General features: G+C 41.6%; 4 protein-coding genes and 2 long non-coding RNA genes across 16 annotated transcripts in view; 4 read left to right on the forward strand and 2 right to left on the reverse strand.

Annotated features, from left to right (window-relative positions):
• Positions 1 to 14,929: 14,929 nt before the first annotated feature.
• SNAP25 (synaptosome associated protein 25) lies at positions 14,930 to 77,941 on the forward strand. Its single transcript, XM_083856499.1, has 8 exons — positions 14,930 to 15,045; positions 47,670 to 47,804; positions 48,447 to 48,488; positions 56,685 to 56,733; positions 65,034 to 65,151; positions 68,988 to 69,113; positions 71,202 to 71,346; positions 75,499 to 77,941. The coding sequence occupies exons 2-8, from the start codon at positions 47,733 to 47,735 to the stop codon at positions 75,565 to 75,567; spliced, it is 621 nt and encodes a 206-aa protein (XP_083712625.1). The 5' UTR covers positions 14,930 to 15,045; positions 47,670 to 47,732; the 3' UTR covers positions 75,568 to 77,941.
• A 26,651-nt stretch (positions 77,942 to 104,592) lies between these two features.
• On the reverse strand, positions 104,593 to 114,291 carry MKKS (MKKS centrosomal shuttling protein). 6 transcript variants are annotated; one of them, XM_083857059.1, is made up of 6 exons: positions 113,240 to 113,539; positions 112,561 to 112,790; positions 109,665 to 111,088; positions 108,947 to 109,122; positions 108,197 to 108,307; positions 104,593 to 107,727 (listed from the first exon to the last, which is right to left on the reverse strand). In XM_083857059.1, the coding sequence occupies exons 3-6, from the start codon at positions 110,653 to 110,655 to the stop codon at positions 107,287 to 107,289; spliced, it is 1,719 nt and encodes a 572-aa protein (XP_083713185.1). In that variant the 5' UTR covers positions 110,656 to 111,088; positions 112,561 to 112,790; positions 113,240 to 113,539; the 3' UTR covers positions 104,593 to 107,286. The 6 variants fall into 6 exon arrangements, with proteins under 6 accessions (XP_083713185.1, XP_083713182.1, XP_083713183.1 ...); XM_083857056.1 differs by lacking the exons at positions 112,561 to 112,790; positions 113,240 to 113,539 and adding an exon at positions 114,181 to 114,291; XM_083857057.1 differs by lacking the exons at positions 112,561 to 112,790; positions 113,240 to 113,539 and adding an exon at positions 113,675 to 113,753.
• On the forward strand, positions 113,729 to 202,852 carry SLX4IP (SLX4 interacting protein). Of its 5 annotated transcripts, XR_014589556.1 has the most exons (12): positions 114,232 to 114,332; positions 115,108 to 115,258; positions 117,737 to 117,785; positions 149,201 to 149,290; positions 152,318 to 152,441; positions 169,215 to 169,292; positions 171,179 to 171,267; positions 192,024 to 192,133; positions 193,607 to 194,091; positions 196,246 to 196,384; positions 198,411 to 198,567; positions 201,215 to 202,852. XR_014589556.1 is itself a non-coding variant. In XM_083857064.1 (9 exons), exons 3-9 carry the CDS (start codon positions 117,759 to 117,761, stop codon positions 194,433 to 194,435), a joined length of 1,347 nt encoding a protein of 448 aa, XP_083713190.1. In that variant the 5' UTR covers positions 113,729 to 113,753; positions 115,108 to 115,258; positions 117,737 to 117,758; the 3' UTR covers positions 194,436 to 195,384. The 5 variants fall into 5 exon arrangements, 3 of the variants coding, with proteins under 3 accessions (XP_083713190.1, XP_083713189.1, XP_083713188.1); XR_014589555.1 differs by lacking the exons at positions 198,411 to 198,567; positions 201,215 to 202,852 and having other exon boundaries at positions 114,231 to 114,332; positions 193,607 to 194,592; positions 196,246 to 196,338; XM_083857064.1 differs by lacking the exons at positions 114,232 to 114,332; positions 196,246 to 196,384; positions 198,411 to 198,567; positions 201,215 to 202,852 and adding an exon at positions 113,729 to 113,753 and having other exon boundaries at positions 193,607 to 195,384.
• A 560-nt stretch (positions 202,853 to 203,412) lies between these two features.
• On the reverse strand, positions 203,413 to 239,419 carry JAG1 (jagged canonical Notch ligand 1). Of its 2 annotated transcripts, none has more exons than XM_083857055.1 (26): positions 239,354 to 239,419; positions 236,118 to 236,423; positions 225,183 to 225,234; positions 219,493 to 219,747; positions 218,409 to 218,469; positions 214,478 to 214,608; positions 214,070 to 214,189; positions 213,587 to 213,700; positions 212,937 to 213,050; positions 212,071 to 212,184; positions 211,621 to 211,667; positions 210,961 to 211,134; positions 210,315 to 210,465; positions 209,636 to 209,800; positions 209,012 to 209,125; positions 208,267 to 208,380; positions 208,048 to 208,161; positions 207,807 to 207,923; positions 207,271 to 207,298; positions 207,079 to 207,164; positions 206,164 to 206,277; positions 205,835 to 205,944; positions 205,517 to 205,753; positions 205,056 to 205,187; positions 204,463 to 204,613; positions 203,413 to 204,131 (listed from the first exon to the last, which is right to left on the reverse strand). In XM_083857055.1, the coding sequence occupies exons 1-26, from the start codon at positions 239,402 to 239,404 to the stop codon at positions 203,674 to 203,676; spliced, it is 3,630 nt and encodes a 1,209-aa protein (XP_083713181.1). In that variant the 5' UTR covers positions 239,405 to 239,419; the 3' UTR covers positions 203,413 to 203,673. The 2 variants fall into 2 exon arrangements, with proteins under 2 accessions (XP_083713181.1, XP_083713180.1); XM_083857054.1 differs by lacking the exon at positions 239,354 to 239,419 and adding an exon at positions 237,347 to 237,943.
• A 17,828-nt stretch (positions 239,420 to 257,247) lies between these two features.
• On the forward strand, positions 257,248 to 268,470 carry LOC310907942. Its single transcript, XR_014589744.1, has 3 exons — positions 257,248 to 257,342; positions 265,332 to 265,506; positions 268,087 to 268,470. It is a non-coding gene; the product is annotated as an uncharacterized lncRNA (long non-coding RNA).
• A 9,810-nt stretch (positions 268,471 to 278,280) lies between these two features.
• The window catches only part of LOC310906659, a 177,093-nt gene continuing 167,015 nt past the window's right edge, over positions 278,281 to 288,358 (forward strand). The window contains exon 1 of the long non-coding RNA XR_014589462.1: positions 278,281 to 278,381. This is a non-coding gene — a long non-coding RNA (uncharacterized lncRNA). The remainder of the gene's footprint in view (positions 278,382 to 288,358) is intronic.

Below are 288,358 nucleotides of genomic sequence, written 5' to 3' on the forward strand. Positions count from 1 at the left end.
TTCCACCTCGGATTTTTTTATCCCATTATCTACTGTTTATATCATTTCTCATTAGAGCACCCTTGTGTCTTATGAAGAAGTCAGCATGTCCCCTGAGGCAGGCTTCAAGGTGCATTCAATATAGTGTTACTAGCTGGTCTTGACTCATGGAGGAGCAAAATACACCACGTGAAAACAATAAACCTTCCACCAAGCAACCTCTGCTCTCATAACCATCACTGCTGTGTCTCACACTTTTCCCTGGAGCACTGTAGGAAATGTGCCACAGTCCCTATCAAACACCAGACTTCAAAGCCTGGAGGAAAATGACAAGGAAAGACAACAGCAGTACCCACAAGTACCAGGCTATGCAATGTTTTGCCTTTTAACCATACTGTGTCTCACAGGAGAGGAACAGCTGTAATAAATCACCACAAATACATCCTTTGAATCTCTTCAGCCTCCTGCTGAGGCAAGACGAGACCATTACTGTACAAATTCTCCTTTTCATGAAGGAAGTGCACCCTCTGTCCAAGCAAGACAGTCCTTGTCACTGTGCTGTCTGATAAGTCAGCTCAGAGAATCCCTCTTCTCACTGATTTTTCTGTCTCAAAAGTTCATTAAACTGGTGGAAAATGAGGATAATCTCAGGTTGCCATCAAAAGAAGTACTGAGTCCAGATGGAAAAAATTCCTCTCATGAGTTACTGCCTTCCTCTAGAGAACAAAGCAGTGATTTTTACCTTTTTTTTTTAATGTATAATCAAGCCAAGCTAGCCTATTTGTTCTGACCAATGTCTGCTTTCACCTTTGAGGAGTAACCCCCAAGTACACCCCCTTTCCCCAAACTCCTCGCCTCCATCAATGTATCATTGCTGGTTTTTCTTTAGATCTGAGGATTCCACAATATGAAGATACTTTTTTTTCTGCCTGACCTCTAAATGAAGGCTATACAGACAAAACTGATCATGTTCCTGCTTTGCCTACTCTCTCCCAGACCCCAGTCCTTTTCTGTAGAAAAGCAACCAAATGTGAACATCCAGCTTCCTACTCACAAAGACCAGAGGATACTGCCACACCCCCACCCAAAATTTTCACATTTCACTTTTGCTGATAGACTTCTGTTCTCCACTTATCTTACATTTCCTAATATCTTGGGGTATGTCAAGAACTCTCATCTTTTGCTGCACAAAATAGAAATTGAACTGAGATCCCAGCTCAAACTTTTTAAAAATTAAAGAAAATAATTGCTGTGTCCACTGAATCATATCCAGGAGTCCTGGGAGAACAAAACTGGAAACTTTGCAGTACACAGGTGGATTCCCCAAACCAGGGCTCTGAATTTCAATTGCACACAATGATCAGGAATTTCATCTTCAGTCAAGATGTGCAAAATGATGAAAACAAAGGCTTTAGATCTCAAGAGAGAAATCTAATCACTATTTCTCAGATGACAAAAGGTAATCCACATGTAGAGAGATTTACCTGCAAAGCTTCTTGCAGCAGCACTGGAATCTCATTACCTCATTTCCCCCATTGCCTTGCAGTTTCCACAGAGAATTAAGGCAGTTTGGAGCCAATCCTGACTTGTTTCACTGTCCCCGGAAGGGAGCCATCAGAAAGAGTTTGTACTTTGTTGGTCATAGTAACCACTGAGAATTCAGGGGTTCATTTAAATTGTTTGACTGTTTGACACCTAAACAGGCTCATGTAAAAACTGTCAGACTTAACAATGAAAAATATTATAAGAGTAGGGGAGAAGTGTTATATAAGTGAATCGCAGTTTGTCCTGCCAAAGCAGGCTCTTGCAAATTGCTTTGAGAACTGTAAACGAAGCTCCTGTCTTTGTTAGCATGGACTTTTCATACAAAAAGTCTTGCCTAGTTTGGATAATGTCTTCTCTTCCTTCCCCTCCCCTACATTAAGCTATTGATTCTTGCACATATTTGTACAAAGCTAAACCCCAGTGATCCATGTAGGCAGCCTTTTGAAGCACCCGAGTTCATAGCAAAATTGCTAATGGCTCTTGGAACAGGCCTCCCACCTGCCCATTGGCTCAGAGCTGCCACACCAAAGTACTGTCAATCCACAGGTTTGGATTCTGAAGCCCACAGGTCAGCCTTTTTTAAATCTGACATTTTTAAGTGCAAGGGTCATTAGGAGATTCCACAGCGTTTCTGTTCATGGTATTTATTGTGTGACCTGAGCTATTGCCCACCGCAAAACTGCTTCTAATTGCTGTTTTAAGCCTATTCTGATGTGCTGCTGCATCTTTACCCAAGGGGTCCTGGCTGGTGTCTGCACTGTCCTGTCATGTGTGCCCAGCACAGGACACCCATCCCTACCACACTGGTGTCAGCCCTGCCCCAGATGCCAAGCAGGATCTGGAATGAGGAGACATATGGTGCTTTATCTTCTCATCATCTCCCCAGTTAGGCAGCTACAAGACTGTCTCAAGAAAGAAAAAGATCAAGATAAAAATCAATAATTTCTTCCTCAGAGAGAGTCTGAATTATGATCTGAAGCATATCAGCTTAAATTTAAATACCTCCCTGGTCTCTTGGATTAATCATAACCATTACCTTGCCCAATCTTGGAGTTGTCAGCATACAGAAAAAATTCACTGAAAGCAGAAAAGCAGCAAATAGAAATGGCTATTTTCTACTGCCTTTTGCCAGTCTTGCCTATTTTAGACCACAAACTCATTGGAGCATGAGTATCTTCATCATTATATCTTATATAGCACAAGAGAAGATAGGATTAACCTTGCTTTAGGCACTACTGTCACCTTAATTTAAAATTGACAGGGTTATATTCAAATTATGATGCACCCACCGCTCCCAAAAGCCCTTCTTGGAAAAGGCTATATACCAGGAAAAGGAAAAAAAAAAAATAGGATTTCTATAGAATGTTTTAAAAAGGAACTTATAAAACTCAGTAACTGAGCTGTAATGCTAAGATTCAGATAATGGCCTTCCAACTGCTCCTGCACTGAATGAGAGGGAGAACTGTTTCACATGCTGGTTTTTGTTACTCTTCAGATGCTGTCCCACAAGCACTGCAAAACTACAGTTTAGCTCTGCAGAATGGGTTTAAGGAAAAAAAATACACCAAAGAGAAAACAAGAGGCTTCTAACACAAGTTCTTTTCTGCAGTCTGATTTCCAGTGCAGGCAGGTGGAGCTGAGGGCTCCAGCCAGCACGCAGTATTCTGCTGGCTGGGGATGCAGCAGTCTGCACAGTGATTGCTCAGTGTGCAGAGAGGAATGCTGGCAGATTGCTTCTGAAAGATCTTTAATACAACCAAAAGGATAGAATTCATTTACCCAGAAAAGATAGAAAAGACCTTTTGCAATAAGATCAATAAAATCTCCCTCAATCCCTATCCCCCAAATTGTCACTGCAAATTTAAGACTGATTTATCATCAGCTGGCTGAGACGAGCAATTAAAGTAGAACATTAAGAGAGACTTAGGTGAATTCGGCACCGTGTGTGGATATGTGGCAATAAATCTGTTCCCTGGCAGTGTGTGGGAGAATTCCTCCCTGCTGTGGATTCATACCCAGTATCAGGCAAGGCCTCACTTGCTTATTGCCAAATAAGCACTGGGACTGGTGCATAGGATGGCAGCATACCAAACTCTGTATGCAGGAAGAGAACAGTAGCAGGGCTGACTCTTCATACAGGTAAGCTACATTTCCACGGAATGTCATGCCAGCCATTAATTCATGCAGGTTGCTCCCCCCTTCAGCCTGGTGCTGTATTATTATCTGTTTATGGGGGAAGGTATAAACAACAGATTGTACAGAGCCTTGACCCTCCCCCCAGCAAAACCAATCAATGTCACCGAGCAGATCAATTGAAAGAGAAAAGCTCCAGTACCTTTATCACACCCAGAAGTTTCTCCAGCTTTCAGTGTGAGTAAGGTTGTGTTATGAATGGCCATCTATGTAATAGAGTAGTGACAGCTGGAAGTTTTGGATAGCCCCTGCAGCAACACAAGAGGGCACAGAAATGCTGCCCTATCCATACAGGGCCACATTCTGGCTCCTATCAGAAGCACATATGTGGGGAGCAGGGGAAAAAAATGGAAAATTCCTGGGAGGAGCCTCCAAAGCTTATGAGGCAGCATATGATCCAACTCCCCCAACACCAGGCGGGCAGCTCCTACTCTGCCAAGCTCTGTACTGTGACTATCTTTGGTCCATTTTCTACCAGCTGTGGCTGGAGGTGTAAGTGCTGGAAGCACAGCTTTCAAGTAGCTGAAAGCTAGAAAGCAAATATGTACTCCAAAGAGATTATTTTTAATTTCCTTGAGTACCATGTATTTGGGGCTGAATTCAAGTAGCTGAGGTTACCAACAAGCCCATTGCTGCTAAAATCACCCAAATGAAGAACTCCTACCTTGAAAGGACCTTGGCTTCAGCACAAGGTTATTTCTGTCCTAGCATGATCAATTGTGGGCTTTTTGTGCAGCCGAGCTCAGATCAGCCAGAGGGTTCCTTCTGCAGAGAAGCTCCAGTGCTGACACAGAGAGCATCACCCTGTGAGCCATCAGGGCTATGTGCCAAGTGACTCACAGGAGCAAGGGGACATTCAGAAAACAAATCAAATCACAGAACCATGGGGTTTCTGGGTTGGAAGGGACCCACAAAGATCAAAGCTCAACTCCTGGCACCCCATAGGACATGCCCAAGAGTGTCACCATGTGCCTGAGGATGTTGTCCAAATGCTCCTTGAACTCTGGCAGCCTTGGTGCTCTGACCACTTCTCTGGGGAATCTGTTCAGTCCCCAGTCACCTTCTGGGTGAAGAGGCTTGAGAGTGAAGAGCTTAACCAGCCTCTGTGGGCCTTCCCTGCAGAGCTTTCCTACTCCATGAAAGCTCACTGCCTTCCAAGGGTCCTGTGCACCAGGAACAGGGGCAGCTCTGCTCCCTGCTGTTCTGCCAGCCAGAGGCTGTACATCACACTGGGGCAAGGCTGCAGAGGCAGGAGGAGCATCCTGACTATTGAGGAATACAGTCAGGGCAAGCAGCTCAGGGTGGAGCTTCTGAGCTGAGGAGGGCAGGGGCCCGAGGCAAAAGGCGCTAAACTGGTGCTGATCCATCCAGAGCTCAATCTGCACCTTCACCCTGAGCTACCTGGCTCGAATCAACCTGCCTGCACCTCCTCAACACAGGCATAACAGACACAAAAGACAAGTTGCAACAAAGTTGTTTTCATGTCCAGACTCATCTTGCATATGGCTCTGGACATTGCTCGCCAGTCTCTAGGTCAGGCAGAAGCTTCTCCTGTTCCTTGAACTATTGAAAACAGGAGTCAGATATAAACTTTGGCACACCTTGATGCTGTTTGCATCTGTGCTGCATGATTGAAAACACCCCAGGAATAATTTACTCCCATAAAATACTTGGGTGGCTGCTTGGGATCCCCTGACAGGTAAGTAAGTACTCACAAAGTTTGGGGAAAGGACGAGGCAAAAGCCAACACTGGACCCCATCAGGTGAGGCATCATTAGCACCCCAGGTCAAGCCCCTGAGCAGGTAACACACACAACTCCCAACCCAACCACTGTGTCATGGCAAAGACTATAAGAATTTGCTTGACCTGGTATTCTTTTACGATCAGACCTCACAGCTTCAACTCAGTCACTCATAGAGGGCTCTGCTCCATCTTCACCTCTTCCTGCCTCTCTTCAAATGCTCCCCTGCACAAACATCAGCCTGATACCAGCAGCCAAGTCCCAGCAGTCGGTCACTCAGAAGCCAGGAGATAGCCTAGACATTAAACCTTCATTTTGGCCTTCCTTGAGCTGTGGAAAAAAATAACTGGTCAACAGTCACACTGCAAAGGCTTAACCTCCATCCCCCAGGTGCAGGAAAAGTCAAATAGCAAACCATGAATCCAGACTGGGGTGGGACAGAAGGCACCACAGAAGGGACATCGGCTCCATTTACCTTTTGCCTTTGCTTCCACCAAGGCTCATGGTGCCTGCAGAGAAGGACACAAGGAGCCCCCATCTCCTTTGCTCAGCCTCAGCCAAACCAACAGCCCAGCTCCCAGCAGAGCAATCCCCAGCATCCCTTGAGACCATAACAGCAAAAAGAATGCCAGAAGCAAAGGCCTATTTTAATCTCCCTGTTATCTGGATCACCCTGGTCATGAGGAACATTACATTGTTTCAGCTGTAGCAGCCACACTAAATTACAAGATTATAAACAATTAAGATAGATTATTATTTCACTAGTCATCTTTTAAATCCATCCCTTCACCCTGGAAAGGTGGTGGGACATCATGAGTAAGACCAAGTCTGTGGACATCTTTCAAGAGCATTTTTGACAAGTCAGAGACAAAAAATGCCACAGGCCTGCTCTGAGGCCCACAGCGAGAAAGGAGCACTGCTGTAGGCACTGACAGGATCTGGAAAGGCAGCTGAGCCTGGTAAGGGCTGTAATGGGCTTTACAGAGGTCCCAGGGTAGTTTCATCCTCACCTGAGGGTGCTCAGTTGTGGTCTGGGCTGGCTCTGAAAGACTCCTCTTAATAAAGGGTCTCTTTTTTTGGCAAGTGTAAGAGCTGCAGTCTGACTGGTGGGTGGGTTGCTCAGACAGTCTTCAAGTAATGAGGATGTTTTGCTGCATGAGAGAGAATCTCTAGGGAACTATTTATAAGTGATCCAACAGGAATCCGTATTATCCCTCAGTCTAAAGCTGTCTGCAGACCTGTGTTAAAGCCCACAGGGAATTTTGGATCAGGTCTCCACATTCTCCAGTCCTTCCCTCTCATTTTCTTACACTGCAAGAGCATGTTGACCAGGCAACATGAAAGCAGCTCCTCAGCATGGCAACACACCCAGGGCTGACCCACAACAGCCCCTGCCACACCAGGACCAGGCTTCAGAGCACTGCAGGTGGTCAAGTGTTATCACACTCCAGTGTTTGGAACTTGCATGAAAAATGGAGATTCAGCAGTAAACTGACATCTCAGATTCAGCTTCATTTTATGTATATACCTCATGTGAAACAAGGCTCACTAATTACTCAAGAGGAGTCCGTAATCTTACATATTTTAGAAACAGGCAGGTCAAAGAACACTTCCTAAAAACACCTTAAAATACCAAGAATTAGGCTGAGAGAAGTAAGCTTTTCTTCAGAGGAGCACTGGTTTCTCAAAATATTTTGAACATTTGTGAGTTAAGGAAGAAAAAACAACACTCCACTTTCAGAAGCTGGGGAGTTCTTGACAGATTTGTTTCCCTCACTTATAATTTTCAGCAAGTTTATCAACTTAAAAAAATATAAATTATCTGCAGAACATTAGGAGGGGAAATTGAAATTACTCTCAGGAAGGTACCAGGAAATTTTTAATTTTTTACTCCCATTTTAGAGATATAGGAAGACATTGACACATTGACACATAAATCCTCAGAGAGTACTCCTGTTAGACCAAGGATGCATTAGACTTTTTTTTTTTTTTTTGCCTCAAACAAGGCTGAGAAATACTGCCAGGAGCAATTTTAAACCTACTGCAATGTATATGGAATCTGAGGAACAAAAAGTGTTAACACCTGAAGCTACATATTTGTCTGGTCTATCTTAAAACTCAGTCCTGTTGTATAGAATAGACCTGGCCTCCCTTGAGTCACCTGAATTATTCCAGATGCACATCTGTGTGACAAAGTTGACATCACGGCCCAGAGGAACACTTGCCTCTTCCCCTGGAGTGGTTTCCTCTCTGATGTAGTCCCTTTTTGGGCAGAGATTAAACAGACACCTCAGGTTTTCTCAAGAGCCCTTAGTGATAGAAATGAGTCTCCAAAAAGTTCAGCAAGGTTCTGCCTTCCCTTTACCTACAAACACAAACCTCCTCTCCAGGCAGCTGCCCCGTTGGCTTTCCAGACTCTTCTTGGAGAGGTAAATCACAGAGGCAGCACCAAATCCCACTGGGAAGATGTATAGTCAACAATATGTGAAGATGGAAATATTTACATCCTTAACAGGGAGGAAGAAGCAACAGGAAGAGAGGCAGAGATAGATTCAACACCATTTTCAACAAGGAAGGAGCAACATGATAGGAAAAACCAAGGACTGTGCCAGCCAGTGCTCACAGGGGAGCTGATGCCCAAAACACCAATTTTCAAGGTGGGAGTGACTTTTTCCAGAATGGTAAAGCTGCTCAATATCCAGGTTAGGAGCAAACACCAGGTCCTTGCCCTTCTTCTAGAGCTTGGTTTCTTCCTCCACTCTGCACAGCAAATAACAAGAGAATTTGCAAAGATGAGAGAACATTCTCTTGCTCAGCACAGTGAAAACTGGAGCAAAAGGTGTTACCCAAAGGCAAAACTGAAACCCTGCAACAATAATCTTGTGATGGACATTAACATTGATAGGCTCTATAAGGAACAGCAAACTCACTTGTCTGACATACTCCATATTAATTATTTATAGTGTGGAAAAGCTAATGGTGAGCAGTACAGTCCTAGGATCTGTAAACCCCACATCTGAAGCCAAACCAAAGACAAAATGTTATGCCTGTCCATAAAAGGCCTCAGCTACTGAGTCTCCTAACCCTGGAAGTCCTCTAACACCATACCTGGAACCAGACTCCACCTCTCTTCTCAGAGAACCACTCGGCTTAACATACTGTTTTTCACTGAAAGCAGCCCTGACAAAAGGAGTCCTTGGGGGCAAAAGAATCCCTGTGATTGCACCCACATTAAAAAAAAAAGAAGTAGAATTGGATGCTTGACTGGACTACACATCTCTTGTTTTATCTAACTGAGGGTGAGCTAAAGTCCTGTTGTGTTGCAGACAGCTCACAGATGGAGACTTAATGAGTGAGGAAGCCTTTACTTTTTTCTGAATCACTCCTATGGATGCCCAAGGTTATTGCAAGTTATTGCATCAACACTGAATCACTCCCTCTTTGGCATATTTAAGTACAGTTCATTCCCTTCATAATTTTTTTTCATTCCATTGAACTAAATAAAGTATGAAAAGGAGAGGGAAAAGCCCAATATGCTGACTTTCACCATCCCAAGTCACTTAGTCTCAACTTGAATTTTAGCTACAAACCAGACAGCAGCAGTAGTTGTTACATCAGGAGTTTGGAAGCAAAGGGAAAGGAGCAGGTGAAGCAAGCCCAGGACACATCCAAAAGGAAAATATCTTTAAAGCTCCCTTGAATTAGTGACACTTACCTGTTTGTTCCATTTTGTGCCTCTGGGTTTCTCTGAAATAGAGAAGAGCAATTATGAAGTGACCCATTTTCCTCCTGTTTAGAGTAAGGAAGAAACAGAGGGAAGGGAAAGAAGGGGAGGAGAGGGAGAGTTGCAGAAGGATAATATCAAAGGGTAGAGAAGGAAAAAAAACCCCTTACAGCAGGTAGGAGGGTAAATTGTGATGACCCAGTTTAAAGAAAGAGCAGGAACTAGACCAACTAACAGTCAACACCTTCCCACGCATTCTAAGGAGAGGAAACAGCAAGGGAGAAGAAAAAACTTTGTGCTTACAGCTCCTCTTTGAGCTACAAATTCATTCCTCTGGGTTAAAGTTCATACAAGGGAAGTTTCCTGCCAAAAGAGCAGCTCGCTCTCACCAGCCCTTTTACCTGTGTAAGGGATGGGTGGAGCCACAGTCACAGGCTGGTTGGGACAGAGAAACTCAGGACCAGGTGCAAAAAACTAATCAAAAGAGCTCAGCCAGTTTCAATTAGCTGAAGGTGCCTCATAGGTGAGGGCAGGAGACACATCAGGTTGCCAGGGAAATGGCCAATGTTTCTCCTTGTAAAAGAGCCAAGGGGTGGCAAGAAATGCTAAAGTCAGAGGAAGTAACCATAATGGCATGGTCTGACACAGCAGCTCTAGTTTTCATTCTGGTGTGGGCTAGCAGCTTCAGGAGATCCTCGTGTGCTGTGGCTTTCAACATTTGCTGTGACAGCTGGTGGCCCTGAACCAATACCTCTGTGGGGGACCCTAAGGGCTGTCTACCTTATGGACAGAAACCAGTGTCTGGGAGAGAAGGGGCGTTCTGGTTTGCTTTATGTTTTTGTGTTTTGCTTCAACATTAGGGAGGTTTCTATTTCCCTTCTTAAATCCATTTACCTCTTCAGTACAATCAGACACAAGTGGAATGAAGTTAGTACTTGTGTACCACTTCACAGCATTAAAAAATATTCAATAAATACTGTAAAAAACATGTATTGTGCAGTTGGCAATTACAACCATAAAGGAAGGACCAGCAATACCCTGATCTCCAGGTGGATTATTAAAAATCACAATTCAGCTTGTTGAACTCATGACAGCTCCATTGATTTCAAAGCCTGCACACAGAGAATTGCACTTCTCAGTTCCAGTTTTAAATAGTCTGTGTTTCCTGTAAACAAGCAATAGCCCCCCCAAAGCATAACCTTGTTAAAAGTGTAGATTAAACCAGGAATTTGCACTCAACTAAAGATTAGTTGTCAGAGTATGTGGCTAAAATAATATAGGGAAGTGCAAGTAAATGGCATTTTGTGCTAATATATTGGTGTGTGCCACTGTGTTTCTGTGCTCATGGAAAAGTTAGACAAAAGAAACAGGAGACTGCAGCACCAAACAGCAGTTCACATCCCTCAGTTAAGCCTGTGTCCTGCTCTGTGGGACCTCTGTCCTTTCCTAATTCAGCTTTCAGGCAGGTTTTTGAAATGGTTCCCAAATTAAAATCACACACACAGAAGGAGAATTAAATTAGGTTTATTTTACTAAATTTGGATTGTTTTAAATTAGAAATTGGAGTTTAATCCTTACCTGCTGTCTCTGTCACAGGGACATAGAGAAAGCTGTTTCTCTATCTTCTTTCCTCTATATAATATAGATCGAATGGCTGTAGTCCTCCTTCCTCTGTGTCCAACACCTTTGTGACTTTCTTGGGCAGAACTTTCTTCTCATGAAAGCTGATCTGGGCCTAAGATTCCCACTGGCAAGTTTCTGGAGACTTCAGACCAGTCCTACCTCCATACCAGATGATAATCCTCAGAGATGTGGTTATGTTGTGACTGCTTCTCATTTGCATATGGGACAATAAATGTTAAAGTCTGGCATTGCAGGAAATGACACCGTTATAGTGTAGCTGTGAGAAGGACTCAGCCAAGGCAGGAGGAGGTGGGGGCAGCAGTGGAACCCACACTCCCCAAATATTTAAGCCCTTGTTGCTCTTCAAGCAACTAGTCAGGAATCAGGTACCAAAACACCTTTGGGGATCTGGCTCTGTACATCTAAAAGTGATCAGGAAATTGGTGAGGACTCATTTCCAAGGGTTTATGTTACAATCATATTTTAAATCTCTCTATTTTTGAGCATAAGCCTCAGAGGAATCTTGGCTTGCCCTAAACTGGAGCACCTGATCATAGACAGGTCCTTAAAAAAGCCTACAGCTTTTTTTCAGGATCTAGAGATCCTGAAAATGCAGAGAAAAATTAGGCCCAGTCATTCCCTGAAATTTAATCAGAAGCAGCCTGGGGCATATAGATGCAAGTACTGTTGACAGTCAAAATTCAGAGTTACATAAAGAGCAGTGAATGACAGAAGGTAATTAGGAATTCTGCATAAAGGGCTCCATCCTCAAACTGTTCTTATTGCACAGCCCGTATCAGACTGGGCCATGCCTCAGCATCTCAGCTTGGGAAAAGGCAGAAATCAGAGGGGCTGGGAATTGTTCAGTGCCAAAGCAGGCACATTTTTCCTCTCTTTTTTGCTTTATGCTTAGTTCAGTTTCTTTCCCAGCCACATACTTGAGGCAAGGATGAGCAGCATTTGGATAAACAAGAAAAAAAAAATGGAAATGTCTGAGGAAGGTGCAGAGAATCAAGGCAGCCTTTGTGTTACAACTGACTCTAAGAGAGCCCAGGAAATAACATGCAGGATCTGGTGCTACTGTCAGCATTTTGGTGTTTCCCTCACTTGGCTGCCTCACAGCCCAGCTTTGCAGCACACAGGGATGGGAGTTGGAGGCTGAAGGTGATGCTGTGAGCAGCCAGGAAGCTTCCACTGCCCACAGATCTCAAAGCATGGACAGAACATGGGTTGTTCTTTTCCCCTCTTAACCTGCTGCAGGCTCTGCTGTTCTGCCCCTCTCTGACTCTTGGCCGGTAATGTGGGAACACACATCATGCTGCTCTCATGCAGAAGAGTATGTTCCCTGCCTCATTATTCATGGGTTGTGCCCACAGGTACTGCTTGTTAAGCCTGCTGAATATTTCCCTGAATAATTAAGAAGGAGCTGAATCATTCTTAGACCAAATTCCGGTTTTCTCTCATCTCCTACTTCATATATAGGCTTCTCTTCTCACATATCCCCTGTACACAGTGTGAAACGAGTGTTCAAATACTACCAGATAGAGTCAATAAACTCCCAATGTGCATTTTCTTTTTCTTCTTCTTCTTCTTTTTTTCAATTATCCTTAAAAGATGCTGAAGAATCAGCTAAAATTGCTAAGCCGCACTTATTGCGACAGAAATCCCGGTGCTGCGGTGCCAAAGCCTGCCCCCCTCTGCATCTCCCAGGACAGAGACATCCACATTCCTGAACAACACAGGATCCGTCCTTTTCCTTGCTCATTTTCAGAATAACTGTACAAAAGGTAGTTGTTCCTACTAAGCTTATTGGGCAATGTTTGTGATCTATTTCATGATTCTGCCCTCTGTTGTTTTATTAAACTACGTGATTTCTGCTGCAGCAGAGCTGGAAAATGAATCTTAAATTGAACCTAGTTTTCTCACTGGAAAACTACCTCTTATCCTCCTCCCACTCCCTCTCTGCTTTCTCTTCCTTTTACCATTCCTTACATCTCTTTCCCCAAGTTATGCTGCATTTTATTTTGCCTTCACTGCATTTTCCTCCCTGACTCTTGATGCGAGGAGCCAAATTCATCCCTGCTGGTATCCAATGGACTGAAATTCTTCTCCGAGGTGTTATTGGGCTGAATCCAAACCCAGCCAGCATTTTGCAGTGCTGATGGCTTAGCCAAAACAACAGTTTCTAATCTCTCTTTTCCTTCCCTTATCTACCGTTAATATGAATTATTAATAAGTACTAGTATTGCTCTCTCGAAAATCATACTTATTTCTGAAGCACCTATCAGCCAAGCTGTCTGACTGAGAATTCCTTTTTAACTTTCCGTGTGTGTTAGGAAGCTGCATGATGCATGCACACGGACAGCCTGGATTCCAGAGCAGGGCTCACTCTGGGATTCCTCTTGCCGTCCGCAGTGCACACCTAACCCGAGTGCTGGGCGCGATTTAACCCCTGCGGTAACCGGCCTGGAAAGGTTTGTTTTCCCAAAGTGCCGTTTATGACGCTAAATGCGTTTCCCAATCAGGCTGCTCCAGATCCCTCACCTGGAGGGGGGGGTGTCTGCACAGTGTTAATCTCAGGCTGTGTTTACAGCCCGGGAACGTGACAGGTTCTCTCCTTCCCTGCGGTTTCTGTGTGCACAGCTCATTAGATGCTCTAATGCAGCAGGAAGCCCCTCTCGACTGAGAATTCCTTCTCGTATATTTAGCAAACTTTTGACGGCTTCCTTTCAAAAGAGACTGAAGGACGTATTTTCGTAGGAAGAGGGTGAGACTCACAAAGCACGATCTACAGTCACGTTTTTCTGTGGGGAACTACAGAGCAGGGGAGGAGGAATCACCCGCAATTCTCTCTCCTTCTCCCCCGCGCCTCCCTCCCCTCCCCTCCCCGTCCCTCCCCCACGCCCATACAACCATAACACGAGATGAACGCGCTCCAAAATACAGCTGCATCGCCTTCCCTCTCTTCCGGTTTTCTTCGCCTTGGCAAAACGGGGGCGGGGGGGGGGGGGGGGCAAGAAGAGAGGACGAGGATGGAATTATGGCTAATGTGGGAACTGATGTTTTGACTCGGCCCTCCGCAACCTGTTCAGAAAAGCCTGCACGCACGGTGTCAGAGTTAAACCCAGCCAGGGCTCGCTTAGGGCTCGCAGGAGAGGCTCAGACAGGGAAGAGGGAGGCATCGCTGCTCATCTCCTGGTCTGGATGGTTCCATAAATGTAAGCTCTAAGGCTTGTGGAGTGAAAGGGAAAGGATGACTGAAGTTACGGGAGAGAGCATCGCACTTCTACTGCAATCCCAAACCTTCATTAAGATCCCCATTAAGAAATAAATTTTACAAACATACACTGTTTTGGATGAAATGAAAGGATTTCCTCCCCATTAGAAATCACACTGGAGACAGCTCCATTTGCTCCAAATTAGGTATGCTCGGAATGACTATTTTAATTAGTTCATGATAAATAAGCCAGGCACTTTCCTCGAATAGAGTTACCGTTTCCTTCCCCGGCAGCAGTGGGATGTGCTCACTGTGTTCTGTATGTGTTCGTGTACCTGTCCAAGCTTTGTTTTGGATCTCTCTCCCTCATTTTTGAACCTGTCCCTCAAATGATCAGTTACAACACATGTCCTTAACCATGGATTTCCTCATGTTTGGCAGCTCCGATTTATGAGACGGGAGGGAGAAGAGGGAGAATAAACAGATTAACACACCCAGACCCCTAGCAGGATGTTCTGAGAACTAAAAAGAGGGGAGAGAAGGAAGAATTCACACATGAAAATAGAAGCCCACGTAGATTGGCCATATATGGAGTACCGGGGACTTCAGAGGGATACCCTCTTCGGACCACCCCTTTGGCGGAGGAAATCGCTACTGCGGGAGGGCCCCTGCCCCCCTGCCCGGGCGGTTCGCCCGCAGCCGCCCTCAGCCCCCTGCCCCGAGCCCGGCCCCGGGGAGGCGGCGGCGGGGCGGCCGCGGGAGGCGGCGGAGCCGGCGGAGGGAGCGGTGCGGCGGCGATGACTCAAACCTGCCCGGCCCGCTCTGCCCCCTCCCGCTCCCCCCGCCGAGGAGGGCTATTAAAAGCTGCTGACGTAGGAGCGGACGGCCATCTTTGATGAGGGCACGGCTCCCGATCCATTGAAGAAGGAGACCCGCGGAGGTCAGCAGCCTCCTGTCCTTGCCTCCCATCCAGCTGCGGCACCCACCCATCGACCCCGCCGCGCCGCGCCTCGCCGGCCCAGGTAAAGGTGGGAGACCACCGCGGGCACCGGCTCGGCAGGGGGAGAGTGCGCTATTGACGATAATAAAATGGAAAAAAGGATATATTTAAAGTAGGACCCGTTCGGCTTTTTGTCTCCAGCCTCTGGGCTGCTGCGGAGACAGAGAAAAGCAGGGAGAAGGGGGCGATTTCGCCGCCAGCCTCATTCCCGGCTGGAGCCAGGGGAGGCAGCCGGGCCGTACCTCTCGGCAGTGCGGGCGGCGGGAGGCCCGCGGAGAAGGGAAGGTCGGAGGAGAAGGGGAACCAGCGCCATTCCCGGCTCCCAGCGGGGAGAAGGGTCTGCGGGCGTTCTGCGCCGCTGGGCCGGACCGGGCTGTGCCGCCCGGGGCACTGCAGCGCCCGCACCGCCGGGCTGCGGCGGAGCATCAGCACCGCGGAGAGCGCCAGGCCCGAACGGGACAGGGAGGGGACGCGTGTGTGTCTGTCCGTGTGTCCGTGTCTGTGTTCAGCACCGCGGACAGCGCCGGGGCCCGCGCGGGGACCGGAGAGTGAGCGGTGTCTGCGTGTGTCCGTGTGTCTGTGTGTGTCTGTGTGTCTGTGTATGTTCAGCACCGCGGCCGTGGGAGCCGTGGCGGTGCCCCCGCGGCGGCGGCGGAGGCGGCCGTGCTGCAGCGCCCTGCGGCTCCCCGCCCCCCGCCCCGGGGCTGCCCCTCCGGACACGGGACTGGGAAGCGATTCCCGACTGGCGAGCGGCGGGGCTCCCTCATTCCAGGACAGGACCGCGGGCAAGAGCAGTTGTGGTTGTGCAGCTCAGAGTCAGAAGAGGGAGAAATAAAATTTTTAAAACCCCTAAACAAACAAACAACAACAAAAAAGGCAAATAGCATCAGTTCCTGCAATTAATCGGCGCTTGGCACTTCGGCCCCTTTCCCCGGAGAGGTGTTTGTGCAAGGAAGGCGGGGGGTTACATAACGCCCAGCCCGCTGGTCTCCCCGGGGCCGGGCACTGCCCGCAAGGAGCACCGGCGGTCCCCCGGGGCTTCCCCGCAGCCGCGCTCCATCCCCGGCGCTCTGTCCCCGGGCTCTGGGCGCTGCGTGCCGCGGGCTCCGGCGCCGCGGTGCCGTGGCACGGGGGCTCAGCCCGTGCCGGCCCCCCCGCCCGGCTCTCCGCCTTATGTAACGCGGGCTGCCCCGTCACGGCCCCTGGCCCCGGCTCCCCCGACGCCGGCGGTGTTCCCTCCGCCCGTCCTTTCCGCTTCCCGGCACCCCAACCCCCGCAACCCTTCGGTGCGGTTTCAAGTTGGTAACTTCGCTGCCTTTTTTTTTTTTTTTTTTTTTTTTTTTTTCTACGGGGCGAATAAACAAGGGGAGAAAGGGGGATTGGGCTGCGTGTCCAGACACTGCGCTGCGTAGCTGCGTCAAACCGGAGCCGCGGGATCTGCCAGATTTACGTGCTTGGCTTGAATAATTGCTGCCGGTTTCGTTCCCAGCTGAAGACCGGGGGGGTGGGGGTGGGGGGGTGGGGGGGCGTAAATAGGGGGCTGGTCTGCGGCGCTGCCCGGAGGTGGCAGAGCAGCTCCTTAACCCAGACCCGTCTGCTCCCAGCCCTGGCTGCAGCATCTGCAAGGACATGCCTGTCCCACACCCCCACCTCGTCCTGGCTGTGGGCATGGAGCAACTCCCCCAGTGATCAGCACGAGGATGGTGTGGGGCAGCCACCCCTGTGGGTGGCAAGGGAACGGATGGAGCCATCTGGGAGATGAGTGCTCCAGCCACCTGCATATCCCTGCAGAGAAGCCAGTCTATGAAAAAGCGGCAGTGGTTTTCCATTGCTGCTGCATCGCGCAGAAAGGGTCAGCCAGGAGGTGACCACTGAAGAGTTTGGTTCCTAGGATGAGTGCCAAAAAGGTAACAGAAGTGACCAAACCAAAGGTGCAGGCAGGCCTGATTGACAAAAACAAAAGCTTGAGGCTGCCTCTAAAGTCAAGAGGAGTTGCAGAAACGCAGCATGTTACAAAACCAAATGCAGCTAGATAGCAACCCCCAAATAAATGCAGCTTAACTTTCTTTCCACAGCTAACTAGAAAATGAGAGTGGCATTTGCAAGAGCTCTCAAGGGACCAGGGTGTGTGTCCATTGAACTCAGAGGGGCAGTGAAAGAAACAGCAGAATCCAGCCAGTATGAACCCTCGAAATACATCTAATGAGATACAGCTCCACTTCCCAGATTTATTGCGCCGGAGGTGGGAGCTGCTTTTCAGGTCAAGGGAAAGCTTTTCATTTTTCTCCCTATGCTTTAGGTATGGCTACAAATAGCAAGATTAAAGTGCTGAGGCAAATAAAGCATGGTCTCTACCCAGTGCTTACACTGCTTTAAGTGAGTGAGGTAACAAAACAAAACACTTTTCCTGTCAGCGTGAACAACTTCAGGGATTTTTATGTCTATGTGTCACAAGGCTACAGCTGCTGCATTTGTAGCAACCCTCAGGGAAAAATAGAAAGTATATGGCATGGTGTAGGGCTCAGTTTGGTAATGATTTCTTCTCTCAGAAACGAAGAGCAGAAACTGTTTTCCCTTTACCTTGCCTTGTTGTCGCACAATTACTCTTTTTCTTGCAATTTTTTTTTTCCCCTGAATCTTTGTCATAACGTTTTATAACATAAGGAAGGTACTTTCATCTGTACAAATTTATACCCACACACATACTCATTTCAGACATTTCTAGGATTCTAAGCTGAGTAAGACCACAACAGAAGCAGGCTGACTTTGCAGCATTCATTGGGAAGAGTGCATTTTCCTGTCTGTGGAGTTTCATGCCCTGCTACCAATGCAGTCACCTTTGGGCTGGGCCGGTGCCAGGCAATCTGTAACAAGAGACTTGTTCAAGCATTTCAGAGCTTTAGAGTCTAAGGCAGACAAGAATAATGTGTTGCCAGAGAGCTGCTGCAGGGTGCACTTCTCATGTGCAGATCATGATTACCTCTAGGAAGCTGGACTTCGGAGAGGGCATAGGGCTGGTCTATCTACTCCTGGGAATGCTGGATATAGTTTGTTAAGGCTGCAAGTTGTCAAGGAAGAGTTTAATTTTTTAGCTTATTATTTTTGAGCCTCCAACAGTGTCTTTTTCCTTAGTTTCAATAAATTCTGTCTTTCTTGCCTACTGACCTTGCAGATTCAGCTTGCTGCATTGTATTACAACGAGCACTTTCTCAAAAACACACAAGTTATATTCCTAGTTCTTGTCTGTCACTCCTTTGTTACTCCCTCCACAAATGCTCAGACACACACAAACTCCCACCAGCAAAATCTGCCTCTTATCTGATCAAGATTTTCAATATGCTGTTCCACATCCCACTAAATTTTCTAGGACTTTCCACCAAGCACAAAGGCAAGTCAGCTACATAGGTTCAAAATTGTTCTTTCCTGCTTTGTGATGGCTCCAAGGCTGACATTTCAGGATTCAAAAGCAGATCTGAAAAGCCTAGAGGAAATATTTGAACCACTTGCCCTACTATTTTAGAAGGAAATTCAGCTTTGTTCTTGCATCTTTCATCTTGTTCACTTGCTATTTCGTCATCACCTCATGCTCACCTACAATCCTCTTTTAATTCCTACTAAAGATCACCAGGATGAAAGAAACACATCCAGGGGCATTAGGACCCTGATGTGAAGGGTGATGAGTATTGCCTTCTGATTTTGATTACTCCAGCAGGTCTAATCCAAAGTCAGTTGGAATCAAGGAAAATACTTCCCTGTACATCGTTTTGTGGTACTTGTAAAAGAATATTTAGCACTTTAGGTTTTTCAAAGGGAAACAAATACTATGTACGTATTCCCTCTGAAATATTCTGGCATCCTGTGATTCTAACGAGAATGCAATATTGCATTATAACCTTTTTCATTTTTTTATCCTTCTCTTCTTATTTTTGTTTTAATAATAAGAGACGTGGTATTTTATCTTACCCGCTGGAGAAAGCTGAATTCTACTACAGGCACAGGGAGGAGAAGAGGGAAACACTAAGTAATTAATCATGTCTGTTCCTGGCCTTTTAGAGCTGAATGTTAGTGCTGACCAATATGTGCTCTGTCTGGCTATTTAAGAGATTTTTTTTTTCTTTAGAGCTACCAGTGCTTTATTTCACTTTTTGAATGGGATTTAATTTATTATTAGTCCCCATTGTCAGTAAGTGTGAACTGGCATAACTGAGTGCTGTGCTACTCTACAGGCTGATAATCTTTCAAGCTGGGACTCCTTATTGGTGTGTTAAACCAGAAATGAGTTGCTGAAGGAAGCAGCTCTTCTAAAGACAGAACTCATTTAAAATCCTGCCCTTCCAAACCCCATCCCTATTTTTTCCCGGCCTGGTCTCATTGTGGCAGACCCTCATGGCCAGGCTGCCTCAGAAATGGTGACAGGGAGCAGTGATGAAGCAGCAGAGGAGGAATCCTGCATGTTACGCCTCTATTTCAGGTTGGGTTCTGCTGCACTCTGCTGGTGCATAACACCAGCAAAACTTGAATATGGTGTAAAACCCAGGAGGCAGCTGAATTTTTCCTAAAGGTACAGTTGTGTGCAGAAAAAGTCAGAAATTCCTAGCAGTAGCCATTCATTTTTCTTTCAAGCTGGGAAGTTTTCCTGCATCCCAGTAAGTGCACAGGAAAATTTTGCTTCTTCCATCAAGTTTTTTTAGGCAATATTCTTAATAGCTGAGATATTGCCTTTGTGGAGTTGAAATATGAAAGAAGAGAGGCAAAGCCAAGTCTCACTGTTACAAGTGCCTAAAACTGAACGAGAGGAACTGTTTCTATGTGTTTTTATTATAATTATAGTTTTCCTTGTGCTTTTGATATGACCAAGTTCTTGTGCCAGCATTTACTGGTAGAATCTGTGAGCAAAATGAGTTATCATAGACTATGGCAGTGCTAACAACTAAAATTTGTATCCTAGACATTTTACAAAAGGATGTCTCATGTAGGTGATTTGGGAAATTAATTAATGATTTACTATTTCTTCCTCAAAACCTACAAATTATCGGGGAGTTACACATACATGGCACTGCAGTTCTTGCTGGAGAATGTTTGTAATTTTGCATTGATCTCTTCCATCTCTCACATTTTCTCAGTAGCATTCCCTTGCTATAGATCCCAGAAAATCTCCAAAGATTTTCACTGTCACTTGTCTGTCAAAGAGACTAGAAGTTTAGATTGAAAACTAAAGCTCTGATCACTTCACAGCTTGGTGCTTGTCATGCTGTATTTATTTCTAATACTTATTCTCCACCCAAAGGAGAGGAATTCTGTTCCTGAATTGCCACATAGTCGTAGAAGAAGTAGTAATTGTATTTTTCCTTTTGTATAAAACAGTTATTTGGAAGATATGCCAACCTCTCCTTTGGTTTGTTTTTCCACTCCTGGAAATTTTAGCTCCCAGTGGAACTGTGCAGATACCAGTTCCTTGATCTGTCTTACAGAGGTAAATACATTTCCTCCAGCTACTCTAAAAAATTTCATTAAACAAAAGTATACTTCTTCAGAAGAGCTCATCTGTCAAAATAGTGTTACCATTCACTGATTCTTTTTTTTAAACAGGAACAGAAGTCTCCCATGCATATTTAAGCATTTTTTAAAATAAAAGGTACTAAAATTAGCTTCACTATGCTTTAGATGCAAATTAAAGTTTTCTTTCTCCTCCCTGCCCTAGTATTTTTTTTGTTCAGTCTTCTCCCATTCACATCCTTAGGCACCTCACCGTTCATCTCAGAGGGATTCAGCCAAGCTCACATTTCTGCAGGCATCAGGGAATTGCTGTTTGGTCCAGCCCAGTGGTTGCTACTGCCTGGAGCCTCTGCACCCTGTGCCACACAAACCTCTGCGGGCTCAGGGCGGCTGTGCCTTGCAGCGCTGACCCTGCCGGACACTGACATCATTAGGAGAGAAATTTCTGCTCCCTGTTTATTAGGCACAGACATCTCACAGGGGTAATTTGCCCCTGCAGAAAACGGTAGGAAGGCGCTGGCAATTAATTGGACTAGAGATGTTCAGTAACATCTGAAGTTCAGATATTGGGGGTTAGGGATTAAAATACCACGACTGCACATGGAATATTGGGATTCAGGTGCAAGTACTACACATTAAATAAATGTAACCTTTGCCAAGTGCCATGATTGCCTCAATCCATAAAAGAAAAAGCTGAGATTAAAACAATTTGCAGTTTGCATCCCTTGGCTTCAGATGTAGGACAAGTACCCCCTACCTTTGAAAAGATATTTTTATGAATATTAGGGCATAGCAGTTTCCACTGCCTAGGGGTGGTGACCTTAACTCAATACCCCTAAAATGCAACATTCTCCCAACAAATGTAGTTGTCATTTACCTAGAATTTGACAGAGAGTTACCTGTGATTGGTCCTTTCAGGTTAGTAAAAAGCTCGGCTGGAAGGTGCCATATAAAAAATCCAGATTATTACTGTTGCATTCATGATAGCAAGAGAAGACTGTGATCTCAGACCAGAAGGTGAAGGTGGATGAAACATTTGTGCATTTGCTCAGGCATTACACAAGACCAGGACTTTGCCAGAGCTTTGTGTAACTCCAGAGCTGCACTGAGCTGCAGGGAGAGTGGGACTGAGCCCTCTCCTTTCTGCAGCACCAATTGCAAACCAGTAACACGACAGCTGAACATACAGCCCAGGTATGTTCTGAGAATGTTTGAGTATATCAGCCAAACATTTGCTTTACCAGAAAGCATTCGCTTAAGTGACACCCAAGGATGTGAAAAGCCCTCAAGAAACAAACCAAAGTATGCAAGCCCAATTAAATTGGAATTCACTGGACTTCCAACAGCCGGTTCTCCCCAGAGAGGTGTTTGTTTTATTTGCTTAGCTGTACGGAGACAGCTACTGGTTGCAGACCTTACTGAAGGATTTCCTGCAGCTTTTCAGCCATTAAAAAGGTGTTTTTGGGATATAGAATTTGCAGTTCTGAAAATATAGGTCTTTTATTATACCAACAGCAGAGGCAAGAGGCAGAAAGGCCAAGAGCAGCAAAGGGGTTTAAGATGGTGCTGGATGAGTGCAGGAGGGGGATTATGTGGCATGGCTGGTGGTGGTCACAAGAGACTGGACTTGCTAAGGCAGCAAGTCTCTTCAAGTCTGATGTTCCTAAGAGGTTTTCTTATTTAACAGAAGAAGAGAGGAAGGGAAAAAAAAAAACAAAAAAACAAAACCACCCACACCAAAAAAAATACCAAAACAAAACAAAAAAAACCCCCCACGCCTGCATGGTTCTTTGCTGTGAGTTTAGTTCACTTTAGAGATGAGCATGTCAAGAGACAGTGGAAAAGCCCCTCGAGGCACCAGGAATGCACTAAGTATAATTGAAAATGCTCTAGACTGCCTTTGGAATGCAACAGTAGGGCCATCTGCAGGCTTTAGATTTTCAATACTAGCAAGGTATTTTTAAATAATTGTGTTGTCTCGTTCCCTTTTTCTTAATTAACTGTTTTAAATAGTACAAAATAGGCTGCTCCTGAAGCAACTTGCAGGCTCTGAGGATCATTTTCTAAGCCTGGTAAACAAGAACAGGTGTGCACTTGTAACAGGCTGACAAATAAGAATGCAAGAGAGCTGCCAACGTCACACAAAAGGTCCCCAATTTCCAGATTAATGCCCAGGGCACCTAAGGTTACAGTATTAAGCAGGCTGATAGAGGGTAGCATGTGACAGAAGAGCTGAGCAGCATCTCTCATCCTCTGCGGGCCTCAATAGCTGTGTTGCCTTTTTTATTTTTCTTGGAGTTTAGGGTGTCCTCCCACTCCTACATCAACTTCTGCAGCCTCAGCTCTTTGCTCTCATCATGTTCCCCAAATGCCCTGAGGGAAACCACCGTCTCAAGAGAAGGAGATGCAGAGAAAGACCCCTTTCAGCCCCATTTAGGACAGGGGGCTTGGCATGGACAGACAAGGCTTTACAGGCAATGTGCCACCCAGATCAGAGAGGGACAACAGGGAAAGAGTAGGGAGAGAGAACACAGTGCAGGTGGAGATGAAGAGCTAACTCTCAGCTACAAGGACCCCAGTGTTTCCCTCTCCTTTGACTGACTCATTGAGTAAGAGGCCAGAAGATGTTACCCATCAGTGAACTGAACCCCCTAAACAGGACACCCCACAGGTTGCAGTACTTCTCTATCTTAACTGTTCGTCCAGCAGTACAACATTCCAGGTTTGCTTTCAAAAACTGCCTACAGTGAAGAATATGACAATATATGGTTTTTAATTGAACAGTGAAATCCAATAAATTCTTTATTGTAGATGCAAGCATTTATCTGCAAAGTTATTAAACTGCTATTCAGATTGATGAGCAGCTCTGCTGCTGCCATACTGTGATTTTCCTATGGTCACCTCTATTCCTTTATGGAGTAACACTGGCTTTCCTCTTTAGAGTTCATATTCTCAAGAGCTCCATTCTTCCCAGTAAGGATCCCATATTTCTGTCTTTTCCTTGCCTGCAGAAAGCCTTTACTTGTACCTAGAGGTTTACTCACAAAACTTTTAAAAGGCTCCCCAGCCTGGCAGGTGAAGAGATAAGACACTGATCCAAAGGTCAGGACAGAATCCATGATGCTGGAAATTAGATGTTCAAGCATAGAAAGTGAGACTCCAAAGCTGTTTAAAGATTTCAATTTCTTCACCTTCTTTTTCTATTCTGTTTTTGCGGTGACATTTCCAAGAAATGTGTTATACACTCAGCTGTTCTCCAGGCAGAGTTCTTCCATTCATGCCTGCAGTCAGAATCTATTTCTCAAAACAATCAACTTCCTGCAGCAAGGAAGTCAGAGACCTTTCAAAATTTAACCAGGTTCTCCAGTATTGTCAAACACAGTAGGCCAGTTCTTGGTCTTGGAAGAGTCACTTCATCTTAACTAAAAAATAATCCACTGTACAAATAAGGATGAAGAAGAGGACAAGAGGATAAAAAATAGAATTAATAACTAAGGGAATGGAAAAAAACCCAACAAAGCACAAACCCAAACACACAAAAAAAGATAAAGGCCAGCAGACTCAAGAGAAAGGACAAGATGGGCTTTTTGTTTAATTCTCTTTCTTGCTGTTTTTTCCCTACCAGCACACCATTAACAATTACCCAGACTTAAAAAGTAAACATCAATCCCCAAGTTTTTGATAGAATCCTTTTAAAGGTGTCCTGAAGTGTTAGGTTATAAAACACTCCTGGTGCCCAGCCTGCATCCCCTTAGCAGCCACAACCTTTTGTTCCATCTGTGCATTTCACAATGCAGAGGGGGTGCAGAGGTGCATCCTTACTCCCAATCTCAGTCTTACAGGCACATACAGACAGCAGGATGGCAGGATCTGTGAGCAGTGTCCCCTGCAGTGGGTGTCTCAGAGACAAATAGCAGAGCAAAAGGATAACTACTTGCTACCCACTCACTGCGGTGTTGGAGATGTGCACTTGCTCTGCAGAGCTTAGATTGAAAATGAAAGCAAATCTGTGTTTGTGATATCACAAGGCAGAGCCCAGACATTTTTCCTTTTGCTAGAAAGCCTAAAAAAGGCCCTCTTTTCAAGTGTGTTAGAAATAGAAGCCTGTTTCAGAAGAGACATGAACTTATCAGTGCAAATTAATAGTGCCAGATGGGGGGTTAAATTGCTGCCTCACAGCTGAAGACATGTGAGTGAATGAAAGTGGTAGAATGAAACTATAAAAAGGGGATCATCACAAGTGATGAGATCCTACTGCGACGTGGGATTTGTGAATGTCGTGCCTGTGCTTGTAAGCAGTTTCTCAGATGAATGGTTTTATGGGCCGGAGCCAGGGGGAGAAGGGAACAAAGTCATGGTCATTTTGGAGATCACGTCTCATAGTGATGGTTTTACTGCTTTGTTGGGGACAAGCTGTCCAGCAGGACAAGTTACAAAGGATTATCCTGGAGCTTGTCTCCTGAGCTGGCACACAGGAGACAGGGAGCTCACCAGGGCAACCAGAGAAATGTGGCTGTGTAGTGGGTCTGTGTGGCAAGGTTTTGGGGGGGTATAAGAAGCAAATTATGTGAGAAGCTGTCAGAAGCGTCCCCTGGGCTCAGTGGAGCCAGGGACAGCTGGGTCCAAGAGGGACCTGCTGCTGACCAAGGCTGAGGCTGTGAGTGATGGTGGTGGCACCTCTGGGATAACAGGTTTAAGAAAGGGGGGCCGGGGGGGAACCTGCACAAGAGCAACTGCAGCCAGAGAGAGGAGTGAAAAAATGTAGGAGGAACAGCTCTGGAGACACCAAGATAGAGATGCTCGAGGTGCTGGAACAGAGATTCCCCCACAGGCTGTGGTGCAGACCATGGTGAGCCAGCTGTGGCCCTGCAGCCCATGGAGGCCCACAGGGGAGCAGAGATCCACCTTCAGCCCAAGGAGGAGACCCATGCCAGAGCAGGGGCAGGCCCTTACAGGCTGTGACCTCATGGGGAGCTTGCACTGGAGCAGGCTCCTAGCAGGACCCAGGGAGAGAGGATCCCATGCTGGAGCAGGTTTGCTGGCAGGACTTGTGATCCTGTGGGGAGCTATCACTGGAGCAGCCTGTTCCTGAAGGACTGCACCTGTGCAAGAGGCCCATGCTGGAGTAGTTCAGGAAGAACTGCAGGCCATGGGAAGGACCCAGTTGCAGAATTTAATGGAGAACTGGCTCCTATGGGAGGAACCTCATGCTGGAGCATGGGAAGTGTGTGAGGATTCTTCCCCTGGGGAGGAAGGAGCAGCAGAGTCAATGTATGATGAACTGACCACAGTCCCCATTCACTGCTGGAGGGAGAAGGTAGAGAATCAGGGGTAAAGTTGAGCTGAGGAAGGAGGGAAGGGTGGGAGGAAGGTGTTCTAAGACATGGGTTTATTTCTCATTGTCATACCCTGATTGGATTGGTAACAAATTCAATAACTTTCCTCAGGTTGGGTCTGTTTCACCTCTGAGAGAAATTGCTGCATCATCTCCCTGTCCTTATCTCAACCCACAAGTATTTTGACATATTTTCTCTTCCCTGACTTGTTGAGGTTGTGGCTTTGGTGGGCACCTGGCATCCAGCCAGGGCCAGCCCATCACAGGCTGTTGAGCTGGGACAGCACTAACTGGGTCAGCTTTCAGAGCAACAGGGAGCTTTGTCAGGAATACTCCAGGTTTAAGGGTGTTGTTACTGAAAGAATGGCAAGTCTTACGTTAGGAGAGCAGCACTTTAACATAGGTATCTTTCAAAATATTTCAGTGGGAGAGAAAGATCTGTTTGGCCATAATTAAGCCCTTTTTAACTCTCTGGATATGGTAACAAAGGAGCCTGGTCACAAAGCGAATGTCTGGAGTTCACATACTTCAATAATGCACAGCTGCATTACACAGAGGACAAGGTGTGGAGCTGCTCCTCCTTTCCACAGGAAGTGCAGTGGGCAGCTGGAGCACACAGTGCACAACAGAGGCTCAGGAAGCCTTGAACACTATTGTTTACATGCCCCAAGAAAACAAACCTGCAGCTGTGCTCTTTTACTCTACACAAAAACCGACAGCACCACCCTTCCCTGAATCTCAGAGCTAACAGTGACTTCATTCTGACTGAGAAACTCGGCAGAAAGTTACATATGTATAAACATCCTGTGGTTTGCACAAGGCAGCAAGGTATTATATTCCATAAAACCCTGAGTCGATTGAGCATAATAGGTATTTTGCTATGAGTCACCATCTGTCTAAAGGAGAACGTGGTCAGGTCCTCTCTCCAGCACTGCAGAGTAGAACTGACTCACCTCTACTGGATCTGTTCTTTCAGTCCAAAACAGAGGCAAGGCTGAGAAAAGTGGCTCATCAGCACCTCAGTGATCACGTGGTCGAGATACGCTCAAGGTGTGACGCACTTGAAGAAATCAGAGAGCAATTTGCGGCAAACTCATTATATAGTGAAATCCCCATCATTTTCTGTGTTCTGGGAGTGCTCACCATGAATTTTGATTTTCTTTAGCTTCCTCTTCATCTGAAATTATTTGATGAGTCTGTTTTCAGAAAAAAAATCTCTGGATCTTCAGACTGCTCACTGCACACATTCAAGGCTTGACCTGTACTGCATTCCTTCCATGTTGTCCCAAGGGCTTTCTGCACCCTTGCTGAGTGTGCAAGGGCTGAAGGTGTGGGAACAGTGAAAATCCTGTGTTTCAAATCCAGAATTTGCTCTCTATGAATATTCCTAATTAAGTATTTCAAAAAAAGCTTTTTTGGTAGGCATTTTTTCCTGTAACTTTATCCATAAGATTTTTTACAGAAATCTTGACAGAGGCACGTGAAATAACCTTGTTTTGAGGCTATTAAAATGCAGAACTGCAGCTGGATGTATGCTGGTCCCATTTCCCCAGTTGAGCTATCACGTTCACCTCTGCAGAAATAGCAACTGTCACAGCAACAGTCACAAGAGATGCAGCCCTCAGAGAATCACATTGAGCAAAGAAAAATAACTAGGACAGTGATTTAGCTTGTCTGGATTAAAATGTTCCTCATAGATGCTTTAGTGTTGTTAACAGTCATCCTAAAGGAAGATGACAGGCTGTTCAGACCTGCCATGAGTAACACTGAGGAACAAACAGTTATTGAAGGAAGGCTAATACAGTATTATGCATAGAAAATTCTAAGCAAGTTCCTGGGAATGCTGGAACAAGAACATTCGACCTGAATTTCAGAAAATCCCTTTCTGTGCTGTCATATATTGGGGTATGGGGAAAAGCCATCAAACTTGCTTTGAACCTGTGAGGTATAAAAAGGTTTTGTTTTGGGTGGGTGACAGCCTCATTTTTGCAAACTCATAGTCACTCTGAGATGGGGAACGTAACAAACAAGATGCAGGGGACTTGAGATAGAGACGTGATTATTAATAAAAAAATTTAACAGAACTGCCAGGACCTGTCTCTCTTCAAAGGGAGATGAATGCATGTGGACTGGTGAGGGTCATCAGCAATCTGGCATTCTTTGGGCAAATGATACACACTGCAGGGCTGCCAAATACAGATGGGCTAAAGGGAAATGTCCAGATGTAACTGCAGATGTCATAGGAAATTAAGCCGCTCACTTGTGCTTGTGATTCAAGAAGTTCCATTTCTAGGTCAGATGACAGCTTAGTTGGCCATTATTGCAAACATCTCTGACTTTTCTTGAAGTTTTCTGCCTAGAACCCATAAAAAAAGCAAAGGACAAGTGCCATTTTTATGGGAAGCACATTGTAAAGCCATGTGAAGAATTAACTTTATGAAAGTTAACAATGAACGAAGGAAGTCAGTTGTTAAAGGATGAGGTTGTTTTGTACTCAATAAAAAAAGATACACTAACAAAAGGAATTGCAAATATTTGTTGTCACTGTGAAAGCCAATATTGCCAGTTTTGCATATGTAAAAATGTAAATATTTGTTCTGGTAAACACAAATATTACTGTTTGTGATCAATTAGGTTTTTGACTAAACTACCAGTAAAGTTTATTCATCTACTCTGTTGTAGTGTCCTGGCAAATGATGTCCTGGTGTAGTTGTGAAATATGGGTCACTGAGAGATTAATGGTTTGTTTAATAAATAGACCAGCAAAGAATATGGAAATACTGTTTAATCAATGCTGTTGAAATGAATTTGTTTCAGAATTCAATCACCTCACTCTGGATAAATGTCTCCATTACTGCTTAAACTAATTAGTATTTCTCACATGAGGACATTTCAATTATATGGCAAAATCTGAAAGCTGAAAATGCAAAATATTGGGGGAAAATTTAGTATTTTAGATTAGAAATGTTATGCATTTTGTACCTATTCCAATTCCTGAGAGAACAGTCCTTCCCTCCAGAAGTAACATAACCTATTGCCTCTGTTTTAGTAGCTGGCTGCCTAAGTGTGTATGTGCAGAATGTGTGACAAGGTAGTCAGATCCCCAGGCAGTGAAAACAGAGTTTTGATTTGCTGGAGGAAAGAAAAGGAATCATTTCTGTCAAAGCTTTGAAAAAGATGACAGTAATTTTTAGAAATAAATACTTACACTTTTTTTTTTTTTTTCTGCAAAGCTTCCATTTACGTAAGGAATGAAGAATTTTAATCTTCTTAGGAAGCGCTTTGATCGTTCTTTGATTAGTTTATAAAATGAGTATATTGCACATTTCCAATGAAATGGGAAACTTTTTACTGTTTCTTTGCGTACTTGTGTCAGTCTCTCTGTCTGGCATGAGCCTCGTTCAGCTCCTGCCAAAGAGTCTCTGCTGATGAATGACATTTGTTCTATTGTTTAGTCCCAAACCCCCTAACACACTTACACTGATTATAGACTGCAGAGCCAAGAAATACTGACATACAATCAGAACTGGGGAGAGAAGGGGACAAAGGTTTTTTTGTTTGTGGTTTGAAGAGGCTAAAAAAGCCTTCCCAGCCTCATAACTTTGGCAACAGAAATGTAATAGAAGTGGAAAATGTTTACATCTCAGTTTTGGATGAGATGAATAAGATGAGGAGCAGTTTGGGCTTCTCACAGTCCAGCCATTTCTGGAGATGTTCCATCAGATGTCTGGGATAATATGGAAGCTGTGGCTGGCAGCCTGTGATGCAGGTTCCTGTGTCTTCTGGAAATAGCATTAAACAAAATATATGGCCTTGAAATTTATATTGTTTGGTATAGCAGGTGCTGTGCCATGGGTCATAGAGAAGGATCTCTTTTAAATCAAAAAATGGCTGGAGAAATAATATCTTAACACTGGTGTCCTACTGAATTCTTACTTTTACCACAGCATACACATGTGATGGATCCCTTGTGGTACCCTCTGGGCACCTTCTAAAGTCTCAGGCTCTACAAAATTGCCCACCAGAACAGCTGGAAAAGCTGAACACAATTCTCCTTTCCCTGGCTTTGCCCACACTCCATGCCTCTTCTGCTTGTGGGCCTTGGAGTGTCTTAAAAGAAAACAATCTGATAGGAGCTTCTGTTCCTGCATGGCCTTGGATGGGCCTGAGGTTACCTGTTATCCTGGGAAGATTGCCAAGGCACCTGCTGGGAGGTGACTTCGGGGACACACGGAAGGCTCATATCCTGTGATCACCTTCTGTCTAACTTTTGTTTGGTCATGTTTAGAAGCTGCCCTGACCCTGGGGGTGGATGACCACTGAGGGGCAGAGGACAGGTGTCCACTCTCATTCCTGGGTCTCTGTGAGCAGTTGTTGATGCCATGAACCTCTGGTGCTGTGCCCACAGACCTTCAGTGTGGGACTCTCTCTGCTCCTCAGTGGTTATGGACTTTGTGTCCAGAGGAGCAGGCAGATCCCAGTGGTGGGAAGGCAAGGGAAGGGGAGAGTGCACCTGACAACTCATAATTTCTCTTCTTAAATGGCATAAGCAACACAACACTGGGTTTGGTTTTTTGCATTTGGTAACTTTTTGGGCAGGGACCCATAAAGGCTCTGTTAACAATTCCAGGAGCCAGACTGTGCTGACAGGCCATCTTCACATCGCTGCCTCCGTTAACCATGTGCAAGAGTTAATCAGCAGTGGAAGGGTGGAAGGAAGGAGCCTTCTCAGCAGCCCAAACATGGCGCATGCTTTACCTAGTCAGGCTTCACTGCCTCAATGACATTAATTTGCTCCTGACCTAACGCTCCCAGCGCTACAGTTCAACGTGTTTATTAATTCTAGGAACGAGCTTTCAGATGAATTTTATTGTTGCACTGAGACACAACGAGGTGAAGATATGTGGGTTCTATTCTATTTTCCATATCTATGCCATAAAATGTTGCATTTGTGCTGCTTGTATTATTTGTGAGCTTGTATTAGCAGTTAGCTTAAGGCCTATTGAAATGTCCTGGAAATGAAATAGCCTCATTAGGCTTTGGGGTAGATTTCTTAAATTCTTGTTCATTTTTCAAGTCAAGGAAGTTGGAGCAGCAAGGCTTGCCAAAGAACCAGGATCCCTATGTCATGAAAAGTTTCAGTAATCTGGCTCAGACACATAAAACTGCTGGAAGAAATTTCCCAGTGGATGATCACTCCTGCCATTCATTGACTTCTAACAGGATTCATGGGTTGGTCTATTGTTTTCCATCTCAGGGAACTTGACACATTCCTCAGAAGCTGGCACAGGTTATTATGGAAACAGTTGCTTGGACTGAGTGGAGTCATTTTGGGATGTAGAATGGGAAGTGCCATATTTCAGTAGCAGAGAAATTTCTTTTACTTGCTATTGGGCTCTGCTTTCAAAGAATGATTCTTAAATATGAATAAATATTGATTTTTCATTACGAATAAAAATCTGCAATCAGACAAGTTAGTCAATATGAGCTACTTTGAAATTAGCCTTGTGAGCTAAACTTTGCTACCCTTGGGTTCATAAGGAAGATTCTATTGCTTCAGTATGAGAGAGATTAATGCCCCTGAGAAAGACTGTGCAGGAGTTTTCTTTCTCACCTTTGCCTGACAGGAAGAAGGATTTTTATAGTTCATTAAAGAGAGTGACCTGTTCCAGGCTCTTAGGCCAAGCCCTCAGAAAAGACAGATTTTAAATCCTTCCCTCAATGAACTCAGCACTAGTTTAGCTCACCCAGCCCAAGGCACTTCACTGCTTCTCAGCTGTGAAGAAAAAGAGGCATTAAGAGCCCTCCCTCACAAGCTGCTGGGTTTTTTTCTTTAAATACAGAATTAATCTAAAATAAATTTCCTACATTTGCCAGTTTCAGCTACAGCTACAGTTATTTCCTACACCAGGACAAAGTTATAAGTCAGGATCTGTATTTTGGGGTTCCTGAAATTCAGATGGGAGCTAATTTTGCTTCCCAGACTGCTGGCAGCTGTCTACTGGGCACTGATGATGGTTTGTGTTCATCCAGGGCCTGTCTGAAGTTCCAGACAGTGATTACCCTTAATGTCTAATGAAACCTGAGAAATTAATTAGTCTTTTTTGTGACTCTGCTATCCTGAATTACTTAACCTGGATTCAAGGCAGCCTCATGGGGAGGAACGGGGAATGCAGGGAAAAGGGACAGAAATAGATAATCTGTCAGCTTGTTGTCGTGCCTCCCTTCACCTCGGTTTGAACAAATGCAGGGCAGAGCACAAAGCCTCGCCAAAAAACTGCACTCGTCTCTCCTCCCGAGGCTGCCAAAGCTGACCCCTCTCCTCACCAAGCACCCCAGGGAGCTGTGCCAGGGCCTGGTTCAGCAGTGCTGGATCCTGCAGCGGGCTGCAGACACTGCAGCAGCCGACTGCAAATCCCTGGGGCAGAGGCTTCAGTGCATCAAACTAAACAGCAGGATGGACACTGCAGCACCCCCTCCTGCTCCCCTCCTGCTGGAATTTAACACCCAGCAAACCTCCTCCTCAGCATCTTCACTGCAACCTTGGAAGGAGCGCTCACAGCAGCAGCTCACTGCGGAGATTGCAGTGCCCTCTGGTTTGCAGGAACTGGGGATGTTGCAAGGAGGTGACACCCTGGGAAAGGAGGATTTATGGGTCTGGTTACAGGCTGTGGGAGAGGGGAAAAGGCATCGCACTGCTGCTGGAGCAGAGGAACCCAGTGAGGACAGGCAGGTGCTGCAGAAAACATGAGGGCTCACAGCATCCCCCTGAGGAGGGGAGCGCTCCTCTCTCTCTGGCAGCCGTCCAAAGTGTAATAAACCCACAAAATGGATTATTTTCCTTTAAAAATAAACCATGCCCCCCCACAGACTCCTTAAATAAATCTCTTGCCCCTGTTCTCTTCGGCTCAAGGTCATCTGGAAGTGCAGCCCTTTCACTACAGCCCTGGTATTTCAGCACGAGTGCGGAGAGCAGCGAGCCCCAGGGCTGTGGCTCCCTGACTTTGTCCATTGCAGGTTGCATCTGGGCTAAGCCTGGGGAATTTTTGGACAACAGTTTGGCTGTCAGTCACAGGGCTCCGAGATTACAAGAGCTGAAGTGCAGTTACAAAGCTTTCTTAAGCCATTAACTGATGTAAATGACATAAATATTCCCCTTTTCCCTCAACAATGGGCATTTTTTTTATTTGCTTGAACAAGGAGCTTTTAGTCTACCAGATGGGTCCAGGCTGTATGTCCTCAAGATCTGCTCCTTCAAAGCTTATAAGGGTAACTTCATTTAAATGTGTGGCCTTCAATCTACCCTTGGGTGAACTGTGAAGGCAGCAGCTGCACTCCAAGATCTCTTACACCACATGGATTTTCTGCTGTCTCTGCCACTGGGGCTTCAGGAAGGAAGGCATCATCTCCTTCTCTTTATTCACTTATTGAAAAATATTGTCAGCATAGTGAAAGAAGTTCTATCTGAAATATCTGAAATGGGCAATATTGCTTACAGAAAACAAATTCTATTTTAGACACAGAATTGTTCCCACATGGTTCTTAGGTCAAGAATGAAGAACCATGGGTTCTTCAGGAATTTAAATTACATAAAATACACAAGCAAACAATGATTACTTTAGATTTAAATTGGATTACATTCAAATGAAGTTCATGCCCCATCCTGCTGTCTTTACTTACAGGAGTAGTATTTATAAAGGTATAGTAAAGCATGTCAATATTCTTGATTGGAACTTATCTTGCTAACAAATGACTTCGTTAGCAAGTATTGTTCTTGACTTCAAAATGTTTCCATTTCTAAAAATCCTCATACATTTGCAGGAGGGGTAGAAGTGATGGGAAAGCTTTCCAAAACTAAACCCAGCTGAAAAAATGAAGGGATTTTGGCTGATACTGAAAGAGTCTTCTACCCAAACCTGAAAAGATGGCTCTCTACTGGTGGATCTCAGAGAGGAGACACATTTACTGTTCCCTGAACAGCTGCAGCAAAAGCCTTGGGTGCACCATCAGCTTGAGACACCTCACGTTGAGCACTGCCTGCTTGGCTACTTAGAAGTGTGAAAACACCTTATGAGGTAGAATATTTTCTAATGCCTGATCTCACAAGCATTCCCCTAACTCCCCACTGGGGACATCTCCAGAAGCCACCTACCACTGCTGAACACACCTTCTGGGGAGATGTTCCTCTTGTTCAGACATTTCCTCCTTGTCACAGGCTGTTCAGGTGTGCTCAGTGTGCAGGGCCGGCTCGGTGCCACCACAGGCTGTGCTGTGCCCTGTGGTCCTTGTCACACTGCAGCTCTGTCAGCCTTGGGGCCTCTTGCTCCCAGCCTGGATGAAGCACCCCTGGGATGCTCTGGAGGCAGCACTGCTGGAGGTGGCTCGTCCTTGGGACAAGCTGTGCTCTCCTACAGAGCACTAGAAAAGCAGCTGATACCCAGAAACTCTCTGGATTTATGCTCAGGTGAATGAATGCAGATGTGCCTAAATAAATAAGAGTCTTATGAAGGTGGAGAGGTTGGAAGGCAAATCCTGTTTTTCTGATGCAAATCAAGCACTGTTTTAATGTTTAGAAGAATCATATTGGCTGTCACTATTCATCCACTGCAAGGAATAATTTATTTCTTCCTTTTGGCATGGCTTTTTATAAAGCCTCCGGTCTTAAAGACCCAAAGTCACCTCATATGGGTCCCAGCAAAGGCAGAAAGCAGTTTAGGGATTTAAATGAAAATAGAATTGGAGCTTCCATTGCCAGGCAGTGAGGCAAAATCCCTCTGCCCTCAGCTGTGTGCACACACTTTGCTTGGATCTGGAGCTGTATGATACTGACAGCAGAACTGTGGGAATATCCAAGCACAGTTCTGGGAAAATCCTCTATTTGATGAATTCTATGATTTTTTTGTGACCAGTGTCAAATGTCAGCTATTAATTTTTTATTTTTTTTTTTTTGCTGAGTTTACTCTTGCTGTTTCTGTTGTTAGTATGTGAATTGCTCTTGTCCCAGCTCACTGCTGTGGTTCATCATCCAGCAGCCAAGTAAGGAGGTTGGTTTTGTTTCAACACGTGGTAGGGCCAAAGAAACCTCTCAGCCATGTTATGTGTGGACCTTCACATTTGTTCCTCAATCACTCCAACTTCAGGTGTGCTTTTATGTTTTAGATGGCTATAAGGCAGCCTGGTTTTCTGCTCTGTTTCAGGGTATTTTGTGTGCTGTTTTCTTCATTTCTACAGCACTAAATGCACCCTCTTGCCCCCAGCAGTAATTGTACCTTCATAGCTCAGGGGTGTGAACATTGAATATTAAGGATTTCAGCAGGAGCCCCTATGTACCTCTATGTTGCAAACAGTTGCTTCCCAGGAGCCAGACTGCTGCAGCTAAGAAACAGTTAATTGTTGCTTGTTTTATTTACATGATCAAATTTAATCTCTTGTTGTACTGTTCAGCAGAGCTCTATAAATCTCAGGTGACCCCACAAGACTTACCCAGCTCTCCAGTTTCCCAAACCTTCCTCCCGCAGATTTCAACATATCTATCCCCCTTAGTGAGAACAAGAACTGCAGCAGGGAAGAGGGATCTCTTTCAAAATGTTTTGAATTCTGTCCTTTCAGGGCCAGCATCTGTGGGTTGATGAGATTCAACCAATAATGATGCAAGTGTAGGACCTACAGGGACAGGGACAACATTCCCATAATGAACCAGAAAACTTTCTACTCCCAAACCCAAATTGAAAGGAAAAGGTTAGAAGCCAAACCAGACCGTCTTGCATGCCCTTGCAGGCTTTAATTCCTTCACAAACATGTGCAAACTCAATAAAAAGAACTAGCTAAATAAAAATCCCCACACAGAGAGAAAGATTTTGATCCTCTATTAAAACAGTTTGAGCGGAAAGGATTTTGCAGCCTCTCTGTTAATCTGCTGATCACGGGGTTGAAAGCGATGCCCTTGAGGCACTATCAAGCCCGTTGTCGAATTGATTGGTCAATAAAAAAAGAAAGGAGGAAAAAAAAAGGAATAGAAGTTGTGCTCTTGTATTAGTACAGCTAAATCCTCGCCTGCAAGTCTGGATAATCTTCACTGGAGGAGTGCACTGGGGTTTTTCTTATCAGCCTGTGAAGGCTGAAATGGACTTCTGAAGAAAGAGAGGTTTCTCAATCACCCTTCTTCGAATTTGTATTACTGATTCCTGGAAAATGAGTAGCAGCCAGGAATTAGTTGTAGGTATGAATCAGAAAGCAGCAGTAGCCTTTGAAAACAAGTGAATAAGTTTTGCATGTCTGTGGGCTGCTATTATGCATTCCTGTGGCTAATAGAGTTTGTTGCTTGACACTGTAGGACAAAAAATAAAGATGAAAGACTCCAAATATTTCAGAAGGCAAAGAGCATAGAAAAAAAGGCTTTATTGTCTAATTCTTACTACCTTTTATAAAGTGTTCCCATACAGACTTAACATGGTTGGTGAATAGGAATGACACCTCTCTAATCCCATTGGTTAAACTAGAGAAACACCAAAACACCACCTGGAGAAAGATTCTTTTGAGAAAGGAGAGTTGTTTGCCAAGATTGTTTCGAGAAGAAACTTTCTTGAGAAATTTTTCCTTGGGAAAAAGCAGCTGCTAGCAGGCTAAAATCTCTCAGACCCAGAAATATCAGGCCCACATTACTTAGCCTAGAAATGGCAGATGTTTTCAATACTTGACTTGTAGCATTCTAAGTGCATCCACTGTATCCACATGACACAGTCGTTCCCAATTTATTGGTTTTGATACAAGTACTCACCAATAGAAAATGGTGGGTATGACCCAAGGATCTTTCCATTTAATTTTCCAGTTGTGCCCAGTGAAGGAAGCAGCCAGATCTTCTCTCTCCCCTGAACAGCATTTGCAGGGTTTTAGGAATGGGTCTGGACTGGTCAAGGGTCCAGCTTCCCTTCAGGGAGATGAGCTTTTTAGCAGCAGCAGGATTTTTGTTATCGTGAATTTGTAAAAGAGCCTTGAAATAATAAAATTTAAACTTGCAAAAGGTTTAGTGGTTTAAAATTGGGTTCCCAGCCCTTTTTGTTATATAAACTGCCTTTAAAAAAAGATACTCTGCTGTGGCCTTAAATTGTCCCTGCTGCATTTTATGAACTCACATATGTGTATCACCTGTGTATAAACAAAGAAGGAGGGGAGTTAAAAACTAAGTAGGGTCCTTTCTTTTTATACCACAGCTATAGCTATTTCTTTTTTTCTTGAAAGGAAGTAAGCTTTTCAAAGTTCATGAACTCTTCTTCAGCTTTAAATCCTGCTTCCATGGTTTAAGTTCCTAGCAGAGACCATGACACAAAGTAGAGAAGAGAGGAGCCAGGGGTAGGAAGTGGCAGAAAGTGAGCCCTGAGCCAAGACCATGGCAAAGCATGAGACATCCTTGGGGGATACTCAGAGCACCCTCAGAAAGGGCAACCTTTTTCTTTTTGTTTTGCTTGTTCATTTCTAAAGCTTCTTTGCCCCAGAAAGAACCCACTGGCTGTAGTGGAGAGGTGCAGGAAGATTCATTTTGCATAGCAGCTCCTTGAGGGGATGGGCTTTTGACTCAGGCCTGCAACTTTGCTATTTTACTGATGGTGTTGCATCTTGATGTGACAGTGCCTTCACCACAGATGGCTGCATGCAGAAGGAAAAAAAACACCAAGCTGGGAAGTTCCTTCCTTCTTGCTACCTGCTTCAGATGCTGTATGATGTGATAAACAGAAGGCTGGGTAGACAGAACATGAATAATCAGTGATAACCAAGAATCTCAAAGACAATGAGATAATTTCTTAAATATCTCTTTTTGATGTCCCTCATAGCTGAAAAAAAAATTGTCCTTCAGTTAAAATTCCAATTCTACAAATAACATCATCACCCTGGTTTCATAATGCTTATATTTTGTCAGCTGCTGGTTTGACTCTGACGACTTAGTTAAAGAAGATTTCTTCTAAAAATATATCAGCCTACTGCTTGAAATGCTTTTACCACCAGGCAGAAATGAAAGGAAAGGATGTGTATTATAAATATAATGAATAGCTTTGTTTGCCATAAATACATGTCAAGAGGGGAAATGTTGTCTATTTACATTCCTGATGCCCTCACAATCACAGTGCATTTTACTCACCTATTGAAGTATTTATATTTAGCAAGAGCTGCATTAATTGAATTTTCTTCATTTCTGTTGAAGGTCCTTACTGGTGTTACACAGCTCAGGGGCAGGGGTAGGTGTGAGTCCTGGGCTGTAGAGAAATCTTGCAAATGCAAACCATGCAGAAAGAAGTGAAATGTCAGCTGGGTGTGCTGACAGCCCATAACAAACAAAACATCGGGGGATCACCTTATCTCTGTCTATCGCTTTGAAATCAAAGTTTTGACAACATTGATGACGACAGGGTTAACTATGTCACTGCCAATCTTTCACATTAAAATACAGAGTTATTGTTCTTTTGCCTCAAAATGCTTTTCCATATTTTTCCCTTCTATCAAAATCAGCAGCCATTTCACACCAAGCTTGTAAATGTGCTACTTAAACTCACAGCTTGTTTCAGCCAGTCCTAGAAGTATCAGAACTACTGAGGATGGGATAACACACATTTTTAACATACAAATGAAGAACTTCACATCTGTTTTAACTGTGAAGTTATTCATTGTTACATTCAATTAACTTCTTAAAAAATCACTTTCAAATTAAATAAAGTTACCACAAAATTTCCTCCTGACTTGCAGACTTCCAAAAAACTGCAAAAGAAATTAGCTCTGCTTTGTGACGGACCAATGCAAATGTGCTCCCTTTTCTTGCTGTAATACTCGTGGGTTTCCTTTCTATCATCCATTTAGCCCAAAATAATCCTTCTTCAATTTGTGGGTTTCCTTTTTATCTTGCATGTAGCCTAAAAATGTCTTTCTTCAGTTGTCAGGCTGCCTTCTTGGATCATTATAAGAAATTTGAGGATGATCTCTACTGGTTTGCATTTGCTGCCATTGATTTGATCTGTGTGTAATACAGAGTGTGAAACTCTTCTGACGTTTTGCAGTGACTTTGCAGAGGCAGAGAAGACGTAGGAAAGGTTGAGGCAATGTGGAGCGAGGTCTTTTGAATGACTACTCATTTAATGGTCTCTTGAAGAAGCTCAGCTCCCTTTCTCTGTTGCCACTGGGGCTGCTCCTCTTGGTTTGTGAAGGCACAAAAGGAGACTCTTCACCCACGGATCATTATGGTTTGGAATGCTGAAGGGTGATGATTAACTTAAACCAGGAGATCTGGAAGAGGTTTGGATGTGTATATGGAGTGGGGGCTGGACCAGGATCTCTAGCACTCTTGACATGACTGTGCACAGGGAACAGCAAATTGCAACAGGCCTTGTGGAGCCTCGTGGGAATGCCCCAGGAAAATTAACCATGCAGTTTTCTAATTCCTTGCTGTGTCTTGAATCCTTCAATAAATGTTTTGTAATACTTCCAGTTCATATTTCTATTCTATCTCAGAGAAACAGAAGGGAGCAAGGTAGAGCCCCAGGAAAATCTGGCAGAAAAGTATTTAGGATGTCAAGCACTTCTGTTTGGTGTTTCCAAACTCACATCTGCCCCTCCACACACTGCTGGCCTCTCCCAGCACCACTGTCACTGGCTCGTAGCTCCACCTGCAGTTCTGACCTCACTAATGGCAGTGGTGACACTTCCTCCAACTTGAAATGGGGCGTGACTTTCACCAGTAGCTTCTAAAATTGGCCATTAATCAGATTTAGTGGCTTAGGAGCAGTGTAAAGAAACCCAGGTTGGAAACAAATCCAAGAGAAGTTGACTGCTCATCATTGCTGCAGTGATGGCCACTGAATATTTTGAAGACTTGAGTGGATTTAGGGTTTGAGTTCTACTGGAAATCATGACACAGTCAGGAATCTCATTCTCCAGCTAGGCAGATGACTTTAGTTTTTCTCCAAGATTCTGGCCTCAGAATGCGAACAGCTTTGTCACAAGTCAAGACGTTTTCTTTAATCCTCTCTACTAATACCTGGATTTCTTGTTCTGAGCCATCGGGATCCAGCTATGCAAATGGCAAGTGAGGTTGTAGGATATTTTGGAGCAGGTATCTCCTGGAAGGACAGGGAAGCACTAAGCCCTTTCAGCAAAGCCCATGCCCCCATTTAAGATACCCTGTGAAATGCCAGGCACCCTTTTTCAGAGAAGACTAATTCAAATGGAACTGGCATAACCAAGAGCTGGCAGGATGACAGTCTGCCTACCAGGAAAGGACTAACAGATCTCATCTTTCACATCATAGGAAGTGCTGGGAAAGGTTACAAGTCCTGCTTCTATACCTCAGAGAGACAGGAGAGAGCAGGGAAGAAGAGAAACTATTTAAGCCACAGGACAACACCAGCACAGGAACAACCTGCTGTTTCCTAGCTGGGAATCAATTTGTGCTAGAAGTAAAATGCTTTCCAGGTGTTGGAGAAGTGATGGTCTGGACTCAGAACTAGTGGGAGCACAATAAGCTTAGTGATTCATAGGACATAGCTTGTTAAATTTTAAATGAAGCTACATGAGACAGGGAGCTGCACCAACAGGGAATTTGATTCACAGAAGCCTGCCTGTTTTGTCCAGGTCTCTGCTCTGTGCTGCCAGTAGATGTGGTACCCACTCCCTCTAAGAAAGTTTCTTTCTTCCCCCTCCACCTCTCTGGTTGGTTGCTCTCCCAGATGAATAGAACAAACATTTTTGTCTTGAATGATTTTCTGCTTCCGTGGGAAAGCAAAAAAAAAAAAAAAAAAAAAAAAAAAAAAAAAAAAAAAAAAAAAGGGAAAAATGTGTGGGTACATAGGTGTAAAAATGACTGCAAAGAGATAACACATAGATAGGTTTGTTTTCTTTTAGCAGTAAAAGGGATAGAAAGTCAAGTTTTTATTACTCTGAAGTGACATTGTTACAAAATGGCTGGTCTGTGCTTTTATTTGTTTGGTGTGGGAGCCTGATGAAACAGCCAGCTGTGTTGGAGGAGGCTCATGGAGCAGCCACGTTGTCAGACAGCTGACAGGACAACACTGACCTGCCCTGTATTGGGGTGGGGTGGCAGAGGTGCACTGTGACAATATGACAACATGCTCACCAGCATTTATCCCAAAGTCCCAGGTGTCCTGGACCCCAGGCAAGGTGCTGCTCCATGCCCTGAAACACCTGTAATTTAAATAGGACAAAACAAGGGCAAGATAGGAAGCAAAAGAAGGATTTTATTTGTGTTGTGGAGATGGGAGACAGATTCAGCTGTTAAACAGGGACAAGCAGTCCCATCAGAGGTATCCAAGACACCTGCACAGTGCTGATGGATACAGCCAGCAGCAGGAAAGCAAACACCTGCAACATCTCACACAGCTCTAGAGATCTGTCTTCAGGCAAGGCAAGCAAGCCCTGAGAAGAAAATAAGTTGCCTAAGGTGATGCATGGTGACAGGAACAAATTGGGAATTACCCAGCTCTCCTGAATTCAGGTTTGCAAGATCTCAGTGCCTGTCTTGTCCAAAGTCACTCTCTGAGCAGCCCTCACCAGTAGGCATTACTCTTTACTGAATATGAAGCCAGAATTTGGAGTGAAATTGGTTATCATCACTATACTCTGTCAGCCTGGGCTGTGGAAGTGGGCCCAAAGGCTTGAAGCAAAATGCTGTGGTAGAGCAGCAGGAGAGAGATGAGGTGTCTGTACCTTGGGTTAAGGCTGACAGACCCTACAGAAACACAGCTCCAGCTTTTTGGGTTAATCTGTAACACAAATGTTAAAAAGGTGTTTCTTTGGAAATGAGAATTTTGCTGAAAATCTTATGCATACATTAGAGCCATGCAATAGGATGTGCTGGAGAATTGAAGTGAACAGCAGACTTTCCTCAAGACTTTATTTCAAATCTGTTTAGAAATAAAATCTAAATAACAATTTTGACTGATTTTTCATTGTTACATTTTATGCCACAGTGTAAAACGTTTAAATAGGATTTTTGGTTACAGAATTATCTGATTTCTTCTCCAAGTGCTTTCAGATCAGTCAAAATACAGTAAGAGCAAAAGCAGGGCATGTTTAGTTATAGACAGTATTAATTGTGGTAAGCTCTGTGTCAAAGAAGATGGAGATGACAGAAGTCAGAAAACCTGGAGCTTGTGAGGGCCATTGCTGAGAGCTCACGATCTATAAAAACCATGTTTCCATCTCTCTTCAATTTTTCACCAGCTATTGCCTGTCACACTGACTGTGGGCAGCACACACATGACTCTCCTGGCTTTCTGTTGGGATCTGTCTTCTAACACTCCAATCCTCAACATAACTTCAGGGGAACCTGCTGGTGTCAGTAACACACACAGGTAATGGTTTCTAAGCATCCTTTTGCAGCAGGCTCAACCTTTTCATATAATTTTAATTCCCTGCTGGTGTTATCAGGCAGTTCGTGGTCTAGACTGGGCTCTGAGCTTAATGCCAGTGCATTTTCTATAATCCAGCTACCAGAAGCCCTTGTAGGGAAGGCTTGTGAAAGTGGTGAAAGACAAGGCCAATGTGCCAGACAGGTGAGGCTGTAGAGAGCTGTGGAGAGCTCCCCATTGGGCAGTGGTAGCTGTTGAGGAAGTCCAACAGGATAAAAGATGTGTCCTGTCACAGGAGGATCCTACATAGCCCCAGAGCTGCCTTATGCCTGACCCCACAGAGGCTAAACACCTCTCAGATCGCACATGAGAAGCCAAATGAGGGGCAACACCGGGGAGCAAGGATGACTTCCTTCATCTGTAGCTGCACTGCATCTCCCCCTTTTACAGTGTTTCTTCTACCACTTCTTCTGTCAGACAACAGCAGCACCCCAAATTCCACCTTTAAATGCCCCAACATCCATCCCGAGACACTTGATTCAAAGTGTCTCCTTGGGTTTTCTGTGGCTCTATGAACAGCACACCACCATGGTAATGCTTTCAATCCTACGAGAAAGAGGCACAAAGAGTGGGATTGACCAACTCTGACTTTTTTAGTAAAATATGCCAATGCAGTCATCTTCTGGCTACAACTATCCATGGGAAGAGTAGATGTGTCCTTTAATAACAGGGAGAGTGCTTAAAAAAGAACATGTTATTGCTGTGTTGCCTTCACCCCAGTAAATTGCAGCATTTTCATTTTCCTATATTTATTGCATTGAAGTGTTTATATCACTGTGAAGCAAATATTTGCTTTCAAAGGTCACTCACTGTATCTCACTTCCTCTGGGGATAGACGTAGGTCTCTCTGAGCCTTCAGTACTACTCCATATGGATTATATAATGTTCTTCTTGGCACTACTGAAATAGCAGATGCAGAATTCAAAGTATAATAGGCAATGCCTTTCCATTAGCCAGTCTCTCTTCGTATTTCTCTCTAATATTGTCAGTTGTGCTTCTGTACGAGCACTGGCATAAGGTACGAGACTGTCTGCAGGAATTTGATGTAAATGACCCAAGTGCTTGGAGTTACTTGCATTGTGTAGGAGACACAGAGCACAGCCTGGAACATGGTGTTCACAGTGTTTTGTAGCAATGTTTGGCCTTTTTTCTGCTTTTCAAAGAGCACCGTGGATGTTTGTGTGTGAACCCAGAGGATTTCCTCTCCCAAAATGGAAAAACCGAGGTTCTTGTGAAATTTTGAGGCTGAATTTGTATAGGCAATTATTGCAAGCATAAACACAAATTGAGTGAAGTAGGGTCTGTGACTTCTGTAACAACCGACTTTTTAAAATTTAATCCAATTTTTAGATTGAAATGGCTTAACATATTACATCCCAAACTTTGGTTTTCTGATCTGTCATCTCTGCAGAGACTGTAGATAAAATAAAATGTAGTTTAAATTAAAAGTACAGAGTACCTTTTGGAGAGTTTATTGCAGTTATATTAGCGGTTCCTAAGGCAATTGTAGGATTTTGATAGTTGGTTCAAACTAACTTGAATGAGAACAGAATGCAAAATATTAACTAGTACCAAAAATATAAATTCTACAAGGAATTTATTACCCCAAGTCCTCAGTACTATCTTAGGCGTATTTCTCTTCTACTTAAACAAGAGCAGGTTTCAGTGGGCCTGAGCCCGACCTTACGCTTTTGAAAGTCTGTCTAGTATCAGTAAGAGCAAATCCATCATGGTTTAACTTTTCTTGACCATTCCTGAAATCATTCATTTTCAATGCTTTAAAACATCAGGAGTTTTAAATAAAAGCTTTTTATAGGTGTTTCTAAGAAACTCCACAGAGTTAGAAAACTGTTACTTTGTGCTTCAGAGCAATCATTCCCTTTAAAACATAATTCTTCTCTCTACAGGAGTGTTGTCGATAACAGGGTTTGATGTTGGAAATTCATGACACTGAAATGGCATTTCAGCCTAAACAGGACTTTTCAAGGGAAATTCTGTCTCTAATCTGTCCTATTCCACATTATAAATAGCAAATTCTGAAAAAAAATTAAACTCATTCCCTGCCATCTACAAAATTTATGTAGTTTATCATACTGAGTGCAAACCAGTAACCTTTATTGATTCTTGGGCACTGTTTTCTATTAAATAAAGTTAAATCAGCACAGCTGCAGGATGCTTCTGTTTATGACTAAAACTTGATGAAAAATTATTTGTCTGGAAGAGTGCTTTTTGCTATTTCTCAATCCATTCTAAGTGCTTTACAAATACCAAACAATCTCAATAAACCTGTCAAGTTTGATCACTTGCTGCACAACATGTCTCGGGTTACAAGCTCTGACACTTTTCTTAACTTGATGCAAAGTAAGATGTGTCTGTCACTAAGATGCCAACTGATGGCTCTAAAAAACCAAGAAGGGTGACTAAAAAAACCCCACAAGAGCATGGAGTGACAGAACAAGGGACAATGGCTTCAAAATGACAGAAAGTAGGTTTAGATTAAATGTGAGGAAGAAATTATTGACTGTGAGGATGGTGAAAGGTTGTCCAAAGAAGCTGCGGATGCCCCATCCCTGGAAGTGTTCAAGGTCTAGTTGGATGGAACTCTGGGCAACCTGGTCTAGTGAAAGGTGTCCCTGTCCATGGCAGGGGGTTGAAATGAGATGATCTTTAGGGAACCTTTCAAGCCAAACCATTCTGTGCTTCTGTGAAAGTCTCTAAGTCTCTCCACATTGTGGTGGTGTTTGGTTTTTTTTTTTTTGTTGTTGTTGTTGTTGTTGTTGTTGTTGTTGTTTTTTTTTTTTTTTTTTTTTTTTTTTTTTTTTGCACCACCCATCACCACCACTGGCTCATATTCAACAAAATTGGAAGGAAAACATCAAAAGCCAGGCTGGAATCTACCTGATAATGGAATTTTCTGTGCAGATTTTTTATCTGCAGAGACTGACCAACAGTCAATAAATAAATTGCTGTTGTCAATAGAAGCCCTCATATCACCTGCACTCACTTACAGGTCTGTAATTATTCAGCTCACGCTGAATATGCTTAGAAAATGAACCAAATTCCCTGTTAGCATCCCACCCTCTCATTGATGCATCACCTCCCACTTTACAGCTAGTGAGATGATACCAACAGACACAGCACAGAACCACTTTCCTGCCCCTCAACATCTATATGTATTTACCAATTAGATCACTCCCAAAGCCCTGAGCAAATTGTCCTGATTTTTGCTAAAGCTTGGTGCTGCTATTCTGCCAGCATAAGTGTAGTGAGGGGTCCAGGCAGAGGAGAATATTTTAACTAGATGCTCAAAAACTAGGTCCACAGACTTAATCTTAGTGTTCTGGTGGAGAGGCTATTCCAGAAATATTTCAGCTCTGGTTTATGCCTAAATCTGAGAAAAAACCACACAATTTGTGAAGCAATGACCAGTGCTAGAGCCAGCCTCTGCCAAGTGGGACAGGAGTTGGGAGCATGGTTCTTTACTGAAATAGCTTTTTTTTATCCCACCTGAGCATGCTCCATTTGCTGGCCAGGAAAAGTGTCTTCCTGGAGCTGTGTGCCCTGAAGGGCACCACCAACACAGCAGCAGGGTGGAAAGGTTAAGGTAGCCTTGAGAGTGTCCCCACACTTTCACGTGCCCTTCCAGAAGAGAGCAGTTCCTAGTTTATCTTCTCCTCCTAAATATCTGAGAGCAGTTTTTGTAAAGCTCATTTCCTGCTGTTTGTGAGCATCCTTGAAGTGTCCGATATCAGCGTGAGTATTACCCATGAAATTGAGCTCTGCCTTTGCATCAGCCAGGGCTGCAGATGAGTTGCCTAAGCTTGGTCCTTCACACTGCTGTGACCCGACAGCTGGCAGGACCAGGTGGCCTCCTTCTTCAGCAGACTTTTGGGCTCCTACACATGGTGTGACCCATCACAAAATGTCAGCCTCCCTCTGACAAGGATGTGGTGATGTGCTCAGTGATGAAAGTAGAATGTTGTGCCAGTAGCTGCAGGGCTGACTCCTCGAGATGAATTTCTTCCTGCTGTAGCTTCAAAGAGGAAAAGCAGCCATAAGTGAGGGCATAGCTAATGTGAAGGCACGAAGGTCACTCTTAGATAAGAAAAACATAAAATCTGTTGCTGAAGCTGCAGAGGAAATGCAAGGAGCTGTCTGCTTTCCTTACACCTTTCTAAGCAAACAGGGTGTGATCCAGGAAATATCGCTGCCACCCAGCTGTACCTGCTCAGCCCATACTCCTGACGGAGAGCACCATCAAAGAGAGGAATGGTTTAATCTCCAGTATATAGTAACTTCCATTTAAACAGAGTTGTTATTGCTAAAATTTTAGAGCCAAGCTCTGCCCTGACTTATCTTGTTTCATAAAGGCTGCACATATTGCAAAGACAGGACAGAAAACAGCCCCCGGGATCCTGCCTTCTTTAGAGCAGCTTTGATGAAAGGGGCTGCTTTTGTCTTCTTTCTGTAATTGAGCACAATGGCATCTGCTTTATGGCTGTTTACTTGCAGTCCCCCACAACTTCCCCACCTCCTCGGCACCTGCAATTAGGTTTTCCTGCAATGAACAAATCTAACATTCAGTGAGCAGTAATTTGCAATGTGCCATGCTTGAATCAAGTAAAGAAATAAACCAGTGTTGTTGTTATAAAGACCTGACAGATGGTAGGAGGGCCCGCCTTTCTTAATCAAGTCATGCTCAGTAACCAGAGCTAGCTTGAATTTGTAACAAAAAAGAAACCCTACCAAAACAAGGATTAATGAGCTGCATCCTGACCTCTGGTTAGGACCAGCTCAGGAGTGTCCTTCTGTATCAAGAGGGATAACGAAGAGCAGAATCTGACCCACTTTGTGGAGAAGTTGAAAATACCAGTTAGGGCCTACCGTCACTTCTCCCAAAATGAAGGATTCTCCCAGGTAAATTTCTCCCAGTCTAGCTGTAAATATTATTTCATAGTCTGAACTATAGCATGGTGGACAAGTCACTAGCCAATGAAAATCTGCAAAGTTTCATAGAATTTAATTGCAAATATGTTAGCTGAGCATCCAGCCCTCCAAGCAATGCAGCTGAAACACAGGACATGAGGGGCATAGGCTTGACCTCCTTCACATTAAGCCTTTTAATCCTAGAGAAGAATGAATGGGTTTCAAGATTGTTTCTGGCAGCAAATGACATCTCCTGAGTGTCCAGCTTCTCTATGAATTGCATTTGAAAGGTTAAGAAAAAAGGAAGAATTCACTCTCTACTATGTAGACTATCCAGACTATGTAAACTATCTACTATGAATGACTATCCAGAATGAGGGTTTGGGTGAGGACACTGATGTAATAGAAGCACTTTTGTGGGACTGACATTAAGCAGGGCTCCTGACCGCACTGTTTCTCTCCCTTTTCTCTGTCTTCCAGGCTCAGAAAGCAGCTGCGTGCAAATCCTGATCTGCGGCGTCCCCAGACACCCCCACAGCTAAGATGGCGGAAGACGCGGATATGCGCAATGAGTTGGAAGAAATGCAGCGGCGCGCCGACCAGCTCGCTGATGAAGTGAGACCAGTAGCTAAAACTGGGAACTTGGGGCTGGGCTTGGTGTGAAACACGCAGCCAGAAATAGGAGCTGATCTGCCAAAGGAGTTCTAGAGCTCTTTTCCATCAGCTTTACACTGAGAGCGGAATTGGAAATGAAATGAGCTGGGGTAAAAGTTAATGTTGTGTTTAGTCTAGATTAGGGCATTTATTGATCGTGAGTTTGCTTTAAGTATTAGATGGTGCATCAATTTGACTGGCCTCAGAGCAAAAGGCAGCAATTTAATATTTTCTGAGGATTCCTTCAATTTGTCAAACCTATTAAATATTAGAAGTCACCAATTGGGTTTCTGAAGAGTCTTAGCTGAAAACCACAGGCTCTATTTCTAAAGTGGAACACCTGCGGTTCTGAGCAGCACCGCTGCAGTGTGTGAGCAAGGGGAGCACAAGCCTTGGAGATTGCAGCTGCCTCCAGGTGTGCTGAGAACTGCTGCATTAGCCATCCACAGAGCTGGAGATGGAGAGATCACCAGTGCCCTGCTGATGGCCTGATTTGGAGGGGAGGGAAAGCGTGCAGGAAAAACATCCCATCAGCATGACCCTGCACATTAGTGTTGGAAAGCGTAACTTGCCAAATCTGTGTTTTTTCCTGTTTTTTTTCAGTCCCTTGAGAGCACCCGTCGAATGCTGCAGCTTGTTGAAGAGGTAAGGACTTGCATTTTATTTGCACTTCCATTGTGAGCAAAAGTGATGGACAGCCTGATACTGGAAGTTTTTAAAAACTCACATTGCTAGGGCCTGACCATGGTTTTATGTGCCACTGTCCCAGCTCATCCCTACCCCTCACTAGGCCCACGTAAGACACTGTTCCCTGGTTGCCCAGGCACTGGTTTGGTCACACCTGAGGATCCACTGAGAGAGGGTTCTGGAGATAAATGAAGGAAACAGCCTCTGAAGGTGACCTGGAGTCAGGGACAAGTGGCTGAGTTTGCTGCAGAGCTCTGGGAGCCTCGTGCCAGCACCACTCTCACATCCATGGCATAGCACTGCAAGAGGGGAAGGTGAGAAGAGCCCTTGATCCATTTTCCCAGTCCACTTTAAATACTTCCCTCTCTATAAATACTTGCAGCTATTTATAGAACATTGGTCAGCACAGCATTTAAATGCTATTTCTTGATGTATCTCTGAAATATTTATCAAGATTTCAAGGCTCACAAGATGTCCTAGATTGACCACTTTGGAACTGGGAGTTCTCTGATTTTCCACAGTGCTAAGGAAGGGGACCCCAGCTTGGTCTTCACAGCTAATACCTGCCTGGAGGGAAAAATACAATTAAGTCAGGCCATATTTCACCCGCTCCACAATAAAGGGGTTGAAAAGTTGGAAAATCTCCATTCAGTTTAGTTTTAAGTGTTTAGCTATCAGGTGGTGGAAAACTTTCCTGCTGCCTGACAGCATGTATTATTTTCAGACACCATGAAAGCCCTGGTGCTGGAGCTGGTGACATTTTTAATCAGGGTCATCAGCAGTGACAGTCCCAGTATTCCTGACAACCAGAGGAGTCTCCAGCAGAGAAAACGGGAAGAAAATTACATCAGGTCTCATGTTCAGGAACAAGCACAACCCCAGCTGTAGGCTTTATGGCCTTGAAATCAATCACCACTGTGAAGATCAATGGAGTCCAGTGGAGACAAAATTAAATTTCCATGTACAGACTGACAGATGGGTCACTGAGTATTGTCAGCATCACTTCTCCTCCACAAACACTTTAGACCAGGGCCCCTTACAGCCAAAACATGCTCTTGTCTCACGAGCAATCTGTCCCTTTTTGCTGCTCAGTTCCCTGGATACTCCATGCCTAACCACCACTTTACGTCAACTCTGTGCTGGAAGCAGCTCCTGCTGAAATCAGTTCAACAACATGGAAGAGTCTCCTATGAGTACCCTCACAACACAAGGCAGGAGAGCCTGCTGCCCCAAAATGCCTGGGATCTAAATAGACAAGGCAGATGATGAGTGGGAAGAAGGAGAGGCGCAGGAAAGGGAAGTGATTTGCTTGGGGCCAAGCCATCAGTAAATATCAGCCCTGCCTCTTCTGAGCTGTATTTGTGCGGCCTATGCACTGCTTGAGTCTTCCCAACATATTGAACCAGCATATTGTGAATGCCACTGGAATTTCAGTATTAAATCACAGCAAATGGCAAAGTGGGAGGAGAACTGGGACTGCTGAATTTACCAATGAATTTATGTAGGTCTGTAGTGCTTCTTGGAAGAGCTCAGCATCTCTGGACCTGGCATTTATTCAGATGCCACAATATCTTCCTGTCCAAATAGAAAAGTTGCTAAGACTAGCACTGAGTAGTCAAGGGAGTTCTTCTAAAATAAGCTGAATATTATTTTCACTAACAGTGACTACAGGAGACCTTTAAAATTCTTTTGTGGCCTAAACAGCTGGTTGATTATTCCAATCCCCTTTCCTAGGCACTTTAAAAAAATGCAGCATTCAAGGAGTGAGAGATTTTATACCGAAAAGACAAATGGTGAGAGTATCTGAAATTGAGCTTGCACTGCTCTGATTTAATAAACCCCAAAAATCCAATTAGACTTCCTCACTTAGCAGAACTCGTCTAGTGGATAGAGATAGGAAATACTCAGGCAGAGAATGCTTTTTACTCTGTTTTCTTGATACAGCAAATCTGTTATTCCTTTCTTAGGAAAAGGATGCCTGTATGTTTAAGCATTATTACTGTGTACATTCGTATGAATTGCTGTCATGATACTGGGGAAATACAGCATAAACAGACTGACTGGACTCCATCCTAAAGCTGGAAGAGTGCTGTCCATCCAAGGAAGCCCTGTAGCCATGTAAGGCCTAATTGCAGATCATAGTTCGGGGACATGTCTTCAAAGGACATGCCCTGCTTGCCCCAGAAGGCTGTTCAGGGTTTGGAGATTAAACCCTGCTGCTGTTCCCAAGGAAAAACAAGGATGTTATTGCTTCTTGGTTTTATAACCCAGCTTCTCAAGAAGCTGATTTTTTCAGTCCTGGCACAACAAGGGAAGCAAGAAGCAACCACAGCTTTACCCCAAGGCATCTCCATACTGGAATGGCAGATTCCAAAACCCAGTTTGCTCCATGGTACCCGGGCAGTGCAGTTAATCTGCATTGACCAGCACTGTTTTGAGCCACTCAGTCCTATAAATATCTGGATTTTATGATGATGCTGTGCAATGTTCAAGCCAAAACATAAAGTAAAAATGAAGTGAGGCAGAACAAGTGAGACTAAATAGAGTTTGTAGCTGACCTTCTTTTCATGCTCACGCTTTTTACCTCTGAGGCACCATTATGCAATGCAGAACATCACATGCAGGGAGAAAAGCTGGGAGTTTGCTGCCATCTCCCAATGCCACAGCCATGGCCTTTAAGGAAAACCAGTTGTGGTAGTATGGGGAAAAAAGGACGTTTAGTAGCTATAAAGCAGCAAGGAAACAATAACAAAATCAGTAGTGGTAAAAGCTCAGAAGAAAGCACTTAGGAATGTACAGACAAAAGGGCTGGTTTGTACATTTAAATCCAGACAGGACTATTTTCTCTCATGAGAGGTGACAGTGAAATATCAAAGGTGAATTGTTGAGCTATAAACGTTTAATAACTGATGCTGCCCTACACAGGATATTGAACACACAGAATGTCATTTTACCAGATGTGAGTCTACCCTGACACTTATTAGCACAACCAAATGCTCCTTAGTCTGAAAAACAGAAGAAAAAGTGCTCTACTAATTTAGAGCTTGGCCCAAACCTTGTCAAAGCTGATTTGAAAAACCCTTTTGATATCATTAGACCATTGGAACTATTGAACTATTGGAAAATATCTCCTCAGAAAAGTGTTTTAACCAGTGTAATTCCACAAATCTGGCACGAGGGAATGTGATCCATAATTCTGGTCTCACTCCCTCCAGTGCAGGATTAGACCCCTTTGTGTGTGTTAACCAGGGGGTTAACAGCAGATTCACGTGGGCTGAGGGTCTGATTTTCCAGGCAGAGCAGCAGCGTGTGGCTCTTTAATCAGGGACGCATCAGAGCGTTAACAGGGTGACAGGGAACCTGAAGCAGGAGCTGAGCAAATTCATTACTACGGATGACTAAAAAAATGTTTCTTTGACCACATTTTTGTCTTTAGGGTGTTGACAGTTCTCTTTAGTGTCTGTGGGAACTGCTAGCAATGTCAGCCTGTCCTGGTACATAATTGCCTATATTAATTTATTCAAAACAAACTCTATAATTTTTGATTAAAGCAAAATTCTTCATTGAAGTGGAAGTTTATGTGTTCTTCACTTAACTGAGAGTAACTGAGAGTGTATATATATATATATATATATATATTTCCAGTTATCTCCTGAAATGCAGGGAAAGTGATTTCCAGAATTTGGATTCTCTATCTGATACATCATCCGCTTATAGTGTTAGGAAAATCTTCCCTCAGGCTAAACCAAAATTTGAGTAGCTGCCTTTGGTAGGATAGGACCCAACATACTGTGTTCGTGGAGGGACTGCTGAGTCCTTTGAGAAGTCATTCCAATTGTCCTCCCACTTTTATTTCCATCTTGGGAAATTAAGTTCTGTAACAGCAATAACAAGAAATTATACAGCAATACAATTCCCCTCCGAAGTGCTGGGCAAATTTTAGTGAATGTTTTATTACTCACTTGCTTGGAGTGAAACCCTCACAAAAAAACCCAACCAACTGACCAAACAAAAAACCCAAACCAAAAGCAACCAAAAGGTTTTAAAAACCTATTAGAGAAGACTAAGGATAATGTCAATTAAAGCCTCCAAAAGGGTTCCCACTTACACTGTTAAACCGGCTTCACTGAAGTACTGACAAACTAAAGTATCTCTGAGTTGAACTAAACCTGGATTTAAAATCATATATTCTGGTTCTTTGATTAATAACTTTGCCAGTGGCCAAACTGAGAACCTGGGCATGTGCTTCATATAAATGACACAGAACTCAAACCAGTACTGCTTGTTCATTTGTTTTTATTCAAGCATTAGAGCCTGGATGAAAGGTTGTGGGACACAAACTTTCCTAAAATGTTCAGGGTCTGTTTCACCTAATGTGATACATTTTTAAGTTGGAAGTGTTGGTCTCCTGCCCTGAAGGGTCATCTCATGTGCAAAATTATTTTATATATGATACATTTTACCATCTGCAGAATATCTGCATTATGGATAAACAGAGGAACACCAGGGCTGCCAGTTTAATGCCTCAGCATAAGCAATTCATGCTGTGCCATTTTATTCTAAAGGACAAGAATGTGAGAGGTTGGCTGTGCCATGGCAAAATCCAGCGGTCCAAATTCTCTTCTCAAGTACAATCAGAAGACAAGGAGAGTCAGAAGTTGTTCTCAAAAGAGATGGCTGTTACAGATTAAAGAGCTGGATGAAAATGGCATATGCTCTATGAACACTGTAGGGTCCTGAAAAGTGAAAGATGCATTTTTCATCTCTCTGGCCTGACCTACCCTAAGCATTTCACTTTCTTGAGAATCCTTATGTTGCTGCAAGCTGAACAGGATTGCCTGTACAGGGACTGCAGGTTCTGAAGAGATTCCTCCATTGCACAGGAAGGAAGAAACGCTCTAATCCTTGTCAAGGGAGAACTTTAGCACACAAATTCATACCATGAGGCATCCCATGAGTTCTACCCATTCATGGCTTCCCACACAGGATATCACTGATACTGGTGGATGTGTGTGGGAATCCTTCCTGAGCCCTCAGAAAAACCCAAGCATAGTCACTGGGCCCATGGTGAGGAGAGTCTGTCACCAAGGATTCAGGGGCAGAGGTTGTAAAACCTGTCCTTCTGGACTGGCACTTCATGGGAGAGCTTTCATCACCTCCTTTTACGCCTTGTCCCAGCAACCAGCTCGAGTGGCACCTGCTCCACTGAGACCAAAGAGAGTTTCTATGATACTTCTAGTGCAGAACATGCCAACGTGTCTGTCTTTGCTCCCTGAACACATTTGTTGGGCACATTTCTTCCTCTATATTCTGTTAATCATCTCTCCAGAGATGCCTCAGTCTGTTGTCACTGGGGGTCAGACACCAAGTGTTTCTCTCCTGCTCAGACATCTGGATGATGAACACATTTTTAGAATAGTTCTGTCTTACAGACAGGTTTGGGTTTGAGTTATCTAAAATATCAGTCAATGTGGAAATAGTGAGCTTTTCTCAAAGTCTGGACCTATTTTAAATGCATGAATGTGATTTATTTTTTGATTGACTTTACACATTTAATTATTATTGTGGAAAAGCTGAAAATCAATGCTTAATAGAATTTTGGAACAGAAGGAGATTGTCACTTGATGTCTGAATCACATCTCATCCTTTTCAGTCACCACCTCTTTATTAGCTTCAATATGCTTTGGATTAGACCACAGATGCAGACAATTTTATCCATTGCACACCCTTTAATATTTTCAGATTTGTGTTAATGCTGTGACAGGCTGTTTGTAAGAGACACAGTATTGTCTGATAAAATTAAATGGCACTGATGATCAGGTAAATAACAGAAAATTTCACCTCTTTCTCTCTGTGTAAGGATTTGATATGAAATACAAACCATAGGGTCTAATTGCTGAGTTCATCTCTCAGCACATCTTATATAGAGGTGGTTTGCTTAGATGTGAAAAATAGCAGGAAAATAAGGTCAGAGGGTTAAAGAGCAGTAAATATTTCTCAGCCCAACTGTGTTTGATTCACCAAAAGCCAACAACTATGACAGCACCAACTAAAGGTTTCTGAGTTCAATATTTGGAAGGGTCCCATGTCAGACTGCAACATATTTACTGAAACACAAGGTGACTGAAGACCCCAGCAGCCTTCTTGTGTTTGCATGAGTATGTTTGTTAAAATCTGGAGGGGGTAAAACCTCCCTGGGTACCAAGAGTATAGAAAGAGCCAATAAAAAACTGTTGCACAAGCAGTGCTTAACAGACCTGCCCCACAGAAAATATAAGATAATTAAAGGTGGTTTCTTTATTTGAAACTGTCAAAGCTAAGATAACCCTTGGACCCTAAGTTTCCAAAGGCTGCAAAAATAAAAGCTGGCTGGGATCCAAGCAAATGCAGTGTGAACTTGAAGGGAGAGAGAGCAGCAGTGGGTGCCTGGTAGATGGCTGACCCGAGGGCAGCAGGGTGCAGCAGACCATGGGGAGAGGCAGGAGGCCTCTTCTGTCCATCTGGCAACTCACACAGGGACTTTTTAAAAAGACCAAACCAGCCTGCACACATCTGATGTTTTTCCCAGTTTCTGCAGTGATGTAGACATTACAGACAAGAATGGGAGTGCAGGGAGAGGCAGAGAAGAGCACAACAGGAGGTACCTCAGGTCCCTCTTGAGCTGAGCAGGACCCTCTGGAAGTGCAGCAGAGAAGCCCCAGATGCACCAGGCAAACAGCCCTGAGCATGGCAGGGTTGGGCTTGTGGTTGAACCAGGGTGGGCTGTGGGAGCCTGGGAGTGCCCTGGAGTATGGACAGGGTAGCTGATGGCAGCTGATACTTCTCTGCTCCCAAAGAAACTGATGAGCAGTGAGCAGGGCAGCTGGCAGGAAAGATAACATGAAGTCCTTGATTTGCCTCCAGCAGTGAGAGGGTGGCTTGAGAAGCAAGAGGGACTGTCAGGACTTTAGTTTTCTGTTCCTAATGTAGCTGTGCAACCCTGGGCATCTCCCTGCCCTCTGCAAAATCGACACCACCACCACCTTTACATGTTTCACAGGAGCATGGATAGCTTTATGCTCATGGCAACAAGTAAATTACTGCTGCACATGTCCAGGTAGCTCTGCTGTCAAGCTGTCAGGCCACAGAGGACTTACTTCATCTCCTATTGACATGCAACAGTCGGGAGATCATTCAGGCCATTAATTATTCACAGATGTTATCACTGCTCCAAGTAGAGTGGAGCTGTTTTCCCCTTGTAATTAAAAAAGGAGATAATTTGATGTGTGATACAGCTCAGTACCACAGCACCCAGGAACCAGAGACACCTGATCACACCCCAGAATAACACAAAATAAAAATTGTACTTGTCAAAGGTGCCCTACCACTGGCTAAGGCAGGTGAGAGGTGTGAATGGCTCAGCTTTGCTCCAACCCTGTATCCAGCAAAGGCAGTGGTAAGATTCCCACTAAGCTGTGGGAGCAGAGGCAGATTCTGTGTGTAGGTGTTTTGAAAATCCTACCTTCAAGTTTAATTCAAAGTCCATTAATGCTAAAGGTGTCTGTTGACTGTATTAAAACTTGGCTCAAACCCATATCTATTAGATCACTGAGCCAAAAAATATGGATTAATCCTATTAAATATTAGCCTGCTTTAAACTGGATTTCCTAAGTAGGTAAGCTTTCTGACTTCTGTCAGCAGCAAAAGGGCTGTACACAAACCACTGTGCCACCTTCCCAAACATGTTTGTGACATACCTGTTTTCCCTGGGAATTTCTCCTGTGAAATTAACATCCACCTCCAACATCAACACCCCCATCCTCCCTTCTCCTGCTTCATTTAACTTGGAGATGAGCCTTCTCTTTTTAGAAATTACTCTTGTGTAAAATGATTATTTTAATCTCAAGGATCATGGCTTTGTGCTTTCTGCAGAAGTTCAATATCTCAAGTGAATCCAGGATTGATGGTACAATGGAGAGTACCTAGTTACTTATACAGTGTCCAGGCACATAAGGCCTTTGGACTGTGCCATCAGCCCCTTGTCATTCCTTTCACTGTTTTTCTTGTGTCTTCTTATGTCCCCTACCAAGGGCTGGGTGTTCCCTCACTGATCTCTCTTTCTCTCTCTCTCTTCTCCCCCTCTCTCCTTACCTTGCTACCACTATTGGGATGTAGAGTAAAGATGCTGGTATCAGGACTTTGGTTATGTTGGATGAGCAAGGAGGTAAGTTCAGATTGCTTCAGTAAGGAAGTATAACCCTTCTCAAAGTGCTGTACTGACTGCGTGCAACCCGGGAAATGAGGGACAGAAAAGACGTGTGGTTGTGCATGAGAACCCCAAAACCTCTTTGCTTTTAGCTTTATTGTCCAACAGAGAAAAATGTACAACAGCTGCCTAAGAGTCTGTACTTCTTTAGATCTGCTTCCGATTAATGTCAAAGAGAGCTGCAGGGTGAACTCATCCAAATCACCATTTGATTTCAGCTTTGGATCAAGATCCAGCTACATGATGAGAGGATTTGCCTCTATAAGTGTAAAATCCAGCATTATTTATGTGGGTGCTATGTAATTTCCCCACTTAAATCACAAGTGAAAGACATGCAAGAAATGCATCCCAAGAGAAGGTAAAATGGGTTTATTTTGTGTAAGATTCAGTTATTTTTTGTACAGTAGTGAAGCAGTGAGAATGACAGAATTTTAACATTAGAAGTATTACAGAATCAGCTCATTACAATTGTCCATATAGGAGGTTTCAGACTTAGACTACCTATCTGTGGATGACAATGACAAACACAGAGCCTGATATATTCAATACATTTCAGGAAATTACATTTTTGCTGTTTATAATATTACAAAGAAAAGGTAGCTTTCTCTCCCTCTCAATAAAACTAGTAAGTCTTCATCAGCCGTAGATCCACAGCCTCAACAAAATGGTGTCTCCAATAAATCAACAGAATAGAATTTTTCTACTACTCTCTATCAAACCAGCCCCTCAAAGGCCTTTGTTATTATTTACTATGTGGCATGATACAAAATTATTTTTAGGAAATGCTTTCTGCAGAGGAAATGCTATATTACTCATCAAAACTGGACATTGATAATAAACAAGGGTACAGAATTCTTGGGAAATGGACTGCAGATCCCAACAGGCCCTTTCCAGTTTTGATGTCCCTGCCTCTCTGACACTATAATGAATGAAAAGTAATAACAGGAAATGGAAAGTATTTTCTTCTATTTGCTTTTTTAATATATGTCTCATTGCTTTCCCCCCCCACATCTCCTCTTTAGGGAAAAGAATTTAACTCAACCAAATTTTGTCACATCGATTTGTCTTGACAAGAAAAATATTACAGAGAACATTTTGTTGTCTTCAAAAAATAATGGCAGTAGAAGAACTACCACCGAATACAGAAAACCAGAAATTACTTATGTTGAAACAGATATGGCACCTGTCTAAATAATGTGTTTTATTTCAGCAGTGGATTATACAGTTGTAATAAATCATAATTATTTTCAAAGAAAGTATGTTAATACCCAGGTATGTCTTGCAATGTAATCCACAGGCAGAGCACCAGAAACTGTAGTGGTTTCTGGGAATGTATATTTCTGTTCTTTAACTGCTATATTTCCACAAATTTCTAGGGAGGTTTATTTTGATTTTAATCCTGAATTTTGTTGGGGTTTTTAAATTATTATTTTGGAATTCTACTATTGTTAAACCTCTGTATTCAGAAGTTTTCTGGCTGATTTACTCTGTAGCCATGACAGGAAGGACAATCTGGGTGAGCCAAGGAGCTGAGAGTGGCCACACTCATCTTTCTGAAGTCCAGGGAGCTCAGTATCAAACCTTTATTGACAGTGAAACCTGAAATGCTTGTTGTACAGTCAGAGATGCAGTTAGTCAATACCTGCAGGAAAGAATCAGAAGGTTTTGAAGCCTCTTTAAATTGGTTATGGTCATGCCTTAAGTGGTTCAGTAAATTTAGCTTATGACTACACAGTGTGGGTTTTTCAAGGAAAACAGCCAAATAATGTTACCAACTCTGAAAATACTATAACCTTGTGCTATGCTAAATGTTTAATTAAGTTTTCTCCATTTTAACCATATGTAGGTGTAATCATTGCTAATTTTTTATTTCATTTTAGCTATAAAGGACTTGCACTACTGGGCAAAATACACTAATGATGACTTTGAACCCTCTGTAATTAGTGCAATGTGTGCAGCTCATGGATGTCTCAGCAGATTATCAGATTAAGGAAATAATTTGCTAACACTGCCATGTGATCTCTTTGCAGCTGACTGCACAAGTCACTTAAGATTATTAGGTGTTAAATATACAAAAAACATGACATTGATCTTTCCAGTGGGCGGCAGGCAGAAGATCTAATCTCTGCACTTGCTTGAAGCTCTATTTCTAGGCTTCCTTACAAAATTGCTTGTTTTGAAGTTACACAGACCTTACATGGAAAAACCTTTCTGAGCCAATTCAACCCAAATACTGCAAAGCAGAACTGATTTTCCGGTATCAGTAAGCAGAAGTCTCTGGGATCGTAAAAGGCAGTAAGTCAAGGTAATTTCACAGTGCCAGGTATTAGTACAACAAAGCCAGCCTGGATAGCTGCTGCTGCCCAAAGGTTTAGCACAGCTGCCTGCCCAGCAGGTTACAGACCCTGTCCTGACCTGCAGAGATCTCGAGCTTCACAAGAGTTCTCTGTTTCACAGAGAATGGCACTCCCATAAAAACTAGGGACCTCCTCCAGTGTCCTTTGAAGAATGGGAACCTGAGTAGCCCCTCTGTAGTATCAAGAGTTATCATTTTTTGGGTCAGTTATTGTCACCCAAATCAGTTCAACACAGCTCTTTCCCCAGGGAGCCCATAGGAAGGAGCTAGGAGTTTAGATTTTCCGTGTTGGGTTTTTTTCCATCACAAAGAGTCTTTCCCAGACCACATGTGCATCCATAATGCTTACATTTGTTTAATCTGGCCTTGAGTCAAGCTCCCTTAATTGGTGATTTAAATATAAATATGTATATAACTCTTTAAACTAAAATACTTGTCTTTTACATGAAAAAAAATGCTGCAAAGGATTATTGAACAATGGCAACTCCTCTGCTTCTTTAAAACATGCTAACTTAGAAAAATGTTAATATTTGGATGCATTTTTGTAATGAGCAGACAGTAGAAATGAAACTAATAGTACAAAGTGAAGATATGAAGGTAAACCTACAGTGTTAACATAGAAAAGGCCCCAGACTGGTAACTATTCATCCAAAGGAAACTCCTCTCACCTGGACATATTAGCAGGGTTAAAGATTTGGTCCTTCAAGGACATTTTTTTGTGTGATGATGCCCTCGTGCAGTTTATTATAGAAGAATTTTGTTCCTGTATTCCAAATGAGTTGGAGGAGAGAAACTTTTCCAATAACAACAGTAGCAGAACAGTCATTTTTCACCCAAGACAAGATAGAGGAATAGCCGTAACTTTGATAAAATATGAAGAAATTGTCAGTGCAATTGGAATTTTCTCCTTGCACCACGAATGCACGACCAGCAATGCCAGTGAACAGGGGAGCAGATTAATCTACCCAGCAGATCTTACTCCAGATCAAGTTTCTAAAGGAGATAAAACTTGGAAATAACTGGGCAATCCCACAAACAAAAGCACTGGCACCAGTTGATGGCACACGTGCTAGCTGACCTCCACTGCTTTTGCAGGAGTTGTGAGTTTGGCAGTTTTGTATGTTACGGCTAATTAGCAAAATAAAAGAGGGCTAACAACTACTCCAGTTTTCACAGGGAAGATGGTATTAATTATGCTGAAATCGTAGCACAGAACAAAAGACAAATGAACCCACACAAAGCAGGTTGTGCCTTTGTCTACTGTTATTTTTAGCACAGCTACACGTGAGCTCACAGCTCTCCCCTCCAGCTTTCTTCCATTGGTACCTGTGCCCAGCAGTGCCTTTCAGAGCACAGCTAGGTCAGAGCTCAGGATTTCTGAAAAGACTGTCCCAGAAACATACCACGCTCCAATATGATTCTCCTTTATGGAAAATGGGATGATGGCGTAGTATTGGAAATAGTTAATCTTCTGAGTCTCAAACTAAACCCTCTTGTATGCAATTATGATTACAATGTGTTCTTAAGATGTCCTTTTTCTTTTCTTCCTTTTTTCTCTAATTAAAATTGTCCTTGTGGGGAAATTGCTTCACTACATAATACTCCAGGCAAAGGAGCAAATTCCAGTCTCCACAGACATTTAACTGACATTCAAGCACAGGCTCCAGATCCTGGACATCAGTGAAGGAACGTTTGTTATAAATGGCAGATGGGGATGCAAAGACAAAGCAACACCACACTTGCTCTGTTGTGCTGGTCTTGCTTCCAATGCCTGGTAAGATGCTTTTGCAGCTGTTTTTGCTCAAGACACCACAGGGGCAGCTGAGAGATGTCCTTGCTGCAGCTTCCCTGCCCCAGCCACTTACCCATATCAGTCACAGGACGGGGAATTGCCAGGATGTTATGGAAGATCCTGGCAAAGACCCACTGGCAAATGGCTACAATGCCGTGATAAAACTAACAGGACTAGCTTATATTCCCTCAGATACCTTACAGAAGTAATTCACAAGTATAAAGATACAGGTAAAAAACTATTCTTGTTTGTGCCTTAAGATAAGTCATTACTTTGCTGTAAGATCTGGAAGATGATTTATGGTCACTATCTTGAAATGAAAATGATGTTCTCAGACATCAACCTACAAAAAGGGCTGCAGAGTTTTCCAGAGGAGAAAAAATGAAGTTAATCACAATGAAACATATCTCTGATGTGTATTCTGCTTCCAGACAGCACCAATTCTCTTAGGTATATATCATATATCATACATAAACATACAGATGCAGTTTATTCAAATAATATTGCAACAGTCAAATGTTCAGACTCTGACCTTGAAGGGCTTCTCTAAATGGAAGACAAAAGACATTATCTCTTGTAGGTGTGGATTTGCATAAGTTCATGGCAGTAAATGCCAACAGTCTTCCCTAAAACCTATAATACAGCACAGAACGTTGGAATGGGGAAGATCTATGGAAACAGACATTAAATGAACCTCTCAATAGCCATCTGATTTCCTACTGGCAGAGATTCATTCTGGGCCACGTTTTAATAGCAGCTATACCAAAACAAATCCAGCGTAACCCCATTAAGTTAATTTCACTATAATATTTATGCCTCAGTAATTGTGGTTAGACTCATGAATCTATTTCCTTGCCTGTGGGACCAGATCTTTGACAGGTATAAATTGGCATTGCTCCACAAAGCCAGCATAACTATGCTGATTCAAACCAGTTAACAATCCAGCCCACGACATTAACAACTAGCAAGTAGTTTTAGGACCAGCAGACAGCTGTCTAGACTTCTGGGCTACAAATATGACATGGGGTTTTTTACACTGATGAGGTTTCCTTTAATGGAAGATAAATTATTTGTGGCTCCCTTTCCTACTCAGCAATAGCCCAGGCATGAAACACAGATCCTGAAGTTGGATAAATAAAGTCAGGATTCTAGAGAGGGCTGGAATTTAAATGGAAGTCTTTGAGTTGTGTCAAATAGACTCTTCAATAAGCACTCCTTTATTTGGGCAGAACAGAAAACAGGTAAAGAAAGTTCAAAAGGATCTATTGCACACATGGCTTTAGAGAATGTGGATCTGGGCAAGGAGAATTTCTTCCACTGAAAGCCACCAGCTGCACTAGGTCTAGGAGTGACTCATGCAGTGTTAACCTGGCTTTTGCTACTGGACAGACACGGTTAGAGGAGCACTAGCAGGAAAATCAATGGAAGAAAGACAAGAAAGATCAGATCTCATCCCCCCCAAGGAACAAAATGCATGTATGGGCACAGCCATCTTTTAACTGAAAAGGGGCTCTGCAATCACTTGGAAGCTGGAGCTGGGAGCCTGTGACGGAAATGCAGCAAATCCCATCATGCTGCATGAACCAGCATCAGAGCCAGCTCACACTCCCACAGCTGCTCCCCAGAGCAAGAGCAAGCATTGCCCAACCACGCAGGAGCAGGCAGGACCTGGGGTTAGCAGGGAGCAGGAGCACAGGGAGGGCTGTCCCTTTCTAGCACAGACTCACATTTCTGATGAGAATGACAATCTGTTCCTACAGACACGAACCAAAGCCTCTGCTGAAGCCTCAATCACAATGTGCGCTAAGACAATCTATCCTTGCACTTCTGGTTTTTGGCTCAGCAGTTTATCTGGCGGAAGCTGTGCAGTGCCTCTCTCAGGTTTCCTTCTTGGTTTCCCAATCCTTTGTTTACAGAGTGTGTGCCCCTTTTAGAGGGCAATGCCAGGTAACTCTGATCCTCCACATATATCCTTGGATTTGGGATCAACAATTCCCATGATATCAGGAGAGAGGTCCATCCAGCTGAGGAAAGTGAGGACTGACTGCAGAAAAGCAAATGAGTCTCACCATACCAATATGGTACCTCTCCTTCTCAAAGCCCAGTGTCGTGAAAGAATTAACAAAGTGCAGAAGTTCAATACTTGAATTATTCCAGCTTGAATAATTTAGCCCATGATTTTCTAGGCCCTCAAGGGGTGAGGTTCCTGTTTCCCATTAAGATGAATTAAATAAAATTAATTTTAATGGGAACTGGGTATCTAAACCCCCAGAAAGCTTTGAAAAGCTAAACCTCAATTGTTATTAAAATCCCAAGTAAGAAATTAGGCTTCTTCATGTTCTCAAAGAACTTAAGAGGAGCCTTTTACTGATGTCAATATGCATATGATTTTTCTTTTAAAATTTTCCTTTTTTTTTTTTTTTTTTTTTTTTTTTCTGGATAGGACTCAGTTAATGTCAGGGTTGACATTAAATTCCTTCTATAACCAGTGCTCTTAGTTCTTTCCTCTACATTCTAATTCAGTGTTTTTAATTCAGTGTTTTTCTATTCCATATGGGGAATAGGGATATATTTGTGTTTTACTGGATTGCTTTACTTTTCCTTGTTAGGTACAGTCACAATTTTTAATGGATTGAAATTCCACTCCAAGTAAGTTTCTGATTCTGGGTAGTATCTGAGTCCATCCTTTGGGAAAAAATGGTGCAAAATGTAAATTCCACATAAAATGCTGCCCCTACTGCAGACTCCACACAAGACCCTTGAACCCATTGGATCCATATCTGTTTACCTCAGCAGAGAATCTGTTCCTACACTTTTATATTGTGGCTTTCTGTTCCTCTAGGACATTTTCCCCAGCATTAAAAGTGAAAAAATTAACATATTAAGTTATTCTGAGCCACCAAGTCACTTAGTGAACCAAGTCACTGAGAAAACCCATCAGCCTCAGGTGGAAATACGCCAAATTCTGTTTAATGCCAGCAGAGAGACGGGATCTATATGTGGCTGTTTTCTGGGCCTGGTGCTTTTTAACTTGCCCTGGAGCAAAGCAGAAGTGACCCCACTGAATACATGTGTCTTGGGGCCAGGGACATGGAAGGCCACAGCTGGTGACTTTTTCTCTCCCGGAGAGCATCAGGCTCCCGGAGTGGTTTCAGTTTTTCCTTGTTCCCTGAGGTTACTCCTGATTTGCAGCACCCACCCGGGGGAGAAATCCAGCCCTGAGGCCACACTCAGACTAGAGATCAATCTCCAACGCCAGCCAAAGTGGCAGGTCTCAGTTTCCTCAGCCTCTGGAAGAAAGGGTATCTCAACACAAGCCCTTAACAGCTCATTCTATCACCGCCACCATTAACTACCAGCTCTTTCACTCACTAACCAAAGCAATTGTGCTGCCCAAACCCACCTAATTCCAAGGCATTTCTAAGCGTAAGTAACTGAAGTGTTTTCCATGGAAGGAGATCTTTTCTCTGATATTAACATACATAAATGCAAAATAATAACACTATCTTTCTTTCTCCTGGATGTCACTGTGTCTTAGTAAGTTGATGTATTGTATTATGTTTCTGGACCTTGAACTTTATAACCCTTCCTTTCTACATCATTACATCTTGTTTATATTAATATATTTCAAATAAGTTTCTCCTTTGTTTTACTCTTCCCATACTAATAAAAAAAAAAATCTTCAGCATCCAATGCAGCATACATCCTCTCAGCAATGCATCAGCTCAGATTAATGCATTGTAATGTCATTATTAACTCAGTTCTACATGGTCATTTTTCATGTTCTGTTGAAGACAAAATCAAACAAACAAAAATACAATTCATTCCACACTGTCATCCCTTTGTCCTGACCAGAACAACTCGATCGTGTTGAAGAAGGCATGAACCATATCAACCAAGACATGAAGGAGGCCGAGAAAAATTTAAAAGATTTAGGGAAATGCTGTGGCCTTTTCATATGTCCTTGTAACAAGTAGGTACTGGGTACCGGCTCTGCTATGTGGTGTCCAGTTTTTTGTCACAGTGAATGTCTGAAGTTTTTGTCTTTTTTTTCTTTGTCCTTTTCCATCTGCTTCATTCTGTGGGGATAAAATACTTGTGTTTAATCAGAACAACTGGAACGCATCGAAGAGGGAATGGACCAAATCAATAAGGACATGAAAGAAGCAGAAAAGAATTTGACGGACCTAGGAAAATTCTGTGGTCTTTGTGTCTGTCCATGTAACAAGTAGGTGCTGCCTGCCTCATCTCTTTGAGCACTTAAGGCTGATCCCAAAGGCCTTGTGAAGCTCATCCTTGCTAGGCACATGGACAGGATGAGCATGTGGCATGCAGAAAGAACGATTCTGGTTCAAATGCATTCATTTCATAGCATAGACAACTGACTGAGAATTACTGTAGATGCATTAAAATCAGGCATACTGCAGTGAAAGCTTCACTGTTGACACCTTTTAATGGTAAAAGTTTCAACATTTTACACAAAGTGTACTGAGCGGTTCCATTTTCCAGAGAACAAAACCACAGGGGCTACCTTATTCCTGGACACTCTAAATTTTGAAATTATTTTCACGGACAAGTTTCATAAACAAAAGAGCTGAAAAAATGCAGAAGTCATCCTAAACATTGCTCAAAATTGTGGATGAAAATCACACCTTTTCTCGTTGTTCAACAGAAATAGTCCTTAATGAGATCTTGAGTCCTTAATGTGACGTTTCATAATTGGAACCCAACTTGAAATGGTTTTCATCCTGCCACAGGCAAAAAATTTGAGAAAACCTCACTCAACATGCCAAATTTCTCTCTTTTGGGTAGCACGTACACTAAGCAGAAATGTTGAAATGCATTGAATTTGCTTGCATGCCATCACACTTGAACAAAACCGTCCTCCAAGTAATGTCAAGCTTGTTTTAAATGCCAAATGAAAATGTGATGTGCGGTTATGTGGGTGTAGGAAATCGGGGACCAACCCAGAGTACTTGAGGAATGACAAATCAAGCATGCAGTGAGCAGGCATAAAACCAGGTTGCAGTGAAAACATTCCTAAATGGTTGGCTAGAGATTGTGCAGGAAACAAAGCAGAGAGTAGTGTTGCTGTAGTATTAAATTCCCTTTCTATGTGAACCTTTTTCACAGACAAAGCCTGATCCTACCCTGATTATCAAGACCAAAAGGAAAGAGAACTATCATAAAGTTCATGGGGTATTTTGCCAAAAATCAGAAGAGCAGGACTAGGGTTTTGCCTTATCAGTCACATTTATTTTGAAGTTAATTCCTTTGGGACACAATGCAGATACCACCTCAGACTTTTTTTTTTTCTTTTTTTCTTTTTTTTTTTTTTTTTTTTTTTAATCTATTTTGGTTCTTTGTACCAAGCCCTGAATATTTTTTTGGGTTAAACATTTTGCCCAGAATTATTATTGCCTTGATGTGTAATAGGAGAGGGAACAGGAGGAATGGGAAGAGCTGCATACACCCCTTTTGCAATGAGTATAAGCTTTGACAGGCTGTAGCCCTTGCTGCCCTGAGCCAGAGGAGCTGGTGCACAAGAGCTGCAGGTACAAATGCAGCAGAAACTTTACATCTCCCACACCGTACTGAAAGTCTGGCTGTCAGTTCTGAGCTTTTACACTTCTGTAAAAGCTCAGAACTGACAGTCAGACGTGTGGCAGCAATGGGATTAGCACCTGGCACGTGGCACTAAAACATTTGCCACTTTGCTACGGCTGCAGCGTCATGCTGCAAGAACAGAATGATTCTGCAGGTGATGTAGGGGGCATGAATTTGTAAATGTGCCTCTTCCCTTCTCCAAGGCATTCTGACTCTATCAGTCTGCAGCCGTATTTCAGAGAGCAGCATTGCTAACCAATGCTCAGAGGATGGAGGAAGAATGGTTTTAGAGACTGTTCCCTGAGTCACTGACCCAGGACTCCACTGGTACAGAAAAGATGATGTTCTGAGGAGTGGAGTGTGGAGAGAGAGAAATCCATACAGTTCTGGGCATCAGAATCACTGTGATCCATCCCCTAATGCTCTTTGGCTGGTGGGAGATGAATGGCACATATTTATATAAAGATTAACCACTTCACATGTAACTCTACCCTGATACACAGTGAAAGTACAGTTCTCTGAGCCTTAAAAATATGTAAAGTTTGATCCTACATTCTTAGGTGACCCAAAATGCCCACGGCATGGAACTTTGACCAGGTTGCATTCAAAAGGACAACTGCTATTGACCATGAGCAGACCCAAGTTCCACCTGTTGAGTTTAATTGGAAGTCCACAAGGAAACAAGTGATCAGATTCTGGGTGTAGAAAATCATTTACCTCAAACACAAAAACTGTGTCACAAAGTTGCACAGGTCTAAAGAACAGGCAGGACCCTGTAATGTATCTGCAGCAAGAGAATTACTTTCAGGTATTTCTAGAAATGCCAAAGCTGATGTATAGTTTCAGAGAACTAAAATTAAACAAGCCAGCCATCATATTTTTAATTCTTCACAAACTTTAATAGGAAATAAGCAACAGAACAGATGAGTAGGAAAGATCCTCTTTTAGTCTATATTTTAATTCTATATTGGATCATACAACACATCTTCAGGCTCATTTAAAACTGAGCTGCTTCAGGGGGCATGGAGAGAACATAACACCAGAGAGGGGTTTGTCATGTCCTTTCCCAAATCTCCCAGAAGCACATTCAGTTCCTCCCCCAAAATCCAAGCCACAGGGCTGTTCATAGGACTGATTGGAGCTGATCAAGGAACAGGGAAACCACAGAGATTTGCAGTCCCCAGTGGTTTTGTCGGAAACGGCCCCATTTCTGGAATAAAATCAAGAACTTGTACCTGTGGACACCAAACCCTCACATTCCCCTGTTAAAATGTTCAATCTTGTCTGGTGACCCCAATGACAGCAGCCCTAAATAGGCTGCACATGTCAATCTGCTACTCTAGGGGTGCCTGGATTTTAATTTTCTATCCATGGCAGCTCAGTCAAAAATGGCTCTCTGAAGGTTAATGTAACTGCCACAAAATACAGATATAAAATTTCCTAGGCTATTTTTGAAGTCCTGTGGTTTAAAATTCCTGAAGGAAGTGATGATCCATTTTTGCCTGTGTCTTGCTTATTGTGAAGGCTGTTACTGCTGATGCATTGAGGGTATGATGAACTATTGGGGCAACTGTGCTTAGTGAGAATGCTTTACTTCTTATTCATGCCTGTAGCTGGTGCATGAAGAAAAATGTAGAAAATTTTCCCTTTCTGATGCTAGATTGCTTGTTTTTTTTATTTTCTCCTGCTATCATTTCACTTCTGCCTATTTTACTTTTTGTCTCTGTGGACAAAGGTTTGTACATCAACTGTCGATGTATGATTACTATTTTCAAGTACCGATATATTATTTGAAAAATCTAATAAACCCTATGATAAAATCACCCCCAAATTGTCTTGGGAAAGGTCAGTGGCTTTAAATGCCTATTATGCCACATACATACTGAAAAAAATATCACCAGAAGCCAAATATTCTGCATGGTAAAATGTTAAATTGTAGCCAAATCTGTTTTTCTCTAAGAGGGTGTGTTGCTGTGATGTGATGTACACACTATACTTGGCAGTTCTGTTTTTATGTCTGTCTGCCAGTACGTCCTCTGTGTTTGATGTCAAAACATATGTGTCACTGAAATGAAACAATGTTTTCTACTTATCTGTATTTCTTCTCTTCTTTTTCCTTTTTTTTTTTTAATTTTCTTTTTAATTTTTTTTCCTTCTTTCTGGAAACTAAGTCAACATCCAAAAACCTGTGTGCAATGTTGTAGACCTGACGATTGCAATTCACCCTATTGGAAACTAAACCTCTGACCATTACTGTTGTGGCAGTAAAGAAAAAAAAAAAAAGGCAAAAAACCCATCCCCTCCTTTTATCCAGGATTATGATATATCGGTATACAACTAGTGACCCTCTCTCTGAAAACTCATTTGCTTGATTCAGCTTTTAGCTTGGAGAGGTAAAGAGTTTTGCCTTTGTCCTTGTGCACTTGGTGCTTGTTACTCATCGTCTCTTTCGCATAGGCTTAAATCAAGCGATGCTTACAAAAAGGCCTGGGGCAATAATCAGGATGGTGTTGTAGCCAGCCAGCCTGCACGTGTCGTAGATGAACGGGAGCAGATGGCCATCAGTGGTGGCTTTATCCGCAGGTGAGCCTTTTTAGCCACACTTTTCTCTCTGTTCTCCTCATCACTGATATATTTAGATTTCTTCCATATGGTCGTGAGTTCTGTGGTGCTCATTAACTCCTTCAGAGGTGCTGGGTGATGTGATGGAGCCAGGGTTTTCCACCAAGTGGTGCTCGGATTCAGGTTGGCAGGGATTAAGACACATCCTAAAGGTTTATTGCATCCAGGAACTTCTGGCCCTGAGGGTCACCTGAGCTCTGGTGCAAAGGATGGTGACCTTGCTGGAAAGGGTCTTGGCTCTGAGAACCAGAAGATGTTTGAAAACACAAGCCCAAACCTTTCCTTTTGAGACTGCCCAAATTTGGGCAATAATAAACTAGAAATAGAGTCCATTTATTTATTTCACAGCAGCACTGTGAGGGTTCAGACAGCCATGGCCAGCCAACGCTGTCCTCGGCACTCCAGCTCCTCGTGTGAACACTTTTCCTGGGGGCCTTATTATGGGTCTCACTAACGACACTTGTCAAATGCCTTAGAAATGAAGTGTCAGATAAATACCGGTTTATTGCCATTATATCTCAAGGCATGTAGTGCCCATTATCCATCCTTGCCAGAAGACGCCAACCAGCAGCCCTCCCTTTCTTTTCAACAACAAAAAAATCCTCAGGCTTCCTGCCAAAGCACTGAGCCGAGCGCAGAACTTGAAGAACACTTTAAACTAGAGGTGCACCCCTCCCCTGCTGGTGAATATCCTCCAAACCTCACTGCGTGGGGAATGATGCCCCATTCCTCAGCTCCTGGGAAGGCACAGCTATGAGGAACAAAGTGGGAATCGCTGGGCTCTCAAATCAAAGCCAGTTTGGTGCACACATCTGTATTAAAGGCAACCCCACTGCAAACTTCTCATGACACACAGGGATCCAGCACAAAGCACCGACTGATCACAGAGCTTATGGGGCACGTATTTGGATGACAATGCTATCAGCATGGATAACGGCAGACCAGTGGGCAAAGCTTTGCTCTCTGAAGATTAAGGACACTAGATTAATAAGTAATTATCTTTCCAAAAACTACTATCCACTTATTTTTTTGGCTGCTGTGATAAAGGGAAATCAGTGTGATAAAAACAATGCTGTCATGCAATCTGGAGTGTGGGATGGAGTTGCCATTTAAGTTTGATGGGTCTGCCATTCGCTTTTTTTTAATTTCTGGATGGCAGCCCCACCAAAATGAAGGCTGGGGCATGATAATAGAATAGCAGTGAAGGAAGTAATTGCTGCGCCATAATTGTTCTGCAAATAGCCTGGAGTACCCTTTGGGCACCTACAGGAACACAAATTGCATAAGAGGCTCAAAGTAGGAATTTTCTGAGTGGGATCCATGGACTTTGCTTTTCCCAGCATCATTCACCACCTGCCTCTTCAGCCACTAGAAAGTTGAACTGAGCCTTGGCTCAAGCACAAATTTTTTCTTCCAAAAACAAGCAGCTGCAAAAGATGGTACTAAGAATGAGAGATAAAGGATCTTTACTAAAGCCAGTAAATCTGAGAGAAGCTGCCTCTGTCTTTCACCAGAAATACAGTTAATTAAATAAGATGCTACATCAGGATTTTCACAGCTGAATCACCTCTTCCCCAATATCTCTGTGAGCCCCAAGCATACAAGGACTGGACAGTATTCATTAGCTGTCTGCAGTTCAAGTAGGGGAGCTGCTATCGCTAATTCCACCACCTTCCAGCACTTCCCATGAACACTAACCACACAGAGATCTGAATGGAGCACCCTTTCGTTCTTTGGGAAGGATGATCACTGCAGACGGGTGCAGAATGTGGTATAGGCAAGCTCAGACAACAACACTTCTATTAACAGCAGACATGAACAATGTAAACAGAGCATTGATAACTCAGACAATTGAGCCCAACATCCAAAAAATATGCATGTAATATTTTTCAGATTATCTACTCATTAATCCCTTTTGTTTAAAGCTGAGCACTGCAGCCTGATCCTCAGGTGACAAGTGATGGAGGATGCAGTGGAGGTTTTGGGTGAATCCCAGTTTCTGGGGGAATCTCCTGTCTCTGCTTTAAAGAGTTGGTTTTTTGCTCCCAGGGTAACAAATGATGCCCGGGAAAATGAAATGGATGAGAACCTCGAGCAGGTCAGTGGCATCATTGGCAACTTACGTCACATGGCCTTGGACATGGGCAACGAGATCGACACACAGAACCGCCAGATTGACAGGATCATGGAGAAGGTAAGAGCTGCCATTTCCATGAGCACTTCTAAAGGGGTTCTGTTTTCCCTTCTCCAAGCACAGCCTTGGAAAGGACAAGGGACAGAAATAGCTTCTCTCTTCTCTCTCCAAATCCTTGGGCCAAAGCAGACCTTGCTGCTGTGAATCTGCACCTCCAGTGCAGGCTGGGCTGAACCCCTGCTGTTGAGTTTGCCACACAACTGCAAGGGGACCCCTTAGCAGACATCGAGGCTCCTTCTGCAATAGCTCTAAAAAAGGACAACTCCCCTGAGCTAAGCTGAACTGTGGGGCTTGGATCTGGCTGCCCGGGCACTTCCTGGAAAGTTTTAAATTCTCCTGGGCTTTTCCTTCTGTGGAAACTCCATGAGCAGCTCACGACTAGATCACCTGCTTGGAGGACCAGTCCCCAAAGAAGGATGGGGATTTATTAAGCAAAGCTTTTCCATATGGGAACAGTGCGGCCAGTTTTGTTGTGCTGCTTATAATAGGACATTAGGACAGAGATCTACCTGCTCTCTTGGAGGAGGATGTATATACATATATATGTATATATATACTGCTCAGCAGTAGTTCTGCAAAATTACCATCTAAAAAGGCAGAGAGCACCGTTCCAGTGCCAGACCTGCACTGCAGATTTCTGAAGCAGAGAGCAGCCCCCTCCAAGCCTGGCTGGGAGCTCACTGCCATCCTCAGATCCCAAGATCTGCAAGCCATCTGCATTGGTACTGGCAGAGCTCCAGGCACATGCACAGGCAGGCTGAAGTGACATAAGAGGCTAGATCTTCATCTGGTGTAAAATCAACACAATGCTCCACTTCGCTGAGATTTACACAACCTGACGATCTAACCCAAGGACTTACATGTGGTGCTTAGAGTTAATTCTGACCTCAAGAGGTAAAGCTGGTGCTCTTGGGTCTTCTTACACACACACGCCTCCTCACACAAGCAGGATGCCCATGCCTATTTTTCGTATCAATTAATTATATCAGAGCCTAGTAATAAAAAATTAAGGAAAATGCTGCACTGAGGGATTCACTCCAAGAGCTTTCCTCATTGGAGGTAGATTCTGGAGAGGACTGGGTGAAGTATTCATTGTCTGAGGAGTGGGAAGATCATCCCTGACAGTGAGACAGCCACCTGGCACCGCAGAGCACATGGCTTTGCATTGGTCAAAAGTCTTGCTTTAGAAAGCTGCATGTGTTTATTTGACTGTATAAGAAAATGCACAGTATTCCTGGGATGCCATTATGCACCATTTCTTAATTCTGGGAAAATGAGGAGCATTGGGAGAATGGTTTACTGCTGCTATTCATATGCAAAGAACTAGAAAGCAGCACATCTCTCTATGGTTTGAGAAGGGACAGGGAGTTTGTACAGCCTACACCACGAGTCTCTTTAAATAAGAAGCCTATGACATACATTGTTTCCTCAAAGTAATGAGGATGTGCACTATTGTGTTCCCTGCTCATGTCACAGTGGCAGGAGATGTGCCCCGTGGGTGGAAATCAGTGGCATCCTACTATTGCCTGCAGGATCCTATCCCAAAATACAGCAAGCCCAATAAGTCACTGTTCTCCTATCAGCTCAGGCTTGCAAACATCTGGATTTTGAAAACCAGGCCCTCTGTGCACATGAAGCACATGGGTCAAACCTCTAACTGTGCATGCTGAGAGCAGTGAGCTGAGGGACTGGCCTTCCACAGCTATGTGCTCTTCTTACAGACTTTGGCATTTTGTACAGGAATGGCAAAATAACACTGGCAGCTAATGGATTCATAAAATCACCCAGGGCCTTGGCTAAGGAACAGTGACACATTTGTGAAAGATGGATTTGCATCATACACAGAGGAGTCGTCTTGAGAGCAGCACAAAAATAAGAGAGTCTTCAGTCTTAGTGAAAAATAAGCCAAATTTCTCAGAGTAAGGACACACAGTAATGAGGTACTAGAAAAAGGAACACAATGTATTAGTAAAACCCTCTATAAAAGACAGAAATTATCGTTGGGTGGATAACAGCAAAACCACAATTGCACACACATCCAGTCTGCAATGAAATGTGCCAACAGACCCCTGTCTCCCTCACAGCATTACCAGGGTTGTTTTCCTGACCAACTGGAGCACTGTGCTTTGGGACAGTTATGATCATTAGAAAGACCCTTTGCTGGCATAGTTTGCAAAACTTGGGGTGCCTCACAATGCTAACTCAAAGTACCCTGTGATGCATCATAAATGCTCCTAAAGGATTTATGTTATACTGGATGCATGCACACAAACCAGAGCAATCTCACAAAGCAGCGATGTAATCTGATCTATCCACAGCAATTAGGACAGCAATGAATAAAAGGCTTTGTTTATCTTTTCCTCAGATCAGAGAGAAAGGGGCCAAACCCCAAATGACAATGTGATGAGTAGGTCAAATGGCACCGTCAACAGAAGAGCCTGGCCCTAAAATCTATCATAAATAGGAGGATTTTTAGAGAGGAAAGTAGAGGGGGCTCAAAAGTAGAGAGTGTCTCAAAGGGGGCACTCTGTCTTAAGTGGGAAGGTCAGCACAAAGAATCCCACTGCCTTCAATGCAACATCACTCACCAGATACTAATGTCTAAACATCATTAGGAACATGATGCTTCATCACTGTTCAATGAATATCGATACATTTCTTGACAAAGGTAACTCTTCCAAAGCTATTAACTTTTTAGGTAGCCTTTTGGCAAAAGCACACAAAATTGTGCTGTGGTAGACAAGGTCAAACTCACAGCTAAAATAAAGGAGTGTGGCTTGTAATGAGTAGTTTTGCTGATTTATGCTTATTGAGGAGCTGGCACATGCTACTGCACTAAAAATACACATCTACATAGCATTTTCCAAAACAATTACAGAGAAAAGCCCATGATATTTCAGAAAGATTTATTGCACATCAGTATAAACATTCTTAAAGGATTTTTAAATGCATGTGGGAAAGTTGCTTCACCATTCTGTCTTTGAAAATTGGAGCTTTAAAATAAATCTGTACAATTTGGATACACCCCAGAGATGTGGGAACAATCATCAAAGCTAACAAAACACAGCCATCAAACCACAGAGTTTGCTATTGCAGCCCATGCTTTTAAAGCAGCAACACAATTCTCACCTTTCCCACAGGTCTGATTTTAAAAATTGAAAGCATTTTCTATCTAGTCCCTCTGCTAGAATGAGTCGGCATGGTAACGTGGGGTTGAGTGGAGTTTTGCCAAATTTTGTCAGCTAAAACAGTGTCTTCAGTCTCCAAAACCAACTTCTGCAGAGCTACAGAAAGTCATGGTCGAAGCATCTCCCTACTCAGAGAGAACTCCCGAACCTCCCAAGTGGTGCCATTTTATTAATGGCATTTTATAACCATGGCAGGTGGTACCCCAGGGAAAACAGTGCAGTTAATGGCTCAGTCGATGCTGAACTGAATTGCAGTTTGATTGCTTCAAATCACAGTAGAATCCCTGCCTTTTCTTAACTCCTGTTTATGCTGCTGCCTAATGAAAGATGCTACTCTGTCTTGCAACTACACTGGTGAATATTGGAGTACTAGCATCCCTCTCACCTGTTCCCTTCCTTTCACATGCAGAGCAAAGGCATCCAGGCTGATCTTTTCAAAGAAATTTATCTTTGCCAGCATTCCCTACATCAGATGATCCAGCTTCACTGCTCCAGGAGTCTCTACACATGCCAAAATTTTAGTTTTGACTAGTACCTGATGATCTAAATTAGACCTCAGTCCAGATCCACTGAATCTTAGAGGGCTCTGAAGCTTTTCCCCAGCAAAACACAGATGCACACCACCAGTTCTCATGCTGTCATCCATCACCATTGGTACCACCAGTGCTGTTGACAGCACCAGCTACAGATCTGGCACAGCATTTACAGGAGTTCAGTGGAGCTGACCACAAACAGAAAAGCTCTACTCAAAGGCTACATGAAGTAAAACCAGAAAATTTGTAATCTCCTTTTGGGTCCCTATAAAAAGCAGCTCTCCAGTATTTTCAAGCTTCATTTTCCTGTGACCTAGCCAAAATTAGGGAAGTACCCACAAAGCATTGTCTTTCTTCCCTGTACTCTTTTTCTCTCTCATACTCTCTTTCTTCCCTGTACTCATCCCTTTCTTTCCTTTGTGTTTCCCCAGGCTGATTCCAACAAAACCAGGATTGATGAAGCCAACCAGCGTGCAACAAAGATGCTGGGCAGCGGTTAAATGCAGAGAAGTGCATTTCCTTTTAATGCTGTCCAGCAGGGCAGCACCTTCATGCTTTTATCATGGTATTTATCTACTAGGTTTGCACACATGCACATATCAGCCCCATTGTAAATGTTGTCCTGTGTAGTTTGTCAGCTTTCCAAAAATGATACTTGTAATTATTTTTTTTCTAGATATCTTTCTTTCCAAAGGTTGTACATAGTGCTGATTTGATGGCTATAGCTCGCTATGATGTTTTTGGGATTCTTCCTTTCCTTTCCTTGTTTCCGTTTTGGATTCCTTTCCTTTTTTTCCCCCTCTCCTCATTTTTCTTTTTTTTTTTTTAATGATGTTTGCTGAATGACAACACTGTTGGAATGCTAAACGTGCTGTTAACCTTTAAATATACAGTATTGTTCTTGTAAAACTGTGACATTCCACAGAGCTACTGCCATGCTCCTGTCTTTGGGTATCATGATGTTTAAGCACTTAAACCTGCTGTCTTCAGTTTTTCATTGCCATTATCTGTTGTTATGATTTCATGATTAGACAATGTGAATTTATATTACTATAACAAGCATTGCACTAAAAAGTGATGTGATTTATGCATTTATGCATGAGGAATAAATAGACTTTTAGACTCCTACTTAAACAAGAATTTTCCCATGGCAGTAGCACACCAACAATGACAACAAAAGCATGCTCAGTATTCGGACTCTTTTGGGACTATGTTATACCAGCAAGTTTGCAGTTGTGCCACTTTTTTCTTGTTGATATATATATAATTATTAATCATGATAATTTTTTTTAATTATGAAAAAAAGAGGGATTTGGCACTCACCATTTAGCCATTGCCAGCAAAATAAAAAGCTTGGCTGAAAATATGTCAAAGACAAAAAGAAATAAGTGTATTATATTGGGTTTGTCTGCTGCTTTTGAAGACTATCTTTTGGAGGAAACAACTACCATATGAAATGGTGCAAAGAAATGTAATTTTTATAAGGCTCTCTCTTACTAGTCGCTATCCCCATGTGGTTTGTTATCAGTACAGTTCTCTGTTGCTTACCTAGAGCTATGCACACCAAATCGCTGAGATGTTTAGTAGCTGACAATTAAAAAATAATTAAAAAACCTAAATGAATGAACTCTAGATAAACTGTGAGATAAATATAATTTACAGCATGTAATATGAAAATTCCTTATGTCTCCTGTCAGTTTGTGAAGTGATTGACATTTTGTAGCTAGTTTAAAGATTATTAAAAATTATAGATCTCAGAATCCATGCTTGCTTTATCCATTTGTTGCCCTACGTGTTAGTGACAACTTCTTATTTGCCACTTGCCTGGGAGAAGAAGTGCAAAGTCCAAAGACTCTTTACAAGAGCTTTTGCATTGTATTTCGTGGGAAACTAAAGATTTTGGTTTGCAATACTGGTTTGTAGAAAAGGAACTACATTAAAAATTACACTTGGTACATTCCAAGTGACTGTTATTTGGCTCAGATTGCAAAACAGTGAATCAAAATATTTTTTCTCTTGTTCAAGGGAAAGAAAGAATGAAATACATGTTATGATACAGAAGGACACAGTTCCTTAGTAGATAAAATCCATTCCTGTAGTGGATTTAGTCATGTGTTAATACACCTCTTTCAAAGGAAGGCTTTGACCTACAGAATTTGGATAGTCTGCTAACAATAATTTTCTCAAATGACTAACAATAACTAGGGTTTTGCTGCCAATGAAAAGCGTTATCATATTTTCCCAGGGATTTTTCCCCTATATGGACAAAATAGAATTAATTCTGCATGAGTGACAGTTCACTCATATGTCTCACATGGCCATAAGTCAAAATACACAACATAAATTCTTGCATAATTAAAACTGGATGATAATGCAGACAAGCTACATTTTCTTTAACAGCTTTTTTATTTTTGGTATCTATTAAAAATTCATTTATGCAAATATTTCCCCCCACTACTTTAAACCAAAGAATAAACTCCATGCAAACACTTTTAATATGCTGACCATTTCTAATCCTGTCTGTTTGGGCATTCCAGTATTTGTGACTGCACAATCATTCTGCAATGTCAAAGCCTACTGGGGGAGGGCAATAATCATATTGGAAAATGCCTCACATTGGGAACATGCAAATACAAGGACATTTGCAAAGGGTGAGAAATAGATAAAAATGTAATTAAGTTGTTAATGGAGGTAATTATTTTTTGTATTTGACAAGAATGCACCTTATCTGACGAAACTCATACTTCCAAAAGCCATTAAAGCTGATCAAAAATATAACTGTTGCTGTGAAGGAACATGTTTTGACATCTGTTTTCATGCTGAACAAAGATCAAACCCCAAACTAATGGGACTTTTTGCCAAATGGGAAGCTTAAAGGACAGAAACTTTGAAATGTTTCATTACAGCTGTCTTTGTATCCTCCTCCAATGCATGCAGGGTCTTCTATGAGCTGGCTGAAAATTACTTCAGTAAATATGCTTAATACATTGAATTTCTCTGATATTTTTGGAAATTGACTTTTCTAGGATTAATTATTCTTCAAAGAATGCAAGAAAAGGTTTGAACTCATGTCATTTATCACTACAACAGTCTGGTTTTGTTTATTGAGTTTTGTGCACCCCAAACCCCTGATGCAACTGACTCAACGGGGGGGAACCCCAGCCTGGAATGTGACATTTCCCTTTTTTGTCCCCTTTCTCCCTTTGGTTGGCCCTTGGGTCCTGACACACTGCAGCCTCTCTCTGAGGCTGAACAGGCACAGTGCACAGTTACCTGCTTGAGGGCAAGGCTCACTAGAAGGAAAAGGACATAGCAAGGAGCTGAATTACAACTCTCCCAAGATAAAATGGCCATATTGAAAGCCACAAAGTTTGATTAACTATCATTTATTTCTAGGCTTTTAATGCCATTTCAACAGCTGTTTCTAGGATGGCAAGATCCTCATGTTGGTGCTGGTTTGAGGCGGTGATAGGGAAAAGGTGTTTTAATATTCTCAAGTGGCATACTGAATAAACCACTCAGCTGGATAAGTCAAACAAAAAGACAATATCTGTTGAGCTCTAAAAATCCACAACTAAAAACTTCTTTCAGTTCATGCACTCTCCTCCTTTCCTAGCCCAGGTGAGAAAGGGCAATATAAAGATAACCCCAAGGAAGAATATTTGGATATTATTGATCAGCAGAAAAAAAAAAATCCATAAATAGTGTAATAACTCATGAAAAAAAAAAAAAACCTTCATCAAATATCTAACCTGATTTCAGCTGGGAGAAACTAAGAAAGAAAATTTAAAAAGCTAAGTAAAAAATCAAAGTGGGTTGCCTCTAAGAAACCTTAAAAGTTTTAGGATGTTAATGATTCCCAACCTTAGCATAAACCCAAAGCTTTTGAACTCAAGAGTGTTACAGCTTTCTGGGGTGACACCAATGCAAGAAAAGAAACTATGGATAATACTCAGCATCTTGTGGACTGACAGAGCACATGCTATGAAAAATGAATGGATTTGATGCCAAGGTAAAGTGAAAAATAACTATTATTCTTGAAGATTTGGTGATATTACTGTATATAAAAAAATCAATGTTGCTTGATTTTAATTTGTTTTCAGGGAATGTAAATTATATTAACTTACATGGACAAAATGCATTCTCCAATTCTGAAGAAAACGAAATATGCCAGAGTTTGCACAGCAAACTATAAAGTGCCTCCTGAGAGAGATGCCTGTTCCATATGACACACTTATTATAAATATAGTTTTAATCTAGAAATAGAGATGATAATTACTCTCCAAAATAGTGCCACATTATCTGCTCTCCTCCACAGGCTTTGGATCTGGACCTGAATGCACAGAGATCAACAAAGACTTTTATTTAAGGGATCTGGATGCAGATAAACCAATCCACACAATTTTTTCCCCCTCCTTCTTCCTTCTCCTGTGTTTACACGTGCACATAGAACTCTTTCATTTTAAAGGCATCGGAAAGGGAAGAGATGAGTACTTGGTAATAAGGACAATGATGTGTATCTGCACGGCTGCTGTACGCACCTGTGGGCATAAGAGTGTGGGATGTGACTGCTGTCTGTTGAGCCATTTAGTTGCCTTTCTAGAGAGAGGACAGTTTGTTTGGAAGTTAGTGGAACACAGAGTATTTTTAAACCTGCAAACAGCTACAAGAAATGCAGACAGTGGAGAGAAACCCCGCTGAGAAGTTTGGGCGTTGGGCTGGTTGGATGGGGTTGGGGGGACAGGTTCAACATGATTTATTTTGCCAGTTTGGATCCTTCTGTAACCGTATTAAGAGAGATTATGTTTGTGTTGTAAAATACCAAACAGTTTTGAATGTTAGTTTGTAAATACAAAATACCCTCTCCTCCTTCAAAAAAGGAAACATCAAAAAAAATTTTTGAAAAATCAAACCCCACAAGATGGTGGTGAGAATCAAAATAAACCATATATATTATACAGATATATTATTGTGTGGGATCATGCTGATTCTCACACATTTGGGATCTATTCCAAGTTCACTGCTGCCCATGCAAATTCTGCTCATAATGGGTAACCAATTTGGCCAAGCAGTGGGTAGCAGATGGAGGGGTGCTCATTCTCCTGGTTTGCTTCCCAGCTCCTTGCTGAATGGGAAAATGGTGGCTGTGGGCTCAGGGCTCCTTGCCTTGCCAACACAGTGCTGTGGGCAGTCATCCATGGCTCACTCCCAGCCTTGTGCTGCCTTTGCTCCACACCTTCCAGACCACAGCTCCCTCCACACAGCTCCTGCTCCAGTGCATCCCACACCTCTGTTCTTCTCCCCTGGCTTCTCTTGGCTCTCTCCGCTCCCTCCTGCTCCCCCCACCTCCCATCCAGCTGCTTGTTCCCTTCCTGTTCTTCTGGTGCTGAATTCACCTGCCTCCACTGTTGTCCCTCATTCTGCTTGCTTCTCATCCTTCCACCTTCATGTTTTTTACCCCTGGGCTTTCAGTCAGGCTCCATGATTTCAGCAGGAGAAGCTCCAGAGAAACAAACAGCCTGTGGCTTTTCACTCCACAGCTGAACACCACGCCAGTGTCATGCTGGAGGACACCTGCAAGGCAGTCTTGGCTCAGCCCTGACAGTCCCAGAAGCCAGAAAATGCTTGCTGCCAGAGAAATTTTTTAGATAGTCTATCCAAAAAAGTCCAAAAAGTTTCCATAAGCTGATGCAAACAAAGATGTTTGGATAGCTGAGAACAGACAAGCAAGCAGAAGGTATTCCACAGAAGGGCAAGAAATGAGAGCCCCTTCAGCTGCTCAATTTCCTATCTCTGGTCCACAGCACAAGTAGTGCTTATCCATGAGACAGCTGGAGAATCTTTCCTAGCAGAAGAAAAACAATTCACTTTCCCTTCTTCCACAAATTTCATTTATTAAGACTATCAAGACTTTCGTTTTGGTTGATTTTTTTGTTTGTTTTCCTTAGGGTTTTTGTTTGTTTGTTTTTTGTTTGTTTGGCTTCGGATTTTTTGCTTTTTAATTTTTTTTTTTTTAACTTTATTTTACTGAAGCTTTTAAAATCTGCGCTTTTAAAGATAGAGGAAGTAGATTTCCCTCGCTCTCACTTAGCATAACTATCCAGTGCTGGGTTTATTTAATCCAGAACACCTCAAGTTGGCATTAAAAACTCCACTATGCATTAAAACCCCCACTATTTCAGAAATGACTTAGTAAGCTTTGCTATAGGCAGTCCTAAATTAATTTGATAAATGCTACCTTAAATACCTTAAACACTGTCTACTTACAACACAAGTAGGTCTTCTATCCAAATTCTGGTCAAAATTTCATTAAAAAGGAATACACCCATTCATTTCCTCTGTCATGAGGGGTTGACGAGGGTTCCAAAGCACGACCACAAATCTCACTGTACTAAGGGGATCTTTGGGCATCGAAACCAACAGGACACAAACTTGAGCAAAATGTTTTCAAGAAACCTTACCTATTTTAACTTCCCTGTACAGGATTCCCAGACTTTACCACATCAACAATAATAAATCCAGCCGATGACAGGAACCCAAAAGCCTGGGTTGCTTTAGAGCCAGTTTATAAATACTCCATGAAAACACATGCTGATAAGGTAATTTTGAAGAAACAGAAACTATAATTCTGACATTTAGCCTTAAGCCTTTATCTTAAACCATATTTTCAGTGCCTAGTGCACATTTATGTTTCTTGGATTAAATCAGAATATGAAGAGAAATTAATCAGAAACATGAAATTTAATGAACTGCTACTTTTTTCAGGCAATCCCTACAGCCTTACCCTCAGAAGTCAACCCACATTTATTGACTTTCTTGGCCTTGAGGTTAAAAAGAAAGTCTATTTGCCCTCCAACTCATGTATAATTAAGTTTTAAAGCCCTAAACACCTACCAGAAGCACTGCTAAGTCAGACAGCTGGAGAAGAGGAAAGGGCTGAGGCTGGAGGAGGGTGCAGAGGAGGACAAATGCAGCTGAAAATGGATACAGTAAAACCCATGGTGCAAAGCAGAGTTGCTGCTGTGGCTGCAAGGACACAGAGGGAACCCAAGGCACAGCCCTGTGACATCGTCCTGCTCTGCAGTGACCTTGTTTAAAGGCATAGGGAGCAAACAGCAAGGACTGGACAGCAGCCACCACTGTAAACACAGAATCATAGAATAGGTGGGTTGGAAGGGGCCTTAATTATCATCTAGTTCCAATCCCCTGCCATGGACAGGGACACCACTCGGTAGAAGGTCATGTACAGTTACTTTAGTGAGAAAACACTTGAGTAAGATCAGGGTCTCAGTTGATAATGAGTTGGAAACCCATAGATTGCAGATTACTGAATTATGACATAACTCTCTAATTACTTCTGATTATGCTCAATAGTAAGAAATAAACTAAGAAAAGCAGTCTGGGGGAGGGAGAAAACTACCAAAGTATCTCAGTAACATATCCAGAATATTTGCTTCTAACTCCCTTTAGAATATTCCTATTTAAAGAGAAACAGGAGAACTAAAAAGCCTTAATTCAACTTCAGTCAGTAGCAGTTTATTGCAGGGAAGGGCCTGACTTGTTACGCACGAGGTGCCAGCCAGATATTCTCCCTGCCCATCAAATGCTCTGCACAGCAGCTCCTGTGGAACAGCAGCAGCCCCGGGCTGCTCCTGGATCAGCACGCCCCTGGTACAGACACGTACAGCCCACTGCTGCCCCACCTGCTCCAGCCTGGCTGTGGTGCACCTGGGGAAAAGGACCCGTATGTGGGCAAGTCTGCTCACAAGTCAATATCCCTAAGTCAGAGGAAGAAACTGAAATGGCACAGGAATATCTTCTTTCAGCCATCTCTTAACGACAAAGGTTCATCTTAGTTGAGTCTGGCTGGTGAATGTGTTGACAGGGCAGAAGCCTGAGTTCTTTTTTCATGGCTGCCTCAAGACTTTGCAGTGATACAAGCCATCCTGTGCCTAACAAAATCCACCTGCTATTTATGGTCAAACACACACACACAGAGTGTTTCTGCGGAGTTTTAAAAGTGAGAATGGCTGCTGAGAAATGAGCTCACTATTGAAGGAGTGACATACATAAAACTGTATCATTGCTATGTACTGGCTTTGATTTTCATCCCTTATGTAACTGTCCAAAACAACTAAGCATGTTGTTAGTCATTTGGAGTTCCAGTCTGATAAAACACTAAGGAAAACCTGAGAAATGATGGGTGGGATTTCAGCCATTGTAAAATATTTGAAGTGTACTCTGTCTCTTGCTGGTCCCTGTACAGCACTGCCTGGAAATGCCCAGTTCTGTAGGTCTTGCCTAAGATGAACACCTGAAGCTGTGAATCACTGAACACAATTGCAAAATTATTTCCACAAGCCCTTTGAAACACAGAAAATCTTTTTAACCTACACAAAGAGTAAGGTGAGGGTCACAATACAAGAGACTTTATGGGTTTTGTGAAATTAGACACAGGGCTAAGCAGAATATTTGCTCTCCTTTGGTTCCTGAGTCTTCTCTCAAGGACTGCTGGGCAAGTATTCAAAACTGAGCCAGCACAGCAAACTAGGTACTTTCAATATTAAATCTGAAATTCCAGTTTTGAAGGAGAAATTGGATTACTCAATCCACTAACTAGAACACATGACTTCAGTCAATGCAGTGTACAGGTAACAGCAAAATTAATCTGAAAAACAAAGAAGGTGCAGGTCCACACCAACATATTTTCAAACAAAAATTCTAAAGAACTGTCACTATCCTGGGAAAACTCTCTGGGATTAGGAATAGACTTAATGTGTTGTGTAACAGCTCTTTGTGAATTTGTGATTCCCAAAGTACACAAAGTCAGTGCATCATGCAGATTACAAGAATTAACTATGCTGGAAATGTGCAAGTGGTTGAGAGATCTGCTAGGACAGTGACTTGCTGCCAGTGAGTCACACAAACTTGGGGAATGGTAATGTTTGAGGCAAGGCAAAAAATAAAAGGCAGAAGGGCAGGTAAGGAAGGGACAGCTCTCTAACCCAAGCCCTGTCCATCTTTTCACTGAGATGTTGCTGGCAGAACTTCAGCCTGAATTAAATACTGAAGTGACAACACAAAAAACTCTGAATCTCTTGGGTTTGGTATAGTTTGAGTTTGGCCCATCTCTTACAGAATATCCTTGATATCCTTGTAGATATTTATATCCCCCTGCCATGGGTGGTATGTTTTGTAAAGTCTCTTTCTACTTACTTGAATGACCAGCCACATTAAATCTGTTTCTACATTAAAGAAATTAATTTCTTTGAGTTGTTTTTCTTCTTGAAGGATTTCCCCATGAAGAATTTCCATTGCTCTATTAAAACAAACAAAACCCAAACCCAACAGTTTATTTAGAAAAGCCTGAAACAAAGTCCAGTAATTTCAAAAAAAGTACCACCCCTGGTTCTTATTCTTTTATCTGAGTTGAATTTCAGTGCTGACAGGGGATATAATGTCATGTTGGTACAATCATAAGTAATAGGAATACTCTGGGATGAAAAAAAAGCTTATCCTCAGGGAGAAAACAGCGTGGGAATGCAGTGGTGGTGAAGGAGTGGGGAATGAGGAATAAAAGCAAGCAAGCAAGCAAGCAAAAACCCACCAACATCAGCCAAACAAACCCCTTCCAAAACCAGGAGCCCAGCAAAGTCCCAAATCCAGCATATACCAAAAAGACCTGGATACAACCACTATGCAACAAAAAAGCAGTATTTCTGGATCAAATACTGTAGTGGGCTTTTTTCCCCTGTAAATTTTATCTCAGTTTCTAGATGAATTAATTTTTTTAAAAAATTCAATTTTTGGAATTTTGGGCAGGAAAAAAAATTCTTTTTTACAGCATCTCTCCATTTTTTAACTATCTCCATCTCTTTCAAGAAACAGCCAACACCTGCAAAGGCATTTACTGCAGAATCCGATTTGCACAGCCCAGAGTAACTCTAGCAAAGAGGTTGTTTTGCAGCTCAGAGTAAAGAAAATATGCTGTCAAGACAAACTACAGCTGTTTAAATCATTCCTCTGTGAAGCGCTGGTTTCCCGCAGGGACAAATCCCAAAAGTGTATTTGTGCATCTGCAAATGCCTTTGCTGCTCCTCTGCCCAGCACAGCGTGGAGAAAGCCGGGAAGATGAAGTCATGCTTCCACAGCTTGTGGCTTGGCTTGTTTGTTGTTGCTGCTCTTTGAACAAATACTTCAGAAGAGGAAAAAACATTCCTCCCTGTCTCAAGCATCCTCAATAAAATTGGTGTATTTTAAGTGGCATTAAGGTTTGAATACAGCCCAGACTCTCTGGCTGTCAATGAGTTTCTGATGTTGACCCCCACATGCTGCAGCATATCACAACCATATGGATGTAAGGATAACTAACAGCAACACTGAGAAAATACTTTGGGATATTTCATCTAGTTTTGCTCCAAGGGACTTTGGTGACTGGATAGGGAACACCTTCTGGAGATCTGTGTGGTTCTGGGCCAAATCCTATTCAAAAATGCCCTAAACTGACCTGGGGCTTCTCCTGACAGCAGATAGTGTTAGGGCAGGGATTGCTTCTGCACATCCTTATCCTTGGCATGGCTTTATGCCAGGCTGTGCTCCGTCAGCTCTGGAGACATAATATCACAGGTTGGTTTGGGTTGGAAGAGTTTTAAAATCATCTCGTTCCAACTTCTCTACCATGGGCAGGGACACCTTCCAGGGTACTGAGAGCCTCATTCAGCCCTCAATACTTCCAGGGACAGGGCATCCACAGCCTCACTGAGCAAAATGTTCCAGTGCCTCCCTGTCCTCACATCACCATCATCTCCACCAGAGCAGTCTCAAGACAAAAATCAGACCCCAAGAAAACTGTACTTGCCAAAAGAGAAAAGTTAGAAGTAGTTTTTTTGTCAGGAAGGGCCAAGACATAGTCTGTACCAGGAAAGTACGGACAGGAAGAAAAGAAAAATTCAGTCAGGAATAAGGACTCAGGGGTAAATTAAGAAAGAAAACACATTCAAGTCTGTAATTTTCAAGGAAGAAGTGCTAACTCCTGTCTGTAACAGTGAAAGAAGAGTCTCTGAAGCCACAGCTGGAAATTCAAGAGTTACTGTGGGAGTACAGCTGAGCCCTCAGCTTGGAGCAGGTGTTCAGGTGTCCAGTGCTACTCAGGAGACCACCCTTTGTCCAGATGCCAGGAGGCATCTCCTGACAGCACAGGTATGAAGAAACCTCAAAAAGCAAACAAAAGATCTCCTCACCTTTCACCCCCTGCCCCTAAACTATATGTTTCCAATTTGCAGAAATTACTGCAATCAGGGAAACAAGCAGGAGCTCTGGTTAGGCCTTGGATTTGGCTGTGCAGGGACACAAGGACACACTGCACTCCCCCAGAGACATGCTCGTCTGCATTTGTTTTAGAAGTCACTGATGCAGACCAGGGGCTCTGTCTGTCTTGGCACATCAGCTCTTGGCTGTCAGCGCTGGCTCTCCCAGGCACCTCATCTCCTTGAGCTGCTGGAGCCTGCCCTGACAGAGGGATGAGGAGCATGTCCAGGGCTTCCAGCCCTGGGGGGCTGCAGACATCAGGGAGGGATGGGGACTGGTGGCTCTGCACTCCCCAGCCTGACCTCCTGCAAGCTCTGGGCTGTGTCTAGAGGAGCCAGAGCTGTCCGGGGCTGAGCTGGAAAGCTGCAGGAACACTTGTTAATGCAGCTCTTCAGGAAAATGCTGGATTAGCCCGGATTAGCAGCGGGCATTGTGGCTGCACATAATGAATTATGTAAAATGGGCCTGTTAGTGTAAAGCAGATGTATGGCCACATGACTTCAGCTGCAGGCACAGCCAGGAATAAACCAGAGTGGATTCAGTTAGGGAAGGATAAAAAAAAAAGGGGAGATTTCATATATTTCCCAACATGCACCGTGTTCTACTGCTTTGGCAGTGATTTGTAAAAACAACAAAATACAGTTACTCCAGCATGGGAAGCAAGACTGAGTTCCCCACTTATGATTAGAGGAAACCAATTTTCTTCTGCCTCTCCATTCACAGTTACACAACTCAGGAAACACCACAGGAGCCTCCAGGAACAGCAATCAGCTACAGCCACTCCTTAAGAGATACTGAAGATACAGTGTAATCATTTTCCACTTAAACAAAAATGCTTTCCCCTAATAGAATTAGCCTCTGCATTTTGATAACATGTTTCCCTTCAGAGTTCAGTTTTCTATCAACTTAAATGAACCCAGCTGTCAACCAACTAGCACAGAGACAGTCACAAGCCAGCAAGGATAAATATGGGAAATTAACCACTGGGAAGAAGAAAAGACAGAACACCTAATGTTTTCAAAACAAATATAAATGAGATTAATTTAGGTTGAAATGTGGTCAACATCCCCTTTAGATAATGCACATGAAAATGCTAATTTTGGAGAATATGACCCACAGCCCAGTGATATCAGACTTTTATTTCCACAGGCAAACTTCACACCAGCAAGTGCAAACTGATGTGAAAATACACAATGAATAATTTGTCTGCAGTGAGTTGGTAAAATGGCAAATGCAGATGGTTGCTCTGTACAGACAGGAAAAATCATGTCATTTGAGCATTCAGAGAAGACCCTTTCCCTTCTAACTGCCAGTTTTGGGAGATGGACTGGTCACAGGGACCTCCCCAGTTGCTGACCACTACCAAGACTTTCATTCTTGAGCAACCTCATAAATGATCCTGCCAAAGCACAGGCACCACTTCCTGTAAAGCTTTACACTTCAGGTCTGCTCCTGCCTAGGTTTAGGCTGAGACACAGAACTGAACATATGTTAATGGACTCTCAGAGGAAAGAAGACACACATTCACCTCCATCTCCAGTGAGGCTCCTGCACTATCCAGCGGCAGGGAAAGTGAGAACATGTAGTATGTTTGCCAGACACAAGTGGCAGGGCTTTAGGGGATTGTACTGAAATGGTTTTAGTCTTTCTGGAGAGAATCTTCCCTGTGAAAGGATATGCACCCTCCACTAGGAAATTCACTTATTCATCACACCAGAATCAAACTTCTACCTGCTCTTTCAGCATTTATATTTAGTCACTAGAAGAGGTACAGAGACTCCACTGCCAGCCATATGCACACTTTGGGATTATACGATTTACTGCTACTGCAAATCTTCTGGATAAGATCAGTTTGTGAAGGGTAAACAGCCAAAACACCTTGAAGCTGTTCAGAAAAATACAGAATTTAAACAAATGCTTTCTTTGTTCCATTGCACTTCATGTTAATAGAGATATCCAAGAGAAGCTCTGGAGATTTCACCCCAGCCCAGCTGACGGTTTAGACATGACCACACAAGCTTTGCAGTGAGTTTATATCCATTACTTTGCACCATGCTATGTTAGAAGTGTAACATGGCAGTAATAAACTAATGCTTCCAACTAGCATGGAAAAGAATGCCAGCACCAACACAGCAGCTGCTTAATGGCCTCCTGGTTAACAGCAATAATCCAATAATCCTATATTGCTACCACACATCTTTGACAATTTTGACGCTAACACTGAAAAAAAGAAAAAAAAGTCCAAAGGAAAATGTTCAACAGTTTGAGCAAGTCAAAGACTTCATAGCTGTCTGTATCAATAAATTGTGACAATAAAGATTTTCTGCTCCTTCTAAACCATAGGCTTTAGATTTCGTTTTTGCCTTTCAAATAGACTGCTCTCAGAAAAATGTATTTCATATCTTCAAAGAAACCAAAATCCCCTGTATGAGCATGGAAGAGGAAATAGAGAATATCATGAATGCTGCTTAGTTCAGAATCTAGATATTTGTCTGCAAAAAAAAAAATATTAGTACTTTGATTGAGAAAAGATTTACGAACAAGCAAATCAAATGGCACGGAAGTTGGTGGGAAATGTGCACTGCAGCATTTTCTAGTGCAGAATTCGGAGCTGCCTAGGAGCTCTGTACATTTGGGTGATTTTCATTGAAATTCAGCACACTATGTTGCAGGCAGGGAAGTCTGCCAAAGATTTTATTTTTAAGATGCAGCAGCTACATGACCTATTTTTGCCTTCAACAGCTAGCAACTTGTCCCTCAAAAGAATAAGGAGACATAAAACCCAGTGCAGATTTGAGTACCTGTGTTTTGTTTTCTCCCACAGAGATGATGTGGAAAAGCAGCAAGGATTAACAGTGGATAGCTACTGAGATCTGGCTGGTTTTCCTCCTTGTTCTGTTTTAATCTCCTGGTGTCCAGAAGAAAACGTGAAAGACTACATGCCTGTTGTTTGCTGAGGCTCTAACAAAAACAGAGATCTTGTCTGACAGCATCAGGGTGACAATGGCATTTGCCACCCCCTCCAGAGCAGCAGGGTCCTTGGCCAACCCATACACAATCCAGTTCCTGCTTTGGCTGCATGTCAGTCAGCTGGTCCTCTCACTGCAGAGATGGCAGAGGTCTCAGGAGCCTGGTACTTATGTAACACTACAGCAGAGGAGAACAGCCTGTTCCTCGGGCTTCCTATGGCTCACACTTCCAGGAAGAACTGGACTAACTGCCCACCGGGAGGAAGAAAGGGGTTTGTCCAATTCCTCAAGCTGGGACAGACATGGCGAGCTTGGACAATGTGAAGTGGAAAAAATAAAAACAATTGAAAACCCCAGAGCAGCTACAGAGCAAACAGACATGGCTGTGCTGTGTCTCACTACATACATCAGTGGGGAAAGATGACGTGCTTCTTATGCCTCATTAGGACAAAACTCATCATGACTTCCCCACTTGAGTCCCCCAGCACACACACAACTCTAACTCATAGCTTTAAAACCAGTATTAGTCATGCCAAACCTTTAAACCCCCTACCACTTCATAATAAGGTAGACCAAACCACTGTTTTTATAGTTACAGTTTTTTGCCTGCTTGGAAACTGTCAGATTCATATTTTCAAGCTTCTCTGCACTGCAATCAGTGCACTTGTTTTTGGTTGTTGGTGTTTTTTTTTTTTTTTTTTTTTTTTTTTTTTTTTTTTTTTTTTTTTTTTTAACTGAAAACTGGGACTCCAAGTGTTTGTAACTGCAGGAAGAAGCCAAGCTCACAAAAATTTTTGCAGGAAGTATAGGTATGCCTATTTCCACCGCTTCAAAACAGAAATCTTAAATTCTGTGTATCCGCCAAGTTAAATCATTATACCTGATTATTTAACAGTGCAGTAGATGAGTACTCCAGACTTCTTAGGCAAAAAAGAATGGAAACTTGCACCATAGCTTACAAAGAATACACAGAAAGGATATACAATAAAACTGCCATCAAAAGGGGCAACAGCTTGTGGCTCTTTATGCACACTCTAATAACCCAGAGGACACTCAAGATCAGGAAACAGTAATGAATATATGTGTATTTTAGCAACTAAGGTTACAGATTATCTGAAAACCAGGAATTTGGAACAGGTTTCTTGCTGTGCAATGACTGCATTTACCCTCTGTTGCACATTCAATACCCTTACTCTAATTCTCTTAGTTGCACACACATACAAGTAAAGGAAGACCTTATTTATGATCCAAATATGTCAAAAATATCACATTTTTATTCACATTAACAATTTCAATTCTCTGCTGAAGATATGATTTTTACTCAACTAAAGATTAACATTTCCTAATCACTGCTGGTCTTAACTAGAGCTCCAAGCAAAAAAAACCAAAACAAAACATCCATGTACATTTTTATACATGCACATAATATAGAAGCAAAATAAAACAAAAATTAGGAAGGTCATTGCAGCAGACCACTTCCCAGAACACATTTGGCTGATGTTGTGAAGACTGATGGGACAGGACAAAACACAGGTAATGTAAAGCAGTTCAACTGAAAAGGAGGGACTCCTAACTGAGGAGAAAAAAATCAAAATTAATTCATTTGTTACTTCTTTGAGGTTGAGTTTGATCTTTGCTATTAGTTTCTATGATTTAAGCAATCAGGTGCTTTTTTTTATTTTATTTTACCAGAGTATATCAGCTTTGATTTTTTTATTGTGGTTTGATTCCAAAATAGAATTTTCTTAAAGAACAGAGAAGTATCTCACCCAAACTCACAGATTTCCCAATTTCCTGATACAGATCTCAGACTCAGTGTTCATCCTTTATCCTAACTCTCGGAGCAGTCTAATGCTCAGCAGCCTTCTGGTGGTTCATACTCAACAATCAGAGCCAAAGAGGGTCGTTTACTGCCTCAGATGTTGCTGTGTATAAAACAAAAGCTGCCTGCACACTATTGCCCTTTTGATCAGATTTTTCCAGGGCCTGTCTGCTGTGTTTGCCACCATAATGGTTCAGAGGCCTTCCTAGGAACAACAATGTACGTGCACAACAGGCATCTGAACATCACTCAAAGCAGTTCCCTAAAAACATCAAGGGACATAGACCGGTACAACAGGGCTTGGACTAGTAATAGTCAAGCTACTACTGGGATGAAGTGAATCAGAAAGTTCTGAGAATGTTGTCAGGCTTTCTATACTTCTGAATGTCTTTCACAAAGTCAGAACAATGTAAGGAGGGAAAAAAAGGAGGGCGTGATTTGGGTTCAAGATGGGAACTACCAAAGTCCCAAATTACAGACAAAACACCTGAGTTATTTTAGAGAAGAAAATTTTAAAATACGTCTAAATGCACAAGATCATTGAAAAAGAGTATTTTTGAAATTTTCATTTTCAAAGGTTGGATTAATCTGGATAGAAAGCAGAAGCAACACTGGTAACCATTTGTAAGAAGTAAGGACTGAAGAATGCTCAACAGCCATTTCTCCAACAAATCAATGAGCCAGAAATCCTGGTAATTTATTCTGTGATTGCTCATAAGTTTTTGTATTCCTGAGGATGGAATTTTGTATCTTTGCACACAGCAGTCTGAACAGAGAATTCCCTCCATGTTTATAAAAATTCTGTATAAAAATATTTAATATTTCAAGATAGAATGATGCAACAAAAGTCAATAGCATAGACTGCAGCAGAGGTGACTTTGGTATTTTTGACCTCCAGCAAACAAACTCATCCTTGTTTTGGGTGGCTAAGCCTGGAACTCTCTTGATCAGCTACTTGACCAAGCACATTAAGGAGTCCTATGAAAGGTAAAAGCAATTCTGTGTCCTGCAATATCTGATATTCCTTCTAGTTCCATACAGTTCTGTTCTTCATAGGTTTCTTACTTGAATTTTAAACAGAATTATACCAAAATTTTCCATTACCTTCAAATAACACTTATAGATATATTTCTTAGTAATCCTTGTAACTGGTAAATAGTAATTTTTGGCAGCCAATTAAGGCTCTTTCTTATTAAGCAACCTTTAATTTATGAGCCCACTCAAAGTGTCTAAACACTCAAATTACAGAGCACCAGATCTTTTTCCTCAAAACCCATGCAGTAATCCTATTTTCTTCATATCCTTGAGTGATGGAGTAGTGTATTTTAACCAGGCACAGAATCTGAAGAGGCAGATACCACAATGCAATAGTCTCAAATGGATCCAATCAAGTTCCTGCAGTGAAGCTGGTTTAATTAATTATTACTTTAATCCTATCTATATTTCCTTTCATGTTAAACATTCATTTGCTCTGTGCTACTAAAACAGCAGCAACAAAAAGGACTTTGCTATTTTGTTTTACTTTATTGTCTTCTTCATGCAAAAACTCCTATGTTTTCATTACAAGAACACTTCAGTAACAAAAACATATTTTTCCCCAGAATTTTTTCTTTTAGCAAGCATTATGAATTATGAGAGCTGATTGAACAGTTGACTTTTGTCAATTCTGCCCTCAAGATTCCCATATTCAATTAACAAACCTTGTGGAACAAACTACGCAGGGAAAATATAAAGACACTTTTTTTTTTCCAATGAGATTCTGCTGACACAATACAGTGATACAGAAAACAACAAAGATACCCAAGCACAGGATTTGCTACAGTGATAAGACACCCCAGCAGCACTGGCAGAGGAGAAGTGCACACAGGGAAAACATGCAAGAAACTGGAGAGTCAGCGTGCTTATTTTTTTTCAGAGGAAACTATGTGTTTCTGGCTCTGCCAGCTATAAGGGACTGAGAAAAACCAGTAGGAAGAGTTTTTCAGCCAGCAGAGAGGCTGGAGTACACAGGAAGCCCAGCAAGGAGACAACAGCCAACACCTTCCCTTTCACAGAAGGCTCAGGATGAGCAGAAGCCTCTGCAGAGCTTCCCTGGCTCACCCTGCTCAGAGCTCACACCAAGGAACCAAAATCTCCCAGAACCAAGAGCACTGCCTGGATGTGGATTGACAACAGCACAGTGACACATGTAGCTCTAGGCCAGGCACAGAAACATTCCTGCAGCTGAGTCACAGCACCAGGGAGCTGTGAGTGGGTGTGAAGCAGTTAGAAAACCACAAGCCTACCACGGGATGACTGTCAGAGACGACTGGTGGGTTTTGCTTTGAACCAGTTTGTGACTAGTGCAGATATCTGAATGCTGCTGTTTCTTTTACAAAGATAATGGCTGGAGCCTTTTGTAGATTGTGTCCCTTTGGCTATAAAGTCACAGTCACTTTGCCTGTGAAGGGAGATCAAAATGACTCCACGTGAGATGAGTTCTGATGGGACTTAGAGCCCATAAGCAGCTACTGCCTTTGTGATCAACATGCAAATATAAAAGTGTTGAACCACAGTAACAAGCACCTATTGAAGTGAGCACAGGCTTTTTTATTATGGAAACACACATTTTAAAACAGAGAACAAATGATGGGTTACACGAGGTAGGTTGCTGTCCAGACTGGAGAAGGTTCCAAGCAGACATTACAGTGGTGTTACAATACCTACAGGGGAACTACAAGAGAGCTGGAGAGAGACAAGAACATGGAGTGATAGGAGAAGGAGGAATAGCTTCCCACTGACATAGAACAGGTTTAGATTAGATGTTAGAAAAAAATTCTTTACTGTGAGGGTGGTGAGACATGGGAACAAGTTGCCTAGAATAAGTTGTGGATGCCCCATCCCTGAAAACATTCAAGAGCAAGTTGGAAGGGGTTCTTGAGCAACCTGATCTAATGGGTGGCATCCCTGCCTGCCCACAGCAGGAGGCTTGGAACCATATGAGCTTTAAGGCCCCTCCAACTCAAACCATCCCGTGATTCTACTTTCTGATTTGCTTGAGCCAGGAGTAGTCAGATGCTGCACGTGATATGGCACTGCTCCAAGGCTGAATTACTGTCCTGTGTATGACAGAAGCATTGAACACCCAAAGAATCACAGAATGGTTTGGGTTGGAAGGGACCTCAAAGACCATCTGATTCCATCTCCCCTGCCATGGGAAGAGTCATCTCTGACTAAACCAGGCTGCTCAGAGCCCCATCCAACCTGTCCTTGATACAAAACTTTGAGTGAAAGAAATAGCACCTGTCATCCAAAAGCAGTGGACTCACCTCATCTTAGGGAAAAAAAGATGGAACTCAACCCACACCGTCATTATGGAAAGAGCTATTTGCATTCATACTGGACACATCAATGCAGTGGATTTCTATCTTCTCTGCTTTTAAAACCACCAGAAATCCATGCTTTTTGGGTAGATCTTGGAAGAACATCTGGATACATTGTGCATGACTTCATATATTACTTTTACCCTCTTCAGGCAAAAAACCCAACAGACTAGACATTTCATAAAATGTTTTTCATCCATCAGGACTTGCTTGAGATGAGATTTGTTGAAACATATGGCATAAGAGTACCTCCTAAACAGAGGTATTTATTAAAGAAAACAGTGATAAATATAGCTCCAAAAAAACAGCTTTCAGTAAGAAAAGCTCTCCAGCTTTACCTCCCTTGTTTATCCAGGCTAGATCTTCCTTGGAGCACTGTGTACCACACAGACAGCCAACGGCTGAATATTAGTGCAAAATATTACAGTGTCATTATGGTTTGCTTAAAACTGATTTTATACTGCTCTGGCTCCTCTTTTCCAAAAACAGTCCTTGGCCAAAACAAACCAGCAAAGCAAAAAAGCTCCCTGAGAACAGAATTGTTTATTCCAAATGAGATAACTAGAAAGATGAAGGACAGACTGACTGCTGGCATGGAAAATGGTTCAACAGCTGACCCACAGCCACTACACAGTGGGCTGAAACATCTACAGATTAGCTACCAAAATTCCCAGGTTATAGCTCAGTATTATTTTAGTGCATTAAAGGGCTGTGGGTTAAACTGTTGCAGCTGAGAAATGAAAGCACAGGGACAGGCCAGAGCACTGGGGGTTCTGACCTCTTTGGTCTCACTATTCCCACCCACCAGCCAGAACTAAATTATTTAGAGAAATCAAGTTCAACAGCTGTGTTCTGTACATTTAATATTATCAATATAATAAATACTGAAGTATTTCACTGGTGTATTGGAATTAGGGGAGAAATATTGCTAAGGCCTAAGCTGCTCTGGAAATAGGTATGGGCAGTACCAAGAGAAATGTACATTTGCAACCCAACTTTACCAACACTCCAAATTTTACAAGCACTTTGTGCAAATTAAACTGAAGGATTGGGACTGAGGTGCTTCCCTTACCACAGCAGTCTGCCTGCAGTCTCATGACAGCATTGCAGCAAGCCAGAGTAATTGATGACTTAGTTTTATCATAGCAACCAAATTCTTCAAATTCTAGTTTTTTAGATTTATTTTACTAAAACCAGATAGGATTTGGAAGGATTGAACACCTGTCACTTTCTCTGTCCTTCACTTATTGCCCATCTGCAGCTGACAAAAGTGTTAAAGGATACAAATAGCAAAGGGAAGAAAAGCAGAGCAGAAAATCTTTTCTTTGATTTGCATAGTTTCTCCAGGCATAAATTCAGCAAAAGGCACAGATTTTCTCTCTCATGGTTTCCCTACTCTAACAATTTGCAAAAGAAGCTAAGTGTAGAAGAATGGAATCTCTCATCCTTGATATCAAGGGCATCTGAAAGTTTTTAACCTTTAATGCAGCATGGACTTCAGTATTACCTTCACACACAGATACAGGAGAACTGTGATAGAGATCTGCCAAATCCCAAATCCCGAGATCAAACGAGCACTTGCTCTTTAATTAATAAGGACATGGATGTAAAGTAGAAAATTTCAGGCCCTCTGCAGGCAAGATGTGAGTTCAGGACTCAAGAGACAAAAGATCAAATACCACCTGTTCCCACCTAAGGTGTGACCTACAGCATCCTAAACTAGGCTTCCTTCTCTAACCCATTGGAAGCCACATCTCCCTACACATGCTCTGTTGTAGGGATTATCTAAGTGAGCCTCACTGGGCCCCTTTTCTTTTTTATGCAGACACTTCTGGCTGAAAAATCTTTTTTGTTTCCTTTTTTAAAATAAAACCTGGAAGTAAACATAGATGTCTTCCTCTCATGAGGCTCAGGTTCAGCTTGTGGTCTCTTACTATGGCACTCCCATTATGAATGATCCAAGGCTGCTCCTGCCAGAGAGGTCACTGCTCCATCACAGGTGGTTTGTCCAGCCTACGCTGTGCTCTGCAGCTGTATTTTTTAATCTGTGTTTTGCATGCTTGTAACAGCTCACTGCATTGGTTTACTCAGAGCAATAGGACTCTTTAGACATCAGCAAGATAAACCACTTTAAATATTTGTTATTACAGAATAACTCCAGTCTGAAGCTCATCTACTATGATGCCCTGGGTAACTTCACCTGTAAATCTCTTTTTTATTCTTAAATAGTTTGTATTATGACTTACCATCTGATGCCGGGAGCTCTAGAAGAGACGGCATTGAGCCTGGGTGGGCAGAACAGGAACACCTAGAGAACTCAATAACAGGACAAGCACATCTTTCATCTTTCTTTCCCTGCTTTCATGCAATAAATCTCTCTGGCTCTCCAGCTCAGCCCTCTGCTCTGTCCCCAACTCAGATAAAAGTGACTTCCATGATCTCATACTCTTCTGACCAAAACAGAGACTGAAACTGTCAGGGAAATGTGACCCAGGGGCTCAGAGACAGTCCATATAAACATTTTTGGATTTTATTCAGCCATGTCAGTATTTCACCATGGCTTTTAGTCACTGCTCTTAAAACTCACACAAAAAGGCTCAGCCCTAGACATACTCCTTCATGATATGAAATCTCAGTTCAGCACATTTGCTTTGTCTCCTGCTTTTCTTCTGAGCCAGAGTTCAGTTCCTCCAAATAAAGACAAACCTAAAGAAACTCACATTTAGGCATTACTGAGAAATCCTCCTACGAGCGCCCATTAAAACTGACAATCCAGATGCAGCCTGACCCAGAAGCCCTTAAACTGCTGATTGCTAGAAGCTAAAAGAGCAGTCCAGGAGAGTTCTTGCTGTTCTTCCCTCAGCACTTAAAAGGCCACTGTAGAGAGTGAAGATAATTGTATCTCAGCTGTGAGTGTGCTTACTTTGTGTCTCATCATCACTCCTATCTTTTGAGGGCAGAGAAAATGGTCTTTCTGGTCTGTATCTTATTTTGTTCTTCCTGTATTCAAACAGTGTCAAGAAACAGATCAAATTTTCAACATGGTGGTAGGGAAATGACACCTTTTCATATTCCAGAACCAAAAAGAAACAGACATTTCTAGGATCTGGCCCATATTTTGAATATTCCAATTTTTAAAAATTTGAATAAAAGCAGATTCTCATGTTTTCTTACCTTACGAGTCACTGCAATCCCACTATTTAAAGAAAAGGAGGCAAAAACATCTTAACACAGATAATCACAATAAAAATAAGTAGACTACTCTTTGAAAAAGACAGAATTTCATCAACTCCAGCTCCTCCAAGCTAAGCTGAGTACTTAGCACTATGACAACAACCTCCTGGTACAGTGTTCAAGGCCAAAGCAGTGAGTGTTTGTGCAGTCCCTGGGAAGGCAGCAGATCCCACACTCACCATCTGGCTGGAGCTCTTTGGAAGACAGGCACTTCCCATAGAAAACCTCCAGGTTCTCCATTCGAGGTCGGCAGGCAGAGCACAGCCTGCCTCACTCTGACAATAACCAGAACCATGCAGACCTTCAAATTCATCACACCAAGAACCTTCTGTTGAGTTAATTTTGTCAACTCTATTCATTACCAACGTATCCCTGAGGACTCTGCCGGAAAGAGGCTGAAGCACAGTGTTCCTGCTGCTGGGTGTTTCATTATGGCACGAGTTCTCATCTAAGTGACTTGCCCCTAATGGAGATAAACATCTTGTTCAGTAGGAACCTCTGGCCACAGCCAGAGCCCCAGGCAGGGCCAATCTTTTGTTCCTCTGACAGCTATTGAGAGCAGGTCTGGCTAGGAATTTAGATGAATTCTTGATTAAACATTGATGAACACAAGTGACAAGCGTGTGGGACAGAATTTGCCCATCTTTACACAATAAAGTTCAAGCTTATATATTCAATAAACTGAGTTTTTTTGTCCAGGTATTCTTTCTGCTACACAGATAGTTAAGACCATAGTGTCCTTGCCAAACAACTCAGTGTTCTTACTACCTGAAAACATCAATCGAATTCTCTATTCAGGGAGCCTTACTACACAATTAGGATAAAATTGAGTATTTTCTTTCCACCCTGTAGAGAAATTATCTCTCGGCCTGTGGCTCCAAATCCATTCTTCTCTGTGTTTCATGGCTGCTTTTAAAACTGTATTTGCTACAGCTATGGAATTGATTTCATGCCTTACAATTACTGCTGGCTTTGCCAGTCACAACACCCAGTCATCACTTAGGCTGGCAAATATTCTCTATCTGAAGCTATAAATATAGATAAGTATTTTATTTTGGGTCCTTTAATGTCACCTGCCTGGCGCCTTGCAGCAACTGCTAGGCATGACCAAAGCATTGTGGCAAAAAAATCCCTATTTTCCAATACTGCAAGTCATCCTTGTAAGGCTGGTATAGACATTCAGGAGACATTTTATATTAATCTGTTACAAAGATAACGACCTGCAACACTTTTCACTATCCAAAGCTTCTGTCAGCAAAATGGAAACTCACCTCTGCTATTTTGCAGAGGTACAACTATTTTTTCCCCTAAAATACATGTTGATATCATACAACTTTTTTTTCTTTTCCTCCTCTGATGTAAAAAACAACTTTATCTTCCTTTCTCTACAAGCACTAGATTCAGACAGATGTAGCACTTGATGACTTTATGCCCATAAGTCATAGTTTTAAGCAACTAGAAGTAGCCAATAATATAGAAAAAAATCTTGCTTTTTACTCTAGTGTCTTTAGGGCCAATAGCAAGGGAGGTTTTAGATCCTCTATCAGTGTGCAAACCCAACCAAAACCACATTCTGAGGATTGTGGATGCTGATGTTTATTTTTGTGTTCAAGAAACTTACTTTGCCACACTGCCACGAGATTTTTTGCCTTAACTTTGCAACACATAGTACATATAAAACCATACAAGATGTGCCTCCTTCAATCAGCACTACTTCAAGAAACTTAAAACTTTCATTCTGGGCTCCTATATGAATTTAGTATAAATTTAATGACTGCTATGACAAAAATGTGAACGCTGAAACAAACTGCTCCTTCAGACTTTTTGCTGTAGTTCACTTAAAATAAACTGAATTATGATATAATCTTAAAACACCTCCATCAGTTCAGCCATGCAACTACATATCCTTCTCAGTTACCAGAGAACCCCGCTGTGTTAAATGTGCACCCTGCACTGCTGCTCACTGCCCACAGCTCGTCACAAACTGGTTCCGCCCCACGCCAACATACATAGCTCCAAAAGGATTCAGTCCAGAAACAGCAGTTTCTCTGGTATTTACTCCAGCAATCCACAGAAATTCTGTGATGTATTCCATCTATTCCTTAACACACTATACTAAACATAAGCAATAATGTCATATGCATGAGTTATTCCTGCAGTGAAGCATATCCTTCTCTGGGCCCAGCTAAAAACTGGAGTGACACCTGCTGTTTCACATGCAGTTTTAGAAGGAGTTTTCATTTAGCAGCCATTTTGATTAAGCAGATGCAACAGATTTCTAAACACCTAAAACCAGGACATGTGCACTTACACTCCCCTCAGAATTCTGCTCTTCTGCAAAACACTCATAATAAAGAACTCCTTGAAGGGATTTTACACTCACAAAGACATCAAGTGCATACTGCTTTTATAAATTTTATTTTATGCTATAATATTTCAGTACCCAAAGGAGGGTTTTGCACAGAAATTTTTGTTATTAGAATCGAAAATAATTTCTCTGCTGCTTTGCTTTGGAGATGAGTTCTTTATTTGGAAAGGCTCACACTATAGCAAGGAAAAAAAAGATTGAACTATTCAATCTAGAGCTCAAGTATTCCCTTTTCTTAGCCTTTTGTATTATATTCTTTTAATTAGTTAATTTCAAAGGTAAGAAACGGCAAGGGCATCTTCAGTGTTTTAGCTACTACCCAAATAACCATGTTTCAGCTGAAAACAACTTTCAATTAGAAATGTTCCCAGCTGTAGAACATTAACACATCTGACTGGCCAGACCAAACAACTTATGGAACAAACCAGAATAATTTATGGACAAATTCACATTTACAAGTAAAGTATCCTGACAGGACGGTTCAAAACTTGGTTCAGCAAAGACACCTGGGTCAAACACAAAGCATGGAAGTCAGTGCAATGCTGATCACGACTACATGACACTTCAATGTTACAGGGACAGGGAGTTCCAGGACCTGCTTCCTAGGATCGTGATTTTAAATACCCAAAAAGCACTGAGGTAAAAAACTAAAAATCTAATTTTCGTTTCCTCACATCTGCTGACAAGCCCAAAGAAGAAACACAGCATAGCAGGGTTAAGGTATGCAAAACCAAGTGAAGAATTTGTTCTGCCTTTGTTAGTTACAGGAAAAATATTTCCTTGCTTGCTTAAAAATGAAGCAATAGAAAGCAGAAAAAGAGAAAAAAGCTGGCATGGACAGACAGCCACGTCACACAACTACCTGCTTAGCAGGCACAGTGCTGGTGGAAAGTAAATGTCTTAAAACTTACTTTTCAGAGTCATCACATGGACTGCAGCACGTGTGATGATGGAGGGGCTGTGTGTCAATTCTCTGTCTCTATCCCATACGTGCTCGTTTCCTCAGACAACTCCTGAGGAGACTTCCAGGGTTGTGGGTAAGTGGTCTTCCTGACAGAACTCCCTCGTGAAGTGTTGCTGGGCCATTCCCCATGTTTAAAGATATTGGGCAAGTGATCTCTGCCTTCTCAGAAAGTGCCTACAGCCTGGAAGTTGCCTAGTCCTTAAGCATACCACTGGCTCTTGTATCTCCACAGGTAATTCCCTGGGATCTATCTCTGACGGGAGCAGGGCAGCCTGTCACAGATGCCCTGGATAACAACCATCAGGAACCATCAGGTTTTTATTACCCTCGTCAAAGAGAAGCCGGGTTGTTTCTCTTTGTCCCTGCCTTCTCTGAGGCCGCCTCTCTGGCCAGTTGATCTCTAGGGTGCCTGTCTCTCCTGAAACACTTACTGCACAAGGAAAAGCCTCATTTTCCCAGCGCCTTCCCCAGGACAAGGCTTTGCTGACAACTCTAATGCTGTTCCCTGGCTCCAAGTTTCATTAAACCCAGCGATTTTTCCACCCCTTCAACAGCACAACCTTCGTAAGGGGCTCTCAAAATGGCTCCCTCAGGGGCTCTGTGGGCAGCAGGGCTCTGGCAGCTGCCCTAGGACTCTCCTTAAACACATCTAAAAAAAGAGCAAAATGCCACTTGGCAGCAAGGACTTTAGGGGAAAAGAGTGGGAAACATGGCAGGAGAGGTTTATCTGGATCCAAGAGGTTTTTCATCCCATTTTCTCCCTCTGTTGAGCTGAGGTGTGAGCAAGTGGCTGGGAAGGCACACAGCAGGAGGGATGTTAGTTACAAAGAATAATAAATGAGGGTGCAATAGTTTTGCTTCTGGTTCTTAAAAGTCACAAAGCCTTCCAAGAACTAAAGGTACCACGGTCCCTACAATTCCCTGAAAGAACCATTCAGCCATTGCTGGCGTGCACCATCCATCAGCAGGGCCTGCACAGCCCACACACAAATGGTGACTCAGGATCCTCTGGAGTCATTGCCACACATTAGGGAACTCATTTTTCCCCAAACCTCACTTACTTATTTTTTTTTAATCAGGAATAACATATCAGTCTACCAATATCATAAAGCCTTAAAGAAAAAGAGACTAGATTTAATGGTTTATAAAAAGAAGGCGAGCAATAAGGAATAGCTGTTGACATTGCAGTGCTGCCACACAAATGCTTAGCGGACACCATGTAATAGTATTAAAATAATAAGCAGCTAGCATTTAATGTGTATTTAATGTATACCTGAAGAGAGCTGATGGTGTCTGGACAGAAAAATAACAAGGACATCAGTGATCATTTTGCAGAAGGCAGAGACACACAGCCGGGGCCTGCCAGGGACAGGATAAAAGCTTGAATAAAAGCTTTTCATGTGCAAGCAGATTGAAAAGCTGAAGTTTATAAAGATGTTTGCAGTAAGATATGAAAATAAAATGTGTTTAATGCTTAAGTCAAGCAGCCCAATCCTGGAACCTGTACTGCAATTAATTTTATTGGTGCCTGGAATAATGACATGGTGGCTCTACTTACATACACTGTGACTAAATTTCTGCTTCCAGCATAGGGAATAAATTTGTATGTTTATGTTGTGCAAGACTAATTTGAACAATGCATACAGACAAAAAGCAAAGTTATTTCTTAACTGAGAATATACGATCACAGTTTTACTGGTCAAAAAGTTATTTATTAATACTGTGCAACTTGTCTCTGCTGGCAAACATAGAAATGACTCATATTTACAATAATGGATAAAAGCTACTTATATTCTAGAATTAACCGTTGTAACATGGCTTCTCAAAAAGTCTGGCAGATTGTAACCATGTTGGAGGCAGTCCATTTGCAATAAAGTCAGACTGTTTCTGCATCTTCAGAACAGCAGTAAATGCAGATCCAGTTGAAGTTCTTCCTACGACATTGACTGACTCAAAGATATTGATTTTTCTGGGACTGGAGAGTGTAATACTTACATGACTCAGTTCACATGGCACTGCTGAAAATGTGATAAACACCACATTTTGCTAATCAGCTCAGCAAAATAAGGGCAAAAGTAAAATTCAAGAGCAGAGGTTTTGGGTAAGGTGAATTGTTTTGTACATGCTCTGCTGTGCTTATGATATTCAAGGCACTGTTTTCCTTACAAACTTTGACAGCAATCAGTACTCTCCTTACCGGGACAGATCTAACACTGTAATGGCTGCTCAGCCTAAAAAAGCCCAAACACTTGAATTAAAAAAAAATAATTAAAAAAATTTAAACAACAGACCAGTGTTACGCTACCAATATAGTAAGGTCACGTTTCTCAAAGTCACAAATCTGTTTCTAGCCTATCTTCAAGGATTAGCATCATATGAACACCCACTCTGAACAGCAGAGCAAAACTCTGAAGACATGATGCAGTAAGGATTGCTGATATATCTGACACCGCTGATCTTGAATTCCAGCCATACCTGCACACAACTTTAAGGTCACATTTCTCAGTGTGTGTACTGAAGATGTAAAGCAATAAATCAGACTACTGGTAGCAACAGTGATGTACCGTTGCTGGAACTTCAAGAGAACAAGAAAATGCATCCAGATTTAACATAAAAAAAAAAAAGTGGTGTTTTACCAGAAAAGTAATTAAAGGAGTCTACATAAATTCTCATCAAAGTTTCCTTAAGGAAATTACTCTAATATTTTAGCAAGAATTTGAGATATTTTAAAATATCTTTGTTCCTTTGCAGCGAGTCATTTTTCACTTTACATCTGGATCTTAGAACTCTTCACCAAAAATCTTTGTTCCTCTTTTATAGACAGGAGAATAGACAGAAAAAGATCTCTGATATGGTTCAGAGTGACTCTACAAATTCACAGAAAAGAAAGAGAATCAATGAAAAACAAGTTATTATGCATTTTTAACCAATTGCAAAATAATAACATTTAATGGTGCATCTGCTTGAAATAGGTCACAATAAATAGAAATAAAGATCCCTTAATTAATCAGCATTTTCAGGTCTTCACTTTGAAGGTTTAAGTATCAAATGGGAATAGAAATACCAAAAAAATACTGAACTGAGGAGTAACTATATTACACTGGCATCTTACTTAAATATGCTGACCTGAGTGATTATAATATCAGCACTTTTTATTTCTCTTTCTAGGCCTGGAGCATGAACATCACTGAGAAAGTTGGAAATGCTTTCTGTGCATTCCAGAAGTGCTGGATAATGCACTTCTTGTGCATTATCAGTACAATTACTAAAGCTTAAATGAATCTGAGCAGTCTGTGGAAATCAGATGTGACCGAGGTCATGACCAGAAATGATCTCCTAATTGATCAGAAATTGTCTCCTAATACCTCTGTAATGCTACTTTTTCCCACTGAACTTCAAATGCCAAGGGGAACAGGAATTAAATCATAGTGGCTTCTCAGAGGCATTACAACTGAGGATATTTTGTTCTGTCAACTTTAAAACACAGGGGGAAACCAAATAATTTTTGCACCAAATTTTATTAGAAAATACGAAAGTTCAAAAAAGTTACTTTATGTTGCTGTAAGATTGAGTCTAAATTATTTTTCCTTGGATTTTAAAAGGTATCCAAAGTTGTACTCCTCCTATGTTACCCTTTGAAAAAATATATGAAAAAATCTTTAGTTCAGGTATAAATGAATTTTTAGCTACTCACCAAAATTAGATTTAATTTGTTCAGTTTTTTAATCTGCGACTTTCTTTTTAGGGGAGAATAAAAAACATTGTCAGCTTTGATTCAAGACCTGTGATTCCACCTTCAGATACCAAGACAAAAGAACACTCATAACTACTTCTACTTGAATATTGTTTTAATTTTCACTTCACAGCTGTAGTCACTAAACTCAACATTTTCACACTGCATAACAAGCTGCTATTATAGGAAGTAAAACAGTATAATTCAGCACTCTGAGCTGGAGAATCATAATTACATGAAGTATTACCAAGATTCTTCTGTGCCTTAAGATATGCACCATCATTTGGCTTCATTATTCCTGATGTTTTCATATAGTCCATGGCATATGGGAGGATCAAGATATAAAAGCAGCCTTTTTAGCAATCAGCTTTCAGCAGCCTCCATTCTCATCCCTTGCACAAGTCCTCAAAGGATGCCTTACAGCACTGAAGCAATCATTTCAGGTCATAAAGAGATAAAAAACTTTAAATAACTCCTCATTTTTTTTCCCAGTGAGAAAATGATTACTTATGTTCTTAAAATTAAAAGGACTTTGTACTAAAGGTCTGGAAAGATCTGGTTTTAATTACATTTTTCAAAACTGAGTTATACATAACAATATACTGCTTATACGCAGTAAATAAATATATTAAAAACTTAAGAGAGCAGGAAAAAATCAAGCAGACTAGACTACAACTGACTGGGATGTTTTCTGGAAACACACCATAAACAATTTGCCCCTTGTGACTGAAACAAAGAGGGAGAAGAAAAGTGGCAAAGAAAATGAGCTAAAGTAAGAAACTGTAACACCCTTTTTGATCTTGCATGCAAGCTGAGACTGAGAAAGTTTTGATTATTCAGTCTACAGTCTTATTTAAAGATCAAAACAAGTCTGAGCAGCTTAAAGCCTTACTTCATTAAAAGAAGCCATGCACAGTCAAAGAGTTAATTGAATGGTAAGTGGGACATTCTTTCTTGTAGCTTTGCTTAAATGATAGAAACTTCATTATAGACTACCCTGTACCACAAAAGACAATCAAGGTCCACTTGACAAAAGTTTTTTCCACCCAGTCTGCCATTTCTTTTTGAATCTTCTATTACCAATCTGCTACCTTAAGAGCTCCAGGTTGAGATTTTAAACCTTGTTAAATAAATTACATATATAAATTAAAATCTTTCAGCCATTTAGAAACACAAACTGCATACACATATAGCATATGGTGACAAAAACTTCAAAACAAAATTATAAACAGGTGGCTCAAGGTATCTGCTAAGCCTTTTTTACCTACAAAATTAAAAATACCAGTGATAAAATTCTGCTGCAATATAGAAGTCTCTTTGAATGTGTAAAGCTTTTGCTGAGACTCTATAAATTCTAATACACAGCATGTTTTCGCAGCAAGTGAATCCATTTCTCATTCCTTTGAAGATGCCACAGAGCTAACCAGTTGTTGGGGGTTAGGTTTGTTCCTTTTTTTTACTTTAAAGAACTTTTCCCCATAAGTTACCAAAGAAACTAAGTGTTGGATACTTAAGAGTACTTGACCAAAACCAAAGAAGTGGCCAAAGCTCTGTTGAGAAGATTTTTCTTTTTCTGTTTTAACTCCAGAAAAGAGGGGGTAACTGCCTTCTCTGATAACAAGCCAGCTGTTAAAAAACAGGTGGGGTGTTGTTTCTTATCTCTGCCCAGTCTTCCACTACCCCCATGGGAATATCTTCTGTTAACAGACCATTAAAGCTCACCAATGGCATGACACATTTCATCATCCTATTGTGAGATGCTCCACCCAGGCAGAAGGAGCCAAACCATTTCCACCTAGATAAAAAGGAGCCGTAAGTGTCACCAGGCGCTCCGATGTTCCCACGGGACTCCCAAAGGAAGACTGGACCCATCTCTAGGCCCTTGGCTCCACAGGATCACCTCTGCTTCCAATAGGACACACCTGCCACTCCAGGAGGGCTGACTTTGGACTGTTTCCAACACCCTGACCAACAGGGCGTCAGGTTGTATTTTTCTGCCTCTGTCAAGGTTTCCCAGGATTTCTTGTTTGTTTGTTTGCTTATTCTTTTGTATTACAACATTTATTTTTAATATCCCTAGTAAAGAACTGCTATACCTATTCCCAAAATCTTTGCCTGACAGCCTTTTTATTGCAAATTAATAATAATTTGAAAAAAAGGAGGAGGAGGCTTACATTCCAAGGGAGAGTCCAATCTTCCTTAGCACATACCTGTCTATCCAAACTAAGACACCAATATCCAAAACTTTCCTTAATGCAGAGGGAACAGGTTGAACATCTGAAAATGCTTGAGAGCACAGCAGATTAACAATGAGAAGAGTATTCAATGGTTATCTGTTAAATTTAAAATTTGTCTGCTGTCCACATTCCAACCTATTCAAATATATTAACACATAATGCATTACCCTGCTTTCAATTCAGTGCTGTTTTGCTATACAACACAAATCACGTAAGATCAGAGCTAATTTTGATCTTCAATTATGTATGAAAGATCCAAAATCAGGTTGGCTGTCTCCAGAGCTACTTGCAGGCCACTGCACTTGGCAGCAAAGCAATCCAGAGCCAGGAGATCAGCAACTTTTGCTGAGGGCTCTTTAGGGCAGCCCTGTATAACAGGACAGCCAGACTGGCCTTGCAAAAACCTCCAGCCGAGGTCCTCTGTGTTATCATTCATCCCACAGCCACATCTTGAAACTAAATCTGACCACTTGGAGACACAGGGAGAACCTGATGGAACAAACCAAGAGTGCCCATAAACCATGTCCGTAAGAATTTCTTCACCATTGTGACTCAGGGAGCGAGCTACAGACTCCAGGGAACGGCAAAACCCATCAGCAACCAATTGGTATTGTGTCTGAGAACAATCTAGGTCTTTGAAAGTGCTGGCAGGCAGACTAGAACTCTAAAAAAAGAAACCAGAACCAGGAAAGCAAAGTTAGAACACTGTTTTACAGAAATAATTTTAAACATGTATCATCCTGCTTTTTTTCCCCCCCAAAACAGATGGTTCAGTTATAGCTAAAAAATGTTTAAGTCATGATTATCCCACAATAGGAAAGAGTCAAAGTGGAGTTCTGCATTATCATCTTTCAATATAAAAACTACATATTTTCAACACTTAAAAGCATGCAATTACTATAATACATACCTAAAGAAAGATCAACAAGTACAAATATAGTGTTAAGTTTAAAAGAGATAATTAAAACTGAGTGCTTCAAATAGATCCCCTTTATTTTATTTATATTAGTAGTTAGCAAAAATGCCACATTGATCTAGAAAGCGACAAGTGTTTTAACTGCTGTAGTGTTTCTACATAAATTCTTGTTTCTTAAGTATATTAAGCATCTTTAAACCCCCTATGTCCTGCGTACCTTGTATCTTATGTATGAAGCCAGGTGAGTTTCTGTACAGCCCCCTCCTAATAACGCGAAAGGTTCCTTCACTGTTAACTGTAACATGTGTTCTGCAGTTTCACAGACACGCTGATTGAAAATCAGGAAATTTGTGTTAGCCATGCCACAACTAATAGGAATTGTCCCCATTGAAATAACCACCAGAATAACATTTTCAGTAGTTTCTGGAACACATTCCATAAACTTGAATTACACGTGGATATAAAGCTGCTGAGGGATTTCCAAGACCATGTTCACTTGATGAGAAATTGTCTTTATTTGTCCACACTATGGAAAGGCAAAAATAAAAAGCTGCATTTTAATCCTTCTTTTTTCAAAACAAGGCTATATATAAAAAGTCAATCAGTATCAATGCCATTTCCAGACCAAATGTTCAATGCAAAATAATGCTTGACTATCACTGTACGTGTTGCTACTGGCTTTTTACTAGGCAGTTTTGATTTTTACGTTCTCATAGACCAAGCAATGAAAATGAAAATATTTATCCAGGACTGGCCTCAAGAACAAGTGAAAGATGTACCTGTCTCTGAAAAAAATCCTGTATTAAACCAAAGGCATCAAATGAACATGAGCACTTTAAGGATTTTGAAATTCTGGAAACAAATAAACAATTTATGTACTGAAAAAACTAGGTTTCTAAACTCAATGTATTTAATATTTCTCAGTATTTTATTTTTTCATTAAAAGATTTGAAGAGAATTTGCCTACCTTCAACTCATCCCATGCTGTTTCACTTCTGTTACAGAGTATCAGGCTGCAGGTAACTGTATCCTCAGGAATCAGACGTAGAAAATGCTTTGAAGCAAAACTCTCAATGCACAAATCTTTCAAAGTTCCGTAACAGCCAGGAGACAATGAATGTATGGAAGCTATAGGCTGTGAACCTGTCAATTAAAAAAGGAGAAAACAGCATGTGGTACCATCAGAACAGCTAGCTGATGCATTTCATAAAGCAAAAAACTTTATTCCCCTTGGCTTTTTATTTTTAACTCACATACATTGTTCAATACATTGACATTTCAATTCACACAGGAAATCACAGAAACCAACACAATTAGAGCACAAGACTTGGCGGCAGTTTGAGATTAAAAAAAAAAAAAAGTAATTGCTTCATTTGCTTTGAATCAGAGTTTGAAAGGAAACAGTTGCTGGAACTGGATATCCCTCATGCAGCAAGCAGGAATATTGGTATTCCACCATCAAGGAATGTGGTATGCCACCATCAGGGCCTGCAGAAGACCAATCTCACCTTGAAAAATGTTTTTTAGACTAGAAAAACTGAGCAACTCTTGCTCAGCTGCTAAGGTAGGATAGAGAGGAAAATAAGAGACTCCTTCCTCTGCAATGACACCAGCCCAGGTAACATTCACCTTACAGTGAAAACTCCAGGAGAATGGTTTAGAGCAGAGAACTGGCAGAGTGTTACCTGTCATACGGCCCAGGGGCTCCATCACAGACAGCCCAGCCCTGTCCACAGCCAGGACACCGTTCTCCTTCAGGGACTGTTTCAAGGAGGGATGCATCACTTTCTGGCACACTACGAGGCCCACCTCATCCTTAACCAGCTGCTTCCCCACATGAAGCAACTGGTTCAGCTCTGAGACTTCTAGAGAAACGCCGTGATGGACGGCTACAGTTCCTTCTTCAGGGTTAAAGCCGTCGCCTGACATGGACACACTGAAAAGTGCAATCTTGATCATGTTTGAACCAGTCCTTTTGACAGCAAGTGGTTTTCCCAACTGGATTTCTGGTGCTTCTATCAGCAGTCCAGGAAAAACTGTAGAATCTACAACTCTTCTACCCTTCACAGGTATTATCACACATTTACCTAAAACAACATTAGTCTCAACACGAGATGGAACAGTATATATAAAAGCCTTTAAAACCAGTGAGGTGAGATGATCAACTTCAGTTTTATTAAGCATGCAAGCAGGTTTGCTTGTTAAAATGCTACGCACCAAACAAGCAAGAGTCTCAACCCTGCTAAAATCCACTGACACCCGGCAACCACAAGCCTCAGATTTCAGGTGCTCCATGCACAAACCCAGAAGGTGCCTGCTTATTTTGATGACAGTAAAAGGTGCAACGTTCAGGCTCCTGAAATTTTCGATGAAGCCACAGCAAAGAATGGCAGCAAATAAGCCACAGTCACTGAAACGAGACACATGGTTCCGTACAGAGGCTGTCAGGACACGCAGCACGGGCTGGCTGATGGAAAGGTGCCCCAGGAGGGTTGAGGATTGGGAAGTGGTACAAACACAGCCCCCCACACCATTGTGGAGCTGTTTGAGCCGACCAGCAGGACCGTAGGAAGATTTTAATATTCTGCTCAGTACAGACAGTGACTGACTCACTGCATCTCCAGTTAAAGGCTCACTAATAAATAACGGAGGCTTTTTAGCTTCAAGGCGAGACATTTTGAAGGTAAGATTTTAATTTTAGCCAACAAAACATTTCATTTTTACTTGCATCTATAATTCATTGCACTTTTAAATTTTAAGAGTAGTACATTTTAATTCTTTGTAGGTAAGGATTATTATTTTCAGTGTGAAACAGTACATATAACATTCTTGAAACTGCTCATCACAGCTCTCTTAAAACCAGGCTTAAATCATGTTGCAAAACTGATAAATAGTGACAGCAGGAAGCTATTTCATTCCCCACGATCTCTTTTAGCTTCTGAATGAGATTGAGCAGACTTTTTTGCAGCAAAGTTTACAAGCATGGTTCCCAAATGGACACCTATAACTGACAGTCCTGCTACAAGCAGAAAGTTCTTTCTAATCCAGGGAGTTTTCTTCATCTTTTCTGGCAACAGTCACAGATGAAAACCTTCAAGCTTAGTTATACCTACAATAAAAACCAGAAAGATATTAGACTTATCTTATGAAAATATTGTATAACTTGACCTATTTTAGTTTTCACCAAAAAAAGTCACCGAAGGACAAATACTGCATCAAAAAATCATTTAGGTTGGAAAAGACTTCTAAAGTTGAGTCCTGCTGTTAACCCCAGCACTGTCAAGACACCACTGAACCACATCCCTAAGTGCCACATCTCTGCATCCATTGAACACCTCCAGGAATGGTGACTCAGGCACCTCCCTGGGCAGCCTGTGCCAGTGCTTGACAACCCTTCTCGTGATGAGTTTTCCTAATATCCAATCTAAATCTCCCCTGGTACAACCTGAGGCCATTTCCTCTTGTCCTAGCACTTGTTCCTCGGGAGAGGAGACTGATCCCCACCTGCCTGCAGCCTCCTCCCAGGTGGTTGTAGAGAGCAAAGGGATTGCCTCGAGCCTTCATTTCTCCAGGCTGAAGAGCCCCAGCTCCCTCAGCCACACCCCTCACACTGCCCTTGTCAGGGCTTATTCAGCACCTCCCTGTTCTCTTTGAAGGGTGGTGCCCCTCCCCAGTGCCGAGCACAGGGGACCATCACTGTCCTGGTCCTGTGGGCCACACCATTGTCGGCCCAGGCCAGGATTCCCTTGGCTGCCTGGGCACACGCTGGCTCACATTCAGCTGCTATCACCAGCATCCCCAGGAATCTCTCCAGCCACTCTTCCCTGTAGCTCAGCACAAGGCTGTGACCCAAGTGTAGGACACAGGACTGGGACTCGCTGAACTTCAATTGGGCTATACATTCTATAATGCTTTTTAACTGAGAAAAATCTACTAATGTGATTTTACTACAAACAGTGCATCAATTAGTCTGTTTATCAACAACTTCAATTCTGACCACAGGTCTATACTGTTACCAGCAGGTCTTTAAGTAGCAGAGTACCATAAACTTCACTGAATTGCACTGAAGTTCCATACTTCAAGATGCCCAGAAAGAAAGTTTTTTCAGTTCTTGAAATAGTAAAGCCTAAATCAATGTTTATTTATGTTTCTATGCAAACTCTACAGTATTTACACTTGTACTTCATTTTGTTTCGTTCTCTATTGTAATCACCATCCCTACTAAACCAAAATATGTTACTATATACACTCACAATTATTTCTGGGCAGTTTTAAGCCTGAAAGGACACTGTTATAGATCCAGTCACAAGAATTTGATTGCTGTCCTGGAGCTTGTTTTAAAATATCTTTAAGACATATAAAACCCTCACTTAATTGATCTCATCATGTGGGATTTAGCAGTAGTTTTTGATCTTTATGATGCACTTTTTGGGTCTATGTAGGTACGAAAAATTAACTCAGTTGCAAAGAAGAATAAAACTCTGAAAGACTAAAGACAGACCACCAAGGCTGTATCTGTTTGAAAATTCTCAATTAATCTTCTCCCTCAAAGACAAAGACATAACTAATTAGGCAACTTACCCAAAAATCAAAGTACTAAGGCTATTTTTCTTTATTTTCATGATTGCTTTGCATCATGAATGTCAGAATCCCAAGTTCTGGAACAAAATCCTCTGTCTTCACTTGGAAAACAGGACTGGACTTCAAGTAATACCAGCCCCAATGCACTAGCCCCCGGCTAGTTCCCATAACAATCAGAACTTTGTTGTCCTTCCAGAAGGTTTTAAGACCCATTGCAAACTGGCATCTACCTAGGTAAAGATAATTTATTATTTTAAACATATTCTAGAAATCCTTTTTTTCTTACTCTATAATAACAACACTGAACAGATGAAGCTGAATGTTAATACCCTTAATTGCAGTGCAGTAGATGACTAAAACAACTAAACACAAAGCTTTACTTTGTGAACCTAAAAAAAAAACAAACCCCAAAATAAACAAACCTCGATTCAGACATTTTGAAATGTTAATTGCTGCATTTGCTTCGAGCTTTGGCATGCTAAATCTTAAACATAACAAAGCTTTATCTAATTACAAGCACTACCGCTCAGATGGTAAATACTCGAAGCCTAAAAGCAGGTTCAAAATACACCTTCTCCCCTACAGTTAATAAAATTCAAAGAGCAGCCGAGCTCCTAGGGGAACACAGAACTTTTAAATTGCAGGTAAAGCAAGGTGTGATGCTTGTGACACCACTTACCTTAGCACAGCTTTGCCTGACCACCTCATGGTATTCAGAAGCGGCACCAATACGGGGAGAGTAATAAACTGATCCTCATTTAGTGAGAAAGTGGAAAAAAACTACCTTCTACAGGATTTCGCACGTATACTCAGATTTTATACCAAAATACCTCATTGGTTTGAGCGGCTATAAAGCTGTCACTCGGAGAGGAAATGCTCTAATAGATCCAGGCCCCTGACAAGTGCAGCCCGCCCTTCCAACCCCGTCTCCATGAGGGTACGGAGCCCTCACAACCCGCTCCTCCTCCTCCTCCTTCCCCGCGACCTTGAAGCCTGGGCAGATGAGGGGCAGCAACTCCCTCAGGCAAAGAGCGCGGCCACGGCAAACCTGAGACTTTCCCCCCGCCTTTAGGAGGGAGGAAACAAGGAAGGTACCACGGAGGCGAGCACTCACCCACCCCCACACGTGCAAACGCCTCCCGGCAGGAAGAAGAAGAAGAAGAATTAGAAGTGGAAGCAACATGACCCCGGAGGTGCCGCCCCTCCCCGCCCGCCATTAGCCGAGCGCAGCGTCACTCGCGGCGCGGGCCGGCCCCGGCCGCCGGCGGCCATTTTGCGTGCGGGCAGCGCGGGGCAGGCGAGCGGCGGCGACCGGCGCGGCCATTTTGGGTAGGGCAGAGCAGTGGCGGGAGGCGGGCGCGGCGTGGGGAGGAGTACGGCTGCCTTGTGCCGCCTGGCTCTTGTGGCCGTGCCCGGGGCCCCAGCCCCTCTTTTCTCCTCGCTTAAGCCTCCGAGGGGATGCTCGGAGAGCTGGGGCTCTGCCGGCAGTGCCGGTCGGCTCACACCGAGTCTCCCTCAGCCGCTGCCTCAGCCGCTCTTCATCCCCGTTCTTCATCCCCGCGCAGCCTGGCCAGGCTTAAAAATACGTGTACATAGCTCTGATTTTTCTTCCTTACATACCTGCTGCTGTAGCCGCTCCGCCTTACACCTGCCCTTAGTTGTCTGAGGCTTCCTGTGGGCGGGCACGAGTGCCCCGCCAACACAAATTCAAATAACTTTGTTCCTTGCCCTCCGCTTTTCCTTAGCTCCTCTGCTTTCCTGTATTCACTCCTGTAAGTACAAGAAATACTCCTGTGAATACAGTAATACTTCTCCTGCGTTCGTTCTTCTCTCTACTTCTGCAGTCACTGTCAAGAATATCCCGTTTTATAGTCATGTGTTAACGAATGGGTTTGTTTTCAGTTTTCTCTATAGTTGCGGAGTTTATGACTGTAGCCAAAATACAAGTATTTAACGCCTGATCTCCGTGCAGAAAGGAGTATATTTTTTAAAATTGTGTAGTAATTTTTAATTGTTAATTGCATTCAGCTGTTCCACAAAAGTTAAACATGATAATAAATAGTACGTGTTTGTGCCGGCCCTTTGATTCTCGTCAGAGCCTCTTGTCCTTCTAGTTCTAGGCACATCTGTCTCATGTTTTTGAAACGGAATTGTTGAGCTTTAAAGGTGAAAAGGCAGTTTATGAACGTAGGAGTGAGTAACAGTGAAGAGAGAAGGTGCTGACCGGCTGGAAGGGTATTTTTCGAGGGTTAAGCAGAGTAATTGGCAACAGTGGGCATAGAAATCCTGAAAGGCAAATGGGAAGGTTGTAGAGTGGCTTTTCAGAACTAAAGATGCTTTACTGGATGTGTGAGTAGCTGAGCATTGCACTGCTCGTCCCAAGCTTAGCATCCACTCTCAGAAACTGACAAGTGCTGGACGGGAAAGTTCAGAAAACTCCTCTTTTATGTTGTGATAGTCAATTTCGAGCTACAAAACTAGTTAATATCAGCTTACCCTACGGAGTTCCTTAATTAGCGTTTATTTGTTTGTTTGTGCCGTTTTCAGGTGCCCCCCGTCCCCACGTGTGGTAAAGGCACCCGGGGATGGGCAGTGTATGAAGCTTCCTGCCCTATCTCCAGGTGTATGCCAGGAGTTTCCAGTTCATCCTTCCTCCCAGGCTCTGCATTTCCTCACCACAGGAAGCTGCTTTGCTAAGGTATGATGCCGTTCATCAGCTGGCAGAGAACACTGGAGTTTGCTCTCTGGGTGACCATGTTTTCTGGCTTCTCCTGAGTATCCACCACTCCATTTGACCCAAATTTAAGAAAGATATTCTGCCACGTTATTTTTTAAGTGTGTCTTGCTCTAGCTACAGGCAACCTTTGTGTTTAATTCTAAATCATGTCTTTGTGCACTTGTATCAACATTTTAAGTCTTGGAATACTGCACATCCCACATCAGGGCTTTTATATATATAGTCTTATGAGGAGGTTTTTCTGCCATATTTGCTTATCTTCATATACCCTTATGTAGGGTTTACTTTAGAGGTGTGCAACAGAAAAAGCATCCCAAGAGACAGAATCTTGCTGTCAAACTAGCAGTTGTTACAGACCTGTGTTTTTGGTGTTTGGGTTTTTAAAACACAGGAAATAGAGAAGTATTTTGGGGCTAGGTGTTTTGGGACTAGTTTTTTTTTTTTTTTTTTTTTTTTTTTCTTGAACATTTGATGAGTGGTTTTCCTCATTTTCTGATGTCCTACCATTCAGTATTTTTCCACCTGTGTTGCTTCAGTGATTTCCCTGATGGTTCACACATAAAATATTTTCCTTTTTGTTTTCTGTGGATTTGTTTACATTTTGTCTGTCTGCTGCATTTCCTTTGTCTTATCTTTGTGGTCAGTACAAAGAATGGGGTAGTTGGCAAACTCCCAAAGTCAGCTTACTCCCAGGAAGAGCAAACTGAACCAAAGCTAACTTTTCTTCTGAGTCCTTTTCCTTTTTATGTTTTTCTTCTATTATTTTGCAAATTGGATTTGGAGGGGACTCCTGCCTGCCAGCAGTTCTCACATGAGTAGTAGTAGCTGTGTTGCAACAGTATCATTTGGAGAGTAAATTGTTATCTGAAAGAAATCAGCGATGCCAGGATAAGTTCAGCTGAATTTACTGCAGGACTGAACTGAACTGGGATGTCTCAAGTGGTCCAGAGCTCTGTTCTTTGCATTGTGTTTCTCAAAATGGCCATCAGTGAAGTTGACAGGATAAAATGGAGAAGTTTCCAGGACTGTTTGGTGTAAGGGAGAATGGTAGTGGCATGGCACAAGGCATGATGGTATTCCAGCTTCTGTGTGCAGGACTGTTAAGAATTTTAAGATTAAAATCATCTGTGCTATGCTGTGTAGCTGTAAAGGGGGTGTTTATCTTGTTTTGGCCCTTTTTTGAAGTTAAATAGTGATAACAACTGCATTTTGAAACATGTAAGTGTAGTGCCTGACAGAAACACGTATCCCCAACCTGACTTGTGTCCTGAAGTTTTGACAGCTCTATCACAGCACTTAATTGAAGTATGCAATGACAAATGTGCACACATTCCTTAATTTTTTGTATTTTCCTATACCATCTCCTACAAAATTGACCAGATTTGCCATCTAAAGAGATTAATCCTTTAGGAAACTTACAAAAGGCAGGTCTATTCTCAGTGTGGTTTCTGTTGCATTTCATTTATTGCAGACAGCAGCTACTGATTTTCTTTATTTTGAAGCTTGAACTGTATTGTTTGGATACTCCACCTCCTCCCACTTTACTGAGACTCTGCTTCACCTGGTTTTCTGACCAGTCCAAGTCCCTTTGTTTGTTGGCTCTCTTCCTACTCTCTCTGAAAACAGAATGTATCTTTGTTTTGTATTCCTGGTTTTTGTAGCTATTAATTTGGGACCATAGGGCCCATTGCATGTCTCTCCTGAATCCCAACATTGTGAAGTTAGCTGGGAAGGCTTTCATGAGTTTAACCTGATATTCTCCTTTTTTGACAAGTCCATTTTTGGCTCCTGTATATGGGCAGGATGACGAGCTTCCCAGCTAGCTTCAGTCCATGACTGTAATTTGGAAGCTTGGAAAAAAAACTTAGCAATTAATTGAGGTTTTTTTTCTTGAGCTCAATGGAGTGTTCAACTTCTAATACAAATTAACACTTCCTGAGGTACTTGGAATGGTCTGAGGCAGGGTCAGAGGCTGTGCAGCTCAATGTACTTCACTCAGGATCACAAATTAAGTGATTTAGGTCCTGTTTGGGATGAGCAAGAGAGGAGGATGTCCAAAGTTCACTTTACTTTTGTGCAACCACCGTAAGACTCAGGTTATGTTGCTTCATGTGTGTAGTACATAATTTTAAATATACATAATGTGTCTGTATGGTTGGATATGATAAGCTATAGTGTCTTACTTGAAAGAATTCTAACTTTGTATTTCCTGTGTTGGATACAGAGTGCCTGGACAGTTATGAGGTTCACTAAAAAAAACCAACACAGGTAGCTAAGTAATTTTCCTTTAAGTAAGAGTTTTCCTTGTTTTTTTTTAAAGAAGAGTGTAGGGTTTGAAGAACAGAAGTCATGAGCCAGAGATGTGAAATTCCTTCTTGATTGCTGTAGAAATCTGATGGTTTTTCCAGTGCTGATCACTTTTAATTGGTATTTTTATAGGACCAGCTTACACTGACCAATCATGGCATCCAACAAATTTGTCATTAAGGTAAGTAGAATGTCATAACTTAAAAAAAATCTGTAATACTGCTTAGAATGAGTCTGTTGATACTAAAAGTGCATCCTTCAGGTTTCTGGTCATAGTAGCATACTTTATATGAGCTTTTCTCTCCCTCTGGAAGCAAACTTGGAATTGCTGCTTGACACTTCGTGGCAGAGTGTGTCTGGGATCAGCTGAGGATTAAAATGCTGTAACTAAAAGTGATCAGTTGTGCAGTGAGAATTAAAAACTGTGTGATTTCTCAGTAAAACACTATTTGCTACCTGAAGTAAAATTTTGGGTGGATTCTTTTCTTACTGTCATCTTGTAATACTATTTATGTACTTCCCAGGTCTAAAGATTCCTGGTTTAAGGTGTAGCAATGTTACTAAACTGTTTATCACACTTTGCATTTTATTTGTCTCTTTTTTGGCCTCTTTTTCCATTTTCAAGGATTTGTTTTATGTGCAATAAAATGCTATGGAAGTTCATTTTACAAACAGTCCCTGACTTTTGGTTATGTGCTGAGGAGCAAAGCTTTTCAAAACATTCTGTAATAAACATAGCACTTTGTAATTCTACTACTGTAACTACATCAGGTAATCAATTAATAAACCTAACTGTGATTAGCACAACATATTATTCTTTTTGAAGTGTTTTTCCTGGGAGTTTTCATAGCACAACAGATTTTTGTTCTGTGGGTGTGGTTGGATATTTTTGAAGGGCAGCTACAAAATCCTTCCTGAATGATCAGGCTGTGGAAGGTTGGTTTTGTGGGTAACCCACCTGTTCAATGAGAAGGCCAAGCACTTAATTTTTGTGCGCTATATGTTCTTTTCCAAGGAAAACTGCTGTCATTTAGTGGGATATTTCTTTTATATTTTTACTGTTTAACAGGATTGTAAACCTTCAGTTAACAGTATCATATTATTCAGTGCTGCTGAGTTGATAAAGGGACTTAGAGAAGAAATATCTTTGATTTTGAGCACATTTTAGCTGATACTCTGAGTCAGTGCAACACTGATGTGGGTAACAACAGGAGCTGAGGCTGAAGGCACTGCTTTTCTCAGCTCAGAACTCTTGATGTCATCAATATTCACGTCAGTTCCCAAGAAGAAAAAGTGGTGTGATTTGGCATGCCTTCACTCGATAAAAAGCCTGAAGACACTTTGTTTCTGACCTGCGTCATTACAACTTCATTATTCAGCAAGGACATGTTACTGGTATTCAGCTTGGGCCTTGCAGTCACCAAGTTTAGCATCCCTGACTGCCTGAGCAAGGGCTGTGTTCCCACTGAGGATGTCTGTAGGTAAACAGTATCACAGATAAAGCTTTTTGAAAATGCTACTGAAATATAACTTTTTCTTTCTTATAGTATTTGAGAAATGAGAGTAAGTTTTTGCATGTACAAAATGCTGAAAATTAACTTCACCTTGACCTGATTGAAATTCACTTCGTGCACAGACTGGCATTTTACTTGTTACATCAGGGATTTTGTATGTCAAATTTTGCTTCTTTAAATTCACTTAGTTTCTATTTCATGGGAATATTTCCTAAGACTTTTCAGCTCTCACATAAGTTTTGCAAGGAATATCCCCATGCAGAAGATTCTCCATTAAAAACTATTCCTACTTATCTCTGCGGGTGGAGTACAGAGAGTACTATATTCTTTATTTTAGATTCCTTGTGTTTAAAATTGATGGGAGCATTTTACTGAGTCTGAGAATGTTCAGGACAGATGTGTTGGAGCAATTCCACAGGAGGGACATAAAGATGATGGAGGGATGGAGCCCCTCTCCTGTGAGGAAAGGCTGAAAGAATTGGAGTTGTTCGGCCTGGAGAAGGCTTCAGGGTGATCTAATTGTGGCCTTCCAATACCTGAAAGGAGCCTACAAGAAAGGAGGAGAGGGGCTGTTTATTAGAGCATGTAGTGACAGGAAAAGGGGGAATCGGTTAAAACTGAAGGAGAGTAGGTTTAGATTAGATATTAGGAAGAAAGTCTTCCTCATGAGGCCGGTGATACACTGGAACAGGTAGACAATAGAAGTTGTGGATGCCCCATCCCTTGGAGTGTTCAAGACCACTCAGAGCCTCATCCAGCCTGACCTGCTCTAGTGGAAGGTGTCCCTGCCCCTGGGAGGAGGTTAGAACTGGAGCAGGGATGGTTTCTAAGGTCCCTTTTAACCCAATCCACTCCGTGATTCCATGTTTCAGATGCCTTACCTCGTCTTCTACAGTCTCTACTTTTAAGCTTTTAGTTTTTGTGAACCTGTGTATGTGAATCTTCCTGATAAGAGAATGAAAAGTGCGGTTTATCAGTCTGTCAAATCTTACCCGACTATCCAGTAATTAAGTGGAAATCCCCTTTAATTTATCTTCTCTTCTTATTAATTTGTGTTTTATCTGCGGATCGCTGCACCCCGGTGTAATGGTCTGTTACTGCCAGCGGGGGGAGCAATTGGTCTACTTTTGAGAGGCGATCCTAAGCTTGGCTTTATGGGCAATTAAAAGGGATTGAAATAAACTAATTGATCCAGTAAAATAGCTTTAAACCTTAATACAGAAACTACACCTAAGTCCTAAACACACTTTCTTCGCATACCAAGCAGCTGGATGATACAGTTTTTATTTGCAATAGGAAATATTTTATGCAAGTTAATTTGATCATTAATTTTTTATTTTGTTTTATATTAGTACTTCATAAAGCATTGCATGGTAAAATACCCCCAGCATATGAATTTAATTAATCTTTCTCTCTGTGTTGCTAAAATATTTTACTGCTGTTCTGAGAAATAAATCTTAATTTAATTGGTGAGGCTTAAAGCAAAATCTTGAACTCTACATGGATTTCAAAAATAATATCACTAGGGCCTTGTTTAAAACTTTGGACAAAGTAGAAAGAATTTCTCTTTCAGAATTGTGTAAATTGACTTTGTTCATGCCAAGCTGCAGAGCTAAATATAGTAATTTTTATGGCTCCAATAGAAAAATTTCATTTACTGTTTTGTGCAATTTGTTCATTTGCCAAAGACGGAAGAGTAACTTGTTACTACATTTCAATAGCTCGGCTCAAAGGGAAGCTTTTTTTACTTTGTTTCCTACTTGGAGCACTGTTCTGTTTCAGTTTTGTAGGCTTTAGATTAAGATAATTGTAGTTTCAGTGTTTCCCCTGGTCATCCAGCTCACTCTGCAATTAATTTTTCAGCATTGTTGTTCCTTGTTACCAATTTAAATTATTGCATGCTGGACATCTATGTAACTTTTTTGATCCTTCCAACTAATTTTTTGCTTGCTTCAAGTGGCAAGTCCATTTGAAACAGCAAGCACAGCTTTTTGTTTTATGTTGGGAACAAAATAGAAATACTGGCTATGATTGGACAGGAAAATGGCAGTGGGATTGTAATATGATCATTTTGTGTACTTTGTTTTTTTTACATTGAGGTATCTTAACGTAATCATTAAGATACTTATAACCAAAGGCATCCTAACATCTGTCTTTGGAATCTTAGGAGTGCTCTATGAAAGAAAGTGTGTGTAGCAAGAACATTGGTTTTAGGCTGGAACAGCATGTAGAAGGAAATGGAAAGCCGTGTTCCTGTCAGAAAGTGTCCCAGTATGGAGTGACAGCCCTGGCTGGGTCATTTTAAGTTCTGCTCACACACCTGGGGATTGTCTTGGGTGTGAAATAACAAGATGAGAATTTACTTTGAAGTTTATTTTGATATTTTGGATGTTTTCTTCTTTTAGTTACCAGTTGAAATGTGATACGGTGATAGTACATTGGCGAAGATTTCTCTACCAGTTGTGCCCATCTGGGTGATTCTTAGGTGAAATCTCAGAGGGCTTGACAGATCGAAGTTCACATTTCTGTGAAATGTGTCCATGGAGTTAGCTGATCAATATTCCTGTAAATATATGGTTAAGCCATGATATTTTGTGACAAAGTGATGTGTTTTCCTCTTCTTGGGAGTTATTTGGAGAGGAAAAAAAAAAACCTATGGAGATGAGTAGGTTTTCTTACTTGATTTTTTTATTTATCTCTGATCCCATATAGTGAGTGATAAAGGATAACAGATGTGTTCACTGCTATATTAAGTCCACAGATACATGAGTGTAGTGCTCTCAAGTGGAGAACAAGGATAACGAATGCTTTTTGTATTTAAAGTAAATTTTTATGTATTATGACTGCTCAGAGTTATGAGACTGTACACAAAAAAGCAGCTGTAGAATCATACTTGGGAGTGTGTTAGCATTCTGAATTTTGGTTTGAGAATTAGGGTTTTTTTTAGAGAGTACTTAGTTAAATTAACAAATAAATACAGTATTTCTGATGTTCCTTTCCCTTTCACTGCAAAATAAAGATATTTTGTATGTGAAATTCCTGTTGTTGGAGTACTCACAAATGTTTCAATAGAAACATGCTAAGATTAGGTTTCTGTGATTTAAATAGAATTTTCTAAAGTATTCTAAATCTACGGCCAAGGTACTGGTGTTCTCCAAACAGGTTAAGGGTTGTTGAGTTTTACATGTATTGTGTGTTCTTATATTTGCTGTTTGGGTCTTCAAAAATTAAGAAATAGTTATGTACCCATTAAATAGTGGTTTTCTGGAGATGGAGCTTTCCTGAAGTGGTATTGCTCAGAACAGCTGGAAATGCAGGTAGTTGAAACTGGTATTATCAAGTAGCATCACACTTCACTCAGCTGTCATATTTGTTTCTGTATAAATAAATAAAATAGGATACTTGTCTAAAAGGGCTTAGAAGTCTTAAAGAAGATGATGAAAAAGAGGCAGGAGGGAATGTGATTTAAAATAGGAAGTGCAAACAATAATAATGGCTGGAGAGACATCTATTTAGTTCTCTTTCTTAATGCTCCATTTAATTCCCAATTTCATGGGACCAGATATGGAATGGCTAAAGTGAGGACTAAATAAGTTCCAGAAGAAACAAAAGAGGAAGTTGGGAGGTAGAAGGGGGAGGAAAATTAAATGTACAATATAATTCTAAACCTCCTGGAGTCAATGGAAGTTTCCTCACTGACCTCAGAGGATTAATTTTCAAGCCTAGGGAAATGATGAGTGGGTGAAGAGTTGAGAGATTAAAGCGTTAGCAGAAGGAGAAAGGAATAGGAAGCCAGAGGGATAAACAACAATAGTGGAAACACTGCTTTCACGGGGATCACTTCAAATAAGGAATAAAAGGATCATTCAACTTGCATTACTTCTTTTGATAATTCAAATCTGATTAGCTTTTAAACTACCACTTGTGCATGAAAACCAGTTTTTTTTACTAACTGTGAACGCTTTACTGCTGTGGCAGTGATGTAGGATTCTAAATACCCAGCATACTAACTAATGTGTTTTTTCTTTGCTCTAATTAATTCAAAGATATGAGTTCCATGACACTTGCCATGTGCTTTATTCCTGACCAGCACTACCAGATTTTACACCTCCACTGTTCAGCTTCATAGGATCCTGGTGGTGCTGCCTGCTTGACCCCAGAGTCCAGCCCTGAAGGAGGAAAGGATGGGAAACTTAGAAGCAGACTTGAATCTCCCTGAGTCCAGCAAAACATGAGGGCTTAGCAGTGATGCTGCTTGGGGTCACCGAGTGTCTTTAGGTCCTGGGAGAGGCTTCAGCTTATGCTGTAGGTGAAATTCTTCAATTCTTTCCAGTGGGTTCAGATGGAGGTTAGTAGGCTGGGAGGTAAAGAGTTCCATGTTTTGTGCAGTACCTGGCACAAACAGTTTCATGATGCAGGGATGCAGATTTTGCTTTTGATGTTTTGATAATGAAAATCTGTTATAATGGTTTTTGGTAATTTTTCATTCTTACTTTGGACAACGTAGATGGATTCTTGTATGTGGGAGATATCTGAATATTTGATCTAAGAGTGTAGTCTGACAGGACTGTGGAGTAAAGGGGAGAAGAGTGACTGACAACACATTTTTCTTCTTTCCTGATGTTTCATCCATGTCGTTCACAACTTCCTTAAAAGGCATCTATTTTTAATTGCAAAATTATTGCTTAGTTTCAATTCTCAAATAAAAGCTTCATTTCTGGACATTTTGTGTTCCAGTCTGGGGACATCTTGTGCTCCCTGCAGCCCTTGACTCAATCATGACTTTGCAGTATTTTCCTTGAGTCAGGAGCCAGACTTTTCCTTTAATGGTCCCACAGCACATGGCCCCATTTCATTGTTGTGCTGCAGTCATGGCTGTGCATGGGTACCGATGACGCTCAGCTATTGTGAAAACCCTTCAAACCACTGATAAAATGATGATTCATGGTTACCTGATGAAAACAGATTCATTACCATGACTCCAGAAAGTTTAGCTCTCATGGAAGTGTTTCACTTCCCACACTAGTTCTTCTAAAAGAGATGATGCTGCAGTTATTTTCTAACAGTTGACAGCTGCCCAATTAAGTGCGACAGTGTGGTTGGCAAAATCTGGAATTCCAGACTTCTTTTAATAATAGTTTAAGGAACTAAAATCTGTATGAGCTGTGAAGCGGTCACCAGCATTCTTCACAGTGTTACTTGGAGTGATTTCTAATCAAATTATACATTTTGGATTTCATTTACCACTACTGAATTAAGTTCTTTTTGCAGTGGATCTGACCCAAACCTCACTGGAGTCGATGGGTTTTGGATCAGAGCCTGTAGGAGCATATTGATAGCATGCTGTAGCTTAACTAAGGACATGCTAATTTATTCCATAAATGGTCTTCCTCAGTCCAGTTTATCTCTGGTTTTAATGTATTTTGTTTGTCTATAATGTCACTGTGTAAGTTAGGTTGGAAAAATATGGACAAGTAATACAACCAAATAATAAAATATAAATTGGTTTTAATTCCAGTATGAAATGAGTAAAATCAAATCCTCTGCATTGCTGACTTGTGATTCCCCAGGGACTGTGAAAGGATGGGTGAATTAAAACAGAAATATCAAAAAACCCTGTTACATTAGACTTGGATGTGGATGATTTTATATTATAAGGTAAAAAAAGCTTCTCAAAAAGAATTTGAGTGTTGGGTAGTGTAGAATGGCTAATTCGCTCTTTAATGATCAGGAGTTTGGTGATTTTTGTCCTTATCTAGTTTCCCTTTTTTGACTCATTTTAAACTTAAATGCTGAAGATCATATATTTATTTTGTGCCAAAAACTTGCCTAGGTTGAGAAAGAATGGTCTTATCAGAATTGAAAATTAACTTTAGATATTTAAAAAAAGATAAAAATAAGGTAGATTTCTTGGCTGTTTTAATATCAGTCATACAAGCTTTGCCAACAAATTACATGTGGAAAGTCATGGCTTTTTTGTGTGGTGGTGTTTATTTTCTCCCTGAATACCTCTCCACCATTTTCCTTACCACAAGCAATGTTGTAATGGAAAGGCAAAGTGTTGCAGATTTAATAAAGAAATTAAGTAATAACGTTAATATCTCCTTTGAAATACAAGCCCCAAAATGGAGTGAAGAGGTCTCTTGATTGACAGAAGAGAACTGTTACTGCACAACACAACTTCTGTACAGTATGTCTGTATTGGGTCCTTCTGCTGTTGTGTGGTTGTTTTTTACAAAATCCGTCTACTTCTGCCTTTGTGTGATGTTGCTTGGCCAACTGAAGGCAAGAATAATCACCTTTGTACATCACACTGGAGTCAGATCAGCTGTGTGTGTTCATTTACTCACACAGAGATGTGGGGAGTGAAGGCGGCTCTTGCCAAGCCGTGGTGTCTGGCCCTTCACTTGTGAAACTCCCCTGTTCTTTATTTCCCTGTGTCAAGGAATGCAGTGTTTTGAATGATTCCTACAAGAAGGACAACTCTTCCTTCTTGCTACAAAACAGTGCTTGTAACTAACTACAAGTTTTTCACTTGGGAAAGTGGGAAAAAATAGTTTGTGGTCTAGATCATGTGCTCATGTTTTGAACCAAAATCATCTCTTCTGCGATTTTACTGTTTTGCTGTTGGCTGTGTACACTTTGCTAGGGAAGTAAGGTCCATTTATGATGCCTTAAAAGCAAGAGCTACCTTTCTTGGGTTTGTACTTTTTTGTCTTTGACCTTCCCTGCAGGTTCTTTGCTGTTTTTGTTATAGGTGTGTTTTACAGACAGATCCTCTTGCAGGAAATCCTGAATCTCCATGCTTTGGCAAAACTGAGATTTTATTCCTTTTGCTGTGTAATTTGCCATGTACTATGAGATAGCATTTGACTGGAGAATCACTATAAAAATGTTGCATCAAAGCTGGTTGGAGAATAATCAGTTGTTAGTCTCGAAGGAGAGTGAGAACAGAGATAAGGAAGAATGACACAGTGGTTTCCACCCAAGAAAATGTGTCATAGCCACAGAACATTTTCTCAGCATTTTCATATCGTTGATGACTGAGGTTTGTAAAGTTACTTCAATAATTCTATCCTCATTTTAACTCTAAAAAGTTATGCAATGAGTGAGCCAAACTAGGCTCTGTTCTGAGTGCAAGGTCCTCTTTGCACATCCCTGCTTAGTTTCCAGGAATTAATATGATGCCTGGCATATCTGACACCACTCAGCTGGTGAAACAATAGTTTATATAAGGTATAGTTAAATACAGCCTTTCAAGCTTGAGCCAATATTCTCCTGTTGTAAACTCTGAGGATTGTCTTTGTTCATTGAATATCCCAGTGATTTAATAGCACTCATAATGGACTAAATATACATGGCTGTGGTTTATCCTGCTTTGTATCATACAGATAAAGGCTGAGAGAAAAGCAATGTATAGATCTGAACAGAAAATACTTACTGAACTGAAGAGTTGGGAAAGAGCTAACTCTTGGGCCATTAAAGAGGATCTGTTCAATGCCAAGATCCTAGGATGTGACAGTTGGTAGAGTCATGCAGAATATAACTTTTGCTTCTTTATTTTGACATTCCTGTTGCATAAAAATAGGAAGGAGAGTCATTTGAGCTGGACCAGAGTGTGCTGCCCTGCTGTAATAAGGTAATCTTCAGCAGTGGAAAACAAACCTACAAAGACTTATTCATTCCCTTCATGATATTGTCTGCAAGTCTCTGGTTCTCATTTGCCTGGGTGTTAAACTGACACAGTCGCAATCCATGGTTCAGGGAATTTACAAACAACTTGGATGATAGGATTAAGCCTGACACATAAAAAGTTGAAAATGAAACCCATAATTTAAAAAAGCAATCAAACAACAACCTGTTCTCATCTCAAATAATAACTACAGAGTGTTTGGAGCAGAACATAAAATAGCTGAATAGAAGAGAGCAGTGATTAAATAATTGGCTGCCATGGGTGGAAGAAAAGAGAAACATTGGTTTATAGATTTCTTCAGAAAATTGATAGAATTTGTCACTAGTTTTAAGTGTTTATATGTCAATTTATGTGTGCTTCAGTGAATTGAATATTTAATTTTGCTTTTATCTGGGGGAAACAGAGTGGTGTGGAGAGATGACCTCAAAGGACAAAGAAATGCTGAGGGAAATGTGTCTTTGTCTATATCCCTTCACCCTGATAATTGGCAGGAATTTTGATTTGTAATATATTTGGAGGATACAACTAGGGGTCCTTTTTGATTATGAAGTGGAAAGAGATTTAATTACAGATGCTCAGCATATTCTACATAGTTCAGAAGCCTCTTTGCTAATTTGAAGCTGTTTTCTGTAGGGTTATTAGAGATGGTTCATTTGATGTTGCTGTTTTGGAGAGGCCTACATTATTAAGCAGGTAGGAACTGTTGGGATTTAATCTGATTTTGTAAATTCCTATTTGAACTATGATACAGATTTTGGAAAGGAAAAGTCCAGTGATGAGGAATATAATAAAAAAATTGTAAGTTCAGAAGTGAAATGATAGTTAGATATTGTTAGAACCTGCCTTTTTTTATCTTTTGCAAGCATCAAGGGATCTCACAGTATTTCAAGCTGTACACCTAGAAAACCACTTAAAGCTCTTGTTGGTAGCCAGTGCTGTGACAAGGTGAGGTAACACTTTTTCATGTACCATTATGAGGCAGCATTCACACTCCAAGCAGAGAAAATTAAGCTGGCAAAATACACTTTCCAGATTTGTAAGTAGGCCAGGGTATTTGAGCTATTACAAAGTGTTAGAAGTACCAGTGATGATCACAGACTCCTAAAACCTAACAGAATATTCAATCTTCAGCGTGGACTACAAATCTAAAACTAGTTTAGAAGGAGAGAATGCTTCAAAGATTTTATCTACAGAGATACTGGTGACTTTAACTTGACACAAGTGATAGTTTCAGAAAAGGCAACATAATGATACTTATGAAGGTAATGTCGTTCAGCAAGAGCATCTACTCTGTAGTACTGCCAAATCCAAGTTCTCTGCTGCTGCTGGCTGCCATAATAGTAGTACTTGGTTTTGAAATTCCTCTTCTTTCTCTTTGGATTGCCACAAAGATTTGGAGCTTAGGCCCTGATCAGCAAGTGGCTTGCTTATTTCTCTCATTTGACCATCTGCAAGTCAGTTCAGTGACCCTCAGGATGTTTAGATTAATTCCCTTGTGTTGTCAGTAATGCTTTGGATCTCTTCAAAATGTCCATATGCTACTTGTTTAAATAAGCATTAGTCCAAATCTGTTAAAATATAATTCAGTTGAAATGCTGTGTTACCTATTACATTACTAGTGTGGTGAAAATCAGCAATGTTTTGTAGTTCTCTTCTGGGCTGTGTGATGGAGGTTCCTGTGTATTTAGGGTGAGGATTCCAGTTTTTTCCACAAAGTGAAAACACTGTGAAAATTCCCTTTGTTGAGGGTTCATTCTCAGTATCAAAGATTTCCCTTGCTGTTATTGTTATATTTACAGCAGCACTGCAAAGAGGCTTAAAAATCAGAACTAGGGAAAGGAGTAAAGTGAAAAGTGGCAGGTCAGGGAACAGGCTAGGAGCAACTGTGCCATAAGCTGTTACTTGTATGACTGCTGTTGAATTGCAGGGGAGTCTGGCTAACTTTTTAAATTGCAGATAAATGCAGATAATAAGCATAAAAATGCAAAAATTTGCCATTAACTTCCTGAGGAACAGATTGCACATGAACAGGTGATGGGATTGGAATGAGTACTCTGCTACCTGAAGAGAAAGGCAATCTGCCACTGAATGCTTGTGTATTCTGGAGTTTTTCTCTGTGATTTCCACAGGAAAGTTTTACAGTTTAGCATTGTACAAAATATATTCTCGGGCCTTCCTTTGTTGTTTGCAGCTGTCTTCAACCAATCCATCAATATTTCTGGGCCAAAAAGCTGAGTTCCACTAATAATTCCATACTAAAGAAATGCTTTATTTACCAAAAAATAGGGATTCTAGCAGCCAGGCTCCAGTAGGCAGGCTGACAGGGCAGCAGAGCTGTGGAAATACTGTAATGCTGTTTGGATCTCCCTCCCTGGAACACTTCAGCCTATGAGCCCCCTCCTCCAAGGACTGGGAAGTGGGGATGGTGCACTGCACTTCTGCCTGGTTACAGAGCCATGCTGCTTCCTCTAGGAAACTCAGAAGGACACCTTTCAAGGGTCATTGACAGTTTGTTTTTGCAGTGAATTACCCTTCACACGTATTTCTTTTCTATTGGCTCCTTGATAGTTTCTCTAATTTGGGAAGTGTACTTTTAAAGACTTAAGGTGACATGTTTATTTTTCTTAAATGCTTGTGGAACAGAAACTCAGCTTCAGGAGGGATGTGTGTCCCAAATAGAATTACAATGATCCCACAGTGTTAATTATGTTCATTCATTATGTTCCTGATTATTTTCCTCTTCTAACTTTAATTCTGTAATTTTAGAGACGAAATTGTTTTGAAGAACTTTGTTTTCTGGGCACTTACTAAATTATCAATAGATTGTAAGCATGAGGAAAACTTAAAAGGTTATTTCTCCTTTCCCTTTCACCTTCCCACATATGCAAATGAACACTAGGACCAGAAATCTGCCACAAACCTTTGGACAGATGCATTCTTGATACAACCTTGTACTTTCAATCCTTTTTTTTTTTTTTTTTTTTTTTTTTTTTTCACTGAAATCTTAGGAATTTCAGCCATGGGTATTGATGTTCACAGATAGATGCTGGAAGGATGAGGGTCTCTGCTTTTTGTTGCTGGCTGTGGCAGGAAGTGTCAATTAGTATGAAAAATACTGAGAGTTCTTGCATCAAGCAATTGAAGTAAATATTTTTTATTTATTCTTCATACTTGCCTTTTAAAATTGCATGTTTGATTGCTAGACATAGGGAGGGGGAAGGTGGGACAGTTTGATACCTTTTATTTTGATACTGTTGGGAGTCTTTAGCTGAGTGCAAATGGTAAAGCTACTAATTGGTCTCCATGTAGTACAGGGAGCTTGCATCTTCTTAATGATTTCACAGTACTCTCTTTCCTCTGTAAGGCTTTGCCTTTTATTAAAAACAAAACAAAAAAATTGTTGCAGGAGATTTTTCCAGTGATTCCTAAGTAAATTTATAACATAAATTTGGAGCAAAATTCAGCTAGGAATCAGCAGATTAGAGGTTTAAGACGATTATGAACTAGACTTGTGATATATGTTATACTTATATGAAAATTAGAGTAATTTAATACATTTTATGTGATAAAACAATACAAGTGAAATGATCATAATTTTAGAATGTCATGGTTTTTAGCAATGACAATGTTTATTTTTCTTAATTTCTTGATTTTTTTGTCCTTTCTAAGCAATGTAAAGGGAAGAAAACTTAATTTTTGTGAATTATGAGTCCTCTGTTTGCTTTTAGAAAAGCTTTTTTTCAATTTTTTTTTCTTAATTACTTTTAGGAAAGCAAGTAAAAACTTTGTATGTAGGTACATATATGCTTGTTCTCAGTCAAATCTCAGTGCTTCTAATATTTGCAATCTGGGATTGATTGTAAATATAATAGGTTATTTCATGCTGCTTCTCTTTATATTCATGGTTATGATACTGAAATGTTAAGACCACACACAGATAACAAGATCTCCAGCCACTTACGCATGTAAACAGTCTGGCTTTTTACAAAGTGGAAAAATATTTCTTGTGCGGTATTTTAAACGTGATCAGCATGTTAAGGCTTAATCTGCAACTGTGTCAACATTTCTTTGGCTGTAACCATTAATTCTGTAGCCTCTTGATAATATGTAAAATGTGAGACTGGTTTGTTTACTGCTGGGATTTGTCAGCAATTACTATCTGCATTTAGCTTAGTGCTTTCAAATATATAATAGATCAAAGAGTTATTTTGCATCATCACTGGTTTTAGTAAAACAAAGGGCTTGCTTTTTTTTCTTTTTTTTTTTTTTTTTTTTCTTTTTTTTTTTTTTTTTTTTTTTTTTTTTTTTTTTTCCAGCTGGCTTTGGGACCTTCAAAGAACCAAATTGGAGCAATAATTTTCATAAATATTGTACTTTTACCTGTTTGATATTGGTAGGCACAGGTATAATACATTAAATAACCTTCTGTAGCTACTGTTTGACAGGAATTTAGCTGTAGGGACCAGAATGTTCATCTCTTTCAGCCTCAGTTATTGTGACACCTGGCATGGCTTCAACATAGCTGGGAATTTTTGTTTTGCTTATTTTTATGTAATTAATACATCTTTTCAGCATTCTTCTTATCATCAGCAACTGCAAGTGCAGTGGTCACGTGCAATATTATCTAAGTGCCATATCATTTTCATCACAAAGAACTGAGGATTACAAATTCTGATAGACAAGTTCTTCATATGGATATGTCAATATGGAGCTAATTAAGACTAAGATGGCATGAAAGCATTTTAATGGGCAACATATCTGTTCAAGTGATAAATATTTGGGTTTATATAGTGCCTTTATTTCTGTTCTCAAAGATAATTTATTAACATGTTTATGAATTTAATTTCAATGTATTTTTGAGGTTTTGCAAGTAACAAAAAGAGCAAACTCCCAAACTTATCAGAACTTTGGTAAGGGATTTTTTTTTTGTTTAGTTAGAAGTAGGCTGTAAAGTCGGTTAAACTTATCACTGCTCCTCAGAAGATTGCCATTAATTAATTCTGTGATCTCAGGGACACTTGCTTAAAATATTTCACCCAAACTTTTCCTGTGACTTTGTACAACTGTTAAGTGAGTATTTTATTTAAGAGAGAAAAATAATGGCACACCAATTTATAGGACTGAGTTTAAAAATCTCAAAATGCAGGTACTGTAATATGGATGAGGGAAGTTATTGGGGGAGTTCAGTTTTAGGAATAGTCAGCTGATAGAATAAGCTTTTATATGAAACTTTTAAAAGGCAAACCTACATTTTTAAAGTCAGTATTATAAAATATTTAATAAATGTATCAATATTGCTGCAGGAGATTAAGAAAGTTTGCAGTTTGTAGATCACTATCTTTTTATTTTTAAGACTTAAATGTTCTTTGCTGCTTAAATTTTGTTGCCGTTTCCAAGCACCACTCAAACCAGATGTTCTGTTAAATTTAAATTAATCTTTTGCCCAGTAAAACCCTAAGATAATGTTCTCCTAAACAGCATATGAACAAAGAGAATCAATGTGTTTCATCATTGCTGATCTGCTGTCTGGCCTAGTTTCATTTCCTGTGATGAAAAAATGATAAATATAAATTACAAAATGAGGCAGCAAAATGATCTCTTATCAGTTAAAACTAAATTCTTGATACCGGTTTTGTTTTCCAAGATTTTAGCACTCAACCTAAATTATGAATTTCATGATAAGAATTTGTTTAGTAAAATAGTTGAGGTTTTTACTCATTTTTTTTCCCTGCAAAGGTGTTATTTTGGATGTATCTACCAGCTATGTATCCAAGTCTTTTGCATGGTAACAAATCCCAGGCTTTAAGAAGCAGCAGTCATTTTAAGTGGAGCTTTGTGATGAGCCCTTTGCCCTTGATTTGGATATCTCCCCACCAAGTTATACACCTTTGAGAAAATCAGTTTTTAGGTTCCCTTTTTGTTTAGGAAAACCCTCTACTGACAGTGAATCTCCTGTGATCTTGGTGGCCCCTGCTGCACTAGATATATGAAGGGGGGAGAGATGGAGCCTGTGCAGTTTGAAGGTAAAGAAGAGAGGGGGTGGGATGATTTATTTAAAGAAAATAAAAATAACAAAAATAAAACAACAAAACCCAAAAAACCTCCTGAAGATCCTTGTTATTTACAGAGCAGAGCCTGGGGGTAGCTGGGCTTACTGGGATATTCAGTAGTTTGTGTGAGGAACAGAGACTGGTGATAGGAGAGCAGTGGAGCAGGAATGAGGACAATGAATGATGGATGTCAGTGCTGGAGCAGGGATGTGCAGGCAGTGTCAAGCTGAGAACTGGACTAAAAGGTGTAGAGAAGGTTAGGAACAAGACAAGGTATAGAGTAGCAGGAGTAAAACAGGAATTAATAGTGGCTTGATAATGAGATGAGGATTAGGAGTAGGAAATAATACTCAAATTGCTGAAGGGCCTCGGGTGGCAAGATTAATCGGTTGAAAAACTGTTTTCAGCCACTTGGAACAGGAATGAGGAGATGAGGAATATCCACATGCCAGAAAGTGTAAATTTTGAGGGGTGATGGGCACAATTGTCTGTTTTATGTTTCATGTTCCCCTTTGCACCCCAGAAGGAGAACCTTAGGCCTCTGAGGTGTCACAAAGTGGCAAAATGTTTTATCCTTCCCCAGTACTAATCCAAAGAGAGGCCGATGGTTTACTGAGCATTAATTGTATTGATCCAGTCGGGGGAGACGTCTGTGGGGCTTCCTGCCCATTTCCTTGTGGGAGTCAATGTGTCACCAGATGGCAGATTTTCCTTAATCAGTTTCCCCACCTGCCCTTTCCAAGGTCGTATTCAGAGACTGTTTAACTTCATAAATGTACTTGAAGCCATCAAAGAGCACATGTGGTGTCCTTGGCCTTTTTGGAAGTCTTTCTGTAGGATATTGTGGTTGTGTTTTATTACAGCACTGCACTGCTTTACTCTGTCCATTTTTATACACTTAGACACCCTTTTTATGTGAGCTATTTTATATTTCTCATGACAGCTTTTAAACCCTTGTGTATATACCTGAATTTTTTGAGGAATATTTGGTTGATAAAACTGAAGTTTGTTGTGAGTTGTTCTTCAGTGTTTTTCTGAAAACCTAATGAAGGGAGGTTGAAGGGCATATTGAAAAATTTTAAAGCCAGCAAGATTTGGAGCATCTAGCACTCCTACCATGTTATAATCATTAATATTAATGAATTTAAATGTTTAAAGACCCTGATCTCTATTGTTCTCTTTGATAATTACATTACAGTAGATAATGAGTTCATTCTTCATACCAGGCAAATAAGGAAATATTTCCTCTTCATTTCCTCTTCATTTACCTGTGTCCCTTAGCAACACAGTAGGTCTTATTCATTGTTGAATAACGTGTGTTTTTGCTGCCTTTGCTATATACAAATGCTTGTCTTTCCATCTTTTTAAAAAGCCCTGAGTGGAACTTTGTTACTAAATTCAGGCAAAAAAAAAAAATACAAAGATATGAATATATGGCCATAGGTGACTAAAACAAAGCTTAATAGTGTTCTAGTGTTCTTGGATGTGTTAAAGCCAAGTCTTTTTCTTCTTTTTTTTTTCTTTTTTCTTTCTTTTTTTTTTTTTTTTCTTTTTTGTCTTGCTCTTATTAATGTGAGTCAGATGAGATGGGGATAGTGTGATCACTTGTTCCCGTCTTTGTCATTCCTAACATCCAGGAGCTGTGATCTGTCATGTGCGGTCATCTCTGTTCCTTCATTCCTTTTACCAAAGACAGTTGTGCAGCTAGCATACTATCAATTTTTTAAATTAAAAAATGAGCTGTTGCTTTCTAAAGGGTAATTCCCTCTCAATCTGTAAAGTACATGTGGTTTTTTGGTTTGGTTTTTTTTCCCCTGTTGAAATTCATGGGAAAAAAATGCGTAGGTTTTTAAACTTACTTTATCCAGAGTACTCTTTCCTATGTGGCTCTTAAAAAAGATGCAGACCTGTAGGAAGTGAAATCCCAGCCATATCTGTTCTAGCTCTGCAGATATTGTTGAGGTTCCTTAGTTGGCACAGTCCTGTCTTTGGTAGGTGATTTTTGCAGCATGTGAGGCTTCATCCTTTGGTTTTGCTTGTGTGGTTTTCACTTATAATTGTATGACAAGGTTGGGTTTTGAAACCAGTGAAATCACAATATATTTGTAGCATCTGCTGTCATGTATTTTAATGTAAAATTCCTGACTTCTGGTAGGCGTTGCTTAAGTTCCATCAGAAGTGTTACTGCAGTATACAAAAAGGCCTTTCTCCTTGCCAGCCTGGTCTCTTGAACACAATGGAATTCCAGTAGAGTCAGTACAGGTGACTATTGTACCAGGAAGGAAAGAAACTTTTTGCCTTGTAATATGATCTGTCAGTTGGAGAAATACTTCACAGATCTGTTTATTTGCTGCCTGCACAGGGTAAATCCTACTGCTGCATTGCCTTTAGAAGAAAGGGGAAGTTTATTTCCTACCAATGATCTTGAAATTCATGTGTATGGTTTTTTGCTGTTGAAACTGATTGCAAAGTTTTTTAATGTTAAGAGTCACCTGTTTTCTGGGATTATTATTAATTTTATTTGGCTGTTTGAAAAATTCAATCAGGAATGTAAAACTTCTACTGGACCTACAAGCTTAAAGATACTGAAGGATAAGTTTTGTCCACAAGTACAACAAATAACAATCTCTGTCTGTAAACTTGTTCTGCATCTATGCTGAACTGTTACAATGGCAGAATCTGACCATGTCTTTTAAAAATCTGTTCTTTTTCATTGCTTCTACTATTGGCGATACCCTTTGTTTTATCCTTGTTTTGATCCTTTGTGAGATGGATCATTAATGACATTTTTAAAGAATAGTTTTTTCTTAAGCATCTTTATCTAGAAGTATGTACAGAAATCCTTATTATCTTAAAAAGGACTCTGATAACAAGGTAATCAAACATAATGCAGCATTATAAAGACTGCAGTCTTAAAATCTGCTTCTGTATTATGCCAAATGGATCTTTAGTTCTGCTCTTTCTATATGGGTGAAAATGCTGTTGCCAGATAAGGTTTACAGCTTTAGATTCATGGAGAATTTTCTTCTGAAATTCCAATTCTAACATTCTTTCTTGTAATATTGAACTGTAAGGATACTTAAAGCAGTTACTACCTAACTTCCCGTGCATATTGAGTGAGAACACTGTTTGAACACCCCTGGAAAGCAGACCTAAATACAAATCCTATACCATCAAAACTTCGGTGGACTCTGGCAGGTTACATTTCTTTCATATTTCTGTGTCTCTTTTGAAAGAAAAACTTTCCCAGATGGTCATTGCAGGGTACTGAATGAAACCAGTAATTTTAAGTAAGCATGTAAGTTCATAGCCCTGACAGAATTCCTTATTTGGGTGCTGGATTCTTTGCAGAGGTTTTTTTTTCATTTTTATCTCTACACTTTTAAATGAAGGCAAGTTGAGGGTAAGATTATCTGCAAGGTCACAGAGAAACTTAAGGCATAATGGGCAAAGGATCCTTACCGAGTTGGAACTAGAAATAAACACACAAAGGGAAGGATAAGGCCATACTGATAGTTATAAATTAAGTGTCAAGGTCTCAAATCTGGGAAAGGATCATCAGAATTTATAAAGTTCTATTTATATAGTCCATTCTCCTCACTTCAGACATCTGTTACTGGTTATTGTTTGAGTGACCACCATGTACATTATATGAAAAGGAATGTGTTTTTTTGTAAGATCTCTGCTAATGTGGCAGATAAAATCCCAGTGTTTGATAGCAGTGCCAAAGGGCAAAGAGGTGCTGAACAATATTCCTCATCTTTACCATAACTTTCCTTCCTGGAAAAACAGGCTTTGACAGTGGGAAAATGAAGACTGAGATAAGGAGAGGTGGAAAGAGGCTTGGGAACTGAGAGTGATATAGACCAGAACTTGAGGCAAGCAGGGAAAAAAAAAGTCTTCTCTTAGGCTGATGCACCAATATACTTTTTTGTTGTTGTTGATTACAAATAGGAGTTATATCTCCATGCTATGGCAGTAAATTAAAAGGACTGGCAAGCTAAGGAACAGTTGTTTTTATTGGCATGGAGTGTAATCTGGGCTTAGCTTTAACATCTCTAGCAGTTGATTGTTGCTTTGTGTAAAGTAAAATGCACTGGTTTTATTAATGCAAATGCTGCATCAGTCTCAAAATTTCTTTTTTCAGAGGAGCAGTATTGGAACTGATGATAATGATTTGCTTACTCCTCAGGAGAGATGAAGCAGTTGACAATGATGGTTGTCTCATTTTTATTGATTATGGGCATTAAGTGTCAGTACAGCAAGCAGGGAAGTTTGTTGCCTTTAAACTGTATTTCTTTCACCCTTGGAGAGCTAAGCAGGTGGATACAGGTTAATATAGGAAAATTAGGTGTGCTGCAAACATGTTAAATAGTTCAGTTTTAATTTTCCATTTTAACATCTTGCTGGGTAGACATAAACATTGCAATTAAGCAAAATTGAATTCAGCCAAGTGACATCTTAGATACCCGATAATAGATGGCATAGCTGAATTTATTGAGCTGCTTTGGGCTGTAAGTTTTACTGTAGGCCCTGCCTGTTTAGAAGATGCATTAAGGAGGAATTTTGACCTTGGCAGGTGTGAAGAAAGTCTTGGATTTGAATTCAGGAAAAATTTAATGGAAGAATTAGGCGACCTATGGAATTTTTTTGTGATGGGGTTACAGATGGAGCAGTGAGGAAAAGAACCTGGTGAATGTACAAATCTGTGTATGTTTTTGATAGAAAATGATAAAAATAAGAATTTTAAGGGGCTGTTTTACAGAAGGTGGGCTTTTTTTCCGCAGTTTTGTTCATTATAGGGGGACTATTGAAGACAAGTGAAGCAGAATTAGCCTCTTGAAGGACAAGGCATTAGCTTGAGCGTGATTCTCTGCACACAACAGGGCAGGGTGCTAAGATGTGTTTATAGAGTTTTGCTTTTTACTAATATGTTAAAAAGCTGACCTTTTTGAAATACATACATTAACTCTGGAAACCAATTTTCCAGTGTCATAATGTTCTCACCTTAAAAATGAAGAAGAGGTATTAATACAGTTTATTAATTTATTTAATTTTAGTTAATTTGCACTCTGCACTAAAATAAGTACACAGAAAACCACCTTTTAGAATATGTGTGAAGAAGAAACTTTGGCCGATGTTGCTCTTGTTAAACTATCCTTGTTCCACGTATGTGAGAGTGCCTTGAGTGGTAGGAACAGAAAGTTTTCAGTTCAATGTCTGGCATTTCTGTTGGCCAAATTAGCACAAACTCCAGTGGGGCAGAAAGAATGGATATCAGGATCAGTGTAATACATTGGGAAAAAGTCAAAATACCCATTGTAAACAGAAGTCATGCATTGCAGCTCTCTGGCATCTTTACAGGAGTGAGTGAGTGAAGAACAGGGAAATCTGGTTGCCAGAACCCATTCAGATCCTTCAGAAGGGATTGACAAGGTGCTTCACTAAAGGCTGTTGAAGTGAGCTGAAAAAGAAGATCCATGCACAGATTCCCTGGCTGAAGGATGGAGGCAGTGCTGGAATTGAACGGGGAACTCTGGGCAGACGCTGTGTTTGTAAAGGACCTGAGAAGGGAGCTGGGTTATGAAAGGTTGAAATGCAGTTGTGCAAAAAGTCTCCAAGTGTTGAATGACAGGATGATTTGAAATGAACTAGAACATGATTCCTAGTGCATGTGTGATTGGATTTGTCACAGGATGTCATGGGTGCAAATATTGAAGCAGTTTTATAAACCAGTTCACAAATCCTGGGTGAACACAATCGCTGATGACTTCCAAATACAGAGATATAAAACCCAGGGTCTCATGTTGACAGAAGTCTAATACATCTGCTGAGGCAAGTATCGTTATTTGCTTATGTTCTTAACCTCTTCTGTAGACTTCTTGCTGTCAGAGCATGTGGGTCAGTACGGACCCAATATAATGTTTTATATATTTAATGTCTACATTTTGTTGTATAAAATCAATGCTATTTATCATTTTCAGTGATTTTAATGTTTTCCACATGTATGAGGATTGGTGCTAATTATCACTGGAATTTTTCTAAACATAATTGTGGGAAATATTTCTCACATATTTCCAATTAGTAACATAATCCACGGGAAACTTGGGAAAAAATAATGCAAAGACTTTGAAATGTAAAACTCCAACTTTTTTAAAAGGCATTTTCAAATAGAAGTTGAGATCCTTGGTACTGGTAGTGCTTTTTGACTGTGGTAAAGTACACCTTTTTTCTTAAAATATGTCCTTTTTTCTTTAAGGCAATAGCTTTTTTGATCCCAGTGAAACAGAGAAATGTTTTTTTGAGAATAAATCAGTCCTTCTTACCATTCCACCCCCTCCATCTGTAAAATGGAGCTTCTCTGAAATCTTGGGAGCATGTTGTTTCTATTACTCTTCATAATAGGTGAAAATGAGCAATGAGTTACCCATAATGTCTGTACATTGTGTTTTTCACAAGTGTTTTTCCTTGGGTTTTCATGATGTGATTGACCACGTGTGAATATAATACCTATCAGTGCACTTAGTGTGAAAAAGAAACCAGCAAAGCCAGTAAGAGATTAAGCTCTACTTATGTAGAGTACTGAATTTGTTTCTTTAAATATTTGTTTTCATGTTAGAAATAATCACACTTTGTTTGGATCTTCATTTCCCCTATGGGAAGAGACTGGATTTTAATAAATTTTTAGAAGAAAAACGGTCAGCACTTCCCAACCTCAGAAACTGAGTTGTGGGAAAAAGAATATTTGCAGGAGGATTCACTTTTATGAATTAAGTATCTTTGGTGCCCCTGCTGGGGGCATGTAAATAAATATTGATTAACCTGTGCAATCTAATGCTGCACTCACCTGCCTTCCTTGTAGGTCAGGGATGGGTTACTGGGGCCTCCTGAAGGCCCCAGGTTGGAGCAGAGTCAGGTGCACTTCTTGAACTGCAGCTGATTTAAGTTAAGGTCCTGTAATCCACCACCTGCTTCTCATTGCCCTGCTCTCCTCCCAGAGGTTACCACTTCAGTTTGTCAGGAGAGATATATGAATGGTCACTTCCTATTTCTTTCTGTCAAACTCAGTGGATTGTAGGATGCATTTTAAAGCAGATGTTGAACCCAAACTGTTTCAGGTAGGGGACAGTTGTACCTGTTCAGCTCTGGTTGGTGCTAGCCTGTGGGAGGTGTAAGATGGAGGCAGCAAATGAGAAGAGAGCCTCCTTAGCAGGTTATGTTTTAGTCCCAGGAGCCTTTCTGGTGACAAACACTCCACTGGGTAATTTTCACAATCCATTCTCGCTTTTCACCAACTCCTCAGTGTTCAACTATGTTCATATTTTACATATTTTTATAAGTTGCTTGTTGCTCTTTTTTCTTTTTATTTTATAAGCATCTTTTTATTTATTAAGCATAAAGTCTATTTATTATATACTCTGTTCAATGCCAGATGAAATGAATTTTTTTTCTTGAACTTTAAAAAAAATATTCCTTTGCTTGCCAGCTGATAATTCCTTAAGGTTTTTGCTGATCTGTTTCCTTTTTGAAATATGATATATTCTCCATTATCTGATTCTGCTTTTTCAGCAGTAACATTTAGAGCATCACTTGTTCATTTGAAAGACTCATTTCTTTCTTCCCTTGTACCTTTGTAGATAAAGCAGTGAATATTTTGTTGAACTTTCCTTTTCTTCTGCCCTGTGTTGACTTAATATGCTCCCACTTAATAGAGGGATTTTGTCCAAAGGGTGTCACTTTTGTAATACGCCTTTTTCAGTATGAGTCACTTTTCTTTTGTTGTTTCTGAAAAAGCTTTGCTGTTCTGAAACTTTCCTGGCTGGATTTAGACAATTGAGTTAAAACAGAGTTAAAAGTGCTTCTTTTACATACTTGGAAAATGCAACATTTCAGCCATTTCAGTAAATTTAACAATATTCAGAAGTTTGGCTTGCTGTACTTTTTTAGCAAATAAAAATACTTTTACTTTATGTATTTGTCTTAAAATCTGATCATGTGCAGTCAATGTATTTTTAATCTGTTAAATTATTTTGGCATAAAGATTTAGCATCTGCAAATATTTTATATTGAAACGTGGGCTGCAGATGTTGGGTTTGGTTTTGTGTTGCCTCCTGCTTCCCATTCAGTAGCTGTGTGCTGCGGTAGGTAAGGTTTCCAGGAGAGGCAGGGAGGGAGGGGAATTTCAGAGCAGGTGAGACCTCATGTCTTAGAATAAAAAGGAATCTGAAATCATTGCAAAGTTGGACACGTGGAACATTTTCCTGCGTGGGACCTGCCCTCACTTCCCCATTCTGTTTTTGTGAGAGGGAAGTCAGCCCATCCCTGCAGCTGCTGGACACATAACTCAGAAATACATTTGTGGGTGCATCAGGTGCTGGAGAACTGCTGCTCCTTCATCCAGCAATGGGCACGTTACCTTGTGAAACAAACACTGTGGTTTGCCTCTGCTTCACCTTACAGTGAGCTTGTAAATTGTGTTTTTGTGCCATCTGACGTTCGGTTTTATTTCCTCTGACAGAGTTTACATCAGAAGATACTGAGGGTGATGTCTCCACCTAATTTTTATTGCACTTATTTTCTGGCAGAAACACATAAAATCAGGTGGTACATTGCTGATTACCTCAGCCCTCCTGGTGGCTGTTTTCATGCTGAACAAATCCATCAGTAGCTTGCCTATACATACTTGGTGATCTTTTGTTGATGCTTTAAAGTCTGGCAGATTAATATTAAGATACAGCATTTAAAGCATGTATGGGAAAACCATTTAACAAAAATGGTGAAAATCATTTAACAAGTTGAATGTCTGAAAAAGACCCTCACACCTTTTTATTAATGGCTATAATTTCTTCAGAAAAATTACATTGTCATGTTACAGTTGGCAATCTTTAGGAGTTCTGGAAGCTTTAGTAGTCATTGCAGTTGTATTAATACCTATTGCAGATCTGATAATTGATACCTATAGGTAATTATAGATATCTATAGATAATTGATACCTATAGGATTTGATAATTACAAACTGAATAATTCAGCCATGCAGAGTGTTTTGTATAAGGTATGAGTCACTTTTTCTTTCCACCTGGGGAAGAAAGAAAATCCCAGCAGTGACATTGTAGAACCTCAAAGAATGTCCCCAACTCCAGTTTAGTACAGCAAAGACAAGGCAATTCTTTTCAAGGCAATACTTCTCTAATACCAAATTTTTATCACTATGATTATTGATAGCTCAGGGTAAGAGCTTGGTAAGGTGATAATCTTTATCTGCACCCACTTACCAATGATCAGGTAACAATAATATGTTATCTTGTGGCACTCTGTTGGTGTGGCTAAGCCCTAGGAGGTGTCTTCAAAAATTTACAATTAAGAATTAATTGCATTTGGGTAGATTGTGAATATTTTCACCTCCCCAGTTAATATGGCCACTCACTTTCCCCAGCCTTAAGTGGCATAAAAGGTTATTGCAGGTTGTTGCAGACATGGGTCTTTCATCATCGCTTGCTCACAATGATTTAAAAAATATCATAGTTTTTAGAATAATACTTTGCAACAAGAGGGTGAAAGCAGCTTGTTGGAATCTCAGATTATCTTTTTTACTATCTTGAGCAAACATTGTGCTGCTATTTCTGTTGTTCTGAATCAGTCCTGACACAGGCAGGGACATGGTGTATATCCTTTCAAAATGATGGTGAGATTGCACTGTTACTTGGAGACTTAGCCTCAAGGAAAAACTTGCCTTTTTGCAATTGTTTGAGCTCCAACTACATGACTCTTTTCAATATGTAGGCTACAAACCCTCCTACGGAACTGGGATCAGACCAGCACAGATTGACAACCTAAATTAAGCTTAATTCTCTCATGCAATTTAGGCCTCTTTTTCAACATTCTACCTGATAGAGCAGTTCTCCAAGACCAGTTCAGATGTTAAGATTAAGTAATTACTGCTTAGCCTGGCTGTGGGTGATGAACTGAAGGCTCTGTTTGCACTGCAGCATTCTTACGTTGCTAAAAACATGCAGCTCCTTTACCTCAGCAGGTACTTGGTTTCTGAAGGAGTTGTCTTCATTAATTTATTTTAATCTGTTGATTTGGGTGGATCGCTCACAATTATGTGCTTTAACAACAGTGTTAGTCCTTAATTTGAAAGTCTCCAGTATCATACACAGCTCCATCAGATCTGAAACTCCTTAGTGTTTTTTTATGTTTTCCTAAGGGTTGAATCATTCACAAGTATTTCTTGTTTTCTTTTTCCCATCATTTCTCAAGTTTAATATCCTGTCCATCTGCATCTGTTAAGAGTCTAAAATGCTGCCTTGATGTTGCATCTTAGTTTCATGAGTTGTCAGGCCACATTTATCAAAGGATTGTTCTAAAGGCTTGTTCTCTGCTTACATCTCTTTGCCTGGCATGGGAACCTCTCAATGTGATCTTAATGTGCCTATAGCTTATTGATTGAATTTGCAGATAACTCCTTTTCTTCCACTAAAACACCAGAAAATTAAACACTCCTCCTTTCAGGAATTCCTCATACATAAACTATACTTCAAAAAAAGGCGAGCCAACTGCTCGTGAAAGATTATTTAGATATAACTCATATGCAGGTTATAAAAGAGACAATTTCCTCCCTGCTTTTGGAAAGTGTGATTGCATTTTAGATTGTCCAATTCCTGCTGAATTTGTGTATGATTTAGAACAGTTATCTTTGATGATAGATCTTCTGTTTAGACGCCATTATAGCATTGCCCTTGATCTGCTGTTCCCTTTTTACTGTTGAAGTGACCCCATAGATCTTTGAAAGCAGAGAATTTAAAAGACCTAGGTGATTTTAACTGATGGCTATAATCCTTCTTTAGTAAGAAGGATTTACTTGTTGAAACTGTTCTACAACTTTAGGATATAAATTTATAACAAAGTACAAGCTTTGTACAATTTCCAGAATCAAGCAGCTCTTATCTGGAAAAAAGATGAAAAGTGGAATATACCCTTTTCCCCCTCTAACATTCACATCATATTTCTTGAGCATCTTGAAGAGTGGACTTGTGTCATGATTTTCTAGAGGGATTCTGCTTTTGGCTTCTTCTGGAGGCTTCTTTCATTTGTTCTGCTCTGTTTCCAAATCAGCTGTTGAGAAATTTTTCTATAATTGTCAATTCCTCTTGTTAGGTGAGCTCTTGATTAATCTCAGGACAGTAAAACCATTCACTGGTTACCTGTTGGTGCCTATAACCGGCTGGAATAGAGAGTTGGAGGAAACCTTGCTATGAGCATTAGCCAGGGAAGCACTATTTCTGTGGAACTTTGCTGCCTGCTGAAAAAAAATTCAATTATTTTTTCCCCCCTCTCCTCCCTCTAATTTTTTTTTCCCACCTAGAAGGATGACACCCCCCTGCCCAGAAAAACCTCCAACCTCCACCCCACCCCCCCAAAAAAAAACCAAAAAAACAACCCCCCCCAAAAAAAAAACAAACAAAACAAAACAAAAAACGACAACAACAACAACAAAAAAAACACACAAAAACACACCAAATTAAAAAACCAACACCTTGGAGATTGTCAAGAAAAATATATGGAAAAGTCATGCACAGATCAAATTGTAACTTTATCTACTTAAAAGAATGAGAAATGTACAGTGTTAGCTGTCACCAAAATACCTTTATCCCCTGTTAGTCTCAGCAGTGGTGGTGACATAAATACCTGTCCTGACTCCTGTGTTTATACAGGTTGAGGCATTTAAGTACTGGAACAGTGTCCCTAGATTTGGGAAATTGTGCATTACCTCAAATCATTGTGCTCTTAGACATGCTTGTAAATGAAAGTGAAATTAATGTTGTATAGTGACAAATATCTCTTGTGCTGTGTGCTCACTTGCTTAAGTGACTTTTGTCTCTTGCTATTGCTGTATAAGAGGAAGAAGTCAAAATATTGTAAATCATTGTGCTAATAGCATAGACAATAGGAAAACATAAATTTCTTTGGGATCAGAAAGATAAAGGAGGAGAATAAACTTCTAATAAGCCTGGAAAATGTAATTTTTTTCATAGTGCAGTTGACACAGTGTGTAGACCAGTGATTAATTGGTCATAATTATACTCAATGCTGTAGATATTAGAACTTGCTTGACTCAGTGCAGAACACTTAGTGATTTTCAGAAAGAACTTAGAGAGGATGGAAAATATTTAAGTTTTCCTGTCTATTTTAAGACAAGATATTTCGCATAAGCTTATGTGTGGTTTATTTTATTTTTTCCCACAAAATTTCTTGGCTGTGCTTTTGCATTCTGGAGACTGATGATACGTCCTATCAATTTTGTCACAATGCCAGAAAGGGCTTCCAATGACATTTTTTGAGTGGTCATTGGGATCAAGTCTATCTTTTTTTTTTTTTTTTTTTAAACTATAGATATCATCTAAGATGATAGATGATCTTAGACTGGAATAAATTTCTCTCTGTAACAACAGAGTTCACAGTGCTCAGGGAAGAGGGAGCAGTAGAAATAAACAGTTCCTATATGTTCATCACGGAGCAGTTTTGGAGTTTTGAGTGCGTGAGGGTTGCAACTTGGCTCCTGCCTGCCCATCCCCAAACCCAGCCAAACTCTGAGATGTTTCTGTTCCAGCTCAGCTTCAATTAATTCTGACCCTCCAGTTCACATCCATAATCACAGAAATGGGAAAATATGTCTTGGGAGGGTGGTTCTCCACTCATGCCTGCTTTAATGATACAGCACATTTGGAGTGCTGTAACTAAACACAAACCCACCATGCTCATCTCCAGCTTCCCAAGGACTTTCTGGTTATAAGAACTGCTTTTATGCTGTTCAAGTGATGCAGTTTAGAGAAACAAGAGTACCCATTGTAGGAGCCCATTGATTGTAAAAATGAGTATAGCAATAAAAAGTATTTATTTGGGTTTATTTACTCATTGGGGGATTTGCTGTAATAATTCACCATCTAATATGTGCTTATTTCAAGGTTTCAGGAGGTTATGAGCAGATGACTTTGCTTGACTGACCACTTTGTGTTGGGTTTTGTTCTGTTTACGTTACATGTCTGGTTATATTTTCAATTTGCAGAGTTTATGAAATGTTTGATGTATTTGTATAAACAATTTGATTTCTGAGAAGATGTTCTGAATTAGATGGCATTGCTGTACAATAATACACTAACAACATTCTGAGATCATTTAAAGTCCTTTGTTTAGTAACACAATGAATGTCATTAGACTGTTACAGTAAGAATGTGAACATTAAAAACAGCTTGTAAAAATGAAGAGTTTTTGAAATCTAGAATTATGGAGGATATCAAACTGGAGCATCTGCTTCTGTCCTAATTTTTGAGTGAAATGTTTCCCTATTGATTCTTGACAAATGTGTTTCCCATCAAACCAGGCATTCAAGTTTCAGTTTTGACAATCACACCTCAAAAACAATTATCAGTGCGAATTTTGAGATGGATGTTGAAAACATGAAATTAAAAGTTGCTGTTCCTTTTGTTTGCCTTTCAGTTGTGGTACTTGGGAGTCATGAGTTGCATCTTGCAGCCACATTGACTGGAAACACTTCATTTCCACTAAAATAAAAGCGACTATTTTCATGGAATTGCATGTCATCAGAATAAAAATAGAAACCTCTATAAGACCATCAGATCTGCTAATATAAACTGTGTACATTTTTCCTCCACTTGTCTCTGTTCCCTGCAATTATTTGTATTGGCATTTAGTCTGTACTTGTCCTTTGCTTGTCCTCTGCCGGAGCAGACAAAGTTGTATTGAGCTGCTCAGTATAAACACCATCCACAGAACTGTACCATGTGGAAGCGCATGAAGCATAAATACAGGTGTAGCTCTACCAGGTGTTGTGCAGCTCAGGAATGCAGGGGAGCCTGCATGGGAGCTGTTGCTCCTATCACATCCAGGACTTAAGAAGTATAGGAGGTAGTGAGGCTGGGGAGGGTCTGTGCTTGTCACTCTCTGACTCCCCATTTTCCTCTTTGCCTGTGCCAGTTATGCTTTCCTGGATCGTGTTCCAAACCTGTTCTGATTGTGTGGCAAACTGTTGGCTTGTGGCTACTGAAATATTTCCAGCTGTGTTGTCTACAAGAAGAGTGCTCCAAAGCTCAGAGGGTTAGAAATCTTCCATAGGGAAACCTTGTCTATTACAAAGACTTATGTACTGTTTATATCTATTTGTTTTTCCTTTGAAGTGCTACAAATGTTTGGTGTGTTTGTAAAATTTTAAAGATGATTTTAACTCTTCCATTGTATAGTTTTGAATGTGGTTCATTATTTTCTTTTTTCCCTGCTGTTTCAAGATTGGCAACTGAGACAAACAGTGCCATTCAGAAGAAAATAATTGCAAACATTTTCTCTCCTTGAAAAACAGGTCTATACTTTGCATCTGTATCTCTATGTAAAAGTTTTGTACTCAATAGAAAATGATGCCAGTTAACATGGAGCATTTGATCATTTGAATTTTCTTGATGTTTCAACTCCTTGTTTGTTGTTATTAGTGCTGAGCCATGAATAATTTACTGGCTTTCACTTTATAATCTGCAGCGTCTGCTAACTTTGAAGTTCAGTAGTCAATTTAAAGTTTGCTGGAGCTGACTAATGATTCACCAGAGATTTTTGTGAGATATTTTGTCATCCATTTAAAGCTTGGAAAGGTTTGCTGTTGCAGCCATCTGGCAATTCTTGGTTCTCTGGAGGAAAGAGAAGCCTTTTGATACAATAGATCAAAGCATTCTGCTCTTTAAGTGACTGATACCTATAAGTAACTTAGAAGTTTCTCAAAATGATTTCACAATGCCTGTCTAATTTGCCAAACTTTCGCATCCTAGTACAATACAATATTAGCCATGAATTACATTTTAATTATAAATGAATCATTATTTAGAAACTTCTGTTTGCAGTTGATTTACAGATCCAAGTGCTTTATAAACCAAGAGGTTTTAAATTTACGAAATATTCTGTTATGATTAATTAAATGGATGCTAAATCTTGTCAGTTTTAGTGTTAATGGTATAGGTGAGGTTACTTTCAATAACTATACTTGTGCTATACCATAAGCCTGAGATAAAGATGTACCCCTTAGACTGTAGGTGATGTAAAACCAGAGTCTAAATCATACATTCCACTATTTCTAGAATTAACTCTGTTAGCAGTTGGAATCCTGAGGCTGAGCTTTGCAGATGTTTGGCAGTGAAGAGCAAATATGGAGAGAGTGAGTGAGGACAGAAAGTGAGCACGGCGACATCCTTTGAAAGGAGCCAAATCTCACCCTGGATGGTCTGTTCACATGTGATTTTTGTCTGGGATCAGGATGTTGTTTCTATTCCATCAGACATTCCGGATGTGCAAGTGCCATGACTGCGCATGTCCAGTCCTCTCACAGAGTGAGTTCATTGCATCACAAATCCACCACAAGCAGCCAAGTCAGAATGATGAAATTGGCTTTTTTTTTTCCTCACACATTGTTTAGTTAAAGGTGTGTGAGTGAGAGTTGAGTAGAAAAAAGGGAACCCATTAGCTTATAATGTCCCATATCTCTGTGCAGCACGGCAGGCAGGAGTGAATGAGTGCCCAGTGAAAGTAGGGTGTGTTCATGCCATTCACTCTTCCTTGTGTTAGTTCATTATAATGATTGATGGAGCAATGAAAGAAAATAACCCTTGTATGTCACACTGTCCTCAATCAAAAACTCTCAAGGAATTTCAGAAATAGCTAATGTGTCTTGGGGATGTAGCCTATATCATCCTAACAACTGTTTAGTAATATGTGAGCCTTCAAAGTACCATTCAAAGTATAGTATTGGCTAAATGACAGATGTGGTAACTACCAAATATCCACTGACAAGTCCTTCAGACTTGCTGTTCTTTACATTAGGTAGCTTGGAGAGAGGAAAAGACTTCTAAGACGCTGAATTTTTAAATACTTAATAAATTTAAAACACCAACTGGATAATCAATGTGGTACCAAATTTTCAGAAATTTTGATTAAGAAATAGCTGATTTTTCACACGCTAAAATTTGCATGAACTCAGATTTAAAAGTGGTATTTAGATAGCAGAAGAAAATTTCACACACTTGAGCTTGTCATATAAACATTTCTGTGAGCTATCCAGGATAGGTTTGGTGCTCTTGTTCCTTGTTAAGTCCACAAACAATGATAAATTTGTAATTCTGTACTTCATGAAGTTCCACAATTTAGTGTTCTGCCTGCTGGAACTCTGAATCAGATGCATGTGCTTACCTGATTGTTTATCTCCCCATCTGTTCCACATGTGCTTCCTAGCAGCTACAATTTAACGTGTTTTTTCTTTTTCTTTTTCTTTTTTTTTTTTTTCCAGTGTGGGAACTTTGCTGTCTTGGTGGATGTTCATATTTTGCCTCAAGGTTCCAGTAAAGACACCAGCTGGTTTTCAGATCATGAGAAAGAGGTACAACAAATATCAATTCTACTTCAAAAGCAGATGGCTGCAGGGAAAAAGTTGGATTGCCTTGAACTGTTCAGGATTTTTCAATGTTAAGAGAATATTGTTAGTTATACCTGACCATCAGTGGTTTCCATGGGATCCCTAAATCCGTATGTGCTTTTCGGGTCACTAATGACCGCTTAAAATTTGCTTTTTTAATTTTTTAAACTCTGTTTGTGTGTGCATGCATGTATGCTGTGTGGATTCTTCTGACTTAACTTGTAATTTAAAAAATATGTTTCTCATGAATTATCCTGAGTGATATAAACCAGATTGTGACAGGTATCGTTTTGTTAGTGAAATATCTTCCTATTGATTTTTTTCCTCCTTCTGAGAACTGTAAATGATGTTGCATGTAGAGAGTGCAAGAAAACATAAATATGAATGATAAACCATAGTAGAACCTTGTGAGAAGCAACTTGGAATATTTTTAAGTGTGTCACGTGTATATCCTGCTGAAATAGTGGAAAATCAGTGCATCAGTGAGCAGCAAAGTTCTGCCCGTAACTTTCATCAGATTGTAGAGAGATCAGAGAGGATCTTGTGCAGAGCTGCTGGCGGGAGCTTTCCCCTGTGTGTGGGAACTTGAGAAGCTCCTGTTGAGCGCGGAGGCAGGACATGTTTGGGATGCCTGCGGACTTTCCCGCAAGTCTCCGTTACGGTAATTTTCAGCAGATAGCTCCCCTAATAATGCCATCATTAACTTGTCACTGCACGGCGTCCCCAGACAGTTCACAGTCATACATGTAAATGAAATTAAAAGAAACAATGCCTTAATATCCTGAGGGAGCAAAAGCAGAATGTTCAGAAGCGTGTGGTTCTTCTGATTCGTGATTATTAAGCAGAGAAATAAGAAAATAGGGAAAATATTTTAGATTTCTTTTTATGACTAAATGAATGCTCATTACCTTTTCTATTTATAACCAGTTTTACTCTCCTGGTTATCTGGGTTTTAAATGTTTTCAAAATGTATTTTGTAAGACTGCCAAAACAAAAGAGATGAATTTCAGGAAATTAGGTCATGATTGATTTAATAAAGAGACATGGCAGGACAGCATTCAGTGCATTTCTGTAACTGCACGTTTCGAGAGAAGTACAAAGGTTGCATATTTTCAGCAACTGAGAGGTGTGAGTCCTATAGCTTTGCAATTCACTTCTGGAAAGTCCTGTGCAGAATCTTTGAGGCTACAAGAGGTCCTAAAGAATGATTATTCTAATATATATATTTTTAATGAGAGCTTTTTCATGTTCATCACGTGGTTTTCTGCATTTTTGCTGTTTCCAAACTCTGGAATATACTCTAGTGGTGCAGCCCTTTGTGCCTGTCTGTGGGAAATGTGGATGCCTCTGTAACAAACACAATTCCTGCCGATCCCCTGCTTACTCTGGGTTAAAGTCACTGGCTTGAGCTCAAGGATCCTGGTGATGCAGTCCCAGTGGCCTTTTGGCTACTGGCTCCTCATTGGAGCATCTGCCATGGAGGGCAGGATGGAACTACACTGGTGCCCAAAGCATGAGATTGGTGTGAGGAAATAAATACAGCTGGGTGTTGGAATGACCACTGTGGCACACCGCTGGGACCAGTTGGATGTAGAGTATTCTTGGGATTGCTGTGAGGTGCTGCAGTTTGTTCCTTCTTTCGGCCTTTCCAATTTCCCTGCCCTTTCTTTCATACCCTTTTCCCCCTGAAATGGCAAAGTTTTATCTTTGCTCTCTGAGGTCTGTATGGTTCTTTGGGGGGAACCCAAATAAATATTATTTTTATTTAAATAATATTTCCATAAGCCTAACAAGTAAAATATGTTTGATGTAAATGAAGGAAGCGCATGGTAATGTTTATTGTTGTAGAAGGAACCAAAGACACACCATGATTCTGCTGCTTTCAAGACCTTTTTATTCTAACCTGAACACAGGCCCATGAAGGAATGTGTAATGGGAGCACTTTAATGAGTTAAACAGAAGAATAAGCAAATACAGTAATTTATAATTGTGCTCTACAAGAGAAGGGAAAATATATTTCTTACTGTAGAGAGAAAATACCGGTTGTGATTGACTAATCTGTGTGCCCTGCTTTCATTTAGAGCAATGCTTTAAAAATTTGTTGTTCCTAGTACTTTCTACATTAATCAAAAGGAAATTTCAAGGCAAGATAGTTTAGATACTACTTATATAATTTTATCTTTTACCCTGACATATTATAGAGGTAAAATTATGTTTTTGTGTGCCACAAAGTATCATTGCTGTAAGCACATAGTTATGAGCAATGGAAAATGAGAATATTGAGAGGAAAGTGTCAAATATGTGTGTGTGTATTAAGATTAAAACTTACGCTGGTATTCAAGAGATAAATTTTTTGGTTTTTACTCCAAGTATTATTATTTCTGGGTAATTCTGGCAGAAGGTTTTGTTCTTCCTGAGTTGTATGGAGTTTTATTGTGCTTTGTTGAAGAAAGTATGAAAGATATGGACAGTTGTGTTTAGGAGCAGAAAAATCTAAATTAATTAGAACAATTAAGTTGCTGTGACCTAATTTGCTCAGTCTTGCTCCCACCCCCAAATTAAACTGAATTGAAGCAAAATATCTGTTGTAGTTTATAAGGATTCTTGCTGAGAAATAGTGTGTTGACAATTCCTGAGAGGATTTTTACTAAAATTTTGCTTAAATACCTAACTTTATGATACATTTTTAACACGTATTTTTCCTACTTTGTATGCATATGAAACTAATTTCTGATTTAAAAACGTTAGTATTGCAATATAATGTATTTCATCTGCCAAGTAAGAATTTCATAATGTACTTCCTCCCTTGTTCTGTAGAAAAATGGTTTGATTCCCCTCCTTATTCCCATTCATTTCCTAATTCATGTGCTTCTCCTCTCAGTATTTTTCCTTTTAATGGGAGAGAGGGTAATTCTATATTGATTTCTGCTGTGTGCCTGTGGGCATTTCTGTAAATTTAGATCAAACCAGGCCAGTGGTTTTCTCTTTCAGGAGGTCTGCAAGCTGCTGGAAGAAGTTGTTGCTTCAAGGGTCAAACACTACTTGGAGGCACCTAAACAACGTGGTCAGGGGAAACACATGGAACATGGATCATCTGGGCCTTTGTTTCTTACCGGTAAAAGAAATTATTTAACTGAGTGTGAAACAAAGTGCAGTGGAAAATACTATTCTTTATTTTTTCTGTGAGAAATTTGCCATCAGGAAGGCCTGAAATAGTTGATGTTTTGGTCTGGAATTACTTCAGCTATGTAAGTGAAAGAATTAAGTGGATTTAAATTTTCTGTGTTGCTTAAAAGTGAATGTACTGCTGGTACTATTAGTCCAAGAGCCTATCATTAGAACTAAAAAAAGTAACTTATGCAACTCTTGGTCCTGTGAAGTTGATTGAAATCTTGCTGGTTAGTTAAGCCTCCTTTCCACTCACACGTTTAGTTTAGAATTTTTAAATACAGAAATTGTATCTTTACTTTTCCTTTTAGTTTTGGCAATCTGTTCAGTCTTAAAAAGTTGGTGTGATGTGGTGTGATAGATGACATTTGTCATTTCACCAGTGCTACTGCAGGCCTGGCAGCAGCACCCATGACCTTGGGAGTGCAGAAGAGAACAAGATTAAGAGCCTTCACCCATTTGGAACTCATTTTTTATATGTGTGCGGGTGTTGAAGCCAGTGGGTGCAATTTCAGTGCATCCACATTTTAAACTAAAAAAGATCATGATCACTGTAGCTTGGGCCTTACTGTTAGATCAGCTTTGGGGCTAAATGGCTGTCAGGTTTTGTTTAATGCCATTTCATTGTTAGCATAATGGTGGGGTTTACAGTTTACAGGCTTATCTGTTGGTCTTATATCACACCAGCAATTTATCTTTAAATAGTTCTTAGGCAAAAAATTACTGGTGTTTGTTACTAGCCTGGAGCAGGTTATAAACTTGTCACAGAAAAGAAGGGCTGCAGTAGTAAAGCTCTGTGCTGGCCATGCTTTTTCACATTTCCTTAAATACATTGAGACATCTCTACTGGAGTATGACTTCTGCGATGCATGTGATTACACACTTATATTAGATCATTACTGTACTCATAAATCTTAGAATTCAACATATATTACATGAACAAATTCAGTTGGGAGAAAGTTCTTTGCCTCTTAAAATGCTTTCCATTATTGAAAAAGTATATTCCTATAGGATGCAGGTTGATGGTTGCAGCTTTACCTGCTATTGGCAATGATAAAACACAGGTTTTATACTGTTTGGGTTGGCTTATTATTGCAAAATTTTAGGCATATATGGGAGCCAGGTACTTCTGTTGTGACTTTGATGGGCTTTTTCCCATCCCTCAAGAACACAATACCACGTAAACAAGAGGAGCTTCAGGCCACTAAAGGATTTCCAAACCCTTCTCTTCCTTGCAAGCTGTAACTACATTTTATTGTTTTAAAATATTATTATTGTTTGTCAAGCACATGAACTTTCAGAGCCCTGTACTTTTCTGATTGGGAGTGAACCTTAGAGATGGTGGGATCAGAATTTCTACAATTTGTTGAGGTTTTTCTGTGTTTTCTTTTATCAAGCAATGTTTTTTATTATTTATTTTTTAAAGTTTCCTGCCTCAGTAAAAGGTAGGTTTTGAAAAAATGATGATTATATTAGGTAAAACTGCCAGACACAATAGTTGTTTTTATATATGTGCAACACTTATTTGAGGGTGTTTGTGAGAATTTAGAGTCTTCTACCTTCTTTCATATAATGAACTTTTCAGTAAAAATACTGGTGTGTTGTCCCAGCATTGGGAACTGATCTTCTGCTTGACTCTTCCCCTTGTTTCTTGAAAATTGAAAACTTAAGGATATGCATTTGACGAGGTCATCAGTAATATCAGTGACAGTTTTAGATTAGAGGATATTTACTTTGGATGGGGAAGAATGGCTGTTCCATCAGTTTTCTGCAGTTAATCTCACTGTCATTAATTAACAATAAAGAACTAAAGGAAGAAAACAGGCTGTGATAATGAATGATCATGTTAAGCTTCATTTCCAAAGCCAATTCCTTCTTTTTCTCTCAGCCTGCTTTGCTCAAGGCTGTAATTTGTAAGAAAGGAGTGCTTTGTTCAAGTTGAAGAATCAAGTTTCTTCAAGTTCCATTCAAGTCTGTTCTTACCTGGGAGGAAATAACAGAATAGGTGGATGTTCACTGGGGCAACCAGGCCCTGCCTCTAAGGACTGACCCTTTGAGGTGAGCCACAGGGCCAGAAAGCTTTACCAGTTACCTCTTGTGTTCTGCCCTCCTCTCTAGGATCACAGGTTCTGTTTGTAGGCTGCAGGGAGATGGATTTGTGTTTCTTCCCTCAAATGAAGTGCCATATTCCAGGCCAGTCCTTGGCTTGCAGTGTTTTGTACCACACAAAGGAATGCAGGAGCCTGGTACTGGGAAAAGGCTTCAGCTGCAGCTCTTGTTGCATTTGGAGGTTATGAAGACTTCTGAGTTCTTCCGGCTCTATGTGGTTTCTTTGCTCCAAGTTATTCAATCTGTGTGGAGTTTCACTGCTGTAAACCCCCTGTTTTTGTAAGGAGGTGTGTATCTCCAGTGGGATCCTTAACATGGTTATTAACTGCTTACTTGCTGTTTCCAGTGTCTCACGACAGCATTCCACCCCTGGTTGTAGTTGTATCTTCTCAAGTCAATTTTAACTAGTTTGCTGTACACACTACAGGATGTATTCAACATTTCTTGAAAAGAGAACTATTAGACCAGTATTAAGATTTTAGACAACCCTTAATGTCAAGGCATGTTGTATTAGGTTTCATTTCAGAACTAGAAGCCAAGCTACCTTAAGACTTGTGAAGACTTCTACTTCCTTACTACTATAATTATTTTGAAGAGAAAATTTTCACCTATCACAGCTTCTTTTTAGTGTTAACGTTATATTATGTTTAATATTAATATTATTTGACACTACCTTTCATTTTTGTGGTGCTTAATGTAAATATCTATGCAAGTTACTCGTTAATTTACATTTCTTTTTCCTTTGAGTTACACCCACACTGTAGTGTGTGGTGGGTCGCATACCAGCTCATTAGGAAATCTGTGGGTGTTACACATAGGAGAAGAAAGAAAGAAAGAAGGAAAGAATGGAAAAATGAGAGAAAGTAGCCAAGACAAGCACGTTCTTCTTATTCTTCCTTCCGTCTGCACAATTTCCACACCCTTCCCAAATGGCCAGTATGAACAATTTGCCAAAGTAAGCTTTAATTTAGTCTTTGGACATAGGCTTTGGTATAAACTCTGTTTCTTGTGTTTAATTAATGTCCAAATGTGTTTGACTTGGGTTTATTTTTTTAAAGAGAAATTTCAAATAGGGTAGATTTTCAAAAGCTGAATTTTGCCTGCATTCAACCTGCATGGCCAAAATCATGCAAGAAGGGCACTGGCCAGGTACGGCTTGTGATTGCATTATTTGAAGTTTCATGTTCCACAGAAAGTGTCTGGTTGTGATCAAGAGCAGTGAGAATTAAGAGGATACTACAGAGGTCTGGGCAGACATATTAAACACAGGAGAAATGCCATAGGGACAACTGAAAACAATGAGAAAGAAGGTAAGGTTTACATGGCCACAGAGGAAACAATAAGGAGAAGTGAAAAAAAAAAAATGGCTGATAGAAATGTCAATGTTAGAAATGGAGGGAAGGAAGAAAGTATATTCTAAACTGACCTTCTTCCTCCTCTTGAGGGAGGAAAAAGTTAACTATGTTTTTCCTACAAGTAATTTTCAGATCTACTCTCATTCCTTCCCCAGCATCCTTGCTGTTTTTCTTGGCTCGAGGGTGGGACATTTTTGCTCTGATTTCAGATCTTTTTATTGTGCAGTCTCTTCTACAGTGAAAATAATTAGAGAGCATGCTGTCACATGGCACAGTGAGCTCCCAGCTTGATTTTGTCTGCTTTCCCTGGGATTCTGTGTATTTTTTTAATATATTTTTAACTTTCTTCTCTCATGAAATGGGGCTTACTGTGATCATGTTTTCCTGAGTCCATCTTTTCACCCAGTTGCTTTTTGCAAATGTGACTGTACTTTATTGCTGGTAGAAGTCTCAGACTTGAAATTCTCAGACATTCACTTCTGACAAGCTTACTAAAATGAGAAACTGGAAGAGGTAGAAGAGCTGTTATGAGTAGTTCAGCCTTACAAAGATCTGGAGTCAAAGTTCATGTTTCATTTAGTATAAAGAAAAACGTGTAAAATGCAATTTCATAAGAGAATACATTTCTCTTGCTTATGAAACGATTTTTTTGGCTCCTGCAAGTACACAAAAAATATACAATAAATCATGGTGGTAAATATTCCAAACTCTTTTGGCCTTGCATTTTAATTTGAACATTACGATATTTTTAGGAGAAACACCCTTTTCAGACTGTCCTAGTTTGCTTTAGGAGCATTCACTATTGCTGTAGGACATGAATTGTGTGAAATACTCGTAGGGTATGTCCCACATCATAACTGTAACAGCAAAACTGATTTATTCACACCCTCCCAGCTGTTAACTCATGCTCCTCTGTTGTGGAACTGTTTGGTTTGGTTTGAACCAGAATCTTTTCACTTGCCTTGCTTAAACAGCAACTTCAATGGGTGCAACAAGAGGGAGAATGAGCTGCCATAGGGGTCTGAGGAGGAGTCTTTCTAATGAACTTTGATATTTGGAGTTACACATTGTAATATCTGTGTCTCAAAAGAATTACATTGCAGCTTCTTTACAATAGACTCATTTATGATTTGTGGCCAAGCCCCGCAGATCTGTGTGAACTTTAAACTTACATTCATCTGTCTGTGACAACAGAGCTCCCTGAAGTATGCAGTAACTTATGCAATAACTTATGAAAAATGTTTTGATTAGTACCTTGTACTTAATATTTTCTGCTTTTGCTTTAGATTACTTTCCCCCCCCATTTTTTACAGCAAGATAATGGGGAATAAGGGCATCTTTTTTCACCAAAGCATTTTTCTTCTAGAAGATCAAGAGTTGCAGAAGAACTCTTTTTTTTTGTTGTTGTTGCTTTGTCCTTTTCTCAGGGTAAGGGGTATTTGACAAGAACAAAAGAGGTATCTGTACTGACACACTCTTTGGGTGTTTTCTTTTTTTGTCATTTTTTTTTTCTACGTGACTTAGATTGTAATACAATAGAATTGGGAAAGATGCCAAGAAGGGCAACAGAGATAATCTAAGATGAGGAAATGCAATACAGGAAACAGTTAAGTGTGCCCGACTCTTCAGCCTGGGAAGTATATAAATTATGGGGGAACACGACTAAGATCTATGAAATAATTTCTTGTCTCATTCACTTCCAGTTTGAGAACAAGGGTGTATTGAATAAAGGGGTTGGAAATTCTGTGGTAGTTAGGAGAAGTGAGGAACTCTTTGCCACAGGATAAGAGATAGGATAAAGGCTTGTGCTGAATCCACAGCAACATGGGAGAGTATTCCAGGGAGGGGGCAGAATCTCCAGTGGTGCACTAAAGGCCTGGGTTGAGAGGGCTTGGAGCCTGGCAGAGTATCAGGGAAGTAACTGCCTGCACTTGGCTCCTGTATTTAGCGTTGCCTTGTAGGCATTTTACAGCCAAAGTGTTTGGCTTTAGGGACCTTTGGTCTTCCCACTGTGCTCCTCTGGAAGTGAGACCTCACTCAGTCAGAGTCAGTGGGTGTCAGAGACTGTGAGGAAGTTCTGCACTGCGTGGACTGAAACATCTGCCTTTTTAAGGATCTTCTGTTGTGACACTGATACTGGCAGAGGCCTCAGCAATGGCTGTCCCTGTCTTCCATGGGATATTTGCAGCTGCAGCACCAGCTGGGTTAAATGTGTTCTCCCTATTTTACTTCTCCCCTGGCAGTAGCTCCGCATGAAATTATTTATGGTCTTGGGTAAGAAATGAAATGTTGTACTTATTTTAAAGATGTCCTTAAAGTGTTTTATATAGATAGTATTGGATTGAAAAAAAAAAAACAACAGGACAGTTGTTTAATTCAGTGTATTTTTGTGAAAAGGAAGACTTTTGTGTTGGTTTTGAAAACAGTCTTGACTTCTAGCCTTAAAATACTCTCTGCCATATTGCTTTCTCTTGCTTTCATCTTACTACTTTTTTTTTTTTTTTTTTGGCTTGTCTTTTCTTCTCATATGATTTTCTTTCATTTTATGAAAAGAAAAAAATAGTATGAAAATGACTCCTAGTTATGTGTGTGTGTGGAAAAAAAAGTGTTTACATGCACAAACAGCTACTCTCTTACATACCTATGTGGGCTATAAAGATCTTCCTTTATCATCCAAATATTTCCACAGAGTGATTTTGCTGTTAGTACTTCAGTTTATGCAATGACTCATATATTTGTGCAAATTTAAGGTTTATCTTTGGAGTTTTCTTTCTATAGTTAGGCAAAAAATCAGCATCCATTAATCATGTGTCCTTACAAAGTGGAATGGTGTGTCTCAGTTTCTCCAAGCTGGCTGGAAGTTAATAGGTAATTTATCTCTATCAGTTGAAAATGAAATTTAGGGTACTAGTTTGATGCAGGTGTTTCAAGTTAGGCAAGATGAACCCCACCTTTAATTTCTGATTTGATACTCACCTGAGAATATCAAAGTGACTCTCATCTAGGCCAGGGAACATACCTTTGGAAAAAGCCCTTGGCATGCTTGTTCCAAGTGGGAATTCAGCATTTTTGGAGGGCACATGAAGTGAATTTGTAAATCTGTCCCTAAGCACTATTTCTTACTTGACTGCCTTACTCTTATTTGCAACATCTTTTTTCTCTTGGAGGTGCTCTTCATGTGTGCTCTGTGTAGGTTTTAGAGCTTCTCCAGTGCCTTGGAATCAGGAATACAGAGGATGGATTCTCAGTGTCCAGCTCATGGACCTGCTTTAGCACTAGGCACAGCTGGAAGAGGTGGCAGATAGGTTTGGTTTTTTTTTTGTTTGTTTGTTTGTAATTTTTTTTTTTTTTTTTTGAGTGCTCACTGTTTTGGTTGGAATATTTTGATTCTAAAAATTAGCTAGGTTTAGTAGCTTCTTTTGCCTTTAGTTCAACTGTACATTAAATGAGATGAAAAAAAGAAAGGATTGATTCTTACTTTGAAATTAACTATTGAGTTCCTTTTAAAAAAATGCTCTTTATTAAATGTTTCTAAAGAGAGCAATATTGTTTTGGTTAAAATGTAATCAAGAAAGAATAGGGATTTGAAATAAAACCTAAAAGAAATGTGATTTCCCTAGAAATGTTCAGAGGAATTTACTTAATTGCAACCAGAAGTTTGACCTGGAAGTGTAACGCTTTGACCTTTTAGCTGTCTGGCTTCCTAAATGTGTTGTTTTGCTCTCTTTAAACTGTGAGAAAATCTCTTTTATACATCCTTAAACCTTGCCTTACCTAAAAGTCTGCAAACAATCACCAGCAAAAGAAAAATCATCATGCTATTTTAAGGAAAAAAAAAAAAAAATTGTTGCAGCTATGTATTGAGCATTGAAGTCCTTTTTATTTTCATTTTAACTGGAAGTAATTGAGGGTATAATTTCACTGTTACATATGAATAGGAATTTCTTTTAAACTTTCCATGCTACCATATTACACAATAACACTCTCCTTTGTTCTTAAGTTTCATTATCATATGACTAGGGTAGAAATTACAGCTTTTAAAACTGCAAGCATTTTTGTGGGTTTATTCATATTTGGAAAATTTTTATAAGCCTTTATGGGAATCTGTCCAGATAGAGGTGGAGGGCCAATTCCTGAAAAAAAAAATTCTGCCTCTTTTCTCTATGTAAGTAGTTTAGTGAGAGCAATTCTGGGTGTTTGATTCACCACTGAGTACCAGCTATGTTGTGGTTATTACACATGAAGTGTTTCTGTGGACTACAAAGGCACAGTGGCAGACCACAAACAAAATGAACCCAACAAAGCTTTGCAGGGCTTGAATCTTAATTTAGTTAGAACCAAAGAGATAATGAAAAAAAAAATTAGTAGTGTAGCAAATAATAAAGACTTCTACTTGAAAATAGGAGGAAAAAAGTTCAGTGTAATCTTGACTGTGTTGTGGACTTAGAACTTGATGAGAACATCAACTTCAGACTTATCAGAGATGTTCTAATGCACAGCAAGTTCCACATATTCAGGGAGAAACATTATATTCACTGTTACAAATCCATGTTTAAATGCCAAAACTTGCTTTAGAGAGAATAGAAGATAACAGTTTTGTATTGGTTTACAGAGTATCTTTCTCTTATTCCTTTAATTAAGATATTTAATTTGGTGGGGGGTTTTTTTATGTGCAGATATGTGGGTCATAGAATATGGGCAATGCCATGGCAAAAGACAGGATTGTGGAGTTTGGTCTTTTGCATAAAAGACCTTAAATTTGCTATTCAGTTTTGAGAAAGAGAATGTTCTGTGTACATTTTTTTTGCACTTGGCATCTGTTAAGCTGATGTCAGAAATGGAGGCAGCCTGAGCTGTGCCATTCAGGTAGTCCCTTATAACACCATATTCTTGAGTGAGCTAAAATGAATGGTTTTATACAAACCATTTGGCAGTCAGTCTCCAGCTCTTTGCACCAAAACCGAAGCTGAGCTGGTGGCAGTGGGCAGATGATCACAATTGTGGTGGTTCTTGGTCTCTTTTGGTGGTATCCTCTTTGCATCAGAGCTTGTGAGAGCCAAAGGACATAGGGATTTATTTGGAAATAGAACCTTTCAGCAGCTGACTTAGTTAGGGTCTGTTTGCCAGCATTTAAAAAGAGAAAATACAGAAGGCTCTATTGTGGTACTTTCCACCTATTTGCTATGCCCCAGAATTTCCTTCTGTTCTGAGTTATTGCAAATCTAACAGGAGTCTGTTGTGTGAAAAGACAAAGATCTATGAACCTCTGGCACAACTTGCTTTATTCAGACAACAGCATGAAATTGCAAGTTTGAGTCCACACATGTCTCTTAGAACTCATGTTCTTTTGAAGTGTCCTCTAGATATTAGGGTAGACAAGGAGTTATGACCATCAACATCTACCTCTTAGCTCCACTGGGGTATCCTAACAGGAATCCTCAAAAATAAAAATTAAATAAAAGAATATTTTTTGCTATGTAGCAAGATCACCTTTGAAAAAGCTATGTTTTCATGTTTAAAACACTTTTTAAAAGTTCTGCTGACTATACCTGCTCGTGGCTGCTCTTTCTCTCTTATTTTCTCCCATCCTGTCTCCAGTGGCAGTGTTGGGCTTTTTCACCAAGCCCAGAGGTGTTGTGGCCCCTTGGTACAATATATTCCTGACATTTTCAGTGACCCTCGCCTAGAGACCTTGTTATTGGTGGAAGATGAAAGTCTTGGCGGCTGTGGAAGCTTTAGGGTTAAAATCCTTTCCTCTTGGGGGTAAAAGTTTTGCAGAAGTTATTTCCTAATGCCGGGAGAAAAAAAAATAGTCTGGAGACCTGTGAAAGGTTTGACTTTACTTAAAAATCTTTCAGCATCATAATATTGGCACCAGTGATTTTGCTGTTCTAATGAAAGTAAGGGGAATCAGTCATGTGTGATAAATTTCAAGAGGCTCATTTCCACATTTTGGTTGAGTTTTTGTGCTTGATGAAACTTTGTTTTGTAGAGATTCCTTACACTTAAAATACAAAATCCTCCATTTCAAGTACTTCATGTCATCAAAAAATTTCCTGCAGCTCATGGATTTGTTCAAGGAAAAACCACAAAGACAGGCTGAAAGGACATATTTTGTGAAAGAGGCATGTGCTGTATTATGCATTCCCAAGTGTGCTGTGAGTCAGACTTTTGGGTCCATCACAGTGTTTGTGTCTCACTTGAGCTGAATCTGCCTCCCTTTTATCACTGTGAGGAGTTCAGTGATGTGAGTGATTGGTCCATTTGGGAAGAGCTGCGTCTGGCCAGTCTGTGGGATGTGCTCGTCCTGATGTGCAAAAAAACCCCAAACCGGACAGTTTAACCAAACTCCATCACACTATGGACACTTCCAGGATACTTTGGCTTCTCCTGGGCTGCTGACTTGTCAGACAGTGTTTACCACAGGGGTTTGTTTTCCAGTTCTCTCTGCCTTTTAGCTGGTAGCAACAGATGCCTTTCTCAGCCTTTCTCTTGGTTGTTGTGCTCATTCCAGTGGTTAAAGAAGTCCAGGCATGTGGCTTTCTCTGGAATACATTTTAGATGTTCAAAACAGGGAGCATTCCTAAATAGCTTTCAGTTCGTGCCCATCACATGCAATTAATAATGTGGTTATTGAGTCTGAGATCAATAAAAGGGTGAAATGAAATCTTGTGTTCCTGGTAGAAAACAGTCGTTTGTGGTAAAGGTGCACTGACCATCAAATCTATTCTGTGCATTTATCTCCTTGAATGCCTGGCAGGTGGTGCTGGCTGTTACTGTTCATACATTATGAATGGCTATGGATTTTCCAGGAATGGATTAGCCTTCCTCTCCATCCTTAAGTATTAGTGAGGGGAAGATGGCCTTTTTCCTTCAGAGCTGGTGTGTTCCCAGGACCTCCATCAGAGGCATTAATCATCTTGCAGCCAGATGGTCTCAGATGTGATTTTCTTCATTCTTTCCTCCAGACCAGCACTGGCAAGCAGCCTAAGAAATGCCTTATCCTGGATCCAGTTTGGCCAGGATAGTTCTAAATTTTGAGTAAATTCCACACCTCTCCTGCTAGAGAAGAGCCCTACAACTCTACTGTAGGATTTTACAAAATGGCTCATTCCAGTTTTGCAGTTTGTGGCTCATACTCTGCATGGTTTAGACAGTGGGCTGAGTCTAAAGCAGGGAGGATTCTTGTAGGCCTATCCTTTCCTCTCTTGATCACACTCCTTGAAAGGTTAATGTCTTTCTTCCAGTCAGGGACCCTGTTCCCAGGTAAGAACTAAATCTTGTCGCAAGGTCTTTAGTGAGAAGGATTTCTCACCTATTTGTGTTGGTAACTGGCCTGTGTTCAGAAGATTTAGCACATAGAAGAGCAGCAGTAATGCTAAAAACCAGTTAAAGAGTAAGGTGACAAAAAAATCAGTAATCTGGTTTTGTCTGTACTTGGTTTAAGCTACTCTAAGGCACCTTGGAAAAAGACAGAGGCAAATTCCATCCCTGAATTTATTTGCCGGTACAAGAGTTGGCAAGGTCAGACCTTCCAGCAATACTCACTCATTACAGCACTCAAGTATTTTTTTGGTCCATTCTTCAAGTATATTTTCTATATCAATTTAATAGCCCGAAAGCTTTTCCTTGGGTATTAAAATTCTTTTTTAAAAGCTTATGGGCTTGATTTTGTGTTTATCCTGTGTACTTGCTCATAGTAATCATCCTCTTTGAATTGAAGGCAGACTGTATGGAAGGAATGGATGCCATCTTGACATTTTTCAGTTATTTTGAAGCCTCTTCTTTGTTGTATAAAATTTGAACTGGATGAAGATGCTTCTTGTTTAAAAATACCAAGTGGGTTCCAGAAAAGGCTTTGGAAATCTCAGCAGCTTTTTGTATGTGATGTCGTGCATCTGCTGCCCCTATCTTAGACTTGGCTTTAAACTTAAATGACAATATTTTATTTGAATCTCTTCTAAGTTAGAAATGGCAGCCCACTCTGCAGCACATGGTATGGAGGAAAACTGCACAATTAACACTAGGTTTAGAATGAGATATTCCTTTCTTTGTTTTGTTTACAAACGATCAGGACTTTTGATTCTGTGGTGAATAATTTTAAGTGAAGAAATATGAGTGCTAAAAAGCAGTGTAATAATATGTCTGTAGAGCACTTTGAAGATGAAAAGCTCTATATACTGTAAACATTATTACTGGTATAGCCTATTCTGTGTGAAAAAATTAATCAAGCATGAGCTAAATGTAGATTTTTTTTAAATGTACAATTTAGTGTTTCAGTAAGTCCAATGCACCTCTGTATTTACTTTCACTTTGTAACATTAGAAATTTATCCTCTTATATTTTTAATATGTGCGTTGCAATGATTTACTTTTCAAAAGTAGAGTCAGTCCTAATCCACAACAACCTTTCAGAAATGTGAAGTGTCTAGGCTTGGAGGGAAAACGGGTATGATATAAAAATACTGTGTGATGAGAAATAGGTGCCTGTCAGATATGGAAATGTTTTGGGGGCACTTGGCCTTAGCTCGTGCCATGGCTTTGGACAAGACTAGAGTGAAGTGGGGAGCCAGGCAGGTGCCAGATTGTGCTGGGGAGTGAACACCTGCCAGGTTGCTCCAGATAACTCAGCAGCTCAGAGGCATTTTCCCAGGCTCCCAGCTGAATGGTCCATAATAGCCGTGGGAGAGGGCTTCCCACTGCTGCACACTGCACCACAGCTGCCTCTTGGCAGCCTTCTGGAAGCTCAAGGCAGCCTGGCTGTGTCTCCTTTGGAAAACAAGTGTTGCTGGATAGTCTTACAGGAGAGTTGGTGTCTGATACTTCCTCTCTGTGTTGTGGGACTCTGAAATACAAGGAGCAGGGCAAATTACTGTTCCCTTAAAAGGCAGCGCTCACTGGTGCCTATTTCAGCTGAAACTGAGCTGTGGTTTTTCTAGAACCACTTTTATGCAGTCTCCTTTTGGGTTTCAGGGTCTATTTATTTCCTTGGGGTTGATTTGTTTGGTTGGTTTTGTTTTTCTTGTTTGTTTTTGGACCTTGGATCTGATAATTTAGAGTGCCCAGTTTTGGAACAAGAAAAACAAAGCTTCACATCACTAAATATAATTTTAGTTCTACCTTTGTGTTGGTAATCCACAAAGGGAGCTTTGTCTGTGTTGGATGGTGAAGAGGAAATTGAAGATGGGATCATCTAGGTTTGCTGAGCCCAGGGATGTGTGAACTTTCTACATTACTGGAAGAAAAACTGTCTGTAGCTTGAGGTTCAGACTTCTGTGTTGTGCTTGAAAGAAGTCAGTGATGGAGCATTTGGTACATATCAGTTGGTTTGTTCTTCCATGAGATGATGAACAGATTTAAACTCATGCTGAGTAACTGTGTAGAAAGTTTAAAAAGCCGTGAGTCACATGGGGTTCTTGGATAAGAAGGTTTTCTTGTGGGCCTTATTTTTAAGTTTCTTTCTTCATGAAGTAGAATAGTTATTTGGATAATATATTTCCCCAGAAGGAAGCTGAAAGAGGATATCACCATTTTTATAGTTCTGCAGTAACTTTGACAACTTTAAAATTGGGGGAGTTTTTCAAACTCCAGCTGACTACCGAGTAGATCATATGTCATGTACAAGAGGGTTTTAAAACATTTAATAAGTGTAGCTGTGTGATACCTTAAAAATGCAAATATCTTAAATGTAGTGCATCTTAATATTTTCTCAGGCTTAGCAACAAGTAAAAGCAAATATCTCTTCAGGCCTTTTCAGCAAAATAGTAAATAATTATGGAAACTAAAATGATATTTTCGTGTTAGTCCCTCTGGGCTGAGCTTATTAGCTCAGGTGCAATTCCCCATGATGCTTTATAAGACTTTCAGACTTGAGCTGTTGCTGCAAAAATAGTTTGTAAAGGTGTCTTGATCTCTTACATAATGATTGATTTTGTCAGATCTGAGGTAGGTGTTCTCTTCCACAGAACAGTAGCTGGCTGAATTGAGGGCCTCTAAGGAGAATTTGGAACTTCGTTCAGCCAGTCACATGTGATTAAACACTTAACCTCTCAGAGAATACCAGGACAGCAAGAAAAATAAACAGATATAGAGCTCACTGATCTATAGAAAAACTTCAAGAACTAAGTGTCCTGCTTTTCCTGTGAAAAACAAAGATTCACACTTTTTCATTTTAGATTCCTTTCAAAAAAACCCCAAAACGTGGAATATCACTGACAAATGGAGGGGGAAAGAAAAACTTCTAATATTTACTGTCTGAAGATTTGTTTTCTGAGTTGTACTTTTAGGAATGCTACTTTCTCAGCCTTCCAAGGTCACAGTGGAGTATGTTGTTATCACACTAATAACTTATTTATATACAGGGCAAATTCTTTGATTTGACTAAGCCTACTAGAAGTGATAAAGAATTGTAGATGCCAAACTGGAAATAGCTAAAAGTAATTTTCCTTAATTGTTCTTTTAAGTAAAGAGTTAATAAAGCTGGTGGATTACATCCAAAGTTTTCTCTAGTGCTCATCACTTTTAAGGGATGGTTCAACTTGTCACATCTTGACTTGATCTCTAAAAGGAAGTCAAATTTTGGGTGTCTTCCTGAGGGGAAGGAAAAAAGATGGCTGATAAATTTCAAAGGGATTGATTGTGATTGATAACTAGTTCTTAATGAGAGCTGAGGCTCAACAGCACTTGATGGTGAGCTCCAGAAGATCTTGTAGAAATAGGAGAGCGGAGGAACCTTCAAGATGACATGCATTTATACCTAGAAATAAGGCATGCCTTGGCATTTGCTCCGTAGGGATTGAGACTAGAACAAGCAAACTTTCCTTCTTTTTAAATGGTTAAATTACACAAACAGCAATAGCACTTGATATTCTAACTTATCTGTGCTAATTACACCTAGGGTAGCTGACTGTCTTCAAAGCATCAATAATTTAAGTCTTGCAAACCCCATCCGAGTTAGGGGAAATATCACCAACCCTCCTTCACGCTTGGATTTCAGTGAGGTGCACAGGGAGACTGGCCAGGATGAGTCACAGATGTCAGGTTTTTGCACTTTCAGTGGGAGTCAGGTTACTTCATACCTTCATGAATGAGGTGCTAACTGATTTACCAGGGTCATTTGGGAATTTAAGTAGAACAAAAGTAAAGGCTGATTTCCTTGATCTAATAATTACTCTCTCAGCCATGATTAGATCTTTCCTGTCCACTTTGACACTGATGATGCACAAGGATTTCTGTTGTTCCCGGGAGTAGAAACTGAAAAACCTCTGGAGGTCACAGGTACCTGCTGGGTCAGCCAGACCCGCTCAAGCTGCTGTACATACTTAGTTCAAGTGTGGGCATTTCTCACCTCATTCTAAGGAACTGTGGAATTAAGCCCTTTCATGTTTGAGCTTCTTTGTACTTATATCTATCTATCTATCTATCTATCTATCTATATATGTTATAAATGGGCGGAGATAATATTTTTCTCCTTAAAATGCCTTTATTAATCAGCTCTTACAATGGTTGCTCGAGGGGTTTGGCAGCCCGGTGCGCCCTGGAGGAGGAGGGTCTTTGTCAGCTCTGCAGCAGGAAGTTCAGCAGGGCTGGAGAACTCTTCCCTCGCTGGGAGTGTTCCCGGAGTTCTGAATTCTGTTTGTTTGCCTCGGGGTCTCACTCTTGGTTTGGTACTTTTAAGTCACAGTGAGTCACAAAAACAGGAAAAATCAGTTCCACTGATGCTCTAGGGTACACACGGCCTAGTATTGGTTCTTGTGGGTTTAAATTTTACTTAGGTTTATTTTTATAAGGGGTTTTTGGTGTTAAACGGGTCCCGAGATGCACCTGGGATTTTTAATTTGCATGTACGGGGTCGCTCTGGGGCGCAGGGGCTGCAGGCTCTAACAACCTCATGGCAGTTTTGCTACAGTTATGGCATCTCGGAGGTCTTGATGGTGGCAGGGCTGTGAGGTGGGGACAGAGCGTGTTCTTTTTGGAGTGGGGCAGCGGTCTGGCGGCCGCCCAGCTGGGTGCACCACATGTTGGTTTTGCAGGCTTTGGGGTTTTCTGCGCTGGGCTCGGGCCGGGGCGTGATGGGGCCGGCCGGCCCATCAGTCGGCAGCGGCGGCTGGCCGCCTGGGGACGTGGCTCTTTATGGGAGCTCGGAGACATGCCGTCTCGTTGGCAGGGCTGTAGTGGCCGCGGCCGCCCGGGAGCGGTTTGGGAGCCGGGTCGGCGGCGACCGCGGGAACACATGGCATAGCGGCAGCGGCGGGGAGTCCGGGAGCACGGCCCCAGCGGCGGTGGCGAGCGGGCAAGCTTTCCCTGCCCCGGCCCCGGCGGCAGGAGTGCCCGGCCCTGGCGGTGGGCGTCTTGCTCTAGCATCGGGGGTGGGGGTGAGGGCGGGGAGCTGCGATGCCGGAGCCGTTTCGCGGCAGGAGAGGCCGGCTTGGGCCGGGAAGCCCGAGGCAGACCCTCCCCCACTAGCAGCCGCCGTTCCGCGGTGGGCTCGGCAGTCAAGGAGGCGCGGGGCCGTTGCGGCTGGGCTTCTTTGAAGGGAGCGGGTGAGCCCGCTCCCGGGGTCTGTTTTAAGGTGGTCTGGGGTTTGGGAGGGTGCAGGCTCTCTCTCTCTCTATTAAGGCGGCAGGCAGTCCACTCTGGGGTCGGAGGGAGGGTGTCTGCGAGCAGCTTCTAAGCGACCAGGCAGCCCCCCACTTCAGTGCCCACCTCCCCCCGGGGGTGGGGGCCACGGAGGTGGCTTTTTACTGTTACATTACAAAATAAATGTTCAAGATATTAATACACTTATTACATAACAATCAAGGGTTTCAATTTTCCAAATTTCATTTTTTTCATATATATATATATTTATTATTTTTTTTCCTACCAGGTCTGTCACCTTCCTCTAGAAGGCAGTTAAGTAAACAAGTATGTTTAGTATTCTTGTAGAATGGGTATGAAAACATGACACCACACTATTAAGCAAATGACACCTCTGATCAATTAATTAATTTAATTTCTGTGGTTGGATTCCAGAACTTGGTCGTTATTAATTTGTGTAGATTTTTGCCCTGTTTCAGGCACTAATTTCTTGAGATTTCAGTATGAGAATTCAGCACTTTCTTTTGAAAAATATTCCATTAAAGTTACTTTTTCCTTTGTATTGTTGAGCTGCTGCTGCTTTCTCTCCATCCAATCTTAGCAGATGTGCAACACTTTGAGACCAGAATGCCCAAGATATCCTTACACTTAACATTATCCCTTTGTTTTATGTTGCAGCCAACAGTTTGCACATTACAGCCTACTTTATGAAGAGATGGGTTAATCTCCGTTGTGCTCTAGGGAAACATTATCGTGGTAAGAAATCAGTTTCTTACAGAGTTACTTAGAAGAGGAAGAAAGGGAACATAACTAAGACTTTGTCAGATTTTGGTCTACTTAAATCAAATTTTCTTTCAGAGCTTGAGCTTTTTGGTGGGGTTTTGTTTGGTTTGTTTTTTACAAAGAAGATTTCCTGAAAACAAACAAACAAACAAAAAAAGAGAAGTGTTTTTTGAGATAAGATGGATTTTTTTTTTTAACTTAATTTTAAATTTGTATATGCCTTGCCCCAGGGTAATCAGCTAAGCCTCTCCAAATTCTGTAAGTATGATGAGACTCAGCATTTTCCTGAGTCTCTGCAGGGTGAATCAAGCAGAAGTTGCAGCATGAATCACTTCATTATTGCTCAGTGTCTTGTGACATCAACATGCAGTACAAGTGTATGCAGGACAGGCTTTCATTCACCTCACAGCTATAAAATCCTGACGTAGGTGATGTCATTGGACCAGCTCTTTTCTTCATGTTTTCTCAAGCCAGGATGCTCTGGAAAGAAGGGAGATCAATCCTTTCCTGCCTACAGCAACACAAAGGAGCTGTCATGATCAATGCCCTCTGTGCTGGCCTCTTGGTATTAAATAAAAAGGCAAAATCTTTAAAAACACTGAATAATTGAATGGGTATTTTAAAATAATTTATTGCTTTTATAGAGTTTCATGATATTCATGAATGTTTAAATCTGTATTCAAATATTAGCTGGTTGTTTTCTAAGTCCATATTGGCTGAAGGGATCAGTGTTGACTTTAAACATTTCATCAAACTTGTCCTGTTAGAGTAGAATTTCAGTGTGTCTGCATTGGCATCTCAACATTGTTTGCTGTCTATTAAATTTAAACTGTTCTAAAGCATCAATGAATACCTAAAGATATCTGCATTTTGCTAGCCAGCAGATGAAACTGTTACAAAATATAACAATAAAAACATGTTACTGGAAGCAACTTGCCCTACTCTTCAAATCTACAGACAAAACCATCTGTGAGATCAACCTCACAGTTTTTTTTTTTTCTGTAAGCCTTGTCTCTTTCTTGTCCCACAAAAATAGTGTTATGGCTTATAACAAACTTGAAATATAACAAACTTTAGAAAATATTAATTCTCTTTTTATAAAAACAAAACAAAAGCCAGCAATAAAAAAAAATTAGAGCTGAAAATATCAAGATACTGATCTGGAAATAATTTCATATGTAAACAAGAAAATACCCAGCTGTGCTCTCCCATAGTATTGTCAGGTACTGAATAAAGCTTTGTCTCATGTATTCTAATCTGTGAACCCTTTAATTTTTAATCCTTTGTAAATAGAAACTTTGTTATGTTCATAGCAAACCATGTGATCTTGAGTAAAATGTGTAATTCAGTAGTAGTTAACCAATTTGTTTAATGACTTCAAAAATCTCTGTAGTTGGAGTGTGAAACACTCTGCCCTGGCCTTACACTGAAGTTTGATGCCAAGCTCTGCTTGACTGTTGTTCTAGGCTACAAACCTAATTTACAACTTTTGTAATGAAAAGACTCATCACCAAAACAGCACAAAAGAAATCCTTGTTAGGTGGTTTGTCTGTTGGTTCAGTCTGGTCTTCCTGTTCAGAGGTGCAGGTGGACTAATTTGCAGCCATGACTGTCCTCTTGGGAACTCAATTTATTCTACTTATTGATTTTTTTTGAATGCTTTATAAAAACAAAACAAAAGGAGGAGTGGCATGTTGAAGAGAGTAGAGAGTAGATGAGAAGCTAGAAGGCTGCATGAAATGAGTTAGTATGCAATTAAAAAAACAAGTAGTTCTGTGTACTAAACATGTATGTTGTTGTGAGTGGTTTTGAAAGTGGTTATGATTTTTGTAATCCTATTTTCAATTCTTTTTGTTTAGATCTCCGTGTGTTTCCAGAGAAATTTATCGTTTGTGTCAGTAAACTTGATTTTGATCCAAGTGCTTGGGCATGTGACAATGGTGGATTGGTAGGTACAAAACTGTTCTATAAATTTGAGGGGGGGTTTAATAGAAAGGATTAATGTTTATATATATAGATGTAGTTATTCAAGTATTTGTTACTGTCATCTTGGCACCAGAAAGTCACCTGAACAGCTGGGCCAAAGTCATGAAAAGTTCATCCTGAAATGAGCCTAAGGCAGACAAAAATGGGAATTTTGAAAGCTCAGCATTTTCTGAGCCTTGTAAGTCATGGAGAAAAAGACCATGTGTTTAGAAAGCTAGGTATGATTTTAGCACCTTGATTTAAGGATCTTTTTTCTCTTTCTATTTTGTCCTTATAACATTTGACTTTCCAGAATTACAGTGTAGCTGTTTGTAATGTCCACGGGGTTCTTGTATGTTTTCTTAGCACTTGTTCTGCACAGCAACTCAAGCAGATCAGTGCTGGCCCTGCTGGGAAAAAAAAATCCCCAAACATTTATGGAGGAAAAGGCAGTGGTGTGTGATTAAATACCATAAGCAATTTTCCTTAAATATTTCATCCTGAAGGCTTCATCAGTGTCAAAGGCTTCTGAATTTTATCCTGCAGTTAAGTGCTGATTGTCTCAGGAGTGCTCACATGGGCCCAGGAGCCACTCTGTGGCTCACACTGAGGGTCACAATTACACCCTGAGGTCTGGGTGGATTTTAGGAGTTGATCTTACATGTATTAAAGTGTTTTTTGACCCTTGAAAAAACGTGTTTTCTTTTACTCATTCAACTCTTTTTAATACCAGGCATGGTGCTCATAGTTATAGTTCTAAATGCAGATTTTCTTGTTTTGATTCCTAGCTTGGTTCGTACTCTTAAGTGTCAAAGAATCAAGCAAATGTTTTTTGCACTCTCAGAAAAAAATTATCTCTCTGCTCTAGAAGTACTTTGCTCTTTTGAAAATTATTACTTTTTCAGTGTTGTCTTGAAAACTCCTTAATGCTTGAAGTAGAAAATTCTATCTCTGCATTTTTATAAACCCCATAATTATAGGGGTTTTTTTCTTGCTTAAGTAACTCTTATGAGATATCCAGTTCCCTCATTTGGTAGTTTTAATCTTTCCATAAAATAAGAGCTGAGAAGTTTTCTTTAGTTTTTCATGTGATTTTTGTGTGGGAAGGAGAAAGCAAATTTAAAAATTCAATGTTAGGGACTTTAGCTTTACTATTTCAAAATTGGATCTTGATCTGTGGAAACTCCTTGTTCTTTAAAAGGCAAGTTTAAACACTTCTATATTTATAAAGGAAACATCTCTTAGTGAGCTGATAACCTAATCAATAATAAAGTCTTGGGAGTTTGCTTTGCTTACAAAAGCAATGTGGGTGCACACACCAGGCTAGGATGGTCAGTGTAGTGTCTTAGTAGGAGGGAGTAAGAGAAAGTTATCCCTAAGCATCTTCCCTGATTTGAAGAAGTTGGCAAGATGGGAGCAGACCCTCAGCAAATGTTTTGGAGCATCTGTTTAATTCTTACCACTCTCACTTAAAGGGTCCACTCCAGACTGTTTTGCTGTTCTGGGTTTCCTACAGCGTGTTAGGACCAGATTTGTCATTTACTCCAGCTGAGCACTTTGCCTAACTGGGGGAGTGTTTGATTGCCACTGAGAGTTTTTCAAGCTTTTGGCACTCCAGAAGAAAGGCAAAGAATCTGCACTTTGTGTGTGTCTGCTTTTCTCCATGCAGTTGAGCCCTGAGTAGGCTGGAATTCTAATCTCTGCCCTATAAAAGACCACCCAGAAGACCTTTCTGTTGATACACTCCGCAGATTATGTCATGGGCTGAAAATGAGGCTGTGTTTTGTTTTCTTCTGTATGTTGTTTGGGTTTGAATAATGCTACAGTGTTGGATGCAAGTTCTTTGAAACCTTTAATCAGCTCACACCCTTGGATTTGAGGGCCTGCTTGTGTTTTACAGAAGTAGTTAAGTATACATTAATGGAGACTTTGTCACTTTCCTGTGTTGCTGTGACTGACTTAGTCAAGACTTAGTGATTATGTATTTCTTAAAACTGTTTTTATGCTGGTTTATGTTCTGGGTCGAGCTTTCATTCCTTAGCTCTGTCAAGACAAATCAGGCTCAGTGTTCCCCTTTCCCATTACTTGGAACCAGTTTTATGTCAGCCTGGTGCACATTTTCCTTCATTGACCACAACTCTCTTCCTTCACCTGTCTTTTAGCCCTTTATTCTTTGCCTTTTCACTGCTTTTTAGGCTGTTCTGTGTATCTCTGAAATAGGTTGTGCTTAAACCATGAGTTTCAAGGGATGTAGCCAGCTATGAAATGAAATTTTTATGTCCTGCACTTTAGGAAAGATTGCAATTAGATTGCTTTTGAGATACAAGCATTTTTGAAGAAGGGAAACCTAGTAAAGAAATAATATAGCAAGTTATTGAAATTACATAAGCAAATTGGAAGTCTTAAGGAAAAGATGGAAGAATAGGCTGAGTGATTAATGCTACGTTTAAACATAAAGCCATTGTTTTCTGTTTTACCAAACTATGTTTGTAATCTTGAATAGTTTTATCTTGAAAAAGAAGACAGTTTTGGGAACATGGCAAAAGAGGAAACCCAAGGAAATATATAAGAGCTCCGGAGAGATTAGGCATCTTTGTCAGTGACTATGTTTTCTCAATTGTTATTATGTAGTGAGCTAAAATGGAAAATTGGAAATGGGTTATCTGGAGAAATAGGGGAAATGGAAATGGGTGGAAGGCTTACGAGCATTTGAAAATGTGCAAACAATGGAGTATTCATTGATAACCACATTGCCTTTATACCAGAATCTATGAGAGGAGGCACTTCTAGGGAAAGCATGAAGGGAGTTAAGCTAAAGATGATATTAAAGTGGAAATTTGAAATTACTGTTTGAATAAAAGGAGAAAAGAAAGTGGGGAGTTAGGAGATCTTGTCTTGATTAAAAAGGTCTCGAAGTTTCCACTGAGCCTTGTTAAGTTACAGAGAATATTATTCAAAAAATAAGGATTTTTTTCCAATAGAATATTGCTCTTTAAAAACCAAACCAAGCAAAAAACCAAAAACCCTTACAGGTACACATGGAGGAAAAAAGTGCTAAAAATGTGCCCGTGCTTTTTAAATGTACAGCAGGAAAATAAACTATTTCATCTTCTTCATACGTGTCTCATTTATAAATTGTGTCATTGAAATACTCTTCCAGGAACATTAGAGAATTCTCATTCCTAAAACTCTTCAGAGCCTTAGTGACAGGGTTTGCTTGGGTTTTGATTACACTGGGAAGAGGCTTCTGGTTCTTCCATGCAAACATGAAATTTAGCTGTAATTAATGGATCTGTCCCACTGGAGTGTATGCTGCTGGAATAGTGTGTCTATTGGAATGTAGAATGAAAACTTCAGATAGCAGCAATTTGTAAAGATTAGTACAGGACTTCATGTGGAATTTAGTTATCTTAAATGCTTTAAAGACTTATTGTTAAGTGAAATCAGATTGGGAAGGGGAAGAAGGAAAATGCTGTGAAATAGGATTGCACAATTCACACTGTAAGTACCAATCTTGGAATGTGTGTGTATATCTAGATATGTGTATAAAATGTTACAGTGAAACTGCTGTGCTGGTGGGCTACTACTGAAAAGGTCACTCCACATCCCCTCTACATCCAGCCACATAGTCCTTTCCTTTCTGGTTACAATGGCCCAAGTGATTCTTCAGTCAAGAATGAATTAATTCATTGACTTGATCTAGCAGAAAATTATTTATTTGTGACGTTTCTCTGTTTTTCATTGGAGGATTAGTTTTCCATCATGTCAGTTCACTGAACCAACTCATCCTGTACCCACACACTTGCCAGTTGTGATGGAAAAAAATGTTGCAGGAGAACACAGCCAGGATTTGGATGAATGGAACCAAAGCAACCCTTAGCTAGCCGCTGAGAGTTACCTGGGTTTGAAAGTAACATTCACAAAATGCTAATGTTACATTTTTGTAATATTTGTCTTGTTGCCGTTTTTTTGGTTTTTTTTTTTTTTTTTTTTTTTTTTTTTTTTTTTTTTTTGTCACTATCCTTTTTAATTTTTATAAAATCTACTTTTCTGGGATTTTAGAATATGTGCTGAATTCTTTTCAGTCATTATAGGGAACAGGAGAAAAACATTAAGCTGTAGTTGATAAATATGAACAGGATTCACTACTTCTTTTAAAAAGGTAGAGAGGGGAAACTGCAGAGTAATTAACTTTATCCAAATACCACATTAGTAGGATAGGCAAAGAATTGCTTGGGTGAGCTTTAACTTTTGACACTTCAAGCTTCTGTCACTTTTTTTACTCATCCTTCATGTTCTTTGCTCCTCCTGCCTTTGCTTTCCTGGGCATTCTTTTCTTTAGTGTTTGTCAGTGCTGGGGGTCATTCAGTGATCCCTCTGAGAACAAGGGGTGTTTTTGTTTTGGTTTTTTGTTGTTGTTTGCATGGCTCACTTTCAGCCAGATCCCTTCAGTGATGATCCTTGGCAGGACCACGTGTTGAATAAGGGTGAGACTTCCCTTTCATTGTTGGTGTAACTTTAAATTAGCTTGAATCATTAGGCTGCTGTCTCTGAAAAACTGCATCTCAGAGTAATGATCATAAAAAGAAAGCTACAACAGCTTTACAATATTCCCCTTTGTCCCAGCTGTCTGCCTCTTCTCCTTAGAGATTACTGCTCCTTGCAGCAGTGTTTGCCAAAAGGGCTGTGTGCCTGCATCTTATCTTTCTGTGTATCACAGTCTTGTGGATTCATGCACACCGAGCTTCCCTGGATTTTCAGCTCACACACTGAATTGCGTGTGGGAGCAGCTGGGGCATGTGTGTGTGCTCCCTCCTGCCAGCTCTGAGTGGGGCAGGAACCTCCTGCAAAAGGGGAGGGAGGAGACCTGAGAGTGGTGATGCTGTGAATTGCCTCAGTGAGATTTGTCTGAACTTGTCAAGAGTTTCTTCTTATAGCTTACAAACTGATTTATTTTGCACAGGGCAAAAGCCTCACAGCTGTCTGCTGCATTAACTATCCAGAGAAGTGGGCAAATGATGAAATGAAAACTGACACAGTTATTTCAATTAGTCAAGACCAGAGAAGGCTTTGGAGAATTCCAAGGAAACCTCACAGAGATGGGTAGAGAGGCACTAGGGCTGTAAATGAAAATCATCTGTTGATAAATGTTATAAACGCAACGGCAAAAATCGGATTAACAAAGAAACAATTTATTAATAAAACGATCCCAATCACCGATAAAAAGAGAAAAACCACAAAAGGATTCACAGCGCAGCGCCGGGTGGAAGAGAAGACCGCACTCTAAGGCACGGTTTCCCCAAATCCACACGGAACAGATCCTAGCTCGGGGTTTTATAGGGGTTTTCATGTCCCGAGGCGGAACAGGTGCCCAGGATAGTCCAAATAGTCCAAATAATTTTCGGATGAGCTTCCCGGATTTGTCGGACTCTGCAGACCATATTCCGGGAAGATCCTTTTCATGTGTGGATGGAGCTCGCAGGTCTACGTTTATTTCGATGTGTATTCCTCGGCGGAGAATTCTCTTTTTTGTTCGGAGAGGAATTCCTCTGTCTGGGTGCAATGCCGATTCTTATCTGGGTTGGCTAGTGTCTTTGTTTCTCGTAATGGTCCTTGTCCTGTTCTCTTTGTCTCAGGACAAAGGACCTCTCAGGACAGAGGACCGTGGAAGCCTGGCGGGGGAATAGTTTCTACGGACCATACCTTTTTATATTAACACCAATCTAACATATCATGCTATATTCTTTTATCATGAATTTTTACCCAATGTCACATTTATCACAGTCCCCCACCTAATAATTTTATTAAATTAAAAATTCGTGCTTCTTTATTATATTTGTTTCCTGTGAAGAAGACTATTAATACCAATTGGGATCATAATCTTTTTGAGAAATCTCACCACATCCTGGGAGTGTTTCACCTTCTTCAAATATTTTCAAGGTCCTGGCTGCTCTTCCGCTCCCTCCTCCCTCCTTCTAGTTTCTAATAAAGCAAGGGATTAAGCAAAGAAGAATAATAATACTTGCAATAGACCAGGCTATGAAGAGTACCAAAAAAGGGTTTACCAATGAGTTTGGTTGGTTTTTTTCTTTCACTCATATGGTTTTATTGCTTCGTGCACAAACTGGGATTGGGGGAAGCATCCTGACTCTCCGTTTACATATGGCATGTGGAGCTTTTTCCCTTCCCACAACACGAATTCTTGACTGACCGTCCTTAAAACTTACCCCTGAGTGTCGGCACCGGACCTCCCCCTCCAATTCGCAGAGACTGAATCGAGTGCCATTAGACCAACAATAACCTCTTTGTTGCCCTGGAGGGCAGTCGATTATCTGTCCGGTTAATGTGGCAGTCAGGCACTGCTCACACTTCCCTGGGGAACTCACCCCTAGAGGCACCTCGGGGATGGCCCCCTTGGTCAAGCACACGGCTAGACTCGGGACAGTCAGGATTCCCCACAGATGTATCCCTCTGCCTCACCCTTCGCCCATATGTGAACATATGGCGGGGAAGACCATCTTCTCGGCAGCAAGGATAAGCTTCAGGGGCCCTTGTTGTCCTGATAGCGAATCTCCTTTTATAGCTCGCCCACCGAGACAGCTTAATCGTATCACTTCTGCACGGTACTTTGATAGTCTTTCGGCACTCAATTGCCAAAATCTCTGCCTTGGCATCCAATTTCCCTTTTATCCCCTTTTTGTAAATTTTGTACCACTCAGGAGAGTCTAGTTCCAAAAGTCCGGCCCGTGTGGCAAGTATTAAGAGACAGCCAGTATTCTCCTGTTCTTTGGCTAGACAATTGGTACACAGCCCCCTCGGTCTGTTCCCTTCCCAACAATGAGTTACCCAAACCTGTTTACAATAGACACATTTGAAATGAATAAAAGGAAAGCAATCACAGTTAGGAGTGGTACAACTTATCTGATTTGTCATTTATGGTGACGCTGAAGCCTAATTTTCAGCTCTCCTGAAGGAGTGGTGATCCTCCAATCTGAGGTATTTGAGTCCTCAACCTTTTTTACCCTCGATGAATGAGTCCAGCCTTTTTCCGCAGTTCGGACCGCAGTATCAGTGGTGAGGAGAACAAGGAAGGGTCCTTCCCAGTGTGGGGTGAGGGGAAGTTCTTTCCAGGCTTTGATTAACACTTTATCTCCCGGCTGTATCTGATGGATTGCGAATCCCAGAGGGGCACTTTGGGGAATAAGTCCACGCCTTCGGAGATCCTGTAAATTTTTGTTTACAGCAATGAGATAAGGTTGTAATTGTGCATCTTCGACTTGAGGGTGTCCCACTGGCATTCCATGTTTGTAGGGCATTCCATACAACGTTTCAAAGGGGGACAACCCGGTCTCAGAGTGTGGCATAGTTCTTACGTTGAGCAAAGCTAGAGGGAGACATTTGATCCAAGACATTTTTTTTTCCAACATAAGTTTAGACAATTGAGACTTTAGGGTTTGATTCATCCTTTCCACCTGTCCTGAGCTCTGAGGATGCCAAGGGGTGTGATACTGCCATCTGATGCCCAAGGCTTCTGAGGTTTGTTTAATAACTTTTGAAGTAAAATATGTCCCTTAATCTGAATCAATATAGTCAATTATTCCATACCGAGGGATAAGTTCCTCTAGTAAAATTTTTGACATAGTCTGTGCAGTGGCTTTTGCCCTGGGGTAAGCTTCCACCCAATGAGTCAATTTGTCCACTATCACCAATAGAAATTTGTATCTCCCAATTTTTGGTAATTCCGTGAAATCTACCTGGATCCTTTCAAATGGCCTATATGAGAGAGGACGGCCTCCCCAGGCAATTTGTCTGGATCTGGATCGATTCACTTTTTGGCAGACGACACACCCTTGTACCTCTTGTTTGGCAAGTTCAAAAATCCCTTTGCACCCGAAGAATTTCAGAAACTGTTCCGCCAATGCCCGAGTTCCCCAGTGTGTTTGTCTGTGCAATCTCTGCAAGATTTTTCTCGTTGCTTCCCTTGATGTTAATTCCCTCCCGTCGGGCAGCCTCCACTTCCCCCTTTCTAGGACCCCTCCGAACTTCTTGAATTCCTTGGTTTCCTTTTCTGATGGGGGTAGAGGAAATTCTGGGGCTTCCTCTATTGTCACCTCAGGGGCACTCACCATAAGCAGAGCTGCTCTTTTTGCTTCCCTGTCAGCTAGATTGTTACCACGGCTTTGGAATTGGAGTCCGGTTTGATGCCTCCTTACATGGACCACAGAGATTTCTTTCGGTTCTCGAATGGCCTCTAGGACTTGTTTAATTATTTCTCCATGGACTAAGCCTCTTCCCTTCGTATTTATCAGCCCTCTTTCTTCCCAAATTTTCCCAAAAGTATGTACCACTCCGAAGGCATACTGGGAGTCGGTATAGATAGTTCCCCTTCTTCCTTTTAGCCGCCGAAGGGCCCTTAAAAGAGCAATAAAGCTCACAGGCTTGGGCTGACCAACCCGCTTCTAGGGGGCCTGATTCCACCACCTCTCCCGATTTACCATCCACAACCGCATACCCCAACTTCCTTTTTCCTTCCACTACCTTTGCAGAACCATCTATGAACCACTTCTCTCCTCCTTCCAATTCCTGATCTTCCAAATCAGGTCTTACTTTCGTCTGAAGCTCCACAATCTCAATACAATCATGTAATAATTTTTCCGAGGCTTCTCTGAATAGAAACTGAGCCGGGTTCTGTGCAGAGGTAGTTTTTAGCTCCAAACCCAGAGAGCTGATTAGAATGGCTTCGTATTTCAGAAGCCTGGAATCAGTTAACCACTTCTCTGCTTTCTATTGCAAGATATTTCTCACATCATGAGGGGTATAAACTACCAAAGGCGCTCCAAAGGTTACCTTCTTTGTCTCCTCAACCAAAAGAGCGACTGCCACAATCGCCTGCAAGGCATGTTGGCCACCCTTGACTGACAGGATCCAAATTTTGGACACAAAACCTATAGGTTTCCTTTTTCCTGCCCATTCTTGGGTTAAGGCTCCTTGTGCTGTCTGCCCACTCACATCCACAAATAACTGAAATTCTTTATTTATGTCTGGTAACGTCAGCACCGGAGCAGTCATGAAGATATTCCTTAATTTCTGAAAATCTGATTCGTCCTGTTCAGTCCACTTCACTCTGTCAGTGTTTAACCTCTCATACAGGAATTTTACCTTTTCACTGAAGCCCTCAATCCACTGCCTGCAATATCCCAGGAGCCCCAGAATCTACCTAATTTGTCTTTTGGTTTTTGGTGCAGGTAATGCGATGATACCTGCCACCCTTTCAGGATCCAACTTCTTTTCCCCCCTGGTTAGCCAATGTCCTAAATATTTTACTTCAGGCTCTGTGAATTGCAGCTTGGATTTTGAGACCTTCAAACCCTTCTTTCCGAAAAAATTCAACAAAGCTACAGTACATTCTCTCACACTTTCTTCGGTGGGTCCAGCTATTAACAAGTCATCCACATACTGCAAAAGCTTTGTCCCTTCCCTCGGGGTGAATTGGGTGAACAATTGTTCTAACGCTTGTCCGAAAAGGTTTGGGGATTCCACAAATCCCTGGGGGAGGACTGTCCACCTTAACTGCTGTTTTCTGCTTGTATCCGGATTCTCCCACTGAAAAGCAAAGTAATTTCTACTTCTCTCGTCCAAAGGGCAAGTCCAAAAGGCGTCCTTTAAATCTATCACACTGTACCATACATCCTCGGGAGAGAGTCAGGGGTATATTCAGCAGGGTATAGGGATTTGCTACCACTGGGAATCTAGTTCGGGTTCTGGCATTCACAGCTCTTAAATCCTGTACCAGTCGAAAACTTCCGTCGGTTTTTCTCACAGCCATTATGGGGGTGTTATGTTGAGACATACACGGCTCTAGAGTACCTCCCTTCATGAGATCATCTCTTACTTGTTTCAACCCCTTTCTCCCTTCCATTGGGATGGGATACTGTTTGACCCTTATAGGATCCTCTGAGTTTTCAATCTCAATGTGAATAGGTTCGATTTCCAACCTCCCTACTTCTTCTTTCGAGTGCCAAACCTCCGGATTAATTTCTTCCTCATCCTTCACAGTGAGCCTAAACATTTTTACCACTAGTTCTGAACTTTCTGCAATCACACTAATTCCTAATGCAATGATCATATCTCTTCCTAACAAATTATAATCAGCTTCTTCTACCAGCAACAAATCTCCCAAGCAAATTTTATTTCCAGACTCAATTTCCACATTCTTTATTACAGGTCCTTTAAAGGGATCCCCCTTAGCACCAATCACCATCGCTCTTTCCCGCCTAGTCTCACATCCAGATGGCAAATTCTGCAAGGTACTTCTCTCTGCCCCAGTGTCTACCAAAAAAATCACTTCTTGTCGTTGGTGGCCCACTTTTAATTTTACCAGGGGCTCTCTGGATGTTCTGGTCCCCAAAGTGAAGAGCCCCTGACACCCCTAATCTTCCTGAAAGATTTTCTCATCCTTTATCCTTTTTTGGCAGTCCCACCAAAGGTGTCCTGTCTTTTTACAATAATAACATTCTGGAAGTTCCTTCGGAGTGGCCAGGGTTACTTTGCGAAAACCCTGAGGCTTTCGGGGCATCGTTCTATACTTACCCTGTGTCTGTTCTTGCTTCTGAACCTCCTTTACTGCAGCCACTAGGACCTTAGCCTGTAATTTCTGTACCTCCTCTTCCCTTCTCATGTATACCTTCTGGGCCTTTCTTATGAGTTCCTGTAAGGTCTTGTCTTGCCACCCATCTATCTTTTCTAATTTCCTCCTAATGTCCTCCCAAGATTTAGCAACGAACTGAGTTTTTAACAGAACCTCCCCTACTGGAGAATTTGGATCGGTTCCAGAGTACATCTGTAAACTCCGCTGCAGTCTCTCAATCCGTTCAGTGGGAGATTCGTCCTTCCCTTGACATTCACCAAAAACTTTGCTAATGTTTTGGCCCTTTGGAACCGCTTCTCTTATGCCTTGAATTATGATATTTCTCAAGTCTACCATATTCCGCCTCCCATCCTCTGTTTGCGCATTCCAACTTGGACTAGTGCTGGGTCACTTCTGGTTGCCTGGTGTCCCCTGTGGATTGCGCCGGTCCCAGTCTCTAATACCCGCCTGCTTTATCATTTCTCTCTCCTCGGTGTTAAACAAAGACCTTAGGATTGCCATGAGATCTTCATAGGTATAGATACTACTTCCTAAGAACTCATCCAACCTCTCTGCCACACCAAAAGGTTCATCCAACAACCGTCCCATCTCCTTTTTAAAAGCTCTCACATCTCCTGTATTGAGAGGAACATTCACAAACCCGCTAACCCCGGGGGCCGTCGGAACTTCCCTTAACGGAAGTAAACTGTGTCCCTCATTTTCACTCTCTCCCCATTCATCACCCATCAGCCTCGCTTTCAAACGTGTTCTGCTAGCAGGAGGGGAACTGATGGCCGTGGGTTGTCTCCCTTTTGTGGGCTGTGGTGGTGGAACCGCCGTTTGTGGGGCAGAGGGGATTCTCTCCTCCGCTCGGGCAGACCCTGGTTGCGGCGGCAGTGCCGGCAAGGGTGAGTAAGGCTGTTCGCGTCTTTGCGCAGACGGGATCTCGGAGGGGACTCCAGTGGTCATGACGTCCACCAGCGGGGGCGCTGCCGATGGACCCAGACCGGATGGAAGGGGAAGGAGAGGGGGTGGCAGCAGGGAAACTGCCAGTGGGGACAAGGGACGGGAAGCCTGTGTCGTTACGAACACAGGCCTTCCCACTTGGGATACTTGTGCCCTCATAGGTTGGTTTCGGGGGTCCAAGGGAGCCGTAGGCACCACTTGATCCAGCAAGGGCGGTGAGTCCGGCCCATTGTAAGGGGGTGGGAGATGGTCTAGAGGTTCCCAGGGCTCGGTCCCAGTTCCAGGCCGCCCTTTCTGTTTTATCGGGAACAATCCTGCTCGGATATTCAGCCAGAGCTGAGCATATTCCCTCTCCTCAGGGTCTGAGGGGCTTTTGTTTTCTACATAGAGATTTAATTCATTACACGTCCATTTTTCAAATGTTCCTAACACTGGCCACGTAAGGTGGCTCCTCAACTCTTTGCCTCCCCACATATCAACACAATAATATATCATCTTTTCTCTGGATTTTTCTCTCCTCTGGGGACAATCTCGCCAATGCTCTAACATCCAGCCCAAGGGGCTATTTCGAGGGATGTCAAGCGTTCCCTCCTCCTTTTCGGAGAGAGATCTTCCTGAGGTCTTTTTCTGAGATTTACTCTTTCTCTGTCCCATGCTTTTTGTGTAGTGTGATTTCTTACCAGTCTTCGACTCCTTCCTGAGTCAGTTCTCTGCCTTTGTGTTGTGTTTTGACTTTCTCTGAGGGATTTGGGGCTTTTTGCCGATTATCGCCCCTCCAGCGAGCTGTGCTGAGGGGTCCCCTGATCGGCATTCTATCTCCTTCCGGATTTTTACCTGGACCCTTGCCTTGGTCCGTTGGCTAAAAGGGTTTACCAATTCCCGAGCTCAATAGGACGTACCCTTCCCCTTTTTGCCTCCCTGTGATCGGTCCCCTGTGACTTCCCTAGTCCCAGGCTTGACAAGCGAGATGAGAGACAACTTTCACACAGAATCGCTTCCTTCGCGGCCGACTGCTTCTCTTGCGAGAACACAGAACTGCGACCTTGAAGTCCACACTCGCTTCGTGATCAGATCACATCTCACACACTCGCCTGATCACCCACTCAACCAGCAGTACTTACAGCTCCTTTTCCTGCGTGGATGTCTTCGTGCACTTAGATGTTTTACGAGCAATATCAGCCACGGCTTTTGAAGGCCCTCTGCCTTTCCCGAGCTCTCTTTGCTCCTGGATCCGTTTTCCCTCTGTCCTTTTGTGGTTTTCTCGTTCCTAAATTTGGTTCGGGTGTTCGGAGGGAGCTACGGGGTTTCCCGACTCACCAGGCCGCCGAAATCAGCGGGGATACCCTCCTGGACAGCAGGTCCCCGCAACTCCTTCGAATCCGAGTCACGGCACCAAATCTGTTATAAACGCAACAGCAAAAATCAGATTAACAAAGAAACAATTTATTAATAAAACGATCCCAATCACCGATAAAAAGAGAAAAACCACAAAAGGATTCACAGCGCAGCGCCGGGTGGAAGAGAAGACCGCACTCTAAGGCACGGTTTTCCCAAATCCACACAGAGCAGGTCGCAGCTCAGGGTTTTATAGGGGTTTTCATGTCCCGAGGCGGAACAGGTGCCCAGGATAGTCCAAATAGTCCAAATAATTTTCGGATGAGCTTCCCGGATTTGTCGGACTCTGCAGACCATATTCCGGGAAGATCCTTTTCATGTGTGGATGGAGCTCGCAGGTCCATGTTTATTTCAATGTGTATTCCTCGGCGGAGAATTCTCTTTTTTGTTCAGAGAAGAATTCCTCTGTCTGGGTGCAATGCTGATTCTTATCTGGGTTGGCTAGTGTCTTTGTTTCTCGTAATGGTCCTTGTCCTGTTCTCTTTGTCTCAGGACTGAGGACTGTGGAAGCCTGGCGGGGGAATAGTTTCTACGGACCATACCTTTTTATATTAACACCAATCTAACATATCTTGCTATATTCTTTTATCACGAATTTTTACCCAATGTCACATTTATCACAATAAATGCACATTATTTTTACCGTAAAGAGCAATTGCTGTGCTCATGCAAACTGCTGAGTGAATTAACTGTGTGATCACTGGAAAAAGGCCAAGATATTGCTGCAAGGAACTGATTGGAAAACCTTTGTTCTGTAGCGTTATTTACCTGAAAAGCAGACAGAATATTAGAGTATGTGTGGAATGAAGTAAAAAATAGTATTTATTGCCTTAAAGCCAACTAGTAAGTGGAATACATCGTCAATAAAAGTGTACCTCATTATGCAAAATTAGGTGAAGCAGAGCAGACATACAGATGGTCCTGTAGCTGCAGTATAAATGATTAAGGTTGTAAAATGATTTCCATATGAAGCAATCCTGAAAAAGTAGGGACAAATTGAGTAATCTTTTACTCATTTTGGTACTTGCTTCTTATATGAGTGCTCCAGTTGATTTAAATCTAACTACTTAGCAGTGTTTACAAGATCCCATTTGTCAAAGCCTTGTGGTTATTTAAGATATTATCATCTGTCATCATCCTTTCACCTCCCTCATTTTCCTCTCCCCTCTCTCTGTCGCTGTCACAGCGAATGCTGGCGGTTCATGTGGATTTGAGCTGATTCCCTGCTCTTTCCTCTCTGCAGACTTGGAGAGGACAGGCACCTCTGGCAGAGGGGAAGGGGTAAGGCTGGCAGGGATCATGTTAAAGCTGCAGGGAGTGAAAGATTTTATTTAGCTGTGGTGCATTGGCAAGATTTTGATGGCTCTAGGATTTGAAAAGGTTTAACTTACTTAAGGTTTTGATAAAAATTCTTGATATTCCTGTTGACCAAAGAATATTTGACAAGACTTTAAAAAATTGTTTTAAAGAGCAATCTGTTCCTCAGTCTTCAGCAGAAATCTCTTAGAATTACTAGGAAGTTCATAACTTGACTGAACAGGGAACTTAAATATATGATGGTAAAGTTCACAGCAGGATTTTTGAACAATTTGTAATGATTTAAAATTATTTGGAGGGACAGATCCCCAGTGCGAGCTCAGAAGTCTTGGGGCTTTTCAGGGTGGTGATACTGGTGTTGGTTTTGGAAACCAAGCTAAAACATTAAATTGTTGAACAGCAATTATTTCCTGAGCTGTGCAGTTCTTGCTTTACATATTTTGCTTTTGTATAACCAGTGAGATCAAGAGTATTAGTTATTCTTTACAAGATCTCCTCCAGGTGTTACTACATATTGTAATTGCATAAAAAGAACAAAAGAGTATAAAATTGATTAGCTTTTTTTTTTTTTTTTTTTGTATTTTTTTCCTGTAAGTATCAAAGTGTTGGGCATCTGAATCACACTGTATACATCATGTACTCTGAGGAATATTCTGTTATGTCATGTAACCCCTGCTATGTCTGGAAGGTCAAATGCAAAGTTTGCTTCTGGGTGATGCTGAGGGACATCTGCACTGGCTGACCCCCATACCCAGTGATGTTTGGTGGGCACATAAAGGATTCTCATGCCAGGCTGTGAAAAGCTGAAGTACAGGATTACAGGAGGGCCTGGCTCAGATCTTCTCTCTTGATTTCTAAGCTGGAGAAAGGGGTCAAGTGCCACATAAAATTGCTATTCTATTAGTTTATAAAAATCTCTATCAAGTATGAAATATGTGTCTTGCTTGCATGTCCTCTTTCACAATTACTGGAGTCAGGAACCTAAAAATTGATGGAAATGGCTGGCTGAAGATGCATGGTTTCCTTTAAAAAGGTAAAAATTCACTATTAATATGCTGTAGATTTTTTTTCAGTGTCATTGAGAGAAGTTATTTTGGTGGAAAAGCTGTTGTCTACTCCATTTCTTATCAGTGGCCACTTTCTCTGAAGATAGAATCTGAGTCTTGTAGCATCAGTATATAAAATCAGAATGATTAGAAGCTCAATTACTTAACAATAATTTTAGCAGTTCTTGCCTTCAAGCAAATGCACACAGCCTGTGTCACGTGCTGCTCAGTATGTAAATAAATCAGTTGTTTCGGGAGCACTTCTGTGCCTTCAGAAAGTGTGATGGGCTATTTGCTCTCTGTGTTACACATAGGTCTGAATTTATAAAAAGGCTCCCCTGCAGCTCTAAGTTTTAGGAAGAATCACATTTCATTTGTTGTCTGCCACTTACAGCAGCAATTCTTCTGCTTTCTCTTCTTTAGTGGGTGTTCAAATGCAAATCTAGAGAGCTCTGAATTTCTTACACTCAGAACAGTCTGGGATTCCTCCTATATGTGAAATGCAGTTAAAATCTGAACCAAACACTTCAAAAGGAAGAAGGCATTTTACTCATAGAAGTCATATGCTTTAAGCTAATCTAGTGATGCCTGGGGGACCTTTGGAATGTTATGTATTGAGTGAGAAACTTGGGCTCTCACCTTGTGTTTTGAGAAAGTGGAATGTGTATCACGGGGGCTTGTAATAGATTGGGCCAATGTTTGGACTAAATGGTACAGACCATAGGGTCTCCTGATGAACAAAACTGAAGATCTGTGGTGTCAAATTCACAGGAATTTTGGTGGTAGATGATGAAGACTGTACTGATCCAGGGGTTTGATTTTGTTTTCTGTGCTAGGTCATGGGAAGGTTGAACAGTTCTGCTCCTCCTGGACACATGCAGTTTGCTCATTCCTTTCGAGATTAAAATTGGAGTATTTTTGAAAACCACCAGCATTCCTTAAAAATTTGTATTTCAAAGGCAACACCAGTAGTCCAATGTAACGTGGAATGATCCTTAATGGGTTTTACTGGAATTTACTGACTTTTAGAGCAGGACAGTCAACTTTAAAATGTAGAGCAATGTTCCACAAATCTGATCAAGGAGCTGTATTTCAGGTTGAGAATAATATCCATTTCTGTGCTTGGAAAACTTCTGCAAGTGTTTTATGATGTGGTTGGAGTTCATAAGTAGAACTGCCAGGACTGATGCATCACTACATTGGAAATGCAAAAAAATTTGCATCTTGAAACTGTGGGAAGCTTTTCCTTCATGTGGGTTGGGACAGGGCAGGAGACAAGACCCAAAGTCCTGTCTCTGTCACTTTTTTATCAGTTAGATTGTAGTATCTGATTCATCCTTCCCTCACAAGCCTCCTCACTTGCATTAAGGAGCCCTTTTTGTTCATCAGATTGGAAGGAGTCCTGTCTGACCTCTCTGATCTGTCAGTCATCTGTTAGGACACCTCTGAAACCTAAAGGTTATCTTTGGTGGTTGAGCTCATGATACAGTTTAGAATGGCACTAGGAGAAATCATGCAATTGCAAGCGTACATAAAGTTCCCCCTAAATAAGTGTTTCTGTCTTACTCATTGCACTTATTTTAGTTTTATTGTATGTGCTTGGGATAATACTTTGGTTTCATAGCTTGGCCTGTATTATCATCTTTATATTCCTCACATTTGCCACTGTGATATAAAAATTGATTTCTTGAACCCGTCAATGTATTCTATTAAGTATTTTTGATGAGCCACATTGATAAATGCACTTTAAAAACAGTGTGTTTTTTATTATGAGGTTGGGAACCAGACATGAAATTTAATTATCTTTTAGTCTTACTTTATTTATTGGTACGTAAGCTTGTGGCACTGAGAATAGTGAGAGACATCTAGAAAGCATGACCCAAGAGAGGCAGGAAAGGGGGGCAGCAGTGTTCACTTCGAAAATTTTCTTTCAGCCCAGTATTAGACTGGAAGTCAAAAAAGAAAAGAGTATTTGTATGAATATATTGTCATGCTCGAAAGGCCAAAGCTTTCACTCTGCTTTAAGGTAATGAGTTGTAAGGGTTCCTCACAAGTGCCCATCCATGGGTAGTTCTTTAACAGATATTTAATGCTGTACTGCTGAATTCAGCTGTCCTGGAGAGAGATGGAGATGGCAGTGAGTGCTACTTATACAGTTTTGAAGGTTTCTTTCTCAGCTTGATTGAGTACTAAGTGGAGTAAGATAGCAAAAAAGGAAAAAAAAAAGACTCTTCAATTGGATAAACCTTATAGAAATATATTCTGTGCCTAATAGTGTGCCTGATGTTTCTCTGTAGGTTTTGATAGAGGTTTTTCTTCCCCCAAACCTCTTTGGATAAGTGTTAAGGATCTTAAAATCAGGTTTGGGGAGGCCAATGTCATGAGCAGGTAGGCTGGTAAGACTTTGTAAAGTTCACTTCTGTGGGCCCTTTTCTGCAGTTTTAGTGACAAAAGGGACTGAGCTTACCCTGGGATTTTAAGAGCACATATTTTTAATAGAACTTGGCAGTTCAAGGGCTAGAGAAGCATTTTAATCTTTTGTGCCCACCCAGTCTCTATACAAATGTAAATATGTCTGTCTTTAACAATTTGCCAAGAAATGTGGTTTTAATTTGTTAGCAGCAATCCCACTCCCTGCAGCTCTTTCAGAGTCGAGTCGCAAGTCTGGCGGTTCTTTGACGTTTTTCTCTGTCATGGTGTCATTGTTTATATGATGTCTGCTTCTGCTGTCCTCCCTTTTATGCCTGGAATATTTTTCTTTTATTACTTCACTGCCTAAAAGGAATCTGGGATTACTAGACAGGATGAGAGCAGATTAGCCTTTTTTCTTTCTTTAACAAGTCCTGAAGTTCCCATAGGAAATAAATAGTATTCCCAAAACAGACAGTATGTTTTATTTTTTTGTTTTTAATTAACTAAAATTATTAAGTCTAATAAAGAAAATAAAGGAAGTATCACCAATAATGGCTGTGTTTCTTAGTAGTATATGGAGTACCCACCGTTGTTATTTATGACTCTCTCTCTGCCTTCTATTGTGGACTTATTCCAGCCTTAGGGAGTTTACATCACTACTACTAGCAAAAGGCTCTCTGGTTCCCACAGTGTCTTTCAAAGCCTGACTCATATGCCTTATGTTAATTGTTCAGCTCTCAAAATACAGCACTTACAGGGTGTGGTTCCGAGGGGAAAATCTACTGTACTTAGAGGGCATGTTCAGAAGTGTTTCACATATAAATCTTTTTGATTTTTACTTTTTTTGATGCCTTAACCCTTTCTGTCACTGCTTTGTGTGATAAGTTATTTGAAAGCAAAACAAAAGGGTGATGACAGCACAGTGAGGGAATGTGTTAGCCCTGCAACTTGGGGCCATTAGGTCCAGCAAGTGCCTTGACTTCATCATCTTTGCCTCTCTGCAGGGTCTGCTGCTCACAGCCTGGTGGGACCATCCCAGTCCTGCAGGCTCTAGAATCAGATGCAAGTTAGAATGGGGGTTTATTCATTAAAAATTCTGTATTCCTTCCTGCAGTAGGGAGTACATGGGGGACAGGAACTATCCCCAGTCCTCCCCTGGATTTTGTACCAAGGACTCCTTTCCATGCATTGCTTACCACAGTGACTAGAATTGCCTTAGTGGGGTGCTGATCCTGGCCTCGTCGGCGCACTGGGGACTGAAGATTGAACAGAATTGACCTTACCCGTTTCCACCCAGCAGGAACTCAGATGGGCTCCAGCTCTCTGGCCAAGTACAAGCACTCTCCAGCTGCTTTGATGCAGGGTGATTGTGCAAGACCCTTCAGCCTCCAAGTTGTATGACTGTTACTGGAAATCAAAATAGTTTCTACAGACTTTGCAGTCTCTGCCTTCTCTTAAAATTAGCAGAATGCTCAAGTATCTTAATAGTATTTCTGCTTTAATAGTTTACCAAGTATGAAAATATATTTAGTCAAATTAGGGGAATCTACCTCCAGCAAGAATAGAGGCAGCAATTAATCCCTCAGATTAAACTAGTTAAGCTTGATTTCTGAGGTTGGGATCACCTTGCATGCATGCTCTGTGTGTTTTCTGCCTGCTGTAAACACACTTGTTGCACCATGAGTGGACAGAACTTCATGCATCGCACAACGCTCATGTTTGTGTAACTTCTCTCTGAAAGGAAGGCTCAGAACAGCTGTAGTTTTTTTAAGTGCCAAAATGGCTTTACTTCTTTGCCTGGCTACGCTCCTTCTGCTTGCAAAACAGGAAGCTGTTTTCACTGGCTATTTCTTCTGGAAAGAGCATGGAGGTCCCCCCCTGCCGCCTCCTTTAAAACAGAAATAAAAATGGGCAGGACTTAATCTCCCCTAAGTGACAGGTTCCCGAGGGATGCTCCAGGCAGGGGTCATGTACAGACTTTGGTCTTGTGCTTCTGCTGGTTTTCTCTGTGTCCCTCAGTTCTTACACACAACCTGGTTCCAGTGCCCTCGTTTCACCAAGGAATGGGCTACAGCAGCACTTCCCTGCATCTGGGGAGCCCTTGTCAGAGGCTCTGCATCATGGAGGGTGAGGGAGAAAAGTGCTCTCAAAGACAAAGAGATGCACAAAGCCTCTTCTCTTCTTGACTTCACCACTTCTTTTTCCTCTCCTCCGTAGCCTCAGAGATAATTATTTTTTGGATCATGCGGTAGTTAATGGTGAAATCGGCAAATGGCCCTTCTCTGATTGAGATTGTTTCATTGTGAAAGGAAGTGCTCACAGCTTGAAGAAAAAGAGCATTTTCCTTCCCTCCTGCTCGCCCCAACCTCATATTATATAAAAGGATGGTGCTGCTGTTAGCTGAGACCAGAAAGAATTCCCCTGTCGTCCTGTAGTAGCCAACCACTACAAGCTGTGAGCGTTGAAATGTTAGAATTAGAAGTTTTAACCCTTGCCTTGTTCAATGAGCAAATAACACTATGTGTGTTTTTTTGTAAATATGGAAAATTATGGGAATTCCTCTGAGAATAAATGTATAGACCACTGCGCCAGTCAGTCTCTTCAGAAAAAAAAAACTGACAAGCATGCTCCTGTCTGCAAGAGAGATTCCTGGCATTTGTCACAGTCTGAGCCACAAAGATGTCAAATATTTGCCAACAGTTTCCTCAGATGGTTTGGAAAGCTACATCCTTTACATTGCAGTCTTGTTTGTTTGCGGTGTATTTTAGCATATGAAATACATTGCTGGGGAGTCAAAGAGAGGGAACTGACTAGACTTCCAGATATTAAAAGATTAAAAATAATTGTTTCTTTTAGACTGCTCAGATCAAAATAATAAAGAGCAGCTGTAAATCTTAGTATTAGAAATGGAGCTTTCTGTTGAATAATCATAGCTTGATGTGTCATGTTTTAAACCTGTATTTTCTTTTGGAGCAGAAGGAAGAACTTTCCAGTGGGACGTCTGAATATTTTACTGAATCTGCTGAGAACAAGAAGCCTAAGATTAGTCTGAGTGAACAAATAAAGCAAGACATCCTGAGAAAAATGTATGCCACTATTCTTTCTAAGCTTTTGAATTTATAGTTGGTAAAATTTGGTTTGGCAGAATCTGGCTTACGTAGTAAAATTTTAAATGATATAAACTCCTTTACAGAAGATTTTTCTAAATTACTGGAAGATTACTACTGTAGTGGGGATAAGAACATAAAATTGTTGTTGTTTTTTACAGCATGGAGAAAGCTATTACAACCCACATAGATATCACACATTGCACTAGGCAGAGTCAAAATAGGCTGTTTTTCCTTGAATGAAGCTCTGAGCCAAAATAAATATGTGATGCTTGAATCTGGCAAAAAACACTTCACAAATACTCTTTTTTTTTTGTTAATTTTGAGAATCTGGATCAATAGTTACAATTTAAGAGTACCCCTGGTGGACGGGATGGGGAGGGTGAGCTGATCAGCTGAATTTGTCACTGCTCCATGTGGGTACCAGGACTCCATCCCAACTTGTGCAAGCTGCCAGCAGCCCCAAATCAGCTGTGAAATCAGGGATTTGCTGTGAACCCCGGCAACTTTTCTCTTTACTACTGTTGTCTCCTCTGTGTTGTCTTTAGAAATGAGATTAGTTTTGGAGGTATGCCAGCTCTACCTGTTTTGGATGAGCCTTCTTTGAGATGCGCTGTCCTGGGAACTGCTCAGCAGCAGTGGGGCAGCAAAAGGTGGTCTCTCCTTGGGCCATCTCTAGCAACTTGTTTAGACTCAAAATGCAGCGTCAGGACTTGGGCATAAAGTTCATCTTTATGTACTGTGTGAAATCCAGATCCATAGGTAAGGTACTGCTGAGGAGTGTTTATGTACTGACACTCTATCAGATCCCCTGTGATCCCATTTTCCTGTGTAATTCCTTTTAGAATATCATCTACTTGCACTACCTAAGTCCTTGCCAGATGAATGGGCTTGATACTAGATGAGTAGTGGTTAACTTTAAAGCACTGCTTTGAAATGTCCTGGGAAAAATTCCAGAGGAACATTCTAAAATAGAGATTAGGAGCTCTCACACAGAGATGCACTCACTGCCTCTCCCTGCCTGCCCTCTCTGTCCTGTAGATATGCATTATGCATGTGGATGTATGGGAATGGTTTGCAATCATTTAGGCACTTAGGAAATGCTATTTTATCTTGCCAGTTCAGAAAGGAATTCAATATACTTCTGCTCTATTGACCTTTAACATCTGTAATGAATCGAGTTCTGCCTCGTGGAAAAGTGTGAACTCACTCCTTCATGGCTTAATCATTAATAAAAAAGATTCTCCCCTAGCACAGTGGAAAATCAGATTGATAACTCTTGATATTGCCCACATTAGACAAACATTGCTGCTTGTCAAGATGATATGCAGGAATTTTTTCCATGCTCAAAAAGAGGGTGGCCCAAGTAGTGTTTCACAGTTGGAAAAACAGTAAATGGAGTCAGTGAAGGTTCTTTTTTAATTGAAAAAACAAAATTCCTTTTTATTGTAGTGTGAAGAGGAGAAAACCAAGGAGAAGTAGTGCAAGCAAACGTCAAATCAGCAAGGACTCCAAGAAAGTGTATCTTGGCTCAGCAGACTTGCAGACAGAGAACAGAAAGAATGACCGTCAGACTTCTCTCGGTGCTCGGTCTGATGTGAAACGGAGGAGTCCGGGCCTGCTGAAGGACTGCACAAACACAGCTGAGAGCAGCTTGGAGCTTCCTGTATTAGAGCAGAGAAATGATGTTAATCAGAGACAGCCAGATGATGTTCACAGCCAGCAAAAACCTCACTCTCTGGAGTGGTTGGAGGCGAGTCTTCTAAGTGAGAACTCTCCTTGCAGCTCTGAGTCAGCACTGCCAGCTCCAAAACAAAGGCAGAGAGTGACCAAAACACAGGCTCAGCTGAAGACCTGTGCTTCAGAGGAAACGTTGGAGCATTTCACAAATGTGTCCTCTGAAGGGACTCCTTTAACTTCTATCAATACAGAAATTAGTAAGTGTGATGATAATTGTTTGGGTCCATTCCTGGAGAAGACACCCCTTAATTCCAGATTGTTTTCAGAGCAAGACATGACAAAGACTGTGGTTGACAAGAAATCACTGACTTTGAGAAAAAACCCTTCCTGGCCTTTTGTGAGCAACAGTGGAGTGCAGACAAGCCAAAATGAGCCAAGCACAGCCACTGAAGAGCTGCCTGCAGTGCCAACATCATGTCTAGAGCTGCACCCCACGTCCACAGAGAAGCTTTCCCAAAAAAGAAAAAAAGAAGTGGAAAATGGTCTTGGGAAGTTAAAACTGCGAAGGCTTAAAAAGTCAAAATCTGAAATACTGCCTTGATAGCATGGGTGGTCACCCAAAGTTGTGTCTAAGCAAAGAGTAGGAAGCAATTCAAAATGATGGAAAATAAGAAAAGAAAACAAAATCAAAATTAGAGAACACATTTTTAGAAAATTTAGTTTACAAAGGATCTTAGTCATTTGGCACTGTAATAAAGGTAATCCTTTAAAATCTTTAAGAATTAGTCATTATTCTTGCACAAGTCAGCATCATATTTATAGAAAGAAAAAGTCTCTTATAAAATAATATTTACTAAGCAAAATTTTAGATTTATACATATTCAGTGCTAATCAAAAGTCTTGTCAACTGGTGACAGCAAAAGTTAAAACCCCTTGTGTGATCTGTTAGAAGCTGCAGATATTTGCTTGTTTCTGAGCGTGTAGCTTATTTTAGTAAAAATTAACCCTTTCTATTTGAAAGTTTGTGGTTTTTACATGATCTTTACAGCAATAAAGGAAATTAAGTTTATTTCAAGTAACTCTTTAAGCAGGATTAATAGCTGATGAATTGAGGCCCACTTTTTCAGAGAAGTTTCAAAATAACTATAGTTTCTGCTTGTGAAGTTTTGGTGTGAACATTTAATTCTAGACCATGTTATGGGTACAAGTCATCATACATTGTCTTGGGGAAAAATTAAGGGGATTTTTTTATATATTTAGATTTGTATATTTACACCTAGATGTGCAAGCATTGTTCTTGGGTGAAGTTCATATATAAACGTGTATTCACATCTTAATGGATATTTGTTTCAAAATCAGGCCTTGCTTATGTGCAAGAGCAACACACTGGTTTTCATGTGGTAGTAATACCAGAGTTAAATCTTATTTTAAGATAAATTTTAATTTCACAGCACTTGTTCATCCTGCTTCTTAAATTTAAATGCTAATGCCCTAAGGAAATGTACCTTTTTATTTCATGCTTATCTTTTTTAAAATGTGTAAAATAAATTTCTAAGCCATTTTCTTTCATCATTCTTAAGATCAGTGTGAGCACAGACACTGAGTCAGGAGGGCCACCCATGTCCTTGGCATGCAGTATGACCAGCCTGGCACAGGAGGGGATTGCCCCACTCTGCTCTCACCTGGGCTGGGGACAGTTTTGGGCACTAGAATTTAAAAAAGATTTAAAGGTATTAGAGAACATCCAGAGGAGTGCAGGAGGATGGTGAAGGGCCTTGAGGGGAAGCCATGTGAGGAGTGCCTGAGGACACTGAGGCTGTTCAGCCTGGAGAAGAGGAGACTCAGGGGAGGCCTCATTGCAGCTACAACTTCCCCTGGGAGTCAGTGACAAGACCTGAGGGAATGGCCTGAAGTAGTGTCAGGGCAGGTTTAGGTCGGATATCAGGAATAGGTTTTCAGCCAGAATGTGGTTGGGTACTAAACAGGCTCCCCAGGGAAGTGGTCACTGCACCAAGCCTGGCAGAGCTCAAGAAGCATTTCCACAATGCTCTTAGGCACATGGTAGGATTGTTGGGGTGTCCTGTGCAGGGCCAGGAGCTTGGTTTGGATGATCCTTGTGAGTCCCTTCCAGCTCAGCATATTTGATTTTATGTTAAGTAATTTAGAAAAATCTCAGTGACATTTACTTAGGACTGTGGATCTCCTCATTGCGGTTAAGGAGATGATTCACATCCAGGAGCATTAGAGTTGGTGGTGTAACCCAGGCCCTGATGAGAGTTAGCAGCTCTGCAGCTCACAGCAAGACACTGTTGATTGTACAGCTTCCTCCTGCTGGAAATGATTTCTGCTCTTGCTGCAAATGAAGAAGATTCTGCATGTGTCTGGAGGACGTGTTCTCTTTTTTCTTTCAGCTGTTTGGGTGATGTTTCTCAGTGCTTTGCAGTCAGGTTGCAAATCCTTACCCAGCTCCAGGCTCTGGTAAAAAGTCTTTCCCAGTACCAGCAAAACCAAGGCTGCAAAGAACCTGGTTTGGAGGAAGAAGAGCCTGAGGTATGTTCACTGTTGTCTTTTTTATGCACTGGAGATATTGGGCCAGGGAGGGAGTAAAAAGCACTTTTTTGATGGACTTGAAAGAGGTACAGGGATATTTAATTAAGCATTTATCAGAAAAATGAGAGTAGCTAGAATAATTTGATAGTTTATATTAAAGCCTTAGCATAACTAATTCAAGTATCAGAAACCAGAGGGTAACCACATACAGTTTTTATCATCCATACTGTTATTATGTGTGTGTGTATATATATTAGCCTTATAATTACAAATTAGTTTTAATCTTATCTGAATAACATACCTGACTGCACCCTTTGAAATAAAGGTCATACATTTAGCAGGGGCTTAGGTAGTTTAAACCATTATCTGTGCAGCTAAGAACACTTGAATTTTCCTTTAGGATATTTTGTTATGTTCCTAAAAATGCTGTTTTCATCTCTTTGATGGGAACATCTCTCTTTCAAAGCAGTGGTTGTGCAACAGTGAGAGATGTAAGGTGATGAGGGTATGAGGGGCTGGAGAGTCAGAACAAAGACGGGTGGGCTTTCTCACAAGTCCACAGTGGTATCATTCATTTTCTCCTTACTGTCTTGATAAGTTCTAGGCTCTTTGGGGCTGTGTATTTTTGATCTTCATTACTATCAAAAGTTGTGTCTCGGATCCTCTCAGAAATGCAGCTATTTAGTAAAGGCTTTAAGTTCTGTCATTTCTGATTTTGCTGCTCAAAACTGTGCTTTCTTTTGTCTGTGCAGCAGGACTTCTATACCAGATTCTCTTTTTCAAACCTAGTGGTGCTTTGGAGGTGTTGGGACACCCAGGCTGTATCCATGTCTCTCTCCTCTCTCTACTTCAAGCCCAGGGTCATCTTCTCAGACTTTGCTTTTTCCTTTATCACCCATCCACCTGCACCCGGAGGACTGGCAGAGGTGTGGTCTGCCATGCTCTTGAACCACAAACCTGATGTCCTAAATCAGGTTTAGAGGGATAAAAGAGAACCGGAAACTGAGCTGGAGTAAAATTAGCAGTTTGCAAGTCTTGGCTTTCTATTACCAAATTGCTTCTAAGCAGCATTAACATACCTTTCTGTAAAAGTAATGAATATTGAGGCTCTTTTCTCTTCTGAGAATGCCATTGAAGTACAGAAACAATAGTTTGGTTCATTTTTTATCCTAAACCAGCCAGCTTTGGTGGTTTATTTTTTTTAATAAATCATCTAGTTCATTTGGTCTGTGCTATTTGCTGATAATGTAACAGTTGTTTCCTAGTGAAACACTTTCTAACGTGTGTAGATGATAATTTCCACCATTCTTTACATCAAAGCAGTTAAAAATATTTGTTTAGTGGAGTTTTATGGTTAAACACATATCAAAAGCTAGACCAGCCTTTTACATAATCATTTATAAAGAGGAAGCAGTTGGTGTGAACTCTCCCTTGCCCAGTGTTGGGCAAGGTTTAGGAAGGAAGGAAGGTTTTAAATATCCCAAGATCTTGTGGGTACTTAGCTTTGTGCTGGTTCTGGTGTTACTGCCAGGTAAGCACACAGACCTCCCTTCCTACAGAAGGTTTTGACCAAAGTGAGGTGTTAAGTAGCTTTTAAAGGCATTTCTTTGGTCAGAGTGAACTTCCATCCCTCTCACTGCTCACAACATGTTGATTGCATTGGATGATTTTTAATTGGCATTTTACATCATCATAATCTCATTGGCTTTTGACTGGAAAAATGGTTTCTTTCTAAAGAAAAAAAAATGGAGGAAATATTTTCTGTTTGCAGTTGGAATAAGAAAGATGTGAAGTATAGACTCTCCCAGATTGCATGCTATGAGTAGTTATCTCCTTGGCTTTATCAGTACCCAGGAAAAGGTTCTGTATTCCAACAGGCTGCAGCAAACAGAGGCAATAACCCTGAGCCTTTTTGCCAGCAGTGGGAAGTGTGGGTTGGCCTCAGAAATTAGCTTTAATAAAAGGCACTCCTCACTCCTTTGCTTTGTGCTCTTTTCTCCTTTAACAAACATTAACTCACTTCCAGTAACCCGGGTGAAGGAGAAGATGTGGGCTGAGGGAATGGCTGCACTCAGAGCCTTTCATCAGAGGGATATCAAAGCGCTTGGCAGCTCAGCCTGGAGGGAGCTGCAAGAGCTTATTCTGACAGCTGGAGGAGCACTGAGGGAAGCACTGCTTCCAAGGTAAAGCTAACTGGTTAAGGAGAAGAAAATTCTTTCATCAACTCACACATGTCCTTTTGTCCACCTGTTTCCCCAGATAATTAAAATGGAAGCTGGTAGTGCGTGACCTTGTCCTTTCCATGGTGGCAATAAGGTGACATTTTTAGGTTGGGGCTTTTTTGTTTGGTCTTGTCTTATGCTGAGAAATCCTAAAAGTTGTGGAAGTGATGGAGTGCCACAAGACATTTCAGCTTGTCACCTGGAATTTGTTCAGTAAATTAGGCACAACTGTCCTACCTTCTTTGCTATCCACCTAAATTATTCCAGAGCTGGGAATCTGTTCCTGTGAAAGCTGACAGTTCACCTTTTGTAAAGGAGAATTTCAGTGATTTGCTCCCATTCTGTCCAAGTTAAATCTTTTAGTACAGCAGTAGGAATTGGTACTCTAGATCCATAACTGCCTTCCTTGCTGGCATAATAATTATCTTTTTTATTTATGCATCGGATCTTTAAAGAAAAGTATCTTGAACTCTAATTCTAGAGCTGGGCATGCCCCTGTTTAATATTAATATGATCTCATAGTGCTAGAATGAAAGGAATAGAGATTTATTTCTCCACCCTATAGGGAAACTGGTTGAAACAATTTGCACATCACAGAAGGCGCTCGCTGGCAGATCTGGGCTGGGACTCCAGTCTGACTCTGTCTGATCCTGCATGGCTCTGCTGCTGCCCTGGTGCCAGAGAAGCAGCTGCTGATCCATCCAGAGCCTGCATTCCTCTCCTCCTCTCCTCCTTCTCCACCCCAGAATCTGGAGTTAATCCTTGCACAGCTTTTTTACTGAGTTTTCCCTCTATTGCGAGAAATCACTTATCTTTGCAAGCAAATTAACTCAGTGTGCACTGGCAAACAGTAACTGCGATGGCCATTGCTGTCAATGCTGAAAAAAGAGGAAGCCAAAAATTCTTAAATATACTCAAATATTCTTGCTTCTGTTAGAAGGGGAGGAGGAGGTTACGCAATCACTTCCATCTTCTGGGGAAGAAAAGGGTGAATTTGGTACTTCCCTTGTCAGAACTTCTCATCTTTGCAGGCACTCCTAAACACCATGAAGACTACCTTGACTCTGCAGATGGCAGGGCAGCACCCTGGACCTGGGATAGCTGGGAGGCAGGGCTGGATTCAGCTGGAGGGCTGGCAGATAAGGAGCAGAAGCTGGCAGTCTTCAAGGAGCAGCAAGGAGTATAACCTTGTACATTTTAGCTTGGCAGGGAGCTGATTAATAACATTAACTCTTGCTGTGCAGATGTCAGCTGCTGTGAGAACAGCAGGTGTGTCTGTGCAAGGGCAAATGGTTTCACCAGGAAGTGGCTGGAGATGCAGTTGCACGTTTGGGCCCCAGCCTGGTTCACGTTCCCCTGGCCTGGGGGCTTCAGGTCCCAGGGCTCCCAGCTGCCCTTGGCTCATGTCAGCAATGCAGAGGGAGCAATTTCCAAGGCTGGCATTCCCGGTGACATGAATATATTGGTGTGAAGGCTGATGTAACCTGCACCATCAGCACCTTTCCCAGGTACCTCTACATAAGATGGGCCCTTTCCATGAGGAGGTGCAGAGCTTTGATGTGGCCGCGTTCAGCTCTGGCTGAACCAAACCCAGATTCTGCAGGTTCAATTAGCTGTAGGTAGAGCAAAGCTCAGAGTGCTAAGGGGAGCTATTTTATTTTATTCATTTCATTTCATTTTGTTATTTAATTTAATTTTTTATTTCTCGTATGCTTAAATGGCAGCTCAGGAAGCACACATTTTTCAATTCTTAGATGAAGAAGGATCCAAAGAACAAACTTACACTAGCAGTGGGAAACTTCTGACTAAACAGAATGTATCTTCCCTGAGTAGTAAAAGTGTGAACTGACAAAGTAGGATTTCCACAAAAACAAATGTGCCTTGGTATTCTAAGGGGGAAGCCCCAAATGTCACGTTTCTATTTTATTTTCATGGCAATGGAAACCACTTCATAGACCAGACCCCAGCCTGGTGGTGGACCTGGGCTTTGGGGGACCGTTCTTGTGTTATAGTCACCAGTGTAAGTTTTGGAGTTACCACTGAGATAGGAGAATTAATTAAACATAGCATTACAGCAATTCTGTAGAATTTTCTGACTGCCCCCTGTACAAATGGCATGATTCTAATTTTCTAACACCATGAGATGGTGATGAAGTAAGGAAAATCCATGGGGAAAATCAGGGGGTGTGTGGAGGAGCTCTGCAGTAACAAAACCTCTGCATGGAGCACAGGAAAGACTGGAAGAAATGCACCCTGTGCTCAGGACTTTGACACGTTTTAAAACTTGAGCAACCCAGGTTTTGCTTTCACTTGAGTCTTCAGAGACCTAATCCTTGAATTTGTGACCCATGTGAACAGTAGACAGCAGGAAGACAGTTAATTCAACATTAAAAGTACGGGAAAGCAGTCAGGGAATAGCCCAGCTTTGCCCTTTGGAGGCAGGTGAAAGATTCTATTACCTTTAAATAGCTTTTTTGGATATGATGTGTTTGCTTTATTGCGGGTTTAGAAGTCAGGGAACAAAGGGAAAGAAATACTCATGGGATTTGTTTGATGAGGAATTATTGAAGTGGTCAGCTGAAGCTAATCTTGTTGACTTCCCCTTCAGGAGGCAGTAAACTAAACAGGCTCCAGAGTACTTGCCCCGTGTGGTGTGTGTGTGTGAAGAGTAAAAGCAGCACCCAGCCAAAGTAGAGTAGCCACGATGGAACTCTTCTAAAGTGAGTTTAAATAAAAAATAACACTAATTAGATTTTATCAATTTTTTTTTTTTGACAGCTGTAAAAAAAGTACAGAAGAAAGTATTTCTCACTCTCAGGTTTTGTTACGTTCAGTGTATTCATATCGCAGCAATCTGTATATAAAATATCTGTTTATTTACTACAAACAAATACAGATGGCAAAGGCCTGACCTTGCAGCAGGTTGGTTTAACTATTTTTCAATGAACTTGTTACACAGTTAATTGTTCCTTCAGCTTTGCAGCAGCCCCTTAGCAGAACAATTTTGCAGCTTCATCAGAACATGGTAAAACCAGAGTAGACCCTGAGCCATCCAGCCCCTTGCACACAGGTGGGAGGGGCAGCATTAGTTCAGCATTCAAAGCCGTCGTGTTGAATACTTTTAGAGTTTATTTTATGCTTTACAAAGCGCTTTTTGCCCATTAGAAATCAGCATCATCTATGGATCTCTTCCCACCCAGGTCAGCACTTTGGATCTTGCCTAGCTACTTAGATTTGGTTCCTATCTTGGGGCAGCTCATTGGCCCATGCAGGGTAAACTCGTTGCACAAGTGCAGCCACACCATCCTCTCTCTCAGAACACCGAGGGACATTGGCCAAGAGGCAGTGAGAACAAGGGACACGCTGCTTTCAAACCTCCTCGGTCCCATTGGGAGCCGAAGGGGAACGCATAATCATCTAACAAAAAACTGACTCCACCAAAGGCAGAGGCAGGTCCTGGAAACCTCCAGCAGCACCTGCCCCTGCTTTTGTACAACTGACTGGCCGGGAGCGCCTCCAAGCTCAATAATCTCCACGCTCTTTTATGTTTTCATACAAAAAATTTAATAAATATTACTTTTCAAGATTTATTGCCAGGAACAACACATCAAAGATGCATTTTCATATAATACTAATATCACAATACAAGGTATCTTCATGATCTCAATGGTTAACCACTGAGATGACTATGTTTATAAGCCTTTTGATCTTAAACATCGTAATAGCACTTTGATTTCCTCACTTGTTAAGGCGGGCAGTGTAATCTATGGCAAACCTACACAGTGATCTTACTGGACATTCTACTGTTCAAGTATTCAACAACTAGCTTATTAGAATACTCCCTAAATGCAGTAGATTACAAAAAAAGTCAAATCTACAAGTGGTTCAGTATTACATATTCATGGTGAGAAAAAAATAATTAGAATTTACAAAGTAAGATTGCTGTGCTTCCAACTTCACACGCTAATTTGATATTTTTAATTACATGCAACCACTCACATTTCATCTACATAAAGTAATAGCTCAGTTTTGTTCCCTTAAACTGCTTCTTAGCAGATTATCTGCCTGTCACTCGGTTTTCAAGTCTAAAGCAGCAAAAAAAATTTTCTAGTCTAATTCTCTAAACTGCCTCAGTCAGTACTTACAAATAGTCTTAAAGTGATACTATGGAAGGTGTTTCAAACGTTTGACATTGTACAAAAACCAGCATCAAGGCATGAAAGCCCATCCTATTAAAAATAAACTATTTTAGAACACCTTAGTTTTGGCATATAGGCAACGTGTAACAAGAAAATAAATTCAAAATAGAGAAGCCACGAGCTTACAATGCTATCAAAAACCTTCAACTCTAAACACGTACATATAAATAAAAAGGAATGATATTTTAAGGCTCTTGATTATTAAGTTAATAAATCAAATATACACAGTGATTAATAAAAAAAGAATTATTTACATATCTATACAAACTTCTATTTTTGACACATTTTCCTCTTTAAATTCTTCATTTACCAGCAACTGCTGACAAGTTCCCCCCACCCGCCCCCAACAAAAATACAATAAAAAAATAAATAATAAACTTATTTTTGATAGTTGCTGTGGTTCCAAGCTGCAAAGGCACTTTCAAATACAGAACTAGTTGTACGTCACCATAAAACCAATATACAAAAAACTCAAATTCAATAAATATAAATAAAATGTATTATTCTAAAGAAACTGTATAAATCTGGAACATCTGGCAGAAAAAAAAATTAACACTAAGGAAGAGTAATAAGGCTATGTAATACCTTATGGAACATTTCCGTGATGGATCAGCTGCAGCTGAATTTGCAGGAGGGCACTTTTGACTAGTTTTGCATAGATGTGAAATGCAGCACTTGGTATTCCAGCCAACCACAGCAACTATCATTGCCAGTGTAAGCCAGCTTGTCCAAACTTAAATTAACACAGGGATTCTAAGTAAATAATAGCCTTAGACTCAAATATTACACAACAGTTTAAGAACTACAAGCTCTTGAGTGCCTTTATAACGATACTCAAAGGCCCTGCATGGCAGCACCCCACCGTCTGCTATACAATGTACTCCATCCGATTTAGGCTTTGTGCACTTTCCAAGTCTCTGTTGTCCTGTTTATTTGTCCAGTTTGGGTGTTTTGTAGGGGTGCTGTTGGGGGGCTTTTCATCTCTGTCTACCAAAGTGTAGGCTGGCTGCTTGGCAAATCGGGCCTTCTGCTGGTGCTTGTCCATGTCGTCCTCCTCCACCTCAGAGTTGTGTGTCCTTATTTTGGCGATTTTAGAGTTTTTGTTTTCGTAGTCTTTAATGGGGACAGTATTTGCTCCGTGTTTCTCAATGGGGTTTTTGATCTGGTTCAGCTGCTCCCTTACGTTGTTGGTGGTGTTGTCGTCAGAGGCCGTGTGGGTGTGGCTGCTCTGCTTTCGGCGCTTTCGGATGCACCAGTAAAACACGGTGACCAGGCAACAGATCCAGGCTACTGTCAGGACCGAGCTCAGCAAGGGCACCAGGAAATCTGGAAGAGATAGGACAGAGTTAGTCCTGCTGGGATGTCTCAGAGAAAACAAATCTCAGTTCTTATGCCTTGTTACTTCCCTTATTTCTCCACAAGGAGCAGGGAGGTGAAGCAGCCCTTTTGCCAAATTAGGCCACTGGTTTAAGCAAACTTTTGGAAAGTATTTTTAGGGTTTTTAGAAATAAAAAGACCTCAGGTGCAAAGCCTCCCCAGTGTTCCTGATGAACAGGGACTTGCTAGAAGTCTCCAAAGTGAGGAAGGCCTCTGCCCCTCAGAAGGGGTGCTGCAGTCAGGGCGAGGTTCAGGAGCTGGGGTCCAAGGAGCAGCTCACCTGTTTTGTTCTTGGCTGGCCGCCGCTGCACCCTCACTTCGGCCACAGCAGCGATGAGGGTGTTGTTCCCATCGCGCTTACTGACGAGGTCGATGATCTTATCTGTGATGTCTTTGATCGGGTTTTCATCTTCCCCAATGTCTTCTGCAGACTGCAGGAGGAGGCACACAATTAACATCAAGCACCACATCAGATGCATGGGGGAACCTGCTATTTATAAACCTTCACAGGCAGTGAACGCTCTTGCTACTTTTAATATATAACAAAACAGAAACAAAGCAAAATGGCCTGCTATGGGCAGAAACTCAGAATTCTTGTCCTCCTCCTTAAAAAGACCAAAAAGCCCCCAAAAGCAAGAGTGGAACAGAGAAATGTTTTACTCTCCCTATTACAGCTACCCCCAGATGGCAGCTTTCAGGTACGCACATGTAACCAGAATTCCTCTCCTGTTCTTAAAGGGACTCAGGATGGAAACTAAACCACAAGAAGTGCTGACAAAGCCAGGAATTAAGATTCTTATGAAATCCACATGTTGCACACATATCCAAACAATTAACTACTAAGACATTTAAAAATATTCCAGGAATACTTACAATAGCAACATGGATTTCATTATTTGCCAAGTGGGAAGGCTCACAGGTAATATAGATGGAATATTCAACAGAAACATTCTTCAGAATATTCAGATTCCTCAATTCACTACAAACATGCTCTGTGGTAAGGCCCTGGAGGATACAAAAAGGATGTTGGCTTTTTTAAATACATATGCACACAAATACACAGATATAAGATTTGTTTGCAATTTTTTTTTTTGCCCTGAAGTAAGAGTTCTCAAGGGAAAAGGAGGTGGAATTCCCTCCAACCTAGCTTTTAAGTTCTCTAGTGACAAAAGCATTTAGGCTGCAAGGCTATAGTAATCCTTCTCTGCTTTTTTGTTTTCTCTGATAATGGGGAAGTGTCAGCTTTTGCTGCACTCTTCCCTATGGAAAACATCATTCCATGCTCTGGGAACGAGTCCAAGTGTGCCACAGCCCAGCAAGCTACTGTTACTTACCGGGGCCATCATTTCTTTGTTGAAGGTGAAGGTGATGTTGGCACAGTTGTCCTGGTAGTAGGAATCTGAGTTGCATTTGGTCCTCACAGGCTGCTGGTTGGAGGGCCAGCATTCCCCCACAGCAGCACACGGGTGGGTGAAGCAGTGGTCATCCCGCACAGGGACACAGGTGTGGCCAGCAGGGCACTCGCTGGGGCCTTTGCCATGCAGGACACAAGGCCCAGGGCCACACCAAACCTAGGAGAGGATGAATACTGGTGAGAATCCACTGGTTGGAGGACAGAAAATGGTGTAACCCAAACCACAGCACAGCTGTACCTTAGAACAGGTGACTTTTCCATTCAGACACTGACAGGTATTGCAGTCGTCATCCCACTTAGTCCCATCTGGCATTACTCGAACACTGGTAATGCAAGGCCTTCCTGTAACTGAAGAGAGATTGAACAGAATTATAATCTAAAAATAGGAAACAAATGCCTTTTCTAAGTTCATCTAAATTTCCCACTAAGTTGCTTCTTCAATAAAGATATACTTGCTTTAAAAAACAACAGATACTACTCCCCAAAACCAACCCCATACAACCACAAACCCATCGACATGCAAGTACACAGATCATGCTACAAGATCAGCTCTGGCATCTGGAATACCTTCTTGGCATCCTGGACCACTGCGACCCAGGGGGCAAATGCAACGGTACCCGTTAATTTCATCTATGCATGTGGCTCCAAAGGCACAGGGCGAGGACTGGCATTCGTTGATATCTATGATGGGAAGGAGAGGAAACAAAATAGTTACTTCATAGTATCCTTTTGTTTTGTCAGGAAAAAAGCAAACACAGGATAGTATTGCCTACTGGAGCAGCTTTATGTTCATTTTCTAGTGTCTACTGGGACATAGATTCCTGCTTGCAGCACCAGTATAACCTCAGAAAAGGCTTTTGACGTTTCTGCTGTGTGGCACTAACAAAGATCAAAACCTGACCCCTGTGGCTACTTGAGCTTTCCAGGGCAAGGGCACATTCCTTCCTACACAGACACACTTCCTCTCCACTAGTGCTCCAGTTTTGTCTCCCACTAGATTCTTCAACTGATGTCAATGTTAAACCCTTCCCAGCTCTATTGCTGCTGTGAGACTTCTGTTCCATGGCTGTTATTAAAAGAAAGTGTCCTCCTACCTGTAATTATTATTAAATGACAGGGAAGCACATCCATCACTTCAGGGTTTGGAGGTGGATTATTAATTGACAAGGTTTTTGGCTGGCACACTTTCATCTGAAGCAGAAGCCTGGGCCACACAAACGCAAGGGAAGACTATCCCAAAGGGCATTTTGCCCACTCAGCTGAAGCACGAGATTTCAGGTCCAGCTGAATGACTTTAAATTCCTTTCATTTTCATTGTGATTCCTGCCTTCTCTAAATCTGCTATGGATCCAGGTAAGGACAGAGATGACACAAGACACTTATCACTCATCTGATCTACCACTCAGCTCAATTAAGATGATTGTCTTGCAACAAGACTGAAGAGAGACAAGAAGGGAGGCAGAGAGCCACCAGAACACTCACTGATCCTGCAGTCAGGCCCAGCGAAGCCTGGAGCACACTCACAGCGGTACCAGTTCTCTCCATCCACACAAGTGCCACTGTTGTAACTGTGGAGAAGAGGCATTATCACAGACATGAAAAACTGCTACAGATAGAAGCAACACAGAATTCAAAAACAACAAAAAAAGCAAGGGATAAACACAACAAACTTACCAAGGATGAGGGCTGCAGTCGTTTGTGTCTGCAAAGCAAAGACAAACAGCATTAAACATGCAGACTTTGGCTAATGCAGCTCTACTGGCAGTAAAGAATGATCAAACTTTCCCTAATGCCCAAGTTATACTTAGCTCAACTTTTACAAAAATATGCTGAAATTCTCTACTAAATTGATTCCAGGCTTGTACCACAAAATTTGTTAACTACATTGTGGAACACATGTACACACAGGAAGAGATCCTTGTAAAGAATCTAATGGTGGGGCGAAAAAGTGGAAGCAGAGCTGCTTGTAGAAAAAGAATGTAGGAGAAAACAAGACAACATCTGTCTCCACTTAGCTCATTTGCAACTTTCTCATGCCCAGGTCAAGGCTCTATCACATAAAGTCATTAAAAACAAAGATTCAGGTGATGCTAAAGCCTACATCAAACAAGCCTTCCCTTCTGGTTTCAATCTTGACTCCGAGGGCGACAGGATGAGCTCGTGTTCTCATCATGCAACACTGGGGAAGAGTTCAAGCAGAGCTGACTTACTCTGGGTACACATGGGTCCTTCCCAGCCCTCCTTGCAGACACAAGTGAAGGAGTCCCCGCTGACCACACAGGTACCACCGTTGTGACAGGGGTTTGGCAGGCAGCTGCTGTTCCTCGCTGTAACAGAAACAACATTTGCCGCTCAGTTGTTAGAAAGCTGTCAAGTCTGAGCCAAGATGAACAGCTGAGGTCAGAGCTGCAGTGCTGCATCTGCTTCCTGGCGATTGTGCAGGGTATTTACCTATGTTACAAGTGGCTCCTTCCCATCCCACAGGACACATGCACTTGAAAGTGTCCCCTTCGTCATAGCACGTCCCCCCGTTGTTGCACGTCGCCTCGTCGCACTGGCTGTCACCTGTGGAAAGCCCAAACTGTCTTTAATGCTGGTGCTCTCTCAGGCCAACAAGCTCAAGCAGCCTATCAGAGCACATCTGTTATGTTTTGGAAAAGCTGAACTTACGGGAGTGGCAAGTTTTTCCTTTCCACCCATTTTTACATTCACAGAAGAAGTCGTTGACCAAGTCTCGGCATGTTCCTCCATTGTGGCAAGGGTTTTTACTGCAGTCATTAATATCTGGATATGTTAAGGAGAGAAAACAGGCTCAGTGGTGTTTACAGAACTGACAAACACAATGCTTGAAAGGAGCATAACCCATCCCTAATTTTGGCCTGTGTTTCAATGGTGGATTAAATGCTTAAGTCAGTATTATAAAGCTTTAAGCACTGTCACATAGATGAAGACTGTTTCATCACTTTCCTCCAGCTTGTTTTCATTTTTGTTTGTAATCTTGTTTCAGTAAAAAGCAGTGAAAAGGCCTGTTACATAAACTACCCTGTTAGTCAGGTGAAGGGAGCAGAGCACTCAACTCTTCTTCTGTTCCTGAGACTGACAAAATGCAAGTATGATATGCAGACAAGCCATGAAGTGGCATCTACTAATGCAAAGGGTTTCTTCCCAGAAGTTATCCAAAGAATAGAGCAGGAAACTCAGTCAGAGAGCCAGGTTCTAATCCCAGTCCAACTCTGTAACTTGGGTTTAGTTCCAATACAAAAGATTGGGACATGGTGGGAGGACCTGGTGCTCCATGGCCTTTGAAGCAGAGTTTATTGACTCTGGTCACTGTCATCTTAAAGACAGTACCAGCCATTCCTTCCCAATGTTTTCCCAAGAGATCCTTCTGTGTGCTGAAGGATGGATAACTTACTCGTTTCACAATATGTTCCTTCCCATCCATCGCTACAAATACATTTGTAGGAGTTGATGCCATCGATGCAAGTGCCACCATTTTTACAGGGGTTGCTTTCACAGTCATTGATATCTGCAACAGTTGGGAAGAAAGAAGAGTATTAAAAACAGAAGGGAAAAAAAAGTCAAACTAGAAGTACAGCTACTAGGAGTCATTATCTTATTGCAGACTGTTTGGTGCTACTTCCGTTTCTAATAATACCCTTTGGAAAGGAAGGGTTATAAGATAAAAAATGAGTAAAAACTAGACAAGGTGATGAACCTGTCACTATTAAAAACAAGAAAAAAATTCAGGAGTCCTTAAGATCCACATTAAATCCCACTATTAACTTCCTTAGACCTTGTATACATAAGGTTTTTAAAAACATACAATTCAAGGCCAGAGGGTTCATTGCTATGAACTTTCCCCAAGGCCTAGCAAATTCCACTCTGCCTCACCCAAGAGGGATGTGAAAACTTACAGCAGTTCCAAGGTTCACTGAGTTACAGTGAAGAAAACTTAAAGGGGTCTGGGAGGGAAGGATGGAATCTTTTTCCAGGAAGACTGGGGGACAGTAAAATAGATTCTCTTTTTTGCTCTTACTCTCATGACAGTAGGTGCCAGTGAATCCTTTGTTGCATTCACAGGTGAATTTTCCACCTGCTTGGCTCTTGCACTTCCCGTGAGGACCACAAACATTGGAAGAGATGTAGCGAACCCCTTCAGGTGTGCTGTTGGAAGCCACTGCCACGGTGCAGCTGTCAATTACTGCAGAAAAGCAGAGACCAGCATGAGAATTACCCACGCAACCTGATTCCTTAAGAGCAACATTTGCACTTCCAGCCAAGGATGTTTAGAAGACACTTGTGCCATTGAATCATTTAGGTTGGAAAAGACATTTAAGATCATCGAGTGAAACCATAAACATATGACTGCAAATATGTTTGCTGCTTTAAAATAACATTGGACTCTGCCAACTGTGCATAAAATAATCACAGCATCTTATCTGATGATTGCTAGAACACATCCATGGCCTGGAATAAATACATCAGTCTATTTGCTACCTGTCCTTTCCATTCACATTGACATAATGATGGCTTTCAATAGGTGATACCTACAAATATCACTCATCTTTTCACACGGAGAGAGGCCTAAGGCAGAGGGCGAAATTCAGCCTTTTTATACCTAGAGCTACTCCAGTGACTCCCCTGTTGGAGCTGCAATAGGGGAGGGGCAGGAACCATTGCCAGACATTGCCATTTACCCACAAGGCAACACAAACCTTCACAAGGAGTCGTGCGGCAGTGATCCTTCAGGTGGGAGCAGTTCTTCCCTTCGTAATCCTCAGGGCAGTTACAGAAATAGTCCATGGCAAGATTAAAGCACTGGGCGCCGTTCTGGCATGGATTTGGCTCGCAATAATCTATGTCCAGCTGTAAGTAGTGCACAGACAGGGAAGGGAAATAGGAAGCGGGGGAAGGGAGTGAGGGAAAGCTGAGTGAAAGAGGTTTATCATGGCTTTCCCCTCACCACGACAGGCCAACATTGTGGAATCTGACCTTTTTATCTGCTGCCTCAAAGAATCATTCATAGCACACAGAGTTTAGTCCCACTCACCACTACTTCAGCAGACAACTCTCAATAATAAACTGCCAAAGTTAACAGTTAGAGCTTCACAAAGCCTGACATACAAACACTGCAGGCTGCTTAACAAAGAGAATCCTCTGCAGCCTGTTGGTTGGGGGTTTGTTGGTTTCTTCCCCCCACCCCCCCATATATTAATCAAGCACTTTCTTGGCAGACTGACAGCGATATCAAGTACAACTTCATACTATGCTTCACTGGATGCAAGGCATTCCGTGCTCAGATCCGGAGCGTCGGAACAAATGGCACTGGCTGAGGGCCTGCCTTTCACCCAGACTTCTTACCTGACAGAGGTTTCCTGAGAAACCAGCGGGACACAGACATTGGAATCCATTGATTTCATCCTGGCAATGACCTCCATTCATGCAAGGGTTACTTGCACATTCATTGATGTCTTTCTCACAGTGATCTCCTGCATAGCCAGGTGAACAGATACACCGATAACCATTAACCAAGTCCTGGGAAAGACCAAAAACAAGAAAAGTTTAGGGTTAAGGTTTTTCATCCCTCAATATATTTTAATTAAGAAAAAAAATAATAAAAAAAAATCATCTTAGTATGTCGAAACAAGGCAAAAAATATTTAAAGGGGAAAAAACCCACACAGACCCAGTCCCAGCTTACATTTTTAATTTCCAGGCATGACACATTAATCCATAGGTTGAAGGGAAGTGCCTACATTTCCAGTAGGTAGTTTGCACAACCACCAGCCCATTCATTGGTGATGCTGGCAGTGAAAATGAGTAATTTATTGAAGTTATTTTTTTTGCCCTTACTGTTCTACAGACATATCTCAACATCATGTTGAGCATGATATAGGCCCTCCCCCCAACTTAAAGAAATGACCACTTGTACCAGCTAACTGCTATTTTCCAAACTATTTGTGCTTAGACTCAAATGTTTTAGTTACTATTGGGAAACCAAAGTAAAACAAGAAGGGCTTACCCGACAGGATCCTCCATTCTGACATTGTCCACGACAGTCGTTAATATCTGCAATAAAATTAGCACGGTTAGAAGGCAAAAATATATTTACACTAGATAGAGAGTTCAGGTCTCTCTAAAACTGCAACTAGATAAACCTTTTGTCAAGTTTCCTGCATGCCTTCCTTGAGATAAGGTTATTATAATGGGTGGGAAACCTTTCACGATTCTTCTAGGAGAGGCAGTAAAACTTCACATCATTGTTTTAGTCCCTTTATCAGAATATAACTATGGTACAGGGTAATGACTTTGATAAAATTGTATATTTTCATTCCGCACTAACTACTCCCTTTCTAAAAACATCAACTGCTGGGGCTCTGCCCAGTGTTTAAATTGAGTTTAGAACTCAGTGGCATACGCACATATACCCAAAGAACTGGCCTTCAATAAACCCAAGGGTATGGACACTCACTTATATCACAGTTGTGGCCAGACCAGCCAGTAATGCAGTCACAGTAGTAGCTGCCAATCAGGTTCCTGCAGGAGTTGGCATTGACACAGGGCTTGCCCTCACATTCATTCGCATCTGGAAAACCAAGGGGAACATTCAGGGGGGAAGGGAGAAGCCCACGCCCCAGCAATAAGCAGCAGTTCCTCCAGAGCTAAGAGGAACTTGCAGTGTGCAGCAGGGATTAGCGTGACTTGAACGAACAAAAGTCAATCATCAGCAGCCTCTGAAGGCTCTTTCAGTTTCTCTGCAATTAGAACATACAGGCTACGCTAATTATTTCACAATTACCCAGCCACTCATTAAGAGCAACTCGCCCTCACACACGCATCTCAGCTGAGCATTCTGAAGGAGGAATGCTGCAGCCTGGCCATCGGGATGAGTGTGCTGTGTAAAGAATGCAGCCAGCTCATTCTCCGTGAGATCATCCCCATTTCAGAACCCAGCTGTGAACTCCTGGGTCTGGAGGAATTGATATGGTTGAAGAGATACAGCAACTTTCTCACAGGGTAAAGGGAGAAACACATGTGAGGGCGGGACTGGGAGGCACAACACACACCCTCCCCACTTCAGGGCAGTCTTGGTTTGAAGGATGGCTCTGGTTAACTATTTCCTTCAAGTGCCAGCATGCAGAAACAAGGTGATGGAAGCCACACTACTCTTGGACACTGTCCTAGACCTCAGTCTTGCAGACTGAATGTCTTCAATGTGCCAAAATACATCCACAGGCTTCAGAAACATGACCATGAATAATGCAGGACCATGATCCCTTTTGCATTTATCTTTCCCAGCTCTGGAACAACACTGGATGAAGAGAAGGCAGTTCTTACCTAGCTGGCATGTTTTGCCAGTCCACTGAGGTGGGCAAATACACTTAAATCCATCAACTAGATCTTGGCAAGTTCCTCCATGACCACAGGGATTTGGAGAACAATCATCAATATCTGTAATGCAGAATGAGGAGAGGCTTAGCTCCACTACCTGATTGGCAATGGCAGTAGCTGACAAGTCTGAAAATGGTTCTGCTACTCGGGTTTTCCCTGAGAAACAGAAGAACAACAGGACTTCTGCTTGGAATTTCTAGGTTATCTTTGATTTCAGCAAAATCCTCCTTTAAAGAAAGGAGTAATATGAAAAGGAGGTTCAAAAAGGAAAGGTTTACCCCTGTGGCCTTTTTGCAAGTGCAAGGCCTATTTGGCAAGTCCCTCAAAACATAATTTTTAACATCATGCCAGAACACTAAAAAAATTCAGCATTCTGCTTCTTCCAAGATGATTTTGGCTATTTTTTTCCCCTGGTAGTTGACAGAAACCTTGGTACAAGCAAAGGGAGAGTGCACAGGGGTATAAATGGCTGCCAGGAAGCAATGCTCAGGCTGGGAAAGGTTAAGTAGTCTGCCCTGTAATTTTATGAGGGATTAGACAGACTGATCAAAAGCAGGAAACTGGCACATTTTTAATAAACACTGAAAAAGACTCACTGTCAGTGCAGGTTGGTCCAGCCCAGCCAGGAGCACACACACATTCAAATCCTGTGGATGTCTCGAGGCAGCTTCCCCCGTTGTGACAAGGGTCGGAGAGGCAGGCGTGCTCCGCTGCACAGGGACAGAAGGACATCATGGCAGAGGCTACAGCAAGGCCACCACAAGCCACCCCTGCTCCCTCCACATGTTTCTGCTCTTTACTGCATCATTACTCTTGATGCACTGTGCTCCTGCAAGAACCAGGAATTTCCTGCCTTGCAGAAAGGCTCCTTTTCCATGCTAACCTCACCAGCACACTGGCACCTGCTGGAGCCAAAGCCAGACAGGGTGGCTTGGACTGACGTCCTCAGTGAGCAGAAGGCTGATGTTCAGACACCCCAAATGTTCATGATAAAGCATGAATAGGAAAGGCTAGATCTTAGTACCCAGCCCTGACTAGGTACACTACAAACTGAGTTTTCAGCTGCATCCAACACTTACCAATTTCACAGTTCTGTCCTGAGTAGCCCTCAGGGCAGGAGCACTGGTATTTGTCAGGGCCAGTGTTGCTGCAGGTACCACCATTCAAGCAGGGCGGGTGGGTTCCACAGTAGTTCAGATCTGCAAGAGGGAGGAGCATTAAAGCCAGGCTGGAAAGTTACAACATCACCAAGTGCTTTGTTCTGTTATCCCAGAGCCTTTACAGAGCACATCCCCAACACGGGAGTGGGACAGGACAGGGACAAGCTAAGGACAGATGCTAACCATGCCAGAAGAGCAGCAGGGACAAGGCCAAGCAGCTGAGGGCCACCACGCTCCCAGCACGTTTCAGGAGCTCACTGAGCCCTGTGTGCAAAGCCTGCCAGTGCTGACATTCAAGTGTGACACGGCCCTCTGGCATTAGCATACCTTTGTCACAGAGCTGACCACCCCAGTTGGTTTCACAGAGGCACTGCCATGGTTCAATGCAAGTGCCATGGACACATCCCGGGTGTGGAATGCACTTATCACAGTACTGGCCTTGCCATCCATACTGACACCTTCAGTTAAAGAGAGAAAAAAAAAAAAAAAAAAAAAAAAGGAAAAAAAATCAGAACAGGGAAACAAACCCAAATCCATCATAACTGCTGTGTGTAGATAGGAGTGTGCAACTCCAAAGCTTGAAGAAAGGCTGGGCAAGTGGGGGAGAAGGGCAGGATGAGGGGAGGGGAGAAGCTATTCAAGGATTGTTTGATGGTTTCTTGTAAACAAACATTTTGGTAGTTTTGCCAAGGTCTCTGTAGCCAGCCTCCTGACAAAAGAATAACTGTTCTGAGAAAACCAGCATGAGGCCATTCAGCACAATAATACTCTTTTGGAGCCTCATATAAATGTGGCAGAGAGGGTGGGTGTGCACTATAAATCAATCTCTGGACTTTGACAGGGTGCTTTATAAATTGAGGGGAGGGGAAGAAAAAGTCAGTGGAAACAATAGTTTTCCAGAGATCCTGATGAATACAAGGTTCCAGGCATTTCAGCCATGCTGCGTTTGCAGGAAGACAAACAAAACCATAACCACCAACTCTGAGCCCTTGGCACGACAGTAGCAAAACATGAGGAGTTCCCTGCTCTATCAGAAGCCACCCTTATTCTGAATAGAGACACACACAGAGCCAGTAAGGACTGGGCCACAGTCAGGGATGGAAGAAAGCAGCAGGGCAAGATTTTACACGTGTTCCAAGATCAGCTGTTGGTGTGTTTCTGAGTTTGATTTATGCTAATAACCTCTTTTCAGGGAATAACTAAATCATATGCAATTCTGAGAAATACTGTTGTCTGAAGAATTTACTACTGTTTGAATTCTTTATTGTCACCATCAATGAGCTACCTGAATTCTCTACTTAAAAGGAAGATGTTCTTTTAAAGTGAAGCCCCCTTAAGAGAAAGCTTATTTTGGCTTTCATTTAGTGCTCCCTAGCAAGACAGACCAAGGATCCTTCAAATTAAAGTGGATCTATAGATAGAAACAAGCAAAACAAGTTGAAAATGAAAAGCAAGGGCTTTTTGAGGTACTGTATTTCATTAACAGGTCCTAAGAGTAATTGATCAGCAGCAATTATGCACTAAGCTGTCACTAAATTATGAAAACAAACTTCAGCTCTACAGAAGTCAGCTAAGCTTTCTATTTGTAAAACCCCCCACCATTCTTCTGTTGGCAATTTCTTCTCATGGGAAAAAGCCAGAAGGATCTATCCAATGGATAATCACACAGAGCCAGTGGTAAGTCCGACTTCCCTTCTAAAAATCTCAGGTGACAAACTGCATTCTAATTAACTTTTTTCTTTAACAGCTATCACAATAGCAGCCTTTTCAAAGTCAATGGGAAATTCTTATTAGTTTGTCTGTTAAAAAAAGCCAGTCAGTGCAAAGAACATGAAAAAAACCCAGATAAGGCAAAACAACCTCCCTCAAGTAGCTCTTGGAAAATCTTTCTGTATAGGGCATGCAATAAGAATACACAAAGATCAAAATTTAGGACCAGACTTTCTTAATTTGTATTGCATTCAAAGCAACTTGCCTGAGAGCTTGCACACAAGCAAAACTAAGGGACCTCACCTGCAAAAGCAGATATCTAAACTGAGGATTTCACTCCCATCAAATCAAAGTGGTGCTGGCTTTTGTTTTCTTTAGAACAAGTGTAAAGAAATCAAAATAGTTTAAAAAACCCCACACCACACAGGAAAAAAAAAAAAAATCATGAGCTTTAGAGCCAAAGGTACTACTTCAAACATCAGCTTCAAAACATAACAAACAAAATTGGATAAGGCTATGGGCATTTAGGGGAAAAAAAAAAGTGGGATATCAATTCCAGAAAAAGACTGACAGTAATAACTCATGGTTAATAATATGTACACAGCAGTTTCTCACGAGAAATATAAAGTTAGCTTTTCTTGTGTAATGATTCATGAGTAAAAATGGTTTAGTTGGCTGGCCTGCATTAAAGAAAGTGACTGGCAGTGAAAGGGAAAAGGATATTTTAAGAACATTTGCAAGTTGTCTGTTGTACCAGAACACAGAGCAGTTTCTGCTCGGATGTTATTTTTAAACCCTGTTGCATTTGTAGCATACAGGCTATATGACTCATCAAAACTTAAAAGAAAATAAAATCTTGTTTCTGTGTTCACTTTAAAGATAGTGGTCTAACTTGGCAAGCAGAAGTTATCTGAAAGCACCAGAAGGACAGCATTGTTTCAAGACTATGCAAATCAAGTGTGGGAAAGTTGCACCTTAAGTAAATAAGAGCACTAGTGCATGTCTGGGCAGTGAGTGGGAGGCAACAGACTTAGAAAGAGAAAGAGAAGAAAAAAAAAAAAAACTGGAAACAAAGCCTGTTGTTCTGACTAGGAGACAGCAACCCCTACAAGGCATGTTTATTCTGATGACAGCAGCACAAATCACTGGTAGCCCTGACTGATATGCTCCTCTCACCATCTGGCCTCCCGATACTTCCTACTACTTGTTAGGCCTTTTTTTAATTAAAAAAAGATTTAGATTTGGTGTTCTGGGGTTTACCAGCTTATATCAGTGCTGCTAAACATTAAAACCACAGGGCAAGTGACAGCAGTCCATACCCTGGCTGGACTTTCACTTTGCCATGGCTCTGTGAGGATGAGAGGTTACTTCCCACCTCACTTTCAGATGGTTTCTTGGTATTTTTTTTTTGTTGTTTTGAAGCATGAATTACAGAAGCAAAGAAAATCAGTGAGCCACTATGGCTATTTAGGCTGAATTCTTACAGAACAGACTGTCAGACACTCCAGATTCGGTTCCTGTTGGAACTCTAGCTCATCAAGCAGTCCACTCCATGCAAAGGTTTCCAGCAACACAGAATCCATCAATATGCTTGTTATAATTGATAAGATTACTTTCTATTCCTTCAAGCTTCTGAGTCTTATGCAGGAATACTCAAACTTCACTTTTAACCGTTCCTGTACAGGATCAATATCAGCATTTTTTGTAACCTCAGAAGCTCTCAGTTGTAAACAGAAATGATAAAGGGTTACATGCAGCAACTTGGAACTTTCCTGTTGATAAAGAATACCCACATTTAATATCCACTACCCCTCTAAGGGTAAGGGACAAGACTTCCCTGTGCTGTAAATACATGCTGCATATTTCAAGGCATTCCAGATATTTAACTGTTGTGTTATGGATAAAATCTGCTTTCCATTGTCTCCTTGCCAGGACAGAAGGGACTTCAAAGCACGGCAAGAAAATTCGGCACTCATCAGAGCCCACTGACAAGATTTCATCCCAGCCATTAACCTCTCAGCACTCGGAGCCAGGCTCACAATGGGAAAGGAACCCAGAGATTCAACTAATCCCATTCTAAAGAATGCTTGACTTTTGCCTACTGATGGAAGAAACCAGGGGGTGGGAGGGAAGAAGGGGGAAACTGAAAGGGAGAAGAAGAGAGAAAAGCCACACTGTACTTCAAGCTTCGAATTGAAAAAGCCTATTAATCGGGCTGTTGGAAAAAACATAGCCACCAAACATGTGCACTATTTATGCAGAAACAATTAGTTAGTGCTCATTAGGCAGCATTCATGCTATTTATCCCATACCCCCCTCTCCCTCAGTGCCACCGTTTCACAAACCAAAAAGCTTCTTAAAATTATCAGTGCATTAAAAGCCTGCTCCCCCCCTTATTCTGGGCAAGTCAGCATGAATAATGTGTCTTGCTCAAAACCACAACTTCCAAAACTCCCTCCCTCCCCAGTCCTGTTGTGTTTAGCATCACTTGTTTAATTATTTGGGGAGGGGTGGGGGGGGGAAGCAAGGAGGGATAGGAAGCATTTACCTGCACTCTCCTGGAATTGTGCAAGAACCATGCTTGGGGCTACATCCCTGACGACAAATAGCTGTTAAAACAACAAAAAAAGAGGAGTATCAGCATGCTGCCTGCTTCCAGCGCCTTCCCACTCGTGGGAATGTTCTAATCTCTAACAGCGCTGTAATCCTGCTGAATCCAAGGTTTTAACAACTATCTCCTATCAAGTCTACCGGAAGGAAAACCAAGGTAGGTGTCTCCCTGAAAATAGGAAATCTATCAGCTTTTCCTTTCTGTAGGAAATCTGTTCCTCTGACTTTGCAGAAGAATCATTCCCAGTGCTGTTCCAAGAGCTGTTTTTATGTGGGAGAAACCATCTTGCCTTGGAGAGCTCAGGTCACTTGGAGTCTACAGGTTTCCATTCTCTTTTGCAGGTGATCTGGGCCACTCTCCCTGGCTTTGCACCTAATTCAAAGGAGCTTTTAACTACTCTGGATTTAGTTTTGGCTGTATCTCTGAACAGATAGGATATCAAGATAAGCAACAATTCAAATTGCAGGTAAACTCCGTCATCAAGACAGGCTGATAGCCTGTTCCTAAGTCCTGCTTTCTCCTTCCCCAATTACCTAGGTAGCAGCCATTTCTTAATAAACATGTTGAACACGAACTCAGGTGGAACAAACAAGCCTGGGAGTTTTCAAACACCAAAGCTTTACACTTGCCAGGTCAGCTTTAAAACAAGTCTCTCCTTCCTGCTTGTCTTGAAGTTCTGCACCAAAGGGGAAATCCTTTTTGAAGTCAGCATCAGAACTCCCATTGAAGTCAGTGGGCTGGGTTTTCTTCCCAAGGGCAAAGATGCGGATAATCAGAGAAAGAACACATCTGCTAAGTGCCCAGTAAGAGTACTGGAGAGTCCAAGCCCTCTCCAAGACATTACCACAAGGCAGAAACTACTCTTCTCCTGCCCACAGTACTCTGTGCAAAGACCTGGTCACTGTCCCATCAGTCCTTAGCCCCCTGCCTGCACAACCTCACCACTGAATGCAGCCTGGATACGACACCTTCAAGTCTCTCCCAGTCCCACCGGCCTGCAGGTCGAGCATTTGTCACAAACCTTTGTTGCACTCTGGTCCCATCCAGCCTTCCAAGCAGGTCTTGTTGCCATTCTGGTCGCAGGTGTGGTGAGTGAAGAAGTCGTCTCTGGGCCGGCAGAACTTGTTGCAGCCGAAGCCGTAGTAATGCTCTGTGCACGTCACGCGGATCTGGTACTCGAAGTGGGCGACCCCCACGTTGTGCTTCAGGGTCTGCCACTGCCGGCTGGGGTTGATCATGCCCGAGTGGGACGCCTTCTCGATAATGCGATCGGGGCCTGAGGGGCACGAGAGATGTCAGAGGTGAAACTTCCTTTAGGTCCCGTCATTAACTCCCACATCACAGCTCTCTGGCTTCACAGGCAAGGCTCTCTGAGGCAGCTGGTTGGTTTTATTAATTTTCTGTTTTAGACAGTCAGATAAGGCTGCCCTGGAGCTACAAGCCATTAACTGAAACACACATGCAGCATTATCAAACTGAACAAAGCTTGAAATCAAAAGGGACTGTTCAGTTACTGCCAATCACTTATCCCTTTTGCAATGTAAGGGCAGCCACTAAGAATTCATACAGTTCATGACTAAAGAAAATTCAGCTCCAACAGACTGGTACAAAATGGGTTTTCCCCTGCTTCTCCATTAATGACATTAGTTGTGATTTCAACTGGAGCATTTACAGAAACAACATAGTACAATAGCCTAATAAAGCCATGTCTAAGACTTAACACAGGCACTGCAAAAGGTTTGGAGCCTTTTCCTTATGTGCAAACACTAAATTGACAACTACCAACTCCACCATTCAGATGACATTGGCAATCTCACCAGATTTTGGCTGAGAAATACCATGGAAGTCCTGTCTTCAGGTGGCAGCTGAGAGTACAAAGTCAAGACAACCAGAGCTCAAAGCAGAAGACTCAAACTACTGCATATATGTGCTATAGATCCCCTCCCTCTCTACAGAGCATTTCAAAGTTTAGGTTTGCACTTGACATTTAGTTCTAGCAAAAGTCTTCTGGCTTTCAGAGCCATACAACTGCCTAAATTATGGCATGAAATAATATTTCACATTTGCTTGGAACATTGTATATATCTGTGGTATTTCACTTTGTAGTCCAGGTCTTGTGACTTAAACGATCTGACACTGCCTTACGACCTACTGCTACCCAGCACTTGACTGCTGAGTGAAAGTTTATCATAAAACAGCCAAAATATCCTTGCAGACTGAGTTCAAAACCAACAGTGAGTACATGGGAGCACAATCCAGCCCCAGGAGAATTTTGCGTTTGCCAATGATGTGTTAGCAGCGTGTGAAGTACTGGCACCCCTGAGTGTTAATAATTAAAATGTACTGATGTGCTTCTTGTTCTTCCAACAATTACAAAAGAACCTTCTGGGATTTAACATAAGGCAGAGCTGAAGACTAGTGAAGTCGCTGCTAAAGCCGTAAGATGACACATGGGCAATTTTTAATCTAAGATACTTTTAAATATATTGCTAAGGAGCTTTCATTTGCAGCTTTCAAAAAAGAACTTCCCAACAGGCTTCTTAAGCTCCAGAAACCCATTATGGATCCACCACTAGGTCCCTGCCTGCTTGTCTGCAGTTTGGAATGAAGTCAAAGCTCTTGCTGCACAACCACACAACAGTGTCAATACTCAGACATTGTGCACATTTGCCCATTTTGGGGGATATTTGTGACTTGAGACTACAGCTTTCATTATGTTTTTACAGTGTGAAATTAAGGGCAACAACTTCTTATTCACCTTCTGGTATTTCTGGTTCTATAATATTTTCCATTTAAATCAGTTTTTATTATTCATTGGCACTAAGCCCCCAACTCCACAACTATGTGTCAGACTTTCAAATGCATGCAGGCCTTTATTAATTTAAATCCCATTCACAAGTGATGTAGATGCCTAAGGACCTTTCCATACTGGTACATCCAGAGCAATATCATGTTCTGGGCTGTGCAGGTGTAAGGCTCTTAGATCTCATCAGCAAGACTATTGACTAATTGTAAGAGGTACTTAAGCAGATGCATATCTGCTCATCTTGAATGGGGCTAGTCTGGCAATTATAGTTCCACTCATGTGTGCTGGAGATGGCTCTGCTGCACTTGGCAAGATCCACAGCACAGCTGGAAAGCAAGGGCACTTCCCCAAACACCCAGTGTGCATAAAGACATCCTGCTCCTTGTGAGGAAAACAACTTTATCCTCTCCTGTAAGCAACAGAAGAAAAGGAGCATGACACTCAATTCAGTTTTGCAAACCAGCCCCCGACCTCCACCCCCACACTCATTCTTGCTTTTCCAGTCTTTTCCTGTTCCCCCTTGGGAACATACCACTGACAACTATTTCAGTCCTCGGCACCAGAAAGGGAGTTGCCTTGAAAAAGTGATCTTTCCTTTTGCCTCTGCTCTTTCATTCTTCTCCTATCTGCCAGCTCATTAAGAACCTTGTCCTTGCTGTATGTCCATGATCTCTCACTCCAGCCATCAGCTCTTAGGAGATCTTAACAACAGGCCGAACTCAAATGGAAACACTCTTTTAAGTCCACTGGACTTCATTTTTTTGCAGGTGCTCAGATGAAACCCAGCTGCAACTTCACTCCGGTTCATGGATAAAATACCTTCCATTGGCTACACATTTTAAAGCTACCCCCATCCACCTGAATTCAAGTGCAGTCTCACAGGTTTAAGCACCCTTTCCATTAGCCATCACCCACAGTTTTCACAGTGAAGTGCTGGCATGTTTCTTCTTGTACAAGAACTCCTCCACCCTTGCCTATTCCCACCTGTCAGTGTGCACTTACACAAGGGTGCTGACCCAGACTCCAGGGGAGGCATTGCAACAACCCTGCCATTCTTAGCCACGGTTTCAGTTTTATAGGAAGCAATCCCAACACAGAAGAATGGTTAAGTAAATAAAAAGCAGCAGTCGGCCAGGCTTGAGACACAGGGATCTTCTGAACTCCACTGCCTTCATCTGACTCAGAACCCCATGCTTTGATAGAAAGGTTAGAGGAAGCATTAGCCCATTTGAAACTGATGAAGTGGAAGAGAGAGGCTTTCTGTACATCTCGGGCTTCCGCTCCGCACTTCACTGTCAGAGACTCTGTTGGTTTTATTCACTTCTTGTGGCTACACTTCAAAGCTATAAATCTCTCTTTTTATTCAGTGAGCAACTGTATCAAAGGTTTTAGACACAAGGAAATGAGCTATTTTGACTGCCCACCTTTGCCTTTCAGTGCCCCAGTGTCTGGAAATTATAACTATGCAGCATCAGGAAGCAAAAACAACAGAAAAAGCCCAGACTTCTCTGAGCAGTTCGGGTGGCCAAGGACAGCAGAGTTATTTTTGAAAGTCTTTGTTTCAGACAACTTCCAGCCATGGCTTGGTTTACATTGTGCTGAAGTCTCCTATGCCCGCCTGGAATTCACATGCAACTGATACCAGTAATTTACAATAGCTCTTTGACATAGTTTGAGATGCAATGTCAGCCCATTAGCTGTATACATGAAGCAACAGTAGCAAGATGGCAACCAGACAAGAACCAGAGTAAGAAAACCATTTGAGTTGAATCTTGGCTCCAACAAAGCACGATTCTCATCAACTTCAACAGGGCCATAATTTAACTGCAAGCCACTCTTGGAAGTGAGACAAGAGAGAGTATGTGGTAAAGTGAACGTAGGAGGAGTGGAATGTAGAGGGGGGAAGGAAGTATCCACTCGAGGATCTTCTAACAACTGCATTGATCAGAGGATGCTTTCAGAGCTATTGAAAAGTCATACAAGGCCTACTAAACCCACTTTTATTGTTGAGAGCTCTCACAGAACCTTTACAATTCAGCAGCAATTAGGGCAAAAGAAAATCCTGGACATCAAAAAACTCCACTCTTCACATTATATGATGACAATTGTTTAGTTCTAATCGTTTTCTTAACTAGTTCTTCAAGCCTTACTCTGCAACTCTGGGAAAGCTGCCTAAGTCAAGCTATGCAGCTTGACACACAAAGTCTTGTCACACAAAGGAAAAGTTTTGTGCAGTGCAGTGACTGAAGCGACCTACAGATGGATAAGTGACAGCAAAGCTGAAGCAGGAATGCAGATCAGGAACATATGCAAGAACATGTCTGCACTTGGTCAAATGCTCTGCTGAGAAACGAGGCAAGTTTGTCTGAAGACAATTGTACTTCCAGAACATGAAAGCAAAGAAAGGGTTCATTGTGTAGCTTTGGAAATGAAGTTGTTTCATGAAAAAAGATGAGCTCTAATAATAGTAAAAGTGGCAGAGACCCAGTCTGAAAACACTCTCAGATCCTACTATAAACAGGACTTTCATTTTGAATTCAGGCATCTTCCATTTTTAATACAACACTGCTGCTGCAGCATCTACTTTCTTCTCCTCCATATAACACTCTTTATCCAAGAAATCTCCCAGTCACTGCTCTGTGACTGTGCCGGGGTAGAGTCTGAAATCACAGGTACTCCAACCGTGCCAAATGAGGCTGGTTGTGGCTATCTCTGACAGGCCACATGATTCATCTCAAGTGACAACTACTATTCTGGAATGAAGAACTAATAGGACATCCCATGCATATTTAAAAAAAACCCAAAACATAAGGAGCAGATCTGCACAGAGAAGTTCTCAAGCTATGCACTCTCAGCAATTCAAACATAAAAGCACAGTACTGTGCATACTTCTACAGGGCCTTTCTCACACGAGGTGTGAAGCCTATTTCATTCCTGCATGGCTGCCACCTTGGCACTCCAAAGCAGACTGCAAGAAGCTGCTACAAGATCTTTGTAAGATGGACCACAGTGTTGCTGCTTCCTTGCTGAAGGAAAAGGCCTGTTGTGTTAACAAAAGCTTTATGGGTTCAGATTCACACTCTCTCCTGTGGCTTTTACCACACACGCTGTTAAGGCCCTAGGCTGAAATAGAGCTGATTTTACCCACCTCCTTCAGTCACAGTAGGCAAAAAGCAGAACAGCTCATGTACCAAGAGACCCTGAACAGCTTCCTCTAGCCACAGGAAAAGCTTAGCAGAGTGTTTCTGAAACCAACCAGAGACATTCCAGGAGAAAGATCCCCACCCTTGACTTTCAGCCAGCTCTACCAGGTGGTGTCTGCTAAATATTTTTTCAGCCCCTCCATATAAACCCCCAGACATCCAACTCCCAAGGAAGAGGAGCTTGTAGTAATTCCTATTTCTCATCAACACTCATTAGATGGATATTGATATCAAGTCTTGTGCAGATTTTAAGGATTTTTTTTTCTTTTTTTTTAAAACAGTACATTCAGTTTTGAGATGTATTTCGTTTATAGTGAGGTCTTAGGGGAACAAGACTTAGGGCTGCTGAATATTACTCCTAATTAAAAAGAACAAAACAAGACCAAAAAACCAAACAAAGAAACCTGAAGAAATCCCTTGGCTTTTACTCCCCCAAAGGAGAAAGAAGGCATTAACACATCTATTTTTAGGCATCATACTGTTGGTGCCTAAGTGAGCGAGCTACTCACCCTCTGCAGGCAATTGTGAGCCAGACAAGCTGCTGCAGAGCCTGGAGGAACTGCTCCAAATTGTTTGGGGGGCAGAGCTTTTCCCTCTCCTCTTGCTCTAACTCACAGCAAGCTGGTGAGGCTCCCAGAGGCCTTTCAATGCCTGGGACACAGAGGTGTCAGAACTAAATAAGCCAGAGGAAGGAATACTTACTCGTGGAGTTATCATTGTAATCCCACGCCTCAACCAGCAATGTGTAGGATCGCTGCAAAAGAGAAATAAAGAGTTAGTTACAAAGCCACACATGACTAAGGAAAAAAACCCAAACCTGACAACAATTTTAATTAAAAAAGAATAATTCTGGTCTCTGCCCCAAAGCAGATAACTGAAAACAGAAATAGGTAAAAGATTATGCTTGAGACAAACACGATCTTCTTGAAAACCCATAAGCTACCTTATCCAGTCTGACTTAGAAGACCTTTCACCTTGGATAGCTCATCTTTGTCATCATTAAAGCATCTTATGTACTTAACCAGGAAGTACAGCCTTTGACACTGCACTCCAGTCGAAATAAAGCATGTGGGACAACTGCACATGGAAGACAGAAAGCACCAGGATAGCACAGCAGCATCAAAAAACCCCAAAACCAAACCCCCACTCTCAATAACTGCTTCAAAAGAATTTGAGTTACAGAAAAATAGTCTTGATGTCCCTTCCCCCAGCTATTCTGAAAGCAAGAAGTGTTGCTAAGATTACTGTGCCCTGCCTTGACAGTGCAATCTCCAGGGACTTTGCTTTTCAGCACCCCCTTTGAAAGCTTTGTCTGCATTGAGGGCCATCGCAGCTCCCACAAGTATCAGGTAACGGGGAGAAGAATTGATGGATATGGGAAGGGGGTGGGGTGAGAGCGAAGCATTGCAGAACAAAGGCTAAGATCAGCCTCTTTGGAAGAGCAGGGAAAGGGAAGCCGCACTATCCACCCCTGTCACTTTTACAGATGCTCGAAGCTGCCAATGAGCTCTGTAGCACTCCAGCAATAATAATCATAAGCATAAACTGACTGAAGTGACTCCATGGGCTGGAAAGACGCCAGCTATTACATCTAAGCCACCTTTATCTTCAATACTAACTTGAGAACAAGACCCATTAAAACATCTCCTCCTCCAGCTCTACCCCGAGATATTATTATCCAGCCTGTATCTTTCAAAGTTGCCATTTAGCCAGCCATATCCAAACTTACACAATGATTAAAAATCAAAACAAAACACCTCCTCTCCAGGAAGTGGAAAAAAAAAAAAACAACCAAAAACAAAACAAAACCTTGAGGAAAAATAAGCAAAAAAATATAATTTGCAAAGTAAAAAAATATAGTAATAACTACAGATAAGACAAATGTAACGTCTTTTTGGAGAGCAAAACAGTATTAGTACAAATAAAAGTTCTGTGAAGAGTTTTGATGCTTTGGCATAGCAACTGTGCATTGCAAGGTTTATTTCTCCTTAATTGTGTCCATGTTCAGACACAAGCTGCTCATTTGTGGTCTGCAGTACTTCTCACCCTCCCTGTAACAGACAAAAACACAGTTCTGAGAGTGAGCTGCTACAGGGTGCACGGGGGTAAGGCAGACCTCAGATTTCTGAAGAGGAGAGGAAACAAAAAAGGAGGGAGGGAGAAAAAAAAAAAGAGAACAAGAGTTGGAGCAGACTGCTTTCTCACGACTGGACACAGCATGAGCCTCTGAACGAAAACCCAGGTTGTGATGGACACTGGCTTGCTGTATAGCCTAAATATGTTTCATATTCAAGGCAGACCAGGATTTCATTCCTTCACTGATAACTGTGGGAAAATGCTTCCAAAAGTAAGCAAAGCTGGGCAAGCCAAGACATGCACCCAAACTTCTATGCAGAAGCTCCACTGGCCTGAACCATTTTTGGTTAATATTTCAGTAAAATCTATATGTTTCTATTCTAGACCAAGTCTGACAACTTGAAAGAAACTCTGAAAATCAAATAAACCAAAATGCAACTCAATGCAACTCGATCATCTAACACTGCTTAAAACAGATTTAAGCAGTCCTTGTACAAGTCGGTAGTAAAACAAAAACAAAAACAAAAAAACCAAAAAAAACCAAACAAACAAAAAAAAAAAAAAAAAAAAACAAACAAAAAAAAAAACCAAACAAAAAAAACAACAACAACCAAAAAAACCCCAACCAACCAAACAAAACCAGAATAGAACTCCCCAGCCATATTACAGATGCAGATTGACTATCTTGGGTGCTTCCTCAGTGGTTTAATTACCAACATTAGGCAGCACAAGCTCAACATGTTACTGCAAGCTTGACAAAAAATATTATGATATAGAGAATGAATTATGGCAACTAGCACTACTTCCAATAAAGTTAAGGATGTTTTCCTTTCGGCCTTGCATAATTGTTTTGGAAGATATTTTGTCTAAACTCATAGCAACAGTTCCCTACTGGTTCTCAGGACTGTTTACCAACACACCTAGCCCTTAAGGAAAGGAAAGGCTGAATCCTAGCTGTGAGTGCTACTGTTGCTAGATACTTGTGTGACCACTTTCCACTACCACACAGGAGTTTGTTTAAAAGAGAGGAGATGCTTCAGCTGAACTGAATGGAAACAAAAAGCAGAGAGAACAGACCTACCCCGGCAATTCCCTTGTTTCCAACTGTCCCCTCTCATCTCGTCTGAATATTTTACATGAAGAGTCCCTGTCCTGAAAAGGGATGATACAAAGAATGGTGTTTGATCACTCGGCTCTGTCCCTCTCAGCATGGGGAAAAGACCAAAAAACTCGAAGACTTCGTGTTCAAAATGGGACACTTTTAAACAAAAACATACAGACACCCAGAGCCTCATTCCAGTAGCAAACTCCCTTCAACAATCCAGCTATCACATACCTCTAGCTAATTCGCTCAACCCCCTAAAAAAAGCAGTTCTGTGCAAAGCTGCAGGGTTGAGATTTTTTAGAAGTGCATATCATCCCCACTCTATAGATCAAGGATTCAGATATCTCAGGAATGACTGCTTACAGTGTGGAGGTTTAAGTTTTCCCATGCCCACAGATGACCTCTGCCCATCTTTGAATAAATATATATATCCAGACACAAGAATTCCACATCATGCACCTTATTCCATCAAAGCGATGTCCTAGGCAACAAGGCAGCAGTGAATTTTCCAGACTCACACCCAATTAGCCACTGTAAACCTGAGTTTGACCAGAAGGCAGGGATTCTGGCTTGGAAAGGCAGCTTGAAAGGAACAACAAGTCCTTAAAGTTTGCAGATCAGCCCAGAGGATTAAAAGGCAGCATGGCCAAATTTAAGCAAAACTTCTGTTAGTTTAAGCTAGAAGAGGATGGAAATCGTCAAGTTCACACTCCAAGAAACAAAGCAAGCATCAGTGTGCAAGAGCTGTTTTCCTCAATGATAAGACACTGAGTCTTGCTCCATTGATAGTACAGCTCAAGAGACTGTGAAGACCCCAAAACCCATCAGAAATTGTCCCTTTTAAGGATCTCAAAGGGTAATGCAACCTCCTTTCTGGTTATTTAAACGAATCCTGGCAGCTGCAAGTAAACAGGTGTTTAAAGCTCTCTGCTTGATTACCTTCTTCCCTCCCTTTATCCAGACATCCACACAAAAGAGGTGCTTTTGTACTTTGGCTTCTAAAGGCACTCTGCAAGTCAGTAGGCCAGAGCAAGATTAAAACATCCGGCTCCTTGGCTGAAGCACTGCCTCGAGTTTTCAAAAGGCTTGCAACTCGTCAAACTCCTTTCCCTCCTATCCCTGTGGTTAAAGCATGCAAGAGCTTTGCTGAGCATGTGAAACCATGACTAGACAAATGCAGTGGGAAGTTTTGCATTCAGTGCACACCCCCTGCTCCTCCTCTGCCAAACAAGGAGAGCAGGTTAAGCCCAGCAACCTTGTTGTCACGCTCTGCGCAGCTGTGAACACCAGTTTGAGCACGGTGCTCACACACCCCCTGTCTGCATCCAGGGAGGATGGGGAGGACACTGGTGCAGCAAGCCAGAGACCATTGCCAAGAGGTCCAGATGGGAAATACGGAAGGGGGAAACTGAGGCACGTTTCAGCGTGCCCAAGGGCCAGGGAGGAGGGCATCTCTGAGCAAGGTTAAAGCAAGCCACAAACCCACTTCCTCTGAACTTCACCAGGACTGTCACTTGTGTACCCTGCCACTCCACGATGACATTTTACAGACGAATCACAACATTGTGCCTTGGTCAGTCAACTTTGACAACTGAATATGCTTCAAAGGAGTTAAAGGCAACTGGTTCCTCAGCCAGAGGACATGTGAGCATACTCCGGAAAAGGAGGAAAACCACCTAACCCTCTTAACCTTCTGTGAAATGGAACATCATCAGGAAGCTCTTCTTTGGGACAGCCTACGTAAGGACAAGGCAACACCCTACAAAGCTGTTACTCCCTCAGCCTCGTGTACATAAACACAGCCCAAGCTGTGGTGGCACTCTCACGCCCCAAAGCTGATGGCCAAGAGCTCGGCTGAACCCCGAGCAGGCAGCCCAGCCAAGAGCCTCATCAGAATATGCCCACACGAAAACACAGCACACTGCTCCTTTAGGCTTCATCCTGAGGAGTTCCTTTGTTGCTCTAAGTGCCAGTAAACTCTGCACTGCCACAAAAAGGAGATGGGAAAACCAATTTAACCATATCAGCAGCTTCCAGGAGAGACTTGCCCCCCATTCTGCCCTGGCACAGGGAAGGCAGCAGTGAAGTCAAGACCTTTGCTGCACTACAACGGCCACTCTCCTGCCAAATGATGAAGGACACAAAAGTGCCGCTATCCAAACTATGCATACGCTTAAGCATCCAGTAAACCAGGCTGATCTCTGATCTGGCAAGCCTGCTGGTATAATGAGTATCCTGTGAATACATAATGTGCTGAAGTTGCCATTGTGTGAAGTAAGTCCATGGTTTGTCTGGGAGCCGAGCAATGCTGAGTCTACTGCTGCTTCCTGTTGCTTGTCCTGTATTAGCATTATTTTTGGATAGGCCCCATTATGTTCTGTAATCCTCACTGCAGTCAGTATGGCCACACTATTGTTCTTGGTTAATATTAGCAGTCAATGCCTCTGTCTGGGTGGCCGGACTACAATGTATTCCAATCATAAAACTAGCATGCATTAACGGGACAATGTACTGGGCACAGCAGGGAGACTTGGGGTCTTCCCTCCTCCCTTCCTTAAAAAAAAAAAAGGTTTAAAAAAAAAAAAGTATAGTAGCTTCTTTTTTTCCCCCCTCTCTTTTTAAACTAATGATTTTAAGTGATCCCAGCTACCAGGGTGCTTCATACAACAGCAGCATTTTAATCAGCACCTTATCTAGTTACAGAGTTATTTTCTCACAGAGCCCCACTTGTCAAAGAGCAGCAGATAGGCCAAAATGTCAATGGTTGCTTTCAACCTTCCCCAACAAGTCGATTACCTGCCCTTATCAGTCCCCCTACCTGTTTAAAGCATCCCACTGATAATTAAATGCACCAGTTACAAAAGGGTGGCAAGGTTAATAGACAGAATACCTAGTAGCCAGCCAAGCAAAACAGTCAGGTTCACATGGAGCAAGCCTGAACAAGAAGCCTTTCTACTTATTTACCTAAGTGCCTAAGAACTGGGTTGAGCTGGTAAAGGACTCTGAATGTTTGACTATTTACAAACCACTTTAACCACTTCTATCCACTTTTCTGTAGTTTCTTCTGAACATTACAAGAATAATGAGTGTAATTTACGCTGCAGAATAGTGACCACAGAACCATGAGCTCCAAAGACTAACAAGAAACAAATGCAACAGCTTCTAGTTTTGACATCTTTCCCTGTGTTAAGACACAGAGGTTACCAGTTAAATTATTAGAACTGAGTCAATTAACACATAAAACTTCTGTTCATCAAAAGAAATTCGGAGGCAAGCTTAGTTTCAGTTTTCAAAACCAATCCTGTCATTGGTGTTATCTACAGAACTACTTTTCCTTATCTACAGAAAAATACTTTTAAGAACTGTAGCTTAAGGCTTTTGCTTTTCAGGGCATCACAACTCCATTAGGAGAGAAGCTGGGATAAACAGCTCAGACCCAAGATCACCCGCTTTAGAACCAGTTGACTTCTCCAGCCTCTAGCCCTCCAGGAAGCGATGTCTCCCTGAGTGAACTACAACTTTAAGCATAAAGCACCGATTTTATGCAATTCATTTTCAGCCATGCTGACTTCCAGCTGCATAAACAAACTGACAGTGCTGGATGTGTGTAGCCTGAGAAAGTTTAGGAATAAGCTTCACTGCCAGGCCCAATCCAGCTGCCACTGAAGTTAAACTGGAGCAGGCCTCTATCTTAACAAGGATAAAAGTTCTAGGAGCAGGCAAGATGAGGATTTATTTCTAGACATATTATGTTAATATAGTCAAATGGATATACCATGAAGATGAAGCTCTGAACTGGCTGGAACATAAAAAAACCTCTTTCAACACGTAAGAAGTCCAAAACCTCTGAATGGCTGCATCGCTTCTCTCCAGTCCTGGGAAAAAGCAGCCTTGTGATGCTAATTATGCTTCAGATGTCACTTAATACTCCCAGCTCCGTTTTGAACAGTAATCCTAGGCAAAACATTACACTTAGAGTGCTAAGATTTATTCTTACATTATTAATTCAACAATAAATGACAGAGCAAGGATTTGATTAATATGCATTTTATTATTAGAAAAATTTCTTCTGATCTGCCCATGCTCCAAGATGACTTATCATGCATTGTTCAAGAAAAGCTTGAACAATATCTAGCATTTGCTTCTATAAGTTTTCAAGAAGTTAACTGGAGGGAGAGAAGAAACAAAATCAAAAGCCAAATTTTAGTCTGATGACTGCAACTTACTGGCCTTAAAAAAAAAAAGGAATAGAATGTAGTGCTATTTTTTCTCAGATTCAAAAGGCTGTTACTTTAATATCAGCTGCTGATTAGTATTTTGGACATCTCTTGTGTCAAGAGAGAGGAAAAAAAGTTCACAAAACTTAAAAAACACTAAAGCTCTTTTACTATGTCTCTCCAGCCACAGAAAACAATCCAGCAAACATATTTTAAATCTTCAGGAATCAGGACCAGTAAGATTTGTCATGAAAAAGGGGCTAGGCTGACTATTTTACTTTTCTAGGCTGACTATTTTTAAGGTCGAAATAAGATGTTCAAAACTCTTTTTAATTGTTTTTTATGCTAAACTTACTGACATGCTGGAGGGCTTTTTTCCACCTCAGTAGTTTTCTGGTGTGTTGGTGCAATTGGCCCCAATATGAAATAATTACAAGGAGCATAATTTCGGAATAAACAAGCTGTTTGAAACTGGAGCTATGCATACCAAAGGAATTGCCAAGTTTGACCTTCTTACTCAGTCTCACTAAACCCCCAAAAGATCTTCCTTTACATAAAAGCAAAGTTTGGTCTTAAGTTTTGCTTAGGTAATTGATGCTCAGCTCCCTCAAGGTGCAGAACACATCACACTTTGGGGTTCTTTAAGAAAGGCCAGAGGTTTGATTCATGTGAGAGAAGAGCATGTGTCTGCCTTGGAACAAAACTTGTTCAGACAGACTTTGACAAGTGGAACATGGAAAGGCTTTTGTTCCATACTTTTTTATATGGCTTCATAAAGCCAAGCTTGCCTGTCAAGAAAGTCAGTGAAGTCTCAAAATGAATGTAAGGAGAAAGCCTAGGTGCATTTTATCTTTTTAAATCATCACCACTATTGTTTCAATGCATTGAATAATTACCAGCTACTGCAGGGGCAGCTTTCTGACCCACTCCAGTTCCTTTATGCTGGTTTGCTGCCCTGTTTCCTAGCAACTTACTCAAACCTCCCATCACTTAATTTATGGCCCACCGTCTCCACACCCATTACTCACAGGGGTACGTACCAAAACTGACAAGAGCAAGTCCCATAAGTTATTAATAAGACTCTGACACTTCAAATCTACATTACAACTGCAAGCTCCCTCTAACAATACTTTTAAAGCACTCCATTCTCTCTCTCCTTCCTCTCCTGCATGAATAAAGGCCTCTAATGCAATACAACAATTTTTCACAAATGGCATAAGGAGGCAGCTTGACAAGGGAAGAGGCTTTTTCTTTTTAATTTTTTTTTTAAGTAGTCAAGGCAACAAGACTTTTGAATGTTACTGACTCAAGCTGGAACATCCAAGAAAAGCCTCCCTCGAGAGTAGAACACAGTTCAGAGAAGAGCATGAATTTTCAAGTGCAATATGATTAACATTTTGGTCTAGCTCTTATTACCTCTACTATAATTTTCAGCTGAATGTTTTCAAAGATACCTCTCATGATCAGCCACATGAGTAAATGCAATGCTAATCTCAAGCTCTTACTGAAGTCAACAGTATTCAGCCACCTAAAGAGTTTTTTAAGTTCTGAAGCCTTAGCATCAGATTAGAGCTGACTAAATTAAGTTTACTACTTTATCTGAAGAGCTTTGAAAATGCCTCAAATGATTTGTGTACACAATTTTAGTACAAATAAGAGCTTTGCCACATTAGATATTCTTTTGTTCAAATGCCATTTGGAAGTCACAATGGCTAGCATAAAAGCTGTGTCCTGTGGAAGCTAAAGCTGGGAAGCAGGCTTGATAATTGCACACAGATTATCATCAGAGTCTCAAAAAGTGCATTTCTGCCTGGGAAAATGCAAGAGATTATTCCAAAATTCCAGGCTTATGAACCAAGTGTCTCAAGTTGTTGAGTTTTACCCATTTCAAAGGCTGCACTGGAGTTTTGCTGCTGCTGCTCCAAGATTCCAGTGCTGAATGAGATTCAGCAGGACAATAGAAGCATTTCTTTTACTAAGATGTAGGCAAGCTGAAGAGACTTCTCCCAGGGTCCCCACCCCTCCAAACCCACCCTCTACACACAAACTTCCCAACACTATGAAGAGAGAGGCTGTTAGAAGGAACATGTTTAGTTTTCACACCATTTTTATATGCACACATATAGATTCAAGGCACTCAGATTACTGGGAGCTAGTTAAAAAAAATCCTTGATGTACCTGACTTCTCTGACAAAAAGTCAAAATCTGCAACACAAGCACTACAGTCATTGGCAGAGCTTCAAATACCTCAGATTTTTACAAAGCCCTTTATCCCTTTGATAGCATATTTGATAACAGTTTTATCTCATTTCATGTTAGAAAAAAAAAAAAAAAAGAGAGAAAGAAAAGAGAAAGAAATACAGGACAGACTTGTACTTTCAACAGAGAATACTTTTGTTAACTCTGCTATTGTACTTAGTAATACTATCTCCTTAAAAACGGAGACTTAATTTCTCCCTTGTGCCTCTTCAGCCCTCTCGATATTCCCGAAGTCCCAACTGACAGAGGAGGCAGGTAGGAGGCAGCACAGGACACTTGAAGAACACATGGCTGCCCGCAGCACTTGGCGGCAGGACTACAAAGTGGGTGTCTACACCACGACTGCAGAGGGAATGCTTTTGGGGCGGGCTTTCCTCCCCCCAGAAGAAGCCCAGGCCCTCCCAGCAACCAGTCCTTATCTGACTACGAAGGGCCAAGCTTTGGAGAGTCTAGGCATGCTTCCACCGCGCCAGCAGCGAGAGTGGCACAGGATAGGAAATGAGATTCACCCCTCCCCTGCGTGCACATCCAGGGCCCTCCTCCCCTCCCAAAAATGACCTTAGGCATCTAGGTTAGGATGACTGGATTTACAAAACTGCTGAGCATCAACATACCCCAAGGCAGTCGGTAGGAAACTGTTTGCTCAGCGCCTTTGGAGAAGTGGTGAGAGGGGAGGGGTACAGTTTTGTTTCCTAGGTGATCTCAAAATACAAGTTTTAGGGGCAGAAATTGGGGAGCTTTCAGCGTTTGTACCACAGCATCCCAGAGAGGCACCTTGAAAGCCAGACAGGAGCTCCCGAGATCAGTCACCCTCAGCTTTTGCTCGCCTGCATGCAGCATTACCAGGCACAAAAACCAGGCACCTCCTGCTATCCGAGGCCACTGCACTCTTCCATGTCTACAGATCCTGCGGCTCTGGAGCCTGCTCTGTGGGTCTGTCCTGCGTGATGGCCACTTTGGAAAGATGGTCCTCACTTTCTGTGCAGGGAGCTGAGGGCTCCTCTGCAGAGCTGACCATCAAACCCTCCTGAGCAGCACAGAAGAAACAAGCAGCACCGATGTCTGAGTATTTTTTCCACAGCCAAAACAAAGCAGGATCACTGATGAAAGAAAGGGTCACTCATCCTCCATCTCTGTGCTCTAGAGGGCTGACTAGTATTTACTAGAGGGGACAACGCTGGAAAAGTGCCTGGCAAAAAGCCCCACCTCCTTGAGCCACCGAGTTTTGCACTCAACTGCAGGGAAGCCAGAATCTCTGGACCACGGAGCAGGCAGGTAGCCAGGAAAAGGTGCGCTGTGGGGAGGAGTGAGTGAAGTGCACCAAAAGCTAAAGGTTTTTCTCAGTCTTTAGCTTCTGGAGTCCACAAGCACCTCCAAACACAGCCAGCTTCCCAGGGAAGCTGGCAACTACTTCCCCAGGAACAGCAACAGCAGCTCCCATCCACACTGAGTAGTGCAGTGAGATTTCCCCTTGGGAGAAGCAGGAAGCCTTCCCAAACACGCCCCGGGGAAGGAGGCCAGCTATGACACACACTTTTCACACGGGATCCCTCTGCAGCCCCTAACTCTCTTCTGGCTTAAGCCCAAGACTTCACTGGTTAAAAAAAAAAAAAAAAAAAAAAAAAAAAAAAAAAAAAAAAAAAGAACTTCTGACCTTCTAAGTCTCAAGAGACTTATTCATGCCGTAAAGTGCAGAGATACTGGGTTTGCTTCCCTGACTCATTTAGATCCCCCTCACTGCACATCTGACTTTCAAATTTAACAGGCTGTGCATTGTGAGCCCCAAGGAACAAAAACAAAAACACCACTACATTTTACTCATTTCTGTGCTGCGGATTCCCGACGCTCTTGCCAAGATGCCTGCTCCCTCCCAAATCCTGATCTCTCTTCTCCGGGCACAAGAAGTTAGAGTTCAACTCACTAAGGACATCTCAAGCACCATCCAACACACCCAGAGCCAGAGCAGCTCAAGCAACTCACCGGCCAGGCAAAGCTGAAAGGGATAACGATCCGGTTCTTTTCATTATTCCGGCTGTACTTTAAATTGAAGGTATTTCCTCCGATGACAGGAGTGGATTTGGATCCGAAGCTGCAAGGACCGCCAGCAGTGACCCGCGATTGATACTCCTTCAGACAAACTTTAAAATAGGTGTCACACTCGTCTCTGGTACATTTTTTATCTCCTGGGTTTCGGGTGCCATCACAGCAATTTCCATTTTGCAGTTCACCATTCACATTTTGCATGGATAAGATCTCCAACTCGAACTGTCCCGACGCTAAAGTCACCTGTTAATCCCAAGAAAGAACCGAAGGAAAAACCCAAAACAAAACAAAGAAACAAAAATTAAAAAAAAAAAAAGAGAGAGAGAGAGAGAGAGAAACAGGAGACAGACAGTTACCTAACTTTTCTTCCCAAACACAGTCTACAACAACTTTGAAGACAGGAAAAAAAGTAATTTTAAGCGTGCTTTCAAGAAGCACATGCATAATATTAAAAAAAAAAAAAAAAAAAAACCACCAAAAAAAACCAAAGCCAACCACTCCAAGCTTTTCCCTATCAGACATCCATGAGAAGGGTTCATAAATCAGCTCAACTAAATAACGCCATTAATGCCAAAAAACAACCTTAAGCGCCAGCTCCGAAAACAACAAAAACAAAAACAAAACAGTGCGAGGAAGGCTTCCAAATGGTCAAGAAATAAAACTAAACCAAACCAAGAGTGCGTACGCGAGGGGCAAACCCAGCAAAACGATGCAGCTGATAACGTGCACCCAAGCACCCCTCTGCCTCCTCCGGGGTGCAGCTGAGCCGGGGAAAGGCTGGAGCTGCCCAGCTGAGCCTCAGACCTCGCTCATTAATCAACCCAGCAGTGCTGCTATTAAGTTTATTTAAAAAAAAATTTTAAAAGTATTAAAAAGAAAAAAAAAAAAAAGGGAAAGGGGACAAAAAGCGATTTCGGGGGAAAATAAAAGCGGTATGCAGTAACCGCATTTCTCGTTCCCGGGAATTAAGCCTTGCTGCAAGGAGCACTCCCGCGTTTGTCATCTCCACAGGGAACTCAGGACAGCAGCTCCGCTCCGGCCGCAGGAGCCGCGCACAAGCGCCCGTCCGGCACCTTCCGAACCCGTGTCCCGCAAGCTCTAGAGCAGAGCGCCAAAAGGGCGGCAGGGAGCGGCCCCTTGTCCCCCGGCCGTGCCCAGGTACGTACCTCGGCCCGCAGCGCCAGGAGCAGGGTGAGGATGGAGCACGCCGCCGCGGCTGCCCGCCGGGGCGCACGCATGCCGCCGCTGCGCTGCCCGCCCGCCCGCCCGCCTGCAGCGCCGCCGCCGCCGCTCGCTCCGGATCGGGACGGGACGGGGAGGGCCAGCAGGGAGGAGGAGGAGGAGGAGAAGAAGAAGGAGGAGGAGGAAGAGGAGGAGGAGGCGCCGCCGCTGCTGCTCCTGTTGCCGCCGCCGCCCCGCTCTAATATACCGCGGCGCACCCGCGCCGGACAACGCCGCTTTTCAAGCGCTTTCAATAGCGCCCCGCTCTTCAATGCAAAGCAGCCCAGCCTCCTTTTATCCGCCTTATTCTCTCGCCTCCCTTCTTTTCTTTCCCTTTTCTTTTCTCTCTCTCTCTCCTTTTTTTTTTTTCTTTTTGTTTTTATTATAGCGATTATTATCCCAGTCCTTTTATTTCTTGAGGCGGAGCCCCTGCCCCCCCGAGACGCACACACGCACACACACTCACTCACTCACACACAGACACGCACACGCAGCACACGCACCGCCCCGCAGCCGCCCGCCCGTCTGGGAGCGCCGCCGCCGCTCTGCTTCATCTAGCCCAGGGCGGCGGGCGCATGCGCTCATCCATATGCATGAGGGGGACAGCGGGAGGAGGGAGGGAGGAGAGGAGGGAGATGGCACGGGCAGGGCAGGGCAGGGCAAGGCAAGGCAGGTACCGCCGGGGATGGAGCGAGCTGCAGATCGGCGGCTCCTCCGCCTCAGGGAGGCGGCGCGCCCCGGCCGCCCCGAGGGTCTGTGCCTCGGTCCGTGCCTCCGCAGGTGCTTCCAGCGCTCCCTGCAGCGGGAGGAGCCGCGCTGAGGCGGCCCGGCGCTCCCGGCCGAGGGCTTTTCCCGCCCGGCCGCTCGCTGAGGGGACGCGCGGGTCCTGCTCGCTTGGGAAACGCAGCCTGTTCCTCCTCCCTTCCTCGGCGCTAGGGGAAGGAAGAACGAAGCCTTTTGAGGGACAGACACGCTCTGCGGTGTGAACCCTTTCCACGGCCGCTGGCCGGCGGCCGCCGCCCGCCTTTCCCGCCCCGCGGTGCCTGAGGCGGGCCGCGGTGGGGGCGCTGCCGGCAGCGGTCGGCGCGCCCTGAGGGCACGGGGGGCACGGCCGGCCCGGGGCTCTCAGGTAGCCCCGGCCAGCGGCTGTCCTGAGGGAAAGCGGGGGTGGCAGTCGCCACCGTGCCACTCCTTGTGCCCGCCTCGACACGAGGTCGCGCCGCCGAGGGCCCCCCGCGCTTCGAGTGGGAGGAAAGATTCCTCAGCTGATCAGTCCCGGTATCCCGGTGCTGGCAATGTGCCGAGACCGTCACGGACCCTGTCCCCGCGCTGCAGAGGCTCATCCCAGCTTTCAAGTGGATGCCGGGGTTGCTCTGCCACGCATCCTTTCAGGAGCAGGGTCCAGAGCCTCACAGGTGATTACTTAAAGGCCTCCCTGCCACAGATTATTGAGAAACCCAAAAGTTTGCACAGTAGCAAAAAGAGTTCAGACTGGTTCCCAGAGGAAGAGACACACATCAAAGGGCACTGAACAAAAACCGAAAACCCAAAAAAATCCCCACCCCTAACTTTGTCTCTGGTTTGGGAAGTCCCTGGGCTGCGGGTCTAAAAGTTGGGTGACTGTGCTGGGAACTGGCTGCATCACTGTCCCTTTCTTCCTGAGGCGCTGGCGACAGGAACTTGGCCTACATGACGTTTGGTCTGACCCAGAACAGCTATTCTTATGTCCCCATCTATTCCACCCTGATCTAACACAGTAGATGTGTGAATGTCTATTTTATACACCAGAATCAGTGGTACAGAGGAAAACAAGATTTCTGACCTAATTTTATATCCTTTGTTTTCATTTCCTATGGCAAAAGCAAAGTGCGTGCCTGTTCTTGGCTGTGGTGAGGTCTGTCCCATTCTGGAGTGCCCCAGGCTGGAAAGCTGGTGGTATTTGTGCCCCTCACCTTAGAGCTGTGCTCGGAGTTCCACGAGACTCCTGCAGACCCTGTTCCCATTTGCGAGTTCACGACTTTGATTACACACTGGCGATTTTGGGACGCCTGTTGCCGAATCCTCCTTCCAACCTTGCTCAGCCCCCAGGTTCCAGCAGCATTGGTTGTACCTCATTGGATTCATTAACTTTTCAAAGGCTGGTAAACCTTCATGGTGTTTAATCTGTGACATGGCTGCAGTTTGGTGATACCAGTGCCTCTCTTCCTTTTTTTCTAGTTGGTTAGCTTCCACAGCCTGGTTAAATGTTACTCATTCCCAAGTGCCACACATCTGCTCCTCTGGGCCTTTAAATACCCTGCTGTTGCTGGCATGCTCCATACCTCTAGGGCAGGTCTGGAGTTGGCCTTTCTGTAAAAGGTTACTCCACCTGTTTGACTCCAGTGCTTAGGAAATCCAGAGTTCTCTTTCCCACAGTGCTTGTGACTCAGCAGTGTAGCTGCCCTCAAATAGAATTACTTGTCCAACAACTTAAAATGCTTTGCAAGCATTAATGAATTAAGTCTCCCAGTGTCTTGAGATGGAGAGTATTAGTGATAGGTAAAGCAAGACAGAGCATGAATCATGTGCAGAAGCTCATTGCAAACCCTCTCCCTTACAGTCCTGAAAGAAATTTTGACTTCATAGAACTCAGCAGTAAAATCCCCCTAAACTTATTTAGAATTTCCCCATTGAAGTCCCATCCCTTGCTTTTTTTCTCTGGGCTGTCAGGACCAGATCTTGAGCCACTGCACAGTAGCACTAAAAACTAGCTGAGCACATTGCCTGCAGCCTGAGCATCTTTTCGAGATGCTCCTTTCACTATGGATACAGCAACGTGCAAGCTGCTGCATGTGCACAGGGGCCTGAACTGCAGTTAGCTTGGAGCAGTCTGGAACTGGTGCACATAAAATCCTCGCTGCAAGGCTCTGCCTGCACGTCTCACGAGGTGTGGAGCCGGCGTGTCTTCCTCTGTGGCTGGTGAAGAACTTTTCAACGTCTGGCACTGGGCTTTTTACATTGCATAAAGTTACTTCCTGCTAATCTTCCTATTCCGACATAATTAGATCACATCCACATTAGAAGCCGTTACAGATGTGGAGTGTGCCAAAGCCCAGCATAACAGGCAGTGCTTCGCTTTGGGCCTGAATCAGCTCCCTAATACAGAGCTGTTCATTGAGGCCACTGGGAGATTGCCCAGGACTTCAGTGGGACCAGGATCACAGCCTTTGGAGGGAGTGTCTGGTTTACGAGGGTCAGGTGTCATGAAGTCAATTCTTTGTGTGAGGAAAGTTGTAATTTCCTTTTAAAGCTCAGTGACTCATTGAGCCATGGCTGCGAACAATCCCACAGGATTTCCTTAGATTTGTGATACCTGAAGGTAAGCTTGGAATGGCGCCCCTGGAAAAGTTCTTCATTCAGGGACCTGATGCATCTCATTTTCAACTCGGTGACTAAACTTTTGTTTACTACTGTAATGTGGACCAAGGCAGTTGCATAATCATAGTTGCATCAGCCTTCAATAAACCAGTTAAAGGACTACCAGAAAAGAATCTGTCAACATGTGGAATCTGTGGTCATAAAGAATTCATAAAGCTCAGTGACCTCTTTTCACAGCAAATGAAGAGGCTAAAGGAGCCCTTTGTTCCTCCAGATTTTTATAAAAGTAGTTCTGCTCCTCAAAATTAGCCAATAAAATAAATTTGCTGCAGTTTTAGATATAAGCCTGGACAAACTGAGTGGAAGAGTGAAATTTCATCCCCTCGGATAATTCTTTATCTAGGAATTAAGCTTCCCTGTTGCAAGGAGAAGGACATATCGCTACCGTCAATCACGGATGAGTGAGCTTTTAGATAAGGCCTTTCCTATAATACACCCACAACACTTCATTTTCCTCTTGCTGTTCTGGAAGTGACCTGCCTACTTGGGCGAGTGTTGCGGAGCAGAGATAGGGCCCGCACCGTGCTGCTCGGCTGACACACATTTCGGAGCAACACATTCCAGCAGATGAACCCATTTACACAGTTGAGTGATCTAAACTTAGAAAGCTTATTTCTCTAATTACAAAGTGAGACTGAACTCCTGTGAAGCTTTTCATCACCTGAGTGGAATGGGAATTGCGCTTCCATAATCATTTAATGTTTAGAAACTAATTAGGAAGCGTTTTGTGGGGAAGCCACACCCAGTGTTAGACTATTTTACAAAGGGAGCAGGGGAGAAAACTACCACTGATGAGAAAGTTGAGCAAGTGGCAGAGGTTAGAAGAAAGAGCAGTTTACCGAGCACTGAAGAGTGCATTCCTACTTCCGTGAAAGCTTCAGTTCTTTCCAGTCAGGCAATTTCTTAAAGCCGTGTCTTCAGGCATGCTTTCCAAATGTGACAAAAGATTTTGGAGAAGAAGATGCTCTAGTGACCAAAGCCCCAGATCCAGTTTGCTGCCACAAGCCTTTACTTTCCCCTTTCCCTGGAGTGTGTTGCTTTAGAGAACTAAAATTTCAAAGCTGCGCTGTGTTTATTGTACCATGTGCATTTTGTCACTCTGAAAATCCCACCTTGATTTTTCTGTATGTTAGAAATGTTTCATTCCCCAGAATAAAAGCGAGGCACTAAATCTATGTCAGAGGATATTCTGAGAAGAATTTAGAAAAATAAAAAAATTCTGGGGTACTCAGAAATTACTGCAGTGAGAAGCAGTAAAGTCCCTGAAATAGTTAAAGCTACAGTACCAAAAAATATGTCTATTGTAGAGCCTTTATGTTTTATCCAGCTGTAATTAAGTGAATCCATAACATTGTTGCTTTCTGTCACAGCTTAAAATTGAGACCTTACTCTGTTCCAGAGAATAGTGTTGTTTCTCCTTCAGTTTCCTTTATTTATATGCACATAAAACCTGCTCTCTGGTTGTTTCTCTGTTAACCCTTCAAGGATCAGATGCCTCCACATTAACCTGTGAATCCAACTGCTTTGTCCTTCACTTATCCTCCCCAGGGGTGGGATTCCTGTGCAGCAGTGATCTGATCACAAATCCCTGCTTTCTAAAGGCAGGGAAGAGCTGAGCCTCCAGTTTTAGATCTGGGTAGGGGTACAGTTATCAAGGTGGAGTAGCATCCAGTAGGTGCAAAGACTGTGACACTGAGCAGTGCTGGCACATCTGTCACAGACAAGATGACACTTTCATTTGATAAGCAGCACCCTTGGCTATTCTTGTCGAAGAGACTGCCCTGAAACCTGGGCTGAGCCCCATCTCCAATGAACAATGGGTGCTTTTAAGAGAGCTCTGAGTTTCTAGTAGTGTTTTCCTCACAGCTTTCTGTAAAGGTGCTTCTTTGAGCCAATTTTGTTGAAGAAGTGCTCAGACCAAGTTTCATTTTCTTGTTATGACAGTATCAAAATGCCTGAACTTCTCTTCTCATGCAGATTGTTTTCATTGTTAATTGCATATGAAAGTGTGTGTTCAATGCATTCTCAATAACAAAGTATCCTGAGGGTGCAAGACTGAAGTACACAGGGGTGTCATTTAGCTAAGGAAATGTCTAAAAAGAAGAGAGCTGTGATTAGCAGATTTAAATTTGAGTATACATACAGTAAATGACTTCTTGTCTTTGCCTGCCATCATTCCCTGGCTGATCTAATATTCTGGGCCTTGACTTTACCTGTTCCTGCGTGAGGGATTTAAAGGAAGTTTCTTCATTTGGCCTGAAGAAACTTTTAAAGCCATTAAGGTTTCTAAAATCCAAATTCAGCCCAAAATAGAGATGGGCCTAAATCAAGAAACAAAAAACTTGAGGTTAGTGATGTGTTTAAGTAACTTGCTGGAGTGGCCGGTGAGTTGGGCCACAAAGTTCAGTGCATGGGAGCAATGCTGCTGATCCACAGGGGAAACTCTTCAGGGAGTTAGGGATGTACACAGTGGCTTGTTTTTACCTGGTCCCTTGGCACTGCTGACTCCCTGGTGGAAAGAACCTTTTTGCATCAGCTAAAGTTTTTTAGATAAAGCACAGGCCACAGCAGGTGGGTGGTGTCCTTGGTTATACAGATAAAGATAGGGCCCTAAAGGAGAGAAAAAATGTCTCTCTCCATCTTCATCCTTTATACAAGAGTGAAAAATGCCTCTTGACCATTCTGCATGTCACAACAGTGCTACCTGCAGATGGGCATTGAGGACTTTTCTGTCACTCATCATGCAGCCAGAGATCTGACAGGGCTGGGTGTTAGAGCCAGCAGCATTTGGAAGAATCTGAGTCTGCACTGATTTGGGAGTTTTGGTGTTGAGAACTCTGCATTTTGGACAAGATTTGTATCAACTCTCACGATTCATCACTTGAGACTCTTCAGTCCCACTCTAGAGTTAGCTGTGGTCAGAATGCCTGCAGCTTCCAGCAGGAGAGTGGAAAATAGAGCAAATGAGAAGGACTAGAATAAGAATAGTCTAGGGACATCAGGGAGAGGTGGCAAATAGAGGGACTTATTCCTGGGAGTCTGAGCAAGATACAGGTCCCTGTCACCCTGCCTCTCTGGTTAAAGTTTGTCTTTGCTCTTTCCACAGTACCTGGGAGGTTTTCCATTCCCACCTCCCTGACAGCTATTTTGTCTTACATTTCCAAACACATGGGAGACGATTTTCTCTTCAATTGCTCCTGATTGCGGCTCTGAGTCTTGGACCACTCCAGGTGTGGTGAAGAACATCCCTGATTTGTGGCACTGTGGCAGCAGGACAGCTTGGTGAAGACTTGAAAGAAAAAGAGCCTGGCTGTAGAATTGGACCCTTGAAACCAATTAATTTCTTTGAAGGTAATGGCATTACCCAGTATGCTCCAGCTTTCTGTCTGAAAGGGGCCACAGACTTTTACAGATCCACAATCTGTGTTGCCCTGAATTGCTGGGATTTTTCCTGTATATAATGATGATTTTTATTTACTGTGGCAGAGAGGAACGAATGAGGATCTGCCACGGCTTGAATGGAAGCAATTCCACACCTGTCCCTTTAACTGCACATTTGTGGTTGGCTGCCTTTTATTGTCCTCCCCCCTCTGGGGCTGCAGGGCAGTGTGTGTGTATGTGTGTGTGTGTGTGTGTAAGGATTTCCCAGCCTAGTGGGTGACCCCTCATCTTGCTGCTCCGAGTTGTGGCTTCCGTCCCTTCCTTTCTCTCCAATATTTATTGGAAGCACGTGCTAAGGAATCTGTGAGCCTGCAATGCTAATGAGTGCGTGGCATGGAGTGGGGCAGCAGATGCAAAGGGACGGGCACGTTTCCTAATGAGGAAGTCTCAAGACCCATCTGTTGAGTCTCGTGGGCCCTCAATGAGGTTTGCTGCCCGAGGTTGCCGGTGGAGGTTTTTTTTTCTCTGATGCTTTTAGTCCTCAACAAGTGCAATCCTGTATAGAGCAGCATGTCATGGGGTTAGGTTTTGTTGTTACTAGCAGATAATGTGACTTTGAAAAGAATGCCCCTGCCCCAGCTGAAAGGAGGATAACCCTCCTCTATCCCCTTCCTTCCCATCCTTCTTGCTCGGATCAATAACAGGTCCCTAGGCACAAAGCCTGCATTCTTTTATTCTCAAATTAGAGCAGCTGCAGCAGCAACACCACAGCTCATTGGAAACCTATTAGCTTTTGAAAGACTTAATCCAGTTTGGAAATAACTAGTGTTTCTCAATCTTTCACGCACTCACTCCTGTAAGAGGCAATATTCTTAGGCTGCATTGACAGCGGACGGGCTTATTATTATAATAACCTGCATCTCTTTCCATGTCCCAAAGGGGCAACAAAGAAGGCAAAATGTCAGTTTCCCAGCTTCACAGGGCCTAAGAACATTAGATTTGCTCTACCTTATCACACCCTGTCACTGAGCTCTGCCGCCTACCATCCTGCCTTCAATGGTGACTGATGTCTTGTGATTCACTCTCCAATTTCATAGTTTTTTAAGGCCAGAGGGGCTATTATGATAATCTATTTGACCTCCTGCACAAGACATTAGAATTTCATCCTAAGTGGGATAAAAGCTGGGAGCAGCTGGATTCTTTGATGTGGCTCTGCTGGGCAGCAGTGGAAATTTGGGGTTTTCTGGGGGTACTCTTTGCTATAAATGGAGTTTGATTTTTTTCCTTTTTTTTAGAAGCACCTGAAGCACAGAGCTTTGTGAATGGGAGCATATGCAGTGAATGCCTTGCTTTGGAGGTAGGGGAGCTGATTTTACTTGGAAAGGGTTTGCTCCCCTTTCTTGGTTTCTTGTTTAGCTTTCGTATCTCCCCTTTACTCAGGATCTCCCTTCAGAAGCACTTTAAGATAATTATTCCCATTTTAAAGGTGAGGGTCTGAGCTTCAAAGATGTTTAGGCCTTAAATGCCTCGTGAAGGCCATTGCAGTGAGGAAATAAAGTTTTCACAAACAGGATCCTCAATTTCATGCCCCATGTCACACTGGAAATCTGTAGAAGATGAGGGAGCTTGTTTTCTCATTTTTCTTGAGTCACAGCCTAGTGTATTTGCAGGGACATCTTTCTCTGCTCAGACTTTTCCTGTACTGTGCCAGCCCTAAACCTTTCCTGTAAGTGCTGCCAACTGTTATCATTAGTGTTGGTACAGATATTTTGCCAGAGGCAGCAGGGGTGGGACCACCAACTGATTCCCGAAGGCCACTGAACAGCAACAGCTTTTGATTTCTACTGACCTGGACCAGATTCAGTGTGGTGACCTAGAGCTAAGGGGCTCAGTATCTCATTACTAATCCCTTGAGCTAACCAATTCCTACCACCAAGTCGATGTTTTCTAAAGTGTTAAAAGACTTTTCCTGCCTGCCTGCCCATTAAATCCTGCTCTTCTGTCCGTGTCCTTGGATCAGCCTAATCACTGAAGTGGATCAGTTTCAAGTTTTAATGATGCAAGCTGTGGTCCTGGCAATGCAGAAGATGGCAGGCAGCACAGCTGAGGCAGGCTTTGCTTGGGGGGCTCTGCTTTGGGGTAACCCTGATGTGCTGCTTTTATGAGGCATTGCCAACTGGGTGTTTCCTGCCTTTAGCTTATTTGTCTGAGATTTACAATTTATATATATTTCTAGATACTTTTATAAAAAAGAAAAGAAACTGTGTGTTTTCCTGGATTGTCCATTGGCCTTGCTTTTTGGGTGCAAGTAATAATTTTTTTCTGTGGTATTTTAATCTTCTCACTTTCCTAGACGGGGAATTCAGCTTTGCAGAAAGAGCTACAGGGAACACCATCAGTGTGTTTAATGTATCCGTATTATTAAAGTCTTATATCTTAGAAATACAGAGAAATGTGTTTCAAGAGAGTGTGTGCAGAAAACCCCATTAGAATCAGCAGTAGCCTCATCCACATACACTTAGCAAGAAACAGTTTCCGTTTGCTTAATTTTAGATTGAACAGGGAGCAGTTTACAAGTCCCATATATGTGTCTCCCAGCAAAGCTTCTTCATAACTTTATAGATTTTTTTATTTAGACTTCATAATTCATATACAGTAGTGGACATGCACATTGTGCCATGTATGCACTTTTTTTCTCCTCATATATATATATTATATTTTTAAAATAAAAAAGGGAAGTAATTCTCAGATAATTCAGTTACTTATCCCTGGTAACAGTTTTCTTAATATTTACTCTGGTAAAATGGGCATGGCTGTGTTTTTATGAGGAATCTTTTGCTTCTTGCAAAGTGGGAACACTTTCCCCCACTGCTTATGTGCACATAGGTACTGGAATACAAATTTCCCTCACCAATTTTTTTCTTAAAACAAAAATTATTCATAGAGAGCAATTCTGCCTTTGACTGCATATAATAGACCAGGCTGCAGATGAAAAGAGCATAAGTCTCCAAGGTTCTGCACTTGCTCTTCTGGAAGGAGCTCAGTATCCGCTGAGTGATACTAAGCACATTTTACTTACTTACTTTTGGTCAGTGGATCAGGATAGTCTAATTCTAGGCTATCTTATTAAGAATCTGCTCAAAATAGTTAATTAATCTCCAGAATCTTAGGGGGTTGCTCCTTTCTACTACTGGTGATGTCAATTAATGCTCTGTTACCATTTGAAGCCAAGTTCTTAATGTGAAGCTTGACATGAAGGCCTGTGTCTAGTAAGGACTCAGAAGCAGAATCTGACAGTGCCCTTCCTCTTGCTAGCACTTTGTTTATGTGAATTGTTTCCCAAGTTAACTCCTGTGACCTAACCCCAAAGAAGAGAAGATCTAATCTCTAATTGTCCTCTGGGACCATCCCTGCAAGGTCCTTGAAGAATATATCCTGTTTCCTAGTCAAAAAGTCAATCCAAAGATGTGTCCTGGGTTCTCTTCTCACTTGAAGATTGTTTACCTGTTATTTATGAACTGTGTTTTGTCTATGGACTATTCCTAGTGCAGTCGCATTGTGATGCTTGTTGGAGAAGGAGGAAGGATTAAAATGGCACAGACTTTACATTAAACATCACGTGTTCCATGCAGAAGGATTTACAGTCATTTCGCAATTGCACCAAAGTCCAGTCAACCCTTGGAGGATGCAGGAATTCTGCCAGTGGTGGAAGACAGAGTGACTCTGTAATAAATATTGAGAGAATTCCTAATTGCCTGCTCTGATGATGTTTTAGAGCAGCATGGTGTATGTTAGTGGGTATCAGATGTGACACAAAATATTGAACATTTCAGGATGCTAAAATGAAAGCAATTCAAGGATCAAATTATGTATGAGTATCAATATTCAAACCCAGCTGTAGCAAACAGAATGCTCACATTTATGCCATCTATGATTACAGTTTGGACATTTTATTAGAGTATGAAGTGGTCACTTTTTGTTCAAAGAGTTTTTTCTGAAAGGAAGGCAACCAGTGCTGAAGAGCTGAAAGCACTGAGTTGTGTTCATGTGGATTAAAAATAGGTATTTTGGGCCAGCAGAGCTTCAAAATAAGCTTCAAAATTCTCAAACCAAACAGTTTTCCTTTTGGTAGCTGAAAAGGAAACCGCACATCCAGGAGGAATGTAGATCAAAGCAAACTCTGCAAATGATGCAGAAACACATAAAATAACAAACAAGGCTGGTGGGAAGAGGGGAGCTTTTGTAAGTAGATAGGTCTGTTCATATTACACTGAAACCAAAGGCAAGATTGCTAAAGAAGATACTGGAGAGGGGTATATAAGGGTATAGATTTTTCTCCTCAGAGGAATTTTCCAGCCTGTTTTTGCATCTCCATTGTATTTGCAAAGTAACAAGTAAGAGGCATACTGAGCAGCAGATCTTGCTGATACCTACTTTTGCCTTTCACAACCCCATCTTATCTCTTACTTTCCTGCTCTCCCTAGTTTTCCCTGAGCCTCCCTCTGCCAAAGTCTGTGGCAAAACATGTATGTTCCACTGCTCACCCATAATGCTCTTCCAGCATATCATCGGGTCATCCTCCATAAGTAAACTTAGAATATTTGGGTAGTTTAGCTTTCATACTTGCAGAACAGAACAATTCTGAATGTATCTATGAGTAGCTTTTTACATTGGAATGCATTTGTTTAGGATTTTATGTATGAGAGTACAAATGTCCCTCAGCTGTTTTTAATAGAAAAAATAATATTGCTAAATAGTTTTAAACTCCTTGTTTCACTTATGTGTGACTGTGTTGCTGCAATAACTAAATTTATAAACAGAATCAATAGGGATTTGGTAATTGTTGCAGTGAAGTAATTCTTCAGCTGAATGACTTGTCCAGTCCTTTCTTGGATGCATCTTCATGAAGTGATGGGCATGTAATTCCTGAAATCCTAGGGGTTTTGTTTCACAGAATTGTCCATGCAAGAGGAAGGGAGGGAGAAGAGTTTTTTTGTCTCTTTGCAGAAGGGAGAAGGGTTTTTTTTGTCCAACAGCCAAGAGGAGCTGGGATTTTGGGGATAGATGTGTTCCCTCCTGTGGATCCTGCAGACGTCTCCATTTCCCTTTTGTGTTGCCAGCTCTTCCATTTGCCTCTCCAGCTGAAGTGTGGCACCTACCTCACCTCTGGTAGAAAAAGGCTCTTTCCTTATGCAGGAGGTAATTTATTTCATCTAGGCCAGCAAGTGGAAAGGCAACATTTCTTCATTTCTTCATTCCTCTACACAGAGAACATGTCTCTTACCACTTATCCTCCCTCTCTTTCCTCTGCAGCCACACGCATTTTGAAAGCAGCCTCGTCCATATTGCTGGAGTAGAATGGGTTCCCAGGCTTCTGTAGATTCAAGGACAGGACACAAGCTGGATTGGCACTGCCTGGTAGTTGAAAAGATTTCATTTCCTTCTTATTTTCCTTTTTTTTTTTTTTTTTTTTTTTTCTTTAGGTAGACAGCCCCTTTTCTCTCTGCTTTGCGGAGCAGCCGTTCATCAGGAAGGGCAGGCCCCACTGCGCCCATCCTGTGCAGGTCACTGGAGACACATTTCACCCTCCCATTTTCCCCTGAGCGGTGCACAAATGGATCCCTGCTCCTTGTGGAGAGGGCAAGGGACTGGAGAAATCCTGCTCTTCTGAAGACTCTCACTGGGATAGCTCAGGGGAGGGTGGAAAGGGTGGAAAGCATTGTTTTCCCACTGTACCAATTGAAGCTTGTTTGCACCAGACAAGAGATTTCCTCTAGCAATGTTTTATTTCTCCAGGACTCCGGAATTGTTTGCCCGTTCTTTGAACTGTTTTTTAAAGTGGCCACTTTTAGCCTGAATGGGGAGCAGTGAAAGTTTGAGCTCTGTATCCGGAGAAGCTCCTCTCTGCATGAGCACTGGACCAGTCAAAAGGCTCCAAGTCTAGGACTGCCAGACAAAGGGACAGCCTGCAGCTAAAGGGATGTTTGTACTGAGGCCAGAGCAGGCTTCCTTAAAAATAATAGCAAAGGTAAACACTATCAATTCACAAGTTAGATGCTTGTAAAAAACCACCAGCCCGTTTGCTAACTCATTAAGAAGGGAAATAAGACTTGACAGTTCACTGTGCTGTGATTTTAAGCATGATGTTTCCCTGAGAAAGAGTGCCTGTGGTGCTGTGAGTGCTCTGCAGTCACTGATGGCAAGGGATTGGGAAGATTTGTTGCTGTCCAGAAGTTTGTACATGGGTTGGTTTTAAGTTGTTTAAACCTATCCACATCAAGTGACAAAATGCAAAGCTATCAGATCTGACCTGGCAAAATGGAGCTGGCATTCCAAAAAGAATATGTCCATTCAGTGACTCCTGTTATTCTACTCAAACGTGGTCTTTGTATTTGTGACTATATTTTTTGTGACAGGTAACAAAAAGTGTGGGATGTTTTGTTGAAAGAGGATTATCCCAAGCCCAAGTGAGCTTTGCCAAATTTATTCCCAAGGAGATGCCTCCAATTGCAGAATAAATTCCCATGTGTGACCTACTTCATTCTTGGTAGATATATGGACAGCAGATCTCAAATTTGGTCAAAACTCTGCATCCAGTGGCTAACAGGGTGATCCTGGCCACCAGAGGAAGAAATACTTTGAACTTTCCCTCTTTTGGGAGGAAGTTCATTGGTGGCAGAAAGTTGAAGAGACCTTGATGAAAGGGATGGGGTAGATTAGCTTTAAAGCCTACCAGTTGGACAGTTTCTGAGTAATTTTATACAGAGTATTTCAAAGTTTCTAGGAAATTTGTCATTGAGTCCAAGAAGTTTATATGTCCCAGTGTTTAGCTGGCCTCAGATATATGGGAAGTCACCTTGGAATTTTTTTAAGGACAGCAAACAAACAGTTTCCAGTAAGATTGTGATAGATGTGTTTTGCACTGATAACTGGGATCAGAAATCAACTACAATAATCAGGAAATAACCCTTAGTCCATAAAACTGAATTTAAGTAGTTGAGGCAGAAAAGTGGCATAGAGAGATAAAGTAAATCAAAGTGAGTAAGAAAGCCTGCTTAGAAATAAGCACTTAGCCTGGGCCTTACACAGAAACAATCCAGGCAGGAAATGAAACATACACTTCAACATGAAACTGAAGACATCAATTGTCTGAGGTTCTTTTGCTGAAATACCTTGCTGTGTGCAAGGCTTTCAAGGCTGGTCTTTCATTCTGGTGACTCAAACAGCGTTGATAAACATAGCTTGAAAACTGATCCAAAAGGACCTGTGAGGTCTTTATTTTGCACCTTTTTCATCAGGACCCGGCTTTCTAAAACACATGATTAAACATTTGATAACTTTGACCACAATTAAAACTGATTAGTCTTTAATTCAAGGTTTTTATAAAGTAAGTAAACAGTTTTCCCCAAACTTCCAGAGACTCAGAAGTCCATAAAGATCCCTAAAGAATTAGGAACAGCTGCTTTTACATAAGTGTCAATATAGCTTTTGCTTTTATTACAGTGTGATTCCTTCACAGTATCTCTTATGCTTACATATGTTAGCACAAGAGTCTTATTCTCACTCAAAACAGTCACTGGCCTTTTAGCAACACAAAGCTATAATCATAAAAAATTCTGTATAAGCAGCATTTTCACAATTCAAGTCCTGCATTTGAGAGATTTCTGACAACTCTTAGCTTGAAAGGGACAGTTTTTAAACAAGGAAAATGCTGTTAATGTCACCATACTATAGAGAAGTCAGTGACATAAGGAGGAAAGCAATAGGGAAACACAAACACTGCCCTACCAGATAAGATATCCAGTGTGATAACGTTTGTGGGTATTGGTCAGTATAAGGAGAAAAGAAATTAGAAAGCAATTAATTATTTTCCTAAATTAAAAAAGGATCCCAAGCCTTTTGTTAGTCACTTGGATGAGAATCACAGGACTTGATAACCCTGCAGTTGTACCTTGTCATAATTAACACTAATTCATTTTGAAGTGCAGCATTTGTGGTTTCCTGGTTGTTTTTCTGGCAGAGAGTTCCACGGATTGTTTGTTCATACTGACCCTTTTCATAAATCACTTAAAAATATAATCTTTCTACTCCATTGGCAGAACTTTGTCTTTTGTTAGGAGAGAGGCTGAAGAGGACACAGCTCACTTTCTGTATGTTTGATCTGTTGTGTAACTCTCACATCGTTTTCTTTAATCACAATCCTGGTGTTCTCAGCTTTTTTTCCCTGGACATTTCTTAAGGCTTCCTAGGCACTTCACTTTCCAGTCTCTGGACCTCCTTGTTTCTGCTCTTTTCCCTTCCTGTGGATTCAGGATTTCAGACAAGGAACTTATGTATGGACACTACAGTCCTAGGAGAGTAATAAAATATATACCAAATGCCCACATATTATAAACAACTGTCTAGACAAGACTTTACAACATTTATCTCATCCATGGCTCTTATTTTTTAGGTTTTAGACAATCAAAGTACAAATATAAGAAAGTGATGACTTGGCTGAGCCAGGTAGGTGTCTTATGCTGCTACTACTTGTTAATTCTGTCTGAGTGAAAAATAAAGGTATTGAAATGACAGAAGAGCTGCAGCACTGAGCATCACTTCTCAGGCTAGGCACGACCTTTCATATTGCTGCTGGACGTAAATTCACAATGAGTCATAGCATGCTGGTACTGAAAATCTGTTGGTTCAGGGGCTGTGGTCTTCTACAGGATGATCACATTACAGTTTAAAAGTTTCCTGTACATTTGGGTATCTTTAATTCTGGAGTACGTGTTTCAGGAAGGCTTTCACTCTCCATATTTCAGCGTGTCTTGCTGCTGACACTGAGCCATGAGCAGTGTGAATGGCTCATGTCAAGGGATCTTGGTCTGTGGTAAAAGAACAGGAACAAGTCCAGTACATGCAGAACAACTGGCTTTTGTTTACTGAGTCAAAGCTGCAAAACCATAAAGGGAGCAAAAGCTGAAATCAAGGGACATAGAAATAATAGAGTGGGAATGGAAAAGGAGAATCAACATTTCAGGGTTCTTCTGTATGAAGCGGAGATCTGGGTTCCAGAGATGGGGGAAAGACACAAATCATTCTTCCAAAACTTTTTGATGCAAGGACCCCTTGTTTTAAGTTTGGATTTGAGGCTCTTGGAGGGGGAAAGATTATTCATCAGCAAATATTCAACAACACCTTCCCTGCCTCTCAACTTTCAGCCTGGTTCATCAAAGACAAAATGTGGCTTTTCATGATGATAAATTTTCTCTCAGACTGCCAGCTGAAGCCAGGGTCCTCTGTTGTAAGAGAGAAAAGCTTTGTTGCAGGAAAAGCTTTCTTAAATTTTATTCTTAAAAAAAAATGCACTCGGCATTCCTGGTGGAGACTTCCCACTTATTGGAAGCTACTGCTTTCTTGAAAAACCTTTGATCTTTTAGAGCATTTTAAAACATACTCTTAGGAAATGCTGTATTGCTGTGGGGCATCTGGCTTGTAATCAGTCAGTCCTTTCAGTCTAACTCTTCCGTCATGACACCGACCCAGAGCATGCCTGGTGTGGTCCTGGGGAGCCATGTGCCTTATATGTCCTTTGCAACTTGCAGGAGGTCAAGGAGGGGGAAGCCTTAGGATTTGTGCAAATGGTGGAGCCAAGCAGAAGGTCAGGGATGGCATTTTGTGGCCATGGGAAAGAGACAGCTCCTTCTCCTGGGCCGGGATGAGTCTCCATCAGTGCCGAGTCCCAAAGACTCACGGGGCTTCCATGGCTGGCACCCAGTGTTCTTAATTTTGTGGTGAATAAAAGCCCTGAAAGCACATAATTTAATCTGCCCGAAGATAATTGTTGAAATAAATCATTCTCTCGTTTAAAGAATGAATCTTCAGCAAGTTACAAGAGAGCCTACAGCACTGCTGATTTTAATCATTACTCTGCATAGGAAAGTGTCTATACTGCTTAGTGTTTCCAAACCAGCAGTGCTGCTATTAAAAAGTCAGGCTTGGGTTTAGAAGCTGTCACAACTCAAACAAAGCTTTTTTGGGGATTCCTGGATTCACAGCTGAAGGAGAAGAAGCCTGGTGAGCAGAGACCCCACTTCCCTCTATGGGTTTATCTCACTAGTGAGCTGCACTGCCACTTGATGCCTCAGTTATCGTGTCCAAACACAGGGTTCTGTGGCCAGCACTCCGTAGTGCATTGGCATTCTGGGGAGGAGAAGTGTTTCAGGAAAGATGGGTATTTGGGGTTTTCTGGTGTTGCTGGGATGTTGCTGGAATATGGGTTGCATATGACAGGAAATGTGCTGTGGTGTGTCAGGCTGTACCACAGAGAGCAATTCCAGTCAGTGGTGGGTGATTTTTATCAGACTGCCCTGTGGTCACCCCGTGGGTTCCCCAGGGTTCTGCTGGGCAGTTGCTCCTCTATAGCATGTCTTGCTTTGGTTGAAATTTTTCAGGGTTTTGGCTGGTCCACAGGGGATTTTTCTTTTGAGGGTGTGAAAAGGCTCGGTTCGGGTGAGACGCATTCTAGCAAAGTAGGAATTACACTGGTCAGCTGAGGTCTGCAGTTTCTTGCTTCACTAAACCTCCCTGCCCTTCCTCTGGGAGCTGTGCTGGGGCAGAGGTGGTTCCCTGCAAAGGCAGGATGTGGGCTGGAATGACCAGCTAAGGTGTTCCAACCACGGGTGAGGTAGGATTTGGATACACTACAGCTTCTTTCGAGGCTTGAGGGTTCAATTAGCTCTTGGCAATTTAGTGGCTCCTGTGACTGCACTCTCGATTCCCTAGCTGGCTAGTTAAAAGGTGTCCTGCTAATTTATGATACTTAAGTTAAATAACAGAATTTGGGCCATTTGTGCATTAATCCATTGTGGATTGCAGGCAGGTTCCTGCTACTTAACCATTTTTTTCCTGTCCAGTAGCTGACCTCCAGAGAAAGTTGGCGATCCTGATAGCCTCTTTTTTTTTTTTTTTTTTTTTTTTTTTTTTTTTTTTTTTTTTTTTTCTTTTTTTCCTTTTCTTGGAGTTGAAGATTTTGTCCCTAGGATAAAAATCCAGGAGGAATGGACACTGCTCTGGTCTTTTCCATTGCAAATAATCTCATTTCTCCCTGTCTTCCAAACTGGGAAGTACTTACTGGTTTTTCGAAGCTGACTGTAGAGGTAAAAAAGAAATGCATACAGCATTTCGCACAGCAGCATTTGAATGGGTTTAAGTGTTTGGAAATTAATTCACTGTGCCATTTAAGCTATTTTGAAGAAGAAGAGATCTAGCTCCATTTTGTTTTGGTTGTATTTTGTATGAAATGTGTGGAGCTAGTGGAACCAGACATATTAGTTTTGTGCTAGGCTGATGTACACCAGTTAAAAATGTGCCCCCTGGCACATGGAATTGAAAGCTGAGGGTTCTCTCAGGCACAGATTCCACCAAGCCCCCTCAATTCGAGGTACTCCAGCTGCTGGGTTGTTCCTGTATGTAATAGATATGGAGACACTGGGTCCCAGTGACATTTCTGTGAAGTCACCAAGCCTTAGAACTTGCTTTTTTCTGAAGCAAAGTATTTGTTAGATGTTATTAGACAGGATCTTACTGTCCTGGGGTAGATCAGGGTTTGCTTAATAAGTATCACAGAATAATTTGGGTTGGGGGAGAATAGTCAAACTTCCTTGCAAGGAGCAGGGACATCTTCAACCAGATCAGGTTGCTCAGAACTCTCTGCAGCCTCACTTTGAATGTCCCCAGGGATGGGGCGAGCGCAGCTTCTCTGAACAAAATGTCCCAGTATTTCACCACCTCATTGTAAAAAAAGTCTTCTTTTTATCCAGCCTAAATCTCTTTTACTTTATATGTGAGCATGGGATATGTTGAACTCCAGAAGTGGCGAGGTTGTAGACAGTATGTCATGAATTGTTTCACTGTGTCTGCGTTACCAGAATATACATAAATCATACAAGTGTCATGGGTCACAAGCACCAGGTTTCATGGGCAAAAACATTCTTACAAATTTTCATTTGCAGAAAATCTTGGGAGCCTTTGTTCAAAGTTTAAAAAAAAAAAAAAAGTAATCAAATGAGAGCATTTATAAATCAGCCTGCAAAGAATAAATTGTAAAAGAAACAGTGTGACATTTCCAGCTATCTTTAGAGGGAGGTCTGTTCAACAATACATTTCAGGTGACAAAACACAGATATGATGCACGGTGCCAAATGGAAGGAAAGAATAGACCCTCTGCTGCTGGGAATAGAAGAAGACTGTAGTAATGTGATTATGGTAATGGTCAACAAGTCATAGTCTTGTGCTTTTGTTCACTGTAATTAACTTCTTGGAATGGCACAGTTGCTTTCTCTGTGCTCATCAGATGGCCCTGCCTTTGTGTCCACAGTCTGTTATTTCTCCTGCAGGGACTGCAAGCCTCCAAGTGCATTACTAAATGAATTCATTGCTGGAACAAAGATTCAGTAGTAGAATATAGATTGATATCTTTTGTTGTCAGACATTCAATACCATATAGCAATCCAATTACTTAAGCTGTTTCTATCAGTCTTATTACGGCTCACTATTGAGGCATGCTTTAAAGCTGGATAATTCTGTCTTGCAAGAATGTAGTGGAACAGATTAGAGCTTTAATGAGAAGGCTTTCTGTGGACTAGGGCACTTCCATTGTATGTGTTGGGATTGAGGAATCATACCTAGGCAAAGGCCTGGAGTCATTGTTGCAAAGAGTGATCAAAGGGAAGCCTGAAATCTGTACAATTGCTTTAAGAAATTTTACGGGTTATAAAAAAATAAGACAAAAACTGGCGAACTCTCTGTCTGCTATTCTCTATCTGTTGAGAATCTGTGCTGCACTGGAAAAAGGAAATTACTTATTGGAATTCAGATTGTGGAAGGGATATGTCATTTTTTGTTTGAACTTTTCCTCCACTGTGCTATAGGTCAAATTCTGTGCTTTGCTGTAGCATTTTAGGAATGTTGGCAGCATGGAATCAGCACCAGGCTTATTTGCATACAACTTCCCAGGGTGGGTATTTGGAGAGGAGGGGTTTCTAGTGTGCAAACTCATAGAAGGCTTTGATAACTGCAGGTAGAGGAGGAGGGATTACAGCAGCAAGTCAGCCTTGCCAGGTTTGCATCCTCACTTCTGCTCTCTGCGGCACGAAGCAGGTATGGATTGAACCCCAAGACAGCAGAAAGCTGGAGCTGGAGTGTCAGTAAGATCTCAAAACTGAGTCTGCAGTGTAGAAGTGGAGAGAAGTTATTTTACCTTGAGAAAAAGCAACAAATAAATGTATCTACTTAGCAAATGGGGTTTTTTTGAGATTCTATATGTAAATCACACCTAAGTTTATTGTGTGAAGCACAAGCAGTAGAAACTTGGGAGATTCCAGACTGAATTTGTATGGTCAGCAGGTCAATTTGGCTGCTTCTTGAATGCAGGATTTTTTGATGGGCTTCTAAAATATGATAAAACTCTTCAGCTCTCTTTCAGGCCTCAGCAGAAACATCTGTGCTTTAAGTCAACACAGTGTGACCAGAAAAACCTGGGAATTGCTGAGGTTGAAGTAAGCTGGAGACACAGATTAGAGTGCTTCTGTATGGAATACACACAGCTTGGGGTCATTCATGAACACAAGTATTTCTAAACTTGTCTGAAATTCTGCCTCTCTAGGTCACTCTCCCTAAATAACTGAGGCATGGTTTATTTTTTGGTGTGATAAATGCACCAAGGCACTCACTTGGTGTGAACGGCAAAGCTATGTAATTTCCACAGGACAACACTGGTGTCCAACAATCTGAGGATATAGACTATTTTTCCTGGATACAAAAAGTTGTATGATTTGTTATTTCATTATAATAAGGCTGATTTTCCATTTCTTAGGGTGGTTTTACACTATCAACAGCTAAATATTTCCTCCTCGGGGATGAAGTTACAAAGTGCTGCCAATGCACACATGTTGTCTGCCTGTAACATTTCCAAAGTATTATTTAGAAGAACAGCAATTATAAAGACATTTTCCAAAGGAAATTATATTTGAGTTAGGATAAGGATGTGGGAGTGTGATCATGAATCTGAGGAACATCTGAAAATTTATCTGTGCATTTAGATTTGTTTTCAGAAGGTGTTCGCGTTCCTGTCTGTAGAACACAAACACTGATTTTCTTCAGCAATAAAGGTATGACCCAGTTCTGGACTGAGGCTGAACTTTATTTTGTAGCCTCAGTTGCTCATAGGGATGGAAGTTAATGTTTTATGAGGCAAAGGAGAGCACCTCTTCATTTCAGGAACAGTTACTGTTAAGATATTTGTTTTGGGTCAGAGTTAAGGTGATTTTGTGTTGAATTATCAGTTTCTCTCTCACTCAGGGGTGCAACAAGAATTAAAGATTTAGGGTGACCTGACCTTTATTCTGCTCATTGTTGACTTGTAACAACTGATGTCTGCAGTAAATGCTTTCTAGTAATTTATTTACTCTATTTAGGAACAAGGCATTTGGACTTGGGATCTACCAAGGGGAGCTTTTAATGTGCATTTTTATTTATTTTGTTTAAATACATGGAAACCTCCAGGACAGATACTCAGCTGGTGTAAATCAGCTTAGTTCCATTGACGTCAGTGGAGCAGTGCCAGCAGCAGATCTGACCCACTTCTTTAATCTGATCCCTTGTCCATCCCATTTATTTTAGATTACATCAGAGTGAGCAGGGCCTTACCTCATCCACCGTGAACTTGAGATAGATAAAACCTTGCAAGTTTTGGCAGAGGACTCTCATCTCTGAGAAGTGTGTAAAAAGCAAGAGTAGCATCCAGTCTTCTGCCATGCAGAAATTGCTTGGAGCCAGTGACTTGACAGATCCAGCTTTTCTTTGTATGAGACTGTGTGACATGAAATTCCAACTTGTTCATAAGAAATTGTGTTAACTTACCACAAAACATTGACCTAACACAGCAAGTTTTGTGTGTGCGTGTTTGTCTAAATAATCTATTAAGTAATCAGTAATGTTCATTCAGTGTTCAGGATGTTCTGTGCCCCTGCAGCGTTCTGTGAGTCTTCAGAAACCTCAGCATCCCAGCTGCCAAGGCTGTGCAGGTACCCACTTTAGAAATTTCCAAGGGAAATCAGATTTAATTTTGCAGTCACACCTTGGTTCTGGCACCTCTAACTTGTCCCTTCAGTTTTTCCTGTTTCTTAACTGTCGTTTTGCCCTTGTGTCTCTTCCCTGCCATTGTCTTCTCAGATCAGGTTGGATGGTTTGACTGAGCATTATACTCACATCACACATAACTCTCCCAATGCATCTGATCTGCTCTATTGCTTGAGTGAGCACATTTGAAGGTTGGGTTTTTGGGTTGTTTTTTTTTTTTGTTGGAGAGGAATGGAGGAGCCCATACACAGCTGAAAAAACTATTTCCCCCTCAATCTTAACTGATGGTTGAACTTACTCTTGACTCTTCTGCTTATTCTTAAACAATAATATTCAAATATTCTAGTAGCTTCCAGGAAATGTACAGTATCACATGCTTGGGCTCTCTGAATTTTGTGTACTCAGAGAAGTTGCCTGTCCTGAAAAGTTTACATCAAAGTCTTTATTTGTTCCTGTCCCATAACCTTGAATTTACACTCTTAAGAAGAACTGGGAACATGGTTTTTACTGCAGCAATCATTTTCTCTTGGTTCTACAATATACCTGTGTACTTTGTCTACCTCAAGGCTTAATTTACATTTCCTTAGTAAAAAGGAGAGTTTTGACTTCTTGTCAGCTGTTCTCTATGTACATTTCTGATTTTGAGTAGCGTAGCAATATTACAAGAACAAATACTGCTTTTTCTGGTGTTGAACTGTCTTGTGCATTTCTGTCCAACTTGAGTGAAACCATCAATTTTCTCAGCCACCAGTAGATCCTCTGCAGCATTATCTCATGTCCTATGACCTCTCCAGGCTTGTCATGCAGTGGCCATTGACTTTGTACTGGACTTTCTCCAGTATCTCCCTTCAAGAGCTTGCAAATGCCAAAATTATGTGAGCCATTGCAGTTCTGGTATCCCAAATACCAGATGTTGTCTTGGCTTCTCTTGTTCCCAAACTATGTCTTCTTTTTGCAGACTCTGATATTTTTGTTGCAGGTCTCTCTTTATCAGTATGTTGTCTCATATCTGTCAGAACTGTCCCTGCACCCTAAGTTTCCCTTCAGATAAAGTGGCTTCCTTTTATTGGCAAGTCCTAGTTGGGTTATTCCTAAATCTTCTAATAGTATTTCTTTCTCTCTTCCTGCACCCCTACACTACAGTATCGGCTTGACCCTCATACCAGCTTGTGTTTTCAGCTATCAATTAATAACAGAATGTTTCCATCTTTTTTTCTGTGTCCTGGTTCAGTATAGTACTCCTGCACATTTAAGTCTGCCTCCCCTGCCTCGGTTAACCAAACTATGTAAATCATCTTTGGCTTCAGAACCAGACATTCCCTGGAAGGAGAACACGATCCTATTAGCTGGGAAGGAAAGCTGCTGCTTTGGCTTCCTTTATCACTTCTCTGTCTCTCTGAAGGGCTTTGACTATGGTGGGAATTTTAACTTCTTCTTTCTTCCACGCAGAACGTTGTCTTTGTTATTGTTGTGGCTGCCCCATCCCAGGATGTGTTCAAGGTCAGGTTGGATGGGGCTTTGAGCAACTTGGTCTGATGGAAAGTGTCCCTACCCATGGTGAGGGGGTTGAAACTGGGTCGTCTTTAAGGTTCCTCCAACCAAATTGTTCTATGATTCTATCACTCTCTTACTCTTCTCATTGAAAAAGAGACATAAATCCCTGCTCATCTCCCTCACATCTCTCCCAACAAGCTGTTCTCTCTCTACATTCATTGCTGCAGTTTTCACTCTGCCCTGAGAAGCCAAACTGAAGCAGGTTTGCCCTTAGAGGTGGTTTCATTGCAAGAGCAGAAGAGGAAATCCATTTTACCAAAAAACCCTAAATGTACTGGGAAACCTTAGGGAGTACACAGAAAGCAAGATAAAAAAATCATAGTTGTGAAGGTCAGGTTTAAAGTGTTCTGTTCTTACAGAGGGCTGTGCTTGTGTTTGTGGAATATATGCTTAAGAACTTTGCTGGATGAGGGCCTTATTAAATTTGATAAAACTAAATAAACAAAACAAGCACAAAATCACCAGTTTTTATGATATGCTTGAGAGAAAAGCAAGCAAACAGCTTTTTTCCTACTGTTAAGGAAAAAAAAATGAGGCAGAAAAGTTAAATATCTCAGCTTCTAGGAGCAAGTAGCAAAGCAGACCCAAAATTCAGAAGATTTTTTTTCTGGGCTTTGTCTATTGCACTGACACTTTACTTTTTAAATGTTTTGCATAAAACATACAACTTATTTTATTCATTTTTTGCTTTCATAAATGGAAATAAGTAAATCACAGAGAAGTTAATCTAAATTTGGGACAGTATTGAGTTCAAGAGGTCCAGCAGAAATTCAGTGAAGATGCAAGTAGACCTGGGTGCTGTCAAAAGTTACTCCTTCATTACCAAGGAAACTTCAGTGAATTAATGGATTTTAGAGGAGAAGGAAACTTTAGACTATCTAATATGGCCATATGTATTTTGCATGCCATAGAATTCCACTCACTTATCTCTGCAAAACTATTTCCTGCCAGATAGGGGGCCAGATCTCACCTCTGCTGACTTTAACCTCTTCAGTCTCAAAGCACTCCCCAGAGATGTTCCCTGACTGGGCTGTTGCAGCTTTACTCTAGAAAAGCCTAATAATGGTTCTGAAGTCCAAGAAACATGGAATGAGAGCTGTGTCTGTGTGCTCCTTTTGTAATCCCACACTCCGAGGGATTGCTCAAGACAGGAATGAAACGAAGCAAAGGAAAATCAATGTTTAACTTGGAAATATTTGTCAGTTAACAAGTCACAAGGAAGTGAGTACCTCTAGCACCTAGTAGGAATTTATTTTATACTTAATTTATGCTCTTTTTTTTTGAGTGGGGAGTGTATTTAAAAGAAGTGAACACAGACAAAAAAAAGTTCTTCCTTTTGAGCTTCATCACCATTGGATTTCCGAAATTCAGGAATATTCTCTAAATGTACTTGGACACGTTTATTTTGTAGAAGGCTGGCTATCTAGGCTCTGAGCACACTTAAACACATATTAAAATTCATCCTTTTTATGGACAACATGTAATTGTGTGCATAAATCCCTGTTCTGTTTAGGGATGCTTTCCTGAACTGGAAATACAGCTTGTGCCCTGCAGTTTTCTTAAGGGATCTATTTTCTGGCATCTTCTTACTTTTCTCCTTTTTTTCCCTTCAAAAACACTTCTGCTGAGTTTAAAAGTATATTCCTTTACAGTCTCACAAGCTCTCAGTTTATGAGACCTGGAATTCTTTACTCAAGAAAATCTGGAAATCCATAAAACCTCTGTGTACAATAAATAAGAGACCTACTTCACCCTCAAGTTCTGGATCTCAGGTCTTTGTCATCTTGAAGAATGACTTCATCCCTCCGAGGGAGGAGTCTCCCAGGTATTTCCGTATGGATCAGTCCTGTAAAGAGTTGATCTGTGTCTCGGAGCCACATCGATCTGTCTTGTCTACAGTGGCTGAAAGGACTTTATGCATTGAATTTTCTCAGAAGTGCTATAAAATGACACGTCTTGGCAAGTAAAGCCAGCCTGTTAATGTAAGGATTTTCTGCCTTGAGTGATTTTCTAAAATCAATAGCTCATTAAAAAGAAAAAAGCTCGATTCTCACAATTCATAACCGTGCAAATAAACAGGCTGACTTCAGCAGCAGCGCCCAGCTGAGTTAGAATAGTGGATGGGTTTGAAGGATGTTGTGTTGTTTGTTCAGTTGCCCTGACTGCAGTTTCATTTTTGCTGGATCCTTCTTGGAAAAAAATATTTTAACAACAGTGCTCATTCATTAATTCTTAAGAATAATGCTCTGTTGGCAGAATGGTTAACTAGTTGCTAAAAATAAGGTCTGCTGGTGAATCCTTCAAAAATAGGACTACATCCCCAGGAAGTATCTCTCTTTCAGTGAAGAGTGAAAGTGTAAATCTTTTTCAAAATCACAATCTCTAGAAATGTTTTATGCACATAATAATTCCTCAAGGAAGTGTCAGATAACTTGGCAGGGGAGGAAGGTTTCCATCCCAAGTGTGTAAAGCATTGCAGTCATTAATTTTTTGACTGAATTGATCTGACTTTTAAAAGACTCCCTGGCTTGGCATCAGCATTCTGTTTATCTCACAAGCAATGAATCTCCTCTTCCTCCCTGTGTGTAAATACTTAATAGCTGTTAACTTAAAAGGTCAGACCTTGCTGGATCCATAAGTATTGTACTTCAAGGTGCATTTGGATTGGAGTTTTCTTTTTCTTCTGCTCACATCTCAGGTTGCTGCATTACCTGCTCTACTTGACATTCTCAGTGGCTTGGAAACCATGTCAAATGTTTTCAGAGAATTAGTAATTTTTTCAGGGTGATTTTTCTTGCACCCAGATGTGTTAATTTAAAATATTTAGGGTTTGGGTTTTTTTTCCCCAAAATACAGCGACAGGATTTAGAAAGCTCCACAGGATGCTGAAGTCAGCTGCTTTCACCAAGCTTTTCCATATGATGCATGTCAGCAGCACAGCTTCAAGGAGTGTCTTCTCATTTTGCTTTCTACTTAGCATGACTTTAACAGGTGTCTCGGAATGCTTCTGAGCAGGGCAGGATGAGTGCCTGTGATCTGGGAATAAAAAGAAAAGGTGGTGGGGTGTGGGGGCAAGGAAGGGAACTGTGGAAGATGAACTGGTTCCAAAGGACACCCTCAAGCAGAGAATCACATTAGGTATATTCAACTTTAGTGTGAGAAAGAGCAAACCTTGCATGTCAGCAGGGATCCTATCGTTTAATGAATTACTGGAAGGTTAGGACAGTGAGACATGGCCTCTCTAGAAGAGTTTCTGGCAGGTCTGAGGAAATCCTGAGCCCAGTAAAAAATTTCTCAATCTCAGATGAAAAATGTATGACCAAGAATTCTTGAATGCTTGTGTGCTGGATTTCTGACCTTTTAAGGCCACTGGAAGAACAAGAGGAGCAGAAATTGTCCAGCCAAGGAATTAAAATCCAAAGCTATCGTGTTCATTTTGTGAGAAAATTATAAGGGGCTGTTCCAGGAGCAACCAAAACTCAGTTTTCTATGGAACCACATCCTGAGTCTTCCATGCACCTTGTAGGGGCCTTCATGGGACCCCCAGATCCCAGGACCACTCACAAAGCAGAAGGCAAAAGGCAGCTCCTTCTGCATCTGCTGCGGAACTCTGCATGGGCTGATTGCAAGGCTGGGAATAAGCTGTTTGTACCGACTGGACAAGGAACCATTGATCCCACTCCTTCAAGGAGATTTTCCTCAGCTGGGGGCCCTAATTTAGGTCTCTTTCCTCTGTGCCATGACAATAGCTGTAGGAACATAATTATCTCCAAATCTTTTGCTTCTCCCCTGACAACTTGCATTGAAACGTGGCAGTGGGTTTGAATGTTATTAGGGGCGGACATGAACAGACAGAAAGCATGACTGCATAAGCCTCATTTCCTTAGGAAATCAAGTGGAAATGTTTGTATAGTTTATATACAGCACAATGTGGTTTGTGTCTGTCATATTACCTTGAAGGTTGTTGTTGTAATCATATGCTCCATTGTTGTGCTTCATCTAATCTAGAGTTTGTAAAAGTACTGCCTTGGACCTTGGTGATTTATTTGTCTGCATGTCATAGGAAGGCAGGACTGGAAGGGGTGTCCTGGGTCAGTGTGTCTAGGCTCCTGCCGAGGTATATGGGCTGTAAAAGTTAAAAGAGAAAAATACTCTATAATAAACTTCTGATTGGTACAGTGGGAAAGTTAATGAGACAAATGAAACCTTCCGTGTGGCCTTTGCAAAGCTGAAAGTCACAGCATGGGGCAGTCCCTTGCAAATCTTGGGTCATTAGCTTATCTTCAGCAGTAACTGCCATGTATGAATGTCAGAGGGTGAAGGAATTTTCCCCTTTACAGCACTGAAGTATTCACATGTTCCTCAGAAAATCCTGGGGAAAAGATTACCAGTTTGTTTGGTTTTTTTTTTTTTTTTTTTTTTTTTTTTTTTTTTTTTTTTTTTTTTCTGTAACAGGAGTATTAAGATGTTAAACATGTTTACACGGGAAAAATTATTTGATCCAGAGAGAGAAGAAGCATCCCTTAGCTTTTAAATGTGCCTGTTTGACAGTCAGGCATGTCCAGCATTCTGCAGGATCTTCCTAAAGGAAACAAGAGTCCAGAAGACCCTTGAGGAAATAAAACAATAGGTAAGAGGATGGCAGTTTCTTATAGACAGGTCACAAGGCAGCAATACTTCAGATAATTTCTGAAGCCATATTATAATGCTGAAAAGAGAACCTGATGATGTACAAGTAAAAACCAGAAATGCCCATGTTTCAGAATTTCTGGTGCTTGCCTTCAGCTCTGCACTGATTGTCAGTATAATGTGCTTCTCTACTATGTATAAGTATTTGCTGACTCTTAAGGACACTTTTAGAGTGTTTATATTGCAGATTATCTCAATAGTTTCAAATCCCCATGATAAAATTAGCTCTACATAGAATTATATATGTGCAGCTGTTCAGAGAAAGATGCAGCCAGAGAAAAGGGGGACAATAGTTTATTTGACAGTCCCCAGAAACTGAACAGAAAAAAAAAACAGTGCTTTGAAAAATTCAGTTTTGCATTATTTAAACTTGTTCAAAACCAGAAAGATATTTTTCAAATTGTTTCACACCATTTGCCTGTTTGATAGTAGAGTCTGTGCATAATAAAAGCATTGACATTTTTAATGTTTTGTATGAAATATTTCTAGGGTGAACTGGGAAGTCCACTGACTGCCTTCAGTGCTGCCTTTGGCTTGATTTTGTAATTATACATCTTTGTCCTTACATCAGAGTCTGATCCAGGAAACTAGAGAGCACTTCAGGGTTTTCCATCAAAATGCTTGAGGCTGTGATTATTTTTAAGCATCCAAAGAGTCTCTTTGGCTTTGGTTTCACTGTTTGAATCTTAGAGCTTGAAGTGTACACTTAAATACTTCATTGGGCTGTGCTGTACTCCACACTTGAGCTCTGAGGACAGGTAGGACTGACAGTGGTAAACTGAGCTCCATCAGCCTTGTGCCTGTTCACAGACACCCAGACAAGAAATGTGAAGTGAACTACATTCTCTGAGCAGTTCATGAAATCATAATGAGAAAAAGGAAATTTGCAGCTTTATTTCAGAAAAGTCCATTCACCATAAAAAATTACATGCTTTAGAAGAAAATTAGGCAGTTTAAAAGAGTCATTCTAGAGTCTGCATCATTAAAGTTTGGACCTTTAAAGGTATTTAACTGTTAAACTCCTGACTCGATGGAGACCCATTTCTGGAATGTTGTAGTTGCTTTTGTTTTAAGGTGTTCTGAATGAGCTAGACTTTTAAACACTGTGTTAATGCTTGCAGCAGGTTAATTTTTAACAAAGAGGTTTTCTTCACGAAAAGCACATTTTCTGCCCAACAGAATTTGATAGTGTTTTCCATCCAAATTTTGAAACCTGCTAAGTTTGACATTGCTGCTAGGTTTGCTCAGTCAGGCTCAGCCTTTAGAAAAAAGGCTGTTAAAAATCTATCACCCAAAGGAGAGATCCCGAGTGCTTTCCATTACAGGGTTGCCCCTCATGACTCTGTTGCAATGGCTTTAAGCAGGTGTGACTCATTTGTATGACTTTGGCTCCCATGCTGCTTTAGGGAACCAGCTGGCTTTGGGCTTAGTGCTCAGCTCTGAGCCTCACCAGGACCCGTTTCTAAGCCCACCTCATCCTTTACTCATCTCATCCTAAATTGCATCCATTACACCATGGTCGTCATGCAGTGACTGATGATCCTAGCCTGTCACTGCTCCTCTTTGTGCAGCCACCAGCAGCTCAATCTCTTTCCCCTGGAGCCTGTGCTGTGCCAAGGCTTTGTCATCCTTGCTGGGCAGAAGTGACTGCCTGAGCAGTTAGTCTGTCTCCCAGTTTTTATTTGGGTAAGCACATTGTCTCCCATACTTCTCCTGCATCAAGCTCAACATCTTTGCAATAAATAAGGCCCAGCCCTGCCTCCTTCAGTCACCTCAGTGTAGAATTGAGTTGACTTGGTAGAACAAGTATAAAGACTAAGGCCAAATGCTGTTTTCAGTCACCATTACATAAACTACACTGACTCCACTGAAGTCAACAGAGAAAATCCAGAATGAATTGTTTATATTGACTTCTGGCATAAGTGCAAAAGCAATTAAAAATTCTTTTTATCATTAGTTATTATGATGCCATATAAAAGCATTAGGGATCATCAGCTTTTGAAGAAACCAAGTCCCCCAAAAAATATACATGCTCCCATAACTTGTCAAAGCTACAGCTGAAAATTCCTCTTCCCTAAAGGTGCATTTACATTCTGGATTCTATTGCTTTTTGAGGAAATTACTTGCATAAAGAAGGAAAAATTAGTCATCGATATCCATCCCAGAGAGAGTGGGAGAAATTGCTATTGAAGTTTTGCCACCTTTGTTTAAGATACTTCAAAATTATTTCAATTAGCAAGAGAGCATCACCTTCAAGTTTTATCCTTTTGTTAATAATTGAGAGCCCTATCCCCCCCACAGTGTTTAATATAGGCAATACATTGAGGGGAAAAAGTATATTCACTTGAAATTCATTACTGTATTTACAATGCTGCTTTCCCATGCTTATTTTAGGGTCATTTGGGAAAAAAGCTTTAACTCCAAAAAAAAAATAAAATGAATGCATTGCTATTCTGGGAGTTAGACTGTCACTTAATAAATATATTTCTGATAATAAAAATTGGTGTCATTTTCCTTGCAGGGACTTATTCGGAAGAAAGTTAATAAAAACTGCATGGGAAAAACAGCATCACAGCTTCTTTTCTTTTTCTTTTTTTTTTTTTTTTTTTTTTTTTCTTTCTTTCTTTCTTTCTTTCTTTCTTTCTTTCTTTATTTTATTTTTTTTTCGAAATTCCTACATGAAAGTTAGCTGAATGCAAAAAGTATCAAGAAACAGAGAAACATTCCATGGTCTTTAAAACTCAAAGGTAAGATTCTCTTCCTAAATGTACTATTAAGCAAGGTAACTCTGATGAACCTTTTAAATACCTTTTAAGGACAACGACTTAACTGGCCCTGCTGGTGGGAAAGTCATAATGTGGCTTCCCCCCCGCCCCTCCCTCCCCCCCCCCGCGATGGCTTTCTATTCTTTGTATGTGTGACACATGTCAATGAAGTTGAAAAGTGTCCATTTCCCAGCAGGATGCTGGCTGTTCCCCAAAATGCCTGGGCAGTTTATAGAGGCCCTAATATCTCCTGATGGTGAGGGAAGGATTTGTAGGGAAAACTTCCTGCCGGGCAGAGGCCTGCTGCCTTTGAATAGAAGGCAGCCAGCAGCTCTACGGGCCTCAGTGAGAGATGCCACTGCACCATCAGGAAACTTTGATTTATTATCTGAGAAATTCACCATCCATCTGCACGAAGAGGTCACAGGAGCAACTTTCCTAATGTGAATCTGAGACCCCCATTATTTCTCACTTATTGCTACAAGCATGAAAAATTGTTCCAACTGAGAAAGCTGGACTTTCAGGACTTGTTGCCATGGTTGGATTTATAGGAATATTTAGGAGCAATGCTTAGTGATTTTTTTTTAACCTATAAACTCCAACAATTTTCACAGGTCTTCGCTAATTAATGCCACCACTGTGGAAATGGAAGCAGTTCTGCAAACAAGCTTCGACAAATGGGATTTTTATTGCCAGTGGAAAAGCCCAGGGAATAATTAGCGGATCCATAGAGATCTCTTGATTACAGACATCTGCACTGGTAATGTCCAGACGCAAAGATCACCCAGGGAAATGTTTCAGGAGTTTTACCTTAGGGCACATTTATGTTATCAGCTCCACCCTTCAAAATGCAGTTGGACATATGTGGGAAAATATTTTGTGAAATGTTAGAGCGAAGAACCTGATGTTGACTAATCTGGACTAGGGAAACTGGCTTTGCTTTCCAAAGCACTGTCCAGCCGCCAAGACTTGCAGATGTAATATTTTCATATCTCATTAAAGCTGATTTCACAGAGCTATTTCTCAGTGCTGCATCTGAGTTGCTGTGAGTTGCCTGAGATGCTTTTGCAGTTATCAGTGCCTTTTTGACTAGGATGAAGAGGAAACAAGGAGACTGATTATTAAAAAGCCACATGACTCCTTGCAAATGAAGCACTGAAAAAAGAATTTATGTCAAGACAGGATTTATTAGTTCAGGTCGAAGAGTAACTTGATTAGGGATTTTCCTCTTGTCAAAGAGATTCACAATATAAATTATGAATCCACTTATAGAAGTGGTAGAGGTTTTGCCTTTTTTGAAAAGGTATGCTTTTAAACTGGCACATAAAATAATTATTACAGGCCTATGGAGCAGATCTTTTTAGAAACCACAATTATTTTCATTCAAATAGCATTAGAGCAGTTTCTCCAGTTCTAGACTTGTTCATGTTGTATTAAATGCCAATAAGTGCCAAACAAAAGTCACCCTTTCCCTGAAAAAATTATAGCATACAGATTTGCTTGTGTTTACCAATTGTGCTTGGATATAGGATATAAAATAAATTAAATTTATAAGGCATGTGATTTTAAAACATTGGGGACACAATGCAGGTCTGTCTTGCTTAGAATTTCTCTTTGATGGGATCTTCAATCCCAGAAGCCTTGAAGCAGAAAATGCCCTTAAATTTGTATTTAAACCCATCCTTCCCCAGGACAACCATTAAGCACATGATTCATTTTAAGATACGTTTCAGTCCCAGTGGCATCATTTATCCTACTCACTGGTCAGGCAGTCACTTACAACAAAGTTAAGTGCTGAGCAGACCTAATTCTGAATCCAGGCTGTCCTTCAAGATGTCATGAGAAGCAAGAATAACTAATTCTGGCTTTTATGTCACTATGTACATGACACATAGATGCACCCTCTAAGGCACCCACATATCAGATATTGCCAGAGATCTCTCTTGGTTTAGCTTTTCTGGTCTCTCTGCGATGAGGGGCAGGTGTAGAAGGAGTAAAGTGTTAGGAAAGAAGGAGAATTCAGAGTTATTCAAAGGAATCTTTTGTTCTCAGATAATTGGAACTTGTATGACATGTACATGTGTATTCACGGGCACTGAGTACTAGAATCCATGCTTGTTGCTGTCTGACCCAGGATATTCATAGAGATGTGAAGCAACTTCAGAATGAGGTTTGTAATAACCTTACGAGTTCTTATGAAGTCTTTCCAGAAGTCCCCAGAGATGCCTGTGATCACATGTGTCTTGCTGTCACCGCCTTGGACAGATGGGAAAGTCCTCAGGGAAATTGCTTCAGAGTGGTGTTTACTGATCAGGATCAGTGGGTTGCAATGACACTGGTTTTGTGGAACACTTGCACTGGTTTTGGGGTGCAGGTGAAAGGACACCCTGTCTTACAGTGTCTTGCAGACAGGGTTTTCATTAATTTTGGGTAGTGTTTCAAAGTACAGGTTATTTACATGCACAATCCAGATGACTTTGAGCTCCAACTTGGGGCGTTTTTCAGCTGCATTTAAGGAAATGGTTTGCAGTGGTTAAAGGTATGAGTGTGTGGCATGTATCTGCTGTTCAGAAATACGATATGAATTCCTGTAAATAAGGTATTTAAGCATAAATGTGTTTGACTGTTTTCTAATGAGCATTGTTCACAGGCCCTGCAGGGTTAATTAGCTTTCTAGATCTTATCTTCACTCTATTACACTAAAGGCAAAAACCTCTACAGGAACTGAATCCACTCAGAAAGAGCAAATAAACTAGCTCTAAATGATCACAAACTGACCAAGCTTTTCTGCTTCAGCTCCCTGTGTGCCTTCAGGCAATCGGGATTTAAAAGCACTGAGATTACAGGACCATAAAAATACACATTTACATTTACGTGTGGTCACATGCAAAATTTAAGATTTAGAGAAAGCCACAAAGGGAATGTTTAACACAAGTAGCCAGGCACAAGCTGAATTAATGACACAGCAGCCCCAGCAGAAACACAAGAAAAACATGTAAACCTTCATCTATTATTAGTTGCTGTAGCCCACACTCCAGAGCACAAGGACGCGTGGTCATTAGAGGCTGTTCTTTTCCAGGAGATCTTTTAGCTGCCTCATGAATGGGAGCTGGGCAAGTCCTGAAATGTAGGGAATTCACAAGTGAGAGTGCTTGTTTTGAATTTTATTTTTTGTTGGATGATGAAATCACTGATAATATGAAAAGAGTAGCCAGAACCCTCTCCTGACCCCTGCCCAGGTGGGGACACTCTGCAGGAGGACACTCCAGCCTGTCCGTGTTGTATACCCTGGGCTGGGAGAAGGCTGCAGATGGTGCTCCCAGGATGTGCATCAGCTCCTCTGACTCGAGCAGGGTTTGCATTCCTGCAGCCCCTGGCAGGCAGGCAGAGCTTTGATACCAAGCCTTGCACATCTGCTACAGGCAATTCAAGAGCATGTGGTGACAGGACAAGGGGCAATGGCTTCACACTCAAGAGAGTAGGTTTGGATTAGATATTAGAAAGAAATTCCTCACTGTGAGGGTGCTGAGGCACTGGCACAGGTTGCCCAGAGAAGCTGTGGGTGCCCCATCCCCTGAAGTGTCAAAGGCCAGGCTGGATGGAGCTCTGAGCAACCTGGCCTAGTGGAAGGTTGTAGAAGCATCCGTGACTTACAGGGACAAGGGACTCTGCAAACCTGAGATATTCTAGAATATATGGTTTTATTGCAAGGGTCGTGGGTAGAAAGGGCCTTCCCTTCAGTCACCAGCCTCGGCTGAAGGGAAGTCCCAGAGAGAGAATGAGAGAGAGCAAGAGGGTATGGGCTAGGAAGAGGGGAGGGAGAGAGCAAGCTGGCAGGGGTCAGAGTGCAGGGGGAAGAGAGCAGAGGTAAGAGCAGGGAAAGGAGAGCCAGGTCCAGAGAGAGATAGCAAAGAGAGCGAGGTCCTGATTACAATACATTATATCTCTTTTTGTGATGAATATTCTAATTTACAGTGACCAACCAATACAAGACACAAAATCCTATAGAATCTACATACAGCCTATAAGAACTACTACATTACCATGTGTTATATTTTAAACTAAAAACTACTCTTTAGATTTTTCTGTCTTGCTACATTGACCTTTGAATCCCTTAGCCAGCAGAAAGGTATTGTTCAATCAAAAGGGATTCTCCTTCAGCTGGCTAGGCTATTGTCTTTAGGTTATATAGTAAATAAGACTCGGTATCCTACAACTCAAAGTAAGCTTCCATTTCTATTTTGATTACAGGTTCCATATTTTCAGAATCTTTTGCTAAGCAATTATATTTATAAGGTTTCCCTGATTAATCTTTCCCAACATCAGGTGTCCCTTTCTATGGCAGTGGGGTTGGAAACAGATGATCTTTAAAGTCCCTTTCAAGCCACTCAGTGACTCTATGATTCTATGAATCCCATTGCTTAAAAGTCCTGTTGCAATGTAATGCAGACACATCCTGATGGAAAGCTCCAGGAGTAGATTCTGTCTGATTTGCCACATATTGCTGTCACACCTACCAGACTGGCTTTTAGGACTTCCCGATGCAACTGCAACTGCAGCACAAGTAAATATTAGATATGAAGAAAAACACATTTTCGTTTTAGTTTTTCTTGCCTTGACACTGTTGTCTTCGCAGGGAATATGTACTTCCCCCCCCCCCCCCCCCAAGAGTGTCTTGTCAGGGAATAAAAACTAGGCTGGTTCGTTTTAAGCAAATCTGGGTTCTGGTTGTGTAATTATGGATCTGCTCACATGAACATGTACAAAAAAAAAAAAAAAAAAAAAAAAAAAAGTGGAGGAGTTCCCAGAGGAAAAATAATGAAGTCTGTTAGTCTTGCAAAAGCTGTGTTGTATTATAATATAGCAAATGATAGCACGAGAACTTCTCATGTAGGGCATTCTTCAGGAATAAAATTCAACCAAGAGATGAGCTTCAGAAACCAGTTGTCCTGTTGCTAATTTCCCCCATGCCCCTGCAAAAGTTTGTTTAGTTCCTTTGCAAATTGCAAACTACTCGGCACCTTGGGCAGGGTCTGCTCCTCAGCTGGCCTGGCTCAGCACAGTAATGGGATCAATAGTGGAGCTATTCAATAGCAGCCTTGAACTTAGAATGCTAATTGTTTAACCTTGCCAACTGGAACAATTGCATTTTTGATACCATAGTGGTAGGGAGCTCAATAAACAAAGGTGATAAGGACATTCTCTTATGCATGCACTTTTTTTTTTTTCCCCACATAATTAGGCTCATTAGAATCTGTGGGCCTAATGATGTACTGCAGATTAAACATTTGCAAAACTCCTTATAGGTTGGGGGAATAAAGGCATGGATTGTAAAACTGAGAAAAAAAGAAAAATCAGAAGGTCATGTTATTTTATCTCTCACTGGAGTTTTCTCCTAGGATTTGTTATGATTTACTGTCATTACATATTATGTAAACAGTCACTGTTTCCATGAAGTGGGAGGTCCTGTTAGTCTTCTGTAGCTATTCAGCATTGTGAATTTAACTGGATATGTACCTCCTTACTGTAAGGGAATGATCAGGAATCTGTTCCCTATAGCCTCGGGTTGGCTCTGACCCCATTAAATGTGTAGGTGGGGTCTTCCCTGGTAAATCAGAAAAGCCAAGGAAAGCCTGAGCGTATTTCAATGCTTCCTGCTGTTGTTTCCTCCTTAGTGGATGCTCTTGTCTCATCCAGTTTAGCAACTGCCTGGCCCCAGGGCCCACAAAAATACTCTGGAAGGATACTTTCTGTTTGAGCTTTAGGGAATGACTGCATGGCAGTTGGTTAAAAAAAAAAAAAAAAAAAAAAAGGTAAATAGAGAATAAAGCCTCCTTTTTTTTCCCTGCCTCCTTCTAAATCCTTTACTAAACTACATCTTTACTTGGTTTGTACCAGCAGAACCTGTATTACTTAGTCGTACAGGCTGTCCACACTTTCTTCAACAACAAAGACAAATCAGTTCTAAGAAATACATTGCTTACAGTCTTGTGTTCCTTCTGTTGAAAAGCCCTGCCTTTTGGTGTTGTTTTCTCCCCAGCCTATAGCCAAAGTTTCACTGACATCAGTGGTAGCCTTCCTGGGATGTCTGAGAGTAATTTATTAATTCCCCTTTCCAGGAGTGATTCTTTCAGTGCTGCCACACCAGTGGAGACTGCGGCAGGGTCTCCTTCCACACCAGTGGCTACACTGGAGTAGAGTCTCTGGCACTGGTTCATGTCTCTGGGAGTTGTCCTGGCTAGATGGCTGTTAGGAGGTGGGAAGAAATGCACAGCAGTCCTGTGCTCACTAATTTGGCTGCCAAACATGCACATTTCACTGCTTTCTTGAGAGCACTTTCCTGCTGTGGAAATGTGATATGCCTGACTAGGTAGGCCAATGGCTGTGTGATTGTCCATCTGCTGCTTCTCCAGATTAAATATTAGCCCTTGTGTCTCCTCCAAAGCAATGAATTTTCTCCAAGTGCAGTTCTCAAAGAAGAGCTTTTCCTCCTTCTGTTCTTCTGCACCAGATATTCTGTGAGATAAGTGATACAGATGGGCAGCAGGGGAAATAAGGCAAACAACTGCCAAAAAGTAGGGCCTATTATTTGTGTTGATTTTTAAATGTAATCACTCTTCAGTGGTAAATGAAACAAAGCACACAGCCAGAGCAAGATAACTACACAGTGTTACTGAGGGAATCCTGTCACATCTGCAGGGTGAAGGCATCTTGGCTGCTGGCTGGCAAGATCTCCCTGGGAGACAAACAAATCACAGAGAACTTCTTCCATGAGAAACATTTCAGCTCCTTATTGCCTTTGTTGCTACTTCTGCTCTACCCTGACCATGTACATTTGTTTTTCAGTGTTGCTAGAATTTTTAGTTTCTATAGATGAGGATGTTTGAGATGACTGTTTGTTGTTTTTCTCCATCTGACACAGAGAGAAGTATTTGAGATAGATTTCAGAAGTAGACAGAGTCATTCTTAATTTGTTTCTTCAGAGCTTCATTTTCCGCATGCAAGTTACTCGTAACTCCCACTGAAGCCAATAAATTCCTAGTCCTTCACGGCAGGAAAGACACTAAAGTCAATGGGAATTATTTGTATCCTGCAGTGAGGGGGAATAAGCCTCCTGGGAAACTGTGGATCTCCTATTTGCCATAAGCCATCCGTTACTTCCCTGTCAGTAGCAAGTCATTCCAGGATTTGTAGGAATCTCTATTGTTATTTAAGCGTGTCTATGCTTTCATTCTCACTTCTCATATAAAAGTAACTGGTGCAAGTTATGAAATTGCATTAATACATGGATTTCTGCTGACTCTTCATTTATGGCTTATCTTTCTTTGCCTCTATTATAACACTTATTGCCCTGGGATTCAGAGTTATGTCCAGGCTTGCTGAAGATCTCCTCTCTTCAGAATTTCACCCATTGCTCGTGAGAATTTCAACTTCTGGATAAATAAATATTTTGGGTCAGGTCTTAAAAACACAGAAGTCCTTATTCGAATGTTATTTTTGGAACATGCCCATGTCTTAGTGGAACTCTCATACCACAAAAGCTGATGGAAGAAATAGAGAAATGTAACTTCATGTCTTGGATTTGAGGGCCAGAGGGGAGGGAAGGAGATGGGAGAAGGAGTAGACAGATATGGTGACTGAGCTTTCTCTGCAGAAGAATGAAAGGGTTTAGTAGTGACAGTAAGTAGAACAAGGACAGTGTCAAATGCATCTTCCAAAGAGAGTGAAAAATCAGGCTAAAACAAACTTATGTGGCAGCCCAGGAGGAGCTGCAGCAACAAGCTGAACTTGCCCCATACTGTCCCTCTTGGCCTTTTGTTCTAGAAACAGATGTCCCTTCTCCGCCAGCTGTCTTCTAGTTTCAGAATTAAGACTTTGGGCTCTGAACTTTTAATTCATGATTGCCTTCATAAGCTTGTCTATCCTTTCACTGTGAGGGTAATTTCATTGTTTTTCTTCTAATTATCACTTTCTTCCTGTATTGCCTATGTAAAATTAAAAAAAAAAAAAAAAAAAAAAAAAAGACTGGGCTTTCCTGACTTGTTGGGCCTATGCTGGACAATCCTTCCTACCCAGATATTTAACCCTTTTCAATTTCCAACAGCACATAGGTAGAAGTTTCTGGAGTGGAATACTTCCTGTCTTTGGGAAGAAAAATTAGGTGGTACTTTGCAGACAGAAGCAGTTTGAAACCATCTTTAAATAGTAGAATTGTAAATCGATCCAGAAAAAAAAAAAAAAAAAAAAGAAACCAGAGAAAACCTTTGGGATAAAATGCTTAGTGTTTCATGAAATCGGGAGAGATAAAGTTTTGTGAAGTATGTTCGTTTTAACAGGTGGTTTTGACAGTGCCAAAGCTATTTTCCACACTCATTTTAGCAAATTATGTCTCTGTTATTCTTAATTCTCTTCCAAATGTCCTAAACTGAGGGGATACAGACTAACTGATCAGATACCCAGCACAGGCTTGTGGGATTTGGGAAATGAATGAGGAAAATCAGATGTGATTGGTGGGCAGGCAGAGGGTGCCTGTACAGATCTGTGGCCACTGTGGGCTCGGGTTTGGCACTTTCAGCCCATGAGTGGGTGCCTTGGTGAAGCCTCAGTGAAGAGCGCAACTCAAGTTTATAATCACACATGAGACAGGCTCTTCAGGGTGGAGGCCTGTCTGGCTTATCAGCAGAGCATCACAGAATTCCAAGGAAGGCAGGCAGAAAACTTTAAATAAGAAAAATTCTTGGAACCTTCTAGTTGCAAAGGCAGACATTTAATTTTCCTGACAACTGAATAAAAAATTATTATGAAACCATCAGATTTAGGTCACATAATTAGCTTACAATTTGTTAAGAGAGCCTACAACTATCAAACACCCTGCAATGACTTCAACAATAGGATTTATAAACTCTTGCATCTTTTAAAAATACCAGATGAGGGTCAGACATATGATCATGTCCTCATGTGATAAAAACAACCATAAAGTGGTTGAAGAGATCCTTGGGGGTCTTTGCCTCTCTCATCTTCCAAACAGCAACACCCCATGTGACCAGACACTTCATTTCATAGGGCAATGTGATTCTTGAGCCTATATTTTGTGCAATTATTTCATTAGTTTTCTTCAGACAACCTTCCAAATGCTTGCAGGAGGGGATTGTGAGAAGCAGCAGTGACCTGGAGATTCCACACCTACTGCTTCCACTGTGTTGTCTTCTGTGAAACACTAACTTGTTCCTGGGGATGCTGTAGAATATTGATCAGAGCACAGAATCATTAACACAGAGTAGTTTTCCACATCCTGCCTCGTAGCTGTTCTTGCAGTTGATGTTCAACTTTGGCAGGGTAGTGTTTGGGTTCTGGAAGTCTCTTTTAATCAAATATTATGAAACAAGGGCCAAATCTCCAGCTCCTGCAAATGCCCAGGCACTTGCCAATTTCCGCTGGGCTGCATTGATTTTTCACTCTCTGAAGAACCTTGTCCCTGAAGCTTCTAAATTGAGATAAATGCTGTCTTGCTGCAGAGCTTTCCAGTGATCAGCTGGAAGCCCGAAGTCCCCTGGCTCCATCTGGGTAATAAAGTGCAGATGCTGGATGCCTCTCTCCACCTGATGAGCTGTCAATGTGCTGGATAGATGAGCTGTCGGGAAACGAGAGATGTTTCAAGTTGAAACATTTCTTAGTTTTTTTTCTTTCATAAAGAAATAAGAAGTAAAAATAATTCTGTAGAACGCCTTGATTTCACCAAATCAGCATTTTCTCCAATGAGTGTTGATTCTAAGAGAAGCCAGAGGGCCTGTGAGTTCAGTTGAATTTTAGAACTCTGCTACTGTACTGCTTTGGAGCAAGGAGGGTTTGGGGACCCGACAGCTAGAGATTGGTTCCTCGCATTGCACAGGCAGCGTGGCTCTGTGGTGAGTCATGAGCAGCAGGGAAACAGGGGAGAGTTCAGTGGGTAGGGTAAAGGCCTGCAGGATGGAAAAGTCAGTGTCAGCAGCGACTCACTTCAGGATCCCCCAAACACTTGGCACTGCAGGGGTTTAATGCATATGGCTACGAGGTGGGTGTTACGTGAAAATCAGCAAGGGTGGTGGTTGGTATGAGTCCAGAATGCCAGGGTAACACACAGTGGGTATGGGTTTTGGAGTTTCCATTAAGGGACTGATAGTGGAAAATGTGACACAGACTGTTCACTGTGCTAGAGGTAATAATTTCACACACTTTGTTCCATTTTGATTTCTATCTGCTGCTGTCTTGTTCAGTTAGGAGCATTCCTGTGAAGATCCCTAAGCAGATGGAACTGGATCCTGCCTCTCTAGCGCACAAGGGGAGCTATGCTGTTTATTTCATTAAGACAGTGGGCCTTTAGGGAGAGAGAGTGTAATTACTACTCAAACAGAATGGGTCCAGCCCACAGATTCTTTCCTCAGCTTTGAAAATCTGTCCAGCAAAGGCAAAGATGTTTTTAAACAGAACAAAGCATCCACAAAGAGCTTAAAAAGCTTCATCTCTAAACCACTCCTTCAAGCATGAAGGTGGCCCAGGCAGATACATTTAATATTGAGCAGCCAGGACATGGACAGTCTCACAGCCCTGTTTTTGGGCCACTTGACAGCAGAGGAGAGTTCCCGTGTGAATGCTGAGTGCTCCAGCTCACTCTGCGGAGCCAATCCATTTCTTCAAAGACAGTGCTGAACTTAGTAACATGAAAAATGTGACTTTTTAAATTTCTATTTTAAGTCCACAGCTGGATTTTCAGTCAATTGGGATGTTTCTTTTCTTGTGGTTTCTGGTTAAAATATTACCTTAAGTCAACCAACTAATGTTTTAGTCTGCCCTTAAAATATGTGAAGTCAAGATTGCAATTTTTAAAATTTTCAAGACCAATTTTTTTCTGTGTGATTTTTAACATAATTTTTGCAAATGGGTAATGATCAGGATCTGAGGATTCTCTTCTAAGTATTTGCTGTTTCCTGATAAAATGGAATACTCAGCTGAAGTCTTCATTTTAATATCAGTGAGATATTGAAAGTCCTCTGAATAATTGCAAATTGCAGATCAGATCGTACGCTCATCTAAAATGGTCCTGACTTAAAAAAAAAAAAAATAGCATTATGAGAGAGCTCAAAAAAAAGCTTTTGGGGTCAGAATTAGCCTCTGGAAATATATTTTGATTTTCCATACAGGGCACAGAGTGTTGGTCTGGTTTTCCCAGGGTTTCAGTCAGACTGTTTGCCAGCAGGCAGTTTGAGTTAGACTGCACTGCAAATCAGCACATTACCTTATAAAGCACTGAGTAAAATTTTGTATCTTCTGCTGCAAAATATTATGTCTTAACAATTTTCTAACAGCATTTCCTTTTCCATTCAGTGAAAATTAAGGGTGAAAAAGGAAGATAACACTGGTTTTATATTCAAGAGAGGTGGTCAAAGTTCCTTAGGCAGGCTGAGCTCCTTGTGCGCTCTACCTGAACTAAGTTTAGGATTAAATTTAGAAATCCACCTCCTGACAGGTCTGAAGCACTCACTGCCCTGCCACTGCCTTCCTCCTTCACTGTAGATGGGATTTTATTTGATATATCTGTGGTGTCCTCTCCAGGTCTAGGACTCCCTGGTTTGACTGACATCAGTTTTTTCTTTCATCAGTCAGAGCTTTTGGTGCTGCAGATGACTGTACTTTGACAGTTTGTTTGCACATCATGCCTGGGGCAGTTCTGTGACTGATAGCTGAGTGAGAGATGGAAGGATTGCACAGCCTTGAACTTGAACTATTTGGGGTCTGGTCTACAGAGATTTGATACACATTTTATTGCAGGGTTACAGAAAGGGAACTGTGTTCTATGGCACTCTGAAATGAGAATTTGGTGTATTGAGAATGATGCTTTGATTTGTTTTCTCTTTCTCTGTCCATGCCTAGAAATCACACAGAAGCATGAAAACTAATAGGTGTAATAGGTATTTCTGTATCCTGTTACTCTCATGTTAGTACTATATTCCACGGTCAAAAATGCAAGATACAAAGAGATAAAGGGAAACAAAAAAAAGCCTGTGCCAAAGAGTGGTGTGGAAGAAGTGGAGAGGTAGGGAAGCCAAACTATTCCATGTTAGTTTAGGCACTGGAGTATTTGATTCCTGGTAATGTTTATTGTCTCAGACATGCACCATCTTTGGAAAGAGAAATGTCGTTGAAGATAATCCAGCTCAGAGGTTTCTCTGTGCTTGTGTATAACAGGAGCATTCTAAATGACCTTTAAGGCAAGGTCAGTAGCTACCTGTACTTTGTCATTTCTTCAGCTGTGCTGAGGAAATTTTAAAGTATGAAGAGAATGTCCCACATAATTGATGGAGATTGAAAAGGTGAGTATGGATCATATATCCTGTAGGCAGGTACACCACAGTATAAAGCATCAGGAATAGCTGAGTACATAGCATTTCCTGTTATGTTTCAGAGAAATAATACTGAAATTGACTGTATTTTCCACACCCTGAAACACTGAGCTGATTTACAACAAGGCTACTGCTGTTAGCTACAGTTCAGAGAAAGAGAGAACCACAGGGCCTGTTTCTCTCAAGACTATTCTGTAATGCCAGTTACAGTCCTTTCTGGCCATCGGAACCATGACCACCCAGTTTGGTGATCCCTCCTGGAACAGAGCAGGGATACGCCCAGCCCTTGTCTGAACAGTGAGGCTGAGGGAAACAGCCCAGTGCCTGCATGTTACATGGTAACAAGTGAAGCAGCATCCAGCATAGGCCTTTCTACCAGTGCTTCTCTGCAGTTTTCATACTTTTTCTGTCTCGTTTCTATATGTATAAGACAAGTCACAAGTGTGGAAAGATTCATAGGGGCAGACACTGATCTCTGTGGTGACCAGTGGCAGGACCTGTGGGGTTGGCCTGAAGGTGTGTCAGGGGAGGTTGAGGCTGAAGATCAGGGAAAGATTCTTCACCCAGAGAGTGGTTGGGCACTTGAACAGTCTCCTCAGGGAGGTGGTCACAGCACCAGCCTGAGGAAGTTCAAGAAGCATCTGAAAAATGCTCTCAGGCACATGGTGTGGCTCTTGGGCTGTCCTGCACAAGGTTAAGAGTTGGACTCAATGATCCCTGTGGGTCCCTTCCAACACAGCATTTTCTGTGATTCTGTAATAACCGCGCTCAAAGTGTCATCATGTGTAACACTTTGTTCTCATAAAAGCAAGGAGGGGTAGAAAGGTAATTTCATATTGAAAAATGGTGAAATTCCTACAGAAAAAAATTGCATTTATGGGCCTTATTGGCCCTGCCTGCCTTTCCTGAGGGTTCCCCTAATATTCCTGTACATGGCTCAAGGCTGCAGCTCAGCCCAGCTGGGGCTGTCACTTGTTGCCCCCACGATGTCATAGGATGCTGCTCTTCGGTTTTGTCCCAGTTGTGCCCTCGCTGGCTGTGGGCATTGCCAGGCCTTACCTGCTGGCCTGGGCTGGCCTCAGCTCTCTGTGTACTTGGCTGGTGCTCTGGGCTCAGGGCTGACTGGGCTGTCACCCTGGATCTGCCCTGCTCAGCTCTCTGGCCCATCCCTGTCTGTGTCATCATGCTCAGTCCCTTAGGGAACAACTGGCCCTTGCTGCACTCTGACATTACACTTTCCCTCCCTTCTTCCCAGGGCCAGGCTGGATTGTTCACTCGCAATTCAAGGCCAGTGTTCCAAAGTATTTAAGCTGTTAAGTGCCTCTTCTCCGGGTAAGAGGCATTTCTTCTTTTGCTGAAGGTGTTGAGGTGTCTTCATAGTCTATCTATGCAATCCATGACAAGTATCTAACCTCCTCCTTTGTGAGTCAGCTTCCAGGAAAACTGCATCAGGAGTTCCAGGTGTCGTGTGGATACAATCCAAGGGAAGGTGTATTTGTTACCTCTTCAGTGTGTTCATCAGAAAACCTCTCAGAAAATGCTTTTGCTGTTCCAGCTCTGTTAATTTTCCCCGATTATTAAACCATCAGTGTTTGTAATGCTGCGAGCTGCCAAACAGTGAACAAGCTCTTGGCCTGGCCTCGCGTCGTTTTTTACTTTACACTGGCAAGTATTTAATTGTTTGGGAGTTAGTCCAATGTACACTGCCCTTCCCATTATTGATTGCTGGAGCAGCCAGCATGTTTTGTAACTGCCTGTTTTAAAGACCAACAACTGCATTTGAAGTGTATAGTCTGTATTTTGTCAGCTGTGGCAGGGAAACGTCTTTGGAACTGGATCACATAATGCACAGACCTGATAGATGGACTCAATTAAATCAACAATAATATGGTAGTTGGCACACTCAGTGTAACTACTCTGATCCTGCTCTATCATTTTTCCAAATCCTTTTTATTCTCGGAGCCTCTGATCAAAACTTTAGGCCCTTAATAACCCTAATTCAAACATCACTTCAGAGGTTAACACATTTGAACTCCTAAAGCAATGCTTTTAACTTCTATCTTGTGGTCAATAAGAGGCTAAGTCTATCTATAAACAGTGTCAGATGGCGTCTCACACGTTGCACTTAAGAAACCTTACTCCTGATAGTTCCTTGACCTTGGTGGCCTTGCAGATTGGGTAGTTTAAATGACACTGAGCAGGGTACCCATGGAGAGATCACACTCCTGATACTGTAAAGCTGACAGCAAACTAACAGCGCTCGGGGTGTGAGGAAGGAGGCAGGAGAGCATCTGAGAGAAGTGGACAGTGGAGTCTCCTAAAGCAGCAGGTTGAGATAATTATATTGTCTATTTATGGCCATACCCTGAATTTTTTTTTTTTTTCTGTTGATCATATATTCACGTGTTCTAGAGAATCACAAAAGATTTTCTTTTGGTGGTTACTCTCTCCCTTTTGTGCCTGGTAATGTAGTAAATGACCATAATGTTAGGAATTACTTAGACCAGAAATAGTGTTACTGTAGAGCAACACCCACACTGGCAAACAAATCCTTCAGCTGGCTCAAGTGTGGGAATATTTTGTGACATGGGTGTTAAGTTAGTTTGTGTTAGCTGGGCATCTGGTCCAAAGAAGCATGAAGAGGAATTCAGCATTCAGTTCCTACTGCAAATCCTCTAAAGGACGAGTGACTACCAGTGTGATAAAGGTGAAATTGTATGAGGGGAAGCAAGTTTGTTATTTCAAGGGACTTGTTTACTAAACAAAGCTGTTCTCAAGGTAGTGAGAAACCTATCAGTATCCAAGACTGAAGGGAGAAGGCTTTTCATTGTGGTTGCTTTGATGAGGATGACAGCAGAAAATCTGGGGCAAGGTAGAACTCAAGCCCTTTTCATTCTTCATAGAGTAGTGCCTCAGAGAGTAATGGAAGTAATCCCTGCACATCCAACCTCTATCCCTAGATCTCATGCCAGATTTGTGCTGGGTGATTTCTCTCAGTTGCAAATATCATATGCCATACAGCTGATGTGCTCCTGCTGTAGTTGCAGAGATGGTCATATATCCTTTTGTCAGGAGCTGAACCAGAACACCAATGGGCTGCCTAATATAAATAAGGCTGTAGAGGCAGCTCCTGAGAGCCATCTGTGTCCATCAGAATCATTTCTCTTCGTGCATCTGATGGATCCAGATAGGCTGTCACCAGTCTGTAATACACATGCAGCCTACAATCCATTTCTAAGCTCCTGAGCACATGAAATATTTATTCCACATGCCTCTCTTCCACAGCAGCATACATTTTTCAGCTCCATATTGTGGGAACAACTTGAACATGGCCTACCTAAAACTTTACATATGCTGAGCTGGTGGGAAGGATGGGAGTAGGGGAGAGATACAATTCTACAATATGTTGACATGTTTCAAAGGCTCCCATTTCTGACTGTTCACAACTGCAAATTGTTTGATCATGGATTTGTTAAAGCTCAACTTTGCAGAGAATGATACAGTGAATATGATGGATTATTATTTTTTTTTTTTTAATCTTCTTCACTTGCATGGCTGATGTGAGACCCATGAGCTTTCCAGATTTGGTTTATGGAAATTAATCAAAGAATCCAGGAGCAATACATGACAGAAATAGATCTTTGCTTCCAAGCTGCAAAATTGTTTCAGATTTCATGTAACATCTATTTGTGGGTGAAGGGAATGAATGTGGAAAATCAGACACCCATGTTTCAGAAATGAATGAACTGAGGTTAGCTGGCCAAAGACAGTCAAATTTTGAATCATAGGCTTATGATGGCAACTATTGGACAAGTTTAAAATGACAAGCAGGAGCAGATGTAGCAATTATCATAATTTTCAAGTATAAAATGGGAAGATTCATCAAGATGATGAATTTTCCAAGTATTTTTCAGTTATACTTACTCCATCACATTTATTATACAATGAGATACAATGATTACTATGACTTGGGCTAGTCCTCCTTTGAATATAGTTGCCCAGAAATTCTTTCTGTAGTTGATACTGTCAGAGGCAGGTAAACTGTTTATACAGCTGATTCCTGTTTAGTAGGTATAATGTTACTGTTATTTATTTTGTAGAAAAACAGCGAAGTTTTTGTTTAACTCCAAGTTTATTTTCTTAGGGAGCAGCCGAAAAGCTTAAATAATAGTAAATCTTTGCTCTTAGTTTTTTTCAAGTTATTTTACCTTCAGAAAATCTCATTTCTGAATAACTTTATAGATTTTTGTTTTTGAGAAATTTTCAAAGCTGTAACATTTGACTTTGCTGATGCACAAAGTTTTGTCAAAATCTTTTTGAAGTATCTTCTTTTTGTTCCTCAAATGGAAAACTGGCAATATTTTCATCACCTGATTACTTTTTTCTGTGTTACTCACGACCATATGACAGGTTCATTGATCAGTTCTTTTGTCTATAAACACAGTTTAAACATCACTTTTAAATGGAAAAGATAGACCAAACAATCTGATAAGGATTCCTGATTGTGTACACTGCATGTCTCCTTGTAATTGCATAGCTCTGGGCTCACTGGTTGTGGTACCTTTATTAATAATAACATAAGTACACTCTCCATTCTGTGTTTCTGTAATTTCTCTGCTGGACTGACTTCAGCATGCAATTTTGTTGGTCTTTGACTATAACTTGTACCTAGATCATCTTGTCTCCATCTCTAAATTCAACCCCTTTTGCTGGAAGGTTGCACAGAGCCTGGAGGTGCATTGCATTCCTTGTCATCTGGGTGTGTTCTGCCATACTCAAATAAAAGGTGTATCACAGCACAGTGATCTCTCAGAAGATGAGAGTACTGTTGTGCAAGCTGCTTGCTGATCCAATAAAAGACATCTGCCTCTAAACACAGACAATCAAAGCAAAGAATGGGAGAAAATTGTTATCAACTCTCATTTATTCTTAAAATGGCATAGTAAGAGAGCTCACAGCTCCACCTGCCCACGCATACAAAGCAGTCTTATGTCTGTCAGTGTTTGAAATTAAACTCTGGTCAGGCTAATCACTTAATTACAGGACCACCTTTTCACTTTTGAATATATTTTTCTCCCTGCTTCCATTTTGAGATTGCCTTGTTCAGGGCTGAAATCAGTACATCAGTTGCTAGAGAGATGCAGAATTTGTACTTTTCTTGGAGCTGAACTTACGAGTTTTGAGCTCATTTCTAATGAGCACTATGACCTAGGGGGAGAAAAGGTGATCTTATCTTACCCTTTTGGAAGTTGCAGCCTGGCCTGGGATAACTGACTTCAGTATTCTGTTCACTGGGGATGGGCCAAGTCAAGTATCAGCAGCTGCAAGAGTGGCAGAGATAGCCTGAGTTCCCCAAGAGGGGAGGGAGACTTCAACCATACAGGACAAGTGTAAAATGTTTTTCTCACCAGGGAACTCAAAATAAACACTGTGACAGTCTGAGCCTCACATTACCTTGCTGCCTGAGAAAATGTCAAGTAAGTACCATCTCTAAGCTGGCCAGGAATTCCCCACTTGATGCTTTAAGCATCTCCTTGATGAGTGGAGGAGAGATTTGGCTGTCTCTATCTTTAAAAGGTGATAGAAATACTCCAGAAAAGCATGTGCCAATTACATGCATTAATGTCTCCAGCAAAACCCAATTCTCAGCTGAGGATATTGTGCAGACAACATCTCCTGTCAAAGCACGGAGCATAAACCAGGATTGCGGGGTCTGACATGGACGAGTGATAACTGAGGGGAGAGAGATTCCTGCAGTGTCTTGTGAACTTCCCAGGGCTGTCACTGAGAGGCAAAGGCTGTTTAGAGGATGAAGCTGGTGACTTTGAATCCCTGACCTCAACAGATTTTGCCTTTGTTATGTAAGAGTGAGAGTGCTGCCTCTAAAATAAGAAAGGGGAAGTTTTCCTGTTTACTTCTACCAGCTACATGCAGGAGTTACACAGGCACATTTGACTTGCAGCTGTTTAGAGGAGTGAGGGCTACATCTTATATATTGGGCCTTTGGAGAGTTCCCAAAAATTGCATTTGGTTGTGAAAATTGGTGTTTACATGCTTGGTAAAACATAGAGAGAGTATAATTATGTTATGTATAGACATCTAAAGTGACTAGTATTTCTTATCTTATCTGGCCTTCTACATAATAGTAAGAATGAACACAAATACCTAGGGAAGATGTGGCTATCCTACCTCTTTTTCTCCAGTCTATCAGACAGTTGCACATTAACCAAAAGGAAAAGTCCTAGGATCTGCCCCATTGTTGACATAATTCCTTACAGACATGGAATGCACATCTGTTCTCTTTTGATCTGATGTGTTCTGTGCATCAGATATCTTCTGCCAGGAGGGGTTCATGTCCACCAAGGGTCTCTAACCCTTCAAAATACTGGCAAAACCCAACGAATTGCTGTTGGGACAAGAAAATTGTTGTAAACTGTGAATAGCAGAAGCAGCTCTAAGTGTGTGCAGCTTTAGAGATATAACTCTTCCCTTTTTTCACGTCTGTTGCTCAGTGTCAGAAGAAAGAAGCTTGTTCCAAAATGCTTTTCTCTTGTCCCATGCAATATTCCGGAGGTGTGAGTGTTTAGGCCAGGACATTGGCATGACTTGTTGGGACAGGCTCTCCACTTCTGGTATTTACCTGTGCCTTTCCCCATGGGGATTTCTGGAGAGGAGGGACGGCTGTAAGAGGCATTCAGCCAACCTGTTCTACCTGATCCATCCCTATGTATAGCTCCAGTTGTGGGGAGTGCTTCGTCTTCCCTTTGAGATGCAGAGATTGGATCAGTCTCAGAGGAAGATTCAGTGGGCAGTGAAACACAAACACATCCGCCCTCAGCTCATGTATCTTGACAAAGCCAAGCTGCTTCCAGTGAAGCTCTGTGGGTTTGTAGCAGCTGAAGAACTGGCCCAATAGGACATGAAGACCTTCCAACTGAAGATGAAGCAATTAACTTCTATTATTAGCAGCTTGAGGCTTTTTGAATCAGGAAGAATGGCAAAATTGACTCCCTTTTTGTTGGGCTCCGAAGTAAAAAATGGGGTGTTGTCATCAGTAATGTTGAAAAATTCCTCCTGATTTTGAGAAAATATCCTGTTCTTGAATTGTATAAATTATTTGCCAGCATATTAAGCAGTTGTTACAGATGTTGGGGGTATGTGGAATGTTAATATACGTTATGAGGATGAGAGATTATTTTAGGGAAATTACAACATGCTTCTGAAAATTACATTAAAAGTTTGGGGTGCCCTGAACAACAATGTGACACGAACTGGGACTGAGAGCCTGAGAATCTGAATTCAATTTGTGACTCTGTCAGTGACACCCTGTGTGACCTCAGGGAACTTATATAAGCTCTGTGTGCCCTATTTGCCTTTTGTTAAAGGAGAAGAAAAGAAAAACTTTCTGTTTCTCATGTTTGCCTGCTTAGAGTTGGGGCCACTGGTTCTTTCTGTAGAGCACTGAAAAGAATGAGACCCAAGTCTCTTTGTGAGGGGCTTTACCACAGAAGTAAATTTAAAAGGAACAAATTCAGTAATATCTGGAATGCTGAAATCCCAAAGCAAAATTAGAGCAAGGCAGCTCTGGGCTTGTACACACAATGTTGTTTTTTTAATTACTGCTTCAATCATTCATTATTTTTAAAACTAA

This window comes from Zosterops lateralis (assembly GCF_965231275.1).
Source record: "Zosterops lateralis genome assembly, chromosome: 3".
Lineage (NCBI taxonomy): Eukaryota > Metazoa > Chordata > Aves > Passeriformes > Zosteropidae > Zosterops > Zosterops lateralis.

Coding starts and splice junctions, on each gene's coding strand:
- SNAP25 (XM_083856499.1), top strand. CDS start 47,733: ATGGCGGAAGACGCGGATATGCGCAATGAGTTGGAAGAAATGCAGCGG. Junction 47,805..48,446: donor CCGACCAGCTCGCTGATGAA/GTGAGACCAGTA, acceptor GTTTTTTTTCAG/TCCCTTGAGAGCACCCGTCG. Junction 56,734..65,033: donor TATGTTGGATGAGCAAGGAG/GTAAGTTCAGAT, acceptor GTGTTTAATCAG/AACAACTGGAACGCATCGAA.
- MKKS (XM_083857056.1), bottom strand. CDS start 110,655: ATGTCTCGCCTTGAAGCTAAAAAGCCTCCGTTATTTATTAGTGAGCCT. Junction 108,308..108,946: donor CAGCATGGGATGAGTTGAAG/GTAGGCAAATTC, acceptor ATTTTCAATCAG/CGTGTCTGTGAAACTGCAGA. Junction 107,728..108,196: donor CTTCATACATAAGATACAAG/GTACGCAGGACA, acceptor TTCTTTTTTTAG/AGTTCTAGTCTGCCTGCCAG.
- SLX4IP (XM_083857064.1), top strand. CDS start 117,759: ATGGCATCCAACAAATTTGTCATTAAG. Junction 169,293..171,178: donor TCTAGGGAAACATTATCGTG/GTAAGAAATCAG, acceptor CTTTTTGTTTAG/ATCTCCGTGTGTTTCCAGAG. Junction 171,268..192,023: donor CATGTGACAATGGTGGATTG/GTAGGTACAAAA, acceptor CTTTTGGAGCAG/AAGGAAGAACTTTCCAGTGG.
- JAG1 (XM_083857054.1), bottom strand. CDS start 237,418: ATGCGTGCGCCCCGGCGGGCAGCCGCGGCGGCGTGCTCCATCCTCACC. Junction 219,748..225,182: donor TTACAATGATAACTCCACGA/GTAAGTATTCCT, acceptor CGTGCCCCTCAG/GCCCCGATCGCATTATCGAG. Junction 209,801..210,314: donor CCGCACGACTCCTTGTGAAG/GTTTGTGTTGCC, acceptor GCTTTTCTGCAG/TAATTGACAGCTGCACCGTG.